The following is a 288358-nucleotide window of genomic DNA, read 5'->3' on the forward strand; positions in this document are numbered from 1 at the left end:
AAGGGATCGTGTATACTCTGGTGCATGGTTATAGTAGATGGAAGTGATACACTGAAAAATGGAACCGGAAAGGTTTCTAGATGGAAATTGCTTTCATTATCGTTCCTGCTTATGCAAATAACGTTATTTTGGAATTTTGCTCAGTTGACGAATTTGGCAATGAAATCGAGTTAAAGATTTAATAAAATTTCGACTGATTACTAGTACCGATAACTTGAAATTTTGCGAGAGCTTAGTAACAAAAAAGGAAGTCAACTATTTGTCTTTCAAGCAGTGCAAAAACTTTTTTGGCTCAAAAATTTCTTAGTTCTTTCATGACAATTGAATTGTGGAAAAAAATACGTGTAAAATACCACTGTTCAAGATTAAAATTTAATCTTCCTATTTGATATTAACAAAAACCGCAGAGCAAGTCGTTCGCTTCTAATTTAGAAAAAGAAAATCTCTAGGAAAATCAATCTGGTGGTTTTTAAAACTTAAACACACATTTTCAGTAAATTCAAACTCTTTCTACAAATTGTAAATGAAAATTAAAACTATTCGAACTAAATGATATTTAAATGGACGAGTGAATACACTCGAAAAGCAACATTCACAGTGTACGCCAAACACTCTGAATGGCGTAATCTTTATAGATTTTAAATCCTCCTGCCAAGTCGTTTAACTTCTAAAAGGATTTCACCGGCAAAGCCCCAATCTGTGAGGCCTCATAGTCTCTTGGTTTAGAACGAGCATTATATCTGGAACCCCCATCTATCGTAGGACGCGGAGGCACTCTTCCAATTGCCGAGCTACAGAGCAAATGGTGGGTGAACTCTGATACGCTCTTTCCTCTTTCTACGTTTCACACTCGCTGGTGTTTATTTATTATTTCTTCCTCTGGGATACACATGCGAACAGCCAGCCAGAAAGAGCTTCCAGAAGGCCACGCCTCCTCGGCGAGGGGTGGAGTCTACTGCTCTCGCAAATACACATGATTTTGCACTTATGCAAAGGAAATAGGGCTTTTGCTACACACACATGCAAGACATCTGTTGGGCACACATTGCATATTTTCCTATTCGATGCAGCAAAAACATGCTGGATAAAATTATCATTTTTTCTAAAATTATTCATCATTTTAAAGCAATTAATAGTTAAAGTAACCGACAAATGTTCCCTGAAATATATGTTGACTTTTGGTAACTGGGGTTTCGCTGAATTCGCGTTAAATCGGTGTCCCAAATATACTGTTTTTTGATGCAGTATACGACATAGGCCAAGTTGAAAGTAACGGAATATAAAATTGGTTTTAGCATAATAAATTGCTTTCTTAGCCGAAAGCAACTGCTGACAATTGAAATTTGTTTAGTTTTATCCCGCTAACATAGGTCATCGTTACATTTTTGACCATAGCTACCGCGTCTTAGCTTATTGGTTGAAAATATTTTTTTTATTTAGTAAACAAATATATTACCTTGCCATATGTATGAAGCAATTTGTAATTTCTGTTTAAAATGAAGAAAATAAATCATTTAAAAAATTTTGCTCTTCCCAGCCCGTGTGTTTTATATGGAGCTGTCACTTTTGCCTGCCCAACAGATCTCCAATACATATGCACTCTGCAAACACCCTATGCTTCCGTTTGATGAGAAAGAAGAAAGAGACAGCTTGTTGCACGGACACCACTGAAGCAAAAGGGACAACAGCGAACACCAGACAAGTTGATTTTTGCAAGACATTCCATCAGGACAAGCTCAACAGAGCAACTGTGGGGTGGCTGGCGGAGATTCGTCGGTCGACTGATACAAATGAGTATGGTAGAGGAAAGGTCCTACTATCACAATATCTCGCATCGAACGCAAGAGTCAACAGCGAGTGAAATGGATTGGATCCACCGGGTGCCGCCACCGCCGCTGTCGTTGTGTCGTTGGCTAATGGCTGACAGGGTGGTTGGTGAGGCCATTACGGGATGGTGCTTCGGTGTCGGCGCTCTGTGGCATTCGAACAGGACTCAGAATGGGGAGTCACACAGTGACAAAGAGGATGTATTTAACGTTGAATGGTTTAATTTCAGCCATTAGGGTTTTTAGCTTTTTATGTGATGTATTGATTTTTCGGAGCTGAATGATTTGAAATGGTGATGTGGAAATGAAAAGACCAATTCGTATCGCTGGTCACTGGACATGCTTTAGTTAAACCGGAAATAAGCATTTTATCTTTTGAATCTACGTTCGAATTTTTGTTATAATAAGATTATTGCATATAGTGAACATACTATGACTAATGGGCACTTTTGTACATTTTTATTGCTATTGCTACTGCTGCACTTATTTTAGCACAAATTCTATAATGATATAAGCAAAAAAAGTTGACGAAACTAAATCAAAATCGCTGAACATACTCGATGCAAAAGGGCCGCTCTTGTAACTTCGGAATTTTCAAACTTCGTTTCGTATACCTTTTTCCTGAGGCGTATGATTTACATCAATCACTTCTCCCACTTTGTTATAAAATATATCGAAATAATTAGCATACTTTAGGATATTTTAGCGACGTAAAAAGTAATACTCAGTTTAAGTTTATTTTACAAACTGTTTTATCAGTTTAATAAAATTATAGTGACTCATCAATAGTTACTCAATATTCATAGTAACCGCTTCAGAGCAATTTTAAGTTGTAGAAAATACACTGTCGAGTTGAATCACTCAGTTGTAATCTCACATACCATGTCCACAATTTTGTACGAGACTTCAGCTATGATTATATTCGATAGTGCGGGTTACTTTCAGGACATTAGTTTGGTCTAGGTTCAATTGAAACAATTATGCCTGGTCACTTTTTCTGAAATCGAAGTAAACGAAAATTGTTGTCCAGGACGGACAACACGGCTTGTTGTCCAGGACGACTCTCTTTGGTGTCACTTTTTCTCGATTAGGTATTATGATGAAATATAACTGTAATTCAAAAATTTCGCATGGCATGATGCCATTGGCATCGCTCTATTGGTTGGATTTTCCTCACTCATACGAGTACGGAAATTAATGAGAACCAGTGGCAATGCACTAAATACTCTTTCAACCGGAACTTGGCTCAATGGGGTAATAAATAAGGCGTTTGCTACGCTATACAACTCTAAATAACAATGTTATCGATCTACCCAGTCAAAGTCATGTTTTGCCTTTCTACTATATAAATATATAGTATAAAGGTATAGAAATCACTTGGAAAACCGGAAATGGAAAGAAGGTCCTGCGGGCCGAATGTCATATACCATTCGACTCAGTTTCAAAAACTGAGCATTTTCTGTGTGTGTGTATGTATGTGTGTGTGTGTGTGTGTGTGTGTGTGTGTGTGTGTGTGTGTGTGTGTGTATGTGTGTGTGTGTATGTGACGCTTTTAATCTCACTCACTTTTCTCGAAGATGGCTGGACCGATTTTAATGTTCTTAGTGTCAAATGAAAGGTCTAGGTGTCCCATTGGTCGCTATTGAATTTCATACTGATCGGACTTGTAGTTCAAAAGTTATGTATAAAAATACGAAAAATATGGGACTTCATTATCTCATAGGTCTCTTAACCGATTTGAACAAAATTGATTGCATATGAAAGAGGAGCCTTGCAAACCCTTAACTCCCAAATTTCATGACGATTGGACTTGTAGTTTGAAAGTTACATAAAGAAATGTGAAAAAATAGTATTTAAAACATATTTATGTAACATATAAGCATTAATTTAATGAAAAATATCACACATTTTATGATTATTTGAAAATTACTGCTGAGATCTATCAAACGAAACCGAGTTATTGAAAATCGGACGGTTCATTCAAAAGTTATTCAAACTTTAACACTTAAGCACCGTATATTAAACCGTTAAAACGTTTGAAATCAAAACATATCAATCAAATGTTGATTGTATTCAATGTATGGCATGTGTGTGATGTATGTATGTATGTATGTATGTATGTATGTATGTATGTATGTATGTATGTATGTATGTATGTATGTATGTATGTATGTATGTATGTATGTATGTATGTATGTATGTATGTATGTATGTATGTATGTATGTATGTATGTATGTATGTATGTATGTATGTATGTATGTATGTATGTATGTATGTATGTATGTATGTATGTATGTATGTATGTATGTATGTATGTATGTATGTATGTATGTATGTATGTATGTATGTATGTATGTATGTATGTATGTATGTATGTATGTATGTATGTATGTATGTATGTATGTATGTATGTATGTATGTATGTATGTATGTATGTATGTATGTATGTATGTATGTATGTATGTATGTATGTATGTATGTATGTATGTATGTATGTATGTATGTATGTATGTATGTATGTATGTATGTATGTATGTATGTATGTATGTATGTATGTATGTATGTATGTATGTATGTATGTATGTATGTATGTATGTATGTATGTATGTATGTATGTATGTATGTATGTATGTATGTATGTATGTATGTATGTATGTATGTATGTATGTATGTATGTATGTATGTATGTATGTATGTATGTATGTATGTATGTATGTATGTATGTATGTATGTATGTATGTATGTATGTATGTATGTAGTATGTATGTGTGTGTATGTGATGACAATTTGCATTTTTTAAATTTGCAATGAAATTCAAGAAAAGTGAGAAACATGTCAATTGTCTGAAGTTTTTGAAGCCTCTTTGTGGAATACGAACTCTGAAATCAAAGAAAAGAAAAAAAAAACTTCGATACTGATGAAGCCTGCACGTCGTAGGCGAACTACGTATCTGTTGCAAATAAATATTAAATAGTGGGATTCAATTGAAAAGTGTTTTCTTTTCTTTGATTTCAGATTTCAATTGTCATTTTCTTCACTTGCTGTTATTCACAGTTGTACAAGAAAAGCAAAAAGCAAAGAACAGAAGTTAATTTAAGCATGTAGATATAGTGGTATATTGGATTAAAAATACTAGTGAGTTGATTTTTCCAAATAAATTTATACAAATTTCAAGCAAATTTTGCGCATCAATAGATACTCTTTTCAATCAATAGATACTAGAGCTTAGAAATGTTACATGAAAAATAGGAAGTAAACGTTGCACGGTAGTAATTTTGTAAGATTTGTTTTCGTTAGTAACATTTTAAAGGACAGATGTCTTATGTCATGTATCATGTTTTAATAAATAAATCAAAAATGACAAGCACTGGACATCATATCGATCATATTTCCCATTCTCAAGCATGTTTATGGCGCAGCTTTTGCATTATTTTTCGACCTCATCTTGTTTTCCTAACCCTCTAACATTGTAAAAACGATGCGATTAAGCTAATCAAGACTATCTTTTCATGAAAGTACATTCAAAAGAAGCTTAAGTTTTGATTTTCATGCAAAAATAATTATTTGAAGGAGCGCCAGCTAAGAAAAAGTTCAATTTCTCTTTTTCATATCTAATGCTCTATTCAGTTATTTTTTCTAACTCAGATATATTGAAAAATTCAAGCCAAGCAAACTAATAGTAAAATTTTGAGATTAATCATTTTGTTGTCGATATCCTTTTTCTTCAAAAGCGAAGTATAATAATAATTTTTCTGAACTCTTGTTTTTCAAAGATGCTAACTTTTGAACGTATGGTATTAATATCAAAATATCAAAAAATCTGCTATGAACACATATTTCATATTGTCAATTCAAAACAAGTTTCGTATGTGGCTCTGAAGCCCGAAAGTTAAGGCCAACCGATTATAAAAAACTAAACAAGGTGTTCATCAAGCAACATAAATGACGCTTACAAGTATTTACGCACCCAAGGAAAGAAAATATAATTATTCTACGCAATACGTTGTGAATTTTACTGGCAAATAAGGATTTTGAGGAATACGGAACGGATATGTAAAAATATAGACAAGTTAATTATAGATGTTCCTGCGAAATTAAATAATGATTATTGTGGCGGTAGAAAGGCTAGATCACGCCGCTAGGTGGATTAATTCGGATTTTTCTCGAGATTCGACTTCAAGAGCTTTTAATTGCTTTTGATTTTTAATTCTTTTGTTGCATTTGCATCTTGCGTAGTCAAAAATGTGTTACCACCATCGTAAAACCACAGACAAACGGACATAACTCTTGGAAGAAAAATCAACAAAAATTATCGTACCTCACATTTAGATTGAACACTAGCACCATCTATGATCGACATTCCCAAATATCAAATAGCAACATAAATATCCCTCAAAGTAGTAAGTATTCTTTATGGGGAATTCCTCTTCTTTCGTCAAAAAGCGCCACTTTGACCAAAACGGAGGCATTAGCTTAGTTGGGGCTCAAATTTAAAAAGACGGTTTAATCGGTACGAAGAATGGAAAACAAGTGTTATGTCTGTTTGTCTGTGGTAAAACAGTACGTTTGAATATAAAATTGCTATAAGGCCATTACAAATATTTTATAAAGATTTTGTCCTTCCGGTGTTCGGCCACTGAAGGGGGGGGCGAAAAAAAAACAAAGTGAATTTTTTAATCGAGCAGAAAAAACCTGGATTTTAAGAATTTTTATTTAAGGTTTAAACGTGAAAACCGAATCTATTCTTGCTTATAATATATACGTTATTATTTTCTCTGCAAAAATATACGAAAAAAGACAAAAACGAAGGAAATTTTTTTTTTGACGATTTTCGGAAATTCCATTGTTTGAATTTCCATTTCTGTTTCGCGCTAGAAGCGTTAATTCAACTCGGAGACTCATTTTTCGAGTTTATCAGACTGTAGAGCCCACAGACAATTGATTTTATAAAAAGAAATTTGACTCATATCCTACAAATTATTTTTTTGCCCCCCGATTTTTCAAGCCAATTTCCAAGGGGGGGTGACAAAAATTTTAAATATGATTTGCAATGGCCTAAATTGTCTTCCCGTCTTTCATGACATCAAACTCCGCGTCCACGTCAATTTCTTGCACGGTGTTATCTTGTTCCATTAACTGTAGCTGAACTACAGCTGAACAGTTGTCGAACACTAAAATGGCATTAGTCGGAAGTTGAACACTTTTCAAAAAAGACGTCACCCTGGGAACGAACTCCATAAAAAATCAGTCCTTGAACAGCTGACGCATTTTTCGATGACGCACAGTAAACTGGTAGATCATGAACATTTTTCACAGCTGTTGGTTTTTTTGATTTACCAATAGCTATGAGTGGAACCTTGCATGAACCATCAGCGTTGCTGCACGGTACCGTGTCGCATCGAAATCCGTACACCTGAGAACTAGACAATTTGAAATGGTCAATATTATAAAATTATGGTATTGTAATATGCAAATCATCACATTTTCTTTTGACAGTATGTTGCTTATTTTAACTTATTTGGAATCACAGGAAACTCAAATCAATCCAAGTTATAAAAAATCGAGGACAAAATGTACAGCTCTTGATTCAAAATCCATACACTTTTTCATGTCTGATACAAAATCCGTACACCTTTGATTCAAATTCCGTACACCATGTTTAAAATTAAGTAAAGTCCGTATATTTATGAATTTAAATTCGTGTATGCTTGATCTAAATAAGTTATAAGTTAATTGCTAATTTAATTTGTTTTTGTTTATTTGACTGACTGCTTGCTTTTCTCCATAATCGAAGCATTGTGTTTCAGCCTTCTCATCCAAGAGTCATTAACATGCACAGCATCCATACTGGAATCCATGTTTTCGTGTTTAAACCAAATTGTTCAGTTTTGGTCGAAAAGTTAAAATATCAAGTTTGGTGCCAATTTGATTTCACCTCTATCCATGGGATCACCCACCCAGATAACACAAAATCGTAATAGAAAGTTCATAATAAATCGTTTTTATGTCAATTTCACATTGGAATTGTATAATAATTAGAGTATGTCAAATCGAAGTGAACAATAAGTTGTTTTGCAGTCGTGCGTGCCTTCATATACAATTCATGACTGTGAATTATAAAGCAGTATAGACGATTGCAATATTTGATTATATCTTAATCATATATTCAGGAGTATTTAGTTGCGTGTTATAAAAACTACGCAAAAAAGAATTACAAATAATTGTCAAAGCTTTCGCACGTATATCGCCTCCACTTTGGTACATATATGTTCTTATATGGCGTGAAATATAACTTTTTCGTTCAGATATGATTTCGTATATCTCAGTTGCAATCGAGATATACAAACCAAATGGTTTACTGGGCACATTTTGTTAACAAAACCTCGTTTGTGTCGAAACCTTTTACATTCTACTATTGTACAGCTAATTTCCGTGGAACAAGTGCTTGATAAGCTATTGTACAACAAAAATGTTACTCGAAAAATGCCCGCTTTATAAACATTTGTTAAATGAAGTTATATTTAAATATCCTAAATATTTTCTGTATTTCATTTTCAACAATTTCTTAGAGTTTATAGTTGCACTAAAAATTGAACTATCAAGCCACAATTACACATCTTCTAATGAATGGCGATGATTTCGCAATTGGACAATTTTTGCATGACTTGTAGCGCTAGTCAACTTTAACGAGAGATTAGCAGTAATTAACTTTTCGTCGTAGAGCCCTATTTCGGAAGCAGTTGTTGGGCCCAAAAGCGAGGTTCTGTTTATACAAATGTATTCACTGCATTCTTTTTGCCAATCTGAACACAACGAACATAGGGTATCTTGCTGCTTCGTCGTAATTGTCTATTCCCGTCCTATCCAACACAAATTATTAAAAATATCAGCATTTTTATGACACACAATGCAAAACTAGTTATTCCCTAATATTTTAGTTTGTTGTCTATCATACGCGATCAATCAAAGTGAGCTGAGATCTATTTAAATGCTTTTTATCATTAAAGAAGTCCTACCAGTTAAATTTCCTACGTTTTTTCGTGCGGCGAAGAAGAAAATGACAACTAATAATCGTTTTAATTTCCGTCATTCATAAATGGAAGTAACTCATGCAAGGCATTGTCGTTATTCTACAGTCAGGAAAACTTACCTGACCTGCAGAAATTTTTCAGAATAACATTTGTTATGCCGTCCTACACAAATACATGCGCGTTAGCTTCGTAAACATTGCACAGTGGTCCAAACAGCGAAATACGTGATCGTGTGATATCGCGCCGGAACGTGAAGTTTTTCGCAAGTTTTTCGCGCCACCATTTGCCGCCTTGGGAAATATTTAAGCTCAAAGATGTACTATTTTTCACCAAAAAAGCTCAAAATCTCCAAAACTTTAGAGAATAACATATAATAATGTTCTACAGAAACGTTGATTTTACCAAGATAAACAACTTTCTAGAACACTATGAACACGTAAAAATTGACCAGAAGATGTCAGGGTTTAAAAATTGTTTTAAAGGGTTTGTCCACGAATAACGCTTCATCGATAATTTCCATGAAGAGATACAAGTATGGTGTCTTTTACAGAGTTGTTTGTATTGATATTTACTACAACTTTGTAGAAAGTACCAGACCTGTATCTCGAATATACGAGAAAATAAATTTCGTATCTCACTTTTAAGGGAATTAATCACCCAAAGGTTTCTCTCATAAGAAGGGGCTTGTTATACCAAGAAATGTTCCTAAAGACACTACATGCGAAAAACTTCACGTTTCGGCGCAATGTCACACGATCACGTATTTCGCTCTTTGAACCACTGTGCATTGTCGGGATTTTTAGTTCGGACGATGAAAATTTTTGATGGACGGATTCTAAAACGGTACGACGAATTTAAGAAATAAAGTCAGTTGCGTAATTTCAATAATATGCTTTAATAATCGCTTTTCAGTGATTTCAAAGTTCACGGATCGGCAGGCAAGTGTGTTCTTGTCAAATCAGCACAAGTACTTTTGGAGTATTCATTAAATTCATCCAACAAATGATGAAAATTAGAATGGCTTTACTTACTACGGCTATTAGAAATAAACCCTATGTTCATGAACTGAATTTTTGTTTCAAACAAAAAAACTGCTTTTGAAATTTTTAGAATCGATAACGACTAATTTCACCTTATGGCTTGAATCTGGTATGCAGTTGACGAAGTTAGCTTACTGAATGAGCTTGCTCACAACAACGATTAAACTGAAAAAGTTAATGACTATTCTGGGTTATCATTTACAACACTGATTTACGTATGTCAATTTCCACGAAATTGTTGATAGCGCCATTGATTGTGATGCTGATGATTGATTTGAAGTATAATTGTCTTAAAATTAACATGTGGACAGCCAGTTAAAATATCAATTAGCTAACGTCCTCTGCATAGTTCCTTTCAATACTCAAAATACTTTACAGCTATTTTCATATTTGACAGAAATATACTTGAAACTACATAAAGAATTGCAAGCAACTAACTGACGCAAAACATCAAATAAAACGCACAAAAACTATTCTCGGATAAGACAGTCGCTGATTTTCATCGCTTTGAGAATAGCTACGCCACGTCATGTGCACTCACGTGTTCACTGATTTCAAAGCCGCATATTATAGTGTAAACCGCCAAGAGCAATGAAAAGTTCTGGACGGAAACGGCTTTTCGGGTAAGCTTACTAGACTTATTATGGCTACGATGGATGGGATCTAGTGCTGTGTGAGAATCTCGGATGGATTGTCAAACCCATTCGAATCTCGCAAGGGACTTCGACAAGGAGATGGTCTTGTCTGCCTGCTATTTAACAATGAAGGTGTTACAAGACGAGCGGCGATTAAAATGCGAGCCACGATTTTCAAAAAATCCAGTCAATTTATCTGCTTTGCCGACTACGTTTATGCTGTCGGCAGAACATTTGAGGCGGTGGAAGATTAGTACATCAGACTAAAACGCGAAGCAGAGAAGATTGGGTCGAAGATAAATACGTCTAATACGAAATATATGCTGGCGGGTGGGACCGAGCGCGACAGAGCCCAGTTAGGGGATGAGACAAGTTCGTATACCTTGGTTCACTGGCAACAGATGACAGTAATACCAGCCGTAAGATTAAAAGGCGTATTATTAGTGAAAGTCATGCCTACTACGTACTCCACAAACACTTATGGTCGAACAATCAGAGCCTCCCTATAAAGTGCACATTGTACAAAACGCTAATTAGACCGGTTGTCCTCAATGGGCATGAAACGTGCACCCTGCTAGAAGTGAACCTGCGAGCACTCGAACGAGTTTGCGAGTTTTCGAACGGCGGGTGTTAAGAACCATCTTTGGCGTCGTGCATGTATGGAGGCGAAGAATAAACCTCAAACTCGCGCGGGTCTATAGCGAAGCCCATTTCAGAATGCGGCTTAGGCTGGATAAAATGCCGGACAACTATCCTGCATCAAATCCGCTGGGAACAAGATGAAGAAGGGCACACCGAGCGAGGTGGCAAGAGCGAGATCTGGCGAGCGCTGGGTGCCCGCGGAACTGGAGATCAACTGCTATGGACCAAATTGGATGGAGGAATTACGTTACGCAGGCCTTGTCATAAGACGTAAAACCAACTGAGTAAAAACCATGACCTCATCGTTACCTGTGATTATAATTGTTAACCAAATTCACTAATTCTTAATACATTTATAAGGTTTATCCATTGACGGAACTAGGGGGGGGCTAGGGGGGGCTAAGCCCCCCCTAGGAGAGATTTAGCCCCCCCTAGAAAAATTGATTTGGCCGACCAATAAAATGGTCGAAAAAAAATTCTGGGGCTATAGCCCCCCCTAGAAATGAGCGCTAGTTCCGCCAATGGGTTTATCTAGAAGGAATGCGTGTATAGTATTATATATGACACGAAATTGAAAATATTGATATATACTTACTGGAATAAACCTCAGTAATAATTTACATCAACCGAAGCGAGGCACTGCACTAGGCGAAAACAACTAAACCATGCGAAATGGCATCGTCAGACAGGCATTGAAATCATTACTGTTTTGTTATATCTATAATCAGCGGAAGGGCAAATAAATTGCTGTTGAAATGTGAAATAAGTTTCATAAATCCGTACGTCTGGTTTTGACGCGTATATTATTGTCCATCAGCTTCCCGTCAGAGCGGCCCACATCTTTGCCGCCCACCCGTTTTCGTGTTTTCATGCCGAAACCGGCTCAGTCAGCTCGCTCGGCAATAGCGTCCTTTTCATCGCAAATCATTTCTATATTCTATTTACGCTATTATGAGCATTAAAAGTCTGATTTTATTATACCCATCACAATTTTCACGGAACCGTGACGATTTGTGAAGATAAGAGCAGCACGGACGGTAGGCGTGCGCGTGAGTATATCGGGCTAGTTGTTGGCTAGGGGTGTCCAAATGTGACTTGCAATAAGTTGGCACAAAAATATTCCTGCTAGAACTGAATTGAAAAGTATGGCAAACATTTAGATGAAGCATCCCCAGCGCTGCGACTGTTCCTGATGTGCACAAACAAAACCAATTGGTAAACATTGGCCGCAAAACGTGCGTTTTGGGCACACGCGAGTCACTGTCGGTGGTCCCACCCTTCACGTGAATCGAATTCATCGACCCTCGTCCTGTCGGATTGAATTCGATGGATCGAAGCGAAAAAAGTGCAAAATGTGAGCAAGGTGGGCGCAAAATGTGTTCCTGTTTTATTCAGCAGCCGTTTCGGTGAACCGTTCGACAGAGGCAGACCGGGAAATGATAACTTGCAGCAGCGTTATCGCTAATAGAATGAATATTTTACTACGGCATTGCTTGTCACAGCCGATTACTGCCGAATTTGATTTCATATTTTGGGAATAGTTTCAGAAATTGGGAAGTAACTTGTAACATCAACTTATTTATTTTAAATGGGTAATAAAAGAAATTGTTTTAGTTAATACTTAATTTCAAATTATTTTTAATTAAAGTAAAATAAATTTGCACTATACATTTTAATATTTAAGATTGAGTTTTTGAGAATCGATGCGCGGTTTTCGGCGGGATCGCGTCAAACACCGTATCAATTTGTGTTGATCTCAAACTGGTGCATGTCTTTTGGTGAACGAATGTCCTGAGACTTTGTGCACAGAAGGAGCAAATATTTGATGCCATTTTTCGTGGGGATCCCAACAAACATTTTTGCTTAAGAATAGTTTATTCCACTATTGTACAACTAATTCCTGAGGGACAAGTGCTTGTTAAGCTATTATACTAAAAAAAATGTTACTTGGGATTACCTGATTTTATCAGTTATGTTAGCAATCCACTAAAATACGCGTTTTTTGTAATCACTGAATCAGTTTAATATTATGTAAACTAACTTTTATCTTAAAGACTTATATCTTTGAAATTGAGGTCTTTTTTTACAAAAAAAAAGTTATAAGTGATTTTTTATAGTTTTTATTGGTTCTGATTTTTACAACACTTAGTGGGAAATTTTTTCTGCATATTCTATCCTTACACTTTCCGTTGTTAACCGAACATCGAATGCTTTCGAGCCTTGAATCCAAATCCGTACTCCTCCAGCATTCGATAATTCCCCTCTCGATCATTCCTTGACAGAGAGCGTAATTTTATGTTGATTGAATTACCTTAAATGTTACACTCTTTGTGCTTTCCATCGCCATCGCTGTTGTCCCAGTCGGAGGAATGGCAAATTTCACTGCTGCTGGCTGAACTGAAGCGTCAACTTGTCACGCTCTTACCGACGGGATTGCGCTCAATCGCTTAGTGTTCTAGTGCTTCTACCAGTCGAATAAATCCGGAGCAGGATGCTGATACTGCACCACGTACGAACGACTACGATGGCTACGACGACGACGACAACGATGGCACAAATCTTGTCAACTCTAGCAAACTCTTTTAATCCCTTCTAACCCCGTTCACCAGGACCAGAGCCGTCCTCCACCCGGGAAACTTTGAACTCGCAACAAATCAAATCAAAATAAATCAAATCATCGCAGTGCGAAACGAGCATTACGGAAATCGCTTCACTCGCACAGAGATTTCCCGTTCCGCTTGCCTTTCGAAGAATGATGGAAAACTTTTGTGCTTCACTTTTGTCGCCGAACACGTAGAGGAAATTTTGTCATGAAAAGTTTCATTTGTCAATTTGGGGAACGAGATACTGCAAATTCCGCCTGTATCTATGTGTTTCAAGGAAGTGAACTTTAAATTAGAACATAAACGCCAACTGTGCCAATCAAATGGGTACGGGTATTTGAAAGAAAATGCTCGATGAACAGAAATACAAAAATTAAATATATTGATTGAATAATTCTGTAACATCCTCCTCTCGTAGGGCATCGCCCCTCCCCCCTCTTTTGTCAGTCTACCAGTGCTGATTCCGTTGTGTAAAGGAATAGTAGCTTCAGCTGCAGCGCACTTTTCCAACACAGATATCAAATTCGCCTAGGTTTAAACGTCTCGGCGTAAAGAATTTGCAATCTGTTGAGACGATGAACTTTAGTCATGTTTTCTGGCGCACTTCCCTAACACAGACATCAGATTGGACTAGGTTTAATCGCGTTCGAAAGAAATTTGTTGGCACGAGGGGGCTTTGTCACCCTTTCTGAAGTATTTTCCAAGCAAGGACATCAAAATGGTCTAAGTTTAATCGCGGTGTTAAGAAATCTTGTTGAGACAAATAAACTTTGTCACTTGTTTTGGCTTACTTCTCAAGCACAGATATCAAATTGGTATAGGTTTAGATCATCGTAAAGTAGCTTCCAACCAGTGTTGCCACATGTACAGATTTGTCTGGAAAAGTACAGATTTTTCCGAATTTTTTGGTACAGATTCTGTACGGTACAGATAAGAGATTTTTGCCAAAAAGTACAGATAGGTAGATTTTGGTACTGATTTTTGGATGAAAAAGTACAGATGAAAAAGATTTTTCCCCCTTCAAGTACAGATGAATATGTGGTAACACTGCTTCCAACCAATCACGAAGCGAGGATTTCTAGTTGGACAATGCTTCATTATTTTCAATTTTTTAATAGTACGTACTTTGGAATCAATAGGTTTCATTACTGGTGTGGATGCGTAGAAGATTTTCTGATCGATTGGCGTAAAAATATTTAAAATCGATCTGGAAACCGTTAAGTTATTAGTGCTCAAAATGATCCATTTCTCGTGATGCTCGCACTTTTCAATTTTTTGGAATGACACCCTATCGCAAACTTTGCCGTAAGACGTAGTCCTACGTCAAAAATCAATTTTCCAATTCAATTATATTGTGCCAATAGTTGCGCTAATGTTTATTTAATTGATTTTGGTGTTTCCTTGATTGCGCTATTCCATATACTCGCTTGTGCGCGTGTTACTTCATCGAATACGCTGGTATGCGTGGTTTGATCCCCTCTGGGAAGGCTGTGGAAGATCGCCTGTGTGCGATAGTTCCCCGGAAAGGAATTTTTTAGTGTGCGCAATTTGGCAACTTTTACTCGACCACATGTTCCTTGTAGTAAATACCAATGGCGTGGTAGCGTTATGTAATCAAAACTAAAGTATAATACATAAAATGCTCAATAAAGAATATCATCTTAAGTAAATAACGATATATTTAAAGAAAAACATTGCCCAAGCGTTACCTAATCTAAACATTTTATTTGGCAACAAGGCATAGAATGGACACAAATACTTTGACATTTTGCGATATTTCCCGCGACGCGGAGTGACGTTAAGAAAATGATATATGTCATTCTGTGTGCTAGTTTTGAGAACGAAAGACGCGTTGTTCCGTATTCGTTTACGACATTCCTCTATGAGCATTTTGAGTTCCTATGAAAAGGACGGAATACAGTGGAATTTCGAACCAAAGTGCAATTTATTCACATTTTGGTATGAGGATGATGACGAAAATAATGATAGTATTGACGGAAATGATGACGAAAAACATACTAATACTAATGGAAATGATTATTGTAATCAGAAAAATGATAGTAACGACGAAAATGATGGTAATGACGGAAATAGTTAAGGTAATGACGAATATGATGATGCTTTTGACAAAAATTATTATGGTAATGACGAAAATGATATTTATGATGATGAAAATGATGGAAATGATGATGATAATGTCGAAAATAATTACTCACGAAAATGATGGCGATAATGACAAAAATGATGATATTCATGACGGAAATGATAATGATACTAACGGAAATGATTATTGTAATCACGAAAATGATAATGGTAATGACAAAAATAATGAAAGTTAAATGACGGAAATAATGGTAATAAGGGAAATAATCATGGTAATGACGAATACGATGATGGTAATGACAAAAAATGCTCATGGTAATGACGCAAATGATGATAAAAATAACGGAAATGATGGTGATAATGACGAAAATGATCATTGTAATCAAGAAAATGATGGCGGTAAAGACGAAAATGATGATTGTAATGACGGAAATCATGATAAAAATGACGAAAATAATGATAGTAATGACGGAAATGATGATGAGAATCACGAAAATGATTATGCCAATAACGAAAATAGTTATTGTAATCAGGAAAATGAAGACAATAATAACGAAAATGATGATAGTAACGACGAAAATGATCAATATGACGAAACTGATTATGGTAATCACAAAAGTGATGAGGAATGACCAAACAGATTATGGTAATAACGAAAATGATGGTAATGATTGAAATGAAGACTACTCGTATTATCATAAAAATGATTACGGTAACGACGAAAATGATGATGGCGTTGATGAAAATGATGATTATAATTACGAAAAGGATTATAAAAATGACAAAAGTGATGATAATGACGAAACTGAAGATGATCATGACGACAAAAATTATGATGAAAATGATTTTGTATCAAGATAATTTACCAGAAGAGTAGGAGAGGGGGTGAATGTAGGGAACGTCAAAAGTTAAAAGAAATAACGAAAAAATAAATCTAATGAACTCTAAATCATTTGCTTCAGTGTAACTGAAATTGCTTTGCATATGTTGCGAGAATTTGTCATACGAACGGTAAGAGACGAGGAGAGCAATCTTGAATCGCTCAATATGAGAGACTAGCTGACCCGGAAAACTTCGTATTGCCACAAATTAAACTGTGTTGTACATAAATCGTGAATCTCGGATGACCTTTCTCAGAATCTTGAGTTTTGCAAGTTTCTGGGGAGTTCATGGGTGTTTTAATATACAAATTTTCCTCACAGTAAAGTAGAAAACAACTCCTCTCATTGCTTAGCCTGATAAAATAAAGCGGATAGCATTTAAATATTCGTCATAATTACAAACCATTTCACCGAATACCATTTTACGAAAGACCAATTCTCGGTTAACCATAACGCGGAATATAGAATTTCGCAGAATACCATTTCGCGAAAAACCTTACGCGGGATGTACCATTTCACGGAAAATCTTTTCGTAGAAAGTACCATTCGCAGGGGTAACCCAACTGAAGGAAAGTAATAGAGGTCAGTAGATCTAGGAAAATAAATAAACCTAAATAGAGGTGATCTCTACGGGGATCTGCCCCCCGCAGTGGCCGGCGCTTCCTACGGCAGGTCGCCGGCAACACTCGCGGCGCGGCCTGTGGCCGTCTCGAGCTGAATTATGTAATGTTACTTTTGATAGTTTTTGGTGGTCTTGTTATTGATTAATGTTTTATGAAAGAGTCTAAAATTTGTCGAGTTCGATTAGTTCTTGAGTTACGCAAAAATTTCTGTTTTATTTGTATGATAGTCCTTATCCCCCTACCACAGGGGTGAGGAGACTCAAACCATCATTAAAAAATTCCTGCCTCCAAAACCCCCCAAATGCCAAATTTGGTTCCATTTGTTTGATTACTTTTCGAGTTACGAGGAAATTTTTATTTCATTTGTATGGGTGCCCCCCCCCCCTCCTAAAAAGGGAGAGAGGTCCTAATTCATCATAGAAAAAATTCATGCCTCCTAAAACACCCACATGCCAAATATGATTCCATTTGATTCATTAGTTCTCGAATTGTGAGGAAATTTGTATTTCATTTGTATAGGAACCTCCCCATTTTAAAGTGGGGAGAGGTTTCAATTCACCATAGAAAAAATTCTTGTCTCCAAAAACACCCACATGTCAAATTTTATTCCATTTGCTTGATTAGTTCTCGAGTTATGAGGAAATTTGTATTTCATGTGTATGTAAGCCCCCCCTCTCAGAAGGGAGAGGGGTCATTATTCCCCTTCTAAAGAAGGGAGGGGTCTCAATTCACCATAGAAAAAAAAATTGCCTACAAAAACACCCACATGTTAAATTTGGTTCCATTTGCTTGATTAGTTCTCGAGTTATAAGGAAATTTGTATTTCATTTGTATGGGAGCCCCCCCCCTCCTAAAAAGGTAAGGGGTCTCAATTCACCATAGAAAAAATTCTTGTCTTCAAAAACACCCACATGTAAAATTTTGTTCCATTTTCTTGATTAATTCTCGAGTTATGCAGAAATTTGTGTTTCATTTGTATGGGAGCCCCTCCTCTTAGTGGGAGGAGGGGTCTCTAACCATCATAAGAACCTTCCCTGGCCCCAAAAACCCCTATATGCAAAATTTTAGGGCAAAACATATAGGGGTTTTAGGGGCAAACTTTTACACCGATCGGTCCAGTAGTTTTCGATTCTATAAGGAACATTCGGGCAGACAGACAGAAATCCATTTTTATAGGTATCGATTTGTATGGGAGCCCCCCTCTTAGTGGGAGGAGGGATCTCTAACCATTATGAGAACCTTCCCTGGCACCAAAAACCCCTATATGCAAATTTTCACTCCGATCGGTTCAATAGTTTTCGATTCTATAAGGAATATAGAGCAGACAAAAAACCATTTTTATAGGCATAGATTTGTATGGCAGCCCCCCCCCCCTCTTAGTGGGGGAGGGGTCTTTTGCCATCGAGAGAACCTTCCGTAGCCCCAAAAACCCCTATATGCAAATTTTCACGCTGATCGGTTCAGTAGTTTTCGATTCTAAAAGGAACATAGGGACAGACAGATAGACAGACAGAAATCCTTTTTTATAGTTATAGATGAGAGTCACGTATACTGATACGACTGATACTGATACGACTGATACTGATACTGACACATGGCATGATAAAGCTTGCTCTAAAAACAAAGAGTCAGTTTTTGGACGAACGTAGACGTTAACGGACGTTATTGTTTCGTATTCCAGAGGGCTCGGTCGGAGGCAACCGAGACAGACACTACACTCTCTACGGGGCCTAACACAGTGGAAGGTGCGGGGTCGTGCGGTTTTCAGTTCCTAACCTTACAAATGTAGTTTTAGGCAACCATTGAACCAGGCGACTTTATTTTCAAGTGTTATATGATTTAAACTAATATTTTTGGCAAACTAATCTATTTTCAGAGAGTGAAATAAGGCGCTATATCCTTGGTCAATTGCAGCCTGACTCCTGGTCTAAATGCCATTAGTTCATCCCTGAGGGTCCGGAGTATCACTTAACTTTTACTAGCAAAGATATTCCCAACGACAGTAAATAAATCATTATTTATGTATATGGGAAGCGTTTGGTACGGGAGGTCCACGCTTTCTTCCTTCCCCTTGATTTCAAGGAGTTTAATGGAATTAGGTATTTTTCTGGTTCCACTTGATTCCTTGCAATTCTCTTTGCGGTACATGCTGCGCAGTTGGCCTGGCCGTTGATAAGAAAAATGATTGATTCAAGTAATCGTCATTTTCCAGGATGCCTTCAAGAATTGGCTGCGTTAGTGTGAGATTAGATTAGAGAACTGGAAATCGGTCACAGCTTTGCAGTCGAGGACAGAAGGATTGTTATAGCTAATTTGTTTCATTTCAATCCGGATTGGATCTACCGATGATTTACACGATTATCATACGCTCTTAAATGATTCTACCTGTAAACAGGTCGGATTTAGTTAAAGCTACGTTGAAACTACTCAAAATGCCCTTAAAGTGTACAAATTCGAACTTTGGGTAAAAATTTCAACCAATTTTGGCTGCTTGCTACCGATAACTGAATTATTCTCTATGACAAATAACGCACTTTTAAGTTCCTACTACCAATTTTTTGGTTGAAAAACTACCCAAAATCTGAGTTTGTACACTTTAAGGGCATTTTGAGTAGTTTCAACCTAGCTTTAACTAAATCCGACCTATTTACAGGTAGAATCATTTAAGAGTGTACCCTGATTTACACGATTATCACAGTCGAATCTGGCACATGATTTCGCTCAAAGAAAATGAAGTGAAAAAGAAGGGGAAGAAGGAAAAAGAAGTCAAACTCATTAGTAGATCAATCTAAAAGCGACTCTAGTGTCAAATTAACAGTGCAAAATGCGGTACGTTGCATTAAATGATTATCACAGTAGCCTAAGTAGTCACAAAAGGGGCAATATATGTATTATTTATTACGTGATTTTTAAAGCTTCCATGAAACTTCTGCACAAGTGATCTAGATAACTTGCTTGCAAGGTGTCAATAAAATTTAAAGAGGGTGTGCAACATCCAATGTATATTGAAATACTACAGGTATATGATTATGATGATTATCGAGGGATGCATCTAATCTGTAGAAAAGAAATAATAATTATAAAATATGGTAAATATTGTATGGACATTAAACCAAACCAAGTCAATTATAATTGATGAACGCAGCTAAGAAACATTTGGTTATCAAGAAAAACCTATCTTTTCGCAGGTCATTCGTATCAAGGTTTCGAAGTTTATTTTAAATATGTATTTTCAAATACCATCAAAAAATATTGTTAAAACGACGGTATTGGTCACTCTATATCGAATTGGAATCAGTGAAAGCGTCAGGATGCCCGGCGGGCTCTAAATTTGACAACGGGTCCAAATCTGACTGCTGACAATTGAGTGAAACGCAGTGGTGAAGTGCTATTTTATTTTCGCACACACGAGATGTTGGCGGCGAAAACATGTTTGGCTGCGATGGGGTGCAGTATGGGATGCGGACCAAGTAGCTGGCAGGCAGTCATGTTTTCGATGCCAACATGTTAGCGTTAGCGTAAACGAGATATTATATATTCACCACTCTTGACACAAGTTAGCTCTTCAGCTGTCAGTGGGACCCACGACTCCTGAGCAGGGATGCCAGGTGATTTTTTGAAAAGTCTTCACGAATCAAGGAAAAATGTCTTCATTTGTCTTCTTTCGGTTTCCGCTCATTTAAATTGCATGGTGAAGACATGTCTTCACATGTCTTCAAGCGAAGACATTTCACTTTTTTGTAACCAAAATGTCTTCAAAATTAAGACATGTCTTCACTTCTGGCATCTCTGCTCCCCTGCACTGTCTGTCAAAATAGTGTACGGGCCGCTCCACTGACCACCTACCACGGCCGAATGCACCCCGCGAGCCGCAGTTTGCTCATCACTGATCTAATCTGTGCAACTGTTGATAGTCACATACCCGTAGTAGGTATATCAATATACTTTGAACATTGTCAACAACAATCGACTTCGACTTCGACATTTCATAACGAGATTACAATGTTCTCTTATCACCGCACTCAAAAATTAATACAAATTTCGCGATTTGTGCATAGTTTTCCTTGTAAATCAAAACCGGAGTTTCTGTGTTCGGCGTCGTTTGTCGCCAGGTTTAACGCTGATTGTAAGCAAAGAAATAATGAACCATTGTTTCCAGTTGCCAGTTTCATCGGCGTCAACCACCGGCGAAACTATTCCGATATTAGTAAAAATGACACCCCTCCTAAAAAACCGCGCAGCCTTCCGCAGCTGATGGACTTCCCGGAGCTGATATGGCCATCAGTGGTAAAGTCAGTAAAGAACTGGATCATGGTTCACTTCATTATCAGACCGTACTTCGACCGAGAGTTTAATCTTCCGGACTTCATTCGAGGGGCCAAGCAGGCCTTACAGGTTAGCCGGTTTAAAGAATGAACAATGGTAAAGATAAAGCATTGTTTTCTACTTTCAGATAGTTTCAGCATCCTTGGCCGGCGGAGAGCTTAAAAATCTTGAAGGGTTGGTTGACCGAATGGTGTTAAATGATTTGAAAAGTTCAATTGGAAAAATGTCCGTTGCACAGCGTTACGATCTGATGATAAACAAAGAGGACATTTACTTCTCTTTTCCTTACCAGGTAGGTTGCAAATTTATTAGAGATTCTATTGGTCAAACTGCACATACTGTTTAACTTGATAAGGGGCCATCCATATACCACGTGGACAGCTTAGAGGGGGGTGGGGGGTTCGTGAATGTCCACGCTTGTCCACGGAAGGGGGGGAGGAGGTATAGAAAATGCCCACGTGGACAAGCAACATTTTTTGCAATAAATAGAACTTTCATTTATGCCTGTTGATTTAATTAAATATATCAGCATAAACCATTGTTCAATGTTTGTTTATAAGTTCAAATAAAGTTTATTGATCTTTTCATTTCATTTTTATCTTCTAAGATATATTTTTATTTCTTGTAAGAAGGACTAAGCCTGCGTTAGTACTTAAAGATGTTGATTATCTAGCCTAAATGTTCCAGTAATGCAATTTATTACTATATTACAACTGTTTGCATCCTTTTGTAAATGACAAAGCTGCACAGTATAAATAGTTTCACGGAAAATCAAACCTACGAACTTTATCATTTAGGTCGTTTGAAAACCTCTCAAATATAAAAAATAATAATCATTTAAGTCACGATTGCACAGAATGTACAATTTGTAGGCGTATTTGTAAAATAACTTTACAAACCACAAGCTAAGCCAAGCTAAGATACTCTGGTTGGACAGGGGATGAAGCAGATGAAGCGAAGATCAACGGGCTTTCTTACAGTCCTTCATTTTTTTGCAGTGGACAAGATTAGCATACTAGAACTAGATAAATGCATAGTTTAGCTTGGTTTTACGTTAGCTTTTTTCTTATTTTTTAATTACAGAATAACGCAAATTGAAAAACAGAATTGAGTAGAATTTCATATAAGAAAAAAAAATGTCCACGTGGACAAACAAAGGAGGGGGTGGGGGTTGAGTCGATGTCCTTGCTTGTCCATGGAGGGGGAGGGGGGTGTTGAAATTTGGCATTTTTGTGTCCACGTGGTATCTGAATGGCCCTAACGGAGTTTAGCACCCACGTATTACTTTGCGTGTTAGTTTATCATGATAAAAAAAATTCCATTATTTTTTGATCAGGTTGGTGTAATGTTTGATGAAGAGGACGAAGAAAGTCAGAAGCGATTTGTTGAAATCACCATGGTATTCCACGTGCTCAAAGGTTTGAAAGGGATGGTCGAGCGAGGTGAACCTATTCCACTGAATATTGGGTAGGTAACTTTAATGCACTAGTGTAAATTCCTCCGATTTGTAAATTTCTTCTACTTTATACAGAGTGATGCCCGAATACCGAGACAAAATTAGTATCTGCAACTATCGGTTTATCAAAGAGTTTACGAAAGGTGTCGAGTCAGACTGGACGATCAACGTGGTAAATCACTTCAAGCCAAGCGATTTTGTGGATGAATAACGGTTCACCGCTAAAGAATGATATGAACAGATGTTCATCGGTAGTGTGTGCTATCTTGTGTGTTATGAGGATAAAAAATTGAAATCTTTATGAGCTGGTGTATTCAATTAATTTGTGCACTACGTTATTAATATTTGTTTATTGTTTGTCAGGTATGACTAGGTACTATTTTTGACAGGCGTCTATCATTACTGTGATTTTTTGTGTTTTATAACCTACAAGACCAATTTATCGACAAAAAGTTTTCGTGTATGCAGGGTAGTATTTTATCAAAATTTGTATGTCTCTCCCAAGAGTAGGCCGAACTAATTGGCCTTAGGATCTATTTTGAGTTACAAACTGCAAATACGAAAATGAAAATAGTTTTTAAAAATTGAAATATTTTTTTATAATTTACCTGGTCCACATTGACATATTTGTCAATGTCTGTTTATATACTTATTTAGCCTAAAATTTAACCGTTCAACTCGGGTGATCGGTCAAATTTCTTATTTTTAGTTTGGTGGCAAAAAGCCTCCTTGGAATTTCATAGCCATGCGATGATTTACAGTTTAAGATGACATCAGACCCTGCTTGAATAACTCTTTCCTATCCTTAACGATGAAGCATTGATTTTTGTATCGAACAAGGATGTGGATTAAGAAGCTAGTAAAGTGGTCGCTGACTTGACCGAATCTTGGTTACAAAGTGTGTTCAATGAGTAAACAAACCTTTGGTAATATTGATTAGAATATTTCTGATCGAAAAGTTCTGTAGTAAATGTGCCATAAAGAGGAATTACGTCAATTCCACATACATGCTTGCTACCGCTCATTTCTAGGAGGGACTGTAGCCTACAATATTATTCTCGATCGTTTCGCTGCGTCAACATATTCAAATTAAATGCATGCTAAAGCATGAGATTTTATGAAAACAATGTTAATACAAATGGCTCTTATTTTTCATAGCTTATAGTTTTCTAACCATAGATATTTTAAGTTTAAAACATGAATCGTTTTTTCTAGAAGGTCTTAGCCCCTAGCCATGCTTTACTAGTTTCACCAATAACCCTAACGTCTGCTTTTCTCATTTATAGAATTACGTATAGACTTTTCAACATCCGAATCGAACGTGAAAAGTAAGGTTTTTAAAAATGTACTGTTGGATTTCTGCAGAACTGCCATTGTAATCTTAAACATGGTATAAAATGAGGAAGGCAGTAAAGATATGTCCAAAATAGCACAATTTTTCAACGGGTCTTACCTAGCGCTTTTACGTAGTCATACCGAATAATGGTCTATCATTAATGTTGAGTATAACTAAGCTAGAATGTGACGTGGCTTCCGGATGCCTGATCTCAAAAGTATGGTTTTGGGCAGGTGACTGATCCACTTGACGGTTGTTGCGATCAGTTACGCTCATTGGACTGTACTGCTTCATAGAAGCAAAATCTGAAATATCATAACGTATGAAGCGCAGGGTGTAATTTCCAATCTTTCTGAATGGAATACAGTGAAGTCACTTTTAACGAGGTTTGCGAATATTTTACGCGAATTTCGGAATTTACGCGGTTTTGATTTAACCGGGAACGTATCCTTCGTGTAAAAAGCGACTTCAGTGTATTGCATTATTATTTTTTATTGACGCTGTAGTAAGGCAGTAGCCTTTTCAGTGACAAACGAACGTTTGTCAATTATCAATAATAAAGTTTACTGCCCTTTAGTAACCGAAATTTTAAAGCTAATGCAGTAGTGAGCGTAACTGCTCGCAGCAACCGTATTCATAAGTGAGATCTTACATATAAACATTATTTTGATATTTTTGTTTCGTTACAGCTCTTCAAACACCTACTGTATAGTGGAAACATTGACCGTAATTTTTTTTAATAATGGACATGGATATTAGATGTACTGATGGAAATTCAAATGACGCAACTATGGGCCCTATTCTGTAAGTCACGTCGAGTGTCACTTTGCTCGACTAGTCGACTTTTGGTATTATGTAAGTCACAGGCGACCCGATTTTGTCGAGTAACTCGACTGAGTCCACCGCCAAAAAGCTAGTGACTAAACGGTTAGCAAGTGACGCCTGAGCTAGCTTTGTTTTGGTCGTGCATTGAGCCGCTATGCTGCCCGTTCTTCTTGCACTCGACACTCGACAGTGACTGAGTCGAGCCGAGTTGCTCGACGTGACTTACAGAATAGAGCCCTATATTTGATTCAAAGGACTGCTAGTGAGATCGTTCTATTTTTATCCATATTTATTTCATTTCATTATGTATAATGTGATAAATTCATTATGTGCATTATAAGATAAATTCAAGGGAAGGTCAGAATGCAGGGGCATCATGTGAGTGGAAAACTGGAGGGTCTTACCATTTGTACTACACTAAAAACAGTCCGCAGCACCTTTCGTTTGAATACTGTAAGTTCAAGAGTATCTTACGTAAGTATGGTCACAAGTCAAATCTGTAGAGGACTACCTGATTAGAGTTTCGTACATCGTCAGCTTGGTACGTTGACGTATGTTCCTTGTTCGAGCCCTTTTGCGGAGAGCTAAGTAGACCCGATTTTTGGCGGTGAGAAGAGATCCCGAATGTATGAACTCATGATTCGATACTCACTATCCGTAAGAAGTGCATGTTGTCTGCGTCTTTCCTTTGAGTATTGATACTCTTAGTTTTTGCTTTTAGTAGATTGTAAGTAGTTCTAAGTAGGTTGATGATTTTTTCGGGTTGGAATTTTTCCTTTTTCGTAAAAAATAATCTTGAACCATTGAATAACAAGTGTCCAATTTATAAAATGAATAATTCTTATGTGGCTCTGAGTCAAATGTTGAATTCTGAGAAAGATGTTGAATGTGATCAATGGTCTAAACACGAAGAAGACTCGAATATTTTATGTGTCTTGCAATTCGGCTTGATTTAGTATAGTCCTCTTACATTAATCTTCAACCAATGTAAAAGAATACTTCGCAAAAATACTGCAATTCTAGCTTGTCCATTTTCCCCAATTAAATTATAAATAAACTGCTCATTTGATAAAATATCTCGTTTGAACCGCACTCTGCTTGGATTAAAAAAAAGAAGTTCAAATACGTCCAACACGAGCCACGTTATCACATAACTCATGGACTGTAGAAGAACGAAGAACGATAAGAAACCGCCTGTTACCGGCAAGTAGCGCTTTTCGGGCAAAAAATTAAATTGCATACAATACCGTAGGCAATCAATTTAGCACAAATTTGCTGCGCAGAGTTGTCAACAAGATAGGCTACAAGGAATTAGAAAGTGTCATTAACCTACCGAATGATGATATCATTATAAATGTGATTGCAGAAGGTTATTTCAAATAATAATCTTGAAGAAAACTTCTGAACGAACAATTTTGTCGAAGACCGGTTTTTTGACTGAAGTTCTGTGTTAAGTGAACGTTCACTTAGTTACTAATGAGCTACTAGTATTGTAACAAACTTTTTTCAGCAAAATTGTAGTTAATAACTAGTTCTACAATAGTTCTAAACTAAGGCAACGACAAAAATCTTTTACTGACGAATATCACTTCGAGTGGGAAGCTCCACAATGGCCCAAATGTTACAGATCCTCGAGAAATTTTGAGAATTCAATTTGCAGATTCTTCATCTGTTCAGACATCCGAGGTTCCATGCGGTACAGCAAAACGAATCATTGATGGAAGTTTATTATAACGATATGGATTTCCAACCAAACTAATTAAGCTAATACGTATCACCCTTGACGGTTTCATGTCAAGCGTCAGGAAAGCGATTGCGGTTTCGGACCCGTTTGTGAAGTTATATAATTTGAAAGGTGACCGACTGTCGAATCTACGCGATTCTACATAGCACTGGAGGGTTCTTTTCGAGGCAGCTAGTAGAGAGCGCCCCAAAGCTTTCGCTATTGCTTTAGTCATGGATGGAGATACTCTAGAAGTGGTCGACGATTTATTTACCTTAATACATCTTACAACAATATTAGCGGAAACCTTTCATGGATTACGCATCCTGTTAAACTCCTGCAATTCGTAACGAAGCTGGCTATCTGAACGCTAAAGTAGTGCAACAGAAGAGTTCTTGGGGTATTCGAGTGTAAGGTCTTACGTTTAATACTTGGTAATAAACCGGAGTATCGCGCAGGCATATAAACCACGTGATATAAAAACGTGGATGTAGCCAAACGAGTAAAACATGGCAGGCTACAATGAACTAGCCACATAGCAAGCATGTCGGATAAAGGACGAGAATGTTGGAGTAGCAAGTTTGTAGGGCAATTGTAGCCTAAGATCGAGTAATGTAGTGGCGACTTTTAGATTCGGATATCCATGGACTATGCACAAGAGTTCTCGCTTGTGGGTTTGCCCTACCTTACCGGTCGTTATGCAACTCACTGGTATTTGTTCACTAATCAAATTAGATCTAATATTTTTGAATAGATTTTTACGCAACCACACATATAATTTTATTATTTCTGTAAAATTACTGCTGGGGGTCAATGACCCCCACTGGTAAATAAGCCAGGTTGCAAAAAAATCTCGCAAACTAAATAAACGAGAAAGGAATGTATGTTGAAAAACGCATCGAATATGTTAATTGATAAAAGCCATAAGGTCTAAAGGCGACGTAGTTAATGTTATTCTTGATAACCTATGACAGGTAGTTCGAAAGGGGTCAAATGACCCCACGCAGTAGGTTTAGTGTGAACCTCGTTCAAAAATAGTCTTCTAGATGCTCAAGCTGAACGTATAGTATCATACAACTATTTACTTTCACTCCACCACGTAGGAACAATTCACCACTACTTAGGCTTGAAAGTACTTTCGTTTACAACTTTCCAACCGGTCTGTCGTCTCCCGAACGCAACCTTCACGGATGTCTTGGTGGACAGAATTAACTACTGTCGCTCATAATAAGTGATTCACAATACCGACGATTTCTTATCAACGACTCAATCTGGCTTACACCGCCCAGGGGTTGCTCGATGCGATGACGCAGAGCCTTGACAATATGCGAATCGATCTGGTTCAACCGAGCCGCTAGTCCCCGGTGGTAATGTGTATTTTTTTCTTATTATTTAATGCAGGCGAATTTTGATTCACCATTACAAATTCCAACCAAGCCAACTGATAACGGTCGGTGGTAGACTTGTCCAAGGCGAGTGATCGCCACGCCGGTTGTCTCAATCGAATGGTGGAAAGCGTACGTTATGGTCGTAAGTTGGGAATCGGTGGATTCGTAATTAGAGGAATGGTTTGCTGTAAGTGATTCTGGAAAATTGTGGAAGTGATGTTAGATAAATCCTGTTGAAGGTGGTGACCGGTGCGGTGAGAGTGCATTTAAAGTGCGAATAAATGATCCTGTAGATTAGTACGGGAGGCGAAGCCAGTGAAAACAGTGTGATGAGTACAGAAGTTCACTAGTGTATCATCCAACTACTGCAATAGCATGAACGGTGTCCGGATGGAAAACTTTTGGAAGCATACTGTCAATTTAGAAGGTTTAACCATCTACTGAGCTGCAAATTACCATATGAACAAAAATAACTGCCTTAACTGCCATCCGGTCTGCGATCTTATCTGGTTGGTTATCCGGTAAGTATACTTTTGTTGGATTCTTATCTTGGTTTCGCTTAAAATAACAACTTCGAGACAGTACCGGCAATTTGCAACATGAGAACAGCGCGTGAACATTGTGAGAACAAAATAAACAGCGTCAAGTTTTACTTTCTATTGGATGGATTAATCAAATAAGAGATTTTTATAATTCTGAAAGCGGATTGTGCATCATGTCACGTAAAAAGGAGCTGATGCACCATCATCGCTAGTTCACGATCAGACATATTGTAGACAAACGATGGTCAAGAGAGTCGCCATCTTTGTGTTTACGACTAGCTGGTAGAAAACTGTATGAAGTGATGTACGATTAGAAGCCAGATGAATCTGGTTTCTGCCAGCGGGTTCAAATAGAAAAACCCTTCGGGGAGTTGGTTATTTTGATGATAATTTCCTTCTGTGTTCATGTAGTTTATGACTGTACAAACCAGTTTTGGCTGGATTTTATCTATGAAGTGGTTACAAGGACCATTGTATTGTAAACCGTCTGTCAATTTTGCCGTAAAATATTTAAAGAAACTGTAGCAATCAATATGTACCGAGTGAATACTGCTCGTACAGACATTATGAGCGCAATCTCGTACTAGGTTTAGGGTTTGTCCGCTGATGTAGAATACGGGACCCGTTTCTTCGACCTATTTCTATTTTGGACCTACTATCTGTTCACCGTATTCTGCGGGAAACTCGCTATTTCTTATCAATAAATACTGCTTGCCTTACACATCCGTTTCGTGGAGATAAATTGTTTTTTCGCCTTCATAAAACACCAAAACAGAGATTGTCTGCCGAAAATACGATCTGATGAAATAATGATGGCAGCATGTATTAGCTTATCAGGTTTGTTGGAAAACCATGTTCAAGCATAATCCGTCATAGCTCATTTCGTTTAATTGAACCGTACACCGTCTTAAAGTCTAAAAACAAATTGGTGGGTTGCAACAGGTTTGTTATTTGCTCACTCACTGTGCACAATGTGCCACTTTTACCTTCATCAAATTCATCAATGAGCAGAACTGCTGAAACAGTTGTGAAATCCATTCACACAAAGAGAAAATGATCAAAACTCAAAGAGAATTACTTTTCTCATACTCATACTTTGCTTATTGTGCTCTTTAAATGTAAAACTTTGAACTGTATTCTCGGCTGCTGCTGCAGATTGCAGTAGGGATAAACAGCCACAAACACAAACAGTCGTGCCAAGGTGACAGTGACACGGCAGTCACATGTTGCCATATTCATCATTCGCTGGTGAAAAATATCTTGAAGTATTCAAAGTGTTAACACTTTGTTGCTCCTCAATGAGCAGATTTCACAATATACAGGTTGAAACGAAAACAAAGTTTAAAGCATTCCCAGCAAACATTTTGGTCTGTATAACTTAATTCTAAATGAGATAAACGTCAGCATATAAGGTTTATCAAATCATATATCATGCGCAGAAACGGCATATACATGCAAAAGTGGAGGCGATATACATGATTTAGTTCTTCAGAATAATTGAAATGCCGACAAAACAAAACAGTTTATACGACTGAGCCGATTGACTGGATTGCATTTCGACACAGTTACGATAATATTTCTACTCTACCCTTCGCCTTCCCCCATGTGGTAAATGGCAAGTGTCAAAAATTGCATACAGAGCAGGCTATTTATAGCTAAATATTCGCCCTGAAAGTCAATGAGACAAAAAGTAAAAGCTTTGCTGAAAGCTTTTTTTCATAAGCTTCCAGATATTATCGACCTGTCACAATATTTAACTTTTTTGTTTATATCATTTAAAACAAAGCTGTACTCACCTGGGTTTAGAACCAAGAACCACCCGTACCGCAGTATTTGTTCATTACCTTTAAGCTACTGGTACATCAGTACCTCAATGATATTTTTGCACATCTTAAACCGAAGTCATCGTACATGTAAGCAATGAGATCCTATCTGATGCATTGAACATGTAAGTACGGATTTGATTTATTCTCATCCGACATACGAGTTTGTGTCAATTGTGACTGAATTAAAGTGTCGTAAAATTTTAATGATAATGCTGACTTCATGGAATGATATGCACTACCTTTGTTAGCATTCCGTGGTACAGATTGTTCTAAATATACATTAGAATACGTTATATGCATATTCATATTTGATTACATAGAAATAATATTATTAAAGCTCAAACATTTTTGTATGTTGTCTGTTATTTCAGAAGCTCTTAAAAAGAAATTAAAAGTTATTTAAAATAGAATGCTGAACATTTAGATGCTATAGGACAGCTCAAAATTTCTTACAACAATAAGCATCAAACATTATTTTTTACTGTACCAGTTTAATGCTGAATGTCTTTTTCCAATTCCACTTAACATTTGCATTTCTTCTGAAAAGCCATAAGATGCACTGATATTAAGGCATTTAGATTAGCGGAATGGATCATAATCTAGACTTGCCCAGTTCTGAGAAATACTCTCTTTAGTAAATTTTAAGATTTCCGTTCGTTCACTTACCTATCAGAGAAATATCTAAAAAATTATGAGTTTCTATTTTTAACATTTTTAATTTTTAAAACGTTACGTTAAGTGATTTTAATACGCCAAAAAACAATCAAACTCCTCAAAGAGTGCTTTTTCAAAAAGATCTTTTATTGTCTTGTCAGTATGACTTAATCATTATATGCTTGCTGCTTAATATTTAGGCGGGCTTATTTGAATTATTAACATTTTAAAATAGTTAAAAAGGTAATTGTTAAAGTTTTTCAAACCAGGTAATAGTTTTTTGAATATTCCGCCACAATAAAAATAAGTTCAATGCACCCTTACACACAAGTTTAAAGCACCTAAAATCTCATGATTATCACTGCTTGTATATAAATCTAAAACGATGTCATATAAGACATTTTGCAAAACATAATCCGATGAAAACTGTAATTAAATACGATTACATCTTCATGATAGCCATTGTTGGTAACTAAATCTAAGAAATCGTCATGTGCGATATTCGCTAAGCATAACCCGATTATCTTTCGACCTATTTACGATTTTTACTATTAATTCGTATATCAATCATCGTGTGCATTACATACGATGAAATTTACACAATGTGCTTACAACATGTGTACATTTATACGAGTCCGATGTGATATCCATTTATATAAGATTAAATCTCGACATGAATATACGATATCTGGTTTGCTGGGTTGTATTGAAAACTGAGCAAAGTGCAAATATTTCGGTTCTCTTTTTCTCCACTGAGTTGTATTCCTGGAATTGATCGAGAGTTTGTCGCAACGTGAACATTTCGTTCGGCATGGAGCGTGTCTCTTAAAAACCGCCGTTGGTATTCGGTTAGCCTTTTTTGTAAGCAGGGCATATGAGACCTTCCAACCAGTCCGTAGGTAGTACCTCTTCAGTACATAACTGATACTCTAGAAAATTACCGAGTTGACCGATCCTTTTCAAACTTTCAGACAATGAAATATAACCCATTAGCAAGCTTTTGGCATATTTATTTCATTCAACTTCAATGCCATAACCGTATGCTCGCACCTTACGCTTAGCCCCACTCAAAAGTTTCTGTACAACATCTGGCTCCAGCTTCTTCTGTACGAAAAATCCACGTTTTCTTCATGTCTTCCACCGATTTGACTACATTGGGATGCTTCTGTAGTGCCTGCTTCATAATAGCCCAGTATTTTTCGGTGTGCCTTAGTTCCGGTAAGTTGGGAAATCATATCCTTGGGTACGAATGTGACCCCGTTGGCTTCATACCACTCCAGGAATAGTGACACGAAGCTAGATCCGACCAGAAAATCGCAGGGCTTCAACATAGGAAACAGACACTTATGTAAACATTCCTTGAGGTAGATCTATCCATTTACAGCCCCGGTAGTCACGATTGGCGCACTCCGTTTTCCACTTCCACTGCAGATCGCTTGCCAAAGCATGTATTTCTTGGCAAACTTCGAAAGTTTCTGCTTTCTTACTTCCTCCGGAACGTCACACTTGTGCTGCTGGAAGTCCGTTCTGACGTAAATCTCATCATATATGATGAGACAATTAGCGAATTCATAAATTAACCTGGCTCAGGTCGATTAGCACTCAGTTTTAATCGAAGTGCTGTCAAAGCGTTCATAAATTAACCGAGATTGCATTTCGGTTAAACTGACAGCATTCAGTTTAAAGCGCAGGTTAAAACTGTCTAGCATTACGGTTTACGGGTCGATCTGTCAAACTGCCCATATCGTTCATAAATTTCGGGTTCGAGTTAGCACGAATTAATTTTATGAATTAATTTATGAGTTAATTTATGAATTCGCTAAATGAGAGTTCGTCAGTATCTGGGTTCCCACCGTATTTTTCCATTCGTCACAATTTGAAGCCTTCTGCACTTTGTATGAATGCAGTCCCTCGGTTCTTGACTCTCTGAACAAAAGACTTAGAAAGACTCAACTTTTTGGTCACATGCCTGACCGAAGCATTGGGATTCCGCTTAAACGCTTTCACGACACGATTGTTATCCTGATTACTAATAGAATATCCATTTTGACCGCATTTCTCCTTTAATTTGATGCGAAGAATTTCGTAATAACGTTGAATCACACGACTCACCGGTGATTCCAAGTTGTTTTCCGATGTTTCGAGGAGAGAATTGAGGATTTTTCAGGTGCTTTCGCAAAATCAATTCGCGACGTTGCTTTTCGGGTAACGCCATTTTTCCAATTTTTGATAAACTGACAGCTATAAAAATACAGTGTAAACAATACAATCTAAACTACTTCTACCCAAATTTACAAAAGAAAATACCCAATGGGTAACTTTCTGCAGCGTTTTTTCCGTGATGCAATTTGATGTGGGACACTCTTTAGTTAATAAAAAGCATTGTGAAGACAAACTACGAAAGGTAATAATATTGCAATTGCAATTGTAACGCACTTAACATTTAAAAGTACTAAAGAGACGATCGCTGGTACGTGTCTGGTACATCACTTGAGTCGAGAATAAAGAAAGTCGTTTGGCAAACTTATTGTAGAGTGCTGTTTACTTTAAAAGACAGCAGATGAATAGTGACAGTTTTAGTGACAATTTATTTCCATTACTCTTTGGTATTCAATCTGCCGCAAATAAAATAGAATTATAATTCAATTGAGGTCAAACATCATGAAAACTTCCATTTGCTGTTTCAAGTTGTTGACAAAGATTCCTTATATACCATTTCGCAAGCTCAAGACACCAGTCTACTAACGAGTTATATACTCGTTTGCAATGTAGTATTTAGAAACCTCTATTTCACAATCTAGCCTAATGTTTACATTACAGTGTGACCTAGTACCGGCTAGAGGGCACCCGTCGGACTGATAAGGCATTCGCACGAATGAACGTCTGCGTTTACTTAGACTTGTGTACTATTACATCTGATAAGCTTGACCGGTACCGAGGTCAGCATTTGTTTTACTCTCAACGCCATTTGTTGTAAACACTATGCCACCGCACCAACCAGTTAACCAGCCATTGTCCCCCCTCCTTGTTTCCATTGTAATCCTGTAGCAAGATGATTTAACGATTACCTATCAACCAACACGTAATAACCATCCCTGGATGGATTCAGGTCACGTTTACTAACGAACATGTCGCCGTAGTTAATTGTCTACGATAAGATCTTATCGGATCGTAATCCAATAGTCCACCGATTTCCGATGGACTTTCGTCCGCGGTTTTGATTTCGCAGTGAAGGGAAGTTTACAAAACCGACTAACATTTTTAATTGACGTGAATCAACTACGGAATATTGAATTTTTACAGGACAAACATAAAACAACAAAAACGTACAACCACTGTCAGTAGCCTCTATTCTTTCAAGGGCCATCAGGCCTCCTCACGTGTTAAATTTACTCTGCTGAAGATATAGTCATTGTTGCAAAACAAAAACTTGCTGTAATTCGTTTTAAAATGCTTTTACCTTCAGCAAATAATGATGTCCTTTGTTTGACATTTACTAGAAACGTGAATGATCGATATAGCAAGGTAGAAGGTATGATTCATCGACTCTAGGGGAGTAAAAACTTTTCACCATTTGGGCGATTCCACGAGCAGGCATCGATCTTTGGCAATGATAAAGCAGATTTTTTTTCAGTTCAGAAATCAAGTAATGAAAACAGTGTAATTACTTTGCCGGCAAATTGAACTGTGAATCATCGATCGGCAAGTTTTACGCATGTAATCAGAGGGAAGAACCGATTTCTTTAATTTGGTCTTGTCAGACAGATTACGTAGATTCAATCTGGGAATCAGCGATTGGATCAAATGAAACCGGTCAGTATTTTAGCCTAAGGAACAAATAATTAATCTTGTAAGGTGCCGTTCAGTCGACTCTCTAGCTTCAAAAGAAGCACTGGATTATTATTCTACCATACGATGACAAGCTTTCAGTTTCTTTGTCGAACCACGTTTCCGTCTGTTCCCATGATAGGAAGACACGACTGTTGTAACATTTGCACGATGTCTCTCAGCTACGTGACGTCGTGCTTAAGCTTTCCACACTTGATGGCGATCAGTATGATTTGTAATCATAATGCAAATAACATTACGGCTACCACACAAAAGCAGCTTGCAGCGGCACAAATGCAAATCACCGGCGTTATGAAAGAATGGCAGGAGTCAATACACGACACGGTGAATGTAATATTATATATTCGCCGGCTGCTAGAGTGCTAGCGTGGGCACCTGAATTCTGTTCTAACTGATTGGAGTTTATAATCGCCGATAATAGCAACTTGATCGATCCTCGTAATACATAACCGCGGCACTTCCTGTTGAATAGGTGGGAAGCTTTTATGCGTAGAATATTAAGGACAAAGGAGCTAATGCAAAAAAAACTGAAGCTGGTAGTACGCCGGCCTTTTTACTGAAACAAAACAAGCCACAAGTTATATAATTATACCATATCATACGTATCAAACCGACCAGACTGGCTAGAATATATTCTAACCTATTTGCATCGAACTCTCGAGTACCACAAGGAAGTCACATATGTTCACTATTGTTTAACACAGTAATGAATAAATTTCCTGATTTGCTAATCGATGGTTTATATAAAAGCGCATTCTAACCAATCTGCCACTTAATGAGTGCACATGAGAATTAAACGGAATGAAAAAACTTCAAGATGTACAAACACATGACCTGAATAAGAGGGCGACGTAGAACTGTATATCAGTTTTTTCATTTTTTGACATTTTGTGGTTCTTGAATTTTGGTAGATACATTTTCGGTGCAGAATGAAATTGAACATTAGTGCTCTTAAATTGTAGAGCAAATGTTTCGAGGTGTGACTATCGATATTGATATTACATGCCCGCCCAGTTAACTCCGCGATTCGACGCTGTCCAAACAAACCAGTCGTCGAATGTTCGAGTCTGGACTGGGCGGTGCTGCTTATAATGTCAATTATCGAAGTGGAGCTATCGACTGTTTTTGATTCCAAACTTTATGTTTTCGGCAGGACAGTCATACGGCAAAGCAAAACGACACTTATTTATTCTATGCCCGACATTTCGATGTATTTAACATCTTTCTCAAGGAGTTAGAACCACGTATCGTATTTTGTCTGGTGGCTTCTGTAGAAGGTTTGAACTAGTCACATTGATAAGTAATACTAGCATCAACCGAGTGTATTCAAACGAAATTTTTGCGGATCGTTTTAACATACACCCCGGCTGAATCGGTACACTATTTGGCTATGACTAAATAACCCTCCTTCTTCCGCAACTGCTTTGTGTCCGCCTTTATGGAAGTGGGCTTTATCAGTCACTCTCGGTGACGTGAGTTTTAGCCACCGTGGCAACACCGCCTTCTTTGCTGCATCGCGAATCGAAAGTTTCAACCGATGCTTGAACAGACCCAACAACTTCCTGGCCTTCACCAGGTGAGTTGTCTTCGATTTTCTGCCGCTTCCTGGCAGCCGCTGGGTCATCTGGGTCTTCTTGATTGCCATCACTAACCCAGACACCGCCGAATAATGGATTTCCAGGTGTTTCTCGATGCATCTGTGCGATCCGCGATCAAATTTTGCACGACGGTGCACATAATTTTTTGGCGGATCTGCTCTTGCCGCGATGCCATCTCGATAACCACTTTACAGATTCTGATGAAATTCTGCCAACGTAAACAATACAAAAATTTCATCAGTTTATGAACACAGATTAATCACTGCGTCTCATTCCATTTCATAAGTAATCAAATTGAACTGGCATCAGGATCTTGGTCAGCTCTACCTAGGCCGTATTAACTCCCCTCCTCGATTTCGAATTCTGCATCCTCCACAGAAGCATTGGAGTTCTCTCTCTTTCTCTTTCTCTCTTTCTCTCTCTCTTTCTCTCTCTCTTTCTCTCTCTCTCTCTCTCTCTCTCTCTCTCTCTCTCTCTCTCTCTCTACTCACTACCGAATGCATGCTATCAAACTAACGGAGCAAACCGTTTCAGCGCGTACAATTGTCTACCCTATACAGTGGACCCCCGTTCGTTTGAACGATTCCTCATGCAAACTAACGGGGTTAGTTTTTAATTTGAACAACTGGAAACCATAAATATGCTGGAACTTGTGTGAACTGGCTACCCTGCTCTTTGTTATTGTTTTGGTGGTTTGATTCAGTTGGCAGTTGCAAGCAGCTAATATTTCATTCTGCGATCGGATTTCTACCATAATCGTTGGGAAAACGCAATGTGAAACAGATTAAACACGCTAGATCAGTACAAACAAATTGTTTTTATGTGTATTGTCTGCATAAGCAAATGATGTCATATTGAGAATGACATTTGAACCATTTTTAATTTGCACGTCGTGCACGGGGTTCAAATTAAAAAGTGTTCAGATTAAAAACGGTCAAACGAACGGGGGTCCACGGTATTCTCTTTGGCTTACGGAGCAAAAAGCAAGCCTCTATCCTCCAGTGTATGAGAAAAAAGCACTAGACCATTGTGAGAAGCAGATCTTTCTGCTCTAAATATGAATCGTCGTCGGCTTATGTCCTACACTTTCTGTAACGTCAGACGTGATAGTATTTAGCACCTGTTTCAAGAATAGTCTACTGTAAATCTAAGTTTTCGCCAAGTCCTGCAAAGCGACTAAACTTCTGTGCAACGGAACATGGCTCAAACACGAAAAACTCACTCGATTCGTTGAACATCAAGAGGAAGTTGCGTAAGACGCTGATGGGGTTGGCGTCAATTTCCGCACCCTCATAGTCAACGTCGACGTCTTTCAGCTTTTTCGCGGCTGAGCTGATGTAGTTGAAGTTCGTGTTTACTTCCTGAAAAAGTTTTCAGGAACGGAACTCGAGAAAGTAGCGGTCTTCTTTTCAGCATTTTATCAAAACCATAAGACAAGACTGGCATCACTTCACACGTGCGAGTTCTACAGTTACAAGCCTTATTGTTTAGATGAATTGCATCCGAACCCGATGGACTAGGCGGTTAGGGTAGGATACTTTGTGGCGCATTGGTTATTTTTGCCTGTGCTGCCATCTACTACAGATTATTTCCTCAAAATTACGCTATAATACCGACTCTAACATGTTGCGATCCATAGAAAGTTATGGAACCACGTGAACATCCCTCAGTGCATGTGAGGTGGTTGCTCGAGACGAGTTCAGTAAACATGTCGTCGTCGTGTTGTTTTCATTGTCGTCGTCGTCGTCTTCATCGTCGTTGTCGTCGTCCTCATCATAGAGCCCTGGTGCTTCGTGCTGTTTCAAGCAGTCATCTCCGTTCAACTGTATTTTGGATCACTCGTCACTAATTTTTCAGACGTCTTAGAAGCAACAACCACGCACGTTGGGTACCTATTTCTGGTGCCGGTGATCTTATTGAAGTGAAGTGAATCATTTTCGCCGCGCTGTCGTCTGGTATCGCCTGCCAGTAAACAGGTTTCATATCGAAACACTCTTTTGAACAAATTTTCTTATATATTTCTAAATGGTCGTCACTCGCACAGAAACTGCTAGTCGAGTCACTCTTAACGATTCAACAAGCTCCTTTTTGCATTTGACACGCGTCTTTATTGAGTAATACCGCTAATTCTGAATCTTCAACAGGAAACAACAAACTTTATCCATGAAGCAAAAACATTCATAACAGCCGGAGCCATCTCTTAGAAACAAATTGAACTAATCTCCATGCCTCCGAAATAATTTTCATAGTTCTAAATACCAATCAGTTGCCCAAGATCAAATAGCTGCACCAAAATCTTCTATTTAACAGTGTTAGTCCGTGTGTAAACCAGACTTTTGACAGGAAGTTATGTTTTTGTGATAAGACTCGAAGCTCGCTCGCCAATAGGTTTACACAAAGCTGAAACTAATGCATACGCACTTAAGTACCAATTGGCGCGAGCAGCTCTCAAATATTCTCTCATCCAAGGCAGGAGTTGTAGTGGGCCTAAAAAAGAAGGGGTCCAAAACAGTCAACCCTCCCAGTTGGTCGCGAGGTATGATGCTGGCCCAATAAGCCAGTCGTCGTATGTTCGAATCTCGGCTGGGAGAGGCTGTTGGAATCAATAGGATCGTAGCAACTGGCCCTGCAATTGTCCTGTATTCTAACAGCTGGCTGCGAAGTCTGTCGTATAAAAACAGAAGGTCAAGTTTTGATGACGGAATCTAGCATCTAGGCCAGATATGTCAGTCTTTGATTTCCTCATATATGAGTAAAAAGTATGCCATCAGCACTAAAGGGTGTCCCACATCAAATTGCACCACGGAAGAAACGCTGTAGAAAATTACCTAATTGACCGTACCGATCCTTTCCAAACTTTCAGACAATTAAATATAACCCCGTTAGTAAGCTTATGGCATGTTTATCTCATTCAACTTCAATACCATAACCGTATGCTCGTACCTTACGCTTAACTCCACTCATAAGGTTCTGTACAACATCTGGCTGCAGCTTCTTCTGTACGGAAACCCACTTTTTCTTCATGTCTTCCTCGCATTAGTTCCGATACGTTTGGGGGGGAAGCTCATATCCTTGGGTACGAAAGTAACCCCATTGGCTTCGTACCACTCCAGGATATCCTTTGAATAGTGGCACAAAGCTAGATCCGGCCAGAACCTCGTAGGACCCTCGTGTTGCTTTAATAGAGGAAGCAGGCGTTTCTGAGGACACTCATTGAGGTATAACTACCCGTTTACAGTCCCGGTAGTCACGAGCGACGCACTTCATTTGCCACATAAGCAGAAATCATGTATTTCTTGGCAAACTTTGAAAGTTTCTGCTTCCTTATTTCCCCCGGAACATCAAATACGTGCTGGGCGGTGAAGAACAGTAGCCCCGGAAGCTGCCGAAAGTCCGCCTTGACGTAAGTCTCATCATCCATGATGAGACAATGAGACTTTGTCAGCATCTGGGTGTACAGTTTCCGGGCCCGTGACTTTTCACCGTATTTTGCCGTTCGTCACAATTTGAAGCCTTCTGCACTTTGTATGCATGCAGTCCCTCCCGTTCCTTGGCTCTCTGAACGAAAGACTTGGATAGATTCAACTTTTTAACCACTCCCCTGACCGAAACATTGGGATTCCGCTTAAACGCTTCCACGACACGCTTGTGATCCTGATCACTAATAGAACATCCATTCTCATTCCGCATTTCCGCAACAGCATTTCTCCTTACGTTCAATTCGCGACGTTCCTTTTCGGTGACGCAATTTTTTCCAATTTTCGAAAAACTGACAGCGATAAAAATACAGTGTATACAATACACTCTAAACTTACTTACTTTACTTTAGTGGCAACGGTCCGTTACCGATCCTGCGCCGAACGAATTATGCTCTTCCAGTACCGTCGGTCCTGGGCTGCCGTTCTCCAATCCCCACGAACACCAGCTGAACGTGCATCGTCTTCGACAGCACTCACCCACCGGGTGCGGGGTCTGCCTCGGAGTCTACGGCCTCTTCCTGGTTCTCTGCTGAAAATAGTTTTGACCACTCTTTCATCGGGCATTCTGGCCACGTGTCCAGCCCACCGCAGCCTGCCACATTGCACTACCTTCACTATATCAGCATATTTGTATAATTGGTATAGCTCGTGATTCATGCGTCTGCGCCACACTCCATTTTCCATTTTGCCACCAAGTATAGATCGCATAATTTTACGCTCAAACCCCCAAGCACTCGCCGATCAGCTTCCTTTAGCGTTCATGATTCGTGTCCGTAAAGAGCCACCGGGAGGATTAGCGTTCTGTAGAGCGCCAGTTTTGTGCGAATTTGCCAACTACGGGACTTCAGCTGGCTACGTAATCCGTAGAAAGCCCGAGTCCCAAAGTAACCAAAAGTTCCGATAAAAGGGGATTTTTTGGCTTAATCAGCCAACGAAATGATCATGAATAGAACTCTATTCAACTTAATTTTTAAGTAATTAATCGTACTTTCAAGTTCGTATTTGATGATTAAACTTCGAAGGGAATACAAAGTGACTTCTAACAGAACTATAAAGTTCGCAAAAAGTAAGTCGCCATATAGAACACTATTCAGCCCAAAAAAAATCTCCAATAATTTTAAAAATAAAAAAGATTGGGGGAATATTTTTCCACTTCTTCCTGTTTTTGTAGATTCATGACATTTCTCATTAACTAATGCATTTAATTCCGGTTAATAATCGAATGTTTTTTTTATAAATATTAATTTACTGTAACTTACCACACACCACCAACCAAAACCTCGGGGATTTGAACTCTTTTCGGTGACCTAGACGCATACCACTGCTCCGTTGCTAGAATATGCGATTTGCATCGTTTTTACTCGATGTGCTAATTTCTCATTTATCGCAGCCCGGAAACGAACTTACCCTTAAGAACAACTCATCGGCAAAATTAATGTCACTAGCGGCGTCAGAGATGGCGCAATGCATCAGGATAGGCTTGCAACGAAGAACGCTCGGGTTCAAATCCAGCAGCGGTCGGTGTTAGGCTTTTTTTATATGGTCTATCTTAATCTCATGAACTGACTTTACAAAAGTGAAAATAGAAAATCATAAAAATAGAACTAAAAGTGCTGTTTTATAAACTTTTGCCAAAGTTTCTTTAGAAGCTGCTTGGCGCTCTATGCAGCGAACCCGGGGCAGCTTTGAAGTTCGGTTAATTACCGGTCAAACTGCTAAGCAAGCTATAGATCCATAGACATAAAGCTTGTTAACCTTCCTTAGACACCATTATCCGAACTCTAAGTTACTTTCAAGTTGTATGTTAAACTTTCAAGCTGCATGTTGAACTTCCAGGTTGCTACAGATATTAACGGTACTTTAATGAGAATTAAGTACCGGTTTACAAATGTAGTGTCTGGTTGTTCAGCAAGAAAGTTCTGCGGAACAGGATTTGAACCAAATATGAACTTTCAAGTTTGTTCCTTAAGTGAAATTCGAACTTTTGGTTGCTTAGGTCGCGGCTGAAACTCGTCGTTTCACTTCGCGGCTTACATCGTTGTGGAAAGTAAGTGCTACAGATGGCCATTCCTCTGGGCGTGGCAAAATTTATAAGCCTCAGACCGTTATCATTGGTCGACAGATGAAGGCAACGTCTTCCAATAACTTCTTCTTCTTCTTCAGCAGCATAGAGCCGGGGTGGCTCGTGCTGTTTCAAGCACTCGTCTCCATTCAACTCGGTCTTGGGCCACTCGTCGCCAATTTCCTAGTCGTCTCAGAAGTCGCAAATCACTTTCGACCTGGTCGAGCCATCGTGCACGTTGGGCCCCCCTGTTCCTGGTGCCGGTAGGGTTGTTGAAGAGCTGCTAACTTTCGCTAGATGTACGATGGGAGTCTCCCCAAGCAGTGCCTGTAGCTCGTGATTCATACGCCTCCGCCACTCTCCGCTTTCAGTTTGTACTCCGCCAAATATCGTCCGCAGCACTTTCCGCTCAAACACGGCAAGGGCGCGTATGTCCTCCGTAAGCAGCGTCACGGCTTCAAGTCCATAAAGAACTACCGGTCTAATAATGGTTTTGTACATTGTTAGCTTCGTGCGGCGGCGTATGCTTCCTGATCGTAGCGTTTTACGAAGGGCAAAGTAGGCCCGATTTCCCGCTTGGATGCGCCGCTGGATCTCCTTACTAGTGTTGTTGTCCGCGGTCACCAGCGATCCCAAATACACGAACTCTTCTACCACTTCTAGTTCGTCGCCGTCAACGGTTACCGTCCGTGGGAGGCGCGCATTTGTTTCCTTTGAGCCTCTTCCTTTCATGTATTTGGTCTTCGACGCATTTATTTTTAGCCCAATTCTCCTAGACTCCGCTTTCAGTCTGGCGTAGATTGCCTCCGCCGTCGCAAAGTTCCTGGCTATGATATCGAAGTCATCTGCAAAGCCTAGAAGTTGGCTACTCTTGGTAAAAATCGTGCCTCTCGTTTCAATGCCCGCTCGTCGGATCACCCCCTCAAGAGCGATGTTGAACAGCATGCAGGATAGACCGTCACCTTGTCTCAACCCTCGTCGCGTCTCGAAGGGACTCGAGAGTGTCCCAGAGATGCGTACGAAACACATCACTCGATCCAATGTAGCTCTGATCAGTCGCGTCAGTTTGTCCGGAAAACCGTATTCGTGCATTATCTGCCATAGCTTGTCTCGATCGACTGTATCGTATGCTGCTTTGAAATCGATAAAGATGTGATGCGTGGGCACGTTGTACTCCCGACATTTCTGCAAGATCTGTCGGATAGTAAACATTTGGTCCGTAGTTGCGCGAGCCCCCATGAAACCCGCCTGATAATTCCCTACGAAACCTTGTGCTATCGGTGACAGCCGGCGTAACAGGATCTGGGAGAGTACCTTGTAGGCGGCGTTTACCAGCGTAATACCACGATAGTTGCAGCAGTCTAGCCGATCACCCTTTTTGTAGATGGGACAAACCACTCCTTCCATCCATTCCTCCGGTAGCTTTTCCTCCTCCCAAATCCTCGAAATAACCCAGTGTAGAGCCTTTGCTAGCGTTTCCCCGCCATGTTTATAAAGCTCTGCCGGTAGGCGGTCCTTCCCAGCGGCTTTATTGGTCTTCAGCAACCTGATTTCTCGTTTGACTTCTTGGAGATCAGGTGCTAGGACATCACTATCTTCCATGGGCGCTCCTAGATTAATTTCCGTTCCGCCTCCTTCTGCGACTTCACCATTGAGGTGTTCATCGAAGAACTGCTTCCACCTGTCGACCACCTCGCGCTCGTTTGTAATTAGATTCCCTCCCTCGTCCCTACACATGTCAGGTTTCGGTGTGTAGCCCTTCCGAGTTTGGTTCACCTTCTCATAAAACTTGCGCGTGTCATTAGCTCGGAATAGTTGTTCTAATTCTTCACGATCTCTGTCCTCCTTTTGGCGCTTTTTTCTCCTCAGGATCGTGGTCAACTGGTTCCTAGCTCGTCGGTACTTGGCCAGGTTCTGTCTAGTGGCAATACTTAGATAATTTTTCCAAGCGTTTTTTTTTCTCCTCCACCGCTTGTTGGCATTCCCCATCAAACCAATCATTTTGTGTACTCCGAGGCTCAATACCTAGTGCCGCGGTAGCGGCCTCTCCGATGGCCGAGCGTATTCTGCCCCAACCGTCTTCGAGGTTTGAAGCACCTAACTCCTCGGAAGAAGGCAGTGCCTCATTCAGTACTCGCGCGTAGTTCTCGGCAGCTTGTGGGTTATCTAGCTGCCTGATGTTCAGCCGAGGAGGGCGGCTTTGACGTGTCCGGTATACGGTGGACAGCTTTGAGCGCACATGTACTGCTACTAGGTAATGGTCAGAATCAATATCCGCACCCCGACGGGAGCGTACGTTCGTGATGTTAGAGAAGAACCGGCCCTCTATGAGAACGTGGTCAATTTGGTTCATTGTACGTTGGTCAGGTGATCTCCAGGTGGCTTTGTGGATATCCTTGCGCGGGAAAAAGGTACTTCCAATAACTGGACGGAAGAATTCCTCCCTCCCGATCTGCGCGTTTGCATCTCCGACGATGATTTTCACGTCGTGTTTTGGGTACTCTCCATAGGTCCTCTCAAGCCTGTCGTAAAACTCGTCCTTAGTATCGTCAGATTTATCATTTGTCGGTGCGTCTAAGTTGATTAGGCTATAGTTGAAGAATTTGCCCTTAATCCTCAACACACATATACGGTCATCTACGGGCCTCCACCGGATAACTCGTGGCTTTTGCACTCTAAACTACTTCTATCCAAATTTTCAGGACAAAAGACCAAATTTTCTACAGCTTTTCTTCCGTGGTGCAATTTGATGTGGGACACCTTTTATCTACAGGGTTCGGCAGGGTTAACTAGACTATCAAAGTCTTTGTATAGCCTTCTCATTTTACACAAATGTACACTATGCAAAGCAAAGCAAAGCCTAGGTGTTACATTCCGTTATCGAAACTTGACCTTCTGTTTTTATACGACAGACTTCGCAGCCACCTGTTAAAGTGCAGGACAATTGCAGAACCAGTTGCTACGATCCTGTTGACACTTACAGCACAAAACAGAAGTGGAAGTAGAAATCCAAACACGTACATGCTACTTTCTACCGATACTAGCGAACCTGGCGGTAGCGAGTCACTTTTTTCCGCGAAAACAAACGAACGCATACGAATGCACACGAAAGCATGTGAAAGCTGCTATGCGATTGGCAGCGAGCGTTCTGCTTATATTGCTGTTATTTGCTTCTATGCGAAAACCTTCCCAAAGAAAAATAAAAACAAAAAAGACTCTGTTACCAGTTTTGATCGCTGAATCGTTCGGACTTCCACTTCTGTTCTGTGCTAACACAGCCTCTCCCAGTCGGGATTCGAACATACGACGACTGGCTTATTAGACCAGCATCATACCTCGAGGCCAACTGGGAGGCACACTATGTACACTATGACAGGTTAGTAAACCCTCTTGCCATCAGCAGCCAGTTTACTGACGACTGAATCTGCGAAAAATGGCGTTTCTATGCTCTTTAATAATCTAAGATTAAACCAAAGCGCCACAGTTGAGAGTAACACAGTGCTAACGAAGATCACAAACAATTGTTAACTTATATCAGATTGCAGTCAACACAAGTAACAGTAACGTATAGTTGCATCTCATATAGTTATATAGCATTAGAGCGAACATTTAGGCGTTTTTGTCATACATTCCGTCTATTTCCGTTATAGTGAATCTAGATTATCATATCAAAAAAGTGTTTTTTCGTAGAAATCATAGAAAATTAGGTGCAGTACCTCCGATTTGTTCTCAATTAGACACAAGGTGACGTACGCGGGCTACAGCTAGTCTGTAAATACTGGATTATTGTAACTGTATAAGCTGACCTGTCCTACTTAGAGCTCATTATATACAAATGTAACGACCTACTGTAGCAAACAAAAATACTACCACTAAATTCTTGATTGTTTTGAACAAAGTCACACCAAGATTATAGCAGCCCAATTAAACCATTAGAGGTGCGTTTTTATCGATCCATGAACGATACCCACTCAACTAAAGCCGGCTCAACTAAAGCATCTTAAAGGCGCTAGTAAGTCATTGACCACGTGCACCATGTGCCATGCATCGGCACGTAATTCTTTTCGCAAAGGTTATCAAAAAAAGAAAACATCACTAAAGCCTAGGTACCTACTCTGAGAACAGTCGGAAATAATCGCATGCGCCCTTCAGCGGTCCGATCACCTAGAATTATCTGCGTTTGTTTTGATTTCGTTTTTTTTATTGGCGAAATAGTGTATGCATTGATGTTACGGTCACTGGAAACGAAATGTGCGAAACGCTACCAGAAGATTACTTGATCATAAATTTTCGGTGTTTCACGTTGATTACCACTTCGTGAGCCAGTTTCGTAGTACACGTTGATTGTTTTCTTTTCAAAGGAACCTGCTGCGTAGAAAATAACTATGTACGTAATAATTAGGATCACTTAAAAGCTAGAAACCAGCTGATATTTGTTTTCTAACAAATGATTATCACGTATATCTTTTTCCATAAACATAAACTTTTCGCGCGATTCGGTTTCTGGTCATAAGTCTGGTTCTGACACTTCTGGTGGCGTCTATAATTTTAGCAAATTTTAGGCCGGTAATTATCACATTCCATGTTAATGTTATTGTGCAGCTAGGTAGACTACCAACAGTTACTCATCTATGTGGGATCACTGTAGCCCATCACAATCGTGGAAGCGCCACGTCATATCGGTCGCAAGTTGCGATCACTTTCATAATCATCAACAAGCAGTAGTAAACAACTGTTATCCAGAACTCAAACGCTAGGGTGGCTACTTAGTAGATATTTATCCCTCTCAGCCGGCTTTTATCAGCGCAGTGAACGGATGCTACTGAATACGGATAACGACCAACAACGGTTGGATGGTAGGTGGTGGAGAAGACCTGTGAATAGTTGAGTGACTTTTTGCGCCTTCATCTAGCCCGCCGCCACGCCGTAGAGCAGGGAATAAAACCTTAACCCTGTGCACGGTGACCAATTAGTATCCGCTCAGTGCTCGATCGAGATCAATCTCATTAGGCAAACCAGACTCGTTCGACTCGGCCACTAGTGTTACATTACCAACATACATAAACTGTACTGAGCTGTGAGCTCGTTATTGTGTGGCCGAACAAACTGCGGCGCTCTAATTGTTCGATAAAGTGTTTGCAGCGCCCGTGATTTAGACGCGTCTAGCGGTGAATATTGAATAGAGAGAAAAAATATACATCAAAACAGTGCTGTGCGACGATTACTATTCTTTGTACCCGCAATTCAAGTGGAATTAAATCTTCCGCTTCTTTAGGTGTTTAAATTTTTAATTTTGGTGGGTGTGTTTTGAGCAATTTTGGCTGAAAAAAATGAACTAATCAAGTATTTGTTGGGTCGTACTATAACAGACAATGATCGACATATTTTAGTGCGATGTCGATGACCGGCTCACTCGATAAAGATGGTAGTACATTGATAACTGGTTTAGGTACACACGTTCTAAGCCTTTTGTTATAGAACAGAATTGCGCGTTAGCGACGTTGGACTTCGATATAAGAATTTAATACATGCTTGTTGACCAATAATTCTTGACTATAAAATTTAGGAAGTTTGAGTGATGGTTTTCAAAAAACAGTTTCGCAGTTGGTTTAGTATACTATGTTTGTCAAAACTCGCTAAAAATGGCTTTTGTTGGATTCATAAATAAAAGCTGTGCTATCATAGAAAATGTCGGAACTTGCCAATAAAGGGTGTAACGATCAAAATTTGGTAAAATAAGAATACGTGTAACTCACAAAAAAATTTTATTAGCAAAATAACATCATTCTTCTGTTTGAAGTTCAATTAGCAGGGGTAGACTGGCAGCCAAAGGGCCCACCGTGCCTTTGAGATTAGGGGCACCCGTCTGCAATATTTTCATGCTAGTAAATTGACACAAAAAACGGCATCTACTCAAATCAAATAATCAAATAATTAGCACTGCGTACCATGCTACGTAACCTTTATTGGACTGTCCAGAACAGCCGTTGTCGGCCAGTTCGGTGCGGTTGATGGTATTTTATGCAGCTTTGAAATCAATGAATAAATTGTGCATGGAAACTCTGTATTCATCGACTTTTTGGAAGATCTGCCGCAGCGTAAATATCTAATCCGTCATTGACCGTCCTTCAACAAACCCGGGCGAGCCCTTTGCATGCGGTATTGAGAATGGTTATTGTATGATAGCTCTCACGGTAGAGCTTGTTGTCTTTCTTGTAGACTGGGCAAATAACTTTATTCCTTTGCTCCTCCGTATCCAAAATTCTTACAATTAGCCGGTCCAGACCAGTAACCAGCTCTCCTGGCTAATTTAATAAGTTCCCCTTCAGTGCCATCGTTTCCTACAGATTTATTTTTCGTCACTAGTCAGTTGTTGGACTCCTTAATGCGTTTATTCTCCACGCCATGGTTCTCTGCCTGGCCACAAACAAAATGTACATCGAAGTGCTGGTTCCACTTTTTGGTCACCTCACAATCGTCCATCAAGATACTTTACGGGAGGCGTTGTGCTTCTGGTAGCACTTTTGCGTTTCCTGAGAATGATGCAGCGGCCCGCTGGGTCGGGCATATGCCCGGTTGCTCGTAGGCCAGTCCACTCTTGGCAATTAGAATAAAATACAGAAAAATATTCACCTAGGCTTCTGGTTCGTAGTATTCGAATTGCTGGGCTTTTCGTTAAATTTACTTCTCTCCAATCTCCATCAGGTTCTGTACAACCACCCTGTCCACAGTCATAGCCACTGAACGCCAATTTGCCTTCTATTGCTTCTAGCTACTGGGCCTTCTACAGGTTCTGTTTGACGATGGTCCAATATATCTCGATTGGGTAGAACTCTAACGTGTTGACAGAGTATTTGTTTTTGGGCACCACCTGCACGTTATTGATGGTATACCACTCTAGGACCTTTGTTCTAGAGATAGTTGGGTATGAAAATTTGAGTACCCGAACCCGACCCATACCCGATTTGGAATACAAATTAAAAACACGCACCCGGCTTGATCCCGCAAATTTATTTTTTCATACCCGAATCCGTTCGGAACCCGTCGGGTACGGGTACGGGCGCGTGTACCCGACCATCTTGATGCCAAATAAAAAATATTTTATTTCTTTACAGATATTATCTGTCAGTAGAAGTGATACGAAACAATGATATGTACTAACAAGGCTTTAACCAGTAGTTGTATTATATTTCAAAGACGCGTCAATTTCTATCTCAAATAACTAGTAAGATGGTATAGATAACACAAGTTTTTTTTACAACCAGGTGGATTAAATCGGGTTTTATCAAATAACTTTTAAGCGCAAGACCACCACCAACATGAGTGACACCAGAGACACCAACAGGGTGTCTCATCAGTTTCTAAAAAAGAATTCCCTGAGTTTTCCAGGTTTTTTCTAGGCTTGAAGAAAAAAAATCGAGGTTACTTAAATTACGTTTAAACTATGTTATTCACAGTACCAAAGTATCAAGACTGATGAGGTTACACCACAAACTAGTTTGTGGTTACACCGATCTTCATAACTCGGAAGATTTAGAGGATCATTCCAAGGTAGAAGCCGTAGGGCGCACAAATTTACGTTGAATAGCCTCAATCCGTTGAATGCTATTTTGATAGGTCGGTTTCCATACATTTGAAGCATATTCTAGTACAGATCGCACTAAAGAACAGTACAAAATTTTTAAACATGGAATATATGTATGTATGTATGTATGGGAACTACCACCTATCTTAGCAGAACAACTGTTCATAGCAATGGGCATATCTTGACAAGAGGAATCGTACAAACATAACGATTGGTCACGTTTACCAGCTGCTGTATGAAGAGCCAAAAGGGAATCGGCCAGCAAGCAACATCACTTGCACGTACCAAGGGTATTTAAGAATCTCCTTCCAGAAACTAGATCACATGAGTCAATCGCTGAGTAAGCTCTCCCAATGCAGAATGGCCCCAATAGGTGGGGAGAAGGGCCCGCTCATTATCCACAATGTGTTGTTAGCCGACAAAATTTTTAAACATTGAATGCTCATAAACTGTTCAGTAACTTTGAATAAGAAACCAAGATTTTTGGAAGCTTCTGAACAGATAAAAGCTATGTGATCCCTAAATGCCAATTTTAAATCTAATAAAACTCCTAAGTCTTTTACAACGTTTTCACGCGTAAGAACAATGTCCGAGATTTTATAATCAAGGGCATCATCCTAGGGGGAAAAGCATCACTAATGCTTACCGGTGTACACTACTATAGTTGCATATTCGTTTTGTGATGATAAATTGATTTTCCTGGTACGGGTAACACGAAAACAGAGTAGGCCCTACATTTATTAGCATACCGAAAATACCATCCAATGCCCTATTTGGTAATCGACGAACCAAAGGCATTCACGTTTATTGGGGATCAACTGACCCATGTCTCGTACCATCCATAGTCCAATTCTTCCTAATTTGTCACAAATTGATAGGGATCATTAATATTTTAATGCTCCTCTCTTATTTCCTCTTATTTCTTATTTTCTTTAGAATTTTTTTGGAACTTGCTAGTATCAACTAATTCCACAACTAGACTCGATGGGAAATATTCTAAAATTTCGTTTTACGTCCACTGTTCGGGGGACGTAAAAAAATCGGTCATATGAAAAGAGGATGTTACTTTAAATTTTGGACTTAAAACGAGAGGATCGATTGATTGATCGGAGCACCCTTTAGTCCCGTTTGGACATTAAATTCCCAACCAGAATTATCTTCTGGAATTTGTAATTTTGCGTACGAATGGTTAGACTGGAGGGACGGAAACTAGATGTGAGACTATCTATTATAGGGTGTCGTGTGGTGATAGTTTAATTGTCAAAACACTCGGACGCCAACCGAGAGAGTGTGGGTTATAGTCCCATTTACCAATTGAACTACGCAATATATATTTGGCCTCGTATCAAAGTTTCGCAGTTTCATCCAATATGCCATTATTCTCACCAAACGCTCCTCCACTTCAATGAAATGGGTTTTTTATTCGATAAATTAAAGGCTAAAAACGCGAAACATTCTATTTGTTTTGTGCAAAAAATAATGATACCTTCTGGACTACACGTGATAAAAAGTTTGAAAGGTATCGAACCGGAGTGACAAACAGAACACGGCTACCGAAACTCGCGCCACATCCTGAATCGATCGTTCTGGGATTGTGCATTCCAAGGTGATAATGAAGTACATCGCAACATGGCACGCACAGTTTCCTGCAGAATATCGTCTCAAATAGTAACAATATCACTATGCAAAATAATACAAAAGATTGAGATTCAGCGATGCAGCAGACCACGTAATGATATGAAATGAAGTAAATTCTGACGACACCACCCTTGGTGTTTCTTTTGACTGATGAGAAGGAGCAGAATTTTGTTGGAAGTAGCCATTAACAGCTGACATTGACTTCGCAGCAAATGATTCTTCAACCGGGGGTCGTTTTCAATCTGCAGCTGGAGCCGGTTTTAAGAATGGCACTGGCTTGAGGCACGTAATGAAGGCTCTTGCCAAGGGCAAATTATAGCTAGTCTTCGCATTTTCTGGCTTTAGAGAGCAAGATTGGTTGAAAAGCAGTAAGAATATAAAGAAAATAAAAAGTGAAAACATCCACACTCAAGCACGGAACTTAAGAGCATTTCGCACCCTCACTAGATATGCTGCAAAATACAGAAAAAACATCCGGACGATGTCAAATCAATCAAACTACTAACCGCCACCGCCGTTGCGTGCAGTTGACCAGACTGGCTCACGCCAAGGAAGGCGCTAGAAAACAGCCTGAATCTCAGTAAGGCACTTTTAAGTGTAGTGAAGTACTGGACGTAGGGAGTTATACGATTCATGTATGACAGTATAATTCTAAAAAATAATAAACTTCGAAGGAACTCTGATTTATGCTAGTACGGAAAATCAAATCGGGCCTTCTCCAGTGCCACCATGATGTCACGCTACGGCTCTGGAACCAGGTCTAGAATCAGGTTCAAAATCTAATAAAAATGTGGTCCGAAACATGCTCCACAATCTAGTCCAAATCTGTCCCAAAATTTGATAAGACAAATGTGATCTACGATATTGTCTAGGGCCAAATGTAGTCCATATCAGATCCAGAATCTGGTACAAAAACTGACACATAATCTGGTTACTGATGTAAAATTTGATTAAAAATGTGGTCCACAATATGCTCCAGGTCCCAAATTTGATGAAAAATGTGATCCAAAATTTGGTTTATTATCTGGTCCAAAAATTTGATCCAATCTGGATCTGGAGTCTGTTCAAAATCTGTTAAGAAATATGCGTCAGAATCTGGTCATGGTCGACTATGTGGTTCAAAAACTGGTCTAATGCAAAATCTAATAAAAAATGTGGTCTAAAAAATTATCTAAAACCTAGTACAAATTTGATCAAAAATGTGGTCCATAATCTGATACAGCTCCAAGATCTGGTTCAGGTCCAGAGTGCGGTCCAGGTCCAGAATTTGATTCCAAATCTGATAAAAATTGAGGTCCAAATTGTGATTGAAAATGTGGTTCAAATCTGGTAGAAATGTGGTCCAGAATCTGATATATGGCTCAGATCACGTCTAAAATCTGGATCTAAAATCTAATCCAAAATCTGATTCAAAATCTGATCAAAAATCTAATCTGATCTGATAAAAATGTGGTTCAAAATTTGGGTCAGAATCTAGTCCAAATCTGTTCCAACATCTGAAACATAGCTTCATAGAAAATGTGGCTCACGATGAAGTTCAGGTCCTAAACATGATCCTGGTCTAGAATCTGGTTCAAAACCTAATCGATAATCTGGTAGGCGGCATAAAAACTGATGAAAAAACTGTGGCCCGAAATCTGCTCTAGGTTTAAATTTTGACCCAAAAATCCGTTCGAAAATGAGGTCCAAAATCTGGTTTATAATCTGGTCCAGTTCCAGAATCTGGTCCGAAATTTGATCTAAATTTGGTCTGAAATCTGATGAAAAATGGTCCAGGTCCAACATCTGTTTTTGAAACAGAATGTGGTCCAATATCAGGTCCAGAATCTAGTCCAAATCCGGGCCAAAATTTGTTACAAAGTTTAGAACAAAGTCAAAGTGCGGTGCAGAAATTAATCCAGAACCACATTCGGTTTGTGGTACAAAATCAAAATTTGATTAGAAAAGTACTATATAGTCTATGTCTAAAATATAGTCCAAAATCCGGTTACTGACTCACAATCTGATTAAAACTGTGGTCCAAAATATGCTCCAGATCCATGATTTGGTATTATTTGGTGAATGCGGTTCAAAAATTTGATCCAAAATCTGGATCTGGAAACCTGAAATGTGGTTCAGAATCTGGTTCAGGTCCAAAATCTATTCATGGCCGACAATGTGGTTAAAACACTGGTCTAATGCAAAATCTTAGTTCTTAGTACAATCAAGCCATTTCTTGTCAAGTGACTTTAGCATGGGTTCATTCTCAGGCCCCTCATTTACCCTGCCTTCATGCTGAATTTTATATTTACCCTCTGAAGCTTCATGACAGTGCAAATGTCCCTCCTATAGTTAAGTGTACTGGTCAGAGGGAGTCCTCGCCAGGGACGACTATAATATAGGATAGTACTGGCAGCAAGGGTAGATCAAGCTTTGAAGGAAGGGTAAACCCCAATACACATAAGCACGTATAAAATTTAATAAGCATATCGCTCATTCAATAGCGATTATAGCAAAAAGAAATGCAGTGCAGGGCATATAGCAAACACCCGGGCGATATCACAATAGATTAACTATGCTGGTCGCAGGGTTGAGTCCGCACATGAAAAAAAAATGCAAAATCTGATAAAAAATGTGGTCTAAAACATTTTCTAATACCTAGTCCAAATTTGATAAAAATGTGGTCCAGAATCTGATACAGCTCTAAGACCTGAACCAGTCAGGTCCAGAATCTGATTCAAAATTTGATAAAAAATGAGGTACCATTTGTGATTAAACATGTGGGCCAAAATGTGGTCCAAATCTAATAAAAATGTGATACAGAATCTGATCCAAGTCCAGAATCTAGGTCCAAAATCTAATCCAAAATTTAATGTGCTCTAATGAAAATGTGGTTCAAAATTTGGCCCAGAATCTTATCAAAATCTGTTCCAAAATCTGAAACAAAGGTTCATAGAAAGTGTGGTTCACGATATAGTCCAGGTCCTAAATATTGTCCAGGCCCAGAATCTGGTACAAAACCTGACCCAAAATTAAAGAAAAAAAATCTGGTTGGCGGCTTAAAAACTGATAAAAAAGTGTGGCCCAAAATCTGCTCCACATCTAAAATCTGGTCCAAAAATCTGATCAATAATATGGTCCAAAATCTGGTTTATAACCTGTTCCAGTTTCGAAGTCTGGTGCAAATTTGATCCAAATTTCGTTCGAAATCTAATAAAAAATGTGGACCAACTTGTGGATCAAAATGTGGTTCAGATCTAGAATTTGGTGCAGGTCCAACATCTGGCTTTGGTACAGAATGTGGTCCAATATCAGGACTAGAAACTAGTCCAAAACCGGGCCAAAATGTGCTACAAAATTTAGAACAAAATCTGAAAAAATGTGGTCCGGAAATTAGTGCAGAACCAGCCTTGGTTGGTTTAAAATCTTATCAAAATTTGATTAGAAAAATATGGTCTAGGCCCAAAATATGGTCCAGGTCCAGAATCTGTTCAAAATCTGATCCAAAATCTGGTTACTGGTTTGAAATTCTATTAAAACTTTTGGCAAAAATGCTCCTGGGCCAAAATCTGATCAAAAATGTGGTCCAAAATTTGGTTTATTATCTGGTCCAGTTTGAGAATCTGGTCTCAAAAATTTGATCCAGAATCTGGAATCTGGATCAAAATCTGTTAAAAAATTTGATTCAGAATCTGGTCCAGGTTCAAAATCCGGTCATGATCTACGATGGGGTTCAAACACTGGTGTAATGCAAATTCTGAGGTCTAAAATATTATCTAAAACCTAGTCCAAATTTGATAAAACTGTTGTACACAATCTGATGCAGCTCCAAGATCTGATTCTGGTCCAGAATGTAGTCCAGTTCCAGAATCTGATTCAAAATCTGATGAAAAATTAGGTACAAATTGTGATTAAAATGTGTTCCAAAATCTGGTCCAAATCTGATATAAGTGTGGCTCAGAATCTGATGCAGATTCAGAATATGGTCAAAATCAGGTCTAGAATCTGGGTCTAAAAACTAATCCAAAATCTGGTTCAATATCTGGTCAAAAATCTAATCTGATCTGATGAAAATGTGGTTCAATATTTGGCCCAGAATCTAGTCCAAACCTGTTCTCAAATCTGGTATTAGGGTTCATAGAAAATGTAGACTACGATGTAGTCCAGGTCTTAAGTATGGTCAAGAGCCAGAATCTGGTTCAAAATCTGGTCCAAAATATGTTTGGTGGCTTGTGGCTAGAAACTGTGGACCAAAAGATGCTTCAGGTCAAAAATCTAGCCCAAAAAATCCTATCAAAAATGTAGTCTAAATCTGATTTATAACCTGGTCCAGTTCCAGGTCCGATATCTGATAAATAAAATATGAACCAAAATGTGGTCCAGAATCAGAATTTGGTCCAACATCTGGTTTTGATACAAAATGTGGTCCAATACCAGGTCCAGAATCTAGTCAAAATCTGGTCCAAAATTTGTTACAAAATTTAGAACAAAATCTGATCGAAAATGTAGTCCAAAATCTTATCCAGATCTGGTCCGGAATTCAGTTCAGATTTATAGTAGGGGAGAGACGTCTACAGTGAGACACTTTTTTTCCAAAAATTTTAAAAATTTTTTGGTGATAGTTACCAACGAGGTCTTCAATCCATTTGAGAGGTATATTCTTCTAGTTGTCTGAAAAAAAGTTTCAGCTCTTTTGGTTAAAAGATAAAATAGTTACAAACGCAAATGTGAAGGTGTCTTTTTGGCTCACTGTTCCCCAGTAGGTGGGAAGAGTGAGACGACGAGTATTGAATACTGAGACACATATTAGAATTAAACTTAAACCATATTTTTTGGTTACAAAGAATAGTTTAGAGGTCGTATTGTTTATTTTGTGCATAAAGGATACATTATTGTTGTGCATTATTGAAAATTCCGATTTTTCTCACATCTACATTTATATTCATATAAAGGTCAAATCCTGGTTATCTGACCTTCAACTTACACTTCAGAACTCATTTACAATCAATTTATATGGATTGATTTACAATTCAACACAAAATTTTTTTTTGAAAATTGCCCACATCTGTTTGTCTCACTGTTCCCAATAGGAATGTTTTATAAGAAATAGTGAAATAGTGGTGTTAGCAAACAATTCGATGGTCTTATATTTTTTATTTTTATCTCTCATTCCTATGAGATGCCATGTAGTAAATTTAATTTGGATTAGTTATGCGATTTGCCGTTAAAAATCACCTGAAAATGATCGCAATAAAATTTACTTTGACCCCCCCAAAAACGACTTTGGTTGAAAAATATACTAAAAAATTAACAAATTTTTTTCAAACTGTATTATGTGATATAGATTCACAAACTTTACTTTGCAGGAAAATAAGATGGATCTTGTATGTTTTATGTCGAAGCTATTCCCGATGTCTCACTGTTCCTGTTGTCTCACTGTTGACTACTCTCCCCTATAGTTGGTGGTTTAAAATCTAATCAGAAATAATAAAGTTGGAAGGAACACTGGTTTAAGAAACGAGGGTATACTAAATCCTATCAATTTTTTATGAAGGTAGATAGAATGGCTTATCTCATAAAAGTCTTTTTAGACTCGAAAAATTGTCGTTGTTTTCAGTCATTAAGTTTAACGTAAACAACTTCGATAGTTGCAATGATTTATACACGCAAAAAAGGTTAGCATTGGCTAGAAGGGCACGTTTTAGAAAAGCAATTTGTATTAATTTTGTTTTCGTTTTGGGAACGGGTAAAAATTTGTACCATCAAAAACTAGCTATCGTAAACAAAACTTGAGAATCAATAGCATTTTAATGGTAATTCAATTAGGCTGTTGATTCATCATATTCAAGTAAAAACGGCGTAAACAAAATGTAAATATTTGATGTAGCAGAAAAAACAGCCCTGCCAACGACAGACAGTCACTACTTCTATGTTTAAACGATCGTTGATGGTGGCAAATTTTGCACGTTCATTATTTAACACGTACTTTTACATAGTAGTATTAATATGCTTATAGCGTCTTATCTTTTAAAGCTTGTTAACATATGGGGGCTCCTAAATTGATTACGTGAGAAGAATTTAGTACTAACTTCATGTTCACTTTGCTTTCAGCTGATTACTAGGCACCGTCGTTATTTATTCATAAAACAAGGGTGTCTTAATATTCTTCTATGAACAAATTAGTTGAAACTTTGAAATTAAAGTGTTCTCAGAATTGATAACTTTTTTTGACCTTTTTCAATTTCAATTTAGACTATTGTTTATTGGAAGTTCTTGCTGGTCTATTTGATAGTTTTAGATCTACTGTATCGACATAAAATTGAATTGGTTTTTTCTGACTCCTATTCCCTAGCCTGAATATTTGAATTGCTCTAATGACGCTTATATTCAAATTAACGTTCTATAAATAAACACTACCTAATTGATTGTTTATCGACGCTCCAAAGCCATCCGTTCAGTCGTTCAGAACCCGGAAGAATTCCGTTAGCACGAACAGACGACTTCCTTTTCCCTAATTGACAAATCTGCCCAGAAACCACACGTTCGCTGGAAACCATCACTCACTCTAATATTGTTGCTACTACGATCCCAACAGCCTGCGAGTGCTACGCTTAACCTTTGTGGGCAATAAAAATGCTAACCAGAACAAAGACACCCATTATCGTTCTGTCAAAATCAGTACCCAACTGTTTCATCCTGCCGCTTGTCACTGGCCCAACTTTATCGGCAGTGACCGCAACTGTGAACTTCTAAATTTTTACCGTGCGTCTCGTCGTCCCGTCGCGTCGTCGTCATCGACGTCGGTACGGTAGGACGACGAAGGCAACGAACCGGGCAGGCAAGCTTCCCACATCGCAAACCATTAGACAAACGTCGCGAATGGCCTTGATCTTGGGAAAGTACTCCGGGTACCATACCGAACCCAGTGCGCGATACGAGAGTGCATTCGTGTGTGTGCGTGTCTAGCCTCCAGGCCACCTGCCACCGCGATCGATACTGCTGCAGTTGAACGCGAACGTCGCGACGCAGGACCAGTTTTCTAGATCAGTTCCCGTTTGACTTGGCAGACTCGAACAGACGCCGACCGTCGGAGCAGGCGCACGCGAACATCGCGAAACCCGATCGTACAAAAAGACGCGCACGCCCTGCGTCGCGCTTCAGTCGCTTCGCGATATTCATGCCAAAATAGACGGCGAAACAAACAGCAATAAAAGTATCAGAATAGGATAAGTAACGTGAGTGAGCCGGTCTGTCGATCGCGCAGTGGGAGATTCGAACATTTCGTCAAATCGCGTGTACGCGTAATTGGTGCAGGTTGACTGTTTTGATTTCAGTTCAGTTTCAGTTTGTAATAGAATTCGAATCGATTAGGACATAGGTGCCTGGTTCGATCGTCGTGATCGGAGTGAAAACGAAAACTGTACGATCAACTGTGCGATAATTTTCCTTTACATGTGTTTCGTTTTCAAAGGTTTCTACGAAGAGAGGATTGTCGCATGAAAACAGTGATGTTTTGCGGGTCTTCCATAATGGATCTGCTGGTCGGAGGTCAGTTCGCCGGTGATCAGGACAAAACCCGTGGTCAAGTGTCGCGTATGATTTCGGAAGAATCGTTTCGTGTGTACAACCAGCGCGGCAGCTTTCGCAAGGATTCGTCGGATGCCGGCGATTTGGTGGTAGTGCCTACACAAAGCGACGATTGCGGCCAGTGGTACGATACCGAAGAAGAGGTGGATTTGAGCCAGTTTGAAAACGAGAAACAAACGCGAGACTATTTTCGAAAAAGGATTGCGATCTTCGAGGCGTCGATGAAAACACCGATGGCCGCCAACCGCCGGCTGGCAGCACGTAAAATGGAAATGGAAGGCGGCTTCGGTGAAGCGTGGGAGGCGGAGAACGAGTGTATTCCGCCGCGGCAGTTGCTGATGTACTTGGTCAGGTAATTAAGGCTCTTCTTTTCGGGGGTGCTTAGATCATGCTTCTGAAAAACCCGGTGGCACAAAATTGTTACATAAAGCGAATCTTCATCTCGCGTGTTTACGCTGCTAATTAGCCCCTACGGTAGATGTGAATCGTTATAGAGCCCGCTGAACACCCATTGAATTAGCTAATCTAGGTGACCACTCTTGGTTGGAAATTGCACACTAGAATGCATAATAAAGAGGTGATAGAGGTGATCTGTTACGTATCAAGTTATACGTGTAAGATTGTTAGAATAATTGCATGGCTGTTATTATCTCTATTCAAATCGTTTTGCATATAATAGCCTCGTAGTGATTTTGTTTTCGTGACAATTAGTATAAAGCTAACATCATTCATCTTGAATTAAATGTCCGAGGATAACAGGAAGAGAGTGTACTTGAAGTCATAAAACACAGGAAAAAATAGGCAAACGAGCAAACAAGCATTTGCATTACTATCGTAGCTTTGCTCGTTAAGAATATGCTGGTAGTAGTTTTTGTGAAAGATTATCAATATTATGGAACATATGTTTAGAATATTCGACTATTGTTCTTAATTTTACGTGCTCTACCATATAGTTAAATAGCACCATAGACTTATTATAATGAAAAATGTTTAAGAACGACTGCAAGGTTGTTTTAAAAACACAATGTCATTAAATCTACAAAAAAAAATTAGTTCAGGGTAGTAACTCTTGTGTTCAGTCACTACACTAAAACCAATCGATTTTAATTTTACAATTTTACAATTATCACCTCTTTTCGGTAAAATGCTGAGCTCTGCCAATGGACAAATATTAATAAATTGTTGGTTAAAGTGTAAATCTGCGTATTCTTTGCATCAAAAATAATATCTTTGTCCGACCGACTGTGTGCCTCATTTTGTAAACGATGTTGAAAATTTTCCCATTTACCGATTCAAATTCAAATAAGCTATATCGAAATATGCTTTTATTCGAGCTTAGAAGTGATACCATAAACCGTTTAAATATATTAAAAAGAAGATACAGTTTGACGTCACGCTGCGTTACGGCAGAACGCGAAAAACTCGATGAATTCATATTGCTTCATCAGACCTCATCAGTCACATTAGTATCAGATACGACATCGAACGTCATTTCGAATGGATGCATATGTTACTTTTTACTGGAATAATGTGATAATATGACGATAAGAACAATATGAAAATTGAGTATATTCAAGTGTTTGTGACAGAACATAGTTTTCTTAACGTGAATATTTCAATGGGAGGTGCTTCTTGAATGAGACTTCAAGATAGAAAACTATTTGTGCAATGAAATTAGAACAGCGAACTTGCGAGGACTTGGTCGTATTCTTACAGGGAAGTAGAACTTTTGCAAGTTTCCTAACAGCTCTGTTCTTTAGGAAAGGGGTGGCTCAAAACGAGGTCTGCTTTCCATGTTAATAGCGGCCGATCATCGTCCTCCAGAGCCAGTGTCAGACTCTAAACAGTGCTGTTCTATATAAAAACCCAATTAATTTTATTTATTTCTCATAGTAGTTTTATTGGAGTGTTTCCGACTTTTTCAGATTTTATAATGATTTTCCTCAAGTGAAATATGTCTTATTTAATCATCAGTTCTTAAGTATGAATGAAGAAAATTTGAAGAAACACTAATAAAACGGCATTATCAATAAGTATTTCGAGATCGACTAAAAATATATTGGGTTGTTCATTGGTAAGTGGCAATCAAGCCCAGCCATCTAGCACGCTGAGCCCCTCTATTCCTGGTGCCGGTGGGTTTCTTGAGAAGCACAGATTTCACTGTACAGTCGTCCGGCATTCTTGCGATGTGGGCGATCCACGGTAGTCTCTCAACTTTCGCCAGGTGTACGATGGGAATCTCCCCAAGTAGCACACTTTTGTCATTTCTGGTTGCTACAACCTGTTTATGATTGAATTTAGTCATTAATCGGTTACCACAACTAGTTAATAACAACTATGCTAGTAGGGTCTCCAGGTAGTGTCTGTGGCCCGTGGTTCGTACACCTGTACCACACTCCACTTTCTGTTTCTACTCAAACACTTACGCGTTTCTACGTTCAAATACGGCAACTGCACGTATGTCTTCCGTAAGCAAAGTTGCAGTCTCAAGTCCGTACAGCATTACCGGTTTGATTAGCGTTGTGTGCATCGTCAGCTTTGTGTGACAGCGTATGCTCCTTGATCAAAACGTCTTGCGGAGGGAAAAGTGCTCGACTTCTTGTTTGAATGCGTCGTTGAATCTCTTTACTCGTATTATTGTAGGCGGTGACCAAAAAAACAAAGCCTAGGTTCTACATTCCGTTTCCCGAAACTTTATCTTCTGTTTTTATTCGACAGACTACACAGACTGCTGTCCTGTACTCTAGGACAATTGCGGGGCTAGCGGTATGATCCAATATACTCCAACAGCCTCTCCCATCTGAATCTCCCATCTCCCGTCCAAAACACCTGACTTGTTAGATCATCGTTTAACCTCGAGGCCACCTGGGAGGCGGTGATCAGAGATTCCAAATATGTGAACACATGAAACACTTCCGGTTCACCGCCGTCAACAGTTACTGTCCGTGGGAGGCGAACGTTTTCAACCGTCAGTTTGTCCGGAAACCCTTTCTCATCATGCATTATTTGCCATAGCTGTTCGCGTTCGACTATATCGTGTGCTACTCTGAAATCCACGAAAACACAATGCGTGGGCACGTTGCGCTCCTGGCACTTCTGGAGGATTTGCCGGAGAGTGAAAATTTGATCGGTAGTAGCACGGGTCTCCATAAAGCCCGCCTGATACTGCCCTACGAGTTCTCTTCCTATTGAGGATAGACGATGTAACAAAATCAGAGAGAGCATTTTGTTGGCGGCGTTGATCAGCGTAATACCGAGTTAATTACAGTAATCTATCCGATCATCTTTTTTATAGCTGGAACAGACCACAGTTTCCATCCATTCCTACGGTAGCTTCTCCTCCTCGCACATCCTTGAAATTATCCAGTTGAAGCGTCGACGCTAGTGGTTGGGGCCTTTTCAGGAAAGCTCTTCATGTGTATCTTAAAATTGAATTTGTTACTTGAGGTGCCAGAGGTGAGAAGAGTTGGTACCGTAGGCCTTGCAAGCCGTCATCATAAAAAGATATATGTCATGAATGAAGAACAAAACAATTTGGACCGGAACAATTAGAATAGACCAACGTGACGCAAACGGGCTATGGATTGGAAACTAGGAACGTTGAATTGGCGATAAATATCTCAACTTCCAAGGGTGCTCAAGTGCGTTCCGACGATTTGAAGAGCCGCAAGTTTTACGTCTTAAGCCCCAAACACAATGCATACGGATTTTACTACGTTGCGGCAATTTGGCAGTTTTTCCATGGGTTTTCTGTCAAATTTCCGCAACGTAGTAAAATCCGTATGCATTGTGTCTGGGCCTTTAGCGTTACAGGAAGGGTTCTGGTAGCGCTTAAGGTCCACGCAGAATTTATACTTTACGGTTGCCTTTGCGTTAATTTGACAGATTATCTGTCAAATCTACGCAGACGCTACCATACAGTACTAATTCTGCGCGGGGCTTTAGTGTTTCAAGAATGGTTATGCTATCTTCCAGAGCTGCCACAGTGAATTGAGTACAACTTTCAAGTGATAGGTGAGTTGGAGTTGGAGCAGCTGCATCGTTTTCAGGAAACGCAAAAGGTCTACCAGTTCTGCCGCCAGATGAAATTTGTCGGGATAAGAATGGTAGTGCTTTGACAGAAGATCGCGATGGGCCGAAACATGGGGACAGTACTTCTACGAATGCCTGAATGACATCCAGGCATAGGACCAAGTTGGCGGAAAAAGAAGATTTTGTCGGTTGGACAAACGTGGAAGAGGTACCAACCCAAAGATAGGCGAAATTGAGAACTGTATCAATCAGCTTATTAAGATGTGCCCAGAAAAGCTAGTCATCTGTCTGCACAGGTAGATTGTAAGAATTTAGGTTACATAAGGAGTATAAGGTTGGGGTTTTTTACTTGATCCATAGACAAGCAGGACGGTGAGAATTTGCGCGTAATTACCGTTCTCAAAATCACTTATTAAGTGAATTCACAAATACAATTACAGACAAAATTGTTGGAAGTTATCAGGTCGACTTCGTTGAAGGATGTTCAACGATGATCAATGGATTTCGATAATATAAACTAACAATGCATAGTATAAATAAATCAACATTGGTTACCCAGCTAGCACCAACTCGTATATCAATGTACGAAAACTATCGTAAATATCTCCTAACAAACTCGAAATCGTAACTAAAGCAGGATAAAGTGAGATCAAGTTGATTTTCTGTCGTATATAATGATAATGACTGACATACATACGATTTTCAGCATAAAATCGTATAGTAGTACGGAGCGACTCGCGCTTAATCGGAATTTATCGTATATGAATACTTATATAGTCGTAACGCTCAAAATTATTCGTAATCACGTATATCGCCTTCAAAATAGTACGGATATGCCAATTTTGCGCATGAAATTCGATTTTTTTAGCATGTATATCTATACGTAATGCTGATTTTTACCTTTTTTATACATATGAAAATGCTAGCTGGGTAGGTAGATAGGTAAAATAAAAATATTCAAAAATCGACACTTCATGCGTTTCTGCTAGAATTTATACACCGAAATTATATCAACAATCTATATATAAAAGAGGCTTGTCTGTAGCCAAAACGAGGGGCGCGATATGTATTTTCGTGGTAATCATCGCCCACATTAAGCAAAGACTCAAACCAAACATACCAGATGGCATTGAAGACGAGCAAAAGTAACGAAGTTGCACCTCATAGAGTTATATAGCGTTAGCGTTACATAGCGTACCTCCAATTTGCTCTCAATTAGACGCGAGGCCACTCACGCGGTTAACAGCTAGTGTGTTATAATTTCGTTAGCAAACCAATATCCAGACAAGAATAAGATCCTTTTCTTAACAGTCTTTTCTAATAGACGGAAGATAGAAGATAGTAATGACATCAAAGGTACCTATAGTCAGGGCCTTTAATTATCACCGAATTTCAAACAAAACAGAAAATCTTTTTTCTTAGCATACATTGTTTTTTATGCCTCTGAGTTTCGTATGTACAACTGCACAGTGATTTTCATCGTAGTATACAAGTTCAATATATCGTGAAAATAGAACAGGAGAAAGTGATTTTCAAATCCACAAGGTGATATTCACTTCAGGAAAAAAAAACAATTTTAAATGCAGTAAATGAAAAGAAAAATCTTATGTCCAACAGCTGAACGCAATAGATTCTAAATAACAACATAAATTTTTTTTATTGATTTTCACTGCTTAAACGTGAATATCAGTTTGTTACAATATCACAGGGCGCTGATATTGTATATTCTCGTGCATGAAGTTCATGCTTGCTGCATTTAGTTATTATGTACGTTTGATCAAAGCAAGCAGATTTTCAATGCAAGGTAGACTGATAATCCAGAAGTTTGAACGCTATGCTGATGAATATTAACAGCACTGCCTATAGTATCTAAATAGAGAAACGTGGCGAAAATGTCAAGAATTTTGCAATATTATGACAAATATTCAGAATTTTTAAGTTACAAGTTATACAGGACCTGAAAGCGCCGCAGAACGAACAGCATGAAGTTTACTACCCTTTCTGTTCCGACTGGTACAACGACAATGGCGTCACTATTGTTTCCGAATAGTGGAATCCGGCCAATACTTTGGAGCTAAGGTGACCACATTGAGAAATACTGATCGATTGTGAAGGGCGAAGAGTGGAATTGTAAACGATGAGAAATTTAATTGATGAAATTTGATTGCTCAATAAATGGGAAACGACATGTGCTATGGATGATAGACCGAGTCCAGGAAAAAGTTTGACCAATGGTTAGTTAGCCCAAAATAAACGTCTTAGAATAAATTTAAAACCCAGTAATTTGTTGAATGCATAAATTAAATAATAACACGCGTGATTTTACTCACCCAAGATTTTCGTGTTTGAATTTAGCATTAGCATAAATACATTAGGTATAATGGACGTCAGACGTAACGGACGACAGGCATAATGTTGAAAGGCATAATGTATGGTAGGCATAATGGACGTAAGGCATCCCAAGCAACAATGTGAGTTTTATTGTACTCTTAAGGTGGTTTTCATGACCATTTTTGGCCTTAAATGCCATCTTAAGAGTGTAATAAAACCCAAATTGTTACTTAGGCATGCTTTGCACCACCTAACGGCCATTAGTATGCAAAAGGTCCAATCGAGTTAGTTTAAAAAAGAAGAAACCGGATTCACGGTAGACCTGGAAAAACGAAAATGTTTTTTTGCGCAGGGACAACTAAGTCACTCCCCCGCGTTGACCAACGATTCCGACGCCGGGTCCCCGGCAACAGTCGCTGTATGCAGTCGTGTTGTCCTGAATTATCTATGAAATGTCATAAAACGATTTGCAATTGTGTCAAATGTCTTCACGCCAAACGGTCCCTTATAATTATGCCAATCAGGGATGAAAAATCTGCGATTTTTATCAAATCTGTGAGCTATCGCCACACGCACAGATCATGATCCGTACAGATCATGACAAACAGTGAATTAATATTTTTTGAAACGGTAGGTCTTTTACAATCGCCGAAGGGACGGTGGAAGAAAGAAATGAAATTTTAGAGTAAAGGAGAAAGAGTGGAGAGGTGAAAGGGGTGGGGTTTATTAGTAGCTACGCTTAACATGTAGTCATTGTGAGTTCTACCTTTTGTCCAATGCTAGAAGGTGCATGGGTCGAACCAAGCTATAATCTGAGATTATAACTGGATTCGAACCCACAACTCCCGCAAGGGCATGTGGCTCGCTGGTACTAATGTACCTTTGAACCATAGAGGCGCTGGACAAAAGGAGGCTGCACAACCCCCTTATTAAGCACGCGAAGTATCTTCAAACTCCACCCTCTTGTGGGTTGGGTTATTTATAGACACAAATTGTGCTTCTTCCTCGATCTATTGTAATCGAACCACCGAATTGAGAAGTTTTAATGCAACTCGTTTTTACTCACGGGACGATGTAACTGTACACGCACTTGCGACTTACAAGGCACTGCACGTGACGTTGTTCGTCCGTTAGCGTGTTAGTCGCGATTCTCAACGCGGATCTTCTGGTTGAAGGCTCCGTTCCTATGGGATAGACCAACCTCGTGTTTTAGTCTTGACCTTGAAATGAGGTCAGGCATATACATTAATATTTTTTGAAGTCGCAAGTGCCTATACAGTTTCGTCGTTCACAGGCAAACGGCTGTCGCCCATATGCCTAACGTCACGCTCCCGACTAAGAATGGAAATTAAATTTTACAAAAAGTTACGCGCATGGGAAAACCTCGGAATAAATTAATTGACATCATAATTATGATAAATACTACATATTAACTATAGTCTACTTCATCAGATTAGCCACCCGTGGCAGACAATGGCACTGTTTGGGGAACTCCACAAGTTGCTCAACGAAAAAGCTATCGCTAGCGCTACAATACAAGACAAGTAAAGTAGCTACCTGTCAATCTACACTCTCGAAATCGGGCTTCCCAGTTCCATATTCGTGACCCAAGGTATTGCTTGGACGACGGTTTAACTCTATGAGTAAGCCTGTACCTTTCACTTCTAATGTTTATTGACGTCTTGAGCCACCAGCGAATGACCGCAAATTTTAAATTCAAATTGTGCATGTTTTGTTATCCTTTATCGTTGATTTAATTCCTCGTTGTTTGGTTTGGTTTTACCAAAAAATCTACTATTTCTACTAAGAACTACCAGTTTGTTTAGAATGAATATAAAACATGATTTATATAGGTGTGCTATAGGTGTCTATGGTTAAGTTTACGACTTGTAGATTTAAAAGTGTTTTACTGATAAAGAAACTCTAATAAAATTAGACGCTCACAAAAGGCTCAATAATACTGACGCATAAGTATCCGTAATGACCAGTACATTTACATTAATTTTAAATCCTGAAATAGAATCATCGTAGCGCAAAAACCTGCAATATGTAAAGGAGAGTTCAAAAATTAGCTGATCCAAACATTTTTTATTTTTGCTTGCTTTCAACCCGAGCTGTTTTCGCGGTTCAATTGTGACGGAGTGCGAAAAAAAATATCAACAATCACGCGAAATAGTTTACAATTCAGGGTCAAATAACTCCCTTCATCGATACATTCCAATTTAATTTTATCGGTTTTTATGAATTTAGATTAAGTATACTGCCAATAGAGTTGGGTTAAATTTTGAAAAAGTTACTTTAAAATTGCCGCAAAGTGATTACTTTATAACTAAGTTATGTTTGCAAAAGAATATGCAAAGCTTTTTGACGATTGGTTGAAAGATTCCTAAATCTGCAGGTCCTAAATGTGAAATTGGGAACTTTAGAAAGTGGCACCAATTGCGAATGATACCAAAATGCACGGCCCAATTTGCACACACCGGGTCTCGAGTTGAAGCGAATTTATGTTCAATATTTTCCACGCCGAAATCGGAACAATCATTTATAGTTAAAGCAACTAATTAAGAAAGGCAAAAGTCGCTTAACTAACACTTCACTCATAAGAGTAATAAAACCATGTTTAAAAACCAAAGCATTGTTATGAAAGATAAGATTTCCATTAAATAAGAATGCCAGAATCAGCTTCGTCTAGCCATTTCATGCCCGCTAACTTTGCCGGCAGATTATGCAAATTAGATTGGAGCATATCGTTAAATTGTATCTGTTGTTCGTCAAAACTGACGGGCGCCAACAGTGTTTCGAATCAGAAAATACTTTTCTTTTCAGTGTGGGTGGCACAACAAAAACTGTTAAACACAGTTGAAATTCAATTTGCAAGTCAGAAAGCTCGAATGTTCGATTCACCGTAAGCACAGATAAACAAACCATCAATTCGATAAAAAAAAATATTTACAAACATCTTTCGTTGCTAGCTAGCAGTTTATTCTGTTTATCAGTGTCAGCATCTCGCAGCAATTTAGACCCAATATGGTTTGTTTTGAATTCCATATCTGTCGAATGGAATGGATTGTTTCCCCTGCCTTATTCCTCCTTTCGGAGTTTGCGACGCAAAATGTTGAACTCTCCTGTCCGTCCGTCGACCATTATACTGCAGTCATCGGCATCGTCACCATAATCATAACCATTCTCCGGAGACCGCGGTATGAGTCAGTAAATTCCGCTGTCCTGGGTAGTCGACCTGTGGATCGAACGGCTTGCGGCCGGTAAACAACCGATTGACTTGCAAACGGAATTTTTATTGCCTACGCTCCAGTCACCCCATTGATGAAGGTGCTAGAAACGTATAAAGTTCTAATATCTGGTTCACTTTACTGCCAACCACCGTAACCTTGACAGCTGAACGCGTCGAATTGTCGATCAATTCGAAAGAACGACTCTTGTTTTCTGTAATCTGGTAAGTTCTCTCCGGCTTTTTTGTTTCTGCGAATAAATGGGCGTGAGTTGCATTAGCAATTCGGTATTGAAGATTTAGGTAATAGCGCAGGCCTAATTGCCTCCAACTCATTGCTTTTTCATGCAACCATAATTGTACCAGTGAATCTAAATTAGAAGATTATCGCGATTCATTCAGAATAACAGGTCTAAATTTACTGGCAAGAAATAAATGTACCAAATTTTCTTGGTCCTAAAAACTAAACCAACTTACTATCATTATATTCATGCTAATAGAAACGTGAATTCCCTTTTTGTACGTTTTTGTTGATCGGTGTTTTATGTACGTTTTCTCAGTATTTCACACTTAATTAGGGATACCGATTTTTTACTCGATCACCCACCCTTATACAGTCTTTTCTGCCTATTTTGATACTAATTTCGTAATGATCCGACCATGGGAAGTTGCTGAAAATCGATCATACACAGAAGCATTCCAGTCTATGTGATTATAGTGAGGTGTATAACAACCTCGAAAGAAATTTTTAGTCGTTTGTGTCCCCTTAAAGTATTTTTGACTGTGCCGCCTAAGTGCAGAATTTGAAAAAAGTTATGTATGACACACGTGTGGAGTTAGTAATTCCTAACAATATTGCTCAAATAAGTCTTGCTTTGTTCTGTGTATTGGTGTTCTGTGTGTATAAGGCTACTACTGCGTTTGGTAGCAAAAATAACGCTGCATGTTACTAGAAGTAAAGGGTATTCGGAATAAAATTGTGTAATTGTAAATTGTATAATGACTTTAACCTTTTACCCTCTGGGTATTTTGCGTTGAAATTTTGAATAAAATTGAGTAAAATGATATATATTGTGTATACAGAAAAACATACACACGTTCGATCAAAGTGGAAACCACATAGATTTTCTTCTGGTGCTTATCACTATATTTAGAGTGTAGTATGTCACTATCATATGTCAAATTTTGCCAAAAATTAGAAAATTTGGCAAGTAATTTGCTCTTGTAAAAAGCAAAGCACCCCATTTGTGACAACCGGGAGGGTAAATGGGCAGGAATACTTAAAGGCTGGCTCGAAAAGCAGCTACTTCCACTTCCGATTTCATGCAAAGATTCCATATCCTTCTGGACGGATTTAGCCTCGTGCTATTACTTGAAAAATATTCTGGAGTGGGACAAGGCTGAAGAGATCGATTTCTTACCGAAGAATCTCAATCCCCCGAACGTACCGGAACTACGGCCAATTTAAAAGTACTAGACCATCATGAAGCAAGCATTTTGGAAATGTAGTGAAATCGGAAGATACGAAAAGAATTTGGATTTCCACACAAAAAAGTTGGTTCAAACATTATACATTCTCACTGCAGTAGTGTAGTGCAGTAGTGTTAACAGAGTGGATCGTGCATTTGGATATGGTACCTAATGAAATTGAATAAAACGAACATGGAAATAAATTTTGTAAATTTTAGCAGCCTCTTAAAATGTATAAGGATCACATTTTGATTGACACAAACTGAAACTAGAACACCCCTCATTTGGTAGAAATATGTGTGCAGAATGATGTTTCTCTTTTGATTTTTACATTCTAAAGTACAAATCTAATGAGAATAAGCAAGCTCTGAGACATTTGGAACAGCAATATGAAGCTAAACGTAACCTAGCGTTTCGTAACTACGTACACAATATCGAATCTCAGGTGAAGACTGACCCATCGTCCTTTTGGAGTTTTCTTAAGAACCGCAGAAAGGGTGGTTCCCAACGACGTTACCTACCGGGATGTTAAAGCGCTCACTGCTGAGGAGTCAGCAAATCTCTACTGATCCTGGATCAACTCATCAAGACGTAACTAGCAGCTCGCAAACATTTAACCTCCATCTACCACCTTTGACACTATTGGAGAATGATGTATCGCTTGCTCTCTCTGCAGTAAATTCTTCTAAAGGGCCAGGATCTGACAGACTGCCTCCGTTGTTCGTCAGACACTGCGCGACAACTCTCGCTCTCCCAATTTCAATTCCCAAGTAGCACACTTTAGGTCATTTAGTTGAAGCAACCGGATTACGACTGAAATAAGTCATATTTCGGTTACCACAACATCTTTGTAACAACCGTGCTAGTAGTGTTATCTTCAACCGGTCCATTAGCAGCCAGAGCTATCCAACAGCATGGAAGCTGGCATCTATTACTCCTATACATAAAAGTGGACATCGACACAATGTAGAAAACTACAGAGGCATTTCAGTTTTGAACTGCTTGTCAAATGTGTTCGAAAAAATAATGCATCACTCGCTTTGTACCGCTACACGAAATATCATCAACGAGTGCCAACATGGTTTTGTAAAAAATCGTTCCACCACCTCGAATCTAATGTCTTTTTCAACTAAAGTACTCAAGAGTATCGAAGAACGTTTATTTCGATTTCTCAAAGGCTTTTGACAAGGTGCCTCATAAACTAGCAATTAAAAAAATGAAACGCATGGGTTTACCGGATTGGATTGCCAATTGGATATCGTAGTGCATTTGACTTGACCGATCGTAGTGCATTCGTTAAATTACATGGAACCAAATCGCGCTGTTTCGATATCCCTAGTGGAGTGCCTCAAGGCAGTATATTGGGACCATTAATTTTTGTACTGTTTGTAAATGACATTTGTGATTGCTTGGAATCGGAAAAGTTACTGTTCGCAGATGATCTCAAGATATTTCAATGCTTTGCAGCGGGACGTGACAGCTATTCAAAACTGGTGTGATATTAACGGTATGGCGGTGAATACATCGAAATGCAGGATCATCTCGTTCTGTCGCTCACGAAATCCGCAGCACTTTACTTACCGACTTGGTGATGATGAGTTGCAACGCACTGACTGTGACCGTTGACAGCAAAATGAGATTCGAAAAACACATAAGCACAACCATCTCTAAAGCCTATGCCATTTTAGGTTTAATTAGAAGGAATGCGTCTGACTTTGAAGACATATATGCCTTGAAAACGCTGTACTGCTCCTTGGTTCGAAGTGTTCTAGAGTACGCAGTACGTAGTACAAGTCTGAGCACCATACGCCACTGAGCATTGTCGTCGGATTGAGAGTGTTCAACGTTCTTTCATAAGGTTCGCACTTCGGTTCAGTACACCTACCTAAATACGAAAATCGATGTCAGCTGATCAGCTGCAGTTGATACCATTCGGCCTCGAAGTACGACGCTGGTCTTACAAGCTAGTCGTCGTATGTTCCAATTTCAGCTGAGAGAGGCTGCTACAGCCAATAGAATCGTTGCACTAACCCTGCAACTCTCCTGTACTACAACAGCTGGTTGTGAAGTCTGTTAAACAACAGAAACAGAAACACAGAAGATCAAGTGTCAAAAACGGAATGTAGCATCTAGACTTGTCTTTGCTTTGAAGGATTTGCCTGGGATTTGTAATATGTGTTGTTTTCACGTTGTTTGAGTAGTTCTCGGTAGCGTGTAACTGGCACAGAGAGAAATTATCGGAATTGGTTGACATCTTCCCACGTAAATGGGATCGGGACGAGAGTCTGTCGTACAGATGGTGCACTACCGGATATCACATTGGCGAAACATTGTTAAAATTGAACCTTCCGTGTTAATTTAGCGTTAAAATATAAGGTGAGAAAACTGGAATATATCGTATAACTCGATATATTGGCTATTCGAGTGGAATTCTGAATGCAACTGCACATTTGTTTTGGCTGGTTTTTTTGCGAAGTTGCTCGTACTGTGAGCTTTATCAGGCAGGGCTTGTTAATACATCTGGTGGTAGCATTGTTGCTCGTTAGAATAGTGTTGTATTCTTCGAGCTTCGAACGTTTTGTACTCAAGGTGGTAGATAATTACATTCGCAACAACACAGCTGGTCGCACTCCATTACTGTGATTAATGTTATACATGGTAGAGGAAATTACCATTAGGTAAATTTGAACTTATATTAAAATTGAGCTGGTAGAAGCCCATGGCCATTATAGTGAATCGGTAAAAAGGCCTTGGCCAACGCATATTAACCCTAAATTGACTGATCGAAAATCCGACAAATTTCAAGCAGCTGAAGCACCCGGTTATAAATATAAAAATTGTTAGTTAAACGTTTCAATTTACGTAAAATTATGTAAATAACAAGTATTTGGAGTCTTTTGACGATATTTCAAAAGGAACAGTCCGAAACTGGAACTCGAAAATGTTGACAGGTGTTCTCGGTTGATCCATTGAGGATTAAAGTTAAGCCGCGAGAAGCACAAAGCCTAAATATATATATTAAAAATGAGCCGGCAAAAAGCCATACTCAATGCAAATTAAGATAGATAGATTATATATTAACATTTACTCAGAAAAAACCCATGGCCAAAGCATTGAGGTTGAGTTGGGAAAATTCAAATTCAAACATCTGTTGGGGTTGAGTCGGAGCTCAAAGCTCAAAGCCAGCACCTATAAAGATTGAACCGACATGAGTCTAAGGCCAGCCAATATGCTTACTGGAACGTTAAAATTATGACCATTGATTCCGGGAAACTATGATTCATACTCCTACAATAATACTGACGAGATATGGTAGATACTGGGACAATTATGCGTATCCTATTAAAGATTTTGCGATCAATTATAGGCCGATTTATACAGGCTATGTATGAGAATTAACGGATTTCAATACAACAAACAAAAAATATTTTGACAACTGCACCAACAATGTTAATAATCTACAACTGGCCTGATGTGATATCATATACTGAATTGTTTATTTTACGCAGGGGGAGGATGTGGCATCCTGGCATTTATACCACATTAGAGGCTATTGCCTGGATCGTATAATGTATGTTGTTTGCACATTATTTGAGTAATTGCCGGTAGCGTGTGACTTCCATAGAGAGAAAATGTCGGAGTTTGTTGACAGCTTTCCCCATAAATAGGATCAGAAGTCAGTCGTGATGGCAAACCCGAGGATATCACACAACCATGCATTGAACTAAAAAACGAACCGGACTGTGGATTTACAATCAGGTCCAAATCAAATCAATAAATAAAACTCAATGGTCAAGGCAAAATCCTGGAGGATGTACATGCCAATGCTGACGAAGTTCAGTTGCATGCTATCGAATCCTACTGTTGTGCTATCGAACCCTGCGGAGGAGTTTTATAGGGCAACTAGAAGAAGAATGGTGACAGATATTTTTAGGCTTATGAAACTGTTGAAGTTTGCTTATAAATATTTGGTTTGGCCTGGGAAAGGATTGTTTCGACCATAAGTAGTTTGATGGGTTGGCGTTCAAAGTAGCGTACGGTTACGCAGCTTTCTGCGAGGCGCACAGAAGTTCAGTTGTTTCAGGAGGTAGCTGCTATCAACATTCCTCGACAACAGGTCATAGATAAATAGTCTTCGCGGCTACACTCTTCTTTCAGTTTGCGTACTGAGTTTTATCCCTACTAGCATACTTGCTACGGTAATACGGTTGAGCTGACTGTCATATGACTAATTTGAATCATTATTATGTTGATATAATTGAAAGTACCGCAAGTATATCACTTGGGATCAATTGGTGCCGGTTATCATACACATCGTGAAAATCTGTGGCATTTCGACCGATTAAGCCAAGAATAACGTATGTTTACAAGTAATCGTGCTAATATGTTCATTAAATCTTAACTTGCTGTCGATCGTGATACCCAGATTCTTAACAGAGCTGCAGCGTTTTATATTGTTTTCGTTCATTCGTATGTAAAATGTTGCTACGAAGTCGTGTCAGAAAGAAATAAGATTACATTTCAACATATTTACTTTCATACCGTTGAAATACATCAATGCAACAGGTTGTTTCTATCACGTAGAACATCGCAAGTGGGATAAGATGTAATAGTTCTTCAGATTTTTTGATCATCAAAAAATAACAATTTTTCAAAGTCAAGTATTTCTCAAATATCGTTTACAAAAGGCATGAAAGTTAATGGCCCCAGAATACTGCCTTGAGGAACTCCCGGAACTAAACTGAAATCGTCATCCAGGAATCAAAGGTCATGGAATGCTAAGGATAAAAACCCACCCAACATGACCGAGCGCCGTCAAGTCGAGAAATATTTGGCCATCGTGAAGCGTAACTCTGGGAAAACCGAAAGAATGCAGGGAAGGGACAAACTTATCTTTTTCTATCAAAAGATCGAGTCATTTAATATCTCGAGGCAAAAAAATTATTCTATTTCAGAACCATGTTAATTACATAAATATGTTGAGTACTCAAAATGAGGATCATTTATTGCACTTTAAAGAAAAATAGCGAAAAAATTCCGATTTGGCCCTGACAAAATCTCGAACTGTTCCTCGAATATCACTCCTCATATTTTAGATTCTCTGTTGGCTAACCTGAGCGGCCATTTTGTTACACCATATTTCCATCTCCGTAGCATCCCGACTCACCTTTCCACTTTTCTTCAATTTCTGTTTGACAATTGCCAAATATTTCTTGATTGGACGCAATTGAGAGCAGTTGGGCTTATTGATGTCTTCGGGTTGAACAAACAAAATTCGCTATTACAGAAACATATCTTCACCTTATTTGCTCTCATTGAGTAGAACAACTATTACCCACCTGTCAAAATATGTAATGGTTCACATTTCATATTGCAATTTAACCATTTGAGGGGGCACGTTCTTAAAAACCTGGTGTACATTTTCCAGGAACTATAGAAAAGAGTTTCATCAATTATTTTTAGTCATAGGATGGTTTTATAATTGAAAATTTCCATTGTGTAGGAAATTTCCTTTGTCGTGGTTGTGTACAAAAATCAAACGATCACAATAATCGATTACTGAAATTAGGCCTTCGATAAGAAAATTACGGCACAAGCCAAATTAAACATACTTAGGTATAAGTCGTTGTGCTAAATTTGAAGGCCTCCATCGGGGATATTTTATTCTAGTTCTTTGCTGTCGTACTTGAGCGATTACACGCTTCACTAAATCTACCGATTTTGGTTATGTGATCTCAAATTTCAGATCAAATTCTTCTACAATCGTTACCACGCTTCGCAAACAAACAGAAATTCACAACTTTAAGCCAATAAAAACGTGAATGGCCATTATTATTAGTGTACTCAACACAGCACTCATCTGTGGCACGTTCGCTACAGACCGTGATTCCGCCCAATTACCCAACCGAACGAGACTCTCCTAAATCGACAATGTGTCGGTGTTACTTTCCGAAGGCGAGATCATGCATCTTGCAAACGGGTGAAACCTAAAATTGGAACGCGTAGAAATTTAAACCAAGTCGTGTGCCTTGACTTACCTACCTATCAGTAACGCTAGGCTAGGTCGCGGCATGAGTCACTCTTGTTTATTGTTAAATGTTTTCCAATATATACAATACACACTCGCATGCGTTATCCACTCCGGTCGACAACGAAACCGCCACGAATTCACTGCCTGCTTCCGCAATTCTAAATCGTTTTGTTTATTTTTTTTTGCAACCTGCGAGTGAGTGATTTAAGTTTTTCTAAATTATTGTTCGTAGGCCTCAACGTGCGCCAATATTACAAAGTCATTATCGAACAGTGTAACCAGCTTAAAGCTTATAATTTACGAACACACTTAGGTTAAATGATCCGATTCGCTTCCTAGAAAAGTTCCAATACCGGTTCGGGACACGGTTTTAAAAATCTTGTTAGTAATTAATCATCTAATCAGTCGCTACGGGTACCGGTTCTGTAGTTTATCACGATTCACAATCAATTGGGTGTGCCAGGAAAAATCGTTCATCTAGGAAAAACTGCACTTATGTCAGCATTATTTTGTAACAATGCTGCTATTGTGCGCTTTCCCAGCGTCTCACATTATTTGCAAGAAAATAGAAAACTAGTCTGAATTGTTCTACAACCGCTTTATTCGATCAACCGATAGCGTCAGGAACAGATCCGAAAGCATCAACGAAACCGATGGTAAAATCGGAGTGACCTTCCAGGCATCCCCGATTGCCGTTTAATTGCGCAATGAAAAAATTTCCAGCGCTCACTCATTCACTTCTTCAAACAACCTACGCGCGAGTCTTCAAAGGGTCAATCAAGTTCGTGACGCGACAACCGTTGCTAACAGGTCATGCCTCAGCCGCATGATATTCTCTATGTAACATACAACACAACAGCAGCGGAGATCACTAAACGGAGTCACCGCAGATGACGATCGTTCGCTTACCACCGAGAAACGGAAGCAATCGCGAATACAGAGGAAAATTCAAATTACAGTTATCGATGTCCTTGAGCACCCCACAGACGGCGAGCACGCCTTCAGCCTACGTCGGTCGTGACAGCCGGGCGAGCCGACGTCACTGTAGTGCAAGTGTGTCGCGGCACCGTAGGGCTTCGCTGACCGGAAGAGTTCTGAGCCATGCAAAGTGGTTTGAAAACAACTAGGTATACGAGTCGCTAGTTTTATAGTCATTATTCAGTCAGCTTGCTTTGAAACCACCTGTCAGATGCATGAAATATGAGTCGGTTTATGACCCTAACGTCACGACGATCTATGGGGAACTGCAAATTGACCTGACGGCACCAAACCGTTTTATTATGCATCGGCCTCTCAGACCTTGCCGGCGCGGGCACTCTGCTGTCAGTGGCAGTGTGCAGGCATGGATGCTGCGCTTCATTTTTTAGCTTAAACAAAAGCGTAGTGGTAAGAGTTAAGCTCTTGTAGGAATCTAATTTCTTGAGTCAATCAACCTTTTGACATATTTGCCATGAGTCACTCAGTTACTAGTTCATGTGACACCAGAATGCATAAAAAATCAGCGTCAATCTTTAGCCTATAGCTTCAACGTTACTGCCGAAAAACTGACGACCAGTTATTTGTCGTTAATCAGCTGTTTTTCAGCCATAATTCAGGGAAAAAATAACGCTATCGTAAAATTTTCACTGTAAAAAGATCAGCAAATAATAAAGAAAAAATGTAAACTTTCCATGGTTTAGAACATAACTTTCCGGTTTTTCTGTGAAGTTTCCCACCACTGTGGAAAATTTAGTGAAAAATCCATCTCAAATGCTATTTTTTGTGGATGACTTAGAAAATTTGCAACGTTTTCGGTAAAACATTTATGCGCTGCGGTGCTTGGATCACGGATTATGAGTTTTTGTAACAAGCTATGTCCGACAAAATTGGAAAATCGTTTCGTTAACAATTTTGAAGAAATGGTCCTAAGTGTGCGCCTTGAGACACATTAAACTGACTTGAAACTGACGATGATTTGTAATTTATTCTTTCTCTCAGATGGTCAAGCTCCGAAAACGAAACTTAACACCAAAGCTTTGCTTTCTTGCTTTTTGTCGTTGTATTCTCTCTCTCTCTGCTCTTTCTTTATAACTTCGTTCTTTCTTTGTTACTGCGTTCTCTCTTTGTCACTTCTTTCTCTCTCTGTTGCTTCATTCTCTCTCTATCGCTTCGTCGCCACATCTTGAAGCATACTTCTTACGGGTGAAAGTTCACCGGCCCAAGCTTACGTTCCTGAAAGGTACCCTCTTCACCATCCTTCCGAATCGTGGTACAAGCTTCCATTCTCGCTAATTAACTCAGCTAGACGATAAGAATAGTGCACCATTTGTGCACAGTCTGTTTATGCTATTTGAGAAAAACAACGTGAGCCGGCAATTTTTTTTTATATTTTTAAGTATTATGGAATGCTTGCAGCTTTGTCAAACTATCGAAGAAAAATAATCATGAAGTTTAGTTGTTAGTTGTTGTTTAGTTTAGTGTTAACACAACGTCACCTATCGATTTATTGCCTTGCTACATTGTGCTTATTCGTTTCTAAAAGTCATTACTCGTTACATTACAGTACATTACAGCACCAGTAGCAACATAAAGCTGGGGGGGGGGATCGTGCTGTTTCAAGCAATCGGCTCAATTCAATTCAATCTTGGGCCACCCGTCGCCAAGTTCCCAGTCGTCATAGAAGTCGCAAATCGCAAATCAATTTCGACCTTGTCGATCTATCTTGCACGTTGAGCTCCTTTGTTGCTGGTGCTGATGATGTTGTAGAAGAGAACTATTTTCGTCGCACTATCGTTCGGCATTCTTACGACGTGGTTCACCGGCCCGCCGTAGTCTACCAGCTTTCTCCGGATGTACGATGGGAATCACTCCAAGCATTGCCTGTAGCTCGTGTTTCATCCGCCATTCTCCGCTTTCAGTTTGTACTCTGCCAGATATCGTCCGCACCTTACGCTTACGGCAAGTGTGCGTGTCGTCCTCCGTGAGCACTTGAACAGCTTTACAGCTTCATAAAGAACCAGCTACTGGTCTGGTAGGGACTTTGTACATTATCAGCTTCTTTCGGAGGCGCATGCTCCTTGATAGTAGTGTTTTGTGAAGGGCAAAGTGGATCCGATTCCCCGCTTGAATGCGCCGCTGGACCTGCTTTCTTGTGTTGTTGTCCGCATTCACCAGCGTTCCCAAATACACGAGTTTATCTACCACACCTATTTCGTCGACATCAACGGTTACCATCCATGGGAGGTGCGCGTTTGTTTTCATTAAGCCTCTTCCTTTCATGTATTTGGTATTTTCAAGAGTGATGTTGAACAGCATGCCGGATAAATCGTCACCTTGTCTCAACCCTCGCCACGTCATAAAGGGACTCGAGAGTGTTGCCGAGATGCGCACGAAACACATCACTTGATCTTATGTAGCTCTGATCAGTGGTGTCAGTTTATCCGGAAAGCCGTGCTCATGCATCATCAACCATAGCTAGTCTCTATCGACTGTATCGTATGCTACTTTGAGATTAATAAAGATGTAATACGTACGTACAAGATGTACTCCCGATGTCAGTGTTGCGAAGCCCACACTCGTGTGGTCTAATTTTCTCACACACGCGTACTCATTCTAACGAACACTCCGGCATAAGCATCCCTTTACACCTCTCGCTCTTATTTATTCATGCACTGCAACGAGTGTGTGTTTAGCTAACAGCTACAGCGTCGCTTGTCCTTCATCGTTGCAGCCCGATGTGATGATACCGATTACTCACGACAGCTTACACTCTCGCCCGTGAGTAGAATCAAGGGTGAAGATGATGAAGAAGAAGTAAATGTAATGCAAAATGTGTATCCCAGTATGCAACCAGTCTCATGGGCAGGAATCCCCGCGAGTTTTTTGACTCGGGAATAAGCTATGCAGGAAGACGATGTGAGGATGAGCTTGCGCGGGTTTGTGGGTAGCAGAATGCCTGCACACAGCACCGGTGACTGTTTCTTTTACGCCTGCGCGTGGGGCGTGAGCGTTGAATGGTATGTTTCTCATACTCTGTCGCCTGTGAGTAGGTATGGTTGACTTCTCGCTCGATTCGCAACATTGCCGACATAGTAACCCCCCTGATAATTCTCTGCGAAACCTTGTGCTATCGGTGACAGCTGGTGTAATAGGATCTGGGAGAGTATCTTGCGATGACGTTTACCAGCGTTGTGCCGCGACAGTTGCAGTAATTGGGACGAACCACTCCATTTATCTATTCTTCCAGTAGTTTCGCCTCCTCCCAAATCTTGGAAATTACCCAGCGTAGAGCCTATGTAAGCGTTTCTCGACCATTTTAATAAAGCTTCGCCGGTAGGCGGTTCCTACCAGCGGCTTTGTTGATCTTCAGCAACCGAATTTCTCGTTTGACTTCTTAGGGATCAGGTGTTGGGCTTTACTATCGTCCATGGACACTCCTAAGTTAACTTCCGCCTCCTTATGCAACATCGCCATTGAACTGATCATCGAAGAACTGCTAGGAGAAGTAATGTAGTATCGTAACCATCACAGTAACACTTGTAGCGTCGTTACCATCTCAACACAAAAAACTGATTGGGTGGGTATTTTCAGCCTCCCGATTCTATTTATTCGACATAAGATTTGCATACTAATTGGTTGGATAACATGTATTGAATATCGCAGTGCATTTTGGAGTTAATAAAACGCTTTTTAATTTGAGTTATAGTCGCGGTTAATGATAAGGCTGCTGCGGCTATTTTAAGCCTGCCACAATATTATGATGTCTGTGTAGTCAGAAGAATACCGTGCTCGCATGATCATGTTTATGATGAGCAGTTTAGTAGTTTTTAACTTTATAATGGACAGATAGATAGACATATATTAATATTTTCCTTTTTCCGGATGTTACATTCTTATATCTCATTTGATCTGAAACTTTTTATTAAGTCTATTGATTATTGCTTATTATTGCTAAATTGTCGGTAATTTTAATGAAGTTTCTTTTCAATTTTACATCTATTCAAAACAAACTTCATATGAACAATAATTATGAAATTATTGTGTAGTAGCCAACATTATAACAATACCTTTTATAAGCGATCAAGTTCGTGTCAATGGGTAGGTTTGTTACTGAAATAAATGGAAAGTGAAATAGTCCACATTTTCTATTTTGTTTTTCGTGTCTACCGCTCTACCCAGATATTTTCTTTTAATTTAAATACCTTACAAAATGAAAATAAAGCTTGTAATTTACTCATAGAAAAATTTTGAAGTCAATAATTTTGTTCTATATGTCCTTTTTCTTCAAAAGTAAAAAGGTAGTGTTTTTTTTGCAATTTTTCAGAGTTCCTGTTTTTGAAAGATGCTAACTCTTGAACGCATGGTCAAAATGTTGTGATATTAATATCAAAATGTCAAAATACATTTTTTATACTATCAATTCAAAACAAATGTCGCATGTAGCTCTGAAGCTCGAAAAGTCAAAGTCATCTACAGACGGCCTTACCCTACCCGTTAGAGCGTTAATTTGCGCTAGAAATAGGTAAAATGCAATCTTTCTAGAGAAGATAGATACTTATAAAACTAAATTGAATGATACTGCAAAATTATGAATAAGAAAACGTAACCATATTACCTTTGAAAAAGGCCAAAACCAAAGGCCGAAACGTCAGGTAATATAAAAAAGCCGTTTTCAATATAAAAGTGACTGGAAAGCCGATAATCCGCGATACAATTACATATTGTATTTTGTACAAGACTATAAAATTCGAAGCTGTCTAAAAATAACTGCAAAACGCCTTTTTGAAATGTTAAGATCCTTGAATTGTTGCTGCAGGCGGGTACAATAAACGCAACCGCTACGTAACAGCAAATGTTTTACACAAACGCTTGCGATTGTACAATAAGAAAAATACGAAAGTTCACACTCACCGCGCAAACCGAAAATAAACAATGTTGCAAATTGCCAAAAAAAAAAAAGTTTCGACAATAACAAAACAATTATTTCTCTAGCAGAAACAGTGGTGACCCTGAAAATCATTTCCTTCTCGTCAATTTTCCTTTTACCCCCAGTAAAGCAACGAAGAGTAGCACCAACTCACCAGCCAGCAGCTGCACCAAAGGAGAAATACATTTCTCATCTAGCCGGGATTCGAACCGTAAAGAGAACTCCCTCTCTGCTTTTTTTCCTTTCTCTGCTAAACTCGCTCAATGAGTTGGCTGATGTAAACCAACACCATCACCGAGCAGGTTCTTCTTCATTCGTCACGCTTAAACACAGCCAGTCGACAGCCGACGGTGCTTTTCCGTCCATCTACAGCTGTTCCGCGTCGGCCGTGTCGTACTGCTTGCCAGTTGCCACCATCCGTCGGTTCAGGCGGCGGGTGTGAGAGAAAGTGTGATACAGTCCACAGCCGCCACTACAGTCACTGCCACATCGCCCGTACACACAGGAAAGGGCCAACCCGTGCAACCTATACCATGATGGACCTGTTTGTACGAACAACCTGTGTCTTCGGCACGAGGCGATTCAAAGCATTGCTACTCATTCCAAGGTAATCATACACGCTACTACTAAGAGTTCCGTCGGTTTCATTCAAATTTCCTGCTTGATCGAATTTTCTCACTAATTTGGATCATTCGCAAGTGTTCGAGTGTGTTTCGGTAGTCCTGTGTCTACAGTACCAATCAGTTTTCGTGTTTCGTGTATGTTGGGTACCCTGCCAGCCAGGTTCAAGGTGGGGATTTGATCGTACATCCATAGTTTTCGCATCCCGATCCACATTGTCGCCCTCATCCACATGGTTTTAGTGTTAGACTTCTGTCCGAAGACGAGTGATGTTGTAATCAATTTAGTTTGAAAGCATTCTGCTTCAGTTTCCGTTCATCAGTGGCGTTCATCCGAAATTCATGGAAATGATTAAACTAATTATGTCCAAGTGTAGAATAATACTGGCCAAGGCTCGGTCTGCACCGCTCCGAAGGAAGCAAATGGAACTAGAAAGGTACCGTGTGGTTTGACCTTTGCCACCGAAAGTGGAGGCTAGCAAGCATGAATGAGACCAACCCATTGACCATAGACCATTCACGCGTCGGTACCTGATAGTAGAGTAAAGCAACGGATTTGACCTCTGTGACACCTTTTCGCCAAACGCAAAACCATTGCCATTGCGGATGCCCTTGAGTCATGGCATCTGATAGTGAAAGCAATCGGATCGGAATCATCTGGCCTTTCCACGGAAAACCACCACCTTTTTTTTCGCAAGGTGGCCTATGGGAGCTGTTTGTTGTGTACAATATAGTGAGACACTTTCCGAGTGTGAGTGAATCAGTGAAGTTAGGGGGACAGTCAGTCGTCGCGTAGTAGGGCATTTGTTATTTTTGTGAGTTCAAAACAAGTTCAACATGATTTCTGTAAATTGAAATGAATGGCCAGATTCCGCTGATTTTCGATCTCGGATAAACTTGGTTGGGCTATGAACGTATATCAAATTCCATCAAAATTAAACTTCAAATAAGTACAAAATAAGAAGATGTATGCTAGATGCAGCGCGCATTGGTTGATTAAAACGTGGTTTAGAAATGTTTGGATTTCATCTTACTACATGCACGCTTTGTTGTCTGGTTGTGAAGTCTGAGAAAGACCTTTCAATAACCAATACCACTTGAGCTGGTATTAAACTAGCGAGAGCAAAACTATGGATGTTTACATTTCTCTTAGCTTTTGTTCTCTTTTTGCTCTGCCTCCTGCAGTCAGATTTGTAACCATTCGACGAACAGTGACGCATTTGAAATTGTTTTGTGACCGAAAAGTGCATAGTTTGTGATCGAGTGTTTACAATTCATTTAAATCGGCATATAATTGTGCATTGGGGAAAGAAGCGTTTCAGCTGATGTTGAAAGTCTAACGATGCTTATTACGTAGATAGTTTTGCGTATAGAAATTTGTTAATGGTAGGCTTGACTGAGACATTGTGTTATTTTGTGTTGATATTCAATTCAACAGCTATAAATTGTATCAAAATACTTAAGTAACCAGCATAGTGAATAACATTTGCATCACTCATAAATCATATTATCGATGATTTTAGTGTTAGATAAATATGAATAGTGTGAGGAACTGAACCAATATCTATTAGAGTGAGGAGCTCAAATAATATATAGATTCATATAGATTGAATGTATCAGAATCAATATGACAATTTCATATTTACGAAAATATTTTGGAAAACAATCAATGTGACAATTAGTTTTCCACTATATGTTGTTGAGATATAGTGGTGTGTACGCAAATTTTAAACAGAAATAACATTTTCATTGAATATTCATACAGGGAGACATTGAAATATCTCTTTGTTAATTTATGCTCCTGAGCTAGGTATGTATTGTGATGCGCTTCGAGGGTGAAGCCTTGACACTACATTCCGCTTTCGGAACATGACCTTAGGCGGGATCCGCTATCGGTTTTTAGTGTATGCATTAATGGTTGATTTTATGATAGTAAAGACACCGAATCTTTTTTGGTATCACTGGTACGTAGTACTAAATGGTGAAATTGAATCACCGAAGTTCCTGTCCATGATAACCATCGCGATTTTTGCAATTGCCAGATTAAATGGCTATAACAGCAACCGTTTATAAGGCTCACTCTGATAGCGGAAGATCTGAAAAGGGTATCTGTTGAATACGATAGGGTGTTAACACACCAACTTCGTTCAGATTTAGTTTAGTTTAGTTTAGATATTGTTTACACCTGTAGAAACAACCAAATCAATCTAGATTTATTGGGGTCCGCTAAAGACAAAATTGATTTGTTAAACATTGCAAGGGTTTATAAAATTGCTTGCAGTCACTGTGAAAAAGTTTACAATGGACAAACTAAAAGAAACAAAGATATCCGTGTTAAGGAACACGTGGTTGAAGTCACCAAAGCAAACAACGAAGCGGAAAAACGAATTTCTGACCATTTCAGGTCCAAAGCAGCGAAACATACCTTTGATGAAGATTATTCATTAACCCCTGAAAACCTTCATCTCGTCCCCCCAATTAATGTAATGTGGAAGCTGGATGTTGCGGAAACCTCGAAAAACCGGGAAATAATTCTACGAGGCTCTTCAAATTTATTTCTAACTTAGTTTGACTTGCTTCGGTAGCAGGAAACTATTTATCTATTTGCATTGCTAACAGTCCGGCTAACAATAGTTAAAATAATCGGTAAAGCTCAGTTTTGCCAGACAATCGACGAGTGGGCTTTATCCCTCTGTAACAGAATGCAAAAACGTGTTATAAACTGGTAGGCGATTAGCATTAGAACGTGCTTATTGAGGATTAAGTACCGTTTCTACAATCACTGCGTCACAAACGTGCGCATTCCCTTCACCCGGAGGCAGAACCAACGGCGAGGGAGAAGCATACTAGTTGTAGATTGGATGAAACCTACGACAGTTGCCGACCATGGGACACAAAGGTATCTGTCTGGGAAGTGACTATTCAGGTGACAAGTGAAGTGATATATTTATATATAGGTACCGGTGATAGGCGTGCACTAGGAGAGGCTGTAGGAGTCAATAAGATCGTAGCGCTAGCCCAGCAATTGTCCGCCAGCTATTGGGGCGGCGAAGTCTGTCGAATAAAAAAAGACATGCAGAAAGTCAACTTTCAAAATCGGTATGTAGCACCAAGGCGTTGCTTTGCTTTGATAGATGTGCATTGACACGAACATAATCAAGGACGTGCAAATCGAAAATTGGAGGCTCACCAACATTCCATATCATCAATGTAAAAGTATATTTACAGATAAAGTTATATAAAGGACAGGAGATGGAGCAGGCAATGCTATTCGTTTAGCAAAGCAAACAAATAATGAAGTATCCCGCCGGTTGATCTTCAAGAGATCAAGTACAAATTTTAATTGCTAGAGAAGAGTTGGCTAGAGAAGCCAATCGCTTGAAGGACAAAATACTAAGACTGGCACACGAGGTGATAATGCGATTCGAGAACGAAGAGTTAAATCACGGATCACGGGACCTTAGTGGGTTGGCAGCTGATAAACAATATAGAATAATCTTTGTTAGATTCAGAACGATGTATCGATGTATCAGTATTATGCCCTAACAAATTCTGTCGACTTGCAGGGTCCCAAACGATGTAATGGAAAATGTCCAACAAATGACACCGAAACCTTTTTAGGTAACTATGACGCGTAGATTGAATCGAGCAACGCGTGCTTTGAACGCATCATGAGAAGACACGTTCTACGAAAGATGAGTAAGAACTGAAATCTATTTGCAAATCTTTGTCAAGAACAATACGGTGATAGGCGGCTTGTTCTTTCCCTATGAACTAGCATATAAGGTCATTTGAGTTTCCTGTGATGGCTAAACACAAAACCAAATTAACCACATCTTCATCAACTCAAAGTGGAGCAGAAGTCTGCTTGATGTACGTAACAAATACATCACTAACATCTTGTTATCAGTAAGACACGCGTCAATCGACGGGAACAGACATTCGGATGCCGTTACAGCGCCCACCGACTGAAAGATCCTGAGGTGAAAGAGCCTTTTTCGAATCAGAACCTCCGTTTGGCACAACTGATGGCAAAAAGTGGACCGGCGTCAAGAACGGCTTTGTCACAACTTGTGATGAAACCCTCGACAGAGTGCGCAATGTCCGAAGGGAATGGATTTCACATGAAGCCTGAAGGATCATCTTTGAGCGTTGAAAGGCGAAAGGCAGAATTGAACGGACACGAACTAAACCGGTTGAGTCTGCAGCCCGTCAGAAATACACCGGGCTAAAGAGGACTATTAAATAGCCTTGTAAACAAAAGATCGCAGTAACTTTCTAGCTGAGTAGAGAGATGGAAAGTGGACTCAAGTTTTTACTGTACTTTGAACCACTCTTCCTAGCCTCAAATTTCACAGGCCACCAAACCAGCGCCGCGTGATACCCACCTTGGACCACATCTACTTGAAGCAACTCTGAACAGTCGTCGTTAGCTGTAATTGAATCAGCGACTGAAAATATGGAGTCTAGCAAAGCATTAGGAATTGACTGCTATTCAGCCTAGATGTTGAAAGCTGACTTAGTATTATCAGTGTAGTTTCTGTCTCTTAGCAAGCACGACCTTTCCACTAGACTGGATGCAAGAGGTCTTGGTAAAAGTCTCCAAGAAAAAGAACCTATAGGAATATGGAAACTGGCGCAGCTTCATGGTTGTTTGCATCATTCCCAAAATACTTTGCAAGGTGATCTTCAATCAGATCAAGGAGAAAATCGATACTGCTCTCTACCGACAGTAAGCTGGATTCCGATCACGTATGGAGCTTGCCATGATGTTCCTATCATATTGGTGCAAATCAGGTTGAAGAGGTAGAAGTATTTCAATATATAACCAGTCAGACAACGCCAGAGGTGATACGAGTGCTGATATAGGTATGGCTCAGGATCAAATTGAATCACCTTACTAACTAAATGGTTTTCTACAAAGCGTGGTGCGTAGGCTTCGAAGACAACGCGAAAATTAGTCTTCGTTATCTGCGGTACATTCGAATTCCTTTTAGATCTTCAATTCGGAACCTTATCGTCGATTTAACAAGCACCCGATAGAAACTACGATTCGGTAGCGCTTGTGGATGTGGATCGAACGCACCTCGAGGAGAGGAGCGAACGAATTCTGCGGGGAGCGTTGGACTGCAATACGCAGGGACAGCGCTAAAGCCTAATGGCGGTGTAGCCGAGGCAGCGATTTTCATCCTGTAGACATGAACATGTAGCATGGCTGGCTACTGTCGACAGTAGAGAAACCTGATTTCTTTCCTTTGTTTTGCTTAACTGGCAAAACCTGAACACATCAGTAAGTAAGTGATTATTGACAAAAGCGAACTAGAAGTGAATTGATAGCACGATTCTGGAACTTTAACAGGACGCTAAGATGCTAGGACCCTTATACTTCTAAGCCGCTGAACTAACAGGACGGTAAACGTATCTCTTATCAGACCAAATGCAAAAAAAACCCGTAGTCTTGTCTACCGAAATAGGATTATCCCATTTTACGAATTACTGGATATTAATCAGGATATCGGGTTTTCGAAGTCCAACAAGCAACGATCAACGAGAGATTTATGAACAGAGTGAAGACATGCGGACTGGACATAGTAACTTGGGAAAAATTGGAAGCTGAATCCAAACATTCAACCATGTTGAGGTTGCTATAAACATAAACTTTCTTTATTTTACATTTTGATCACACCAATTGTAGCCTGAAACTCGATCCTGCCAATAAAGATGTTGCGAATGATGAATTTCCACAGCCTAAGAATATTTTTCCTAGAACGCTGACCGAGCGTACACTCGCACTCAATAACATCAGCTATTTACATACATAACATGAGCGTTCCAGCGCTCTCCGGGTGAATTATTTTGCATACTATTAGTGTAAATTCTTTTTAACAAAATCCACGTCAAACTGCAAACCTTACCCCTGAGGGGAGTGTCAAAACGGTGAACTATTGGACCGCTTAACCCCGCGGCAGCGGCGTACCTTGTTGTCATCCACACACTTCGGAGCGTAAAACTGAACGCCCCCGCCGTAACGCATCGCTATGCCATCTGAGCGAGGTAATCTCGATTGTTATCTTCGGTAGCTTTTACGTCATCTGGTGAATATGAAATGTTTTCTTCATTTACTCCCATATACCCGTAAAACTCATTCACTATGCAGCACGTGCTAGTGGCAGAGCAGATTTACGAAACCTGTGACTGCGATAAATTTGCGATCCCAGCTCAGTCTTCAACCGTTAGTCGTCAGAAAACATTCTCCCCGTGAAATCCACAAACGCAGAAAAATATGGATAGAAATGAATTAGTAAACAATCTTTCCAAGTGTAAAGAGCAGTTGCCACCGGGTGAAAAAAAGAAAACTCATCTGCAGCGCATAATGCTGCAAAGGTACCCTTCACAAAAATTCCACAATTTCTTCACCCACATTACATGTTCCATTAAGATTCGTTGTATTTGATCTCCACCACATCATTCCGTCCCGTTTCAGAATGGGTTCCTTTACGTCGGCCCCGCAGATCAAGAATATCGACTGTCAGGATGACCAGCTGGAAATATCGAACGGAATGTCGATTCCCGACCTGCTGGAGTACTGCCGGATAGCCCGTGGCGAAGATCGACCCCAGCTTGTGAAGCGAAAGTTTCTGCGACCAGACGAACGAACCGGTCAGCCGGATCTGACCGAGGGGTTTCGGATGCTGAAGCTGGATGCAATTTCCAAAAGTAAGTAGTGCCTACACACCGGGAGGTGCGGTTTATGTTGAATCCGTTATTTGACTAGAGTATTCAATTTCAGCTTGTAGCAAACCAACGACAAATCCAGTTCAGCTCCGAATCTTCCAGTGGAATATGCTCTCACAAAGTAAGCCAAAGCAATATGGCGAAGAATTAGGGAAAAGAACTAATGTTATATTTTTTTTCATTTTAGCGCTAGGTATGAATAACGACGGGTTTGTCAGATGCCCGGTAGATGCACTGACCTGGGAATGCAGACGGTATCAGGTGATTCAGGAAATTGTACAAAACGATCCGGACATCGTGTGCCTCCAGGTGAGTTGTTTCTTTCCTATTCTCTGATCATTTATAAATGATAATTATTTATGGTGATTAAGACAGGTTAATCCTATCTTAAGCTTCTATTGAGGTACGAGAAATTCATGGTCTTTGTAGTTGAACGTACAGTACAGCTGAACTTAAGGATAAGGCTTTGAAATAAAGTGCGAGTTGTCTAAAGAACTTTAAATCTGTAGGAGAGGTTTAAGTCTTTGTTTACAATTGATAAGAGTTATCTTTATGTTGGAGTGAAACTTTCTTCACAACTAGAGAGAGATTTGCGCAGCAGTACTAAAAATACTTTAAAAAGGTTATCAGTGGTTGGAAAATCAAAGAAACAATTAAATCCTTTTTGAGGGGATAGTTAAGTATGTTTTTTTGATCATAAATTACTCGCAACTTTCATCGATTATACTAAATCATTCGGCTTTTAACTTCATTTACTTATTTATTTATTTACTTTTTTGATAAGCCCAGTAGTTGGTTCGCCCCAATAATGACTTCATCATGAAATAAGTGGATGTTGAAACCCGATATTCGGTGGATGATTTGAACACTGAATGGAGCCAATCTAGTAGATGTAGGATTATAGTATGATAGATGATTGAAATATTTTGTGCATGAGTGATATGAATCAGTACCGCCTGAGTTTGCAAAGCATCAATGGCTGGAAATTTTTAATATTTTTAGCGCTCTACAAAAGGAGAGAACTGTCTTGAATATGGGCTGGCTAGGTATTTGCCGCCCGCGAAATGAAAATTTATAGCTTCCAAATATTGTCAAAACATCAGAAGGGTCAAATCCCATACACTCCACACTGTGCGAAATGCAAGAATAGTCCATCATGTCTAATTCTCCCCTCAATACACGTTGATACAATCTGGCACAATATGACGACTGATGCGTCAGAACAGCATCACACCTCAAGGTCAACTGGAAAGTCACGATCATCTCTTGTATAAGGCTAGAGAAAAAACCATTATTTCGAATTCAAGCTTTAATGTAGCCTAGGAGCAATAGGAGGAACTGTCGTCAAGAGAAACATAAAACAAAAACCTGAGGCAGCTGTACTGTTTTTTATGAAACACGAAATTTTGCTTACATGTCACTAAATACACAGTCATACTGCAGACGAAAAAGGGTTGAGCATATAACCGCAGCAAGAAAAATCGCATCGCGTCGCAGGTCGTTTACACTCTGGTGGTAGCCTAAAGTAGCGAAGGAAACGACTTCATTCATTGGTGCAGCATACGAAGGAGATGCGCCAGCCATAACGATAGGTGAAGTTAATGAAGCTATCTACCGAGCAGTAGGAATTGACGGCATTGATATATGAAACGATTTTCGGAGGAGTGCAAAGACGGGGTTATCTGCCCCATATCTACAAACGCCGCAAACGAACGAAAACGGCCTAAGACTTGTCGACCTCGCCGCCTCCAAGAACATGGCCATACGTAGTACCTTCTTCCAGCATAACCTCAACCACTGACGAACTGACATGACACATAGAAGAAAATTCTTCAAAAAGCATCGTCCTACACATTTTGCTTGCACACTAGTGCCCTCTGTTATGCATGTTGCGGAGTAGCTTGCATTTGCAAGGTTTTATACTGTAGGTTTTTTACATTTGTATAGTTTTATACTGAAAACTCGAAGCAATACTCGAGCGCCGCGGTGTGGTCATGTTGCGAAACATGCTTTTTTGAAAAATAAGTGGTTTTCGAATGGACGATGGAATTAACGCGAGTGTCTCGTCTGTTTGTCTGTGCCTCAACCATCGGTACACCTGGAGATCACCCAACCAGACAGAATCACAAATCGACCACGTTCTGATAGATGGTCGGCACTTTTCAGACATTATCGACGTCAGAACCTATCCGGGCGCTAACATTGATTCGGATCACTACCTAGTGATGGTAAGGATACGTCAAAAACTATCTGTTGTGAACAACATACGATACCGGCGCCCGCCACGGTATAATCTAGCGCGACTGAAGCAACCGGAGGTCGCCGAAAACTACGCGTTATCTCTCGAAACCGCGCTACCGGAAGAGGGTGAGCTGGATGAAGCCCCTCTTGAGGACTGTTGGAATGCCGTGAAAACAGCCATTAACAGCGTAGCCATTAACTTCCTAGGCCGTGTGGCACCGAATCGACGTAACGAATGGTTTGACGAGTAATGCCAGATTAATGTTCGACATCGGAACGAAAATTGAAGTTCGGGTTCCGGTCCGGTCCGGTTAAAAGGCGGCACGAACTTTGTTATTCCGACGATAAAGACTAATAATCCGGTCCCAGCGCCACCAAGAGGAGAAGGAGTGCGAAGAACTCGAACAGCTGTACCGCTTTCACGACACACGGAAGTTCTATCAGAGACTTAACGGATCTCGCAAAGGTTTTGTGCCGCGGGCCGAAATGTGCATAGATAAAAATGGAGGTATCTTGACCGATGATCGAAAGGTGGAAGCAGCACTACGATGAACACCTGAAGGGCGTGCAGGCGGAAGACCATGATAGTGGAGGAAATGACCACATTGGTGTAGCAAGCAACGAAGATGTGCCACCCCCATCGATAAGGGAAGTTAAAGAAGCCATCCAGCGGACCGCGGCCGAGCTGCCATTGGAGCGGAACTTATTAAAATGGGCCCGGACAAGTTGGTCGGCTGTCTGCATCAACTGATTATCAAGATTTGGGATACAGTTCGAACGACTACCGGAGGAGTGGAAAGACGGGGTTATCTGCCCTATCTACAAGAAAGGTGATAAGCTGGATTGTGAGAACTACCGAGCAATCACTATCCTGAATGCCGCCTAAAAAGTGCTGTCCCAAGTCATCTTTCATCTACTATCGCCAATAGCCAATAGATTAGTGGGAAGTTACCAGGCCGGCTTCATGAAGGGTTGGTCTACAAAGGACCAAATCTTCACCCTGCGGCAAATCCTCCAGAAGTGCCGCGAATTCCGAATCCCCACGCACCACCTGTTCATCGATTTCAAAGACGCATATGATAGCGTAAACCGACAAGAGCTATGGAAAATTTTGCACAAAAACGGCTTTCCGGGTAAGTTTACTAGACTTATCATGGCTACGATGGATGGGATCCAGTGCTGTGTGAGAATCTCGTGTGGATTGCCGGACCCATTCGAATCTCGCAGGGGACTTCGACAAAGGGCTGGTCTTTCATGCTTGCTATTCAACATTGTGCTTGAATGTCCTATAAGACGAGCGGTGATCGAAATGCGGGGCACGATTTTCAATAAATCCAGTCAATTTATCTGCTTTGCTGACGACGTGGATGCTGTCGGCAGGCCATTTGAGGCGGTGGAAGATCAGTACACCAGACTAAAACGCGAAGTAGAGAAGATTGGATTGAAGATAAATACAGATAAAACAAAGTATATGCTGACAGGCGGGACCGAGCGCAACAGGGCCCGCTTGGGTAGTACCGTGTAGAGATGGTCGGGTAGCGGAAAATTTGCCCGAAACCCGCACCCGTACCCGTACCCGCGGGTTCGGGTATTGAAAAAAAAAATTGCGGGTACGGGTCGGGTCGGGAATCTCTATTGACCTTTTTAACACTAAAGATGGTCGGGTACCCGGGCCCGTCCCGTACCCGTCGGGTTGCGGTCGGGTTCGGGTATCAAAAATAATAAACTTGCGGTTTCGGGTCGGGTACGGGTTTTCAATTTTTTTCTTGATCGGGTACGGGTCGGGTTCGGGTATTCAAATTTTCATACCCGACCATCTCTAGTACCGTGGTAATCGACGGGGATGAGTTCGAGGTAGTCGACGCGTTCGTATACCTTGACTCACTGGCAACAGAGGACAACAATACTAGCCGTGAGATTAAAAGACGTATTATCAGCGGAAGTCGGGCCTACTACGGACTCCACAAACGCTTGCGGTCGAACAATTTGTACCCCCGTACAAAGTGCACAGTGTACAAACACCCGGCACGAAACGTGGACACTGCTAGAAGCGGACCTACGAGCACTCGGAGTTTTCGAACGGCGGGTACTAAGAACCATCTTTGGCGGAGCGCAAGAGAACGGTATATGGAGGCGAACAATGAACAACTATCCTGCAAGAATAGTTTTCACATCATATCCGGTAGGAACGAGACGAAGAGGGGCACAGCGAGCGAGGTGGCAAGACCAGGTAGAGCGGGATCTGACGAGCACTGGGAGCCCGCGGAACTGGAGACCAGCTGCCATGGACCGAAATAGATGGAGAAAATATACTGCGCAGGCCTTGTCGTAAGACGTTAGACCAATTAAGTAAATAAGAAAGTACCCGCTAACTAGCTGTACAATGGTTGAATAAGCTACCATTCAACAAAAATGTTTGTTGAGAGGAACTTAAGGATTTGTTCAGCAAATGGCATATCGATGTAAACAAGGGATGGAACAAATGAACAGTCTTTGAATTATACCAAAGGGAAAGCTAACTGATATTTTTGTCATAACTAACTCAACTGTCAGTCATTTTCAAGATTCCCATTGAATCCCATTGAATTGGAGCCACTCACTTTGCTTCGGGCCGCTCTATTGTACTAATGTATTATTGAACTCGCCAGCATTGTGTGGAAACCCCATGAGTGGTTTTCAATTCAAAATTAACCATTTTCTCATGGCGCAAAATTATATTTTTATCACCCGCTCTTACTATGCAGATTGCACTATGACAATAAAGATTACTTGTTTATCACTATTTAAGCAAAAATTAGACCGAATTTCTAATTAGTTTCCATTTGATTTACTCATTTGCAGGAAGTGGACCACTTCAAGTTCATCCAGAAGATCTTAGCCACTCAAAATTACGAAGGAGTGTTCTTCCCGAAGCCCGATTCACCGTGTCTCTACATTCAGGGCAACAATGGCCCGGACGGTTGTGCCGTCTTTTTCAAGAAGGATCGCCTAGAGTTGATCAACCATTTCACCCGGGTACTGGAGGTTTGGCGCGTCCAGAGCAATCAGGTCGCAATAGCGGCCCTGTTTCGTACGCGTGACACCAATCAGGAGATTTGTGTTACCACTACCCACCTAAAGGCGCGCAAAGGCGCACTGCTCTCCAAACTTCGCAACGAACAGGGTAAAGATCTGCTGTATTTTATCGATGGAATCGCCCAAAAGCGACCGGTTATTCTGTGCGGCGATTTCAACGCGGAACCGATCGAACCCATCTATAGTACGGTTTTGAACTATAAACCGCTCGGACTAGCCAGTGCCTATTCCGACCTGCTGTCGGAGCAAGTTTTACAGGAACCGACAAAGGAAAACAACCAGAACATGTCCAACAAAGACGTCTCTGGAACCGTTTTACAGCATCAAACCAGCATAGGATCGAATCACAGTGTCGATGACGACTGCAGTATCAGCTCCGCAGGAAGGACAAAAGCTGAACAATCAGCTGCTTGCGAACCACCCTATACGACCTGGAAGATTCGTGAAGAAGGTGAAGTGTGCCACACAATTGACTATGTCTTCTATTCCAAAGATCAAATTACCGTGAGTAGTTTTATTCCCATTTAAAATATGTATGTCAGATATCACATATTGTCATTCATTTCGTCATAGGTTAAAAACTGCCTAATGTTTCCATCTGGAGACGAGATCAGCCCGGACCGAACACCCAGCTACCAGTACCCTTCGGATCACTTCTCGTTAGTCTGTGATTTTGAGCTGCAGCCGTCACCAAGTAATTAACTCCATAATTATCATAAGTAAGCACAAGACGTCACACACCACTACCGAAGCGGAAAACATTTGATGCTGCTTCGAAATTGAAACAACAAATTGTTTGAAAATAAACATCATCAATTGTACCGAAAGTATCAAATTAGCCTGTAAGGAAAGTAATGCTTAAAACAAACCTGGATATACGTTTCAATTAAAATGCAGTTCTTCCACACGGTAGACAGCAAATCCAATGCTAAGTTGAAGCACTTTAGAAATACTTCTAACGGAAGTGGATGTCAAATCAATGGAATTGATTTGAGTTTGTGTCAATGAGAATACTACAAAACCGGATATAGTTGTACAGTTTGTGATAATAGTTGTGATATTATAAAGAAGAAAAAAAAAGCGAGTTAGTGCCCTTGATGGGCGACCGTTAGCTGCAAGAAGAAAAGAATCCTGGATTCGATGTTTTATTTGCGCACTTTTATGTATGATTCAATTTAACGATGTTAGACTTCCAATCTAACAGCAACATATGCAATTATAAAACACTTAACAACGCAACAAACCAGCCATAATGGAAAATTCTATATTATAAAGTAATGTGATGATTTTATTTCCAAAATCAAGATGTGTAAACTAATCCAGAATGAACCAGTTGTAAGATGTTGTTTTGGTTAACTGTCGTCGTCAATTACATTGATAGCTAGGTAAAAACATTGGGTCTACCAGGAAAATGTATAGTTTTTAAGTTCACCAAGTGACAAAACAGATCAAACCAATGTTGTATGTTGAAGCGAATTTTGACGTAAGCTTTGAATAAAAAAAAGAATAGGAAACAAATCTTAAGGTTTTTTCTTTGTTAATTGGAGAATAAAAGGGGTGGGGTCATCCAGAAAGCCATAAATGTCTTTCTCAAATGTTTACCAACAAAATAAAAAAAAGTTTGTCTCAATACATTGTTCACTATCCGAGAAAAATGTTCATAAAGTTTGAAAATTTTACAGGAGTAATTATGTCCAAAATACGTTTACACAAGCCAGGCAGACGCAAAGAGTACAATGGTAAAGTTTCATGAACTTCAGACTTGGTTACCCGGTCTCCGAAAATGTTGCTCCCAGAATACACCAGAAACCGGAATACGGGTTAATACAATGAGGAGGAAAAGGTAACTTTCTCCGTAACATTATTTAAATAAAATGAGAAAAGTGATCAAATTTCATTAAATTTGTATATTTAGAAATTCTTTGAGCGAATAATTTTATTTGACTAAGATAAAACAAAAAAACAAATCTTTTACATAAATTTGTACAGATTAAAAGAGAGAAACAAAAGTGATACTTCAATTTTACACAACAAAGTTGTGCGCCGATAATTGCACAACTAAAATTTGGCAAGTTTTTTGGTTGTTTAGCTGATGTCCAAAAATACAGCGTGCTAGCAGTCACAGGCATGACGTTCCTACCGCTTGGTATTAAATTATCTCTGGGACACCGTTTGAAACTAACACTATTACTATGCTCCTATTACATTTATACGATCACAAAAGCTTAATACAGGTATGTGTCAAATTTACGAAAATAAACCTTAGTTGTTTAGACAGGCTGAATCGACTGGCAAGAAGCACATTTTTTACTTATAATATGGTACACAGGCACGGTTCAAGTTCCAATCGCTGCAAATGATATGTTGACCGGCAAATGTGTATCTACAGTACTTTTTGTTACATTCCGAAGCTGCGCTTGAATTCTGCATTTAAGCACAATTTGTAGTAACGTACACTGCAGCCATATTTTTCACTTCGTTGATAATATGCGATTAATTCTATATTAGTCCTATATATGTTTACTTGTTCGTAGCAAAAACACCTACAGCCTGTTGATTTTCATCGTTTTGAAGTATAGTTGTGAGTTCCTATATACATATCGCTAACATGCTACGCCTAAGCTCGCTTCTGTACTGAGTAGAAATTGCTTTGGTTCGGGCAAGAAAATAAAACTACTGAAAGCTGTAAATAATATCTCTAACGCTCGTGTATGTTCCAGCGACAAGTCCGATTATACCGAATAATATCAAAATGACATCCTTCCAGAGGGTTATCTTTCCCGGGCCAAGCTTGTCGGGCCAAAGCACGCAGATTTCCATAATCGCTGGAAATGCGATTCCCAATGCCGAGAGACATAGAGCTCCGAAAAGTGAGATGAATAGACCAAGTCGTGGGATTGCCACCGCCAACAGAACTGACGAAAAGAGTAAAAATTAGTCAATTCTTTGATAATATTAAGAGATGTGTCACTTACAGGTAATAATCACAACCACAATACGCACGAGCATTTCATATACGAGTTTTTTGTTTGAGTCCTTGTATCTGTCGATAAGATAAACATTCCAGATGATATCTACCGGTACATAGCACTGCAGGCCATATGAAATGAATATGGCAATAGCAAACAAAACTCGGATACTCTGCGATAATCTAAAAAAATGTATCAATCGTTACTGCTGTTCAACATCAATGAATACTGAACCAGTACATCTCATTCTCAGGTAGATTGAGTGTTATACTTCCTAGCGCTTCTGCACCGTACTTCACGTAACCGAGGAATCCCATTCCAGCGTACAAGGCCACAATAACAATCATACCGACGTTCAGGACTCCGCAGGGTCCACCGAAAGACTTTGGGGTTGCCATGTTGTTTTCCAAAGCAATGATCTGTTGGGATAGATTGGTTTCTTGTACTCAATTCCGAACATCTTAATGTAACTTTAAATATCTACCACTCCAACTGCCTCCAGTGCGAAAAGCGTTGTACCGAAAAACAGCGGGAACTTTCCGATGTCGGCAATCGCTTCGCGCTCCGAAAGTGGTGGCAGATCGTCCAAAATGTAATACAGTATCATGCCAATGCCTGTAAATTAGACTTAGATTAGCTAGTAGTCCAATAGTATATTAACGGATTAGCATTAATTAACAAAAAATTGTCACGCCTAATGTAAGTAAAGGAGAATATATTGACATTTTCATTGGATTTGGTCACCTGACTAACAAAAAATCAAACAAATCAACAACGTTTTGAGTAATGGATGTTTTTCTCCAACCCAAAATGGTACGATAAAACTGTTAACCTCGACTAAACTTCAGAACGTCACATAATCCACAGCCCGCCATAAACTGCGCGCGTAAACTCAAAGTAGACTGCTATTACTTCCCTCGTGTTCTACTTAACTCCGGTCGGCACTTAGGTTGTTTGCAAACTGACAAGAGAGGCCGCAGCTTGTTATCTTACCGTGTTAGGAGCAGCGCACAGCAGTGTCAAACCCGAAGTAAGCTGCTTTACATAATCCCTCGGCTGGTGCTAAGCAAAGCAAAACAAAGCCTAGAGGCTACATTCCGTTATCGAAACTTGACCTTCTGCGTTTATACGATAGACTTCGCAGCCAGCTGTTAGAGTGCAGGACAATTGCAGGGGCAGTTGCTACGATCCTATTGACTCTAACAGTGTCTCCCAGTCGGGATTCGAACATACGACGACTGGCTTATTAAGCCAGCATCATACCTCGAGGTCAACTGGGAGGCTCGGCTGGTGCTACACCTGCTATATCTCTAAAATAAAGGTTGTTTCGATCAAAATTTGGTCGACTTAAGCTTGACGGGTTTCTTTTAATCGTACCTTTAAAAACCTGAACATCTCACATTTCGTAGACGTGCATGCAGAATGGTGCAACTATTTTGGTTAGGCATTTTCCCTTTGACTATCAAAATCGCGACAAGCCAAACTACTCGCGTCGTCGCGTCGCGTCGAGTTAGCTAGCGTAACCGTTAAAGTGACCAAATTGACAATATGCTAATGTAATAAAAGTAAACGGAGAACGTTTGTCGATAACCAAGAAGCCTTACTTACTTCTACTAGCCGGGACCCGGGGTGGCTATTACCGTATCAAGAGTTCCTCTCCACTATATTTCTGGACTACCCGTCGCCAATTCGTTGCGCGTCATCGCACGCAAGTTGGTTTCAACCTAGTCGAGCCATCTAGCACGTTGGGCCCCACCATTCCTGGTGCCGGTGGGGTTCTTGAAGAAAACGGATTTCACTACACAGTCGTCCGGCATCCTTGCGATGTGGCCGATTTACCGTAGTCTCCCAACTTTCACCCGGTGATACGATGGGAATCTCTTCAAGTAGTGCCTGCAACTCGTGATTCATACGCGTACGCCACTCTCCGCGGTTCGTTTGTACACCGCAAAAAATAGTTCGCAACACTTCAAATACGGCTAATGCATGTATGTCTTTCATAAGCAAAGTTACTGTCCGTTGAGGACTACTCCTTGGGGGACTCCGGAAACCCCTAGGAAATGACCAATTTCGAACATGAACAAAAACTCGTCATACGACACCTTAAATCACACTAAAACTTTTAAAATAGATCCAAGTAAACCAAATTGAGTTCCAAGAATCACAATGGCCAATTCCGAATATATTTGTATTATCAAAAATGTACTACATTGTGTTATTGACTTCCCAGGGGTTCCCGGAGTTCCCGAAATATGTCCAGATATGACCAAATCTGACCCTAGATAGCAGATTTGGCTTCCATTGATCTAGTTTTTGAATTCTAGTGTAATTTAGGATATCACACGATAAGTGTTTGTTCATGGACGAAATTGGCCACTAATCTGGGTATTCCCAGATGTCCCCAGAACTTGTCCGTGTATAACCAACGTGGCGCTAGGAGTTGATCTGACAGTCAGTGATCTAGTTTTTAAATTCTAGCGTAACTTGAGGTGTCGCATGATAAGTATTTGTTCATATTCGATACTGGCTATTTTCCACAGCGATAACTTAATCCGGGACATTTGCGGTTAGTCCCAATACAGCGTAAAACTCCGAACATGGTCAGCAATGGGCATATATTGCATAAAAATCAATACCGGCTGTGATTTACGTTCATTTTGGAAGTTTCATTGAAGATTATTATTTACTTTATATGAGCAATCTGCCTTTTAAAACTTCAAAAGGGTGTAACTCAAAAATTCGTCGATCGATTTTTTTAAAAATTGGCTCAGAGGTGTAGGATGGAAATACAAACCAACTGCAATTCCGTTTAAATGGCCTATTTTTATTTTTTAATAACGGTATTTTGAACACCGTGCTGGGCAATCGTGTGGGGGTAGTACTCCTAGAGGGCAAACCTTACTGCAAGCTTTGTCCAAGCTGGACGTGAATCTGGCAAACGAGGTTTCCGTTAACCTTAGAGCAGTCGCGTTAAAAAAAGTTACATAAGCGGTCGCGTCGTGTACTGAGTACACGGCGAATAATACTGCCTATATCTCAGGACTGACATGAAATAGAAGGTTGCGGTTTTCGACAAAGTTGTTTATCAATTTAAGACGCATCTGGAACCGAACAATAAAGTTTGAAAACTGATCCGCTAGGTGGCGCAAATGGCGACCAAAACAAATGATTCTAGAATCTCGATACTAGAATCTCTAATATCTCGGGACTGAGAAGAGATAGACGATTGCTGTCTTTGGCAAAGTTGTTTATCTGGACGAGATCAATCTGACTGCGGATAACAAAATTCGGAACTGATACGGTAGATGGCGCTTATAACGAGCATATTGAGTTTTTTTTGGAATATCTCAGAGTCGTGACGAGATAGACTGTTATTGTGTTCTAAAAAGTTATTTGTTCGAACAAGACACATTTGGAAATTCATAACAAAGTTTGAAACTGTCTCAGTAGGTGGCGCGCGTGGTCAAATTATAATCTTATGATGATATCTCATGACCATGATACGATAGAAAGTGGCGGTTTTTGACAAAGTTGTGTGTCTAGACAAGACGAATTTGAAAATGATCGGTCAAATTCAGAACTGTCCCGCTAGATGTCGCAGTTGGTAAAATCATATTTCTTTTTGCGATATCTCAGCTTATGTCAAATAAACGGTAAAATGGCTTATCTGGTCTAGAAAAGAACACCAAAATGTTTGTAAATAGTATTCTTTTGACGATTTTCCCAAAACAGAGTTTGTGAATCATCGACAATGTTGACAAACTGAATAATGCACATATCACCTAGGGATACATGATACTTATTCAACTTACCCAAGTAGCACACTTACGATACTTTTATTTAAATCAATTTATTAATGACTCACATTAGTTGTATATCAATTAGTTGTACAGTTTTATAATGAGTATGTTATTAGGGAAGCTTGCTATGGTATGTTGAGGTAATGCTTTAAACATTAGAATGTTAGAATTATGTTGACACTTACCATAAAACAATACAAAACGAGCATTTGTTTGTTTTATTTCCTGCTATGATAATGAGAATGAAAAATGTACATTAGATTCCTAACAATTCTATAATATTCTTATTACGGTCACTTATATCATACAGGAAATAACACACACGTAATATAAGGAAAGAGTAAAGAATTCGAGCCCAATGAAAAAAGCAAGCTGTTTTGCAAATGAGTATCAAGAGAGTGCACTTCAGTCGTGTTGTCGCGTTAGCAAAACAAATAGCTTTGGTTTTATCATCACGCACACGTTAATAATTGCAAGCATCAACGTTGCCATTATGCCTGTCTGCCAAGTTAACTCCGGGATACGTTGCTGGCCCAACAAGCCACTCGTCGTATGTTCGAGTCTCGACTGGGCGGTGCCGCTTCAGAGTTAATAGGATCTTTGCACTAGCCCAGTGATTTTCCTGTACTCTAATAACCGGCAGCGATATCTATCGATAAAGAAGGGTCAAGTTCTGAAGGACGTTTATATCCATGCATGGTTTTGCTTTGCTGATAAATCTAGATTTTACCAGATTTTTTATTGCATGCCAGACAAAGTTCTAAATCTTCCAGATATTTGGTAATGTCCCAGATTTTTGCCAGATTTTTGTTTCTCCGTTCTGCAAAGGAGTCATCGCTCCTAATTTCAGACAACATTTTGTACCGGCGTTGATCAAAACTGGTAAGACGTTTCCCGAAAAAGTCCTCCCCATCGGTCAAATTGATCGCCAGATTTTGACATTTATTCGTGTTTGCCAGGTTTTCGAATAAACCTATTAGCGACCCTGGGAAGAATGGGGACTCAAACACTCTAAAATATTTTTTTAAGAATGTGATGGAAACGCAGCACGGGTTTCCAGGAATCTTGTTCTGGTGATATTTCTATATAGACGATGTAGACGACGAAATTGCTTCGTCAAAAGCATTTTGATCAGTCTGTGCTCTTCATCTTGTCTTTTGATAAAAGTTGAAGCAATACGTATCAATTGCTTCTTTCAGGAAACCATAAAAATAGCTGTTGATTGACTGGAATTGACAACGCAATCGATGATGAAAAGGACAACGATACGTTATCTAACGTGTTTTGACTACAGAAACCACTTTGTAGCGAACAGCAGTGTTCTATGCCATCATGGTTCCGCAATATTCCGAAAATAATTTGATTTTCTCATCATCTCCACCTACTACTACTTCATTCCGAATTTAATTTACCTTCATCGGAAGCATATTGACATGATAAACAACTTTGTCGAAAACATCAACCTTCTATCTCGTCATGGTTCGGAAATATCGCCAAATGAATTAAATTTCACCGTATACTCCATCTAGCGGACTAGTTCCAAACTTCAGAGTTCGTTACCAAATGCGTCTTGGCTTTACAAACAACTTTGTAGTAAATAGTAACCTTTTAGCTCATTACGGTTTTAAAATATTCTTAAATGAATTTAATTGCTTCATTATTAGCGCCATCTAGCGAATCAGTTCCGAATTTTGTTGTATATCACGGGATGTGTCTTAACTAGATAAGCAACTTTGTCGAAAGTCGCAACCTTCTATCTATTCACAAACTTGAGTTATTGCCCGCCGTGTACTCAGTACACGACGCGACCGCTTGCGTAACTTTTTTCATTTCAAAAAAGTTACGTTAGTGGTCGCGCTGGTGTACTGAGTACACGCGCGCGGACACACCATTTTTACAAGCATCTTTCGACCACTTTTTTTATTTCTTTTTTCTATATTTTGGCATCATTAGAAAGAGGAAGAGTAGATCTTCGAATACAACCAAAACCTGGTGTGATTTGATTAAAATTTCGATGATTTTTTCGCGTTTTTCGAAAACGCGTGTACTCAGTACACTAGCGCGACCGCTCTAGGGTTAATACTGTTTAGTTTCCGTTCTGTAGAGAGGTATAACAATCGGTATCGCCTTCTGCAGCCCTACGTTGTTGGTCAACTTAAATCTTATTTCTAGATGCGAGCTGCCCACGAAAGCTGAGAGTCATCATGGAACGGTAATTGTAATTGCCAGAGGTTTAAAGACGAAGAAGGCTCCTGACGGGAACCGAACGGGGCACTGAAGACGGCGATCCAAGCACCCAACTAGCATTTTCATATGTGTATAAAAGATGAAAATCAGCATTACGTACAGATATACATGCTAATAAATTGTGATATACATGCTAATAAATTGCTAACAAATTGACATATCCGTACTATTTTGAAGGCGATATACGTGATTAGGACGTTGCGACTATATAAGTATTTATATACGATAATATCTGAATAAGCGCGACTCGCTTCGTAATGCTATACGATTTTGTGCTGAAAATCGTATGTTATTATCATTATATACGATAGAAAATCAACTTGGGCCCACTTTATCCAGCTTTAATTACGATTTCGAATTTGTTAAGAGATATTTACGATAATTTTTGTACATTGGTAGAAGAGTTGGTGCCAGCTGGACATATTCTAATTGCTTAGAGAGGCGCTTCAGAACTGGCTGGGAGCATGTGAAATTCCAGACGAATACAGTGTGACACATATATATTCGTTCAAAAATCATTTTATGCTTGCAACGGCATATACGATTTATACAATCAAACTAATACCATGAGTGTGTCATGATGACTTAAGTGTTACTTAACGTAGATTCATTTGTCGTATTGTGTCTCGTTCGGTGTACGCGTATTAATGTTCGAGTTACGGTCGTTGATAATAAATAAATTCCGAAACAGCGCTGCATGCAGCACTATTTTTCGTAACCTCAAACATCTCGGCATAAAAAGAGGATTTCATACTATACTGTGAAAAGATTTGTCGAGACGAGATCTGTTGAAAACGGTAAAAACCCCGGAGGAAAACGAATCGTTAGAACTGCAGAGGCCAAAAAGGTTGTTCGAGCACGAACTCGTCGTAGTTGCGACCGGTCCGCACGGAAAATAGCAGTCGACCTGAACCTTCGTCGAATTTTGAAAATTGATCTGGATGTGAAAACATTCAAAAACCCGAATTAATCCACCTTGCGGAGCGACCTGACCTTTCTACTAGATCATTTTTTATTTCTTAGTATCTGAATATGTATCTATAACTCAGTTAGCCATATTTTAAAACTTCAATTTACTACAACTATTGTATTTTCTTTACTAGACTCCAGAATGAATATAAGGAGTAAATCAATAATTCAAAACCCGAGCTGGAATGAAACAAATACTGCAAAAGTATCATAAACATTTCTGATTGCGGGTAACAGTAAGAGAAGAAAATTACAATTGAAATGTTTCAAAGCACTTCCGGCTTGAAACGCTGGAAAAGAGCCATTTCACGTAACGATTCATTTTCCATCAAACTTAGTTTGGTTAAGACAATAACGATTATTTGATTTTTCTACTTGAATTCCAACGAAATGCTTCAGGGTATGAAATGGGGAAGGCAACTAGGAAGAAGCGCCCAACATAGCTCTAGCCATCCCAAGCCCCTACCTAGCGCCTCCACGTGGCCATACCTGGAAATACTTCAATTTGTATAATTGAGTAGCCAAGCTAGGAGGTGCGGGGTCGTGCGGTTTTCAGTTCCTAACCTTACAAATGTAGTTTTAGGCAACCATTAAACCACACGACTTTAATTTCAAGTATTATATGATTTATACTAATTTTTTGGTAAACTAATCTATTTTCAGAGAGCGAAATAAGGCGCTATATCCTTGGCCAATTGCAGCCTGGCTTCTGGTCTAAATGCCATTAGTTCATCCCTGAGGGTCCGGAGTATCACTTAACCCTTATTAGCAAAGATACTCCCAACGACTGTAAATAAATCATTATCTATGTATATGGGAAGCGTTTGGTACGGGAGGTCCACGCTTTCTTCCTTCCCTTGATTTCAAGGAGTTTGATGGAATTAGGTATTTTTTCTAGTTCCACTTGATTCCTTGGAATTCTCTCTGCGGTACATGCTGCGCAGTTGGCCTGGCCGTTGACAAGAAAAATGATTGATTCAAGTAATCGTCATTTTCCAGGATGCCTTCCAGAATTGGCTGCGTTAGTGTGAGATTAGATTAGATTAGAATTCCAGCGAAATGCTTCACTTCGCCCAGTTGGGACAAGTCGAACTCAAAATCCAGTCGTTTGAAAATTTCAATATATTCCGCTCGATTGGCAGTCGCAATTAACATATCGTCGACGTATAGCAAAATGTAGGCTGATTTCATTTCTCGATGACGCACGTATAGACAAGGGTCCGCCTCAGATATTTTGAATCCCATTTGACGGAGAACGCTGTCTATCTTACGGTTCCACATTCTCGCAGACTGTCGCAAACCGTATATACTTTTCTTTAGTAAGCAAACTGCATTATTACTCGTAGCCTTCAATCCAAGCGGGATTTTCATAAAAATCTGCTCATTTAAATCGCCGTTAAGATAAGCAGTCTTGACGTCAATATGGTTTACCAGCATACCTCTTCTAGCTGCGATGGTCAACAACGTACGAAAAGTAACCTGCTTCGCTACAGGAGCGAACACCTCATCAAAATCCGTTCCATAAATTTGTGTAAACCCCTGGGCGACAAGGCGTGCTTTATAACGTAGTATGTTGCCATCCTCGTCGTACTTGCGCTTAAACACCCATCGGCATCCTACGGGTTTCTTTCCAGGTGGCAACTGCACTTCTTCCCAAGTCTGCGCTCGTCGAAGCGAATTTAATTCGTCGCATATTGCTTGCTTCCACTGTTCCTTTTCAGGTCCATTACCAGCCTGCTGGTAAGAGCGTGGTTCAATAGGCAATTCTTTGGCTGGATCACTCACATGATAATGTCGAGGAGGAACACCGAAATTGCTTCGCTTCGAATGGCGTAACTCAACTGTCTCTTCCGGCTCTTCTGTCTGTTCCGCATCTCCACGATAGATTGAGCTTGTGTTGAAATCGTCGCAGTCCTCTTCATCTGCATCTTCATAGTCACTCGAAATGCTATCATTACCATTTCCACAGTCAACTGGATCCACCGACAGTGGCAACTCAACAATATCGTCTGCGTCGTTACATCTCTGCGTAGGTGGAGTGAACACTTCCACATCTCCTTGCTTCAAGAATTGTACATCTCTGCTTATAACCACTTTATCACTTTCCAAATCTATCATTCTATAACCCTTGTGTTGCGAAGAATAACCGATGAATATCATTCGTACAGCTTTTGGCTCTAATTTTGTACGCTTCTGCGAAGGTACCAAAACAAACGCCTGAGAGCCGAACACATGTAGGTCCCCAAAATCTGGTTTCGTTTCGAACAGGATCTCAAAAGGGGTCTTGTCCCTAACTCTAGTAGGAAGCATATTTTGTAAATAGTTAGACGTATTAACAGCTTCTGCCCAATACCGATATTTCATATTAGCATCTATAAGCATACTTCGTGCCATCTCCATTAACGATCGATTTTTACGCTCTGAAACACCATTTTGCTGTGGTGTATAAGCCGTAGTAAATTGTTGAATAATACCCTCTTCAACACAAAATGTTTGCAAAGATTTTGCGTTATATTCTCCTCCTTGATCCGATCGGAGTATCTTTGGACATTTACCGAATTGTGTTTTCACCATCAACACGAAGCGCTTGAAACAATCTGCCGTTTCAGATTTGTTTCTAAGAAAGAATACCCAGCTAAAGCGACTGAAATCATCAATGAATGTTACAAAGTAACGACAGCCCCCCGGCGTTAGGGTATTCATTGGGCCGCACACATCGCTATGGATTAGATCGAATACTGAGACCGTCTTCTGCTTTGCATGTTTCGGGAACGGTAGTCTCGCCATTTTGGCTTGCAAACAACACTCGCACGATACACGAATACCACAAGGTTGAATACGAATTCCGTTTGCAAGTCCCAGTTTCTCCATCGCAAATATGGCTTCTGGATCCCGATGCCCGAGTTTTCGATGCCATTCGTGGATACACAGCGGATTGTGACTCTTTGTTGCTGCCACCATGGGAACGTTCGCCAATTTTAGCAAATATAACCCATCGATCAGTTTAGCTTCACCTGCTACTCGCCTGTCACGAAAAATGGTGCAACCATATGCAGTAAAACTAACGTCAGCTCCCTTTTTAATCAAGCAGCTAACGGATATTAAGTTGGCCTTCATCTCCGGAACATACAGCACTTTGGTTAGCTTAATTTTCTTCATACCTTGATTCTGAACAAAACAAGCAATATGACATGTTCCTTCGCCTTCCACGGGGCATTTTCGGCCGTCAGCAACAACAATAACACTAGGCGTTTCCGAACTTTTCCTCTCAACGAGATCAAAATAGTCACGATTTGCACAAATGTGCCACGACGAGCCCGAATCAATAGTCCAATCATCAACTGAATCACCGATCGCAAATGCAAAAGCCTCTTCTTGATATGTTGCGGAAGATGTTACTTTGGCATGCGCGCTTCTAAATGGTTTCGTTTCACTACGATGCACCTCATCAGATTTCGATTTAATTTTGCAATCTTTCTTCTTATGGCCAATTTTTTGGCAATTATGACACACTATGCTCTTCTTCTTAGTCCATTTTCCGTTCACTTTCAATGCTTTATCGCTGTTTTCTTCTCCTCCGCGCTTTAACACTTCATCAGTAACCTCTTGTTTAACCAATTCAAGCGTGACTTCTTCTTCTTTGCGGCAATCCAAAACTGTTGTCAGCGTATTGAATGATTTCGGCAGACTACGTAAAACCATCATTACTTCCAACTCCCTGCCTAGACTGGTTCCCGCTTTCGATAATTTGTCGAACAATTGCTCCATGTCGTACAGGTGTTGTTCAACATTTTCCCCGTCAGTATAACGCATATCACATAGCCGATAAAAAATGCCGACTTTTGCCGAAAGCGTTACTTTTTCGTGATGCCTCTGTAGGTTCCCCCAGGCATCTTTTGCTGTCGCGGTGTTCCGGATAAGTGCATGTTGTGTTTCTTCCACTAATAATCCTATCGTTGCTCTAGCTTTTTGATCACCTGCTCGCCATGCAGCAACTTCAGCAACGTTTCCCACAATTCCTTCTGTTGTAGCTCTTGCCACTGGTGGATCTCCTGGGCTCACATATTTCCACAGGTCTTCCCTAACCAACAGCAGCTCAACGGTGAATTTCCAACTGCCATAATTTTGATTATTAAGTTTTGGAATTCCGAGGCGTTCCATGTTAATAGCACAGTATCCAATCACGTGTAAAACCTGAGACCATAACCTCTTGGAATGAAACACGGTGTGTAGGGTAACCAACGTATTTTGGACCCCTTCAGCAGCTGTACATAATTTGGACACTTACAGCAAAATCAAATACAAGTGTCCAAATTATGTACAGCTGCTGAGGGGGTCAAAAATAGGTTGGTTACCCTACTATTGTACCATCAAACTGTGAATGGTTTATTATTATTCTAGGTATACAGATCAAGCTCTTTAGAAAAAGGAAGTATAGATAATCGATATAAATGTGATAATTTTTATTCTGGTATATGCCAGTTGCCAGTTATACTCCTACAAGCGTGACTGTTCAAAAGGGCTTATTTAGAAATGAAGTCAATATTTAAAAACAAAACAGATCTAAAAAACTACTAATTTGTTCAAAATGACGTCAAAGAAAAAGTTGCCGGAAATTAACTGCATGTTCAATAAAAATTACACTGACAGAAAGAACTTAGATTTCATGAAAAATCATGATAAAGATCATAAAATGTGAATTATCGCAAAACATGTCCCCTCAGATTTTCCTCATATTTTTTCTAAGATAGCCTAAATAAACACAGTAGGCTGAAATGCGTAACGCATAAAGCATAAACGAGTTATTTATTCACCGAAAAATATCAAGAAAATCCTCAATGATGGTGATTCAAACAACGGGAATAAGTATCTTGATTGCGTCCGTTTTTTGGTTCCTTTTTGCCCATATTGCGATGAGGCAAAAGAGGCGGGGGGACAGATTTTATGCCATAGACGGATTTCACGCCAACTCGACCAGAGGTTGGAATGACCCTCTCAGAATTTAATTAATCTTTGTATGTGTAAAAAGTTCATGTAAATAAACAACTTTGCATACTTACACTCAAAAAAATCGGCACGTCATGTTTACGTGAAAACATTGGTAACTCTCATCCACCGTACTTTTCATGTAACGTTCACGTGAATTGTTGTTAACTAGCACTCATACTGATTTACGTGCGATCCCGGTAAATTTTACTAACTTTCCTATTAACCCCCTCTCACCTTTCCGCTCTTTATCCTTCTCTAAAAAAAATTCATTACTTTCTTCTACCGTCGCTTCATCAATAAAAGAACTACCGTTGCAAAAAATATTAAGATAAAAGCTTAAACACGACAGATTTAACAGAACCAGTACACTCAAGTCGCTTTTTACGCGAAGGATACGTCCCGCGTAAATTAAAACCGCGTAAATTATGAAATTCGCGCAAAAAACCGCGTAAATTCCGAAATTCGCGTAAGGAAACCGCGTAAATTCCAAAATTCGGGTAAAAAAAACAAAATTTCGCGTAAAAAAACTTTGTGGATTTCACCACTACGCGAAAAATAGACATTTTAAGCACATCCGCGTAAATTCCGAAAATCGCGTAAAAAAACCGCGTAAATTTCGAAATTCGCGTAAAAATAGTCACGTAAAAAGCGACTTCAGTGTATTGTGTTTTATAAAGTTAACGATTAGTGGTGTTCCATTCTATAAGGATAGATGATAGAGTGGCCATAGATGAGCGAAGATGAATGCTTCGTATCCAAACGAACTGTCAAAATGTGTATCCAAAGGAGTATGACGTCCCTACTTATGTTTTTCACTTGCTGGTTTTGGCAATCATGGGCTGACTTTAGACTGAATATCAAAAGTCATTTTGCACACCTTTTTCATAAAGGTGTTCTACATAATAGTTCCTGAAACTTTTACCTAATATTCATAAAATTATGCTCAATATATAAGATTGGTATTGGCTTTAAGCTATAACAAGGAAAAACCACGATTTCCTTAAACGGTGCATATTACCCCAGGCTACCCTAAATTTTTGGTGAATGACCAACTGGATAAATCACATTAAACAAATATATATGATATGAATATTTCATTTTGCATTCAACAATCTGCATTTTTTTTAATAACAAACCTAGCGAAGAATTGAACACTTTTTAGTGCTGTTTCTTTTCATTGCAGTTTATAAAGTTGCCAGTAAAGCGGATATCTATTTTTACTCTACTATCTATATCAATTAGTGCATCATAAATTCTCGTTAAATGTAGACTGTATGCTTACCGACAAAGGTGATTAAATTCGCCAATGTAGAGAAAGGGGCCAGAATTTTGAGGTTACGAATCATGTTGATGCCTATGAGCGGAACCAATAGTATCAGACAGTGAATTTTCACATCCAACGTTAAATAAACATCAACGAGCTGAAAGCAAGAATAAGCGCACGTAAAAATTTTAGTTCATTTCAGTTTCAAGTTTAGTCATCACCTGTTTGATATTTGTAGCTACGAAAACAATGTACACACAGCAGATTCCCAACTGGTATACTATCATGAAACCATCCACGATCACGCTGGAAATAAAGGAATAACGTTATTTATCAAAACTAATTTTGTGCACAGGATAAGACTTACATAGCATATCGTGAAAACGGCCGTAGACACTGGGGTCCCTCTTCCAGAGCCATTTTCATCGAAATCGGATAGGTTAAAATGGGAACCCGGTGTCGTTTACACAGGGCATACTGAGCCTGGACAAGCACGTGCAAACAGTAAGTACACAGGATGCCAATCAGTACGGTGTTAATCACTCCGGACAGGTAGCCGGAATTGTAAAATGCCTGGGGCATCGCCAGGATACCGGTACCTAGGGAACCCTTCAGTAGATGCACCAACGTTTCAAAGTTGCTAAGGGAAAATAGATAGATAAGTATTTAATAATTAGTTAAAACTGTAAACTTACGTTGTTGGGTGTGGTCGATTCCGGTGCAAATGTGGATCATAGTTCTCATCTACTATCATGTCTCCGTTCCGCGATGGAGACGATGGTTTCCCAAGCAACTGCATGTCCACGTTGGTATCCCTTTTAGGACTACTCATCTCGACGGTCGTTTGAAGAATTGCACACTTTCTGAAAAAATAGAGCGCGAAACAAATGGAGGGTGAGTGACGTTGGTTTGAAACTTTTTGCCAAGATAGATCGATCGGTACAGAGTACAATACTAAACGAGGTTCAATTAATAGGTACAATCAAAGTACTGCACCCACTTAATTATTATTTAGTTCATCTGATGGACTCTGTTCTATTGCCGATAAGTACCGATCGTTTCATTTATTTTGAGGCACGTGTTTAGCAACAGACGACACCAGGTCGGATCGCTAAGTAAAAACCGGCTCAAATCAGATCATGCCCTTGATCGTGATCAGTTTGGCCACTATTTTAAGGAACACTTAGCGAAGTGCACAATTAGCGTGCAAATCGTTGCGCTCAGCCTCACCCACATTAAACTTGCGGGAGCTCTTTGTAACGGATAACTTAGGTATTTTTAGCACCAAACACACCTCTCGTCTACCACCACTAGCCGGAAAAGTTCGTATGAATGTTCCTCTCAGTGTAATTTATTTTGATCAGGTTCAATTGAGTTGTACCACTTGTAAAAGTGCATTCAAATGGACGAATTCTCTTCTCTCACGTCAACTGTTCGGTCGAAAATGTAAACACACAACTGACTAAACTGATTCCTTCTCAACTTCCGTGCAATTGCATATCTGCTGACCTAGCGATGTACGCTGAGAGATTAGAAAAATTTGTCAAATTCAATATACTGGCACAATGAGGAAAAAACATCCACTAAACAACTGGCTGGCGACAGTGACAAAATGTTTGGCACATTAAAGACATTTGTCAGGATTAGCACTAACCGAAGCGAAAAAAGATCACCCTTTAGGTAATTTAAATTTTTCGGGGTATTTGAAGTATTGTGGAAAGAAAAATTAATTATTGGTATGCTCAGGATATACTACGTTCGTAATAAATTACCGACCGTTTTACCTTTCGCGTCGGGAAATTTGCACCTGCGGCCCAAGTTGATTGTTCTGTAGGCGACAACCGAAACGAAACAAACAAAATGTGTGTCGAACCGATGAAATGAAACGTGCAATTTGTAATATTCGGGCATCACAAGGCGGCCATATTTAGAACCATGTTTTAACTGTTTTAAAAGTCGCGTCTGTTTGTCTGTGGTATTATTGACATGAATGCATGACTTATTTTTTCCTATTTGTGCTTAGTAAAAGCTTTATTTACATTAAATTGTAATTACAATAAATTAAAAAAATGGCTCCCTATCTCCAAATGTAGTATGACGTATAAATCAAACTGCACTCACGACAACCAAAACTTTCTACTCTTGGCATTGATTATTGGAAGCTAGCTAAATTTATTCGATTACGATCATGTCAAGGTTGTTCGGCTACATTGCATACAAATTGCATTGCATTGCAAAAGTAGTAACCCAGGATGGACTGTTAAATTTAAAGTTATCACTTACGGTGCAACAATTAGATTCTATCGCACAAAATGTTTTTGGTTAAAAATTAACTTACAAATCTATTAAAAGATTATAGAAAATAATTTTCTATCTTACTATTTCCTGATTGTGATGCAGGTATGCATGAGTTCATAGATTTAAATAGAAACTCATCTTTACCAATCCCCACATTCCACAATGCATCCAAACTCTGACGTCGTTAGTTCACTTATGGCACCATCATCGGAGGAAATTAGTTTGACCAGCAATGTAAATTGTTGGATATGCATTCACTCATTCAAGCACGCATGTGAACCAATTGAACTTGTCACAAACGTAAAAATTGTCCTATACGGTGCTCCGTGCCTCCCAGACAACTCGCAACATCACGAGAGTTACATATCTTATTGTCACTTGACTACGTGCGCCGGTTTGATAGGGTCGCTCTATTTCCTACGAATCTGCAACCAGCCAGAGCGAAGGCACGTCGTCGGAGGAAACGAATGCTTTCTTGGCATGATTGCAAGTGCATGTCTAACGACGACGGCGGAAAGCAAAACACTTTTATCTGATTCAATTGAGCAGTTCTTGGTTGATTGGAATGTCTTGTTTATATATATTAAGCACTGTAACATTGTGTTGATCGAATCAGTAGGGTTTCCATATTGCAGTTAGTGGTAATACTTACTTGTTTGGGGGTATTGAGGGACAACGATAAACACAGACAGAATAAAATAGGTGCCTGGAAAGTTTTTTTTTGGAAAATCCTTCAAGCGTTTTACTTGGTACACCAATAATTTACACTGATAAAATATAAACAATATTACAAAAAGTTAACACAAATCGGGGTAACGACAGAAGGTTTTATAATGCCAGACGAATATGATCCACTTTAGTACTTGATTTGACAGTGAAGTTCAATTCATTGTGGTATTTGTAAAACAATAGAATCTGGTTATCAGTCGAAACGTCTTAAAAGCATGCAATACATATGAATAAATTAATATCTTCTTCACTAGTCCCTATATCACACAAAATATGGCTAAGGCAGGGTCGTAACCAGAAAAGTTTCTTAGGGGGGATTTTACAAAAACAAATCGTACATAGCCTAACCTTAAGCAGTTTATTCAAGAAATTCAATTCAAAAAAATCGAATTGAAATAAAAACAGACAAATGTAGAAATTTTGCCTCTCAGTTGGCATCGAGGTATGTAGTGTGTTCGAAACTCGGCTGGGAGAGGCTGTAAAAGTCCATAGGGTCGTCCATAGGGTGTTAGCGGCCAGGGTCGAAACAAGCTAACAAATTTATCCTGCATGCTTATAAAGATCGCTCTTAATGGGGTAATTTGACAAGCGGATATCGTTTGATTTTCAGTAAATGTAGCAAACTGCGCAGGCTACGCGTTTTGATGTTAAAACCTGAAACATTTTCACGGCTTAGGCCATTTGCGCTAGACTGAAAGCGCGGAGGCTAGGAGGATTTGGTTTAAAATAAATGCGCCGAAGCCCAAATACATGCATGGTAGAGGCTCAAACGAGAGCAACGTGTGCTTTTCGCGGACGGCAATTGTTGGCAGCGACGAACCAGAAGTGGTAGATGAGCTCGTGTATGTGGGATTGCTGGTGGCCACGGACAACAACACAAATGAGGAGATCCAGCAACGTATTCAAGCAGGACATCAAGCCTGCTTCGTAAAACAGCACGATCAAGAGGCATAAGCCGCTGTACGAGGCTGACAATGTATAAACCCCCTTCTGGACTGATAGCTTTTCGGATTTGACAATGCGCACTAAGGTCATACGCGCCCTTGTGGACGGTGGACTACAACTTCAGAAAAAAACAAAGCCATGGGTATAAACGTCCTGTTGAGAACTTGACCCTTCTTTATCGACAGACTTTGCAGCCGGCTGTTAGAGTACAGGACAATTACAGGGCTAGTGCAACGATCCTACTGACTCTATCTAGCAGCACCGCCTAGCCGGCACAACTTCAGAAACGCCTGGGAAATGGGCGACGAATAACCCAAGATCGAATTGAATGAAGCTTGAAACAGCACGAACCACCCCGGTTCTAAGCTGCTGACGACGACGACGAAGATCGTACAACCACCCCGCAAATTTTCTTGTGTTCCAAACCAGGACCCGGCATAGTCGAAACAAATAAAAGACGCTAATGCGCTCTTAGCTTCGCATCATACATGAAGAGACTGGTGGTGTTGAACAGAATGTTTCAAGCAAGCACCAGTTGAAGTTGGTGACTGTTTCAAGTGACGACAACTGAAAGTCAGGCATGAACACGATTTGTCGATGTTGACTAGTAGACTAATCTCAAGTTTTTAGTCTTGACCTTGAAATGCGGTAATACATATATATTAATATTTTTTGAAACGATGGCTCTACAATGGATGAAGGGACAGTAGGGGAAAGAAATGAAAATTTTTGGTGAAGGAGGGGAAGAGCGGAAAGGAAGGGGGGGGGGGGTTATTGGTAGCTACGCTTGACAAGCAGTCATTTTGACTCCTACCTCCTACCTAAACATCATCCGGGCAAGTCTTGCTCTACTCTGGGATACGAGGTGAAAATGCTACTCGAGAAAGAGGAGTTGGATTCCTACTGAGCCAATGAGCACGTGCGGCTCTGATGAAGTGGGAACCGATAAGTGAACGAATAATCGTTGCCTGATTCAGAACACGGGTTAGTAACCTTACAGCAATCCTGTGCTATGCGCTAACAGATGCTGTCGATCTGCAGGAGAAGGAGTTTTACAGCCAGCTGAACAGCGTAGATGAGAAAATCCCAAAGGGGGACATCCAAATCCGCTTGGGCGACTTCAACGCGAAGATTGGCTCAAATAACGCGGACCTTGGGGGTAACGCGTCATGGGACGCCATGGCCTAGGCGCAATGAGCGAAAACGGGGAGCTGTTTAGAGAATTCTGTGATAATAACAACATGGTCACTGGTGGATCGCTCTTCCCCCATAGACCAGTACATAAAGTCACGTGGGTTTCCTGCGACGGCCGAACAGAAAACCAAATCGACCACACCTGCATCAGTCGAAAATAGCGAAGCAGCCTTCTTGATGTACCACGCAACAAACGCAGCGCTGAAATCGCATCCCACCATCATCTTGTTGTCACTGAAACACGTTTGCATGTCACACGTGTCCTACGACGGGAGGAGAAAGCTGGGTGTCGCTACGACGTCCGCCGATTGGAGAATCCTGAGGGCAAAAGGGCCTTTGTCGAACAACTTGAATCACGAGCCTCGGAGTTGCCACCTGGTGGAACCATCGAGGAGCAATGGACCGACATCAAGAACGCCTTCATCACGATCAGTGATGAAACCCTCGGCAATGCGCGCAGCGGGCGGAGGGAGTGGATCTTGGACGAAACTTGGAGGAATCGCTGGATGAAATTGTAGCAGCCATCAAGAGTATGAAATCCAATAGCGCGCCATGGATAGACTGTATTTCAACCGAAATGCTCAAAGATGACCCATTTTTATTAGCCCAGATGATGCATCAGCTTTTCAACAATATATGGTATACCGCAACTTTTCCGGTGGACTGGATGCAGGGCCAATTGGTCAAAGTCCCTAAGAAAGGAGACCTAACTGAGAGCGGTAACTGTAAGGTAATCCTCACCGGATCCAGGAGAAGATCGGCGCTACTCTCCAGCGGCAGCAAGCTGGATTCTGTACTAGCCGATTATGTGTAGGCCATATCACAACGCTACGCATTATATTGGAGCAGATCAACGAAATCCAGGACTCTCTTCTGCTGGTGTTCGTTGATTTCGAAAAGGCGTTCGACCGACTCAACCACGAAAACATCTAAGGCGCACTTTGGCGTAGAGGAGTTTCAGATAAGCTATTCCATCTTATCGAGGCTCAGTACGAGGTGTTTTCGTGCAAGGTTTTGCACAACGGCGTCTCGTCCGACTCCATAAGGGTTACTGCCAGAGACAGGGCTGCATTTTATCACCGCTTCTGTTTCTCATCGTTATGGATGAGATATTAGTTGGAGCAATTGAGAGTAGACCAAATCGAGGATTGCCTTGGAATCTTCCAACGATGGAGCAGCTAAATGACCTTGACCTAGCCGACGACATTGTCTTGCTCACACGACGCCGAAACGATATGCAAAGCAAGTTAGATGACCTCTCCGAGAGCTCCCAGGCAGCAGGTCTCACAATCCATGTAGCAAAAACATTAAAGTCTAAGGTAGCGAACACTGACAATTCCACCAACTTCACAGTAACGGGACAAGAAGTTGAGCAGGTAGACGCCTTTCAATATCTTGGTAGTTAGACAACACCCGATGGTGATACCAAGACTGATATAGCCACACGGATCAGAAAGGCCAGGAGTGCCTTTGCAGGTCTGCGAAACATTTGGCGCTCAAACCAGATCACTCTACGTACGAAAACCCGAATCTTTAATTCAAACGTTAAATCCGTACTGCTGTATACCTGCGAAACGTGGTGCGTCTCAAACTCAATGGAGACAACGCAAAAACTGCAAGTATTTATTAACCGTTGTCTGCGATATATAATTCGTGCCTGGTGGCCTGACAACTGGATATCCAATGAGGAACTCCATCGTCGGTGTCGTCAACGGACGATAGCCACAGAAATTCGTGAACGTAGGTGGAAGTGGATCGGACACACCTTGAGGAGAGGAGTGAACAAGGCCTGCAGAGAAGCACACGACTGGAATCCACAAAGACAGCGTAGAAGAGGCAGACCCAGAGGCTCATAGCGACACACCTTAGCCAACGCCATCCGGGCTGTAGACGAGAACCTGTCCTGGCGGCAGGTAAAAGCCTTGGCCGGTAACCGTCAGCAGTGGAGATCTCTGATTTCATCCCTTTGTTCTGCGGGACCGGCGGACATGGACACATAAGTAAGTAAGTAAGTAAGCAAGGTTTTTCCGTGATGCTATTTAATGTGGGATACCCTTTATCCCTACCTCCACGGGGTGCCGGCTGAAATCCACAACCTTGGTTGTCGTACGCAGACAGGGAAGATGGACGCAGTGTGGGTTTCGGCTACCTAATCTATCAGTTCGGTGCCAAGTTTTCAGAGGGCGTGGTTGCGGGATGTGATTCTAGAATCCAGGATTCCAGGCCGGATTCTAGGATTTTTAACTTCTCACTGAAAAGAAGTTCTCAGTTCAACCGATCTTCCGCGAACCGCTTTTTCTTCATTCATCTGCTACCCCTCGCAGGCCAGCCCAAATTTGAATAATCATCCTTGGACTATTGAGAGTTAATTAATTTTGTACCAATTTATTAACTTGCAAAAGATCATTCCTTTACTTTCTGCCATAGCTCATCATGATGCATCACTCGGCGACGCCACAGCACATCAAAACACTAGGAACGTTCGTAGTAAAATAACTGACTTCAGTTTAGCAGTGTTAGAATTGCCATATGATTGCATTGTTTTGACTGAAACATGGTTCAATGATCAGATCACATCAGTTGTTTGGTAATGACTACACCGTTTTTCGTACTAATCACTGCCCGGCCAACAGTGATAAGTCGTCCGGCGCTGGAGTACTTATTGCAGTTCGACACTAATGCAATAGATGAGTGATAGATAGATCAGTGGCAGTGGCAGTGGAGTTCTGCAATATTGACCCTCATCGCCCTCCTGTTATGGTTACATATGACAAGCCTATCAGTGCGCTATTTTATGACGAATTTGATTGTAATGCGTTGGACTATTTTGATGCAATCAATGAGGCATTATTGCCAATTCTGAATGGTCCAGCTATATTGGTGTTGATGATCTAGTTGCTTGCTTTATTACCAAAATCCATTACTGTTCACTTGTTCGGTCAATTCTCGAGACTAATTCTGCCATTTGCTGTCCATTTCACGCAAATTGGTCGCGCAGAATCGAAATGGTACACAAGAAATTCGTCTGCTACGCCCTTCGCCATCTTCCGTGGTGCGATCCACTGAGCCTACTGTCGTATGAAAACCGCTGCCGACTTCTTGGCATTCAGCCACTGGAACTGTGGAACACTGGAGACGACGAATTGCACAGGTGGTTTTTGCTGCTAAACTACTGACGAATCGCATCGACATCGACTGCCCGTCGTCATTAGAACAACTGACCCTATACGCTCCCGAACGACCATTACGCCAAAGAAACTTCTTCTATTTGGAACCACGTAGTCATCTATATGACTAGATTTTCCGACGGGGAACAGTTTGAGGAGAAACTCGCGATAAAAATTCAACAATTCGAACCAACGCACAATGGGCAAAAACAAGCTCGTAATCCCAAACAATTGAAACCACTAGTTTGGAATCTTACAAGATATCTATTTCCGTGTAAAAAAGTGCAAAGAACCGAGTGGTGATTAGAGTGGTTATTAAACAATATAAAAACTTATTTGCCGCCCGTGAAATGAACTCAAATAGTTTCCAAATGTTGTCAAAACGTCAAAAGAATCAAATGGGATTTGATTCTACTGATGTTTTGACAAAATTTGGGAGTATTTGAGGTTATTTCACGGACGGCCAATAAGTTACTATACCATTTATTTAGTTTTCATTGTGATTTTATAGGATGATAGGGCAAAATGGACATCTTCCCAAAGTCTGACCAAGATGGGACTATCACCAATCCTTGCATTCTTTTTGTAGGAATAGGTATCTTGAAAATTTCAAGCTGGCGGCTTTACGAGCTGGTTTGTGGTCTTTGTGCAGCGATTCATAAATCATCAATCAATTTGGATGTGGCTGTAGATGTCATAGCATCAATTGCAGAAGCTTTGGAGGTAGCTTGCCCGCTAAAGACTATTCAGACTACTAGAGGAACGCCATGGTGGAACTGTCATATCTCGGATATAAAGTAACTAGGTAGGAGAGCCTGGAATAGATGTCGTAGGGATGCCGTGGAGCCTTTCAAGCAGGCTCGGAAAGCCCATGCAAAGGTTCCACATTATTCTGCACGCACGAACTAGCACAGGTTCTGCAGCAACGTTTCGGTGAGACATGTCGGCTTAATAAAATATTGTCAAAACCGAACGATTTTCAAGTTAATAACATTCGAAATTCGAACAGCGAATACCGTACGAACGATAATGAAATCCTGGAATGTCTCTTTTATAGTAACTTTTTTTGTTCGACTTACAGGCCAAATTCCGTCAAATTACTGTCAATGGTCACGTCATGCCACGGACATTTTTTGCTTTTTTGGATCTTCATAAAAGCACCATCTCAGGATCAATTCTAAACCAATTTTCGAATTGCTTTTTGCATTAGGTTTGTAAAATCTGTGCACAAAAGTGCCATCTTTTAGTAATATTTTAATTTTAGAATAAAAATGTCGCTAAAAATTGCGCTTAGCTGCTCCAATAAGGCAAGAAAAGTTTGGTTTTGGGCCAATACCAAACAAAAATCATGAAAAGAAGCCAGGGCAGAAAAATTTTTGCGCATAAATCAACCCAACTCTGGCAGTTAAACGCCAGTCCTTCTGGCATTAAAAAAATAATAATAACCTGCCAACAAAAAATAGACAGATTGATATAACTTAAGAGTTAGAAGCAGGTATGTCAGTGCTTTGTGATGAACAAACCTATTGATTGAAAGTCCCAACTGTCGAAAGTCAAATAGTCTTTAATCTTCTATTTTAAATTTAGTACTATTCTCAAGTCTTTTTTTTTACACGGGGGTTACGTGGCGTGTAAGAAACCGCGGTTATTCGAAAAATGATGTAAAAAACTGTTTTATTTCAAAATTCGTCATAAAAAATGTGTTAATTTCAAAATGTTAAAAAAAACGCGTAAAAAGAGACTTTAGTACTGCAATGGAGTGTGTTGAACATATTGAGTCTACCAATCTTTTTATCCTATATTTTCAAATTCCATCGTTACTATCAAGTAAACGATAAAAAGGATGGAAATGATGATCTATTAAGCAAGGATATCAAAGCAAAAATCTTTGAACATAGAGAAGGTGCCACCAGATTTAAAGTTTTATACTAAATGCTCCACTCAAAACTACCGAGCGTGTTAGTAACACTCTTCACAATCATCTATCGATAGTAAGCAAAAAGCATGTGTTTTCCACGCGTATGTAAAGGAAAATGTACAACATGTCTCGCCGACACTGCAAACGGTGATAGAATGTAGACGAAGGAAACATTACACCACTCAAGTGTCATCAACACTCCTTACGTTCTTATCATCCACTTACGCTTCTTGTAGTACACACGTTTTACTATTACCTACCACTCTGACAACAGAACAAAGCTCAGATGTAAATAGGGAAGAACTGCAGTTTGCCAAAACCTAACAATATGTTACTGTTCATGGTTGAAACTTGAAAATACCGTCCACAAAAGTCGCCCACTCGAGTGGCCCACCCACCGCCATTTTCGGTGGGTGGTTAAATCTTGCCAATCTCTCTATGTACAAGTATTTTACACACCCGTCCCATCCCGCAATACTCTCGCAGCCACTTACATCGATGCTGAGGGTTTTCATCCTAACGGAGAGGAAAACTACTTTGCAGATTGAAATCTGACAAATGTTAGACGGTGTCGTAGTAAAATGTTTTGATCTGCACTCAACTTACCTGAAAATATATGATCCGAAGGGCAGAATGCACAAAATTACATAACGCACTAGCTAGAAAACGTTGCAATCCCTCTGGTTGCCCTTGCACAGAGTGCTTCAGTCCGAAACTCACGAAAAACTAAACATAGGATGTTCAACAGTCCAAATGATACTGATCCTGTCTAGCTGCTAACAGCGAAACTTATTAAGTAACATCTGCATAGTTGTCATGAACATCTAACCACAAAACAAAGATAATCGGAAAAACACAAACTATCTAACAATCAGGAATAGATTGGCCACCACAAAATCTACACCCCCTTTTCTGCTGGCGTTGTACTGTTGCTGTTCAGTTCAGGTCGGTTCGGGAGCTGTGATCGAACTGAGAGAAAATTTTCCCCTTTGGCAGTTAAACGTTGGTTGGCTTGCACCAGACGATGTACGATGAGCGAATCGTCCCGCATGCTTCCGGCTAAACCATTAGATGGTTCCACAACACACAGTGAAGCGCGAGTGCGAGATGAGCTGCTGCTGCTCGTTCGAAGGGACGCAACACTACCCTGCCCGAAGACTAGGTATAACGTGAACGGAACAGAGGGTTGCGAAGCGTGAGTGAAATGAGTTTGAAGTGAAACTTGTAAAAGTTAAAGAAAGACGATGTCATCGGATTGACAGGGGTTTGATCTTTCGATATGTTTTAGATATTTGTTAATCCTAAAAATTATTGTTTTTTGTTAAATAATTATCTTCTAAATGTAAATTTTGGGCCAAATAAAACACGCAATGAAGGTTGTAATTACTGCAAAAGAAGAGAATAATTGCGCGCTTAGGTTGTATTTCATCGCGCACAAGGCCCGTCTCGCAGTGAAGCAAACCTTGTGGCGCTTTAGTGAGCTTTTGTATGTGCTATGTTCATGCGCAGCTGCATTTGAAAGCGATGTTTTTCAAGCGCGCGATTTTTTTTTCGCCCATAGCACATTGGTTCTAATGGTGGTCAAACAAATCGAATTATTTTAAAACCGATTGTCTTCCGAAAATACGTAACGTCATCAATGTAACAATTTTTACTTATTGGTTTTGATTTTTACAAATACGCTGAGGAAAAATATAATATTGAAAACCAATATTATTTACAGCGGCAGGCAAAAAAATGGTATCAAAAACGTTTTAAAGAAGTATTTGAATTATCAAATCTTTAAATTAAAACTTACAATTGACTTAATCCAGCGTTAGCGCTACGGGACCCAGTTAACAATCAGTTTCGCTGCATAAACTTTTGTTAGTATGCATAACTCCCAAACCTTAGAAGCACAGACTAACAGACGTAACACTGGAGCCTCATTTCATCGCCAACGAAAACAATCATTTCAAATTTTCACTTAAGCCAAGACTCAAACAACAGTCGCTGCGCAAGAACGCCACTCACCTACGCTGGCGTTGTCAGATAATATTCAAGTAAATTTATAGCACAGATTAACAGACGTAACACTTCGAATAAATTTTCTAACAAAACATCGTTTCAATGACACCCCTAAAGCTTAGAAAAACACTAGCATCACCTGGTGCAGTCTTCGCGGTGCGCAAAGCAGCTTGCTATAAATTTAGCAATGCTATAAATGTACCTGTATATTATCGGACAACAGCGCCAGCACAAACGAGCGCTGTTTTCGCGCAGCGACTGTAGTTTGAGTCTTGGCTTAAGTGAACATTTGAAATGATCGTTTTTATTGGCGATGGAATGAGGCTTCAGTGTTACGTCTGTTAGTCTGTGTTTATAGCATTGCTAAATTTATAGCGACTTGCTCTGCGAAGCGCTAAGACTGCACGAGGTGATGCTAGTGTTTTTCCAAAGTTTTAGGGGTGTCATTGAAATGATGTTTTGTTAGAAAATTTGTTCGAAGTGTTACGTCTGTTAGTCTGTGCTAATAGTTCAGGTGATATTAAGACAGTTTTTTCGCTAGCAGGCCTAGTTCTGACGAAGTGTTTTAAAAAAAATATGTTATTTTTGTCAATTTTCGATAGTCTGTAGAAAAAGATTTCCACGCATTTCAGTTTTGACACTACCATAAAATCAACATTCAAAGTGTTAACTAGTAATAAGGCTTCGTACACAAATTACGTAACGCTTAGAGGGGAGGGAGGGGGGTCGAATTAGCGTTACTTGTTGTTACATAGGGGGGAGGGGGAGTCATGAGAATAGTTACGTAACAAATATATGAATACCAAAAAGGCAGTTGCCAAATGAGGAAAGGACGTGTTGGAGGTGGAAAACAGTGAATCAGTTTATACCAATGAAAATTATGATACAAAATTATGGTTTGTAGCTGATGAAGATAATCCTACTAAATTTCCAGTTATTACGGTTGAAGACCATTCTGGCTGCCCAGTTTGCTTCGGGGCACGATGCTGGCCTAACAAGCCGTCGTATGTTCGAATCTCGGCTGGGAAGTGCTGCTATAGAGCCAGTAGGATCGTTGCACTATCCCCGTAATTGTCCTGTACTCTAATAGCCAGCTGCGAAGTCAGTCGATAAAGAAGGGTCAAGTTCTCAACAGGACGTTTATACCCATGGCTTTGTTTTTTTACTATTTCAGCTTAACATTGGCCGATGCCTGATTGTTGTTTTTAATATGAAGCTTGCTAATTTGCTAATCTTGCTAATTTGATTGAATTTCTTATAAATTAAAAAAAATATGCGGTTCAAGTCATTTTTATTGAATGTTGAGGTACCGGGGGGGGAGGTTTGGTTAACGTTACGTAATTTAATAGGGGGTTATGCCAAACGTTACTTAATGTTACATAGGGGAGGGAGGGGGTCAAAAAACCGAAATTTTTGGGTTACGTTATTTGTGTACCACGCCTAAGCAAAAAATTAGCTACTACTAGTTGCGATCTTCGGGGATATTCAAGTTTCCTAATGCATGTTTTCCAGCATTTTAGGTTACAAATTAGTAAATGCGTGCGCCAGTACGAAGTTCTTTTCTGCAGTATGCTAAATAGTTATGCTTGAGTATGTAAGACATGGCGTTTTTATCGATATGAGATACATTGAAGTAAATTTGAAGGAGAATTTAGGACATTGTAAACGCGATCACTCCCCTCTCCCCTTGGCAGCGTTTTTACACTCAAAATATATTTCACGTCGAAGTTACCTGAAAAGTTATGTGAATATTTTCCACCCAGCTTTTCCTGTACTATTTACGTGATTTTCAGGTAGTTCGCACGCATACTAATGCGTTAACGTGAAAATCAGATAGATGTTATTATTTTTTCCAATAACAATCACCTGAAAGTCACGTAAATCCCTGTAGAGAAATTTACGTGATTTTTCACGTGGAAAGGACGTGTGGATTATTTTGAGTATACAATTAGCTCTGTTGCAAGTCAAATTAGCAGCAGAATATGTTCAACTGAACGAGCCTCCATTTTTTTAGTGTCGAGTATGTTGATACGTGTTTGCAGGATAAACAAATTGCTACACCACAGACTAACAGACGTAACACTGAAGCCTCATTCCATCGTCAATAAAAACGATCATTTCAAATTTTTCCTTAAGCCAACAGTCAAACAACAGTCGCTACGCGAGAACGCCGCTCGCATGCGCTGGCGCTGTTGTCAAATAATATACAAGTAAACCTATTCTGCGTAGCGCGAAGACTGCACCAGGTGATGCTAGTGTTTTATTCCAAGTTTTAGGGGTGTCATTGAAACGATGTTTTGTTAGAAAATTTGTTCGAAGTGTTACGTCTGTTAGTCTTTGGCTACACTATCAGTTACCCGTATGCGAAATTTTGTAACAAACAATATTGTTGAAGACAACAAAGCTCTACCGAAGTATATCAGAGAAATTATGAGGTTTTGTCTGTGCGCCGGGTCAATCTGCCCCATTGTGCGTCGCCAAATTTCTGGGTTAAAGTGATCAAAGTCTTTTGCGAAGCCTAGGAGTTTACTACCTTTGTTAAAAATCGTGCTTCCCGTTTCGATGACCGCTCGTCGGGCAAGTCAAGAGCGTTGTTGAACAGCATGCAGGATAAGCCGTTACTATGCTTCAATCATCGCCGCGTCTCGAAGGGACTCGAGGGCACGGTTGCCAGTATGCCAGACAAATCTGGAATTAGCCAGATTTTTGATTGCATGCCAGATCAACTGACAAAGTTCAAATTTTTCAGATATTTGGAAATATGTCAGATTTTCGATTCTCCGTCTTGCAAAAAGGTCGTCACTTCTAATTTTGAACAAAATTTTGCATCTGCGGTGAGCAAAACGAGTACGACTTTTTCAAGAAAACGTCTCTCCATCGGACTGATTGACCACAAGATTTTTGCCAAACACTTTTATTCGTGTTCGTCAGATTTTTGGGGAAACCTGTTGGTAACCTTGGTCGGGACTCGAGAGTGTCCCCGAGATGCACATGAAACTCATCAATCGATTCAATGCAGCTGTGATCAGTGGCGTCAGTTTGTCCGGAAAACCACAGACTAACAGACGTAACACTACGAACAAATTTTCTAACAAAACATCGTTTCAATGACACGCCTAAAACTTGGAAAAACACTAGCATCACCTGGTGCAGTCTTCGCGCTACGCAGAGCTATAAATTTAGCAATGCTATAAGCACAGACTAACAGACGTAACACTGAAGCCTCATTCCATTGCCAATAAAAACGATCATTTCAAATGTTCACTTAAGCCAAGACTCAAACAACAGTCGATGCGCGAGAACGCCGCTCACTTGCGCTGGCGCTGTTGTCAGATAATAAACAAGTAAATTTATAGCATATCTAAATTTATAGCAAGCTGTTTTGCGTAGCGCGAAGACTGACGAAGACGAAGTTTTAGGGGTGTCATTGAAACGATGTTTTGTTAGAAAATTTGTTCGAAGTGTTACGTCTGTTAGTCTGTACTATAAGTTTACTTGTATATTATCTGACAACAGCGCCAGCGTAGGTGAGTGGCGTTCTCGCGCAGGGACTGTTGTTTGAGTCTTAGCTTAAGTGAAAATTTGAAATGATCGTTTTCGTTGGCGATGAAATGAGGCTTCAGTGTTACGTCTGTTAGTCCGTGCTATTAGTTTGTAATCCCTTTAATATGAGTTGTCCTTTAAAAGTATAAAATCTACTAAAGTCTACTATACGTAGAATATTCAGTTTGGCATAATATCTCAAATAAAGATTTTGAGGTTTTATCCGAGCTTTTTCGGGTTCTGCCCCATAGTGCGACTGTAGAGTCAATCTACGCCAGACTGAAAGCGGAGTCTGGGAAGATTGGACTAAAACTAAATGCATCGAAGACCAAATACATGTAGGGAGCCTCTTCCCACGGACGGTAACCGTTGAAGGATCTTTTGGGATATTTTGGATCGCTGGTGACTGTGAAATACCGTACTATCAAAGAGATGATGGTTGTTTACTGGCCGAGAGCCGCGGTGGCTCTTGCCGTATCAAGAATTCCTCTCCATTAAATGTGGTCCTGGGCGTCGTCGTCGTACTCGGGCGTATGCACGTCCTCCGTAAGCAAAGTTACTGCCTCAACTCTGTAGAGGACTACCGGTTTTGAACATCGTCAGCTTTGTGCGGCGGCGTATGCTCCTTGATCGAAGCGTCTTACGGAGGGAAAAGTTGGCTCGATTTCCAGCTTGAATGCTTTGTTGCATCTCCTTACTCGTATTATTGTCGGCGGTCCCCAGAGATACCAAATATACGAACTTATCAACCACTTCCAGTTCATCGCTGTCAATAGTCACTGTCCGATGGAGGCAAACATTGCTTTCGCAGGAGCCTCTTCCTACCACATATTTGGTTTTCGACGCATTGATAAATCCCTATCCTCCTAACCTCCGTTTTTAGTCTGGCGTAGATTGCCTCCATCATCCCAAGGTTTCTAGTAATGATGTCGAGGTCGTCATCGAAGACTAGGAGTTGGCTACTATTGCTGAAGATCGCTCCTCTAGTTTCGATGCCCGCTCGCCGGATCACACCTTCAATAGCGATATTGAATAACATACAGGACAGTCCATCCCTTTACCAACACCCTCTGCGCGATACGAAAGGACTCGAGAGTGTCCCCGAAACGCGCACGTAGCATATCACTCGCTTCAGGGTAGCTTGGATCGGCCGCGCTTTGTCGGGGAGAAAAATTTGATCCGTAGTGACACGGGCCCCCATAGAGCAAGCCTGATACTGCCCTACGATTCCTTTTGCTATTGGGGATAGACTGTACACCAAAATCTGGTAGAGCACCTTGTAGGCGACGTTGACCAACGTCATGCCGCGGTAATTACAGCAATCTAGCCGTTCGCCCATTTTGTAGACGGGGCAGACTACACCTTCCATCCACTCCTTTGGTAGTTTCTCCTCGTCCCAAATCCTAGAAATTATCCAATGATGTGCCGATGCTAGCGGTTCCTGGCCATCTTTGTAGCGTTCTGCCGGGAGTCGGTCCTTTCCGGCGGCTCTATTATTCTTCAGCTGACGAATTTCTTGCCGGATCTCTTCGAGATCGGGAGCGGGCACGCTGTTATCGTTTGTAGGCAATCCTGGGTTAACTTCCGTTGCGTCTACTTCTGCTACGTCGCCATTGAGATGCTCATCGAAATACTGCTTCCACCTGCTGACCACCACGCGCTCGCTTGTGATTAGATCGCCTCCCTCGTCCCTGCACATGTCAGGTTTAGGTGTGTAGCCCCTACGAGTTTGGTTCACTTTTTCATAGAACTTGCGCGCGTCATTAGCTCGGAATAGTTGTTCCAGCTCCTCACGATCTCTGTCCTTCTTCAGGCGCTTTTTCCTCCTCAGGATTGTGGTCAACTCATTCCACGCTCGTTGATACTTGGCCAAATTCTCTCTCGTGGATATGCTTAAATAGTTTATCCTAGCTCTATTTTTCCTCTCTAGCGCATGTTGGCATTCTCCGTCAAACCAATCATTTCGTGCAGCCGAGGCTTAAACACCTAGCACCGCGGTTGCGGTCTCGTTGACGGCCGAGCGTATCATACTCCATCCGTTTTCGAGGGTCGAAGCATCTAGGGACGAGCGGAGAGAGGCGAAAGCCGGCATTGAGCGAGCGCGGACCAGATCGGCTAAGACAGCTGCCCGTCAACGATACGCCGAACTGGAGAGGGCTGTTAAACGTGCTTGTAGGCGGGACAAGAGAGCCTGGACTAACTCCCTAGCCGAACAAGGAGAAACCGCCGCCGCCAATGGTGATATCCGTTTGTTGTACGATATTTCTCGCCGCCTTAGTGGTGCCAGGATGAATACAAAGATGCCGCTAAAGGACAGAGCTGGTCAGCTATTGACTGACCGTACAGAACAGCTTAAGCGATGGACTGAACATTTTAAACAACTCTTCCGAGTTTCAAATGTCAGAGACCAACAAAACCAGCAGCGTACGATGCCTACAGTTCGTCGAATAAATCGCGTGAACTCGGAGGCGTCATCGCTGGATGAAATTGTAGCAGCCATCAAGAGTATGAAATCCAATAGAGCGCCAGGGATAGATCGTATTTCAGCCGAAATGCTCAAGGCTGACCCATCTTTGTCAGCCCAGATGATGCATCAGCTTTTCAGCAATATTTGGGAAACCGCAACTTTTCCGGTGGACTGGATGCAGGGCATATTGGTCAAAGTCCCTAAGAAAGGAGACCTAACGGAATGCGGTAACTGGCGTGGCATCACGTTGCTCTGTATTACTCTCAAAGTACTCTGTAAGGTAATCCTCAACCGGATCCAGGAGAAGATCGACGCTACTCTCCGGCGGCAGCAAGCTGGATTCCGTGCTGGCCGATCATGTGTAGACCATATCACAACGCTCCGCATTATATTGGAGCAGATCAACGAATTCCAGGACTCTCTTCTGCTGGTGTTCGTTGACTTCGAAAAGGCGTTCGACCGACTCAATCATGAAAACATCTAGGGCGCACTTAGGCGTAGAGGAGTTCCAGATAAGCTAGTCCATCTCATCGAGGCTCAGTACGAGGCGTTCTCGTGCAAGGTTTTGCACGACGGCGTCTTGTCCGACCCCATAAGGGTTACTGCTGGCGTGAGACAGGGCTGCATTTTATCACCGCTTCTGTTTCTCATCGTTATGGATGAGATATTAGTTGGAGCAATTGACAGTAGACCAAATCGAGGATTGCCTTGGAATCCTCTAACGATGGAGCAGCTAAATGACCTCGACCTAGCCGACGACATTGTCTTGCTCGCACAACGCCGAAACGATATGCAGAGCAAGTTAGATGACGTCTCCAAGAGCTCCCAGGCAGCAGGTCTCACAGTCAATGTAGCGAAAACTAAGTCTATGGTAGTGAACACTGACAATTCCACCAACTTTACAGTAGCGGGACAACAAGTTGAGCAGGTAGCCGTCTTTCAATATCTTGGCAGCCAAACAACGCCCGATGGTGGTACCAAGACTGATATAGCCACACGGATCAGGAAGGCCAGGGGTGCCTTTGCAGGTCTGCGAAACATTTGGCGCTCAAACCAGATCACTCTACGTATGAAAACCCGAATCTTTAATTCAAACGTTAAATCCGTACTGCTGTATGCCTGCGAAACGTGGTGCGTCTCAGCGGAGACAACGCAAAAACTGCAGGTGTTCATTAACCGGTGCCTGCGATATATTATTCGTGCCTGGTGGCCTGATAATTGGATATCCAATGAGCAACTCCATCGTCGGTGTCATCAACGGCCGATAGCCACAGAAATTCGTGAGCGTAGGTGGAAGTGGATCGGACACACCTTGAGGAAAGGAGCGAACGAGGTTTGCAGAGCAGCACTCGACTGGAATCCACAAGGACAGCGTAGAAGAGGCAGACCCAGAGGCTCATGGAGACGGAGCTTAGCCAACGACATCCGGGCTGTAGACGAGAACCTGTCCTGGCGACAGGTAAAAGCCATGGCGGGTAACCGTCAGCAGTGGAGATCTCTGATTTCATCCCATTGTTCTGCCGGACCGGCGGACATGGACACATAAGTAAGTAAGTAAGAAGCATCTAGCTCCACAGAGGAAGGCAGAGCTTCATTCAGAGGAAGGCAGAGCTGGGACTCCATAGCCAGCTCGCTTCGGAACGTCCAAGTGCCGGTGTCGCTGTACAGAATTCTGGAAAATTATTTCCAGAATCGTGTGCTATGCTACAACACGGAGGAGGGTCAGAAATGCGTTCCAATCACCGCAGGGGTTCCGCAAGGTTCCATACTGGGCCCGGTGTTGTGGAACGTCATGTATGACGAGGTGTTGAAGCTAAAGTTCCCGGTAGGGGTGGTGATTGTCGGCTTTACGGACGATATCACCTTGGAAGTCTACGGTGAATCTATCAGAGAGGTTGAGTTGACGGCTGCCCACTCTATAAGCATTGTTGAAGATTGGATGCGATCCAGGAAACTGTACCTAGCGCATCATAAAACGGAGGTTATCGTGGTGAACAACCGCAAGTCGGTGCAGCAAGCAAATATCAGCGTCGGGAACTGCACTATTTCGTCAACTCGGTCCTTAAAACTCCTCGGAGTCATGGTCGACGACAAGCTCAAGTTCGGAAGCCACGTCGACTGTGCCTGCAAGAAGGCTTCCACAGTTATTTCAGCATTGTCTCGTATGATATCTAATAGCTCTGCGGTATATGGCAGCAAGCAAAGGCTTTTAGCCAACGTGGTCCAGTCCATACTCAGGTATGGCGGGCCGGTGTGGTCATCGGCGTTAGGTACCAAAGCTATCTAGCCAAGCTGGAAAGCACCTATCGTCTCATGTGCTTAAGAGTGGCGAGTGCGTATCGCACAGTTTCACATGACGCAATCTGCGTCTTAGCGGGTATGATGCCTATTGGTATCATCATCAGCGAGGACGTTGAGTGCTTCAACCAACGTGGAACTAGAGGCATACGGAGTACCACAAGATCGGCCTCGATGATCACATGGCAGCGGGCATGGTCTGATTCCACAAAAGGCTGGTGGACACATATACTTATCCCGGAACTATCCGGATGGGTCAACAGGCGCCACGGCGAAGTCAACTTCCACCTGACACAGATTCTGTCAGGGCATGGTTGTTTTAGACAGTATCTGCATAAGTTTGGGCATGCGGAGTCCCCCGAGTGTCCCGAATGCGCGGAGGTTGAGGAAACTGCATAACATGCTTTCTTCATACGCCTTCGTTTCGCGGGCGCGAGAAGCAACATGATGGCAGTTAGCGGACAGGACACTACTCCGGATAACTTAGTCCAAAGGATGTGACCTAGCTCGGACGTCTGGGGTGCGGTCAATGCGGCTGCTATCCAGATCGTACTTGAGCTACAAAACCGCTGGAAAGCCGATCAACGCCGAATAAACAGCCTTACTACCATAGTCCAGTAGTTATCTAAGAGTGTGCGTTAAGCACAATAGCCCCACCCTGAAGTAATACCGATAAGGTGGTTCCAGGGGGATTGAGGCTGGAGACTCGAGTAGGGTTTTAGTGGGTCTGGATCCTCACGCCCCAGTAGGGAGGTCGAGATACCAAACCCCACTCCCTGAGTTGTCTTCTCAGGTGTCTGATAGCAGATTTCCCTACTCATTAAAAAAAAGAGCTTCATCCAGTACGCACCCGTAGTTTTCGGCAACTGGCGGGTTGTTTAGCGGCCGAATGTTTAACCGAGGAGGGCGGCTTTGTCGCGAGGTATAAACTGTCGATTGTTTTGAATTGACATGTACTGCTAGTAAGTAATTGTCTGAGTCGATATCCGCACTCCGTAGGGAGCGTACGTTGCTGATGTTCGAGAAAAACCGGCTCTCGATGAGAATATGGTCGATTTGACTCGAAGTACGTTGGTCAGGTGATCTCCAGGTGGCTTTGCGGATATATTTGTGGGGAAAGCAAGTGCTTCTGATCACCATGCCTCGGAAAGGTACAAAGTTGATGCATCGCTGGCCGTTATCATTCGTGTCGGTGTGCAGGCTATGGGGCCCGATCACCGGTCTATACATTGCTTCCCTGTTGACGATATGCACGCCCAATATTCCCGATGACGATCTTGATGTCCCGTGGTGAGCAACTGTCGTAAGTTGTCTCCAAGTGCACAAAGAATGCTTCCTTCTCGTCATCTGGTCTATCTTCGTGTGGACAATGCACGTTTATGATGATGGTCTCTCGTCATCTTGTTCCTACTGAATTTGAAGCGAACACCATCTTTGCAGGATAGTTGTTGTCCGGCATTCTTGCAACATGCCCTGTCCATCGTGTCCGTTCAGCGTTAGCCACCTTTTGAATACTTGGTTCGCCATAGAGCTGAGCGAGTTCAGAGTTCATCCTTCGTGTCTATACCCCGTTCTCCTATACCCCGCCGAAGATCATTCTTAGAACCATGAAGCCCATGGTAAGCACGACTTTCGCTGTTAATACTCTTCCGCGCAGCGAGTAAGATGGTTAGACCAGGTGGAGCGAGATCTAGCAGATAGTACGCGGTGTGCAAGGAATTGGATTGCGGTAGCCTACAACCAAGCAAAGTGAAGAAATATGGTTCATCAGGATAAAGGACAAGCATATACAGATACAGATATACAGATGTTTGCATTTGTATAGCATAGTTAATAAAAACGCAATTCACCTCATTTCTTTTAATTTTTATACGATAGAAATAAATAAAATATGAAACGCACTTTCGAAATAAATAAAATATGAAACGCACTTAATCACCACTTAATACTTTTATTGAATCGTCAAATAGCAACAAAACTGTGTTAAAATTCATGAGTGATTTACTATTTGTTCTAACTTTTACTTAATTACTTAATCAGATTGGCACTCGGTTAGAATATCACTCTATCGATGCAATTTCAAAAAATCTGTTCTGTTTAATACTATAATGTTGGCTGTGGGGTTTATTTTAAAATCGCTACAAGTTACATATATTCTCATTTGACTTAATTTGCTACATTTAAAACCACTCAGGAATGCGATCGTTGTGTTCAATCGAGACATAAAGAATGTTCCTGATTCGTTTTCGTCTTTGTCCTAATTGTTGTTGATTCAACGAATATTCGAATGCAAATCTTCACATCTCTACAGCTTTAAACGATAAATAATACTCGCTTACGTCAAACGTGCGTCTAAAATCACTGTTTGTTTTGCAGTAGTGGATATCATCCAGTTTGCGACGCTGCGTCCTCTCCGGTCGCTCAACGAGGATTAACCCCCCTAGGACTCCCGTTTCAATTGAGATCCTTAGTCATGATCACTGAAGGTGTGAATGATTTCCTTCAGACTGGTGCTTGTTCCTACGACCAAACCGAAGATGGCAATAACACCAATTACGGTGTTCTTCAAAATCATCCAGGCTTTCTGTAATCCGTGCCTTTCGTGCCAGTACGTGCAAGTCTGGATGAGAGCCGGAAAAGCTATTCCCAACGCCGATAGGCAGAGAGCTCCGAAAAGGGAGATAAACAACTCGAGGTTGGGAATTGCAACTGCCAAGAGGACTGTGAGAAAAGAAGAGTTTTATAAGATAAGAGGATATTCGTTAGAAGTATTTCATACTCACATGTGATTAAAACCAAAACGGTGCGAACAACGTATTCGTAGAAGACACTGCGAGGCGAATCTCCGTATTGCTTTTTCAAATAATCATTCCACGTGATATCAATGGCCACGTAACAAGCCAGTCCGTGGGTGATGTAGATGGCAAATGCCAACATACCCTTCACACACTGAGCCAAACTGTAACACAGAGAGCATATAGCGTAAACAATCATTCGCGATTCAACTCATAGCACCACTCGGTTAGACACTTACATTTCTTGTTCCGGAAGGTTGAGTGTAATGGATCCTTTCGAGTCCGGTCCGTAGTTTAAATAGCCGAAAAATCCCATTCCAATGTAGAGGAAAACAATCAGCACCATAGCTTTGTTGAGCACTCCGAAATTACCGCCGAATTTTTTTGGTGTTTTCATTTCATTTTCCAACGGTAGAATCTATCAAAATAAAAAAAAAACTGCATCAGAACAATACAATGCGGATTCGCCAACATTGTAACTTACTACGCCGATCGCTTCCAGGGCAAAGAGAACCGTTCCGAAGAAGAGCGGGAATTCCGCCACTTTGCCGACGGCTTCGCGACCCTCGAATGAAATCGGCTCGCGGAAGATGTAGTACAGGATGATGGCGAAGGAAACCAGCGTGATTCCGTTTGCGAGCGTTGAAAAGGGTGCCAAAAATTTCAGATTGCGAACCTGCATGTATGAACACGACGGGTGGAAACATTAGAAAACGAGGAATTCGGTACCATACATCTGCATCTATTCTCTAAACGTAAAATTTGTATGTGGACAACAAATGCCTTGGCGCGGGATTAATGCACTCAAGACAGTTTTAATAACCGTCGTGAAACAGACAAACTATTTTTGATTTTACTCCCGACATGAGACGCAATTTCCTATAATCAGGGTTGAAGTCTATTTACATGTAATGCTTAACACAAAACGACACTTAATTTTTTAAACCGTAAATAAAATGATTTTGGAAATATTGTGAAAGTTAATGGAATTACAATTAACGCATTGCATAAATTGAATTAACTAACACACTGTTCAAGTTTCATACGTACCCAGTTGATCAAGATCAAGGGCAACAGGATGATCAGCATGTACAGCCGTACGTCGGTGTCGCTTTCGGTGTAATAATCGGCGATGGCTTTAATATTGGATGACACGAATACCACATAGACACAGCACGTGCCCAGCTGGTAGATCAGCAGAAATACGTTAATAATATGCCTGTGAAAAGGACCAATAAATAGGAAATTTAAACAGGTCAGAATTGTATTACTTTTGGGTGTTTCGAGCGAAATTCTTTGGTTCCATGATTAACTTACACTATAATATTCGCCAACGGCTTCAACGCATTCGGTCCTTCCAGGAGTGCAGTTTGCGTCACGGCAGGATAGTTGAGACTAGGAACTCGTTTCCGCCGGCACAGTTCGTACTCGGCCTTGATTAACAGATGAATACAGTATGTGCAGAGGATGCCGATCAGCAGCGTTCCGACGCCTCCGACCAGCCAACCCGCATGGTGAAAAGCATTCGGCATCGCAAGAATTCCTGTCCCCAGTGAACCCTTGAGCAGGTGAATCAGCGTTTCGTTGTTCGTTGTAGGATGCTCGACATGCCGATGTTCGTACGGATTGTAGTCCGTTTCAAGGCCCGGTTTCTTTTCCTGGATTTCCAACACATAGCTGTTGCTGGTAATGTTCTTTCCGTGGACGGATTTTTTGCTGCAAAGGCAAACCTGTTAGACACTGTTAGATCAATCAATACGATTTCGGACTAACCTGTTCACCTCGTCATCTCCCACAAACGCCGTATTGCTGTGTCCCTTATCCACCGTCATCGTGGTAATCCAGTCTGGAGATAAAATCAAATAAAAAAAAGTCATTAAGTGTCAGCTCAACTTTTTTTTGTTGATCATGGTTTTATTTTTATTGTTGACAATCAGTTTTTTGTTGATGTTACAATTACTAGTTAATTGTTGAATTAAAACATATATAAATAATCATTTTGAGTTTTCAACAGAGTTACATTTTGTGCAGTAATTGGTCTTTGAATTACAATTGCAATAAGTAAAATTCAGCTTGTACTCACACCTGAAATATCATTATCAACACTCTACGTGAGACCTCCTGCAAGCATTGCTAAACAGTTATTTATTGTTATTGGTAGCCGTAACCGAAACCAAAAGTAAATATTTACGGATCATTAAAGAACGACAGAAAGCAGCACGTGAATGTGTTGTTTTTTTTCGCACGCAAAAATCGCCGGACGCGCCGCTGAAACAACTCGATCGAACCGGTTCGCATCAAACTGGACGTCAACCGAAAGTTAAAAGTGGTTTCGTGGTAGCCGAATCACGAATCACGCGTTCTTCGGTCACCGGTCACCAGCTGGCGGTGCCGCGCTCATGAATATTCAGACTTGGCAGAGGGTTCGCCACTTTTGTTTTGCTTCTGGCCAGGTGCCAGAAAACTCATTGACGCTGAACGTAGGGTGAAAGGAGGATGCGACGGTCGCGATTTTCGCGCAAAGACAGTGCCAAAATTAAGAAATCGAGATATGCAAAACAAATAAACCGCCCGTATACTTTATTAGGTGGCAATAAAATCTTTAGGATAAAATCCAAAAATCATTCTCCTAGTCTTTTCTTGAGAGGTAGTTGTCGTAATCAACCGGTCGAGGCAATGTTAAACAAACAATAATTTCCATTACTGGAAATTTCTTGTTGATTTAAAAAGGAAATTGATATTAATTTGCAATATTCACAGAAAACGAGTGAAGCATGTGTCTTCATTCAATGGATATTTTCGTTGATTATCAGCATGAGGATTAAATTCCTTAAGAGGAGGATTATTTGGATATATATTTGGACCGATTTTTCTTTTATACAGAGCGAAACAAGTCGTTGAGTTCATTGACCCTAGCTATACTAACTGGTAAAAAGATGCCTGAGTTTGATTTATGGAATCTAGTTCAGACCACTATCCACATCGCGAAAAACTATAAGCATCATGAAAAAATATTTAAATATTCGAAAATGCGTCACAGTGGTCGATAGCCTACATATAAAAACTTTTGGATAACAATTATTTTGAAAAAAATATCATCATTAGCTTAGATTGGGTCTTTCTTAAGTAAGTTTCAGGAATACTGCCTTCCGAACAACCGTCATATGTTTGTGGATTTCAAGGCGGCGTACGATACTGTTAAACGAAATGATCTATGGTAGATAGTGCCAGGAGATGGGTTTCAAACGAAATAATTAATAATTAAGCTGATTGAAATGAAAGTTCAAAATCATGCGAATGAATAGTTCATAAGACCTTTAAAGGCTTTCGTAACGCCAGATGTACTGAAGCAAGGCAATGCGCTCTGCAACCTACACACTTAAAAAACTCAGCAAAATTTGCCGAGATTTGGACAGCCGAGCGTTCGGTAAAAATTTCAGTTTTGCAATTCGACGTTTACGGATCTTTACTAACGTTTGGCATCATAAAAAATTTTACCGAACGCTCGGCTGTCCAAATCTCGGCAAAATTTTGCTGACTTCGGCACTTTTTTTTGAGTGTGTACCAGTTCAGTATTACACGTGAAAGTACACTCTATGACTCAACTCTTTGGTTCAAACTCAATCTGGCCAAAACCAACCACTCAGAGATGACAAGAAAAGTGGCTGCATTTCCCTGGCCGATCACTTAACTATAAGAGTGACTTTTTGCACTGTCAAGAGGCCTCATCAGGGTAAGACAGAATTCAGCATGAAGAAAGAATAATGAAAAACCTGAGAATAAACCTATAACATCTGACATCGAATGACCTGATTCTATTAAGATTCGAACACGACCATCCGTTTGTCAACCCAGACCCAATTTGCAACCAAAAAGCCTTCCTAAAGGACTAGTTTAGTTTGCAAACTCGTTCAAAACTAGCATTAAGCTTTGATTCTCTCGGTGGCCCTTTACGGATATGAAGTATGAGCGCTAGAGTCAGCTGATTGACGAGTGATCTGAGTTTTCGATTGCCATGCAAACCGTTTTATTCATATGGGCTAAAAACGCAGATGGGGAAGAGGGGACTCATGCTTCCGTATTTACACAAGGAATAGGTTTAATCCAGGAAAAGATGCCTGGCCATCGCAGCCCCAATAAGGCGGCATACTTTAAGAAAAGCGAATAATTTAGGAAGTGAATAGGTGGTACGGACCCAGGCCAACAAAAAACACGATTTTTAGAAACTCCGCACAATGAATGCGGTGACTCTACTTGAACCGACACGCGCGGGAATCCTGGCAGGCCTTGCCAGCCTCCACCATGAAAAATTAATAAGCAATTAATGAGGAACAGAAAAATTTTAACTAGTACAATCGGAATAGACCTATGCGACGAAGAAGGACTATGGATTGGAAACTCGGGACGTGGAACTGTCGATCTCTCAATTTCCAAGCGAGCATTCGAGTGCTCTCCGACGTGTTGAAGACCCGCAAGTTCAATGTCCTAGCGCTGCAGTAAGTGTGGTGGAGAGCTCGACGGTACGTACTTTAAGATGAACATACCATATACCAGAGCTTCGGCCACCAGCATTGCCAACCAATTTTTACGAAATTCTGAAATATGAGAAAAAAAATGTCTGAAGAGAAAACTGGCAGTCATTTGACCTAATGAAATACGTTTTTTGCGTAATACTTGTTTTTGATTGGTTAGGCATCAAATGGTCTAGAAAATTCAGGCAAATCTGGATGGCTGGTAACACTGGCTGTCGCCAACACCTCCTCAAATGGTTACGGCAGGTCCGGTTTTTGAACATATCAACGTCATCAACGTGCACAAACCTCACCTCAGAAGTATCGATGACGGTAAGCAGGTATCCTACGCACAGTCAGAGCGTGAATACGACCACTGCCCAAAGTATGACATCAAGATCGTCATCGGGGATTTCAATGCTCAGGTCGGCCAAAAGGAGGAACACAAACCGATAATTGGAGGGTTCAGCGCACACTTACTTACTTACTTACTTATGTGTCCATGTCCGCCGGTCCGGCAGAACAAAGGGATGAAATCAGAGATCTCCACTGCTGACGGTTAACCGCCATGTTTTTACTTGTCTCCAGGGCAGGTTCTCGTTTACAGCCTGGATGTCGTTGGCTAAACTGCGTCGCCATGAGCCTCTTCTACGCTGTCCTTGTGGATTTCATTCGAGTGCGTCTCTGCAAATCTCCTTCGCTCCTTTCCTTAAGGTGTGTCTGATCCACTTCCACTTACGTTCACGAATTTCTGTTGCTATCGGCCGTCATTGACGATGAAGTTCCTCGTTGGATATCCAGTTGTCAGGCCATCAGGCACGAATGACATATTGCAGGCAGCGATTAATAAATACCTACAATTCTTGTGTTGTCTCCGCTGAGACGCATCATATTTCGCAGGTGTACAGCAATACGAATCTAACATTTAGTTGCAAATTAGGGTATTCGTATGTAGATACAATGATCTAGTTTGAGCGCCAAATGTTTCACTGACCGGCAAAGGCTCCCCTGGCCTTTCAGTGGCTCTGTCAGGCTTGGTACCACCATTAAACCACAGATAAACAGATATAACTCTTGGCAGAAAAATCAACAAAAATTATCGTGCCAAATATTTTACCTGAACACTAACACCATCTATGATCGACATTGACAAATATCAAGTAGCAAAATGAGTATCCCTCGAAATAACAAGTATTTTTAGGGCATTTCCATCCTTTCGTTAAAATACGCCACTTTGAGTAAAATGGAGACATTCTCAACCAACAATAAATTTGAATTAACTGTTACAACTGTGCAAAGAAAAAGACATTGAGTGTTATATCTGTTTGTTCATCATTAAAGGATTCCAAGACAATCTTCGATTTGGTCTACTGTCAATCACTCCAACCTATATTTCATCCATAACGATGAGAAACAGAAGCGGTGATAAAATGCAGCCCTATGTCACGCCAGCAGTAACCCTTTTAGTGTCTAACAAGACGCCATTGTGCAACACCTTGCACGAAAAGCCTCGCATTGAGCCTCGATGAGATGGACTACCTTATCTGGATCTCCTCTACGCCTAAGTGCATCCTAGATGTTTTCGTTGATCAGCTCCAATATAATGCGGAGCTTCTACAGCCATCCAGTCAGCACCAGCACGGAAGCCAGCTTGCTGCCACTGAAGAGTAGCGTCGATCTTTTCCTGGATCCGGTTGAGGAAAACCTTACAGAATACTTTCACAGGAATACAGAATAATATGATACCACGTCAGTTACCGCATTTTTTTTTTCTATATTAGAGAGGTTTTCAGCCTGTGGCTAGTTCGCCTTTTTTACCGCATTTAATTTGGTTTTCTTTTTTAAGGACTTTCACCAATATGCCCTGCATCAAGGTCACCGAAAAAGATGCGATTTCCCATATATTGCTGAAAAGTTGCATGCATCATCAGGGCTGACAAATATGGGTTAGCTTTGAGCATTTCGACTGAAATACAGTCTGTCCTAGAAATACGGAAGCGGAAGCAGCCATCTTGGGAGCCAATCGAGCAGCGAGAATTGTCCAAAACTAGCCAATCGAATACGCATACTGTTTGCTTAAATGTTTGATTAAAAAGTATTGAAATAGCTATGAAATCTACTTAAGCTATTGTCACGCACCTTGAATATTATACCCGGACACAGTGTGTATAAAGCTTTGCAATGCATTTCACATTGATTAAGTTAAAAGATATATCGTTGTATTGTGCAAATATGAATGTAAACAAAACAGAAATGGATCATGTTGAAAACAATCAAGTCAGCATTTTGCTCCGCAGCAAGTGCTGGCAGTTTTTTGTACACTGATGCCAAATCGCACGTTTTAGTTTCCGCGTATCTCTTACTGTGAGTATTTCTGGTCTATCCCTGGCGCGCTATTGGATTTCATACTTTTGATGGCTGCTTTAATTTCATCCAGTGATGATGCTTTAGAATTGAAGAAACTATTGACGCCATAGGCTGCTGCTTTTGTTGGACTCTGACATTTGAAACTCGGAAGAGTTGTGCAAAATGCTCAGTGTATGGTCAGTCAGTAGCTGACCAGCTCTGTCCTTTAGCGGTATCTTTGTATAAATCCTGGCACCACCTAGGCGGCGAGAAATATCGTATAACAAACGGATATCGCCATTGGCGGTGGTTGTTTCTCCTTGTTCGGCTAAGGAATTAGTCTTGGCTCTCTTGTCCCCCCTATAAGCTCGTTTAACAACTTTCTCCAGTTCGCCGTATCGTTGACGGGTAGCTGTCTTTGCCGATCTAGGCAGGCTCGCTCAATGCCGGCTTTCGGTTCTCTCCGCTCGTCGATCTTCCTCCAAGTTTCATCCTCCGCCTGCTGCGCGCTTTGCCGAAGGGTTTCGTAACTGATCGTTGCACCTCGGGATTCTTCAAACGGTGCACGTCGTAACGACATACAACTTTCTCCTGCCATCGCTGGACACGTGCAAGCGTATCCCAGCGATAACATGCATCGGCCTTGCGCTTGTTGTGTACATCGAGAAGGCTCCTTCTCAACTTTCGACTGATGCAGGTGTGGTCAATTTGGTTTTTCGTTAGCCGTCACGGGAAGCTCACATGACATTACATGTACTGGTCTATGAGGAAGAGCTATCCACCAATGACCATGTTGTTATTACTAAAAAAACTCTTCGCATTTGCCCACTCTCCAGTTCTCCTAGACTATACCACCCTAGTTTGCGTTTGAGGTCCGAATTGTTTCACATTGCTTTCGCTCAAGTGGAATTTGAATATCCCCCTTCGGAATTTTCTCTACCACACGGTTCAGCTGGCTGTATAAACTCTCTTTCTACTGCAGGTCGGCAGTATCTGTTGGTGCACTACACTAATTTCTAATCCGTGTTCTAAAACTGGCCACGATTATTCTTTCGTTTATCAATTCCAAGCTAGCATTGCATAGAACTCTAATACTATCGGTGGTCCCTTACGGACATAAAACTTGGACGCCAGAGAAAACTGAACGACGAATACTCGGAGTTTTTGAATGCAAGGTGTTGCGCTCAACTAGAAGATGAAGTGTGGAGCAGACGCATAAATCACAAATTGTAAAAAGTACATATGCATTTTTGAGATAGCAAAGGTAATATAACATTGCAGGCTGCAGTGGGCTGAATACATGAACAAAACGTCTGATAAAAGAACAAAACTATTTTTAACAAAAAACCAGGAAAAGGTATTGGATTCCTGGCTAGTCTGGCAGCCGCTGGCCGTACTTTGTAAATAAAGATGCTGATGAGGAGTAGCCCACCTGTAATTCCAATATACATGTTAAAATTTAATGCGCAACTGCTGTAAAACTACGGAAACTGCTGAAAATTTATTATTTATTGTTTCAGATTTTTTATTATGGTTTTTATCTGCCTATTTCTCTGCTGCAGTTGTTATCCTACGCCATCAACGACCCGAGGTACACAATTTCTTTCACCACCTTGAACTCATCCCCGTACCACACTATTGCCTATGCGAGCTCGATCGCGCTCACTTCCTCCTACTAATAAAACAGGTATTTGATTTCAGACGTATTCGTATTCCAACGCACTCTGCTTCACGTTTCAGTTTGATATACGACTCAGCAACACACACATATTAAATCCGTACATTTCTTAGCGATGTTGAACAGGAGAAAGAAAATACCATCGCTTTTTCGAAGTCTCCTATGCGTTTCAAACGGGCTTGATGACGCGCCCGGTAACCTCTCACAGCACTGTACGCCATCCATTGTGGCCTTAATCATTCTTCACGGTCGATGGTATGGTTAACTGATATGGTATGGTAGGAAACTATAAGTGGTGTGTAGGGACTTGGTAATCGCGGCACTTTTGAAGGATCAAAGATTTGATCCATTGTCGAACGCCCGTCCACAAAACCGGTTTGATAACTTCCAACGAATCTACTTGCCAGCGGCGATAGACAGCGAAAGATGATCTGAGAAAGCACTTTATAGACGGCGTTGAGAATGGTGATCGCTCTATAGTTCTCACATTCCAACTTGTCGCTCTTCTTGTATATTGGGCATACTACTAACTCCTTCCACTGCTCCGGTAGCTGTTATGTTTCTCAGATACTGACTATCAGTCGGTGCAGACAGGAAGCCAACCTATCCAACAACCTCCGCTGCGATGCCATCTTTGCCAGCTGCCTTGTTGTTCTTGAGCTGCTTGATGGCTTCGATCGCTTCACCTATTGTGGGGGTCGGTACATCACCATCATCCGCCGTACTGCTGTTGTCATTCTCCCTGCTGTCCTGGCATTCCGTCTCCGCGCCATTCAGGTGCTCATTGTAGTGCTACTTTCACCTTTCGATCACCTCACGTTCATCAGACATGATTCCTCCGTCTTTATCTCGACATGTTTCGGCTCGCGGCAAAAAAGCTTTGCGGGATACGTTCAATTTCTTGTTGAATTTGCGCGGTTCCTGAGAACGATACAGGTGTTCCATGTCCTCGCACTGCATTTCTTCCAGGCAGCGTTTCTTATCCTGGAAAAACTGAGTTTGTTGTCTTCGTTTCTGTCTATATTGAAGTCACTTTTTACGCGAATTTCGGAATTTACGCGAGTTTGATTCACCGCAATTCTATCTACTTTGAGGTTCCGTGCGTCGCAATGCTCCCTCAGATCAACCGGACTACTGCAGCCTAGTTTTCATCGATCAACTTTTGGATGCAACGAACCAAACTGCCTGCATTCGAACTTTCCCTGCAGTTGAAAGTCTCTTTAAGTTCAGCGAACCTTCACATAAGTTTGCACAGAAATTATATAATAGTAGTTTTTTATAAGCATGACTTTTCAATAAGACAACTGCATCAGTTGAATTTCACAATCAAATAAACAATGAACTTTCTACAATAAAAAACCATCGACCTTTTCTACATCGTCATCGGGTAATTATGGGAACATAATTCTTGTCAACTCTGCATACAAAATTCTCTTCCGCACCTGTTTCATAGACTGGGGCTACAGAAAACCTTTGTTGGTAAATACCAATGCAGATTTCAATAGGGGCGCTGCTTAAAGTTCATAGGCTTTAACGCGGCATACGATGCAGTTAGACGAAATGAGTTGTCACGTATCATAGTTGAACTTAGTTTCTCAACAAAACTGACTATGCAACATACCTTTGACGTGGATGGTTCATAGTTTAGTATCAGGACAGCGGGTAAGATATTGGACTCATTGGTGACGTTAGATGGTGACGGGCTGTACAACACTGCATTGGAAGGTGCTATTTTAAACGGCAGGCGTGTAGGAAAACGGTATCATCATCATGAAATTTCACATGTGAACCATGTAGATGGCAGATAATGACTGCCGTTTTCATGCGAAAAGCTGAGGGACCACAGCCTGTAATTTTATACACCCACGTTTTATTCTCTAATTCTCTAGGGGCATCAAATATGAATGATGAAAGAGACAAGAAATTTTTTTATGACTTATACCAAAAAGTTCAAGACCAACAACACGTAAATGTCATTAAACTTAAATAAAATAATTCAAATTTTTAAAGTTCAAATCTGAAAATTCCACAAACCAGCTTAGCAAGTTTCTCGACTTTGAATGCAAGCTATATTTAAAATATGCATTTCGGCAAGAATATCATAGCGTAGGAAGCGTAAGATATATAAGGATGTAGAAAGTATTACTGCGTCAAAAAAACCGGCTTTGTGATGGATTTTTCGCGAATAGTCTGGGGGTAAAAGACCAATCCAACAAACTCAAAACCAGGGACTTGGTCACTTATATCGTGAATCGGAATGTTCATCTGTATTTGAATGACGCAAGTTAGATTAGATCGCTAAATCGACTTTCGATGGTTGCCAGTCATCGGTTTTTAAAAATCAATTAAGAATCAGTGGAGTCATGATAGAGTAATCGCTAGTGAATCGCTAAGTAATCTGGATTGTAATTGAAACAAAAAGTGGAGAGTAAAACATTTCAATATTAAACAATAGACCCCTTATAGACTTTGTCAAATAAATATGCCAGAATTGTTTGGTGATGAAATAACTATTTTCTAAAATGACGTCAAGTGGTCTGTCTGAGATACCGCGATGACTTACAACAGTAAACAAGCCGGTGCTGTTTCTGTGCCGATATTCAAAACTGGTAAAAGCTTGGTATTTCCAGGCTACCCGGCGATTGGAAATCCTACTTTTCAGTTTATTACCCCACCGAAATTGTTTGCTTTCATCGAATTGGCGCAGGTTACTCTTAACCGGTTTATTTTTTTGACGGCATTCAGAAGTTATTTGATATGCAACACAACATTTCGTCAAACCCAAAAAGAACCAGCAAAAACTGAAAGGAATTTGCATCCAGTGTAAATTATGATAATTCGCACGATTGCCGAAAAAAAAGGAGCTGAAAGACGCCATATAACTTGTTTACATTTTTTTCGTATGCTGCTTTTGGGCGAGGGCTCTAACGCTGGTCAGCCTTCCTCGAAAAGTTGGGGCAGGTTGTGGAAGCGAAAAAGCAATTTGCCGCGGGTTATTTACGTTTAATACAACCTCTCCTTAGGCTTCTTTCGTGAGCGCCTTAATAAGTGATTGTGGTCTGTCGCAGACTGTTGGTCTCCAACAAGGTAAAAACTGTTGTTTTCTTTCTTTTCTGATTGTGCTTTTTATATTTGGGAAGCTCGCTTAATTAATTAAGCTCAACGTTTCTCACTCCGTTCTGTAGAAGCGAAGATCAAAGGTATTGCTTTCTATTTTTACGGTAAATCGTCTTGTGCTTAATGAGTAAACTGTAACGTTGGGAATAAGATTTTGCTGCTTGTATATGTGCAGCTTTTCATTATCCACACCCGGCTTGGATATGTTGGCTGTAAATGTGGTTATTGTGACTATACTACTATAAAGCAGTAAAACTATAAATCAATTGATGAATCAAATCCAGTCCAAACCTGTAGCCAAAGATGCTTGTCTTCCGGGTGTAAAAAGTAGTCGTTAAGATATTTGGAACAAAATGAAAGATTAAATGAATCGTGGGGGACAAACAATTATTGTTGGCATTGATAAGGGAGCGTTCGATCACGGGTTTCTTAGGGGTTCAGTTTCAGATTTTGGCCACTCTAAATTCATGATAGCGCTTTATCAATGAATGATGACCAGAATATAGCTTAAATTGTTGTGTTACATATCAATGCTATCACCGTCACTTAAGAGTCATCGCCGTCATATGATAACTGGAATTTAGAACAAGTATTGATACCAGATGAAAAAAAGTAAATCCCAGTTTTTTGTGGCTTTTAACTGCATTGGCTCATAAACAAATTATCGTAAAACGATAATTTGGTAAACGTAATCGAGGCGGACTCTTAAATTAATGATCATAATCACGTACTCAATTCCAGAACAGGTTGAACAATTAACAAATGCCTCGAGCATTATTAATTAATTGAATTACCGCTAACAATTCATAAATCATACACAACTCAACCAATTTGTCCCTGCTGACGTTTCTACGTCTAGCAAATGCAAAGCAATGTCAATGTCAATGAAGTACTTCCTACCAGTAGTCTACACTTGCAACGGTTTGACTAGCTCTACGTACTACTTCAATAATTAGCGCTACCTGTTACGTCAGCTCATAAATCTGTTTAATTGTTCTATTCTTCATGTCTCACCGCTGGTGCGACCACCGTTATTAGCAACTGGACAAAGACCAGTGGGTTTTGGGGTACCCCGACACGCACATCGCACGGTCCAATTATTCAATTGAGAAAAATTGCAGTCTTCCTCGAAGCTGATCGTCATGCGGTCTAGATTGTCAGCTCCTTTGACGCAGGAGAAGCTCGTTGCCAAGTGACGATTCGGCGGATTGATTTAAATATCACTGGTTGACTAGCACATATAAAATTTGCAATTCAAACATAAAATTCTTATGATTCTATTTTTGAACACTGTTGCAACCATTGCTGCTAACCCGTCAACTGAACTAACCCGTCAAATAGTAACAAAAGTTCAAAGCTGGTTCCTGGTTCACACCGCAACCGGTTAGCTGAACAGTGGTGCATCAGTCCTAATAATGGGAAACAATCATTTTCCCATTTTAATGTTAACAAGAAAAGGTTACCACAATTATATGCTCTATTCATGGCATTATTACTGTGAAAGCAGCGGCTCGAAATATTCTCCATTACCCTAAATGCACTGAATGAAATCGAACCGCTCAATGCCATGGCTTCCTGCATAAACCAGTTCTTGAGAGGTCCGGCTTGAACCGTGCTGGAAATCTTGTTCCAAACCTAAAGGTTGCGTTGGATTCTGCGCTTTCGATTCATTTTGCTCTGTTCTGTTCTGGAGCAAGTTTTTATTGCTCGTCAGGGTGGCTCAGCAGTAAGGTTAGGTTTTATTTTGCGACCATTGTACTACAGCCTGTGAGTGGCACCCTGTAAGCTGGCGGCAGCAACTATGCAGCCGGTGTAACATACAGACTAACCGGTTACAGCGTAGTAATCGAGTTAATGTGGAACGATTCATTTGCAGGCTGGAAAGAGGAACTATTTAAAGTGGTTTTATTAGCCCGCAAATCGGTGCTCATTAGGGCCCCGCTGCAGAAGGTCAGTTTTTTATTTTTATATTTTACTATGATGTTGAACAATCATGTTGATTAATCTTTTTTAGATGAAATAGAACTAATATGGGGAAAGGGAAGTAAGGGTATGCACTGATTAATTTTTTGGTTTTACGCAAGGTCACTTAGCCACCATCTGCTGCTTGAACAACGAATGCTGATCGACCAACTTTGCTGAGTTTTGAGACACGATTATTTGCTGCCAAGAAAAAATATCTAAATAAAATCTCAAACATCCGGTTTTTGTACCGATATAGCTGTATAGCCCGTTTTACCCGACACCCCTCCTAGGTGTATCAACCAACAATGAAAGCTTACCGGTGGCAGTAGCAGCAGCTAGCAGCGGTAGATTGATGATAACGCCACACGATACACACACCTCACTGGGTACCTACGTCATAAATGATTTCAATTGTGCCATTTTTTACTAAGCGCACGTTGATACAACTATGTAATGTTGTCTATTTCCGCGAAAACCGCATATGCATGTGCTTTGATGTCGTTTATCACCTGAGATGATTGAGACGGTTCTATTTCTGAATGATGTCAGTTTTGTTTGAGTTGCGGTGTTTCATGAGCAGCTAAAATGGAACAAAGTATTGTTTACAATTGCAGATTTTATTTGCTGGCAAGCGCTACTACGTAGTAGCACAGATGTAAAATGAATTCTTTTGAAATTACGTAAGTTAAAAGTGGTATGGTTATAAAGAGTTGCGTTTGATTGATTATAAAATGTTAACAGTAACACGCTTTAAATAAAGCGTGTAGATGTTGCAGAAATCTCACTTTACACAAATTCCTGCAATTCATCTAGTTTTACAGAAAACTAGCTGACTCGACAAACTTCGTATTGTCACAAATTAAACTGTGTTGTACATAAATCGTGAATCTCGGATGACCTTTTTCACAATCTCGAGTTTTGCAAGTTTCTGAGGAGCTCAACTTTCGATGATTCATTTTGGCAGTTACGTAACTATGAAAGCATGGGTTTTTGCCTCCGAAAATCCCCACATACCAAATTTGGTTCCATGTGCTTGATTAGTTCTCGAGTTATGAGGAAATTTGTATTTCATTTGTATGGGAGCTCCCCCTCTTAAAAGGGGGAGGGGTCATATATATATATACTAGCTGACCCGACAAACTTCGTATTGCCACAAATTAACCTGTGTTGTACATAAATCATGAATCTCGGATGATCTTTGTCACTTCTCGAGTTTTGCAAGCCCCCCAGTGGGCGGCGCTTCCGACGGCGGGTCACCGGCAACACTCGCGACCGGCTCGTCCTGAATGATCTAGTGTTACTATAGATAGTTTTTGTGGTCTTGTTATTGATTAATGTTTTATGGAAGAGTCTCGAATTTCTCGAGTTGGATTAGTTTTTGAGTTTCGCAAAAATTTCTGTTTTATTTGTATGAGAGTCCATATCCCCCTACCATAGGGGTGAGAGGTCTCTAACTATCATAAAATAAATTCAAGACTCAGAAATCTCCTACATGCCAAATTTGGTTCCATTTGCTTGATTAGTTCTAAAGTTATGAGCAAATTTGTATTTCGTTTGAATGGGAGCCCCCCCTCCTAAAAAGGTAAGAAGTCCTAATTCATTATGGGAAAAATGGTTGCCTCCAAAAACACCCACATGCCAAATATGGTTCCATTTGCTTGATTAGTTCTCGAATTATGAGGAAATTTGTAATTCGTTTGTATAGGACCCCCCTCCTAAAGTGGGGAGGGGTCCCAATTCATCATTGAAAAAAAAATTGTCTTCAAAAACACACACATGCCAAATTTGGTTCAATTCGCTTGATTAGTTCTCGAGTTATGAGGAAATTTGTATTTCATTTGTGTAGAAGCCCCCCCTCTTGAAGTGTGGAAGGATCCTAATTCACCGTAGAAAATATTTTTGCCTCCAAAAACCTCCACATGCCGAATTTGGTTCTATTTGCTTGATTAGTTCTCGAGTTATGGGGAAATTTGTATTTCATTTGTATTGGAGCCCCCCCTCCTAATGTGGGAAGAGGTCCTAATTCATCACAGAAAAAATTCTTGCCTCTAAAAACACCTACACGCCAAATTTGGTTCCATTTGCTGGATTAGTTCTCGAGTTATGAGGAAATTTGTATTTCGTTTGTATAGGACCCCCCCTCCTAAAGTGGGGAGGGGTCCCAATTCATCATTGAAAAAAAAAATTTCTCCAAAAACACACACATGCCAAATTTGGTTCAATTCGCTTGATTAGTTCTCGAGTTATGAGGAAATTTGTATTTCATTTGTACAGGAGCCCCTCCTCTTAAAGTGGGGAGGGGTCCTAATTCACCATAGAAAATTTTCTTGCTCTCGAAAACCTTCACATGCCAAATTTGGTTGCATTTGCTTGATTAGTTCTCGAGTTATGAGGAAATTTGTATGGAAGTCCCCCCTCTTAAAGGGGAGAGGAGTTATAATTCCTCTTATAAAGAGGGGAGGGGTCTCAATTCACCATAGAATAAATTCTTGTCACCACAAAAAACACCCACATGCCAAATGTTGTTCTATTTGCTTGATTAGTTCTCGAGTTAGGAGGAAATTTGTATTTCATTTGTACAGGAGCCCCCCCTCTTAGAGTGGGGAGGGGTCCTAATTCACCGTAGAAAATTTTCTTGCCCTCGAAAACCTTCACATGCCAAAGTTGGTTCCATTTGCTTGATTAGTTCTCGAGTTATGAGGAAATTTGTATGGAAGCCCCCCCTCATAAAGGGGAGAGGAGTTGCAATTCCCCTTATAAAGAGGGAGGGGTCTCAATTTACCATAGAATAAATTCTTGTCACCGAAAACACCCACATGCCAAATTTGGTTCTATTTGCTTGATTAGTTCTCGAGTTATGAGGAAATTTGTATTTCATTTGTATAGGAGCCCCCCTCCTAAAGTGGGGAGAGGTTCTTATTCATCATAGAAAACATTCTTGCCTCCAAAAACACCTACATGCCAAATTTGGTTCCATTTGCTGGATTAGCTCTCGAGTTATAAGGAAATTTGTATTTCGTTTGTATAGGAGCCCCCTCCCTCTTAAAGTGGGGAGGGGTCCCAATTCATCATAGAAAAAAATTTTGTCTTCAAAAACACACACATGCCAAATTTGGTTCCATTTGCTTGATTAGTTCTCGAGTTATGAGGAAATTGGTATTTCATTTGTACAGGAGCCCCCCCTCTTAAAGTGAGGAGGGGTCCTAATTCAACATAGAAAATTTTCTTGCCCTCGAAAACCTTCACATGCCAAATGTGGTTCCATTTGCTTGATTAGTTCTCGAGTTATGAGGAAATTTGTATGGAAACCCCCCCTCTTAAAGGGGAGAGGAGTTATAATTCCTCTTATAAAGAGGGGAGGGGTCTCAAATTACCCTAGAATAAATTCTTGTCATCGAAAACACCCACATGCCAAATTTGGTTCTATTTGCTTGATTAGTTCTCGAGTTATGCAGAAATTTGTGTTTCATTTGTATGGGAGCCCCCCCTCTTAGTGGGGGGAGGGGTCTCTAACCATCACTAAAACCTTTCTTGGCCCCAAAAACCTCTACATGCAAATTTTCACGCCGATTGGTTCAGTAGTTTTTGATTCTATAAGGAACAGAGGACAGACAGACAGACAGACAGACAGACAGACAGACAGACAGACAGACAGACAGACAGACAGACAGACAGACAGACAGACAGACAGACAGACAGACAGACAGACAGACAGACAGACAGACAGACAGACAGACAGACAGACAGACAGACAGACAGACAGACAGACAGACAGACAGACAGACAGACAGACAGACAGACAGACAGACAGACAGACAGACAGACAGACAGACAGACAGACAGACAGACAGACAGACAGACAGACAGACAGACAGACAGACAGACAGACAGACAGACAGACAGACAGACAGACAGACAGACAGACAGACAGACAGACAGACAGACAGACAGACAGACAGACAGACAGACAGACAGACAGACAGACAGACAGACAGACAGACAGACAGACAGACAGACAGACAGACAGACAGACAGACAGACAGACAGACAGACAGACAGACAGACAGACAGACAGACAGACAGACAGACAGACAGACAGACAGACAGACAGACAGACAGACAGACAGACAGACAGACAGACAGACAGACAGACAGACAGACAGACAGACAGACAGACAGACAGACAGACAGACAGACAGACAGACAGACAGACAGACAGACAGACAGACAGACAGACAGACAGACAGACAGACAGACAGACAGACAGACAGACAGACAGACAGACAGACAGACAGACAGACAGACAGACAGACAGACAGACAGACAGACAGACAGACAGACAGACAGACAGACAGACAGACAGACAGACAGACAGACAGACAGACAGACAGACAGACAGACAGACAGACAGACAGACAGACAGACAGACAGACAGACAGACAGACAGACAGACAGACAGACAGACAGACAGACAGACAGACAGACAGACAGACAGACAGACAGACAGACAGACAGACAGACAGACAGACAGACAGACAGACAGACAGACAGACAGACAGACAGACAGACAGACAGACAGACAGACAGACAGACAGACAGACAGACAGACAGACAGACAGACAGACAGACAGACAGACAGACAGACAGACAGACAGACAGACAGACAGACAGACAGACAGACAGACAGACAGACAGACAGACAGACAGACAGACAGACAGACAGACAGACAGACAGACAGACAGACAGACAGACAGACAGACAGACAGACAGACAGACAGACAGACAGACAGACAGACAGACAGACAGACAGACAGACAGACAGACAGACAGACAGACAGACAGACAGACAGACAGACAGACAGACAGACAGACAGACAGACAGACAGACAGACAGACAGACAGACAGACAGACAGACAGACAGACAGACAGACAGACAGACAGACAGACAGACAGACAGACAGACAGACAGACAGACAGACAGACAGACAGACAGACAGACAGACAGACAGACAGACAGACAGACAGACAGACAGACAGACAGACAGACAGACAGACAGACAGACAGACAGACAGACAGACAGACAGACAGACAGACAGACAGACAGACAGACAGACAGACAGACAGACAGACAGACAGACAGACAGACAGACAGACAGACAGACAGACAGACAGACAGACAGACAGACAGACAGACAGACAGACAGACAGACAGACAGACAGACAGACAGACAGACAGACAGACAGACAGACAGACAGACAGACAGACAGACAGACAGACAGACAGACAGACAGACAGACAGACAGACAGACAGACAGACAGACAGACAGACAGACAGACAGACAGACAGACAGACAGACAGACAGACAGACAGACAGACAGACAGACAGACAGACAGACAGACAGACAGACAGACAGACAGACAGACAGACAGACAGACAGACAGACAGACAGACAGACAGACAGACAGACAGACAGACAGACAGACAGACAGACAGACAGACAGACAGACAGACAGACAGACAGACAGACAGACAGACAGACAGACAGACAGACAGACAGACAGACAGACAGACAGACAGACAGACAGACAGACAGACAGACAGACAGACAGACAGACAGACAGACAGACAGACAGACAGACAGACAGACAGACAGACAGACAGACAGACAGACAGACAGACAGACAGACAGACAGACAGACAGACAGACAGACAGACAGACAGACAGACAGACAGACAGACAGACAGACAGACAGACAGACAGACAGACAGACAGACAGACAGACAGACAGACAGACAGACAGACAGACAGACAGACAGACAGACAGACAGACAGACAGACAGACAGACAGACAGACAGACAGACAGACAGACAGACAGACAGACAGACAGACAGACAGACAGACAGACAGACAGACAGACAGACAGACAGACAGACAGACAGACAGACAGACAGACAGACAGACAGACAGACAGACAGACAGACAGACAGACAGACAGACAGACAGACAGACAGACAGACAGACAGACAGACAGACAGACAGACAGACAGACAGACAGACAGACAGACAGACAGACAGACAGACAGACAGACAGACAGACAGACAGACAGACAGACAGACAGACAGACAGACAGACAGACAGACAGACAGACAGACAGACAGACAGACAGACAGACAGACAGACAGACAGACAGACAGACAGACAGACAGACAGACAGACAGACAGACAGACAGACAGACAGACAGACAGACAGACAGACAGACAGACAGACAGACAGACAGACAGACAGACAGACAGACAGACAGACAGACAGACAGACAGACAGACAGACAGACAGACAGACAGACAGACAGACAGACAGACAGACAGACAGACAGACAGACAGACAGACAGACAGACAGACAGACAGACAGACAGACAGACAGACAGACAGACAGACAGACAGACAGACAGACAGACAGACAGACAGACAGACAGACAGACAGACAGACAGACAGACAGACAGACAGACAGACAGACAGACAGACAGACAGACAGACAGACAGACAGACAGACAGACAGACAGACAGACAGACAGACAGACAGACAGACAGACAGACAGACAGACAGACAGACAGACAGACAGACAGACAGACAGACAGACAGACAGACAGACAGACAGACAGACAGACAGACAGACAGACAGACAGACAGACAGACAGACAGACAGACAGACAGACAGACAGACAGACAGACAGACAGACAGACAGACAGACAGACAGACAGACAGACAGACAGACAGACAGACAGACAGACAGACAGACAGACAGACAGACAGACAGACAGACAGACAGACAGACAGACAGACAGACAGACAGACAGACAGACAGACAGACAGACAGACAGACAGACAGACAGACAGACAGACAGACAGACAGACAGACAGACAGACAGACAGACAGACAGACAGACAGACAGACAGACAGACAGACAGACAGACAGACAGACAGACAGACAGACAGACAGACAGACAGACAGACAGACAGACAGACAGACAGACAGACAGACAGACAGACAGACAGACAGACAGACAGACAGACAGACAGACAGACAGACAGACAGACAGACAGACAGACAGACAGACAGACAGACAGACAGACAGACAGACAGACAGACAGACAGACAGACAGACAGACAGACAGACAGACAGACAGACAGACAGACAGACAGACAGACAGACAGACAGACAGACAGACAGACAGACAGACAGACAGACAGACAGACAGACAGACAGACAGACAGACAGACAGACAGACAGACAGACAGACAGACAGACAGACAGACAGACAGACAGACAGACAGACAGACAGACAGACAGACAGACAGACAGACAGACAGACAGACAGACAGACAGACAGACAGACAGACAGACAGACAGACAGACAGACAGACAGACAGACAGACAGACAGACAGACAGACAGACAGACAGACAGACAGACAGACAGACAGACAGACAGACAGACAGACAGACAGACAGACAGACAGACAGACAGACAGACAGACAGACAGACAGACAGACAGACAGACAGACAGACAGACAGACAGACAGACAGACAGACAGACAGACAGACAGACAGACAGACAGACAGACAGACAGACAGACAGACAGACAGACAGACAGACAGACAGACAGACAGACAGACAGACAGACAGACAGACAGACAGACAGACAGACAGACAGACAGACAGACAGACAGACAGACAGACAGACAGACAGACAGACAGACAGACAGACAGACAGACAGACAGACAGACAGACAGACAGACAGACAGACAGACAGACAGACAGACAGACAGACAGACAGACAGACAGACAGACAGACAGACAGACAGACAGACAGACAGACAGACAGACAGACAGACAGACAGACAGACAGACAGACAGACAGACAGACAGACAGACAGACAGACAGACAGACAGACAGACAGACAGACAGACAGACAGACAGACAGACAGACAGACAGACAGACAGACAGACAGACAGACAGACAGACAGACAGACAGACAGACAGACAGACAGACAGACAGACAGACAGACAGACAGACAGACAGACAGACAGACAGACAGACAGACAGACAGACAGACAGACAGACAGACAGACAGACAGACAGACAGACAGACAGACAGACAGACAGACAGACAGACAGACAGACAGACAGACAGACAGACAGACAGACAGACAGACAGACAGACAGACAGACAGACAGACAGACAGACAGACAGACAGACAGACAGACAGACAGACAGACAGACAGACAGACAGACAGACAGACAGACAGACAGACAGACAGACAGACAGACAGACAGACAGACAGACAGACAGACAGACAGACAGACAGACAGACAGACAGACAGACAGACAGACAGACAGACAGACAGACAGACAGACAGACAGACAGACAGACAGACAGACAGACAGACAGACAGACAGACAGACAGACAGACAGACAGACAGACAGACAGACAGACAGACAGACAGACAGACAGACAGACAGACAGACAGACAGACAGACAGACAGACAGACAGACAGACAGACAGACAGACAGACAGACAGACAGACAGACAGACAGACAGACAGACAGACAGACAGACAGACAGACAGACAGACAGACAGACAGACAGACAGACAGACAGACAGACAGACAGACAGACAGACAGACAGACAGACAGACAGACAGACAGACAGACAGACAGACAGACAGACAGACAGACAGACAGACAGACAGACAGACAGACAGACAGACAGACAGACAGACAGACAGACAGACAGACAGACAGACAGACAGACAGACAGACAGACAGACAGACAGACAGACAGACAGACAGACAGACAGACAGACAGACAGACAGACAGACAGACAGACAGACAGACAGACAGACAGACAGACAGACAGACAGACAGACAGACAGACAGACAGACAGACAGACAGACAGACAGACAGACAGACAGACAGACAGACAGACAGACAGACAGACAGACAGAAATCCTTCTTTATAGGTATAGATATATATATATATATATATATTTTTATTTTTTTTTTTGAGTGGACCCAAAGAGTTATTCACCAGGGAGTCATAATTTACCATAGAAAAAATTGCTACCTTTTAAAACCCCGACAAGCCGAATTTGGTTCCATTTGCTTGATTAGTTCTTGAGATATGAAAAAAATTGTCGCACCGATTTTTCTGGCCTAAACGAAGCTTTGCATTCAACGGCTTGGTCGTTCCTGGATGGGGTTGATGTGAATGCCATATTCACCCTTTTTTAACCCTATCCCTTTTTAACCCTACTCCTTTTTAACCAACTGCTCTTATAATTCTTTCGCGACTTCGTCCCTCGACCCAGGCCTAAGCGGAAACCACCCTGGTCAAAACGTTTTTGGTCATTCGTTAACGAGAAGCGCAAGGAAACTGGACTTCCTGCCCAAATGTCACTAGGTGATTTATCCAGCCAGCAATACTGAAGACATCTGTAATCTTTTTGCTCAGCAATTCTCTAGTGTATTCGCCAGAAGCAGTGCTTCAGCCCTTGACGTTCAGGAAGCTCTAAAGTTCGTTCCTGCTGCAAACGTGTGCGATATAAACATAACTAGTTTCACGTTCACTAGTGGTTGGTAAACGGCTGGATAATGTGGAATATAAACCCCATAGTGGTTGTTAGCCTCTTATCCAGCAACTCCGATCCCGACGTCCTCGTGGTACCAGCCGGAATACGAGCAACCTTAGCGGAGATCGGGTAACCAACCCCAGTGGAAACTAAGGTCGTATACTAACCGGGAAGGCGGTATAGTGAGTGTCGGCGCTATAAGATGGCAGCCCCATCACGAGACTTGGTAGTGTTGCCCCAGTACGGCTACACACCTAAATTAAAAAAATCAGAGGGGTTGTGTACAAGACACGACCGCATATATAGGTGACGCAGGACTATGTAAGTCTCTTTGTAGTGATAGTGGCATGCATTCATGCTTGTAATCATTCGATTCTTCATGTATACATGCTATATGCAACATATATACATGCTACATGCGTTGTATGTAACATTTATCAAAGTAACATTGCATACGTTCAATTCTCAAAAGATTGTGCATTTGAAAACAATATAACAAAATCAAGAACACAAGCTATTGCTTTCCTGCTACCTTACTGAAATTAAAGATTGTTTTTATTATCCATCGTTTCCCACGTTGAAGGGATTTTACCAATTCAATCCTATTTTATCAACAGTACATCTTTTCACTACACTTCTAATGAAACGGCAAGCACGCGTATTCATACAGAGTCGTATTATAACCGAACACTACACCTGTAGCACATTTTTCCAACACAGATTTCAAATTCGCCGAGGTTTAATCGTCTCGCAGTAAAGAATTTGCGATCTGTTGGGACAACGAACTTGTGTCCTTTTCTCTGGCACACTTCCCTAACACAGACATCAAATTGGACTAGGTTTAATCGCGTTCGTAAGAAATCTGTTGACACGAGGGGGTTTTGTTACTCTCTCTGGCGTACTTCCCAAGCAAGGACATCAAAATGGTCTAGATTGAACCGCGGCGTTAAGAAATCTTGTTGAAATGGGGAAACTTTGTCACTTGTTTTGGCTTACTTCCCAAGCACAGATATTAAATTGGTATAGGTTTAGATCATCGTAAAGAATCTTCCAACCAATCACGAAGCGAGAATTCTGGTAAAACATAGGTTCATTATTTTCAATTTTTCAATAGTTCAACATCAAGAATCCATACTTTTCTTCATTTGGGTCAAATCTTAAAAGATTTTCCGATCGATTGGTGTAAGAATATTGAATATGTGTGACGCTCACATTTTTCGATTTTTTGGAATGACACCCTATCTCAAAACTTGCCGTAAGACGTAGTCCTACGTCAAAAAACTTACAAAATTCAAGCAAATTCGGAGCGGAATATTCGGCATCGACCTAGGTGACGGAACAAGGACGACAAATGGAGATTCGGTACTTGGAACTGCAGATCGCTAAATTTCGCAGGTTGCGAGCGGGTGCTGATTGAACAGCTTGAACCCCGCAAACTCGGCATCGTGGCTCTGCAGGAAATCTGTCGCAAAGGAGAGAAGGTATGGAAGATCCGCGGCGGAAAGGCCCAGTTTTACCAAAGCGGTGGCGCTACCAACGAACTGGGAACGGGTTTTGTAGTGCTGGGCGGAATGCAGGATCGCGTGATAGATTGGAAGGCGATCAACGAGAAAATGTGTGTAGGATAAAGGGTCGTTTCTTCAATTATAGCATCATTAACGTGCACTGCCCGCACGAAGGTAGACCCGACGATGAGAAAGAAGCATTTTACGCGAGGCTGGAGGCAACGTACGACAGCTGCTCGTCACGGGACATCAAGATCGTCATCGGGGATATGAATGCCCAGGTCGGTAGGGAAGTAATGTATAGACCGGTGGTAGGAACCCATAGCCTGCACACCGACACAAACGATAACGGCCAACGATGTATAAACTTCGCAGCTTTCCGAGGCCTGGTGATCCGAAGCACCTTTTTCCCGCGCAAGGATATCAACAAAGCCACCTGAAGATCACCTGACCAACGTACAATGAACGAACGTACGCTCCCGTTGGGGTGCGAATATTGATTCTGAGTAGCAGTACATGTGCGCTCAAAGCTGTCCACCGTATACCGGACACGTCACAGTCGCCCTCCTCGGCTGAACATCAGGCAGCTAGATAACCCACAAGCTACCGAGAACTACGGGCGAGTACTGAATGAGGCATTGCCTTCTTCCGAGGAGTTAGGTGCTTCAAACCTCGAAGACGGTACGCTCCGCCATCGGAGAGGCCGCTACCGCGGCACTAGGTGTTGAACCTCGGAGTACACAACATGATTGGTGTGATGGGGAATGCCAACAAGCGGTGGAGGGGAAAAAACTGCTTGGACAAATTATCTAAGTATTTCCACTAGAGAGAACCTGGCCAAATACCGACGAGCTAGGAAGAATTAGAGCAACTATTCCGAGCTAATGACACGCGCAAGTTTTATGAGAAACCTGACATGTGTAGCGCCCATAGAAGATAGTAATGTCCTAGCACCTGATCTTCAAGAAATCAAACGAGAAATCGGCCTGCTGAAGACCGATAAAGCCGCTGGGAAGGACCGCCTACCGGCAGAGCTTTATAAACATGGCGGAAAAACGCTAGCAAAGGCTCTACACTGGGTTATTTCGAGGATTTGGCAGGAGGAAAAGCTACCGGAGGAATGGATGGAAGGAGTGGTTTGTCCCATCTACAGAAAGGGTGATCGGCTAGACTGCTGCAACTATCGTGGTATAACGCTGGTAAACGCCGCCTACAAGGTACTCTCCCAGATCCTGTTACGCCGGTTGTCACCGATAGCACAAGGTTTCGTAGGGAATTATCAGGCGGGTTTCATAGGGGCTCGCGCAACTACGGACCAAATTTTTACTATCCGACAGATCTTGCAGAAATGTCGGGAGTACAACGTGCCCATGCATCACATCTTTATTGATTTCAAAGCAGCATACGATACAGTCGATCGAGACAAGCTATGGCAGATAATGCACGAAGACGGTTTTCCGGACAAACTGACGCGACTGATCCGAGCTACATTGGATCGAGTGATGTGTTTCGTACGCATCTCTGGGATATTCTCGAGTCCCTTCGAGACGCGGCGAGGGTTGAGACAAGGCGACAGTTTATCCTGCATGCTGTCAACATCGCTGTTGAAGGGGGTATTCGACGAGCGGGCATCGAAACGAGAGGCACGATTTTTACCAAGAGTAGCCAACTTCTAGGCTTTGCAGATGACTTCGATATCATAGCCAGGAACTTTGCGACGGCGGCGTAGATTGCAGATTGAAAGCGGAGTCTAGGAGAATTGGGCTAAAAATAAATGCGTCGAAGACCAAATACATGAAAGGAAGAGGCTCAAAGGAAACAAACGCGCACCTCCCATGGACGGTAACCGTTGACGGCGACGAACTAGAAGTGGTAGAGGGGTTCGTGTATTTGGGATCGCTGGTGATCGCGGACAACAACACTAGTAAGGAGATCCAGCGGCGCATTCAAGCGGGAAATCGGGCCTACTTTGCCCTTCGTAAAACGCTACGATCAGGAAGCGGACGCCGCCGCACGAAGCTAACAATGTACAAAACTTTTATTAGACCGGTAATTCTTTATGGACTTGAAGCCGTGACGCTGCTCACGGAGGACATACGCGCTCTTGCCGTGTTCGAGCGGAAAGTGCTGCGAACGATGTTTGGCGGAGTACAAACTGAAAGCGGAGAGTAGCGGAGGTGTATGAATCGCGAGCTACTGGCACTGCTTGGGGAGACTCCCATCGTACATCTAGCGAAAGTTAGCAGGCTACGGTGGGCCGGACACGTCGTAAGGATGCCGGACGACAGAGCGACGAAAATAGTCCTCTTCAACAACCCCACCGGCATCAGGAACAGGGAGGCCCAACGTGCACGATGGCTCGACCAGGTCGAAAGCGATTTGCGACTTCTGAGACGACTAGAAAATTGGTGACGAGTGACCCAAGACCGAGTTGAATAGAGACGAGTGCTTGAAACAGCACGAGCCACCCCGGCTCTATGCTGCTGAAGAAGAAGAAGAAGAAGAAGTTTCACGCAAAATGAAGTTGAAGCTGCCTTGAAGCAGTTGAAATCATCGGTGTCTCCCGGGCCGCATGGAATACCGTCGATTGTACTGAAAAATTGTGCATCTACTCTTTCGAAACCTCTACAGTTTATTGTTAACCAATCGCTTCCTCAGGAAACATTTCCAGTATGCTGGAAAAAATTCTATATCCTAAAACAAAAACGATATTGCCAATTACTGCGGAATCACGTCGCTTTGCACTGGCTCGAAATTATTTGAGATCCTCATTGGTGGCTCGCTGCACAGAAGTTTTGCACAATACATCTCAACTGATCAGCATGGCTTTTTTCCTTGTCGCTCGATCGGCACAAATCTGGTGGAGTTCAGCTCATTTTGTCTACAAACATATGGAAGGTGCAGCACAAGTCGACACGGTGTATACTGACATCAAAGCTGCGTTCGATCGAGTTGACCACACCATGCTGCTTGCTAAAGTAAAGCATCTCCGTGCCTCTGTTGCTTTTGTCCGGTGGTTGAAATCTTTTCTTGAAAACCGCTGCCTTTCTGTGAAACTGGGGAGCACTGAGTCTTGCGGCTTCCGGGGTACGTCAGGTGTGCCTCAGGAAAGCAAAGTCGGACACTTGCTATTTTCGCTGTATTACAACGATGTCTGCATGATACTCCCTCCAGGATGCAGAATCGTGTATGCTGATGACCTCAAAATCTACCTTGCAGTTCGCTCAGTCGCTGATTGCATCGAATTACAAAAGCTAATCGGTTTGATTTATGGTTGCTGAGTAGGCAACCGGTTCAGTTTCAGTTTCTCCAAGTGCTCTGTAATCAGTTACAACCGAAAGAAGGCTCCAATCCAATACGGTTATTCCAGAAACGGCCGGAATATTGAACGCGTAACAGTCGTCAAGGATCTTAGTGTTCTGTTGGATACCGAGCTTACATTTCAGGACCACTACAGTAGCATCATTTCCAAAGCAAATAAGAACGTGGGGTTCGTAATGAAAATTGCAAAAGAGTTTCGTGATCCATACTGCCTGAGAGCCTTGTATTACGCACTTGTACGCTTATCATTGGACGGCAGCTGTTGTTTGGAGCCCTTACACCGGTCTTTGGACTGCACGGATCGAATCTGTACAAAAAAGGTTTACGCGCTTCGGGATTTGCCCTGGACGGATCCAGTCGAACTTCCTCCGTACGAACACAGGTGTAAGCTGCTGGGCATGGACACAATGGAAAAGAAAATGGATGATATGCGTGCTATATTTGTTGGAAAGATATTATGTGGAAGAATTGATGCCCCTTGGATTCTGGCAAGGGTCAATATGAACGCGCCCTCGAGAGTTCTTCGTTCTACTGACTTCCTCAGAATTCCATTTCATCGGACATTATAGGGTCAAAATGAACCTGTTACCGCTATGTGTGCAGTTTTTAATTCTGTGTTCTACTTGTTTGATTTTAGTATTAGCAGTGAAACGTTCAAGTGTCGTTTACGTAATCGTAGTTCATGTAGACCTTGTTGTCAGATGATCCGAAGAATAAATAATAATAAATAAATAATAATTGGCAGAGCTATTAGCGTTCAAAATCTTTCATATTTTCGTAACGCTCGCATTTTTCGAGTTTTTGGAATGACACCCTATCCCAAACCTTGCCGTAAGACATAGTCCTACGTCAAAATATAGATTATTTTTCGTCAAAAGTAAACAACGACATCTTCCACTCATAATAAGCTCCGACCGAATCCGGTACTTCTACCCTGCTGCCACTCATTAATTTCCAATCTGCTGCATCCAGTTACGTGGCCTGTTCGCCATTTGAGAGGCACAGCTCATTTTAATTCATAAACCGAACTGAGAAGATGATTTCAAACCACCTCCATATCCACAGAACTGCACCGCAGTGAACAGTGACGGAAAGCATGTCAGTAGCACGCTACAAGGACGACCGACCGATCAGCAAGGCCCTCATCGATCGACGACGACTACGGGTGCTATCTGCTGCAGCAGGATACCTCTGCTGTGCAGCGGCAGAATGCAAAGTTGAAACGATCATGTTCGGTTGTCATCGACTTGTCTGTCAGTTAAGGCGGTAATGACTAATTAAATAACTACATTCGTATTTTGTTCATAAAATACATTTCACGAACAGCTGACATGAGAAGCACAATGCAGAAAAAACGAAATCGCAAAAGGTTGAAGCTTATTTACTTTTTTTGCCAAAGATGAGATGCTACGTCCAAACTATCTTTATGCTGCACTGGTGGTTTATAGAACCGGTTCGTTTGTAGCAGGGGAACACTTTACTGCATCATTAACTCGATAATTTTCATACTTCATACTTTTGACTACAAGAAAATACTCAAATTGTCGAAACAAGCCGCTTTGACTTTTCGTAGATTGAGCGTTAATAAATCATTGAAAAATATTCTTCTATAGCAGTAGAATCAGTAGAATTATATATCAGTAAAAATGGAAAAGCATCTCTTTTACTCATAGGTTCTAAGTACTATTCCGGTTTAATTTTTGTTTTCTCAATGAGAAGCAGTGTAATTCTCCACCCAGTCGCAACCCAGTAATCCAGTGGAATCAATGCACAGAACAATGTTGATTCATTTCAATAAATAAAGTTAGTTTGTTAAAATCAATAAAAACCATTGACAGGGAGACAAATCGCTTTGTACCTCAAAAATTCACTCGAAATACTTAGTTGGAGATCAACTAAAAATACCAATGCAACAAATTGTGCTGTTTGCATTCAATTAAAGATCAATTTTTGTACTAACCACGTTCGACAGTTACATGTTCGATCATATCGTATCTCATCATTACAATGTGATCAAACTAGAAATGATACATGATATTCCCCTAGGAATGGATTGAGGCGTGTAGAAACAAAATATATTAGCAGCTGCTGTTCGGTGCACTGAAGTACATATTCTACGATTGGGCTATACGATGAAAACGAAAAAAAAATATATTAAACAAACATTCATATTACATAGATAAATTGATTGCTGTCTATGTTTGCAAGCGGAATGCACAAGGACAATTTGCTTACCTAATAAACAACACAGAAAACAAGTTTCATTCTGACTTTCTTACAAACTGTTTTGGCACACTCAAAGGAATAGTTTAGCTCACTGCATAAAATTGATTATAATCGTCATAATCACTTTAGATAAGTAAAGCAGCTATATTAAGTAAGCTTATAACAACTATTAGGTGGATTAAGAACTTTTTCCAGCACCTGTTTAATAACCTATATCGAATTATCATTTCTCAGTATACAGCCAGCAACACCCTATCAGGCATTTCCCACGATCAGGTGGCGGCTGCCGGTAAAGCAGTTCCCTGCGTTACTACTTTAAACCGCATTCCGCTCTGATCTAATTATTCTTTCCAGTGCGCCGATTATTAAAGATCACTTGTTAGTTGATTCTAATATGCAGCCAACACTGTAATCGTTCACAATGTACAGGAATCCCCCGAATAACGCGATGGGTGGTGCAGTACGCCCATCGCGATATCTCAGCGGTCCATTAACCAATAAAGTTGATTTTTGATAGTTGACTAGCTTGTACCACATACTAATAATGTACCAAAAATAAACATTATTGGTTAATGAACAACTAAGAAATCGCCATGGGCGTACACCACCACCCACCGCGATATTCGGGGGACCGCTGTATCTACAAGCGAGTTGTTATTGTAGGGGAAAAGTGTATAATGTGCCCCCCCTAAGAATAAATGGATATATCTCCGTTATACTTCCCCAAATTAACGTTACAACTACGTGTATATGTTGGTACTTAAGCTGACAACCAATTGCAATTGTTTATTTCATTTAGTATTGTGGAATAAACATGCTAGGAATTATTTAATAAAAGCACCTAAATGTTGTGTTTCTCGTCTGCGCGGGGTAAAATGCCCCACCTGCGGTATAATATGCCCAATGCGGTAATTTGAGTATTTCTACCAGTGACAGACCAACTCTATTTTGTAGAAAGTAAAACTATTTCCTTTGTTTTGCAAAATATCGTTATTTTATGTAAAATAAACCTAGTTTCGGCCTTCTGGTGCACTTTTTCTTTTCTGCATGGGGCACATTATACGCAGCTGTGGCGTTTTGTACCGGGTAGTTGAATTACCTAGAATTTGGACGTTGGTAATAAATTATTCCCACCACGGTTACTCTACAATACTAATTGAATTAAATAATGGCAATCGACTTCAACTTAGATCTGTTTACATAGTTTTAAAGCCACATTTGCAAGGGGGGCAAATTGCACCACCGCAAGTGGGGCATTTTGGCCTGCTTTTACTTATTTGAAAAAATATTAAATGTTAAAGCAAGTCAAGCGTTTCATTCCGTTATTTTTAGCAGGGATGTCATTTTGAAGTTCACTTTACGCAATCGAATCGCAACAACCGGTTATTTACAGATTTTGACAAGAAAATAGCTTATGGAAATGACGCCAAAAGTTACATCGGAAGCTGCTCAAAAACAAATTTATTTTTGTTTTGTTTTTACAGCATGTGACAACTGTCATACTTGCATAGTAGGCTAGTTCCATCAAATACTATGGTTTCTGGGTGGTTTTGCATTTTAATTTCGCTTGTTTAGCGAAAAACGAAGGGGGGGCACATTGGCCACGGGGGGCACGTTATACATAATTCCCCTATTAGTAGATATCGAGTCACTTTTTAGTTGCAATATATCGATAGGAAGCTCATTTCATAAATGAAGGACATTAAAATTTTGGATGCTTCAACTCGTGATGTTTTGTCGCCGAGTTGCGTCTAATTTTGTTATCTATCAGCAAAGGCTAAGTGCTTCGAACTCATTGAGTGATTAATTCATCGATTGATGACTGAGAACTGGTGTTGAATTAATTCAATAATTTATGCGAATATTAAAGCACTTAACGACTACGCAACCGGACAATAAAAAATGACTTCCCTTATGACGAATTCAATCACTTCGTAATGCTCTACAGCAGTTTTGTTTTAACGCACAGTCCATAATTACTAAAGCAAACACCAGTAGCAGCAGCAGCAGCTGGAAAGTTTTTGGTTTTGCGAAGCTTTCGTCCAAGCAGAATGTCCTAATTGACCAACCCACATACGGGGAATTTCCAACAGGCGCAACTTGAAAGTTAAGCTGTTTGGAAACATTGATGGATAATTTTCGAGTTTTTGGGGAATTCCTTACGTACGGCTCGGAGAGCACAATCGTAAACAGTTTGCACATTTTAGCAACATGGTCGTAACACGGACGCAGCCTGACTGGTTAAGCAGAATATCGCCGATTGAGATTGTTGATATGTTAGTCGAGTCGCTCAAGGTTCTTCGTGAGTAAAGTAGAAATTTGCTAGAAGAGTTATTGATCGACCTTACCGTTTGGGGTTGAGACATACGACTACGTGTATCCTTATAAGTCTGAACACGGATGATTAACTGCATATTAAATTACCGGTGACAAACTATTTGACTATTTGTCTAGAAAGACTATTCATACAAATGAATGCTCGGTAAGATAAAGAATTAGTGGCGGTAAGGGATGAACACGAAAAAATCCGAACTCACAAAAATTGCTGCCATTTACTTATTTTATTGGCAAAAACTTTCTTGAATTACGTTAATAGTATATAAAATTATAGATAATTATTTATCAAACTAATTTCATTTTGATTTGGACAATGTTTGACCGTCGACAGGAAGCGTGGAAGTGACAAAAAAGCAATCGCAACTGGTTCTAAAACTCATTCGAAAGCGGTATCTTGCACGAAGGGCTCCTCTGTTCCTGGTGCTGGTGGTGTTTTAGAAAAGAACCGTTTTCGTCGCACTGTCTTCCGGGATCCTTACAACGTGTCCGGTCCACTTTAGCCTACCGACTTTCGCCAGATTCGCCTGTTTTCGAAAACAGACACTGAGGAAGCCTGCAAGTCGTAGGCGAAATACGTATCTGTCAAGAATAAAATATACATAGTAGAACTAAATTGGATAAATTTTCTTTTTATTTAATTTCCATAAAGAAATATCGGTCTAATGATGATTTTGTACATTGACGGCTTCGTACGGCGCTGTATGCTTTTTCATCGCAGCGTTTTGCGAATGACAATGTATGCTCGATTTCCCACTTGACCGCCACGCCATATCTCCTTATTAGTGTTGCTGTCAGCGTCACAACCGATCTCGGCGATCATGAATTCATCTTCCACTTCCAGTTCGTCGCCTTCAACGCTTACCGTCCGTGAGACGTATCTTCGTTTCATATATTTGGTCTTCGACGCATTTATCTTTCGCCCAAGCCTAATAGATTCCGCCTCCACTCTGGCGCAGGAGGCCTTCACCATAACAAAGTCATCTACGAAGCATAGAAGTTGTTGCCTACTTTTAGTGAAAATAGAGTCTCTTGTTGCGATGCCCGCTCGTCGGTCTTCGGATCACCACCTCATGCAGAATAAGCTACCACCTTTTCTCAACCCTCGCCGCGTCTCGAAGGGACTCGAAGTGTCCCCAAGGTACGCATGAAACACATGACTCGATCCAATGTAGCTCTGGATCAGTTACTTCATTTTGTCCGTTAAACTGTATTCGTCTATAATCTACCACAGCTGGTTTCGATCGACTGTATCGCATACTGCTTTAAAATCAATTCAAATTTGATGCGTTTTATTCCCGATATTTCTGCAAAACCTGTCCGATGGTAGAAATTAGATTCGCAGTGGCGCGAGCCTTCATGACAGTTCCATACGAATTCTTGTGCTGGTAATGATAGTAGACGTAAAAGAATCTAGGAGAGTACCTTGTGCGTTTACTAACATTATGACGCGATAGTTTGAGCAGTCGAGCCGATCACCCTTCTCATAGATACCAGAAACACCTCCTTCCATTCATTTCTCTGGTAGCTTCTCCTCTGTAGCTGTATCTTTATCAGGAAGCACATAAGTTTTACAAGAAACTGAACGTATCTCGCAAAGGCTTTGAACTGCAAGCCGAAACATGTCGGGATAGAGACGGAGGGATCTTGACCGATCAACGTGAGGTGATCTAAAGGTGGATCAGCACTACAATGAGCACCTGAAAGGCGCGGAGACGGAATACCAAAGCAGCAGGAAGAATGACTGCTCAAGAACAACAAGGCAGCTGGCAAAGATGGCATCGCAGCGGAGCTCAACAAGACGGACCCGGATAAGTTGGCTACCTGGCTGCTCCGGCTGATAGTCAGGATCAGGAAACTGAACATCTACCGGAGGAGTGGAAGGAGAGGATAACATGCCCAATCTGCAAAAAAGGCGACAAGTTGGAATGTGAGAACTATCGAGCGATCACCATTCTCTACGCCGCCTATAAAGTGCTTTCTCAGATCATCTTTCGCCGTCTATCGCCGCTAGCAAGTAGATTCGTGGGAAGTTACCAAGTCGGTTTCGTAGACGGACGATCGTCAACGCGGTCCTTAAAACTTCTGGGAGTCATGGTCGATGACAAGCTCAAGTTCGGGAGCCACGTCGACTATGCCTGCAAGAAGGCTTCCACAGCTATTTCGGCATTGTCTCGTATGATGTCTAATAGCTCTGCGGTATATGGCAGCAAGCGAAGGCTATTAGCCAACGTGGTCCAGTCTATACTTAGGTATGGCGGACCGGTGTGGTCATTGGCGTTAGGTACCAAAAGCTATCTAGCCAAGCTGGAAAGCAGCTATCGTCTCATGTGCTTGAGAGTGGCGAGTGCGTATCGCACAGTTTCACAAGACGCAATCTGCGTCTTAGCAGGTATGATGCCTATTGGCATCATCATCAGCGAAGACGTAGAGTGCTTCAACCAACGTGGCACTAGAGGCATACGGAGTACCGCAAGATCGGTCTCGATTACCACGTGGCAGCGGGCATGGTCTAATTCCACAAAAGGTCGGTAGACACATCGACTTATCCCGGAACTATCCGGGTGGGTCAACAGGCACCATGACGAAGTCAACTTCTACCTGAAACAGATTCTGTCAGGGCATGGTTGTTTCAGGCAGTATCTGCACAAGTTTGGGCATGCGGAGTCCCCCGCGTGCAAAAAGAGATGAAGCCTCCAAATTGTTCAGAGTGTCGAGCCAATGAAAAATTTTGGTCACTTGTCAAACAACGACTTCGTAGCCACGAATAACCCAAGCTGTTAAAGTGACTATAATCCAACAAAAAAAAGTTGTTTTGTGCTTTTGGTCAGACTTAATGCTAGGTCAAATTAGTTTAACCTACATATTTATATTCTTAACAGAATAACTTCGCTAAGACTACGTTTATCTTGTAAGGTATTTCGGCAGACTTCTTATTATTAGGCATATTTGTTTTGCAATACATCAAGTTGATGAACTAACTTATCTACATCACTAATCGGCAAACATAATAATGGTATTTTTCCAAAAAGTATAAAGAGCAGTGGGTCGAAGAAACTGGCTCTGTACCCTATATAAATTTATACATTTATCTATCAGATTCGAACGGAAAATCTCAAGGGTCTGCATGCCAATGATAATTTATTATCAGATAACAAAGTTATCTGATCCAGAACTATTTCTCATTGTCAGAGCCACAGTGGTCAATCAGTTACTAAGAGTGTAATCTATTGAGGTGAACTATCCCACTCAATAGTTCAATATCAATTGCTTCATCAAAGTTTAACGACCAGAACAAATATTGTTGAACAATTGCCAAAGGATTGTCCCACTTCACGATATGCAACAACGCTTTACCACCCCGCCATAAGCGCCACTTGAAATTGTTTCATCGAACTTTGCTTTCTACTTAGACACTTACTACTATGACATCGCAGCCGGTGTGGCTGCGCTAGCTTTGTAAATATCCGAGCAAAAAAATTATTTATCAGCTGTTTCCGAGTTCGCAGCACAACACGTTTGGCCCGTTTACTGAAGAATTTCCCAAGAAATCACTTTCTGGAACCGCCCATAACCATGGTAACTGATCGAGGGTTCAGAGGTAGTTGCTTCGTCTAGTATGTATGAATAACTGAATCGGTTTACGACACTCGTTCTGAGCTTGCGCTATATTAGAATAGAATCAGCATTTTTAAGTTACACTTTCAGTACCAAGTAGTCCAGAGTAGCAATAAACCCTTAAAGAATTAAAGCGGCGGTATGAATAGTTTTTTACTAACTAATGATCAAAACTCAATGCGAGCAAGCAATAAAAAGTTGAAAAGAAGTTCGACCGTGCTGTATAAATAGTTTAGAATCAAGATTAACGGTAATGCTTAAACTGTTTTTTAACAACGGAAAAAACCATGCATTGTTGAGTATGTACGACAACAATAACAACTCAATTATCATCTGCTCCACGCTTTAATATTCACAAACACTTTCTGTTGACTATTATTCATCATAGTATATAGAGTTAAATTATGAGCCATATGAACCGGATATAATACTTAAATGTCATAAAAAATCAAGTTTGCATCACAGTCTGTACATTTTTGGAGGAATTCCAAATAAATACACTATCCCAGTTTCGAATTAAATGGCCAAATTAGAATTTTCACTAATTTAAAATTTTTATTACCATCTATGCATACAATCCTCCTCACTCAGCTTCCACTTTATTTTACGATGAATGCTCAGCTTTATTGTACCTGGCGAAAACGCGTTTGCGAAATAAATTAACACTCGCTAATTTCAAAATTTGAGTTGAATTAATTTATATATCTGCTCGTTCATACAATATATTTATATGATTATACGTTATACGTTTAACATAGGAACGTAGCTGACCTTCTTGCGTGTCATGATACCGCTCGAATGCAAGTCACATTGCGTCGCAGATGTTGGATGAATCTTGCAGGTATATCAGTCGGGCCGCGAGGTAAAAAACCCCTAATTAATCCACCCTATTGTGCAGAAATAACATCGTGCTGTGACAATTATTTTTTAAAATAAAACTTTTTTTCTTGAATATTGTACAGAATATGATAACTGTCAAATTATTAGGAAATTAGTTTTCGAAATGAAATCTCAATCGTATTATCTATGGAAAAGTTTCGTAGTAATAAGACCTTTCATTCATCTTTTACATAAATAAATAAAAAGAATGAAACAAGTCTTATTGTATAAGTAATTTGACCTTCCGGAGCTCAGACCAATTGCATGCTTTCCTACCGATTTTATACCTTTATTACAACAGTATAACAAAGATAAAACAATCCAACGACCGTTTTACACCGGTTCGAGACAGCGACTGTTATCAGAAAGAGACAAGTCTGTAATAATAAGATAGTGGCACTTATTGTTTAGAAGTTGCGGGTTTGAACGGAGGAAACCAGACCAGACCCGCCTCAATTTACGACGGCAAGTTACTCGTGCCACCGGAATTCAGATTCCCGTACAGCTGGGATGGCAGGCGTTGTGCTGCGGAGAGGAGGTGTTTTATCAGCTTTTTAGCTGCTGAAGGTTGCATTGCTGCATTGGGGGATTAGGCTGCGGCTTGAGGAATGAAGTAAGGTCAATTATTGCGAAGCATGTGGGCAACAGATCAATTTTAATACATAGTTTTCTGGCTTTTCTTTGGTGTCGCTAGCATTGTGGAAAACTTTTCAGCTTTTATTTTTTCTGAATTGCTGTAATAATTTACTAGCATTTTCATCCAAACATTTTCATTTTACTATATATGTATGTTTCAAAAATTATAAACATTTTCTATCAATTTATTCACTGGTCTTCGACTTCGAGAATTCAGGAAAATTTCGAAAAAAATTATTGCGCGATATTCCTTTTTTTTACTTTTGAAGAAAAATGACATCTAGAACAAAATGATTGGCCTCAAAATTTGGAAATCGAGAAACGGAATCTCTAGAAGCTATTAATTTTTATATCAGCACGTGTATTAATGTGAAGCGAGCGGTTACGCTCAATCGATGCTTTAACCCACGGGCACCTTCTTGAAGACGCCGCCTTTGATGCTTGAACTTGACTCTTCGCAGCCGGTTTTAAGAGTATATGACAATTACGGGGCCTGTGCAACGATCCTACTGACTTTATAGCAGCAGCACCCAGGCGAGATTCGAACATACGACGACTGGCTTGTTAGGCCAGCACAGGGTCATCAAATGTACTGATTGGTGACAAAAAATTGAAGACATTTAGCATTTTTTCTTGCTACCAGTTTTGCGATATGTTACAGGTACACACGCACCGAACAGAAATGCAAGAACTACAACAATGTCTTTTGTTCTACGTGTCGTATACTTTCTGGTATGGGGAAGAAAACGTCTCCAGCCCTAGAGACATTGTTTTGTATACTGCTTTCCCCCAAACAACACGGTTTTAAATAAGAAGGTTCCCAATACACTTTATACTCTATCACTTCTCAGTATTATTCCAAATGTAAGCAAAAAGCGGCAATTGCATCTCATTTCTTCACGACATTTTGATGAATGGTCCGCTCACGTACCAAAATGTTTGCTTATTATCATGTACGTGTTCGGGCTAGTCTCGACACTTACAAGAGATAGGCACTGTCGATACAGAAACAGTACTGAGCGATGGTATTGGTTAAGAGTCTGACATGGCATTGCATGCTGGTAAATGTATAGAAAAAGTGTAACCGTTTTGGTCCCTGGGCCAGCATCATATCCCAAAGCTAACTGGGCGGTTACACATAATAGTTGGTATTCAAATATTATCGCATTTAATTTGTACGAGAACGCAATCACTTCGCATTTCTTGAGGTTTAATTTCAAACGATTGGTTTTGCACCATCCAGTAAACATCGATGGCTGCTTCTGGAGTCCAAGAATGTCATTAACTGCTTCTGGCATCCATCGTCCGTGTCATTGACCCTTTCTGTAGTATAAGATGAGTCATTGATATTTGAGAACAATTCCAGGTCGTCGGCGGGCGCAATCCGACGGTGATATTTGAGCATTGTGTTGATATCGTTAAAATGAATAAAAAATAACGGTCCGAGATGTCCTTGTGAAACTCCGGAAAAGGCAGTAAAAGCCGGCGAAAGAAACCATTTTCGTTTTGACAGATACGATTTAAGCTACTTGAGCAGTAGCCCTTCAATGCGAGTTTATCCAGCTTAGCTAGAGCGACAAAAGCAGCAAAGAGGTCAGTATTAGTAGATTGGTGGACGTTGAGTGCATGGGCATGAATCCGTGTTGTTCATCGTCGATGTACTGCTGGGCGAATAAAGAAATTGAATCGATAACAACGATTACATTATCAAAGAGTTTCGATGATGTAAATAAGGCAGAGATCTCTCTGTAATAATCTACTTTTCTTTTGATTTCTATACAGTAGGAAACACACCTGAGCTAATCGATGAGCTTAATAGACGTCGGGTTAGAGCAACCAAGACATCCGATCTACCGGAGGCTTAGCTTTTTAACTTCAAAACGGTCAGCCTTTTATCATAGCATCGTCAATAGTCAGGTTAGTAAGAGAATCATCGAGATTAAGGACGCTGCCTAGTGTAGTAGATATTTCTATTTCAGATAGCCTTCCATCAACAAAGGTACTGGAAAACTTCCGCCAGTGCAGTAGACAAACCATATCCAAATTTGTAGCAGTGACGGCTTGAAGGAACATGGCTATTGGTAGACCGTTGTCCTTCTGTTGAACATTAACATATTTCCTGAAAGACTTTACATTTCAATCTGCGCTCAATATGGTTTAAATATTCATGAAAACCGTGGCAACTAAACTTTTTATAGCACTTGTTGAGCAGCAAATAGTGGTGTGGCAGTGATTGGGTCTTATACCTCAAGCCGATCTTTGTCACTAAAAAGCTCTCACATATAATTTGACAGTATCCCCTTATTGATGGGTTCCTCGATTATGGACCCCAAATAACGATGGCCGTTCCATAAAATTTCTAGGAAAGATTGGGCGGAACGCCCAGTACCTTTCACGTTTAAATTTCAGTCACAAGAAAATGGCGACGTGCCAATGGCGCACTAATAATCTGCTATACCAGCTGAAATTCGGTACAGAGTTTTCGGACACTGAACCGTTTGAATGCATCAGTGCAAAAAAGGTCATAAGGAACAATTAAAATAGAAAATTTGGCATAAAATTTCCCACCATAGAAACCCAAGCAGTAACTTATCATCATTTTTGGTTGCAGCAACCCATTTACGACCAATTCAGTTATAAATAGGTTTCTACAACTCAAAGAGATGCAAGTGTGCTGCCTGGAAAAGTCAATGAGCACTAAAATTGATTTCTATGCATTATTTCAATTTTAAAACGTATCGTCTTTAGTGCTAAACTTTATATTTAAAGGACGAATGCGAAATTATTACGACACAGCAAATTTTCCAGCATAAGAGTTTGTACAGTCGTATTCGGTACCTTTTTATCATTTTTTGCACTTCCTTAGCATGTTTCAAATTCTCCTCAGGCTTTCTAAATTCCCGCTTTGTCATGGTCCAATAGGCTTGTAACTACTCCCAAGTGAGCTGCTACCCCGACAAACTTCAGCAGCACGAGACCCGGACTTCGTCGCAAGGTCGGCGCGCTACTGGGCAAACTAGAGGGATTTCGCGATACAAAAATTACACCGAAACGACCAACTTCTTTGTAGGAATGTGTTTTATTGTGCGGTGTAGTGTTTCCGATGGGGTTGGATTACGGGTACGTACCACTCTGCTTTTCTCTGCTTATCGACGGTGGCGGTGGGGTTTGACCGGCGAGCGCTCGCTGATCCTCGGTGCGGCTACGGGCGTCTCCAATGCCGGCTGGCTAAATGGCGTCGACGACAGAATGGCGGGTGACGAATGGGCGACCTGGAAAGGCGTTCCAGGTAGGTATTCTCACAGGCGCTTCCTTCTTTGGCGGAAATCGGTTGGCGACGGACGAGACCGACTTTTGCCAGACCGAGAAGGGAATCCCTCCTTTACGTTTAGGGCCGCTGCCCGAGGGTGGTGTCCTCCTTTGCGTTTATGATCGCGGACGATCAGAGGACCGATCGCTGGTCTTTTACGGGTTAGGCGTAAGCTACCGTCAAGTTGCCTAGGCCGAAACGAGTGCAGGGTGCCTTCGGTCGCTCGCAAGCTTCCGGAACGCGATCGCCGATCGCTTAACAAGTATTCAAAAATACACCAAAATAAGGTCCTATATGAGGGTGGAAATTTTACCCTTTTAGCAGTCGTTCAGCTTGGAGATTATATTTCCCTTGTAGTTACCTGAATGCTCGGGTTAGGGATCTTTAACCCTTTCGAGATTGACACTTTGGCACTTAAGCCGTTTAATAAATTTTTGCACTTCTACTGCACTCGCTCGCCTGAATTCAAATGGCCGTTGGCGCATTGTTGAGAACTACCCATAGATTCCTTTTAATTTATTTGGCGGTTTGTCGACTCTATTGTATTTTGTTCCGTAGCCTGTCATCCCATCGGTGTTGTTGCATGTGTTTGAAGCGTGTTTAATGTTTAGTACTGAGACTCAAAATAGGTGGGCGTTTATATTAGCATACAAAATAAATATAAAACTTTTAATTTTACTGTAACGATCGGTTACAGGCTTTATCTTCATTTGGGTTCAATAGGTTTCAATAGGACGTAGTTCGGAGCAGTTCGATGGGTTCATGTCCTCTAGGACAAAATTCGCCGAATTAGCCTTATAGTGAAACTAGAACAACGTGGCAGGCTGCGGTAGGCTGGGCACGTGGCCTGAATGCCCGACGAAAGAGAAGCTAAAACTATTTTCAGGAAAGAACCAAGAAGAGGTCGTAGACTTCGGGGCAGACTCCGCACCTGATGGATGTGCGCTGTCGAGGACAATGAACGTTTAGTTTCAAAGGGGTTGGAAAACAGTAGCACAGCAGCGACGGTACTGGAGGACCAAAATTCGTTCGGTGCAGGGTCGACAACGAGCCATCGCCACTAAAGTAGGTAAGCCTCATATCATACATAGGAAGTTAAATCCGGTCAAAAAGGTGGTTTTCACTGTGCTGCTGTCTTGTAAATTTTATTATTCATGGTTCCTTTTGTGACAACTTTTTATCTTTGCTTGCCACAGGCGCAGATAGCCTACTAAATGAGACATTCCAATGTGAATTTATACATTATCTTCTTTTTGAAACGATTATCCACTTTGAATTTGGAATGAACTGAAACGAAAACTTAGAAGCTTTCGTTTCATTTCATTCCAGGTTTCGTATTCTACTAAGACGCTCCAAAAACTTCAGTCACTTTGAACTTAGCTTTTCCAGTGTAAACTCCTATCCTGGGATATGTTGCAAGTCAGATTTGATGTGTGCCATTGTCATCCATTTGTGTAATGGTAGTGGTGCAAGTGTATCTACTCCGTGCAGAGATTTCTATCGCAGGTTTTAGCAACAGTTTCCTGGCGTTCATCGAGTTTTTCGAAGTTTTGTACCTTATATACATGTAACCCAGCTTCTCCCATGATTTTTATGGGCATAGCTTTGTGGAATGCCGTCCTTTCTGGCAATATCACGTGTTGAAATGTTGGGATTTCGGATGAAATTAGCGTTGACCTCCATCCGTTATACTGCAAGCTGTTCCTAGTTTTCTTCCAGCTCCTGTCAATCGTCCAATGTCCAATGTCAATCGATCCTTGAACCTTTTCAACACTCTTGAGATGGTTAGTTTACAGACCGTTTCTTTATAAGCGCTCAAAATTTTTTCACGTGTCACCACTTGACCTACTTCTATCTTGACTGGACCAAACTGCCCAACTACATAATTCACGGTTAACTTCTATTGAGAAAAAATACTGACGTAACAAGCCAATCGTCGTATTTTCCAATCTCAGCTGAGTGGCGCTACTCTGCTGGAGTCAGTAAGACCGTTGCGCTGTAGGATCGTTCCACGTTATTGTCCTGCACTCTAATAACCGGCTGCGAAGTCTGTTGATAAAAAAGGGGTTTTCTATCCAGAAAAAAAGTTACGGCAAATAGTAAGCCTATTCGTCAGTAACCAGTAATAATAATTTTGTGCTTGCTCTTTATGAATGAGTAATTTATTGTTGGAGAAAAATTCTTTATTATTTCTTTACTAATTTCATACTGTTGTTAATTCCACATGTAAGAACGCTCATCTTTTCAAATACTTGCAAATACCGTTTAGGTTGACAAGTTTTTATCATTGGCTTACAGTATACATTTCATATTGTATATTGTAAATTGAATGAGGGCAGTATCAATATAATGTATTCGAGATATTTCCAATAATTTAATTTGTTTAATAGTGTTTTTCAATATAACATTGTTTTTTAGATTACCGTATCATGTAAACAAATGAGCTGCTAAACTACTCAAACTACGCAACCATAGAAAGTAGCTCTAGGCTGTTTTCGGATGAGCGACGACGAGTAAGGACAATCTGCACCCAACCTTTCTTTAACTGACCGAAAGATGCGAATGGTTTCGGGCAAATTATACGGTAGCAGCAAACAAGACCCTAAGTTTCAGTTAGTGCTTCACAACAGGTTGACTGAATTTCGAAACAAGTGGATTAATCATGATTTTGGGACCACCCTAACTTACTGCCAATACCCAAAGCACCAACTAAAAACTTACGTCTGTAAAATTTTCCGAAACGGAGCAAATAGTTTAATATCCCAAAAAAATATTTTTGTTTGAGAGTAGCTTATTCGAACATTGTATAGCTAATACCCATTGAACAAACACTCGATAAACTATTATATAATAAATCTTCTCCTAGGAATAATATTTAAACAGTACAGGCCGGACTCGATTATCCGGGGATTCGATTAACCGGGGATTCGATTATCCGGGGATTCGATTATCCGGGGATTCGATTATCCGGGGATTCGATTATCCGGGGATTCGATTATCCGGGGATTCGATTATCCGGGGATTCGATTATCCGGGTTTTTAGACTCGATTATCCGGGTGAAAAAAAATATTTTTTTTTCGTTGATTTATTTTAAACCCAAATGTAATAGTTTTCATGCTACATGATGATTCCAACTAGACAAGCAGTGATTCACCTCCCTAAAGCTGCGAAATTCCTTTCTTATATCCCTTTTATCGGCGAACAAAACAAAAATAAATCCTGCGATGATGAAATCAATTTTTTTACTTAAAAATCATCATCACCATCATCATTATCATCATCATCATCACCATCATCATTGTAATCATCAGTAAAAAAATTGCAAAAAAAAAAAGAATTTAATGACTTTAGGGGAGATTGATCAATAATAAAAAAACATTTATAATACCTAAATATTGAAAAACATAACATACAAAAAATAATATTGTACTAAAAAGAAATCATCAGTGGAAAAAGTCGTAAGAACGGATTTTTCTGACTTTTGGGAAGATAGATCAATAATAAATAAAACATTTCTGATACCTAAAAGTCAAAAAACTTAACGTACCAAAAAAAATTGGTACCAAAAATGATGATTCGATTATCCGGGTGATTCGATTATCCGGGCTGAAAATAAAAATGAGCACCCGGATAATCGAGTCCGGGCTGTATCGTTATTTTTATCGCCAAGGCATGTTTGACTCAGTATGCTCATAGTTTTGAGCTTTTAAACATAACATTATTTCTAAATAATCTAAAATTTGATAAGCTCAAACACCCTTTACGACTATTTTATTGGATGTTTATTTTAAAATATTATCCATATACAACCAACCAGTCACTGAAGATCAAAAATAGTTATGATCAAATAATGAATTTCGTAAAAGTTAACGTAAGTTTAATATCAAATCTTCATTTCGTACACTCAAAGCTTTTTAAAGATGACATGTTGTGTATATCTGAGTATTTATAAGACCAACATCAACAATGTTCTTTTGCAGCTAAATATCATTAAAAATAAAAATATTTCCGTTTATTATAACTGAAGAGATTGCCGATATCTTAATATATAGAATTATAAATTTACCGAAATATTTTCCATATGACCAATATGTACTTTTCAATTCACTATGGACTTGATCTTAACCCAATTTGTCATGAAGATCAATCGTTCCGGTTTATTTGCGTGGAAAGCTCTTACCTTGAGAACTGTTTCAGGTGCTGATCGAAATTCACGCCCAATGATGTGACAACAGGTATCGCCGTGTCAGCAGCAGCAGCGGGAGGAGACAGCCGTTCACAGTGGTGCCGACCGGTACTCCGCACAGACCGTGCCGTCTCAGTGCGCGGGTTTTACACTGTCACCAGACCACGATATAAGGCACGAATGCTACACGGTCGAGTAAGGCGAAGGCAGCCTCAATGGCCCTATTAGGTTCGCACAGCTGATTCTAAACACACCGTGACAGCACACAATAGCAGCTTTGACATTCGCCTTGAGTCACACACTTCAGAACATTGGTTGGAAGAACTGTTTTCAAAATAGATTCTATTGTTGTATATACGGTTCTGCGAATCAGACTAAATCGATCGCACAAGAGATTGCCGACACCAATTATAAACCTTCAATTCCTTTTCCTAAACATCACGGTTATATTTAATAAAAAAAAATCCCCTTCACCTGTCCAGAACACCAAACCGAATGCATCCACGATCTACTCTCAACTAACCGATCGGTTGGTAGAGCAAAGGATTGAACACGCGCGACGCTCCTGGCACAGAACCGATCTTTCAGAACCCGCAATTTACCAACGTCAAACGGCAAAACAACACAACAGGCCGAAAACTGTGAGTAGATGATATTTCTCTAACCGATACCACTACTACTCGGTTTGTTGATACAGCTGACCACCAAAAGGCCTTTCCCAAAAGTGTGGTAAATAGCCAAAAATCTGCGCACCAACGTCGAATCGAGCGGCCCCTGCTTGCTATAGTTGCGATTCTGCGACTGCCAAACACGATCAGTTCATCGTCGTCGGTCTGATCCGGTCGACTGCAATTTGTCGACTGGCGGTATGATTGGGATTTGTTAGTGTTTTCGTTGCTTGCGATGCTCATGCACTGCTAGTATTATACCTGTAACTAGAAGCAGCGACTGTTATCGGCTTAAGTACCCTATTGTCTGGTATTATAGGGGAGCGTAGTGACAACTCTTGGTGTCGAAAGCGGATGATTACGGTTTGATTTATGATTTCGCTTTACTCGTATGCAACGATCTCAATGATACTTCAAAAGTTAACGTGTTAATCGACCGCTCGATGGCGGGCTTTTACGTACTACTGAATTTATCTGAATATATCAATTAGATGTTATGGAAAAATGGAAAAATTTAACAATTTAATTTTAGTTGATTAAAAGATACTATTCCACTCTAGTTCAGTGATTCCAGTTGAGTATGAATTTGAGAAAGAATTTTTAAGAGGAGAGTTTACCAGCGAAATACGGCGCTTTCAGACTCACGAGTCTTTAAAATCTTATCTTATCTCATCCAATTTTTGCAATAAAACTCAACGGGATAATCATCTACAATCTAAATAATCAAACAATGACGAACAAGCATCAGTTTCGGAATGTTATAAAACCATGATCATTCAACTGAACAGCTCTTTCCAATGTCTGATATCGTCAATGTTGTAGTCGAATATGGTAGGTAATTCAGTACATTCGAATTATAAAAATATGCATTAAGTGATGCTCATAACCAAATAATGCGATTTGTATCAATTTACAAATGTACCCAAAGGAATCTGAAGTCGAGAACAATCCTCGATGTAACGAATGGTCAAGTAGATTTTAGTCAGTAGATTTACAGTTAGCCCCAAGGACAGATACAGCGTCATTGACAAATGAAATGAGCAAATGTGGTCTCAAATTGCTGCCTTGCGGTAGATCAAATTTCAAATAAAAGTCTCTTTTGAGAGTCTTAACGAAATTTCGAATATGAGAAAATGATTTCGTTCTATTAAACTATTATGCATCAAATAAACTGTGGTAATACAAAAATCGTCATAAAAAATCGCATTAATTCAAAAATCGTCAAAATAAACTGTGTAAAAAAAACTTGAGTGTAGTAGAATTAAATGAAAAAAAAAACTTGACTCATACTCCAGATTTATGTGTGAAAGCGGACGATAATTTTGAGCCAGCATCGTGAGACAACCGAATAAATGTATAAATTCAATAGTTTTGCACATTACAGATTATTATTCAAAGATCATTTTTCGCAATTCCTATTCCTGATTTGCACAATTATTACAATCAATATTACTTCAATTTACTAAATGAGACAAAAAGTTCGATTTTCATTTAAAAAATTCGCTATTTTGTCACAGTATGTTGACAAAAATAAGCAAAAACATACAGGGGTTAGACAAAATGATTGAACAGGAAATTTTTTTGACGAAATTCAAACGGCCATAACTTCTACAAAATAAGACATTTTTAGATGAAACCAAGTGCATTCGACGGTGATATTTTCTAGTTTTTCTAACATATATCAAAATTTGCAGTAGTCATTGGGCATCGGAGATATTCCGCATATTCCGGGGACATGTCAACAACCGATTTTTTTCTCGCTTGAATCTTTTTCTGTCATGGAAATGTAATAAAATATTCATATTTAATACTAAAACTTGATTTCATTTCCATTCCAGTCGATTGGTAAAAAGAGAACAGATATCCGTCCAAAAACAACCGATATATAGCCATTTCATTGAAATCAGTTCTGAAAATGTAACCAGTAATGTCCTACCTTTATGGTCATTTCCAAACATGACCGAAAGCATATCCATATTGATGTAAAACTTCAATAATTACTTCAAGAGGGTTGAAAATTCTAAAATTTGACACCCATATTGATATGGTTTCGGATATTCCCCAACACGACCACTTCCGCCGAGGTACCTAGAACCTGCTACAGGATTGCCATGTCAACCTGCTGACCTGGAAATGCTTCTAGTGTCAGTGGCGTATAAAACCATAAAATTTAACCATAAACCAAAACGTTATACAGTTCAGACTCGATTATCCGGGGATTCGGATATCCGGGTTTTGAGACTCGATTGTCCGGGTGAAAAAATAAACATTTTTTTTAAATAATTTCTTTTAAACACAAATGTCATAGTTTCCACGTTAGATAATGATTCTAGCCTGACAAATACTGATTCATCCCCCTAAAGGTATAAAATTCCTTTTCTATATATTGTTATCAGCGAGTAATTTTTAAATTGTTGCGCGGTATGATTCATAATTCATCATTATCATCACCATCATCATCAAAATAATCATCATCATGATCATCATTATCAAAATCATTATCGTCATCAGTGAAAAAAATCAAAGAAAGGAATTTTCTAACTTTAGGGTAAATTATTCAATAATATAAAACATTTATGCATCCTAAAAGTAAAGAAACATGACAAACAAAATAAATTTTGTACAAAAAATAAAATTCATCAGTGAAAAAAATCGTAAGAAAGGAATTTTCTAACTTTAGGGGAGATTAATCAAAACTAGAAATACATTTATGACAACTAAAAGTAAAAAAACATGACACTCGAACAAATTTTTAGTACCAAAAATATGATTCGATTATCCGGGTGATTCGATTATCCGGGCTGAGAATAAAAGTGAACACCCGGATAATCGAGTCCGGGCTTATAATGAGCCAAACGACTCGGATCTGGTTGCACGCTGATTGTTTACGGAGACTTTGATCAAATGAGCATTTAGCTCTGTTGAACAAATGAAATCTCCAGATCCGGATGGTATTTCACCCGTTTACCAAAACAGTCGTTACAGCATTCGCTAGGACCCCTATACTGATTCGTGCCAGGCTGAGCTGCATTACTGAAATTAAACTCTTTGAATAATTATGAAAAAAAAAGCTGAACTTGGCTACCTCCCTAGAATCTGCATCTGCATGAATTTTTATATCGAAGCGAGCACGTTAATGCAAACGAGCGGACGAGCGCGCGCGCTTCAACGACACGTTACACTTAATAGCATCAAAGGCGGCCTCGTTATGAAGCTGCCCGTGTGTTAGAACATCGATTGAGCATAGCCGCTCGCTTCAAGTTAACACACGCGCTGAGACATAAAAACTCATAACCTCCAGAGTTTTCATTTCTCCATTTCCAAATTTTGCATGCTTCTTCGAGAAAGATCAGCAAATATTTTAAAATAAAAAAAATCGAGAAAAAAAGTTTCAGCTTTAAAAAAATTGCAATTGTTTATAAAAATGCACTATTCAACTATTTAAAAACAATCGAGAGGAGGTATGCTATACCAGTTTTGAAAGCTTGTGGAATAGTATGTGTTCAAGAAAGTCATTTTTTGATACAGTGGTATTCCGATTACATCTACACCCGATTTTAGGAACCCCCGATTTTGTCTACCATTTTGACCCGGTTTTATCTACCTTTTTTTTTAATTGTCATTTCAACCATGCATCATGAAAATTTGGAAGATTTCATGAATTTTTGCATAACTGAGAATATTTCTTTGTATTTTATAGTTCACTATATGGCATCTGTGGTATGTAATTATACACAGAATGGGTATAATAATGATGAAGTCAAATACGCAAAGTTACTTCCATTTATTTTGTAACACATATTTTTAACATTTCATAATAATCTTATGGGCACATCCCGTCTCCGCTAGGAACTATGGTTGTCACCTTTCTTTCCTTCAAAATTCTAGTCTTTTGAACCATTGAACCGATTTTAATAATTTTATTACCAAATAAAAGGTATTTTAATGAGCTTTTCGAAAAAAAAACAATAAACTGACGCACAAAGTTTTTTATGATTGCAAAAAAAAATTTTGTAGGAGCCTCTTAAAGTCACTTAAAACGTTTAATATTTTTGTTTTTTATTTTTTCATTATACTTTCAATGGCAAGCTAGATGTTTACATATGATCAAAAAATAGACCTGTAACATTTTCAGTTTTTGAGATACTCGTTTTTAAGAAATAAAGATGCGTAAATGCAATGGGCTCGCATGGCGTTTTATTTTAGAGACACATTTCTTTGTCAAAAACCCTTTTATTACAAGTAAAAACAAAAACCATGCGTCTCCATTGTATTCTCGACACTTTATGAAAACTTAGAGCTTCTTTGGTCACCATGGAACACACCATGGAAACATAAAAAGTGAATGTTTTCAATGTTTTTGCGATAATAAAAAAAGTTTAGGCTTCAGTCCAATATTTTTTTCTGAAAAGTTCATTAAAATACTTTCCATTTGGTATTAACATCATTTAAATCGGTTCAATGGATCAAAAGTTATGAATTTTTATAGAAAGAAAGGTGGAAAAATGGTAACTATTGGGACCACACTGACTCAGAAAAGAGAACCCTAAGTACCAAAAAAAAAAACGGATCTAAAAATTACTGCAAAGGAATAAGTACACAAAATTTGATTTAAATCGGAGCAATTTTGAATTTCGATATGTTTTTTTTCATAATATTGCTGAGTAGACATGCATTATGGCTAATGGTTGATATGAATAAAATGAGTCCTATGCGTAAAATTACGCTGAAATAATACATAATTGAAAAAAATGATTAAAAAAATAATATTTTTTGTTCAATTAAATTATTTTGGAGCAATTTATTTTTCCCCAAATTTATCTACTTTCCAAATATATCTACCAAACATTTTCGAATGGGTAGATAAAATCGGTAAACCACTGTATTACAAACTATGTTTACAATCAGCGTTTAAAAAATAGTGATTTTTTCGGATTACAATACTTTAAAAAATCATATCTTGCGAATTCCAACAGTAACATCGAAATAAAAAATTCGTGTCGATTTTTTTTAACAAAGAACGTAAAAAAAATATTTCGAAGCGAAAAAAAAAATTTTGATTGTAAATTTCCCGTGGAATGACTCATATATAAAAGTGCGTGTGAAAAATCATGTAAACTTCTGTACAGCAACTTACGTGAGCTTCATGTAGTTATCTAGTTAATGAGAAAATTGATACAACTTACCGGGATCGCACGTAAACTAGTTGACTAGTATGAGTGCGAGTTACCAACAATTCACGTGAATGTTACATGAAAAGTGTGATGGATGGAGAATTACCTATGTTTTCACGTAAACTTGACGTGCTGATTTTTTTTTGAGTGTATGTTCCACCATAACTCCAGAACGACTTAACCGATGTCCATCTAACTTGGCACACATATTCCTTGATATAAGGGAATCAATACTAGGGGGTTGACAAAAGGGGGGTGGGGGGGGGTGTTCGTAACTGGGGGGAGGCCATAACTCCGAAATGCCTGGACGGTTCTTCACCAAACTTGGCATACATAATCCTTGACATAAGGCAATCAGTACTAAAGCGGTTGACAAAAGGGTGGTGGTCTTAACAGAGGGGGAGGCCCCAACTCCGAAACGCCTGGACGGTTCTTTATCAAACTTGGCATACTTGACATAAGGGAATCAGCACTGGGATGTTACCAAAAGAGGGGGCCCTAACAAGGGCCTAAATAAAAGGGGATGCGTTTCTCTTGCATTTAAACCGATTGCAGTTGTGCAAATAACTTTGAGAAAAGAGGGGGTTCCACCGAAGAGGAATATATGGTAAAAATTGTTTAGTTTCCATTATAGTGATTTTCATAGAGCAAACTAATGTCTAATTAGCTACGTGACAGAAGAGAGAGCTGACTGGGAAAGAATCGACAAGTTGGAGGACGAAGAACGTGGGTATGAATGTATGTTTCGCCATAGTTCCGGGACTTCTGGACTTAATGAAGAACATTAAACGTAGTTTATCAAACACATGTATTTTGGCATAAAAGAATCAGCGCAGGAGGGTTGACAAAAGAGGAAGATGGTCTCGTACAAGGGGAAAGAAAGGTTCAAATGTGTAAAGAGGTGCGTTTCTCTTGCAATTGCAACAATAGCAGTTATACAAGTTGCTGGATTTCTGAAAGGGGGGATAGGGTGGCCATTAACAAAGAGAAGGTTCAAAAACGGTTTTTGTCGATTTATAGGGATTAGCGGGAAGAACCCAGATTTACAAATGGCTCGGGGACAATATGAGGGAAACTGTCAAAGAGTGTAGACACATTGAAATGAAAAAACGGTTTGGTTTTTTGCACTTTGAGAATTTTCGTTACAATAACAGATGTACAAGTGACTGAGAGGTAAAGGGGCCCGAGTAAGATCGGGTAATCAGCTAGTATACTTAATTTCTTACAACTTTTCTTTGACGTCATTTTGATCAAATAAGTAGTTTTCAAGATATGATTTTTTGAAAAAAAGTAATCTCATTTCTAAATACGCCCTTTCAAAAAGTTACTTTACTTTACTTTAGTTTACAAACAGATTTACTTTACTTGCTACTTTACTTACTTTAAAAGTTACTTACTTGACGAAAAAAATCTAGTTTAGTAGAAAATGAATTTCTTCATGGTATCCGACATGTCAGGAAAATTTCATTCCAATCAAAAATAGTCGAGTCAAACCGTTTTACTAGTTGAGCTGGAAGTGCTCGTATGAATCACGAGCTACAGGTATTGCTTGGAGAGATGTCCATCGTACACCTGGCGAAAGTTGAGAGACTATGGAGTGCCGGCCACGTCGCAAGGATGCCGGATGACTGTGCAGTGAAATCCGTTCTCTTCGAGAACCCCTCCGGCACCAAAAAGAGAGGGGCCCATCGTACTAATTGACTCGACCGGGTTGAAGCCGACTTGTGTGTGTCGAGACGCGCAACGGATTGGCGACGAGTAGCGGACGAGGAGACCGAGTACAATGGAGAGGAATTCTTGATATGGCAAGAGCCACCCGGCTCTCGGTTGGTAAAGTAAGTAAGTAAGGCAATAGGACTAATAATGGTGCTCCCACCCTATACCAAATATAAAATAAAAAGTAAAGAAAATAGTCCACCAAACCTGATGCACCCACCCTGTAATAAATAAAAAATAAAAATTACCGAAAGTAGTCAACCAAGCCTGTTAATAATAAAATGAAATTTAGCTTTAGGTAGTAGATGCTACCGTAGATTCTTCTGGCTTAGCTGGCATTTGCAACAGATTTCTAATTGCCCGTAGAATGGTGAGCCAAGCTCTTTGGCTGGGTCCTTTCGAACAAGAAGACGGGCTTAACAACTCTCTGTAATAGACTAATTTGGCTGATCCTCTACAGCGAAAAAGGTGCTAGTATTGTATGGTTGTAATTAGCCGAGAAAGCAAGGGAGCCGTTTGAGCTTTTCTCATTTAGTGGAAAATTGCTGCCTTTCTATTCCTAATTCTATTTGCTATCTACGTCAAAAAAGTTCTCCGAATCCGGGTCCGGGTCCGGGTCAATGCTAAAACTGGATATAATTCTGAATCAATTGGTACTCGCAACTATGTAATAAAAATCGCATTAATAAAATACAAAGTAAAAAAAATGCAAAATCTTCAGTTTATTTTGCTCGAAAAGAGCAAACGTGCTGTAATTAGAAAGCATTCACTTAAAACCGCTCACCGTGAGCACGATTATCTTTTTCACTCTAGCTGATTAATACGTGACACATCCGACTTTAATTTGTAGTGAATAAGATCTATATTGATTTATATGACAAATCGAGAGAATCATTTTATTCCCAGCCATGATCGATATTTTCGTAAATATAATGTGTCAACCCATTTGGTGCGCGATTCGTAATCAATCGCGAGGTGCAAATTATTCGGGCTAACACAGTTTAGCACAGCTGTGGAAATGTTTCATGCATTGTATGTTTTTCTCCTAATAATCCAAATTTTAGTTTTTAAAAGGTATAACCTCTGGAAACAATTGTCGTAAACCCGAATTTCCTTTTTCTACTTGGATTATTAGTTTAGGAACCCTTGCCGCAAGTACAAAATGGCGAAAATTATCCGATGACAACAAACTCATTTACCGTCAACTCATCCAATGGCTAGTGGATGATGACCTTCTTCGCATTTGGCCGCTCGGTAACAGCGCATGTACTATAATAATTCGTAAATTTTAAATTGCCCCCCAAAGTGGTTAGAGTGTATTATCTCGTTAGCTAAAAATAATATCCGCCTAACCACCGACGAAAAGCGTGCAAAACTATTCGAGCACCCGATTGCTCCAGTTGAGCCGTTCCGCACTTTGACAGAGTTATCTGTCTTCGTAGCCGCCGCGCTGCTGCTGCACTGGCTGCTGCTGAACTCGAAGGTGATTTCAATTCCGACACATTAATATGAAGCTACCAATTGAATAAACACGTTCTCAAGCAGTGCGGCACTTCGCCCGGTGCGACACCCACACCTTCAATCAGCGCAAATAATCTGACTATTTTATTCACCTACCTATCTTCTTGGAACTGTCAACGTTCTTAATGAACTACTAACAAAAATGAGGTTATAATGGAACAAGAGAACGGAAGCAAATCCGTAGTTAACAAATTGGTGTTCCTTGGAAATATTGCTTCTCAATTTTAGTATCACAATTTGAGGAACAATTCACGATAGCTGTTAGGAAATCTTTATAAAATTACATCAAAAATCGGGCAGTACCCAAGTAACCACAAGCATTAATCTAAAACCGTATATTGAAAATAATTCCGCATCCCTAGTGCCAAACTTTTGTATATTAGCAATCTTAATGCTTATAAAACGTATAATAACATTGTTGATGCATAGAAGCATTAACATAAATCAGCATTAAAGAAAGCAATATGTGCGCATATAACGTAACAATATAATGCATTTAGTCAATTGCATTAAAATGAGCCGTAAGTGTTGATAAACGGCTTGTACTTGACTTCTTATTTTGCTATTCTACGGCCACTATTCGTGTCCTCTTCCACCTAACGAATGCCGTCTTTTTCTACCCTATTGGTAATGCAGGACAAGTAACTATGATATGAGAGGGAATATCACCAAGATTTAAATACGACTAATTTCAACTCACTCAATCACATCCGCTATGGTTCAGATAGCAAAGGTGCAAGGAAACGAATGAGGTTGCATGACTAACTCCCGGTTCGAGCCCTGTCTAGGTGGTAACATTATCCAGCATTTCAAAAAATGGTTCTGTTTATCCTGCTCCCCTTGAGATGCAGCAAAAAAAATCGCTTGCTTTTTTAGTTTTTTAAATCCCGACCGAATCTATTTTTATTTTCCATATCAAGCAAACGATATGCCGTCGATACTTTTTCGATACGTCGATAATGTAGACAAAATGACATTTCGATTAAGCCTCAAACAAACACTGATAATGTTTATTTGATGCTTGCGATGTAGCATTTTAATAACCCGCTATTTCGCCTTTTTAGCATTATGTGAGTTCTACAGAAGTATATAAAGAAAAATATGCTTTTAATCATAGTTCTGTATGCTTATATAATGTTGTCCAAGGACTAGTGTTAAGTGCTTACTGGTTACTTGGGTACTATCTATTGTATGTAGGTTTTATGTGACATTTTGCACTTTTTATATGTATAATTTTCCCCCTGGTAATTTAGTTATCTTTTACAATTCTATCATTTCTCTATTTGATACTTTCTTCTTTTCTTTTCTTGCTTTGTTCTCTATATTCAAAATATCACTCTTATCTTTTTAATAATTTTTGCCACTCACTTCTACTTTTTTTTCTATTTTAAGTTAATTCTTTGTTTGTGTAATTTATTTATTGTTCTGTGCTAAAGTTTCAAGAAGTTTCACTTTGAATAACGTAAAAAGAATCCGATTACTCATTATTTACATAATTTTACGAAAATTCAATCATATATAGGAGCTTTTATAAAATTTAGCCGGCTAGCTGCTGCTCGAATTGAGTCTGACATAACAAGCAACAAAGTTTTACCGCATAAATCGAATAAAAAATTCCACTCAAATTGTGCGTAATCAGAACATCCTTTCGTCCCCCATCCGAGCCAAAAATTAACAACAACATTACGGTTAATATATCAAACGAGTTGCTATTTCCATCACTTCTCATGTACATACAATTTATTCATAGGTTCTTAAATGAATTTGACTTCTAGCGATTGTCCTCTGTGAACCTGTTTAGTAGCACTGACATCGGCTCTGACGAAAGGAGAAACCTTATTTTCTGCATCATATCTTGTTATCTAATGGAATGCTGGCCAATTTGCGCAAATCGTCGCGCACAAAATTATAAACACGAAGCAAGTGATCGTCAGCTTTAAACGGCTCTCATAATCCAAGTGTGAAGTGTTTGATAGGATTGCCCATTCTTTACGTACATGTATTAGACAATATTAGACTATTTTATAAAGTAAAATTTAAAACTATAATCAACTAAATAAATTCCATCTAACTAGTAAAGCAATAGTCTCATTAGTATAGCGTGCAAAACATCATTACAGCTTGTTACAAAATGAGCGCATATTGCATTGCATATGTTGATGGGCGAATGATATCAATTCGTCAGATGCAGCCAGATCAAATTTGCTTAATGTTCATCAATGCGAATTAGCTATGCAAAATGGCAAAATGCTCCCCTCTATTTTCGAAGCGTTCGTCCATTCAGTGGTGAAGGTTACCCCTCCATCAAAAAAATTTTAAAACCGAGAGTTAATTTGCTGTCTGTGCACTGCAGCAATGGACCTCCTCCGGAGTGATCTCCCTCCATCGCGAAAAAAAAGAACGGATGTTTTTAGATTGTAATCCGGCTACCATACGCGAATGATCAGTCGAGCCGCTGCCCGAGGGCGCTAGGTAATTGTGAATTTTTATTGTACTACTTTGCAAGATTTTATCCATTTTACGATGAGTTACAGCGTCAGTGACGCTCTAGTCATGTCCCAGTGAACACACTTCCGAAAGTGAGTTGTCGACGGGTCCGCTGCTGGCTGGCTGTAAACGAGCGTCTTCGGCGCGCGTAAACTTTCCAATCGTGAAACCTTGCGTAACGGTTACGGTTCTCCAAACAACGTAAATTAGAAGAACTGTGCCAGTATTGTTTAATCCTCTAGTCTAGTCCTTTCCGGGTTCCTCGTTACAGAAGTTTACAGATATGGATGAAATTGTTTCTACAGTTCAACCTCAAAAAAGTATGGCAAAACCAGAGGTAAGAAGTAATTAAATTTAATAGATCATACTACTTTGGTTTTGAATGCTTATTCGGTATAGTTATTTTTGGAACTCTGATGTTTAAATAGTTTTAGAATGTACAGGGCGACTGTCATCCATTAAGAACTAGTAATGATGAATCGCGGGCATGATTAGGCAGAGGCTCAGGTTATTTGAAAATAATTTTCAATTTCAATACAGTTTAACTGAATAGGACTATAAAAGGCTTCTATCAATTTGTGAGACGAAAATACTCAAAGTAGTACATTGCTTCATTTCTTCTTGAAATCACTTAAGCAACTGAAATCGCTTGACCATTGAATCGTTATTATTTTCTATCGGAACGAATCTTGTTTAGGAGGATTTCTTGATATTAGAGGAACTTTTGTTAACAGGTCGTTTTGCCTTCAACTCTAAAGCTGCACTTCACCTTAACGTGATCTGAATTACAATTCGGGTTTCTTTCTCTATACTAGTCCAGCAGAAAATCACACTCACTCAGTTTGTTTACATTCTGCAGTTAAACCCTTTTGAGAACTTGGTGTCGAATTATTCATTACAGTTAGCAAGTAGTTAGAAGAAAAATGTGTGCTGATATTCTCAAGGTGGCATTTTCCCACCTCTATATGAAACCTGACCATCAATAGGTACTTTTGAGGAAAGTGTTTCGACTATTCGTAATGTGGTTTGTGAATGACCAACACGTTTTAGTAGTGGAAATGTACATCAACAAAATATTCAACTTGATGAGGCACGCTCAGAAAGCATGGCACCAAGAAATTGCACACTTGGGTGAGTCGAAGCTTGTTTGTTGACATTGTGGACTTGATTTTCAACCCTAGTTTCGACTAGTCCGCACATAGATATTGATTTTGTTTTCGGGAATTGCAGGTGTGCGACTGAAAACTCTTGTGTACTTGAACCTACAGGGTGTCACTGTGAAAGTGATCCACTTTGTTTATTCCATAAAAGTACTTTATTCTCTGATTGTTTTCTATTATCGTGATGGCAAAATAGTATAGTTATGGTGGAATTAATTCAAATATAAAGTTTAGTTTAAATCTTTTGTCTTTGTATTTAATTAAGGTCCGCATACACAACTTTAATCGACATTTTCGGCTGGAATCGCAACGGGAGCACTCAAACGTGCACCGGAAAAACTTAGTTCTCAAAATAATCATGTAAAATCATGAACTTCTTGTGTACAAAGGGAACCCAAGATTATGAATTAATATTCATAATTTTGTGTAGCACTATCGGAGTCGGAGGATAGGTTTGACGGGAAATACTAACGAGACAAGAGGAAAACCAGCGCTTGGAAAAACTATCTAAGCATTACTACGAGGGAGAATTTGGCCAAGTATTGACCAGCGCGGAATGAGTTGACCACGATCCTGAGGAGGAAAAAGCGCCAGAAGGAGGGCAGAGATCGTGAAGAGCTAAAACAACTATTCCGGGCTAATGAGATGCGCAACTTGAGAAGGTGAACCAATCTCGTAAAGGATACACACCGAATCCTGTTATATATGGGGCCGAGGTGAGAGACCTGATCACAAACCAGCACAAGGTGGTCGACAGGTGGAAGCATTTTTTCGTTGAGCATTTAAACGGCGGTATAACAGAAGGAGACGCAACGGAAGTTAACCTAGGAATACCTAAAAATGATAACAGCATACTGACTCCCAATCTCGGAGAGATCCGGCAAGAAATCGGTCAGTCGAAAAATAATAGAGTCGCCGCAAAGGACCGACTCTGGTAGAACTCTACAAAAATCATCAAGAACCGCTAGCAACGGTACTTCATTGAATAATTTCAAGAATTTGGGTAGAGGAGAAACTACCGGAGGATGGTATGAAAGGTTCGGGTGTACAAAGTGCCGACACATCATATTTTCGTGGATTTTGGGGCAGCATACGATACAGTCGAGCGCGAGCAGCTATGGCAAATAATGCACCAGTACGGTTTTCAAGGTAAACTGACCCAGCTGATCAACGCTACCCTGGAGCGAGTGATGTCTTATGTGCGTGTTTCGGGGGTACCCTCGAGTCCTTTCAAAACACGCTGAGAGTTGCGGCAAGAGGATGGACTGTCATGTATGTTATTTAACATCGGTAAATAAAGAAGGTGTGATCCGGCGAGTGGGCTTCATAACAAGAGAAACGATCTTCAGCAAGAGTAGCCATCTCCAAGCCCTTGCAGGGCGTCATTAGTGGAAACCTTGGGACAGCGAAGACAATCTGCGCCAGACTAAAAACGAAGACTTGAAGGATTGGGCTTCAAATCAATCCGGCGAAAACCAAGTATATGGTAGGAAGAGGCTCCAGAGAAAACAATGTTTGCCTCCCACGGACACTGACTATGGATGCCGATGTACTAGAGGTGGTTGATGTGCTCAAATATTTGGGATCTCTGGTCACTGCCGACAATAATACAAGCAAAGAGATTCAACGACACATTCTAGCTGGAAGTCGAGCCTACGTTTCCCTCCGCAAGATGCTTCGATTAAGAATCTTACGCCGTCGCACAAACCTGACGATGTACAAATCGCTTATCAGACCGGTAGTCCTCTATCTACCGACTTTGTATTTTTTGTATGATTATAGTCACGGAAAACTTACGGAAAACTTACGTGCACTTGCCGTATTTGAACAAAAGGTGTTACGGACTATTTTTGGCAGAGTAAAAACGGCCTGGGGTGAACGTGTGCATTCCATAACCTCTGTTCACCACTGTTCGAGGTGAAATGCTAACTACTCTAGAAAGAGGAGTTAGATTCCTACTGAGCCCAGGGGTACATGCAGTCCTGATAAAGCGGGAACCGATAAACGAAAGATTAGTCGTCGCCAGATCCAGAATACGGGTTAGAAACCTTACAGCAATCCAGTGCTATGCGTCAACAGATAATACCGACCTGCCGAAGAGAGTGAGTTTCTACAGCCAGCTGAATAGCGTGATTGAGCCGAAAATGACGAAGAAGCCTTCTTGATGTACGCAACAAACGCAACGCTGATATTGCATCCGACTATCACCTTGTCATCGCTGAAATACGTCGCATGTTTCCAACGACGGGAGGAGAAAGTTGGGTTCCGTTACGATGTCCGCCGATTAGAAAATCCTGAGGTGAAAAAGGACTTTGTTGAACAACTTGAATCTCTAGCCTCGGATTAGCTACCTGGTGGAACTGTCGAAGAGCAATGGACCGGCATCAAGAACGCCTTCATCACGACCAGTGATGAAACCCTCGGCAAAGCGCGCAGCGGGCGGAGGGAGTGGATTTCGGATAAAACTTGGAGGAAGATCGACGAGCGGAGAGAGGCGAAAGCCGGCATTGAGCGAGCGCGGACCAGATCGGCTAAGGTAGCTGCCCGTCAACGATACGCCGAACAGGAGAGGGCTGTTAAACGTGCTTGTAGGCGGGACAAGAGAGCCTGGACTCCGAACAAGGAGAAACCGCCGCCGCCAATGGTGATATCCGTTTGTTGTACGATATTTCTCGTCGCCTTAGTGGTGCCAGGATGAATACAAAGATGCCGCTAAAGGACAAAGCTGGTCAGCTATTGACTGACCGTACAGAACAGCTTAAGCGATGGACTGAACATTTTGAACAACTCTTCCGAGTTTCAAATGTCAGAGACCAGCAAAACCAGCAGCGTATGATCTTTGTCAGCCTAGATGATGCATCAGCTTTTCAGCAATATTTGGGAAACCGCAACTTTTTTGGTGGACTGGATGCAGGGCATATTGGTCAAAGTCCCTAAGAAAGGAGACCTAACGGAATGCGGTAACTGGCGTGGCATCACGTTGCTCTGTATTACTCTCAAAGTACTCTGTAAGGTAATCCTCAACCAGATCCAGGAGAAGATCGACGCTACTCTCCAGAGGCAAAATGGCAAAATGGGTTCCGCGCAGGCCGTCATGTGTGGACCATATCACAACGCTCCGCATTATATTGGAGCAGAACGAATTCCAGGACTCTCTTCTGCTGGTGTTCATTGACTTCGAAAAATCGTTTGACCACGACAACATTTGGGGCGCACTTAAGTGTAGAGGAGTTCCAGATAAGCTAGTTCATCTCAGCGAGGCTCAGTACGAGGGGTTCTTGAGCAAGATTTTGCACAACGGCGTCTTGTGTGACCCTATGAAGGTTACTGCTAGTATGAGACAGGTCTGCATTTTACAACCCGGTAACAATGTGACAGCTCCCATACAAATCAAACGTACCTAAAACTGCTGGTTCATGGTTCACGACAGATATTTGAAAGCGGCGTAAAAATCAAAGAAAGAATTTATTATCGTTTTTTGGCAAAAAATCTCTTGTGCATATAAGAACTGAATTGGTTTATTATTTCAATGGAGCATTTTACGAACTGACAAAATTATGTCAAGTACCTAAACGTTTCCGTGGTAATGACAATAGCAGCATGACTGGTTTTTCTGTCATAATAAAATGCTCTATTTGGTTCTGTCATGTAACAGAGTTTTTTTTACCACTGCAACAATCTCTATTGCTTGGATCTATTCTTGAATTTTGTTTAACTTGTTCTGTTAACGACAAAATCGGTCCAGCAATCATGAAAGAGCATTTCATTTTGAATTGCGCAGCGGATAACTTTCAATGAAACACGCAATATTTGAATACTTTAGAGCAGACAACTCGTACACAAGAGTAACAATCTTGTAATAAATACCGCTTTTTATCTTGTAAGAAATTAAACAAGCAACTCACTAAGAATTCAAACAGTTTTGCCGAAAACATGAAATAATGCCGAATTGGTCAATACGCACTTTTCGAATCGTTGTCCAGACAGCTTTTTGCGTTCACATTTAACGTAACAAAAGTGAACATTTCCTTTGGAAATCGAAGGTGCGTCAATTTTGACCAGCACGTAAAAACGATCGTCGCGACATTTTTGACATTGGCGGGTGTTATGGGAAACTGTTAATAACTGTCACTTTGTTACGGGGTAGGCATTTTATCACCGCTTCTGTTTCTCATCGTTATGGGTGAGATATTAGTTGGAGCAATTGACGGGATACCAAATCGAGGATTGTCTTAGAATCTTCTAATGATGCAGCAGCTAAATGACCTAGACATAGCCGACGAAATTGTCTTGCTCGTACAACGCAACAATAATATGCAGACCAAGTTAGATAACCTTTCCGAGAACTCCTAGGCAACAGGTCTCCGTGTCAATGTTGCAAAAACTATGTTTATGGTAGTGAACACCGACAATCCCACCAACTTCACAGTAGCGAGCCAACAAGTTGAGCAGGTGGGCGCCTTTCAATATATTGATAGCCACACAACGCCCGATGGTGGTACCAAGACTGATTTAGCCAAACGGATCAGGAAGGCCAAGGGTGCCTTTTGCAGGTCTGTAAAACATTTGGTGCTCAAACCAGATCATTCTAACGGGTGGCAACTAAAATTTTGGAATTTTTTTCTCAAGCTGCCAGAAAAAGACCAAGATATTTGAAGAAGATCTGATTTACCGAAATTAAAGATACATTATCCATTGTTGAAAAAAAATTAGTGTACATTTTAAAACGGCCCGTAATCGGCTGTTCGACGAAGCTTTCGTTTGATGTCGACACAGGAGCGTTGTACGGCCGTCATGTCAACTTTGCAAATGCATCTCTTGATTCTACCAATCAATTGTTTGCATGTCGTGGCTCTCCAGTTATTTTTGTACACCAAGGAACTCAAAATCCTGAAAAAATCTTTGATTGGGCGCATTGAGACAGATTTTTCGGGTCGTGGTTTTTGGGTAAAAATGGGACCGAATGGATATTCAGGAACGATTGTGTTTTTTTTGCCGTAATGCGATGAAGCGCTATCCAACCGAAACACGTATTGTCCATCTACATTATGTTTTTGTAGAAACGGGATCAAAATTGTTTTCAAACATTCGTTTGGTGCATCTTAATTGATAGCCAAATTAGAGGGCTTGTTGTTGAAGAAACGAGAAAGAGAACGATGTCCTTCTGCGTCTTTAATTTTGGCTGGTCTTCCACTACCTTGCTTGCGAATAGTTGTTGGGCATCTTAGGATAATAGTAAACAGTCGAAGCCGCACCATATTTGCTTTTTAAATGTTGTACCGTATACTTTTTGCCGAGATTTCTGTTACAATTCGTAGAAGTGTACAACGCGCTCCCGAAATGCTTCTTGTTTCGACGCCATTTTTAGCAAAACTGAGCAAACATAAACAAAACAAAAAATATTAACAAAAAGAGGAGAGAGAGAGCTAATCCATACATACTCTCATTTCTCTCTGATCCCGTTTGTTGTTGAGCATAAGGGCCGCGAAAAAATTTCAAAATTTTAGTTACCACCCGTTACATACGAAAACCCGAATTTTCAACTTCCCTTCACGTGACCCCACAGTTTTACTGTCAACTCTCAACGAGACCATGTACCGAAAAATACTTTGGGCTTAACATTTCTCAACGTAAAAGGCTCCTGAAAATGCAGCGAGGGTTCCCCCTTAAATCCTGCCCAAGAACATTTCACACGATTTTTTGATTGATTTCAAATATTTTACAGATTTATCAGTATATGACATTCACACGCATATGTGTTGACGTGTTGAATATTTCAAACGTTATGTAATGTTATGTTTCTTCCCAAAATTTTGAAAAAATATCAAACTAAATCAGTCACAAGTTACAAATAAACGCATAACAGTCTCAGTAGTAAAAATAGGGTCCGGGAGCACGTTCCTCACAATCATGAGGACGATTTGAACCACCTGTTCTTCCACTAAATCTAGGCCATAGGCCGAAAAAATAGATGCAATCCCGTCCCGTGCCCTATAACAATGAACATCGGAAATGCCTGGACCGATTTGACTGCAATAACTAACAAACGGAAAGTTTTGTGGCTTAGAAGAATTATATTGAACAGAATTTGGATCGGATGTACGGTTCCGAAGATATGTCCGGAACAAGGACCGAAATATATGAAACTTGAACATAGAAGCACCTTGAATCATAATAAACCCGTACTTCCAAGTATTCGAAATTAATATATAAATAAATAAATAAATAAACATATTTTCATGAAAAATAATCATTATCTAGATTGTATCGTTTTTATGATGTTGCCCATTAGAGGGTTAATTCTATAGCTGACGTTTAGGGCCTATGATTTTAGCCTTTTGCGAAGGTGCAGGATGATCAAAAAGTTTAGGTGCATACACAATTCTTTTATCACTGAACAAATGAAGGTAACTGATTGAACACATTTATATAGGTAGGTATGAGTAAAATATCAACCTTTGAATAACTCTCAGCAAACCTAATATAAATCCTGACTAGGGTGATTTATGTATTATGGACAAGCGTTACGCGTACGCTATTTTGGACATTTCCATTTGATTTTGCCGTAAAAGTCCAAAATATAGTACGCGTAACGCCTGTCCAAAATACATAAATCACCCTAACGCTGCAGAATAATATGCAAATTTAAATGTTTTTCTTTTGAGAGCTAAAGGCAAAATACGAAATTTTGTGCGTGTTTTGTCGTGAATTGTTTATTAAAAATATATCATGATATACTTACATAAATTTTGATTGGTCTGTTTTCATAAATTGTGCTCTACTACTCAAAGATTCGCTGAATACCGTGTCGAACCGTCTCAATGCTTTCAATTCAGCAATCGTGCTTCAGCCGGCATGTATGCTATTTTGTGCTTACAGTTTGAAAGCTAAATGCGATGAGCTTCGCAACCCTTCATACATATGCAGTATTAGCTTTTCCTTCATTCTATTCTTAGGTTAGCTTTTCATTCATAGTTGCTCAACATGAAAAATGCGAACGTATTGCCGGGTGTGATGATGGATGTGACAGTATGCTATCAAAATACATTTTATGTATTACTCTTATGCGACATTAAGTGGCAGCATCCATGTAATTTAGCTTACTGGTGACTAGCGGCGGCGATCGATTGTCGATCGATACCAAGTGTATGCACATTGATCTATTCATCAACGATGCGTAGTGTTGTTGCGTGTGTGCTAGTGTAACATGTGAATGTTTTCTGTAAGTGTAAAAACGTGATGTCATGGAAATTTTCCGAACACTAAATCGCGGCACAGACTTTGCAGATTCTCTTATTTGGTTCACACACAGATCAGGACTTGCGCACGGCTGCGGCGCATGCTTCTCTAGATAGCGCAGCGTGGTCATATGTGAACACCTGAAAAAAGATGCGATTTATCTGTGTTTGAATTTTCTCAAAGCTCGAAATACTCAGAACAATTTATCAATAGGAGAATTAAATTGAAATATTGAACGATTTCCAGGCACATGTCCGGTTTTGAATATTGGCAACATCCAATATTTCTTCATTTTCTGAATTGATTCAAAATGAATATCATCTATTAGATTGGTCATATCTAGTAAATGGTGCAAATTCGATTCTATTCTCACGCATCATCGTTCGGTTGTACACTGCGCGGCTAAATATCATCTGTAAAGTTGATGTCATTCGGCGGCGTCAGCGTTCGATCAATATTAGTGGCGCTATTAAATTCGCGACGCGTCACCTATCAATTGAATCAAATTGATCCACGCGACACAGCTTCCATCTGCATGCGTTGGGTTTCGGTTTTGCGTGCACTTTTGACCCCCGTAATGATTGACAATTTTACCAAGCCAATACCGGATTGAACAAAATGCGCAACAGAAATAAATCACTGATTGGACGCAGACCACGACTGGCCTTGCCCAAATTGATACGGCAAATTGTATTGTCTTGTTTAAAATGATAGATATCATCAGTAAAATTGTTATCGATTAATTAGCGCTCTCGATAGGAGAAAAGGACATTTCCTATATCACGTCGAAACAAATCTAACGAATTCCTGAAACCGTTTTCTTGAATTGAGTCTGATATAAAACAATCTTGGTGAAAGGTACCATAAGATCAGCCATCATTCCAAATCAGCCAAATAAGATACAATTCGTTGAAGAAATGTGTGCCAGGCAGCGCTTGTTTTTAGACAATTTTACCAATAGACGATACCATGTTACATAATCGAATGTGACACACCAAATGTGAAAGAAGATGAAAAAAGGACTCCAATAGGACACAATTAACAAAAGGTATTAAACTCTCAAATCCGCTCAAATAAGGAAACTATTCAAACTCAGAAATTATATCACATGTGCAACAAACAATTGCAATGCCGACAAGCTATTTTTTAAATCCCTTTTACTACCGGCATGAATCATTAGGTATGACAAAACGTAACACTAAATCACCGCTCTTGGCAGAATAGGTGATCGACCGAATATTTCACAAAGCCCAATTACTTGCTGTCGTTTACCTTTCATAATCTACAGTAATCAAACGTTGGGCCAATTAACATCGGTAGTTTAGGGCAAAAAAAAAATGCAGAAAATTCCGGTCCAATGACCATCACAATGTTGCCGTTATCATCTATCGGAAATGCTTACACAATGAAACACGAGATAACGAGACGACGTTCCTTTCGTCACCCCTGTGTTTTCGCTGAGATTCTGCAAGGGATGATTATGTACCTTCGTGAGTCGAGTGTTTTTGGCGCCTTCGTGGTAGGATAAATTTAGACGGTTGCGCAAATTAATTATAGCACTTTGTCTATCGCGAGCACTGAACCTGCCGGACGGACGGATCATTTCGGGATGGCCCTCCACACATATGTAGGTATTTACCTCTATTTCAGCAAAGGGCAATGGCTTCATTTGAATTTTGACGCGGAATCGCGAAAGTGTGCAAGGTTTCTGATGCAGGGAACAATAGATTATGGGAACGTTGAAGGTAAACTGCTAGTAATTATTTATCACATTAAAATATGTACTATTATTCATTGTGACACTACAATTTCGCCGCTCTAAATCATTCCTTATATTAAAAATTGGACTGTGTTACCCTTTCATTGCTACATACAAAGCATTTAGCAGATACTCATAGTATAGTCACATCAGTCTAGGATTTAGATAGTTCCAAAATGTATGGATTCTAAAATGAGGGTTTTTTGTTAGGGGGGACTTGGACTACTTTGTCCATTGAGGGTTATAATTGTCAAAAGCAAAGCCTAGGTGCATTCCGTTATCGAAACTTCACCTTCTGTTTTAATACGACAGACTTCGCAGCCAGCTGTTATAGAGTGCAGGACAATTGCAGGGCCAGTTGCTACGATCCTATTGACTCTAACAGCCTCTCTAAGTCGGGATTTGAACATACGACGACTGGCTTCTTAGGCCAGCATCATACCTCGAGGCCTACTGGGAGGTCGAGGTTCTAACTGTATCTGCAATTATATTTGCAGGTAGGTACTGAACTTTTTGGCATGTAATGAATTTTACACTTCTTGGTTGTACCTGGAAAGGATAATCGTGAACAAGCTTACGAGACATACAGAAGTTCACGTCCGTCAAACATGCGGTTCGGGTTCCGGAAAGGGAAGCTCACAGTGGATGCTATTCGGACAGTGATCGAGCGATCCGAGAAATCGTCCAAACAGAGGCGAAGAGGAGATCGTTTTTGCGCTGTTGTATCTATCGACTAGGGATGGGAAAACTATCACTAACTACTGATAGTTATCAGTAAGCAATAATATCATTAAGTGTCAGTAAGTTTTCGCTGTTATTGATATTTACTGATATAGTTACGTTGTTCCGTTAGAAAAATTAGTTAGATTAAACTTATTGGTCGGTAGTTGCGTACGATAAACGTGGATGACACAACCCAGCAAACCACAAATCGTATATCAATATATGAAAATCATCTTAAATGTCGTTAAACAAAATCGAAATCGTACACAAAGCTTATTAAATCGCGCCCTAGTTTATATTCAATCGTACAAAATGATGACGACTGAATTACATACGATTTTCATCACAGAATTGTACAGGATTATGGAACTAATCATGTTGAGTCGGATCTCATCGTATACAAATACTTATGAATGTGAATTGTTTACGAATAATCTGCAGTACGTATATCGCCTCCAAAATAGTACGCATATGCTGGTTTCGTGCATCTACCGCGATTTTTCAAGATATATATCGGTACATATTTCTCATTTTTCACTTTGATATACGTACGAAAATGTTAGCTGGGAATATATCGTTGTCATCGTCGGTAGCCCAAAGCCGGGGTAGCTCGTGCTGATTCAATCAGTCGTCTCCATTTATCTCGAATTTGGGCTACTCGTTGCTAATTTCCCAGTCATCTCAAAATTTATAAATCATTTTCGACCTGGTCGAGCCATCTTGCGCGTTGTGCCCCCTGTTCCTGGTGCCGGTGGGGTTTTTGAAGGCAACTGTTTTCATCGCACTGTCGTCCGGCATCATTACGACGTGTGCGGCCCACCGTATCCTAATGACTTTCGCCAAATGTACTATGGGATTCTCTCCAAACAATGCCTGAAGCTCGTGATTCATACGTCTCCGCCATTCTTCTCTTTCAGTTTGTACTTCTCCAAATATCCTCAGTACCCTTCGTTCGAACACGGCAAGGGCGCGTATATTCTTCGTGTGAAACCTCATGACTTCTAATCCATAAAGAACTACTGACCTGATAAAAGTTTTGTGCATTGTCAGCTTCGTACGGTAGCGTATGCTTCTTGATCGTAGCGTTTTGCGAAGGGGTAGGTAGTAGGATCCATTTCCCGCTTGAATGCGCCGCTGGATTTTCTTACTAATGTTGTCCGCGGTCACCAGCAATCCCAAATACACGAATTCATATACCACTTCTAGTTCGTTGCCGTCAGGAGTTACCATCCGTGAGAGGCACGCGTTTGTTTCCTTGGAGCCTCTTCCTTTCATGTATTTGATCTTTGACACAATCATTTTTAATCTGATCTTCCTAGTCTACTGCTTTCAATCTGGCGAAGATTGCCTCCGCCGTTGCAAGGTTCCTGGCTATGATATCATTCAACTTGTCACTTTGTCTCAGTCCTCATCGCGTCTTGAAGGGACTCGAGTGTGTCACCACTCGATCCAATGATAACTCTGATCAGCAGCACAAGTTTATCTAGGAATCCGTGTCCCTTATGTGTCATTCCTGGTCTCTATCGACTGCATCGTGTGTAGAGATGGTTGGGTAGCAGAAAATATGCCCGAAACCCGCACCCGTACCCGTACCCGCCGGGTTCGGGTCGGGTTCGGGTATTCAAAAATAATTATTTGCGGGTTCGGGTCGGGTACGGGTTCTTAATTTTTGTTTTTCAAACCGGGTACGGGTCGGGTATCTCCATTGACCACATTTAACACTAAAGATGGTTGGGTACCCGGGCCCGTCCCGTACCCGACGGGTTGCGGTCGGGTTCGGGTGTCAAAAATAATAAATTTGCGGGTTCGGGTCGGGTACGGGTTTTCAATTTTTTTCAAAATCGGGTACGGGTCGGGTTCGGGTATTCAAATTTTCATACCCGACCATCTCTAATCGTGTGATGCGTGGGCGCGATGTGCTCCCAACATATCTGCTGGGTGATAAAAATCTGGTCCGTAGTTGCGAGAGCTTCCATAAAGTCCGCTTGGTAAATTACAGAGTAAACTTACAATGAAGAACGCAGAATTGTAATATTATCAATTTCTTATTTTTTGCTTCAATGCCTTGATGGGTAAAATTACTGATATTTACTGATAATTATCAGTAACGTTCTGGAAACAACTGATAGTTATCAGTAACGATTTTTAATGATAGTTCCCATCCCTAATTCTTTAACTAGGCATGTTTTTCACATAAATTGCAAAAAAAAACTTCAAAATGCAAAACAGGGGTAGAATGCACCACAGTGGGATCGAACAGTTATAAAATATTTTTAATTTGCAGAACATCTTTTGTTTCAGATTATTTATTAAAAATATAGCAATATTATGTATTGTATAGGACTTAGAATTTTACCTAATTGTACATTATTTAACTTACAATATTTCATCACACATCAGTTGGAGAAAAATTAATGAATAAATTTTATTGCCAATTATGTTGAGATATGAACCGATTATTGCATCCATTCCATCCCAGCAAACGAACGCTATAACAAACGCTATAACAAACGCTTCCGTCATTTTTGAAGCCTAGTTTCTGGAGTTTATACAACACGTGGTATATTTGCTGGTTGCGTTTAACGTCTGGCTGGGCAAACTTGGTGCGTTTTGCCCAAGGGTTTTGGCGTTTTGCTCCACATAATTATTTTGATTCTTGCTAAAAATCGTCAAAAATAACAAGAATTACCGGTTTTTGTTACGAAATTTCACCAGGAGATGTGTAAAAAAGATCCCAAAGTCTTTTAGAAGTTAAAAAACGTGGAACAAACACACCGTTGCTCTGCAAAATGATGTTTTGCTTAAGCGGTGCATTCTGCACCACTTTACCCTACACTTCTCGAAAATGTTTATTTGCTCTTGTCAACTCCGCTCACGTACGCATGATAGTTCTACAGCAATAATCAAGGGTGGAAATGTTAACTTGACGTGAATAAAGTTAATAAAGGCATGCTAATATTTTGTGCAGGTTGTACCCACTAGCCGCCATTACGCACGCGAAAAGGTGGATAAAATAGACAATCGGGAACTATTACGGGGGTGATTTATTTAGTGCGACCTTTTTGCCGTTTTTTAATGATGCGGTCTTTTCGTTAAAAACGGGGGTTTTAAATGGTGTTACCATTTAATAGGTAAGACTGCCCCTAACTCAGTGATTTACGGAGTGCTTAGAACCTCCGTGCTAAGCCCCAACACCTGGTCTGAATGTTCCGGGGTGGACACATAAGGTCTCTTTTGAGCTTCTGGGTCAACAATGTAGACAGGCTCTCCTTAGTCTATTAAATGGTAACGCTTACACAAATTGTTTTTTCGCAAATTTTTCGTCGCTTAATTTTCGTTAATTGAGTTTTTCTAAGGGGTTAGCACGCTTATTCTAGGTTAAACAAAAATATAATAAATATTCACATAACAAAACTAGACAAACTAATAACATTAAACAAGAATTAGATAAACTACACTACACTTATCGACTAAACTTCATATTAAATAGCAAAACAACGACGTCATTGGTTGGTACCGTTAATTTAAAAAGAAGACCGGTAACAAGTAGGCTTTTAAAATTTATTATCGCAGTCGATATTCCGATATTTTGGGGGTCAGCTGCACGCGTAAGTAACCCGGAATTGCAAAGAACTTGACGTGCCGAAAAAATTCAGCAGAATTAAAAGTACACACGACAGAGAACAGATATTCATTCAGAAGCAAACAATTTCAAATTTTCAATCTCCAGTCACTTCAAAACCTCACATTGGATAAGTATACGAAAAGTAAGATCGCAGAACCCCCAAAACTTCCAATCTCATCGTATCAATCGATTGCCTGCAAGATGCAACCAAAGACGACATGCAAACAACGATACTGTATCCTTTCTAACTTGATGATGAGGGTGTTCGCTGCGGAAGGAGTGTAGAAACAACTTTACACAAGCATAGATAATATTGTTGTTTGGTAAAGTCTTATAATAGTTTGCGACTGTTGAATTCTATACTTTCTCTCAGTGCTTCTGAAAGATAGTTAAACTAGAGCAGTTCAGATAAAGTAGCAATTTAAATTAGAAACTTGATGGAACTGATTGGTTTATTCAGCTTCGATTGCTTCTACACAGTTTCTACATTTGTTTAATATGGTATATGTTGCTGTCAAATTGTTTTTTAGGTAAGGATAATATGAAAGTAGATTTTCGGAAACATCTTTGTCGTTGCATTGGTATTCGTTGTTCAAATTTGTATTGCATCTCAAACTGTATTTGTAAAAGGATTATCAGTTTTTTCTAATTAGCATAGTTTAATGCCATTTTTATAAACAGGAACGTTCTTTTTTACTAATTAATTTCACAACTGCGGCTAATTTCGCAATAATGATGCTGAGATTCAGTACGAATGTTATTTTATCTGTATTACAATCTATTTAATCTACAATCTGTCACAAGATAAACAATACGTACGAGAATCACGCTGAGCAAGCGATACCTATATGACTCAATCTAATTCACCTCAACACCTTGAAGTGACTCCCACACACTGACACAGGTAACATGTAATATAGTAAAGCATTCCATTCACCATTCACGTACAGCAGCAGGATTCATGCATCGCAAGTCGCACCGTTGCATCACACCCGCACAAAGCGGCAAGTAAAAACTCGGACGCTGCATGCAACAACATTCCGATCTGTCGCACGATTGTTTCGCCCAAACAGCAATCATCCGCGGCAAAAGGCATTCAATACGCGCCGTCACACGACTCGTACCTATATCGCTCGTTTGTATCGTGGACATTCAAAACCAGCGGCCGCCCAGACTGCTCATTCGTACGGGAAATCTCGTGAAAATCGGACGTGTTTGGCGCTCTTTCTCGCAACCGAATAGAAACTCGCAAGCTTGCTGGTCGCGAATACGCTCGCTTGGCGCTTGGTGGAAAGTTTCCAGTTCTGCAGTGGAAACCCTCGTTGTTGATAAACTTTTAACCTACACGTGGCTTTGTAAGCGAACTGGTTAGTGTTACCACCTGACAAAGTTAGTTATACAATCCTGAGCAAATACAGTTTAACGTTCTAAAGTAGAAGTGCAATTTCCACGAAACGTTGCCCGTTCCTGTACGAGAGATAATCGACAATGGATAACTTCAAGAAAAAGACAAGTGGGCGACCCGATCTGGAATATACGGTAAGTGGAATGTTTTAAGTGCAAGGATAATTCGCGTTTCCGCGTCCGGAACACAGCGAAACCCCAGAGGGTGGCGCGTTGCAACTCGCTCGTCACATCACAGACAATACATTCGCGCACGATTAACTGCCGTGTAAAATCGTTGGCATTGATCTTCTTTCGAAATGTAAACTTGAGGATAAATTTAGGCACGACTTTTGTTTCGCGGGAAAGCATCGTTCGGCATCGCAACGCATCGCAGCAGCAGCGCCCGCCCGTCGACGTCGACGTCGTCGTCGTGTGCGTTATTGCGTGTTGTTTTCGGAGGGGGTGGGATTTGAATTCTTAGCTCTGTTTATGGTGGGATGAGTGAGTGAATGTTGGTGCGTACAAACGTGGGTGCTTTTTTGGGGGAGCCGTGGGAAAATGTATAGGCGGAAAATCGCGATAGTGCCCGCAGTATTTTGCTGCTGGGAAATTCAAAACGGATGTTCAAAATGGTTAAAACGAACCGGATTATATGTATGTTTATTTATTCTGCAATTGATGCTTTCTCGATCAACAGTTGCATGCTATTTATGGGTGTTCCACTATTGTATCAGATTTGTTTCATCGAGGAAAACCAAAATAAATTCTTCAAAATAATCAAAGTTACTAGCGGGCAATACCCGCATAAAACACAATGACTAAGCAACCGATTATTAAGTTTTTGGAGAGCAATATTTATGGCCCATTTTTCCATCCCATGACCGTTTTTCCATTTCCACTTTCCTCGCACGGGTTAGTTACATGCTACAAACCAGTTTTTGACCTATTCATAGGGTACAATATCTGATGAATATCTGATTTTTTGAGTCAAAACTATCACAAGACCGGTTCATGGCAAAGAATAATTTTGATTTTTAATAGACTGACCTCATTGAAACTGTCGCTGCATTGAACAATTTTTCCCTTTTATTTCATTTCTCTTCTCTAGAACACTTTAGAACGCTCTTGGTGGACGTTTTTGCATCCAAATTGGTAACTGCTGAATACAGTATTGTTACGATTATATCTGCCCCTCCGTGAATTTAAGGCTGATATTGAAAAACTGATATAATCGGAAAAAATTTATTTTTTGCTCAAAGTATGCCAAGTTCACTAATAAATTATGTTCTTTTTTGCATTGTTCTACAACTTTTGTACACATTTAAAACTTTTTTTTTAATTTGATTAAAAAAACCTGATTTAATCCACCTAGTGGTGAAAGGAACCTTTGTTATACGGTCTTACTTGCTATTTGAGATAAAAATCGACATGTTTGGTTTACATGAAATTTTTGGAAATTGAATAAATTTACAAAATTTGAACCAAATAGAAGCACTTATAAATTCTGATTCTGATTTTCTCATGAAATTACTAAGTAAGTTGTTACTAATGAGGGTAAGTGTAAGTAAAAGGAAGTTGTAAGATGAAATATTATTCTTTAACATATACATTGCGTAGTAAAGGTCTAGTTTATTGGTTTTTGCACTATGCATAATTTCCTGTAATGCCATTCTATTTGATTCACAACAATAAAGTTTTCTTGAATAAATTTCATCAATTTTTATTAACCTTCGGTTACTCACGTTGTTGTATTTTGTACGCCATGTGTAGGTTCTTGAATGCCATATTGTTATAAAGTTACAAATCGTATATTACGTATATACTAACTTATATTCTTCAATCAACTTGTTATGAGCAAAATGTCAGAATTATTCAATGCATTAATACTTCAAATTGTTAGGAAAATAGATTAGCATAAACCGACATCACAGAAACGAAGCAAGTAGCATGTGATGTGTACCGCAATTGGCCCCAACTGGAATTTTCTCTCGATTCTTCATATGGAAAAATGGTATCTGTATGCAGCAAATGTAAAACGTTTAAAATGTATCCGTCTGTTGCTAGTCGAGTAATTCGGGGCCAAAATCAGGGTATTTTTATAATCAAAGTTCTACAGTTCGTAAACAAGCAAACATAGAGGTATACTATGTTCAGCAAAGTTGTGTATTTTTATTATTTATAAAACTTTGTAGTACACGAAAAAGTCATACAACAATTACAAAAAGAGCTAAAATATAAAAACTGATTTTACAAATTCATATACAATAAATCTCTTCGTGGAAGAGATAGAAGATTACTGTCTTCAGCAAAATTTCTTGTAATAATATGCTCTAAAACTTTGCAGAACACATCAATGTGTTATATTGAAACTGAAGGAAAATATTTTTTTTATTTCACTTTTAGGGGGATTAATCAAAATTCAGATTCTACCAGACGATCTACCAGCTTTCAATTTTAAGAAACTCTTCCAAAGGTTTGATAAACTTAAAACCAAGTTTTCCTAGTCTGAAACTCTAGTCCGCACGTTTTCTTTGGTTTTGGGCTATAGTGCGCGCGAGTAACTGTGTTATAAAAGTTGGTGCGAGTGTTTGACGGTTAATATCTTTTGACCGGTAAAACCAATTCTTATTAAATTTTGCATATATATTCGAAGTGTGAAAACCTCTCGTTTGATATTAAATTAATTGAAATTAGATTATTTATCTTGGTTAAAATCATTATACATGATTGTTAATTTTGGTGTGGTCTATTCAATTACCCGTAACTTTCAAATTAAACATCCAATCAAAAAACCCTTCAATAGTGATCTATCCAGCTATATTACCTGCCAAATGAAACTAATAGCGCGTGAATCGATTTGGCCATTTCTGAGAAACACGGATCATTTGAACCTTGTCAAAACTGGTTTTTTAAGGCTAACTTTTAAACCACTTGTTTATTTTCAATAAAAATTGGCGTGAAGTTTAGCAATAGTAAGAGCTTTTATTTGGTACTAAGATCGATGAAATCAGTTATATGGTTCCGGAGAAAATCGTGTCACGTAATTTTCACATTTTGGCTTATAACTTTTAAACGAAAAGTCGGACCACGAAACTATTTAATAGTGATATACTAGGTAATAATACCTTTCAAATAAAAGTAATAGCTTTCCTTTCAAATAAAAGTAGCGCACACACATATACACACACACAGACATTGCTCATTCGTCGAACCTGATCGATTGGTATATGTGACACGGCCCTCCGGGCCTCGGATCAACTTCGTGTTTTTCGACCAATTCCTAAACCTTTGTTATATTGTATAACAAAGGTAAAAAGTTTTAAATGTGTACCAAAAATATGATGTCTTTACAAGAGATGTAAAATATACTAAAATAAGTAACTTTGTCGAATATAGTAACTATCTATCTCTTACGGTTGTCGAAATATAATGATACAAATCACTTAAAGCACTTAAAACCCACTTTTTAAAATAACTGTAACTTTTCAGGGTACAATCAAATACAGATAACTGTTACTTGCTTCAACAGGTTTTTTGTTGTACTTTTATGTATGAGTTAGTTGATCTGCCAGCTGCCACCAATTACCACATTGGGAAATGTTAGAGCTCAATGAAATACTATTTTTCACCGAAAAAGCTTAATATCTCGGAAAATTTTGAAAATAACGTATAATGATGTTCTTCTAAAACGAGGATTTTAGTAAGACAAATAACTTTCTTGAACACTATGACCACATAAAAATTGACCAGAATAAGTTACGGAGAGAAAAAACTGTTTTTAGGGGTTTGTCCACAAATAATGCTTCCTAGCTAATTTATATGAAGAGATACAGCTATGATGTCTTTCACAAAGTTGTTTGTATTGACATTTATTACATCTTAGCTGAACACGTCAAACCTGTATCTGGAATATGTGAGAAAATAAATTTCGTATTTCACTTTTAAGGGGAATCACATAATGGTTCTTGTCAAATGAAGTGTTTTTTATACCAAGAAATATCCTCAAAGGAATCATTAAATAACTTAAAAGGAACAAACAAAATTATTTTTGGGGCTGATATAATCGAAAAAAAACAGATATAATCGGAAGTAGATATAATCGGGGGCTGATATAATCAGAACCATACTGTAATATAATTCCTTTAAATAATTTTTCATGGCTTTTGCGATAGTCGCACTCAGTAATCTGATATTCAAGAATTTTTTTAAAGGTTTGTGGCCTTACGGAGTTTTATTTGCACTGCTGTTTACACCAGCATGAATTAGCCATCTGTAGTTTACACAAAAATAAAAATTAATCCCTCCGAAAAAAACACTGTTTGAATTTTTGGAACCGGCTATATTGGATATTTTCTAAAGTACTTATCATTTGTTTATATTCGAAAATAAAATTATCTCAATGATAAACAGAATCAAGGGTTTTCTGTGGTTCCTGCCTATGATAATCAGCAAATCTCAGACGATAGACGGTTATACGATATCTTGGCGTAGTTTACCAATAATAAACTAATTTTTGGCCATGAGCACAGTTTATTAGGTAGGATATATCTATTAAATATCGTTTATTTGTTGATAAGGAATCAACTTTTCACGATTGATATAAGATGTTAGAAAAAAAGAAGCTACCTATTCCTTTCAATTTTAATCTTTGTTATTATTTCAGTATCGACTTACGTCAGGCCTCATAATTTACTGTCAATTGCAGAAGTTACTCCTTATCATTGATCATTCATGGGCCGCAAAATATAAGGCTAAGAAGTTCAAGAAAACATTCAAAAAATTTCAAATGAATCTTGATGAAACTTGAAATTCATTTGTCTGCCCTGGTAATGATCTTGAAAAGTAATCACGTCGTTCTGATGCCGTCCAATCCTGTTCCGCCCGGTCTGACTCTGAACGTATTCTGTTATGTATACTTCCTTATTTCCTAGCTGCAACCAGACAAGCTTTTGTGTGCCCTATTATAGAATATATAATTAAATTTTAAATCAAATTAGTTTAAAAGAAAAGAGCGAAATATTCAGATTCAATTATTGAATCATTGAATTCAATGGTGGCTTTGAAAATATGTGGACGGGGGTTCATAAGTACAATGCCTGCAACCATTGAGACATAGAGATTTCTTTTAAAAATCATTTGTGTGCATCATAATGTTGAAATAGTAATGAATGAGCAGCCCACAAATTATTGTATTATGATTATGATAATCTTACTTTAACTTGCTTGTGGCCTTTAAAAGGGTCATTGGTTACAAATAACATTAAAGCCAAAGCACGTTCATCGCAAATATGATGTGCCATTCCAATGTTCTTCTCTTTCGACATGAATGGCCACAGGCACGTAAGTTATCGGCGTCTTATGCTCAGAGAAGGTTTTAGCTTACCGCTTGTTACATAGCAGAAAATATAGCACATACGCAAAAATTTCTATTTTATTCGTATGAGAGTCCTCATCCTCCTATCGCAGGGGTGAGGGTTCTCAAACCATTATAAAATAAATTCATGCCTCCAAAAACCCCCACATGCCAAATTTGGTTCCATTTGCTTGATTAGTTCTCGAGTTTTGAGGAAATTTGTGTTTCATTTATATGGGAGTCCCCCCTCTTACGCCCTTCATAAAATTGGTCTCTCACCCCCTCCATAAAATTGCTGGTCATTTTATCTATCCAACGACATGTAAATTGTTCAGTTTCGTTCAGTAGTTAGTACCATTTGAAATCTTTCATTCAAACGTTACACTTCTATTTTCGTTTTCACAAAGTGCTACCCAGTCCCAGTATAGTAAACAAAGACGTAGTCCTACGTCAAAATGCAAGCTTGAATGAATGGATTTTCATGGTTTAAATACCGATCGACTCATAATAAATATAGCAATTATGTGATTTCTATTAGCGAAAAGTTTTAAGGTCAACTATCCCCATATTATTTTCTTCGTGATCGTGATTTTCTTCGTGATTATTTTCTTCGTCTTGCTTCGCAAGCAGGGACCACAATCAAATACACCATCTGTGTACAGTAATTTCGATTACTTTACTTTTAGAAAAGTGTTAAGGCCCCCTCGTCCCAACAAGTCGAAGACTTCTTACGATGTTCAGACTTATACCAAAAACATTCCATCAAGAAGACTGGCAATTCTGCCAAAAGCCGGGAGACATTAAAAGCAATGCTCTTTGCCGAGTTACAGTTTAACTACCGCATACTAGTGTGTGTATATTAGAATACGGATGTACACAAACACACGTATGCAATGCATTGCCACGCTCGCACATATCTTTTCCCACCAATACATATACACACAGCTTCAACTTTTGTCGGAAGGGGTGGCTGTTGCTTCTGTAACTTGTCATTTGTATAAGCGCGAGGATGAGATGCCAGTCTTCTTGATGGAATGTTTTTGCTTATACTAATTTGATATCTGTGCTTGGGAAGTACGCCAGAAAAAAAGTCCTTTTGTTCTAACAATATTTCTTAGGACCGCGATAAACATAGTACAATTTGGTGTCCTAAAAGGAAACAGTTATAAAAAAGTTACGCGATCTTTCACGCGATTGTATCCACATACTGCAAGAATTTATTAAAAACTGATGTTTTATATGAAAGTGGAGCTGACGGAATATTCATGCATGTGACGTGATGCAGCAATTTTTACAGTGAGGATTAATCAACGACTGTCTGATCCGAAAATAGGTTTTGGGCGTATAATTTGTTGCATTACAATTAGTTACATGCAATTGTTCACATACTTTCGATGGTATTGCAGTCAAGTATGAAATAACTGATAAACAGAGTGCCAAAAAAACCATTAATGTGCAGAGAACGTTAGCTAATTGATGATATTTTAACTGTCATAATTTTAACTCGTTGTTCCTACGTTAGTTGAAAGGCACTTGTATTTCAAATCAACCTGTCACAATAAGTTAACTATTATTCAAGGAAATTGACGAATGTAGAACGGTGGTAAATGACAATTCACATTATTTATTTACTTTTTCCGTTCAACCGTAGGTCAAGTGACAAATATTTTATGTTCTGAGCAAGATCCTTAAACCACATTAACATTTGTTTCAAGCCAGTTACCTAAACTTTCCATTTTTAGTCACCGTAACGTTGTTAGTAACATGTGTCGTTGATACTTCTCGGTGAAAAACCTAAAGTTGACTAGGGCTACAAGTCACACAAAAATTTTCACAATGCGAAATCGTTGCCAATCAACAGAATAAGTATGATAGTGACCTGATAAAACTCTTAGTGGAACTTCAAACTCTAAGAAACGGATAAAACTGATATACAGAGCATGGGCATTTAGGAAATTTAAACTTGTCTTCTTGTATGAAATGTATAGGATAGGAAGGTTTCAGAGCATTTATTACAATTACATTTATTACAGTAAATTAAAATTTTGTGTGGCAAACATGAATACTTTTTCGTTTCAAATCAGTTTATGATCAGTTTATTCAAGGACGTTTACTCTCGACTTTCGTTCTTAATCTTTCTTCATTTGCCATTTGCCATTCGTCTTTGTTTTTCTTTTTTAACTTTTAGTCGTGATAGCAAAAGTTGAATTCCTATCGGTTTGCGTTGTCTTTTTAATGTCTGTTTGCTCTTTTTAACATCTTCTTTCAGACTTTCTTGCATCTTTACATTTATTTTTTGTCTCTGTTCTGCGATTTGTTATCGTATTTTGTGTGGCAAACATGAATACTTTTTCGTTTCAAATCAGTTTATGATCAGTTTATTCAAGGACGTTTACTCTCGACTTTCGTTCTTAATCTTTCTTCATTTGCCATTTGCCATTCGTCTTTGTTTTGTAGCCGGCCCTGGTCGATCCCTATTCAGCGTGCAGCTTAAGCGCCACTCCGTAAGGGAGACTGCACGCCACGTTGTGTTTGCCCGGTGAGACTCCCCTTAGGGTCAGTCAAAGATTGCTAAATAGAAGGAATCAGGATCGAACCAGATAGGCTTACCGAAATTAAGTCACCAAAAACGGGTACACTACCCTTTTATCAACTAACAGCAATCTTCAACACCGAACTACACGAAACGAAAGCTCGCGGTAAGAAACACCAAAAGTTCAAAAGTTCTCATCACTGGCAATGTCGCTATTTGCCACCAGACGGCGAAAGCATCTCAAAAATGATTTGCCGTTCATTCAAACTTTGACGGCCGAAATAAACTCAAACTAAACGAAAACGAAATGACGTGAACACATTAGACCGCAACTAACTTCACTACAAGAACAACACGTTGTTTGACTATCCTAGGAAAAACATTTTATTAATTACGGAAAACGGTTTGTATTTAAATTATTTGATTTAATGCATGCATGCTTTAACGTGTGTATTGACTATTCATATTTGTGTTTCTTATATTCTAGGCCTAACTAATCTATCATTGTGTGCGTTTTCTCTCCCTACTGTGCTCTATCGACCCATGTGCTTTTTCGACTTCAACTTTCAATCAGCTGCTTCAAGATTTGATTCTGCAGTGACGTCACTATTAATTTTCGTACGGTGTCTAGACCATTGTGGTTGGGGCGGCGTTCATAATTTCGGTAACGCGTGCACGCGGTTACATGCCGACCCCAACCTCAAACTATATCAATGGAATCGTGATCACGGGAAAATGAACGGCTAACCTCGTGAATTCACGTGCGCCGTACTATGGCGTATTTCTAGGATGCGCCCTTTAAACAATGAATGAATAGATACGACTCACCAGAGCTTTAACTGTTGCTGCTGTTGGTGGCTTACGTAGCGTCGGCTGCTGCTGCTAGGCGATCGCTACCGTCGGCTGCTGTGCGATCACATGCGGTACGGTAGAAAATCTACGATGCGATGCTAGATGACTTCACAGGCGGGAACTAATTTCGATTTTGGATGATTGTTACAGATGGAATTACAACTGCTTAGTGCCGCTTTCCGGGAATACTCGACCGGAAACGGCCACTAGCCTCACCGGAGGACTCCGGTCCGTCCGATGCTTCAGAATGTGGATGTTGGGCGATCCACGTGTCGACCGGCAGAATAGCGTGCGCCGGGAGAATTCGTCCGAATGGTGTCGATGCGTCTTTCGCTGTCCTTTTCACCTCTCGTTCGTTGTGCTGTAATGAAATCGTAGCCGTGCGGCTTCTAACTTTGGCGCACTCCAAATTTCCGCACACTACAATTACGCAAATTTAGCACTGCCTTATTAAATTCGAAGGAAAAAGCGCGGACAACAGACTACTGGGACACTTCCGAAATGCTTTACGGTCTAGGACGAAATGAACGATCATTTTGATCCTCAGATAAGGGAAGGTGACTTCATTTCCCGCTAACTTCGTTGGGTCAATTCGGGAATCTACGATTCTGCTAGCTGTTTCATTTCGGCAACTCAACTTGGCTCTATCTGATTCTCTCCAACCTTTCTACGAAGCATCTTTCGTTGCTTCCCCTTCAGTTCTGTCTCAACGGAATTTACGAGTAGCTGCACGGGAGAGAAAATTTGGGGGTTTCGCCATTAGGCCGAAAACCGGTTCTACATTTTAGCGCAACGAATTTGTAGAACTATCTGAATAACTACGAATAATTATTACTATATATAATTATTCGTATAACATAAATGCAAGTCTCTTGCTATCTTAGATTTTCGTTTAACTATCGAAGTGCTATTTTAATTACATATTACGAAATGATACTGCTACAGTTTTTATTTTTTAACTTTTAGTCGTGATAGCAAAAGTTGAATTCCTATCGGTTTGCGTTGTCTTTTTAATGTCTGTTTGCTCTTTTTAACATCTTCTTTCAGACTTTCTTGCATCTTTACATTTATTTTTTGTCTCTGTTCTGCGATTTGTTATCGTATTTTGTGACGCTTACGCTCTTGGTAGCATATTTTTGTCGTCTTTTGTAGCCCTTTTCTCTTTCTGGCTTTTGTTATCGCTGTTTTACCTTCTTTTTATCGTCTCTTCATTGTCCTTTCTACATCTATTTACAGTATTTCCGATTTTTATTGTCCATTTTGACAATTTTTGTCACCTCAGTGGCATATATCGTATTTTTGTCGTTTTTCGTCTATTTTTCATCCTCAATTTGCCACTTATAACCTTTTCGTTATATTTCCGTCATCTTTTCGTTGTTTTTTCTTCGCCTCTTTGTAGTCTTTTTATCGTCTATTTGCTGTCTTTCTGGCGTCTTTTCGTCGTCAGTTAGTTGTCTTTTCTTGTTGTTTGTCATTTTCCAATCGCCTTTTGTCGTCGTTTTACTTTACCTCGTATTTTTATTTTTTGTAGTGTTTTCTGAAGGCTTAAATGTTCAGATTTTTACCAACAACTGTATTTAACTGAAATTAACTACAAATATTAATCTTTGGCAGGCAACAGATATGCACAAAAAAAACTAACGAAGACATTTACATCCCTAAAATTAAAGATTTTTAACGAAGAACGGACATAACTGTAGGTAGAATTTAAACAAAAGAAATTTGTAACTAAAATTAACATGATAATATTGTAGCTATCCTTAAAAAAATAAAAAAAATAGTCGAAACGTCGGAGCGAATTGAAAAAGTCAGTTCTAGTTTCCGTAACAGAATAAAACGACCAAAAAAGCACAGTAAAAATTACTAATTATGTGATTTAACCACGGAAAGTGGATGAAAAACGGTCAAACACATAAGCATTCCAGTACGGTTTGGAACAACCTTGACGGAATAAAACACCATTCCTGTAAAACACGATTTTCAAACTTTATGTACTTACCTTTTTCTCAGAAACTAATCTATACAACTGCCTGCTATGTCAAAAGAAGACGACGAGACACTTGTTTGTTCCTATGTATGTCTTATGTCCACGTATGGGATTGTTTTTTTTTGTTTTATTACAGTCACTTTAACCAGCTTGGGTCATTCGTGACTTCTTCTGCGGGGTTGGGATTTGAACCCGGGTCCTCGGCGTGAGAGGCGTGAATGCTAACCACTACGCCGGGTCTGACCCCGTATGGGAATTGTTCCACTTCCAACCAGTTGGTATATGCAAATGTCGTTTGTGTTTGGGAAATTGAGAAATCGTGAATAAAGTATATGGATAAGTCACCTTCTCACTTATTATCGATTTTCACTCTAAATAGTGAATAAAATACGATCTTTAGTGGGATAACGGATAACATCAATGATGGGGTAATTTTACTTGTATGATTTCTTTCCAACTGATTAAACCCTGAATTTGAAAAATGTAACAGGTATTGATTACTTCTATACTACAACCACTACTGACTGAAATTAAAAAAATCTTAAAAGTTAGCTGGTAAGGATGTCAGCCAAATCAAATCGTGCAAACTCCCTTTTTGAAATTGGATTTCCATTTAGTATGAAATATGCTATATATTTATATCTCTATTTCGGGAACCGAATGCTCGAAAACCACAGCCATAAAATATACTATATCCCAAGATAAAATTAGTTTTCCGGTTTTCACTGCCTCTTTTCAGAATGTTAGTCACTCATTGTTGATGTCTATCCCTTGAACCTTAGATGTTATTTTTTTCCCTCTATTTTGCATACTCTCATCGAACCCCATCACGTTTTGGCAAAACATTTCCCTTACTTTCCGCATTCCTGTTGGTTGTTATGTTGGTCTCTCACCGAACTGAACTTGATATTGGTATTTACTTACACATCACCCCATATTTACGCGTTGGCAGCGATTCGTACCACATGCACAGTCTTACCTAAAAATTGGTGCACGCCAAAAATCGAGCCCCACTACGCAAAAAATAAACTTTATGTCCCACCTGACAGACCTAACCGAACGATGAAAGTGTTCATCCGAGAAACGAGAATAGCATTTCGTGGATTGTATAATATTTTTGTTGATATTGTTCTCATTCACATGAAAATTTTATGAAGAAAATCTTACCCGAACTGGCCAGAAGCGGACCAATCTCGGCGCGCGAGGTGAGGAAAAATTTTGTTTTTTTTTTCTATTTCATACATCCTATTTCTCGTCGGGAAATAGCAAAACCAAAATCAAACGCATCACATCCCATTGGGTGGTGTTTGTTCACTTGTTTGTCGAACCACAAAAAAAGAGCATAAAACAAGCGGACACTGTGCGAAGCGGCGAAGCTGACCCCTAAAAATAGCCAGCGCCAAAATTCGTCAGTAGCATTCCTAGGACGCGTGACGCACTCACGGGTGTCGCGCAAAGATGCCGCTGCTGGCTGCTCGGATCAACGCTTATTTGCTCTGGTTGACATATTTTTGTATCGTTATTGTAATATTTGCGCGCAATGATTGAGACTCTCAGCGCAAATTGAAGAAGCATCACAACAACTGTCACTGGCTGCGACAGCCAGCGCACCAGCAGCGATCGCTGTTGTTTTTTGTTTGCTGCGGAAATTCGTTGCGATGTTTTGGGCGCTACATGATGATAGATTGTTCTATTAATGTTGTTATGTTGACCGAAGCCATTGAACTTCAAACCTATAAACGGAATAATGTTGATGATGCTGGTTTTTGGCTAATAGCGGAATTTTACCGTCACCGCAATATCATTTACCTGCAGTAATATGAGTTCAATTTTAGATTGTTTTTCTCCTAAATTGACGCTGTTTTTTTTATTTACTTACTTTCCTATTTATTCATTTATTTATTTATCTAATTTATTTGATTATTTTTTGTTTACTATGCGGCTATATACCTAACTTACTTACTTACATACTTACTTATTTACTCACTTACTTACTTACACACTTACTAATTCTAACATAATTAAGTACTTATTTACTTACTCACTTACTCACTTACTTACTTACTTACTTTCTTACTTACTTACTTACTTACTTACTTACTTACTTACTTCCGAGAGCCCACATCGTACCATCTAGGCGGTTCTATCTATCTAGGCGGTTTGTTGCACTCTAATAGCCGGCTGTGAAGTCTGTCGATAAAGAAGGGTTAAGTCAAGAACGACGTTTGAGCCCCAAGGCTTTGCTTTTTACTTACATACTTACTTACTAACTTACTAATTCACTTACTTCAAGAATTTTGACCTACTTTTAAAGAACTAAAGAACTGAAGTTCTGAAGAACTTTTACTTCCTATTGAAGAGTTTTTATTTACGTTTGTAGTACTTTTACTTAGTTTTGAAGAACTTTCATGTACTTTTGAAGAACTTTTGATCGCTTTTGAAAAACTTTATTAGATTTGATAATCTTTTTCTGACTTTTAAAGAAATTATATTACTGTTGAAGAATTTTTATTAACCTTTGAACAACTTCTGCTAACTTTTGAACATTATTTTCTTACATGCAAGGAATTTATACTACTTTTGAAGAACAGTTACTTAGTTTTGAAGATTTTTTACTTACTTTTGAAGAAATTTTATTACTCAAATCTTTTGCTACATTTTGAAGAACTTTTACTACTTCAGAAGAGTTTTTACTTACTTTTGAAGTACTTTTACTATTAAATAGCTTATCAGACGTAGTAAAAGTTCTTCAAAAGCAAGTAAAAGTTCTTCAGAAGTAGTGAAAGTTCGTATAAAGTACGTAAAAATCTTTAAAACTAAAATTACTGTCGAAGAGCTTGTACTAACTTTTATAGAAATTTCATTACTTTTTAGGTTGTGCTAAATTTCGAAGGATTTTTACCTACTTCAGAAGTGTTTTTGCGTACATTTGACGAACTTTTACTTACTTTTAAAGAACTTTTGAAAAACTTTTTTTACTTTTGAAGAAATTTTGCTTACTTTTGAAGAATTTTTACTACTTTTGAAGAACTTTTACTTGAAGTTGTAGAATTGTTACTAACTGCTGCCGAACTTTTATTAGTTCTGGAGAAATTTTACTTACTTGTAAAGAGTTTTTACGTGCTTTTGAAGGATTTCTACTTACTTTTGAAGAACTTTTACCTACTTGAGTTGTTACTTACTTTTGACAAACTTTTACTTACTTCTAAAGAACTTTTACTAACTTTTGAAGAACTTTTGCTTAGTTTTGGAAAACTTCTACTTACTTTTAAAGATCTTTCAGTTACTTTTGACGAGCTTTAACAAACTTTTGAAGAACTTTTGCTTACTTTGGAAGAACCTTTACTTAGTGGTAGGGAACTTTAATATACTTTCCAAGAACATTTAACTACTTTTGAAGAACTTTAACTTATTTTGCACAGTTTTTACCTACTTTTGACGAACTATTATTTACGTTTAAAGAAATATTGCTTACTTCTGAACAGTTTTCACCTACTGCTGAAGAGCTTTTACCTACTTTTGAAAAACTTTTGCTTAATTTTGTAGAATTGTTACTAACTGTTGATGAATTTTTATTAGTTTTGGAGACATTTTACTTACTTCTAAAGAATCCTTACTTACTGTTGAAGGACTTTCACTTACCTTTGAAGAACTTTTAAATAGTTTTGATAAACTTTTACTTACTTTTGAAGAACTTTTACCTACTTCAAAAGAAATTTTTTTTACTTTTCAAGAACTTTCACTTACTCGACTCGACCTCTAAAAAAACTTTTACTTACTTTTGAAGAACTTTTACTTCGTGGTGAAGAACATTTATCCACTTTTAAAGAACTTTTTCTTATTTTGAACACCTTTTACTTACTTTTGAAGAACTATTATTTAGTTTTAAAAATCTTTTGCTTACAGTTGAAGAATTTTTATTGTTTTTGTGAACTTGACCTTTGAAGAACTTTAATTACTTTTTTATAAGCTTTACTTATTTTTAAAGAACTTCTACTAATTATGAATAATTTCTACTTAGTCTTGAAGACGATCATTTAAATACTTTCGAAAAATTTTTAATAGTTTTGAAGAAGTTTTACATACCTTTGAAAAACTTTAATTCACTTCTGAAGAGCTTTTACTTACTTCTGAATTTTTACTTACTGTTGGATTACTTCTGATTATCTCTCAAGCCTTACCTGTAAAGAGGGTGTTGAAAAACTTTTACTTGCTTTTAAAGAACTTATTCGTACTTCTAAGAGAGTTTTTACTTACTTTTCTAAAGCCTTTTTACTTTAGAAGAACCTTTACCACCTTAAAAGAACTTTTACTTACTTTTGAGGAGCTTTTATTACTTTTGAAGAACTTTTATTTTAATAACTTTTACAAACTTTTGAAGAACTTCTACTTATTTTTGAGTAACTTTTACACACCTTTGAAGAAATTTTACTTATTGTTGAATAACTTTCCCTACCTTTTGAAGAATTTGTGTTACTTTTGAACTACTTTTACTAACCTTTGAAGAACTTTTACTTACTTTTAAGGAACTATTATTACTTTTGAATAACTTTTGTAATATTTGTGTAGCTTTTACTAGCTTTTGAAAAGCTTCTACTTACTTTTGAAAAACTTACTTATCTTTAAAGTTTTTTATGCTTTTGAATCACTTTTGATTAATTTTGAAGTAGCTTTACTTACTTTTGAAAAGTTTTTAGATACTTTTGAGGAACTTTTGTTACTTTTACTTCTTTTTTATGTACTTGCACCTACTACCACTACCACCTCTGCAGAGTTTTTACTTACTTTTGTAAAGTTTTTTCTTACTTCACAAGAACTTTTACTTATTTGTTGCTTTCGAATAATTTTTACTAACCTTTGAAGAGCTTTAACTTACTTTTGAGGAGCTCATATTACTTTTGAAGAACTCTTGTTGTCTTTAAATAACTTTTGAAAGCTTCTATTTATTTTTGAAAAACTTTAACTTACTTTTGAAGAATTTTTAGCTACTTTTGAAAAACTTTTACTTACGTATGAGGAGCTTTTGCCTATTTTTAAAAAAATTTTACTTACTTTTGAAGTACCTTATTAGTATTCAAGAAATTTTATTACTTTCAAAAAACTTTTACTTTTTTTAATATGCAATATTCAGGTTCTGATTTCATCTATGTAGTCTGTATTTTGCAGCTAAAACGATGTTTTGCTTCTATATCCGACGTTTCGGTGGTTTCATTCCACGTTTTTCAAAGAAACTAAAATTTTATTATATTAGGCCAGTACAATTATTTTATAAAGTTTTTGTCCTTCCAGTGTTGGTCCACTAAAGGGGATGGGGGGGGGACAAAGGGATGTAATCGACCAAAAAAACTAGGGGTTTAAGCATTTGTACTTAAAGTTCCTACAAATTATTTTTTTGGCCCCCGATTTTTCGAGCCAATTTTAAAGGGCGTGGGGACAAAAACTTTGAAAATAATTTGCAATGGCCTTATTATATTATTTATATGTAATATAATTTTAGTTTCCTTGAAAAGGTGGAACAAAACCACCGAAATGTCGGATATAGAAGCAAAACATCATTTTAGCTGCTAAATACAGACTACATAGCCGAAAAACAAAACCTGAAAATAACGAGACACATTGTACCAGTCCTTGAAAAAGACTTAAATAAAAAGTCGAAACGTCGGAAAGAATCAAAAACTGTTCTGATTCCCATAGTAGACTGAAAAGCCAAGCCAGACAAAAATAAAAAATCACGATCAAAATTTTAAATAAAAAAATGTTGAATGAATTTTTCAAATAAACTCGACAGCCGTGTATTTCATATATAGTTTAGCACATAGCTCAGTTTAACCCTCTAACGGGTAAGACCATCTAGAGACGGCCTTCGCTTTTGGAGCTCCAGAGCCGCATACGAAATTTGGTTTTAATTGGCAATATGCAAAATGTGTTTAAAACAGATTTCTTGACATTTTGATACTAATATCATAACATTCTGACCATGCATTCAAAAGTTATCATTTCTCAAAAACAAAAATTCCGAAAAATTCCGGAAATAATTAATGCGCGAATATTCCCTTTTTTACTTTTGAAGAAAAAGGACATCTAGAACAAAATGATTGACCTAAACAATTTTTCTATGAGTAAATCTCATGTATTATTTTAATTTTGTAATATATCTGAATTGAAAAAACATCTGGGCAGAGTGTTAGACATGAAAAAAGAAAAGGAGAAATTGGACTTTTTCTTACCTGACGCTCCTCCAGATAATTATTTTTGCATGAAAATCAGAACGTAAGGTTTTTTTGTGTGAACTTTCATGATAAAATAGTCATTAGCTTGATCGCATCGTTTTTACGGTGTTGCCCGTTAGAGGGTTAAAATTTATTGAGTAGGTATCTCTTTGCATTTTGATATATTCTTGGGAATGTATAATCTCACAAAATCGAATACCTATTTCAGTAACGATTGTCAGTTATTTCACCAAGAAGACAGCATATGTGTATGTTTACTTTCTCCTACCATCTCTGTTTTGTCTAGCTTTTTTCAAAGCCGCATACCACATTTACTTGTTTATACATACCTACATGTTTACATACTTGAGCACCTTATTGCTTAGCTATTTGTAGGCTGCAACATTTTTTCAAACTAATTTCGTAGTACTTTCTAGCCAAATAAGGCCAACCATGCGTCAACATTGTTTACTAAACGAACGGCTTGAAACATACGCAAATTGCATTGAGTGACAATCACAGGGATGAACATTAGGGTGCCAATAAATTCATGGGATAACAAACTCTTGCATAGTTTTTGACTTAATAAAATTTGCAAATTGGGAGTTACTGTGGGATTAGATTAAATTAGATTAGGTTAGACTAATATAATCTTCAAATTGGGAATGTAAATTGAAGTAGTTTCGGCGTTCGAAATGAACACCAAATTGTTTAAACCTTAAGTAACAGGAACAAGATCAATCTTTTTCAACAACTGTTGACGCAAAAAACACCAGATTATTTTCAACCTGAAGTATTTATGAGTTTTAAAAACGATCATTTCTTAAGCCCCTGCTATGAACGAACTTGTTACCAGTTGTGATGTGACAACTGCTTCAACAGCTGCCATAAGCCGGGGGCTGGACAGTCATCGAGACGGCCTCTTAATGCTCACCGAATGCGAAAGCTAACCACGCACGTCAAAGTGTGGAAATGTCGCAGTACGTAAGTGCGAACGAACCATTTATTCTGGGATCCTGATGAGTTCGGAAAGAGCCATTAGAAAGACCGCCTGGCGATAATGACCGTCCTCACCACACCAGCTACCACCCCGAATGAGGTCGGTGTGAGCATGGGGATCGGATGGTGCCGAGGAAGAACGTTTATCATGTGAACCTGCAAACACAAATCGGCGCGAACTGGCGCTTCCATCAGCAGAGCGTCGTCCGTCGTCATTTCGTTTACGGTTACATCAGCCAGGCCAATACAACACGTGAGTTTTCCGTACGTTGCTCTACCAATAATGGTAGCAGCTATCATAAACAAAAGCAAACATCAGTGGAAAAAAGTGCTGTTTCATTTGAACAATTGTGTGACTGGCGGACAGTAAATTACCTGCCGCAGGTTCGTCACTTACTTTCTGCTTAGAATTGCAATTGTGATACCCTGAAATGCACAACAACTTATACGTAGGGGTACATTTGATCCGCGTCAAAACGTGTCGCTGTCTGGGTCGCAAATTAGTGCTGTGCTATTAGCGATCACCAATGCTGCTGCAGCAGGACGGTGTAGTTGAAGTGTAATTAAGTTTTAGCTTGCCGGCTAGGATTAGCATTACTGATTGATCGTATTTGAGATGAAAATTGACCCATTAAAACAGAGCTTTCCAATGACAAAGAAGAGTCTTTTAGTCTTTATGGCTAACAATTAACTAGTATTAAAGAAATTCACTGGCATTTTAGCAAATTATCTAATGTTAATTATTTACAATGCTTTCAGTATTTTTATTATACAGGAAACGATTCATCTCTGCCAAAATTTAAATATTTTGCGATTACGGAGAATAAAATCTACAAACAATTGCTCATTATCTTAACATAATTTGGAAGTCTTTCGTATTTTCCCAAAGAATGTTGTACATATAAGAGATACCGCAATAAGCGATAATTGAATGACCCAAGTCTGGTGGATATGGCAGGCACTACAACAGATCTTAGTTTCAGTAGGTCTCTAGTGTCCTGAGAGGGTTTTAAAAAAAGGTCGCAAATGCAACCGTGACTGCGTGAACGCGTACGCTTTCTGCATTCGACTTACACTGTAGAAACAAGTTGTTTGTAGTTCGTTTGAATGAAAAATGGCGCTTTTATTCAACCTCTTGTCGATTGTCTGTGTACGATTGCTGCAGCAGCTCTAAAGAAGCCGGCATTCACTTTCCCACTTAGCGTTCATATTGAAGAGTGCAAACTCAAAAAGAACGATAGCATAGGGACCAAACTAACTGCAAAAGAAACTAGATCGAAACGAAAATATCGAAAAGAAACAGAGCAGGATGCATACGCTCTCCTGTACAATCGGGTCTATGAATGCACGCAGTGGTGTGATGCAGTGCATAGTGTTCGAATTCAAACCCAAAACGAACGGCACAAAACAGGTGATGTTGACTGCTATGAAAAAATAAGTTTAGCAGAATCCATGGACTGCTGGATTTTTACAGTAACACTGTGTGTCAAAAAAAATCCCGCCTAATCTTACATCGTGTACAAAATGCTCAGTTGTAAGTTTAGGCAACCAATTCTACAATTCTTAAAAATGGTCTCAAATTTGCAAATGATCACCGATTTGGCTGAAATTTTGACCCAGGTCTTAGGATTGAATATAAAATAAGTGATGTTGAGTTGAGGAATGTGGGTCACTTTAAGGACCCCTAAAGAGAGAAAAATTTAATTTTTTAGTTATATTTCATATTTAATTGAAAAAATCTCGTTTAACATTTGTAGAACCATAGTGAATGTGTATATATACTGAAAGCTTATCCTCTAAGCTTTCCAAAAATGTATAAAAAACTAAAAATTGCGTGGTAAATTATTCATGATAGTATGTGTACACCTAGCCAAAAAACGTTTTTTACAATAACTTGAAATTTTGGGGGTGGTAGGACGATTTCAAATGTGTTTTTATGATGTACTAGGTGTGACTAACAACGTACACTAGGTCATTTGAGAAGTATTTTTTCCGTGTAACACCGTGTAATGTATGATATCCTGTAATTCGTCATCTTCACGACTAACTCCCGTTTCCTATTGCGCAGGAAGGATTATATTTGAGTATTTCTTCCCCTTAACGACGAAAGTGTTGGCAACGCTGTTATGTGAAGCTGTCTTCTTCTTCTTCTTCTTCAGCATAGGGCCGGGGTGGCTCTTGCTGTTTCAAGCACTCGTCTCCATTCAACTCGATCTTGGGCCACTCGTCGCCAATTTCCTAGTCGTCTCAGAAGTCGCAAATCGCTTTCGACCTGGTCGAGCCATCGTGCACGTTGAGCTCCCCTGTTCCTGATGCCGGTGGGGTTGTTGAAGAGGACTATTTTCGTCGCACTGTTGTCTGGCATCCTTACGACGTGTCCGGCCCACTGTAGCCTGCTAACTTTGGCTAGATGTACGATGGGAGTCTCCCCAAGCAGTGCCTGTAGCTCGTGATTCATACGCCTCCGCCAATCTCCGTTTTCAGTGTGTACTCCGCCAAATATTGTCCGCAGCACTTTCCGCTCGAACACGGCAAGGGCGTGTATGTCCTCCGTGAGCAGCGTCACGGCTTCACGTCCATAAAGAACTACCGGTCTAATAAGGATTTTGTACATTGTTAGCTTCGTGCGGCGGCGTATGCTTCTTGATCGTAGCGTTTTCCAAGGTCAAAGTAGGCCCGATTTCCCGCTTGGATGCGCCGCTGGATCTCCTTACTAGTGTTGTTGTTCGCAGTCACCAGCGATCCCAAATACACGAACTCCTCTACCACTTCTAGTTCGTCGCCGTCAACGGTTACCGTCCGTGGGGCGCACGCGTTTGTTTCCTTTGAGCCTCTTCCTTTCATGTATTTGGTCTTCGACGCATTTAGTTTTAGCCCAATTCTTCTAGACTCCGCTTTCAGTCTAGCGTAGATTGCCTCCGCCGTCGCAAAGTTCCTGGCTATGATATCGAAGTCATCTGCAAAGCCTAGAAGTTGGCTACCCTTGGTAAAAATCATGCCTCTCGTTTCGATGCCCGCTCGTCGGATCACCCCCTCAAGAGTGATGTTGAACAGCATGCTGGATAATCCGTCACCTTGTCTCAACCCTCGCCGCGTCTCGAAGGAACTCGAGAATGTCCCAGAGATGCATACGAAACACCTCACTCGATCCAATGTAGCTCTGGTCAGTCGCGTCAGTTTGTCCGGAAAACCGTATTCGTGCATTATCTGCCATAGCTTGTCTCGATCGACTGTATCGTATGCTGCTTTGAAATCAATAAAGATGTGATGCGTGGGCACGTTGTACTCCCGACATTTCTGCAAGATCTGTCGGATAGTAAAAATTTGGACCTTGTGCTATCGGTGACAACCGGCGTAACAGGATCTGGGAGAGTACCTTGTAGGCGGCGCTTACCAGCGTAATACCACGATAGTTGCAGCAGTCTAGCCGATCACCCTTTTTGTAGATGGGTCAAACCACTCCTTCCATCCATTCCTCCGGTAGCTTTTCCTCCTCCCAAATCCTCGAAATAACCCAATGTAGAGCCTTTGCTAACGTTTCTCCGCCATATTTTTAAAGCTCTGCCGGTAGGCGGTCCTTCCCAGTGCCTTTATTGGTCTTCAGTAGCCCGATTTCTCGTTTGACTTCTTGGAGATCTGGTGCTAGGACATTACTATCTTCCATGTGAAGCTGTCACAGTGTGCAATTATCATTGGCAACATTGATCGTGTATCTGCCTCTTTTCCAGCAGACTCTTGGACAGGTAAGACGTACTTTTTTCACACAGCACTTCTCCGAGTCGAGTGATTTCTACAGTACGATATCTAATGACATCTGGCATGAAACCCTCATTCCATCGGGTATTTATAATATGGTTTGGGCTTGGGTTTTTCCTCCTCTCAATCCTAAATCCTAATTCGACTCATTTCGACTCAATTTTCATAGATATTGGGCATGGCCTTTTTCCGCCTCGCCTTTAATACGTGTTAGCCATGGCCTTTTGCCGGCTCAACCTTATTTTTACACTGCTAGGTTGTCCCCGTTATCCGACGCATCGGGTGTGAACCAAATCAATAAATTTTATCTCCCGATTAATCAATCTATTTCGTCTGCTTTCGTAGGTCAGCTCCCTACTTTCTATCACACTACTAATTAGACAGCTTAGTCAGGTCTATTCGATCGGTTAAACAGACCGACGAATCGGCAAATCCCCCGGGTAATCGCCCATAAGAGTTTTTGGAATGCATTTCACCCGAATAGCCAATATATTGCGCTACAATATATATTCTATTTTTCTTACCTCATATTCCATCTCTAAAGTTACCCTGTAGGTTCAATTTGGCAATGGATCGCCAATGTGATAATCTGTGATTCGCCATCTCTACCACAAACTTCCGCGCGGCAGGCTGTCGGCCGACTCCGACTCTTTTTCTTTGTATTATTTACACGCTATCGGCAACTACCCAAATAATGTGTAAGCAATACACATTACACATTTCCGGGAAATCCTCTAATATGGTATAAATACCAGGATGCCACTTCGAACAAATTTCCAAACAAAATAACCTTCTGATGATAAATAATATGAGGCGGTGACAATATTTTTCTATTATAAACCAGAGGATAGACTCAAAATATAACCAAGCCAAAGAAACTGGTCCGATACTCTGCGTTTGTCAGATAATCATACTAATTTAACGTAACCAAATTATTCCTAGAAGAATGCTGGACGTAAATACGCTGGACGTATTTTTAATTTGATGTACTTGATTTTACAAGTCTTCGTTAGTAGTGTTCTCCTTGAAAAATTCAAGCAAATTTCAGAAACGTCCTGTCTCAACTGTAGAATTTCTGGGAACGTTTGAACATTCAACTGATACTGGTTAAAAAAATTAAGATTTAGATTAGATTCATCTTTTAGATTCATTCAAAGGTTTCTGTTTTAGGTTCATTTAGGTTTTCTGGCAGCACGGTTACCGTTGATACGCGCCCTTCAAAGGCTCTGAAGTTTTTTTCAAAAAAATAATTGTTTTTTGAATAGTGGGTTCATACAAGTAGCATAGTTGTGATATTTTAGTGCTAAACCTTCTATATCTCATGAAGTGTAGTGTTTCTAGTGCATATAAGTTACAAAATCTTAAATGAAACGAATGCTCTTTGTGGGATTATTGTGTCTATAGTCACACAAAAAAAAACTTATCGCCTTGCAGCAGTGGTTGTGCTTACTTTGTACTAAAAATAAAATTACAGTGTGTTAGAATATACCTGCTATTATGCTAGAAAGGGACTGTTGATCATCAGTTGCGAACTATATTGCAGAAGCTTTCAGGCATATGTGCTTTAGTAATACTGTCGATCACTCAGTTGGTGTACCGTGGTTGCATATTTACTGTAGTGTCGCTCCTCTGTAGATCAACATCTTTGTATACAGCTATACACCCAATAGTTTGGATGCAATTTGAAACTGTTCTGTCTGAGTAGAGCTTTTGCGAGAGTGGTGAATGAATTGAGTGTACCTATGTATGTAACTGATGGTTGAGTAAGCGTGAGTGGTGCTCTCTTTCTCGATCAGGCGAACTCGTTTTATACACGGCTATACATCAAATAGTTCGAGTATAATTTCGTGCGTTTGTGTGGAAAACACAGCTTTGGCACGAGTAGTGTGAATGAGTACTGAGGTGCTTTAGTAGCATTACTCGGCACGCTCTTCCTTACGACAGCTTCTGCAGTGTCTGTATTTGCAACGGTGTTCTGCCGGTTGCACACAGCTATACATCTAATAGTTCGGGTGCAATCCGTCTACTACCATTGCCGATACAGCCTGAGCAAAACCTGCTTAAAGTGATTTGCGTACCCGATTTCTGTCGCTCAGCACACGCAGCAAAGTGCTACTAGGTGACCATCTGTATGTTGCGCTCTCTGAGTGGACTTCTAGCTGTGTGCGGCTATACACCCTATAGATCGAATGCAAGCTGTGCAAGCCCTAGATAGAACGACACGATAGTTAAGGAAGTAACGTATGCCTGAATGTTTTGATTATTACAGCAACAACGTAGAGCGCTGAATCGCAGCCTGCATGGCATGATAGTACGGAGATTGTAAGTTTAAACACATGTTTAACGCACAAGGTATGTTTTTTTTCTCTTGTTATTCACGCATTTCTACTGCAATGGCACTTTTCACCGAGTAGACAGAGTATGCCCCACAAACAGCATCCGTATTTCGCGCTAACGCACTCATTTACAATCGAAATCATGCTATACTGCTGTACGAATCTGCTCGTTCATTGATCGATTTAGTTTAACCTGTCTTTTTATGCTACTGGTTTATTCATATACATTTTTTTTTCTCATACTTTTGGATGATGATGGCTGAAGAAAAAATTTATTGCGTGGAGTGTAAAAGGCAGGAGGTTGATCCTAATAAAGTTTTGACATGTTTGTATTGCTTTTCTAGTGCACATTTTAAATGTCGCAATATAATTGGTAATGCAGTTAGACGTATGAAAGAATCACCCTATTTTTGCTCGGCGGATTGTTCAGTTACGTACCAACGAATTATGGAAATGAAGCACAACAATCAGTCCATGGTTTCGGCACTTGCTACTGAACTGAAAAACGCTGTAGCTTTCGAAATGGAAGGGATTAGAAAAGAGGTGAAACTTATCACGTCCGCAATTGAAGCCTCTCAGGAATTTTTGTCTTCCAAGTTTGATGATATCGTAGCCGATTTTTCGGAACTGCGGGCTGAGAATGAGCTGTTGAAACATGAGGTAAATGCGCTTAAAAAATCAAATTCAACACTCACTGATGTCGTCCGCAAACTCGAATCAAACGTCGATAAAACCAATAAATTGGCTACTTGTAACAACGTAATGCTGTTTGGCGTCCCACATGCGCCCAATGAAAATACCTCCGAGCTTGTGCAAAAAACTTTGACTTTTCTTGGTGCGTCGACAGGTACTGATTCAATAGCATCTTCCAATAGAATCTTTACAAGTATCAAATCTGGAAATCCTTTAGTCCCGATCAGAATTGTTTTTAAAAATGCAGAAGCTAAAGAAGAGGTACTTAGTAAAAAAAAGGCTATAGGGCAGTTACTTTCAACATCGATTGACCCTTCACTTTTACTGAATGGGAAAGCTAGCACCATTTCGATTCGCGACGAATTAACTCCGCTTTCGTTAGAAATCATAAAAGAACTTCGGGAATCACAAGAAAAACTTAACATAAAATATATTTGGACTGGTAAAGGTGGGATGGTATTTGCAAAAAAGGATGATGGTGCGAAACCTGAGATGATAAGAAATCGAGCTGACCTAGAAAATTTTATGGCACGCCAGATAAATCTCTCTGTTTTGTCTCCCTCTCCAAAAAGGAAAAAAAGTACAACTGACAAAAACCAAAAGAAGAAAAAATAAGACACGTTTTAATTGCTTACAAGTTTGTTGAATAATAACAACTAAATGGCCACTACACAAATACAAAATCACATTCATGAGTGCATTGATGATTTCAAGGTCCAGTATCAAAATATGAATGGTAGAAGTTTACGGATTCTTCAATGGAATATTCGCGGGATGAATGTAATTGAAAAATTCGATAATATATTGTATTTCCTGAACTGCTGTGATGTGATAATTGATGTCATTGTAATTGGTGAGACGTGGATAAAGGCAGATAGCACTTCAACTTTTGAGATTCCCGGTTACTGTTCTACATTCTCATGCAGGGACTCGTCTCACGGAGGGTTGGCGTTATATGTAAACAACAAAATAGTGCATAACATCAAAAACAATCTAGTTTCTGATGGATTACACTCCATTCACGTTGAGCTAACTGTTAACGGGTTTTGTTATGATGTTATTGGTATCTACCGACCCCCTTCCTTTGATTTTCACAAGTTTCATGACATCTTAGAAGAGTGGTTGCACAGTTCAAAAAAGAGTATTCCATGCTTCGTTGTAGGTGACGTTAACGTACCTGTCAACCTAATCAACAATAATGTCGTGGTTAAATATAAGAACTTATTAGAATCATATGGCTTTATATGTTCCAATACAATCCCAACTCGGCCAGCCAGCAATAACATTCTCGATCATGTAGTCTGTAAGATAAATGACGCCTTTTGCCTACGTAATGATACAATCGTTACCGATATAAGCGATCATTCGCAAATTTTAACCACCATACGTCTTACTGGCAGAAAGCAAAGGCAGGTTCTTACTAAAAAAGTTGTAGATAATATGAGGCTTGCTAGCATGTTTAATGAATATATAAATAGTATCGGATCTGTAAATGACGTTGAAAATTGCTTTTTTGAAATAATCACAAAATACAACCAGTTGCTTGCCTTGTGCACAAAAACGTTTGAAATTGAAATGACAGCTAAAAATGATTATTGCCCATGGATGACGTTCGAATTATGGAAGCTCATGAAGATTAAAATCAAGTATCTAAAGAAAGTTAAAAAACATCCTTACGATGCCAGTCTACGAACTATGCTAAATCATATTACAAGAAAAGTAGATATGACAAAAAAACAGAATAAGAAATCTTATTACGAAAAGCTTTTGAGTACTACTTGCCATTCAAAGCTCTGGAAAAATATTAATGTGATATTTGGGCGTTGCAAAGCAAAAGAACAAATAAACCTAATTGAAAATGGGAACAGAGTTTCTGATGCGCAACACGTCTGCGAAATTTTTAACAAATATTTTTCGAGTATTGGTGCGAATCTCGCAAGCAAAATAAGTCCAACGAACGCAAACCCTACTAGTAATATCAGATGTGTCTCGAACACAATCTTTTTACGCCCAGCAAGCGCAAATGAAGTCATTGCCCTAATTAAAGAGCTAGATGCAAATAAGAGCTGTGGACCAGATAACATAACAGCAAGAACAGTTAAAAATAATCCTCAGGCCTTTGCTTCAATTTTAAGCCAAGCTTTCAATAAAATTATTGACACTGGAGAATATCCTAACTGTTTAAAAACTGCAAGGGTAGTGCCAATCTTTAAAACGGGTAATCCCTTGGATGCGTGCAACTATCGTCCAATCTCTACATTATCTGTCTTCAACAAGATCTTAGAAAAATTGCTCGTTTCTCGGCTATTAGACTTTTTCAATGCAAATAATGCTCTTTACAAATTTCAATACGGCTTCAGAAAGCAATGCAGTACTATGACCGCCATAACAGAGCTAGTAGACGGCATAATCAATGAAATTGAGTCAAAAAAACTTGTTGGAGGATTATTTCTCGATCTCAAAAAAGCATTTGATACGCTTAATCATAATATCTTACTACAGAAGCTAGAATTATATGGTATAAGAGGAGTCGCAAATAACATTATCCGCAGTTATTTAACCAATAGGACACAATTTGTGACAATTGGTGATGCACGCAGCGCACTCCAGAAAATTGATGTTGGTGTGCCGCAAGGTAGCAATATTGGTCCGTTATTATTTCTAAGCTACATTAACGACATTGGAAATTTAAATTTGAGAGGGATACCAAGGTTATTCGCGGATGACACGGCATTGTTTTACCCTTGCACTGACATTGGCAGTGTGATATCAGCAATGGAACAGGATTTAAAAATTCTGTCACAATATTTTGACGCGAATTTGCTTTCGCTTAACCTGGCAAAAACCAAATATATGGTATTCCATCCACCTAGGAAAAAACCAACCGGTCATTTAAACCTGTGTGTTAATGAAACACTGATAGAAAAAGTGGATAATTTTAAATACCTGGGTATTTACCTTGACTCTACGTTGTCTTGGGATCAGCAAATTAGGCATTTGCAGCAGAAGATCTCATCTTTGTCTGGTGCCATGAGGAAAGTGAGTTGCTTCGTTCCTAGAAAGGCACTGTTACAGTTTTACTATGGTTGCATCCATTCCCAAATCCAATACTTAGCAATAGCATGGGGTCATGCCTGTAAATCAAAACTCAAAAAGATTCAAGTCTTGCAAAACAGATGCTTGAAAACCATATTTAAACTGCCAATACTCTATCCAACTGTCCAACTGTACTTCAATAATAGCCACACTATATTACCTGTCCTCGCCTTACGTGAAATGCAGACTGTTATTCATATTCACAAAGTCTTGCACCAACCAGATTACCACCATAATATGACTTTAAATGTTGGCAATAGATTGCAAAATACTCGTCAAGCAAATTTCATACAGCGTAGCAGAGCCACCACAAATCTAGGCCAGACGCGAATTTCATTTTTCGGTCCCTCAACTTATAACACCTTACCTGATGAATTCAAACAGATCACCAGCATCAATGTCTTTAAATGTAATGTGAAAAAATACCTCAAAACTAATATAAGTAATTATATAATCTAGCCGTATCAACCTACCGTATGTAAATTAAAATAATATTAACTTTTTTTTGTTGATTAAAACCAGTAGCCTAGTTTATTTTTGTTTTTAGTTTAATGTTAAGCTTATTTTTTATTTTTGAGCCCCTTAAAAGGAATAATTCCACTGGGTGCTCATTGTGTAATAAATTAGTAATTATACCTATAATATAAAAAAAAAAAAAAAAAAAAAGATCATCTGGGACAAGCCATCCAAATTCGGAACGCCTGTCAGCCTATACTAATTATAAAAATATTGTAGATCCTTACGGAAAAATTCCCTACATTTAAAACTCATGTTTTCAAATGCCTCGTCGTTGAAACAGATTTATAACATTTTGAACTATATTATGTCATTACGCCACACTTCGTGTAGACCGATAGACAAAAATCAACCTTATTCTAATATAGTTCCATCCAATATAACCGGCTTACCATACCACAACAGCACAATTTCCGAAGAACCAATTTATCAAGCATCTTTATAGCTCAATGCAATCCCGTCGTTAACCCATATATAGAACAAATTCACAACAAAGCAACATAAACTTCATGTAACCGGCGCGCATCAACTGGAGTTGTGCTCCGTCGCAAAAGAAATTCTAAACAAAAAGTTCCGATGACCTTGAGCATTAGTCCTTTCCCAGGCCCTACGATACGATACGATACGATATGCTCACCATTTCTAACAACGCAATATGTTTGCCTGCCTGCGTTGTCGGTTTCATTCACTGGCAGAGGCCTGTCATGCAATGTTGTGGTTTGCCTGCGTTTCGTAATGTTTCGGCAACATAATCCGCGAAGGACTGCACCAAAGAGGACGAAGAATCATTTTATTCCGGTTCTCCCACCAGAAGCCGGTTTGCCATTCGGAACAGTTGCTTTTTTGTTTCGTAGGTCAGGGTTGAAACTCCAAATGAAAAGTTTTCTACCACAAATAAATAAACCATATTGAGAATTGCCAAAGGAAACGCATGGTATTTGATTCCCACCCTTGCCTTGTTGAGGAAGTTTGGGTTTTCATTTAGAATTCCATCAATGTCACAAGTGCAAACAGGACTTTCAAAAGTTCAAACTCAATTTTCTTATCCCACATCCACACTTCGATTGTTGAATTCAAAACATCAATCACGGGTATGATGTGCTGAAAGTTCGGAGAACGGAAAAAACTTTGTCCGGTGCAATCTGCGTCGCACGTGCTGCTGTTTGCTGTCGTACCATCACCATGATAGTGGGTGGAAAGAAGCATAGCACATTATTTACTGGCGCCAAGTACGGAAAGCGCTTCATCCTACGACAGTGAATCCGGCGACGACAACGTGACATGGAACGCCCTTGACGGTGCCACCAGCGCCAGTGAGCTGGCCATCCTCCAATCTCGTGACATTGTTTTGTTGCCGCTACACGGCGTTTCCGGTTTAAGATGTTGCACGAAAACTTTGTTGTCCTTTTTGCTAACTTTTATCACATAAAACCCCGTTTCTGCGATACCCAATCTTTTGCGGTTCGTAACGAGTAGTGGAGTAGAATTAGATTTGCACTCGAATGGATTTAATGATGAACCGTCACGGGTAAATCTGTTGTTGATAACGACGTTTCATAAACATGCATTCGGTCGAAGGACATAGCGATGAAGCGGTAAATTGCAGCCATTGACAGTTATTGTACTGCGATTGAAGCTATTGCTGTTCAAAGGTTAATAGGGAAAAATCCATGGAGAAACACCTAGTCATTTGAATAACACAGTTTTTATTATCTCGTTTCCTATAATAAAATGATGGATTATTCATTTGACTACCTCATTACACGAGAAAATCCTAATTCTCTGCAATTTCAACAATTTAGTTACCGCTGTGGCCACCTTGTTAATGACTATATTTCAATTCAAATACTTCCTGGTTCCTGCAGCATACAACTGAAGGTCAAAATAAGTAACTAGTGGTCTAGCAAAAGTTCATAGTATTGTACGGTTACTAGGAATAGAATCATTTGTTAACTTACGAATGCAGTTGAAATTTCAGCAGAAATATACACTTCTAACTTGAATAATGTTTCGAGTTTATTCTAGCTCATCCAACAATTCCTTGTAACACAAGCGACAGCATTTACAAACGCTTGTTGCATTCAAATTATATACGTCAAAAAGTTCATAGTAGATTTCAACGCGTACAACTTTGTTAAAGACATTTCTGAGAGACTGATTTTTGAAGTGGTGTTTTAATATAGCGTGATGGAGAAAATTGGATTAATAATTTGAAACAACATATGTGGATATGTGGTCACAGAGAATTGCCATGTAGATTTTTTGCCAAACCGAAGAAAATCGGCTCGAAGCAATATGCAAAGTAGCGTGAAAAGCCTCATGCAGGCATAAAAATTCAAATCTAAATATTCAAATCTGAGAAAACATAAGTGCGTTGTCAGTATACGGTTTGAGTTTCTGCTTAGATGGAGCTACTAATTTTATCTTTGATACTTTGAAAAACATCTTTATTTAAAAATATCATTTTCAGGTGTGAGCTACTTCAAAATTCGATCGAATGAGGTAGCCGATGGCTTTAACGTAATCTTTCTTGTATACCTTCCTTCGGCATTGCGGCCAAAAATAGAAACAAACGCGGAACAGTTTATCAAGAGCAGCCATCATAACCGACGATTTTAACAATAATAATTATCACATTGCTGGTGGTCGTTCCGTTCAACCAGGGCCAAGGGCCCGTGCGCTGGCGCTCAAACTAAAGCAAATCTTAAGTACCTACAGCGACAGCCGACCGACGTTGTGAGTTTCGATTTTTGTGGAAGTGTCAAATCCTACACCCGACACCTTAACCTTGCTTATTTTGCGTCGAGTCGTCAAGTTTCTTATCTACCTACCTACAGTGAGCGCCTTTTTGATGCGTCAGTAAATTAGAGCGGCACTATTCGTTTCGCTACCATTTTGACACGTGCGATTGCGATAAAGCCCATCCGTAAACCGTGCGTCTCTCGCACGACACGTAGAACCGCTTCGAACCGATTTCGAAGTACCTACCTGAAGTGCTTATCACGCTGTACATTTGTGGTGCAATTCATATTTATTTTACTTTTAAGTAGTAGAGCCCCCCCACTTAGCACAGTGTAAAAAAATTACTAGCACAGTTGGTAATGTTGCCAAAGGGTTCCTCCGCGAGTGCATGAAAGACTAAATTGCTGACCACTTGTGAAATAGTATACCAACGGCACTATTCAAATATTTTACAATAATTATAACATTCGGTGAAGCATTCAATGGCAAATGATAGTTTTCGATACGCATGCGTTGCAAGCTTATTTGAAAAAACTTTAATTTGAACAAAATTTCAAATTAAAATATATTGAAAGAAAAAATTAATTGTTGGTTCGATGCTTATGAAAACAATTTTTTTTGCTATTGATAAATTTTAAATATTTCTGCAATATCCCAAAAACAGTATACAAATCATCGAAGGTGCATTTTCAAGGATTTATCTGTTGAAAATTTTATCGAAGATGCAAAATTTACAAATTTCCTTTTTTACACAAGTCTAAAATAATACTAAAGCACGTCTAAAATTTCAAAAAAATTATGTACGGTTCGAAATTGTAAACTGGCCATGGTATATTTATTAAGGAAATATGGAAGCTACCCGATCAGGAGGACATAACAAATTTGTAACTGATTCTGTTATTTTGTTATCGACTTTTCCCTAACAACGATTGTTATTATTTAGCGGCGGTTAATGGTTAAAATAACAAAAATTCTATCAAAAATGATTGGCAGCTATAGCAAATATATAAAAAAATTGTTTTGCTTTGAACAAAATTATATTACAATTTGTTATGATCTTTCCAACACTTTTGGACAAGCAGCTTTTGTTATAATTCTGTTAAAATGTAACAAAAACATCTTTTCCTCCATCTTCTACATCGGTGTTTTTCCGGCAAATTGTCAAAATAGTACAACCATCTATTGGGACCATTCACAAATAGCAACCGAAAAAAACTTTCCCGCATTTTTTCACATTTTCCGCACCTCTTTCAGTCGGAATTGAATTCACTACATACCCCACGCTATGCCACCGTCTTAACCAGTGTATCAGAACTACTCTTGAACGAAGGTAACATAAATGCTTATATGATTTGGCAGATAGCTTATTCTGGGTTGTCAGTTTTTGATTCGAGATGTTTGTAAATAGATGAGAATCTTTTGGTACGAGCCAGTGATCAAGAAGAAGAAATCGAATCTGTTTTACCAGTGCTGCACCGTCGTAACAGTGTTGCACGAAGTGCTTTCAAATATACCAAGAAAATAAAAAATTAATAAGAAAGGCCCATTTCATGGGTTTTATATTTCTGCTCTCGATTCCATAGACCCGTTTGACTACTGACCCGGTTAACTAATTACCCGGTTGACTACTGACCTATTTGTCTACTAACCTGGTTCACTCTTGATCAATTGGTTACTGACCCGGTTGACTATTAACCTGTTTTGCTACTGATCGATTTGACTTCTGAACCGGTTGACTACTGACCCGTTTGACTACTGACCCATGTTTCTACTGACCTGTCTGACTACTGACCCATCCAACTACTGACCTATTTGACTACTAACATCTGGCTATTGACCCGGTTGGCTAAGGACCCGTTTGACTACTGACCCGTTTAACTACTAACCCGGTTGACTGCCTACCCATCTGACTATTGACCCGGTTTGCTATTGACCCGTTTGACTATTGATCCAGTTTGCTACTGACCCGTCCAACAACTGACCCATCTGACTACTGACCCGTTTGACTACTAATACGTTTGACTACTGACCCATTTCACTGCTGACCCGTTTGATTAATGATTCGTTTGACTACTGACTCGTTTGACTGCTGGCCCAGTTGACTACTTACCCGGTTGACTGCTGACCCCTTTCACTACTGACTCACTTGAATACTGGCCCATCTGACTACCCAAGCAACAATGTGAGTTTTATTGTACTCTTGTGGTGGTCTTCAAGACCATTTTTGGTCTTAAATACCATCATAAGAATGTAATAAAACCCGGATTGTTGCTTGGGTACTAACCTGTTTGGTTACTGATCCGCTTGTCCATTGATTCGTATGGTTACTAACCCGTCTGGCTACTAAACTGACCCGTTTGACTACTGATCCATTTAACTACTACCCCGTCTGACCACTGTACGCCTACCTATTAACAAATATATTATATTAACAATATAGTTCACTTCGCAAAATCTCATATATATATCCGAAGAGACGCAAACGTAACACACTCTTGCGGACAAAAAGGTGACTAAAAGCTTTTTGTTTTAAAAACTTTTAAGCGTGCAACCAATACATAAGAAAAAGGTGCGGTAGACAGAATGTGCTATTACTAATGCTATGACGTCCTTCTTCGAGATTGTACCGCTAGGTATAAAAGTTAATTGAGTTACTATCCATACCATACTGGTTCCTTTGTTTACATAACAAACGACAGAATCCAGCATAGATTCAATTGTTCAAATCGCATGTTTGTTGTTTAAACAGCAGCATAACTGAATAAAAAAGCTGTTATACCTGTAAAACGTGCAACACACACGCTACATTGGATATAAATGAAAAAGAAAATAGTCCAAAATGTAAACAAAGGCGCCGCTATCTGTCAATTGGCGGCATAATGATTTAGTCTATTTCATGAGTGCAAAAGCGATAGAGCTTCTTAATCGTGAATTGAAGATAGAACCAACAAAAGCGCTAATGTCGCAAGCGCGAACAAACCGAGCGAGAGCTGATTTTGTTAAGCTGGTCCCTCTCCCGTTTTGTTTACATTTGCAATTTTCACCCTTTTGTTAATACTATCCAGAATAGGCTAAACTCTATGCTGAAAGTTGAGTTGTTTCCGATAGACGTGTCGAATTTACGGTGTACATTGGTAACCTTTTATGCCGCTATGGCGCTAGTAGTCGTGTCTTCAGGATTATAGAAGAGTAAACTATATTGTTAATATAATATATTTGCTATTAACTACTGAGCAATACAGTAGCAATTTGCATTTATTTATTGACATTTATGAATTACTACGGCTCTACTCTTTTAAAATCACCAAAATATTTTAATCATCAATTCCATGGAAAAATAGACTGCAAATTTAAAAAAAAATTTGTTTCGATTCTATTTTTTAATTCAAATTCACGTTAATCAAAATTTCGGGCGTAAAAAAGTGGACGCAAAAAGAAATCACGTAAAATGGATAGACGTAAAACGACTGGTACACGGGTATTTTAAACTCGAATTTTTTACGTAAGACTGCGCATCTTCGCAAGTCACCATTTTAATAAGCATAAATATCAAGCACTGTCAAAAAAATAACCAATCATATCGGAGATTTTTCTTTCCGATTAAAACGTCCCTTTTCTTCAACCGATATTATCATTTTAACATTGACTTAAGGTATAGGAGGGTATTTTCAGCCCATTAAGCGGTAGCCTTTACAATATTCAGGAATTCTATTGAAACTATGTTTATTCGAGACATGATTTTTATACTAGTTGATAGAATAATATTTACTGAATATCGGAGTGCATTTTGGTCTTAATGAAACGCTACTGAATTTGAGTTATAGTCGCTAGAAATGATGAAGTTGCTGCGACTATGTTAGGCCCCTTTTCTTTAGTGGTTTCTGTGTTGTTTAAATATCCGGCAGGATGAAAAAGCCTGCATGGTACAAACCATAACAGTTATAAAGCAATCCACCGAATAACTACTGCGCGTGCACCCACCATAATTTCCTGGGCTACTCGTCACCAGTTCGCTAAGCGTCTCAACCCACGCAAGTCGGCTTCAACCTGGTCGAGCCTTTCAGCACGTTTGCCTCTCTACTCCTGGCGCTGCCGGCGGGTTTCTTAAAGAGAACGGATTTCACTGCACAGTCGTCCGGCGTCGGTCCGACATGGCCGGCCCACGCTAATCTCCCAACTTTCGCCAGGTAGTACGATGGGAATCTCTCCAAGTAGTGCCTGCAACTCATGTTTCATACACCTACGCCATTCTTCACTATCCGTTTGTACTCCGCCGAAAATAGTACACAAATGACTGATGTTTTCAGAGCGTTTTAGTAGATTACGAAACCTGAAATTAAAGAAAAGAAGAAAACTTTTTCCAAATTAAATTCTTCTATTTATATTTTATCCCGACAGATACATAGGCTTACGGACCCTCTTCGTCATACGTAAACACGATCCAGACTTTATTGCGAGTTTTCATAAGAATTAATCCACAAGTACTCAAGTTTTTTGCACCCGATAAATCTGATACATCTTGCCTGTACATGTATACCCATTTAGCTTGAAAAAATATTTCGGAACTTACATTTCTCAATGGAACAATTTTTCATGCTCCAGCGGGAGTTCGTCATACGAAAATTCACTTCGTCGTAAGCAAGATTGCTTTCGTTTATCATGGGCAGGCAGCAATTATTTACAAAAATCTATGCACGCATTCGTTTGATCCGTGTCCAAGAGCTACCCAACTAGGGTAAAGAACTAGTTTTAAGCAGTCTAAGCGGGTCACTGATTGTTTTACCTTATTACAAGCGATGGGTTGACTAAGTGGGGGATATCAGCATACCAATCTTCTTGCTATCTTTAGTTCTTCAAGCTGTTACCATTGGAAGACACTATTGTTGAGCTAATCTTTTGATTGTTCGCTTTAAAAGTTGGAGCGGCGGAACTAATTTTGAACACACCGAACCCATTTTCACCCGCAAGGTGCTATTTTAAGCAATCCTGAAATCTGAATTTTTTTACGTCCCGTTAAAAAATCCCTCGAACTTTTCCCCCTATTCAGTAAGTTCGCGTTCCTAACCGCGACCTACTAATCGGCATCTGATGCGTAATCGGCATAGCGTATCGGCATAGATGCGTAAAATGCCATCTGTCTAAATTGTTTATCGGGGCATACACTCACCGCACCGTTCGGCAAACGGTATTCGTCGTCTCTTTTATTCTCTGGTGTTCTTATGGGAAACTGCGAGTTTGACGTCTCACTCGCTGTTCATAAGGATGGTGGGAGAACAAAAGAGGTAAACATATAGCAGTACAAACGATCCGAGTACAAACGATCAGAACAGTGTTGTCAAAGCAAATAACATTGAAACACATCGTTGCTTTATTAAATCACTGAGAAAATCTTCGAAAATTATTGAAAAAGCTGTCTTTTGTGTTGTTTTTAATAAAGAAAAATTAATTATGAACATACATTTCTCTTGAAAGTATTGAACCACGTTTTCACCATAGGAGATTTCAGGAAATTTCAAACTTAAAATTCTTATTTCCAGAACCGAAACAGTGTCTTGGCAACACGATAGTTCATCAGTTGTGCTGCAGCTGCTGCTAGTGGTGAACAGGTTCCGTCAATTCAGAATTTGTTTTCAGTTTTGTTAGAAAATAATAAAACTTTTGGCTAGTGACAAAGCCTTAGATAATAGAAAAAAAGAGACTGAATAATATGGTATGTGACAATTGAGTGCTTGACTTTCAGAGTGGTTGTAATCAGTGCTGAAAATTTGATGAATTCGTTAGTAGCGAGGTGGCGATTGCTGAAAAGCAGCTGAAAAATGTACGTTTTTGGACAACAATTTTTAATTCATCATATTCGTTCCTTACCCTACTATAAAAAGAGTTGAAATAATTTGAATCACAGCTCAAAATTTCAAATAGTTCAAATCGTCATACTCAAGCTTCTCTTCGTCACACTCAAAAATGGTAAAAAAAACCAAGAGGACTTCTATTTTTTGAACACATATTGAAAATTTTCTAACATAATCTTTTCCTCGATAGTGAACACACAATCCATAAATATCAATACCAGGTTGATTTGACTGTAATTCGCATCGAAATTGGTTATAATGCTGTTTTCTTGTCGATATGTCTGGAAAGTAGACGAAGACCCGCCGTAGATGAACCCATCCAGCACCCTATTTCGCTTACGACTTGCAGGCTTCATCAGTGTCTGTTTTCGAACTCTTAATTTCCAGTGCATGAATGTCTTCCGTAAGTTCGTAGAGAACTACACCGGTCTGATTAGCGTTTTGTACATCGTCAGCATTGTGCGGCAGCGTATGTTTCTTGATCGAAACGTCTTGCGGAGGGAAAAGTATGCTCGACTTTCGGCTTGAATGCGTTCATCGCAGTTCATCACCCTGGTTACCGCCGATAATAATACGAGTTAGAAGATTCAATTCGTTTGAACATTGAACTTAGATCAATTTGATGTCCTGATTCGGTTCGTTATTAGGAGTGAGCAGCCACCTTTTCCATTTGTCTGATTACATCCATATACTGCAAGATTTTATTCTAAATAGATGTCTTGCACGAAAACAGCGCTGCAGGGATATTCACGCATCTGAAGTTACTCAGTTATTCTCAAAGTGAGGAAGAATTAGCAACTGTCTTATCCGAAAATAGGTTTTGGGCATTTAATTTGCTGCTTTGCATCAGTTAGTTGCAATTAAATCTGGATATAATTGGCTCCCATTGTAACTTGGTTCAATCGGCGGATCCTTCAGCTTGAGTAAAGATAAACGGTACAGATGCTTTATAAGCATTGCTTCAATCAAGGTTAGTCAAGAGAGGTTTTCTGATGTTCGAATTTGTTTTTCACCCCGCTGGGTTACACTTGACGATCACCGAAATTTTCAAAGCGGAAGCTGTTGAATGTATACACAACATCAATGGTTGCTAACCAATTGTTCCGCGCACTTCTGTTCTATAAACTGTGAAAACTAGATCACCTATTTTAACTCACCTTGGCTTCAATGATCATCGCTTCTCTAATTTTGCGCTTTCCCCTTCCCCTTCACGTATTGTCCCACTCTGTTTGGATACTATAAACATCTTTGTTTCATTACTTTCCTTTACCCTCCCTTCCGACGATTGTAAAAAATTACCGTTATAAAAAACTATTTAATTGTCTGATCTCGATATAAAGGTCAAGACAAAAACACGAGGTCGGTCTACAAACATTCTGACGCAACTCGCTTGCGGTTGGCACACGGAAAGCCGGTAATAGTAAATTTATGATTATGATTCGATATATCTGATGATGACTGAATAGGAAAGCAATAAACCGAAACGTAAAAAAAGGATTTTTTTTCATATTCCAAGAAAAATATCAATTTCAAATGACACATATTCTGAAGTTTGAAGTATTTTTTTTATTGTTATTTAATGTGGTTTTAAGCAGTTGGTCATTCACCACCAGTTTCTGAAGTAAATTTACTAATAAATTTTCTAATAAATCTACATATTTATATTTTTTTGTGGTATCCAACATACTTAATTAATGCGAAATTAAAAGAATATCGAGCTCAAATCTTTCATTGTGCATTCTCAATAAAATATTTGGTAAAAGTTAATTTTTTAAATTCTGAAGTAATATTTATATTATATAATTAAATATATTATATATATTTATATAATATTTATAATATTTATTTAAGTAACAAGATTGAACAGGTTGAAAGTTAGCACCAAACACGTTTCAAACGAACATTGCCTGTTAATGAATACCTACGAATCGTTTTTTTTTCGTAAAACCGATAACTGAGAGCTCACATTCCTGCTGTAGGCGAACAGCCAGCCAGAATGTGCTTACCGTTGCACTTTTCCTGACTATACTTTAGTTTATTCTGCAGAACAAAGTGCATCACAGCGAAGTTAAATGGTTACGACCCGACTCGAATACCTGTCGGGGAAGTCGTGAACTTTAGGGTGCTTAATATTTCATTTTTTTCTTGTTTCTGAATTTATGTTGAAACAATTCGATCAAATATTAATAAGTTTCACAAGTTCTGAAGCACTTCCTGGTACAAAAACGTCTCATTTTGTAAAACACCGGAACCACCCTCGTATGCAAACATTTAACTTTCGCAAAAAGTGTCAACTTGATAGAACTGAGTATACCACAATAAGCGTTTTGCCATACTGCATTTGTTTGAACACTTCTAGTGCGTGTATATACATGTTCCTACTTAGATACCTTGGTGGTGTTAGCGAGTGGAAATTTCCACTTCGAACTATAATTTAGTCTACCGACAAGCGATAGTTGACGGTAAACTTTGCGCGAGTTTTGTATAGTTTGTTTAAGTTTCAGGCACCACCACAGGAATCTCAACTAGGCCGAAGAGTGAAACTGACACTCGACAGCCGGTAGAATTAAACGCTCTTGCCCGGTCAATGTTAGCACCGCGGTACGATTGCACTGTGAGCAGGGGTAGGGAAAATTTCGTTTAGAATTTTATCAGAGTGCTGATATTTGTTATGATAACAACACCGCAAAGGGTTGCGTCGACAATTATTATCTGTAGTTGAACATTACCTTGCCGTGTTGATCAACGCAGGAAATGGCTGTGACTCAGCTGATATCGGCGGAAAAATATGACGTAGCTTTTCGGTACCATGACTAGGTACTATTTGGTTTAACCCAAAAAAATGATTTTTAATTTTAACCAATTTTCAAACACACATCAAGGTGATAGGTACACCAAATCGGTTTTCAATCATGACAATGACTGAATTAACTATTCATCAGAATATATTAAAATATGTTAATCACATTAAAATCCATTGTTTTGTTTCGGTTCGTGCCCTAGTTGAATTTACTCTCCCATTCATGGCTTTGCTCTTCTGGTTTATTGATTCCTGCAGGTTTAATTCCTCCAACCCAGTAAAATGCGGTTTGTAACATGCTAAAATTAAACAGACCTGAACAGTCTCAATGTGATGATTAAATTTTCCACCGTGCCAGTACATCTGCTCTTGATTCTTTTTCCTGCCGTGTGGTTATTCCACTCAAAGCGCACGCTGTTAGTACCTACAGCACACGTGCGCATGCGGTGAGTTGCGTGAATTTCTCGTGCACGATGATAATCACGCAACCGCGAGCACGCGAAATGACCTAGATTCGACCGGCGACTCGGGGAGAGCAATGACTTAGGGAATAAATTAGATGGGACAAGGGCCAAGATTTGAGCTGAGCACAGTTTCCCTATCGTGACTTTCGTCAATTCTCAGACTAACAGTTTTCCGCTTGTAGTTAGCGAGAGGTGGCACTTCCGTGAATCAGCTGTGTGGGGTTGAGGTCAGTATTTCGACAACCCCAAAACAGATTTAAATGGTTCAAGTTCCACTGCACACGGAAATGTGCACTGGGCGCCGCGCGCGCCGCCGTACCGAAACGCGTCAAAGACTTTGTCGACCTTCAAAGGTAGCTCGTATATAATAATTAGCAACTGAGCGGTTAGTAGCACTGCTGGTTGTTGGCAGAGAAATTCTAAGTAAATAAACCTTCCGAGTAGGATTGAACCGGTTTTACATGGCGCTTCGCCATGGTGCTGTGCTGGGTGCGATTAATTTGCACTACGACGTCGGAGAACTAAACGATACTGATCGAGCATGACAGCGTAATGATAGAAAATTGCATCTTATTTGCATATCATCTAATGCAGTGCTTGTCACCGTGATGCTAAACAGCGCGAATCGGATCGTGTTTAGTAGTATTTTGAATAATGGGAATAATAGGATACCAGCATCATAGTTCATACTTTTTGGTTATCTAAAAACATTTTCTGACAAACATTATTTTAAACATGTTTTAACAAAAACAAAACGCATAACTTTTTTTTGCTTGTTTAAAAAATCCCATTTTTCCACCCTTTCAGTTGGCCAACATAGAAAGGACAAAAACTTTATAAAATATTTAAAATGGCTTTACTTTATGTTAGTGTTTAGGAAACACAAAAATTGTTTTTATTTATAAAAAGGCAAAGCTGATAAATGAAAGGAAACATCAATTCATGCCACAACACACGTGTTTGACATATGTGTCGACGTATGATATGTCTCAATATACGATTGTCAATACCTACATTATTATGTAGGTTATTAAGCCGTATGAATAAAACAGTTTGATTTGCTTTTCCCGTTTAAATCGTATGGGAGCATTTGCTCTTACTCTTTTATTCATAAGGCCTATTATGTATCGTCTGGTGTCCTAATCCATACGGTGTCTAATTAGACACTACCTACCGTGCATTTCCATAGTCAAAAATTGGTAGTTTCCGAGTGTAACATCATAATATTTTCGAAAAAACAGATCAAATTATACTCTTTCAAGCATTCAAGCATTGTTGACGAAAATGCGCATGTCATGATACAGAAGATTGCTTATTTAATGCCAGATGAACGGAATTAGCCAACCAAAATTAGTTGCACCTCACGGTACTTAGCAAGCGCTACTCCTTAGTGAAGAAACCACCTAATTTACAATTTATAATTTGTTTGCATAATTGAACAGACTATTAAGGTCTAAACGGACAATTTAAAATTAACTAACGATTCATCTTACAATTATCAAGTGCGAAATTTCGTTGGCAGCAGGTACGAGAAAATTCGTCAAAATTGAAACAGTCTGTAAAACGATTAAATTGTCGAATCATGAAAATAATGGAAAAGTTGGCAACGTATTGAGTTAATAATCATTTTTCTAATAAATATCATTCTGGGTCGTAAAAAACCGTGTAAAAAAGTACTTGAGTGTAATATGAATCGGTCTTATACTAAACCATTTTGCTCGATTGACAGTAACGGGTGGCAACTAAAAGTTTGGAATTTTTTCGCGGCCCTTATGCTCATCAACAAACGAGCTCAGAGAGAAATGAGAGTATGTATGTGTTAGCTCTCTCTCTCTCCTCTTTTTGTTAATATTTGTTGTTTTGTTTATGCTTGCCCAGTTTGGCTAAAAATGGCGTCGAAACAAGAAGCATTTCGGGAACGCGTTGTACACTTCTACGAACTGCAACAGAAATCTCGGCAAAAAGCATACGGTACAACATTTAAAAAGCAATTATGTTGCTGCTTCGACTGTTTACCATATCCTAAGATACCCAACAACTATTCGCAAGCAAGGTAATGGAAGACCAGCCAAAATTATGGACGCAGAAGGACATCGTTCTCTTTCTCGTTTCTTCAACAACAAGCCCTCTGGTTTGGCTATCAATTAAGATGCACCAGACGAGTGTTTGGAGAAAATTTTGATCTCGTTTCTACAAAAACAGCAAGCGGATGGACAATACGTGTTTTGGTCGGATAGAGTATCATCGCATTACGCCAGAAAAAAACACAATCGTTCCTGAATACCCATTCGATCCCATTTTTACCCAAAAACCATGACCCGGAAATTCTGTCTCAGTGCGCCCAATTGAAGGTTTCTTCGGGATTTTGAGTTCCTTGGTGTACAAAAATAACTGGAGAGCCACGAATTGCAAACAGTTGATTGGTAGAATCAAGAGATGCATTCGCAAAGTTGACATGAAGGCCGTGCAACGCTCCTGTTTCGACGTTAAACGAAAGCTTCGCCGAACAGTCGGTTACGGACCGTTTTCAAATGTACACCAATTTTTTTCAACAATAGATAATGTATCTTTAATTTCGGTAAATCAGATCTTCTTCATGTATCTTTGTTTTTTTTTGACAGCTTGAGAAAAATATTCCAAAATTTTAGTTGCCACCCGTTATCTGCAGAATTACTTATTTTACTTCACTCTAGTGGCGAAGGTCCGTTATCGATGCTGCGCAGCAGTACATATCCATCAGTGTCCTGAAGCCTACGGTCTCTTCCAAATTTTCTGTTGAAAACAGTTGTAACTACTCTTCTATCGGGCATTCTGGTTACGTGCCCAGCCTACCGCAGCCTGCCAGATTGTATTACCTTCGCTATATCAGCATAATTGCATACTTAAGGAGAAAGAAAAAGAAAGGAAAGAATTCAAAAAACTGTTCTGATTTCTACAAAAGACTGAAAAGCCGGACAAAATAGTAAAAATTAACATCTTAAGGAGAAATGAGTCGTCATTGATTCTGTAAATTGCAAAAGCAGTTTTCTGTTCTGTTCATGAAAATATATTCCCTGTGTTCAGATTTAAGGAACAAGGCAGTGAATGCATTTCTAAAAACAAAGTCCCTGTTTTGGGTCCAAAATCTGCGTCTGGAATTGGGCTTTCCGACGAAAAGTTTATGACTGCTCATTTTCCCTTAATACAGTTCGTCGTTCCTGCGCCTGCGCCATACATCATTTTCCATTTTGCCATCAAGTATAGATCGCAGAATTTTATGCTCAGAACCCCAAAAACTCGTCGCTCAGCTTCATTTGGTTTCATTTGGCATCCATGATTCATGTCCGCAAAGTACCATACCGGGAGGATCAACGTTCTGTAGAGCGCCAGTTTTGTACTAACTGACGAACGACGGGGCGTCGCGCCCCTTCTTGCTCCTCATCGGTAGTAACACTATTTGGACTCTTATGGGGTAAAGTGGTGCAGAATGCACCGCTTAAGCATAACATCAGTTTGCAGAGCAACGGCGTGTTTGTTCCACGTTTTCCAACTTCTAGAAGACTTTGGGATCTTTTTTACACTTACTCCTGGTGAAATTTCCTAACAAAAACCAGTATTTTTTGTTATTTTTGACGATTTTTGGCAAGAGTTATGATCATTATGTGAGGCAGAACGCCAAAGCCCGTGGACAAAACGCACTAAGTTTGCCCAGCTAGGCGTTAAGCGCAACCAAAAAATTTTACATTCAATCACGTGTTGTATAAACTCCTAAAACTAGGCTGCCGAAATGGCGGAAGCGTTCGTTATAGCGTTTGTTACATACGCTTGTTTGCTGGGATACAATGGGTTCATATCTCAACATAATTGACAATAAAATTTAATCATCTACTTTTCTCCAACTGATGTGTGATGAAATATTGTACGTTAAACAATGTACAATTAGGATTAAGGCAAATTCTAAGTCCTATATAATACATAATATTGCTACATTTTTAATAAATAATTCGAAACAAAAGATGTACTGCAAATTAAAAATATTTTATAACTGTTCGGTCCCGCTGTGATGCATTCTACCCCTGTTTTGTATTTTAAAGTTTTTTGCAATATATGTGAAAAACATGCCTAGTTAATGGCGTTTTTGTGATGAATCATCGAGTATGACAGTATATCAATTAGGTAGACTGAATTTATTATGAAATTTGCATACCGACTAGTGGTAAAAGCTTAAGAGAACATCGTGATTTCTTACATGTGGAATGAGATCGGTTATAATCCCTTGATTTTATTGGATGTGGCTATGTTTGATGCTTTTACATTCTACACAATTATGAATTAACTGGTTTTACACCAAAATAAAATGCGCATTCATAATTTTACCAAATAGTTTCCGCGTTTTTAAGCAATTAATAGCATGGGCCATTCTACCCCACCCCCGGTGTGTTCTGGACAGTCTTACCCTACTTCGTTTTAGCAGTGGTTAGTCCCACTCTTGTTGCTTCCAATTTTATTCCGGTTGATTCCATCGATTATCGACAGGGATTATTTTTCACCAAATCTGCTAAATTTAGTGCTCGCTCTTGAATGACTTCAACATTGGCGTAGCTAGAAAATTTCCCTGAGAGGGGCCTAGCAGGAGCCTTCCAAAATTTTTTTTAAATATATTGAAAATATCGAACTACTAGCAACTATATAAATATAATGTTTTCAGCACAGTATGAATATTTTATATTTGGCCGAGTCATCGCATCGAAGTAAAGAGAAATGAAATTGTTCCAGCGGAAAACTCTCAAACGCAAACTTATCTAAGCGCCATTGTGATCGTTGCATTGTGCCACTCGTCGCCAATTTCCCAGACGTCTTAGAAATCGCAAATCATTTACGACCTGGTCGTGCCATCCTGCACGTTGAGTCCCCCTGTTTCTGGTGCCGATGGGTGAAGAGAACTATTTTCATCGCATTGTCGTCTGGCATCCTTGTGACATATCTGACTTTCGCCAAATGTAGGATGGGAATCTCTCCTAGCAGTGTCTGTAGCTCGTGATTCATACGCATCCGCCACTCTGCGCTTTCAGTTTACTCCGCCAAATACCGTCCGCAGCATTTTCCGCTCGAAAGTTCCTGGCTACGATCTGCAAAGCCGAGGAGTTCACCGTTGGTGAAAATCGTCCCTCTCGTTTCCGTGCCTCAGAAGCAATGTTGAACAGCATGGAAGATAAGCCGTCACCTCTTGTCTCAATCCTCGTCACGTCTCGCATGAACTCGAGAGTGTCCCCGAGATGCTCATGAAATCCATCACTCGATAGCTCTGATCTGTCGTGTCAGCTTACCCGGAGAACCGTGTTCGTGCATTATCTGCCATAGTTGGTCTCGATCGACTGTATCGTATGCTGCTTTGAAATCAATATGTAATGATGTAATGCGTAGGAACGTTGTACTCCCAACATGCCAGATCTGTCGAATGGTAAAAATATGGTCCGTAGTTGTGCGATCTCCATGCACGTAACAGGATCCGGGAGCTCCCTTGTAGGCGACGTTTACCAGCGTTATGTCGCGACCGTTGCAGCCGTCGAGCCGATCACCCTTTTTGTAATTGGGACAAACCACATCTTCCATCAATTGCTTTTCCACCTCCCAAATCTTGGAAATAACCCAGTGTAGAGCCAGCGTTTCTCGGCAATTTTTATATAGCTCTTTGCGGGTAAACGGTTCTTACCTCCGGCTTTGTTGGTCTTCAGCAACCCAATTTCTCGTTTGACCTCTTGGGTATCAGGTGCTGGGACGTTACTATCTCCCATGGGCATTCTTTGGAATTCCGTTCCCCTTCCTTCTGCCACTTTGCCATTGAGGTGTACATCGAAAAACTACTTCCGACTGTCGACCACCTCGCGCTCGTTTGTGATAAGATTCCCTCCTTCGTTCCTACACATATCAGGTTTCGGTGTGTAGCCCTTATGAGTTTGGTTCACCTTTTCGTAAAACGTACGTGTGTCGTTAGCTCGGAATAGTTGTTCTCATTCTTCACGATCTCTTTCCTCCTTTTGGCGCTTTTTAATCCTCAGGATCGTGGTCAACTGGTTCCTTGCTCGTCGGTATTTGGCCAAGCTATATCTACTACTCTCACAAGTACTAAGCAGTTCATATTCGTTTGGTTTTTGTGCGAGAAAAAATATGGAGGGAAATATTTTCGGGAACATAACTGAATTTTTCCGGTTGTATTTGAAAACCGGAGCATTGGTAGAAATTTACAGAGGGTGCCTCGGGCACCCCTTCTAGCTACGCCAATGGGCTTCAACTGTTTTAATAAGGGAAACGATCTGAGTCTTTTTGTCCGACCCACCTGCCATAAAACGACCCAATGTATTTTTGACCTTCATATCGAAATTTTCCAGTTTCATCCAGTTTATCATTCGTCGCACCAGAAACTCCTTTACTTTACAAAAAAATTGCATTTCTGTTGTGCTGGTTTTTTTTGTAAAGAAAAGAAAATAATGAATTATGGTTTAGCTTTTGTGCACATTTTGACATTTTGTTGCGATATCTTATGTAAGCGTTTTTGGTATTAAGAAAGTATCGAGTAGTACGCATCAATTCAGATTAATCAAGTATCGCGAAAAAAAGAAATTAATCCGATCCGATCCGAAAATTGCGCAGAGGAGAACGAAATCTCTCGGCATTTAATTCTAGATTTAAAAAAACATACAACCGATCCTAAAACTAGTAGAAGAAAAACAACTTTTCTGATCTCTTCGCTAGAGCATCTTTTGAGGACATACCACATATGTGCCTTTTTGTGAGTAAAATTTCCACTTGACTACGGCATAGCATGACCCTGGGGTCCTTTCATTATTTGACTATACCCAAGGATTGAAAATAACTCTTCCATTCGACCTTCCCCTTCACCTCCGGTGATCTTGAGAGCATTCAAGGTCTATGCATTAACATAAACAATTAAGAAGAATACGTTCAGATACTGTTAAGGCTAGAAGTGAAACTCAGATGAAAATTCTCTTACAATTCTACAACAAGTATGATAGAATTTATTCAAATCATTTATTGTACTAAATACAATCTGATGTAACATAATATGACAAGGATAATAAATTCAATCGCTAAGATAAAAGAAGAATTTGACTGAGTCAATATTTTTTCAACAGATTTATCATGCCTAGTTACATTTTCAATTTATTTGCTGTCTTGTTGAAAAAAGCATGACGGACAAAATTATAAATACAATCGCATCGACAAACAACATTGAAAAATACATCTGCAGCTATCTGCAGTATTTTCTTGGAATGCAGCGGTCATTTCACGCCCATAGACCACCACAGTTGGCAAAAAGTCTATTTTAGGACGGATTTCTTTTTCTTTGCATCTGAAATATTTGAGAGGATTGAATGAAATCATGTGAATATGATCACGGTTCGCTTCAACTGACCAACCTCTGTGCGGCTTACACATCACAAAGCACATGTTATATCAGATAGATGACGTAATTACTACAGGACACCATTCTTTGGCTTATCCGGTGAACGGTTTGGTTTAAGTTACCTTCTAATTTCAATGTTTCAACATGCCATCTTATTTTAAAAGAATGTAATACCACGTAATAAAATCAAGTTAAGTTCAAATATCTAAAACGAATGTGCAAACTCGATGCAGAGTCGTTAAGGATATAACTACCTCATTAAAATAAGTAAATATTGCTGCTGCAACTAGTAAATCTTCATAACAATTGTAAATCAACTATCCTGGGTATCGCGGCCTGAACTATAAACTAATCCATCTCCAACCAATAATTATTGCATGTACGCTTATCAATTCCCGGAATGAAGCTTACATCCGACATATTTCGTGAGTAGTTTATACTTAGCCATACCTTTGTTTAATCACTCACCCTGGAAACCCCTTCTACAGTTGCACCTTCCCACAGTAGTGACTGCAATCAGGTGTCAGAATGGCCCATTACATGTCTCGGTAATTGCACATTTACCGGCACATGCAGTCGTTTCAGCTTTCTGGCCGTAAAGCAACGACCGACTCGACTGTTCTCGGTTTCACTAGGTAGCGCAATCCACGTTTTAGATATCAGTTTCCAATCAGACCCACGGCAGTTGCAGCGTCCAGTTAATTTGCGACGTAAATTTGATCTAGGAAGCGCAGAAAACTGCTATTTAATTACAATCCAAGTGAAGAATTCCATATTTGTTTTCTCTTTTTTAGCCTATTCGGCCGCAGTGGACGGGCTCCAGCAAATCGGACGTGAGCAATTACATTTTCGGCAACATGAAAGCCAGTCTCACGGATGTCCCGACGCAAACGGCGGCTGGTTCGACCCTACCGCTGGTAGGAATGCCACGGGATGACGAAGAAGCTGCCTGCTACAATCCGTTCGAGCACCGGAAATTAACCCATCCCACTTCCGACGTGGACACTCTGATTCATTTGCTCAAAGGTTCTCTCGGTTCGGGAATTTTAGCGATGCCGCTGGCATTCCTAAATGCCGGCCTATGGTTTGGATTGGCAGCAACCCTAACTATCGGTGCCATCTGTACCTACTGTATTCATATTCTAGTGAAGTGTTCGCACCTGCTGTGCAGGAGAGCTCAGATCCCATCGTTGGGCTTTGCTGACGTGGCGGAAACCGCATTTCTGGCCGGTCCGGAAGGAATCAAAAAGTATTCACGGTTAGCGAGGTTCATCATCAATCTTTTCCTGGTACTGGATCTGATGGGATGCTGCTGTATCTACCTCGTCTTCGTTGCAACCAACGTCAAGCAGGTGGTAGATTATTACACCAACAGCCACCTGGACGTGCGGTACTACATTCTGTTGACGCTATTTCCAGTCATATTGATTAATTTGATCAGGTATAAAGATCTTCAGATAATACTTGTCCAACTAGTTCAGATTGCACTAACCGTAAATTGATTTTACAGAAAACTCAAGTATCTGACACCATTCTCGATGATTGCCAATATTCTAATTGGAGCGGGTGTCGGAATAACGTTGTACTATATTACCCAAGATCTGCCCTCATTTTCAGACAGAAAGGCCATCGCCGAAATTCATCACATGCCAATGTTCTTTGGTACGGTGATCTTTGCTCTAGAAGGTATCGGTGTAGTAATGTCGCTGGAGAACAACATGAAGACTCCGCAGCACTTTATTGGCTGCCCTGGAGTGTTGAACACCGGTATGTGTGTCGTGGTACTATTGTACGCATCCGTTGGATTTCTGGGCTACTTGAAGTATGGCGAAGGAACTCATGGTAGCATCACGTTGAATCTTCCCGTGGAAGACGTGTAAGTTTAAATGAAATTCGGCGTTGAAGTTAGTTTTAATACATTGGTAATACGTTTGATTGTTTTCAGCTTAGCACAGGCCGTCAAGATTATGATTGCTGTGGCAATATTTTTAACCTACACGTTGCAGTTCTATGTACCAATGGAGATCATTTGGAAGAATGTACAGCACAACTTTAATGAGCACAAAAATGCTGCCGAATATGCTATCCGGATCGGGCTTGTGGTAAGTACACAAATTTTAATCTGTTCTATAAAACTAAGAACTGTGAAATTGTGAAATATTAGAATTGTGGAATATTAGTCAAAGTTGACTCTATAAACTAAGGGACGATTCAAATATGACGTCCACCAAATTTCTGCTTTTTTGGACCCCCCCTCTCCCCTCTGTCCGATTGTGTCACAGAACTCAACCTCCCCCCCCCCCTTTGGACGTCACACAAACCTAAAATAGAAATAAAATAGCTTAATATTTTGAGAAGTAGTGTAAGACTAAAAAATCGTAGAAAATAACAGTCGCGTATTCTCTCGAAAAAAAGAAATTTAAATTTTCTTGATTTTTCCGGATAAACTGATTTTAAAGTTATCTTTTTAACGAAATTATAAAAAGATTCCACGTTTTGCTAACTTTCTCCATCCAGAGAGTAGACTTTTACTGATTTTTTTACAGATTTTTTTTATTGAATTGCTGTATGTAATGTTATTAGTAAAAAATATTTTAATAGACACGATTTATGAATTGCGAACAAAGGCTCTAGCAAGCTTCAATTGCAAATCGTCACAAATCAATGAAGAAATGAAGTTTTGGTGTCAACTGAAGAGCACCACTCCGCTTTAAAACAGCTTCAATCTGCATCGGCGAGACAGGTTTCACTACATCGCACAATAGTCGGAAAATCGCAATTTTTGGCCAAAATTATTTTTTAGTTTCAAATTGATTCTAGGTTATATTTGTTACAAAAGAAATGATTTAAACTTATAAGAACTCATATTTAGGGTGATTTGGGGAAAAATTATCAAATGTATCCGATATAAATGTTTGCTTGACAAAAAAAAATTCTTTCTCGCAGGGACTCTCCCATTTTCTCATTGAAACTCTCTTCAGGTACTAAATAAATTTAGTAACAAAGATAATCAAATTTGCTGAAAGAGTACTTAAAATTTTAAAGACTTGCTAAAAATATGACAATTTTAAAATTATTTTTTTTCGGAAAACGTCAAATTATAGCAAACTTTTAATTCATGTTTTGATACAACATACTTCGAGCTTTCACACGCAGTGTAAGAAACTGCGGCGACAAGAGGCGACAAGAGTTGTTTTTTTGATTAAATTTTATGCGAATTTCATTTTTATTATAAATAGCCTATCGCGCACCTCATTGAGTTTAAATTTGTTTTCATTTCATTTTTTGATAGGCTAAGGTATCAGTTTTAAAATGATATATAACAATAATATTTACATCCGCGATAAGTATTTAATTTGTTGATTTTTTTAAAATGACCTATTTTTCAAACTTTTGAAATGAGCAACTTTGACAGCTTTTTTCTACATGAAATTTTTTTTCTATCAAAATTTTATTCGCGAATCATAAAAATATAGACAATTTACTACAAAACCGCGTTTAAGCATGTGCTAGAATGTGAAATTTTACATTCGGCAATTTTGGCCGCTACTTTATATGGAGCCCTTCTTATGTGCATCGTGACGATCGCTTTTAAAGTTTATTTTGTACTTGTCTATCAAATATTTAGTAAAAGGCTAGAAACTTTGATTGCAAATGAACTGAAAATGATTTACATATATCCTTTAATGTAACGCATGGTATAATTAATCTAGCGTAACATAGGCTAATCGTGCCCGACTTTCGGCGCCATCAGCTGAAACAATTACCAGCTTGAAAGATTCTGTTCAACAAATAAAACAAGTCGCTTTTTGAGTGAAGAGAAGGTAGGAGAGATTCAGCTTCATTTATTTGCTTCGGCGATGTCGGGTCCTCTTGCGATCTTCTGTAGTAAGATAAGTTTGAAAATCGAAATAATTCGATGAGTTTTTGTAGCCTTTTTCTGAGAATAAATTTTCTTTGACGGATGTCACATGCCTAGACCCCCTCCCCCCCTCTGTCACAACCTGTCACAAATTTGACACCCCCCTCCCCCCATAAGCAGTGGACGTCATTATTGAATGATCCCTAATTGAACAAAATTAGGTTATATTATAACCCAATTATGGTGGTCATGTGTAGATATGATGTTTGATAGATATTGGAGATATTTAAGGTAATTTAAATTATCATCCAAAAACCAACTCATTATCACTTAGGTACTTAGTTCCAGCAGCATAGAATCGGGGTGACTCTTACCATATCAAGAATTTTTTTCCACTGTACTCGGTCAGGGGCTTCCTGCAGCCATTTCGTTGAGCATTTCGACACACGCAAGTCAGCCTCAACCTGGTCGAGCCACTCATACCACAATGCGCCCTTCTATTCCTGGTGCCGGTGGGATTCTTGAAAAGAACAGATTTCACTTTACCGTCGTACGGCATCCTTGCGACGTGGCCGATCCAACGGAATCCCCTAACTTTCGCCAGTTGTACGATGGGAAACCGCTTCGCTTTCCATTTGTACTCCAAACCTTTGTACTTTGCCAAAAAATAGTTCGCAACACATTTCGTACAAATACGGAAATGACGCATGTGATGTCTTTCGTAAGCAAAGCTACAATCTTAAGTCTGAAGCAAGCTATCGGTCTGATTAACGTTTTGTACATCATCAGCTTTCTGCAGCGCCGTTTGATCCTTGATCAAAGCGTAGTGCGGAGGGAAAAGAAGGCTTGACAACTAGCTTGAATGCATCGTTGAATCTTCTTACTCGTTTTATTGTAACCGATGTCCAGGGATCCCAAATATATGAACTCTTCAACCACTTCCAGTTCGTTGCCATCAATAGTCATTGTCAGTTAGAGATGCCAATACCGAGGGGGTATTTCGAAAACCGGTTTTTCGGTATTGATAAATTCAATACCGGTAAAACCGGTAAAAAACCGGTAAAAGCCAATACTTGACAAATAAATTAAAAAATTGTAAAATTTGTAGAAAATTTTTCCATTAATCAATGGTACTGAATTTTTTGGAACAGCCAAGTGACTAGCTCTCTTAAAAAGAAATAAGTATGGAAAGAGTGTTTATCGTGTCAACTCTAAAACGAGTCAGACTATACTGGGAAACTGCATACAATTTGAGTAATACCAAAATATGTGGTCTTGTGGTCCAAATTGACAGCTTATTTTCCTACTAATTTTATTAAGCCCTGTTCATGCTGAAACATACGAAACATGCTGTGATACGTGGTGCCAGGTAATTGCAATATTTACTGGTTTTTCGAATTATTTTGAGTGACATAGAGCATTAGTGAATTTTGAGACACGTATTTTAAGGCGGAGGGTATATAATAGATCCGGAACTGAACATGGTCGGAAAAAACTGCATATCCATGCATGCATGGTTTTATGCAATCTTTAATGGTGATTTCAGAAAATAGTCATCCTGTCTATCCGTTGAGGATTGCCAACAACGGGTCAATAAACGAACTCCTTTTCCGTGATATGCTACGACATTTTTTAAAGCACTCCGTAATTTTTCACTGAAGATTTTCTGAAGAGCAACAATGTGTATCGCACATTTTTACTATTGCGCAATATTCTTAATTGTATTTTTGTTGAAGTCACTATCATAGATATTTAGATAAATATTTTCCGTTTGTTAATATTATATAATTGGGCTGTTATTTTAAGAACCTCGAGTCGTTGAATTGAATTCGCCTACCGTATACGTTAACAATCTGAACGGCAATGGAAGTTTATTGAGTTATTTTTTATTGAATTTACTATGTAAAAAAATACCGAAAATACCGGTTTTTGATTGCGTAAAAACCGGTATTTCGGTATTGAAAAACAGCACAGTAATACCGGTAAAACCGGTTTCGGTAAAACCCGTAAAGCATCCCTATTGTCGGTGGAAGGCGAATGTCGTTTGTTCTGGAGCCTCTTCGGAAGTTCCTACCATATATATATAGTTTTCGACGCATTGATTTGTAATCCCCTCCTTTTAGCCTCCGGTTTTAGTTTGGCAAGAGTGCTCCTGTATCACTCGCTCCAGAGCAGCTTTGAGCAGCCGCATCAGTTCGTCCGGAAAAACATTATCGCGCATTACCTGCCATGGCTGTTTGCGCTTGACTGTATCGTACGCTGCACTGAAATTCACGAAACTGTGGTGCGTGGGCACATTATGCTTCCGAAACTCCTGGAGAATTTTATCAGATAGACAAAATTTGATCCATAACAGCACGTTCACCCAAGAAACTCGCCTACTACTGCGCTACCAAATCTCTTGCTATTGACGAAGCAAGATCTAGGAAAACACCTTGTAGGCGGCATTGATCAACGTAATATCGCGGTAATTACAACAATCGAGTCCCTTTTATAGATGGGACAAACCACACTTTCCATCCATTCCTCCGGTAGTTACTCTTTCTCCCAAATCCTTGAAATTATCCAGTGAAGTGCCATTGCTAGTGGTTCTTTGTCATTTTGTAGAGTTCTGTCGGGAGTCGGTCCTTTCCGGCGGCTCAATTATTCTTCGATATACTCAATTGTACGATCTCTTCGATACTGGCAACCACTTCGCACTTGTTTGTGACCAGGTTCACGGGACCAACAGCAAGCGCGTCGTAGTAGTTGTTGTTCTAACTCTACGATCTTTGGCCTCCTTCTGCATCTCTGCTTTTTCATCCTCAGGATCGTGTTCAAGTCATTCCCCGCTCGTCATTACTTAACCCAATCCTCCGTCATGGTAATGATTATATAGTTTTACCAAACTCTTTTTTCTCACCATCGCTTGTTGGCTTGTTCCCCGTAAAACCAGTCATTTCGTGCACGTCCCCTTCAACTAGCAAAGCAGTTGTGGCCTCATTGACGACCGAACCACCCGTATTCGACGGTCGAAGTACCTAGCTTCACAAAAGAAGATAGAACTTCATCCAGCACGCGCGCGTAGTTCTCGACAACTCGTGGAACGCCTAATTGCCCAATGCTTAACCAAGGAAGGCTTTGTCGCAAGGTATACACCATCGATAGCTTTGAGTGCTCCCCTGTCGATATTCGCACCCCTTAGAGAGCGTATGGTTGAATGGAATATGGTCGATTTGGTTCAACGTTCGTTGGTCATGTGATCCGGCAGCTTTATCACTACTATCACAGTTGTCGTAAAACAGTTGTGGCAACTGTATTAAAACCAATTTCAGTCATAAATAAAATTCCTCAACTAAAAGTGCCAAAAATGTGCTACTTGGGATGGATATTTTAGCGGAGAAAGAAAGAGTTTCTGATCATCAGATCTCGGGAAGCTGTAAAGTCGCTGCATCGCTGGCTGTTATTGTTCGTGTTAGTGTGCAGGTTAGGGAGCCTGGTCAACGGTCTATACATCGCTTCCTTACAGATCTGGGTGGTTCATATTCCCGTTAGAGATTATTATGTTCCGTAGTGAAAAGCTATTGTACGTTGCCTATCTTCGTGTGGACAGTTTACGTTTGGGATGGTGTAGTTGAAGAAACGGCCCTTTATCCTCAACATACATATTCTCTCGTTGATCGCCTTCCAGTCCATCATGCGATTCCGCAATTTTCCCATCGCTGCAAAGCCTGTTCCCAGCTATTGGTCGGTCCTCCACTTTGGTAAAATTAGGCCTTTTGGACACGGATTCTCTACACTTTCTCGCCTTTGCAACAAGTCTTCTGCAGTGCCTCGATGCCGAACTTTCTGGGCTGTTATAAAAATACCTTCTAGCCACCAACGAAATTCAGCGACCCGAAGCTCCAGGAACCAAGTATACATTCTAGGTTCTTATTTCGTTGCCTTTATCCATGCAGAATGTTCATGGTCGAATTTATTTGATTTTTCGTAGTACGGTAGATTGCCTTGCTATGGCCATGCTACAGAATCTCGTGATGGGGCTGCCGTCTTGGGTTTAGTGCCCAGACAACACATTTCTTAATTCAACCTTCCGCTCCGGATCTGACTATTGTCCCGGACATTGTTCCTATCCTGGAGTACAACCGCACACTTTGTTGTGGAATAATCAAGTCATGATAAAAAGGACATCCATAATTATCGAGGTATCGCTGCTTTGTGTGCGGCATCCAAACTATTCAAAAAAGTAATTTTTGGACCAGTGTTCTACCATTGTAAGCAATGCATCGACGATTCTCAGCATCGATTCATGCTACGCCGATCAATCACTACCTAAGCTACGGATACCATGTCAAGGTGTATCCAAATGGATGCAATTCACACCAACCTTTCTGCTGCTTTTGATAAGTTGAATCATGAAATTGCGAGTACCAAATTTGAGAGGATGGGATATGATTGGCGGCACCACACTGCTCTGGTTGAAATCCAACTTGGCTGATCGATATCTGGTTGTTGAAGTCGAAGAATCAATATCCAGCGAGTTCATTACTTTGTCCGGTATTCCACAAGGCAGGCATCTGGGCCCAATCATCTTCATGCTATACTTCACCGATTTAAGCTTTTTGCTACGAGTACTCAGGTTTTGCTTTGCTAATGATCTTAAGATCTTTTTTCTTTCTTTTTTCTAACGACGTATAGCAGTCGGCTTTACTTTTCTGTTGGGGAAGAATAAGTGCTTAATGCGAAGAATGTAGATTCACGCAAACTGAAAATTCTTGATATTAGGCCAAAAATATAGACTTAGCAAAGGTGAGAGTCGAACTCACAGCTCACAATCTCTAGTTGAGCGTGTTGTTTAACCAATTACACCACTAAGCCGTCTATACTCTGTGGTCTTATATCAAGGTTTTGTTATGACGCATGCCTGATTCTATCATTCATTCGCACATTTATCCAGCGCGAATATATTTTTGTTGACTGTATTTGTTGCAACTGCACAGATTGATAGACATATAGCTATTCGGTTTGTGCTTAGCAACCATCAGTCGATAACCGTCCGTGGCAGCGATTACATGTAGTGTGAGGATCCACTATGTATTTTTCTTTTTTCTTTCTTTTTTCTAACGACGCATAGACGATCTTAAGATCTATCGTGAGGTCAAAAAAGTAGAAGACGTCATGTTTCTGCAACAGCAACTGAAGAGCTGTTCAAGATGGTGAACGAAAATAGAATGGTGCTCAACATTAGCAAATGTTCAGTTGTGTCGTTCTCTAGGAAAAAAACGGTCAATTCTTTTCGACTATCATCTCGATAGTGAACTGATTAAAAGAGAGTCCTGCATCACGGACCTGGGAATCCTCCTTTACTCGCAGTTAGCCTACAAGCAGCACATAAACTACACCGTTGCTAAAGCATGCCGCAGTCGTGGCCTAATTATGAGAACCGCAAAAAGCTTCACTGATATATATTGTTTGAGGAGTTTATAATTCGCGCTTTTCGGTTCGATGTTGGAATATTATTCGGAGGCTTGAAATTCCGATTATCTAAATACAGCACAAATTAGTTCGATTCGCCCTCCGTCGCCTGCCATGGAACAAACCGCTCCAGCTACCAAGATATGAAGCGTGTTTGATGCTAATCGGGCTGGACACCCGAGCGACCAGGAGAAATCTGTGCCGAGCAATCCTTGTAGCTGATATCCTGATGGCAAGGACCGGTTGTCCACGGCTTCTCAACCATATTAGTACCATTACGAGCACAACCCCACCCTCTTCGTAGCAGAATATTCCTCCAAGTATCGTTTCGAAGGACAAATTAAGCAGCAAACGAGGCGATCGCCGGGCTACAACGAGTTGTCAGCCAAGTGGCAGTTGGTCTATAGTTATTAACCAATAAACATGTTAAGCTATCAAGAACCGCCCCGGCCACGGGAACAAACGCTCCAGGTTGCCAAGGCTATTCGTTGTTACACCCAGACTACGCACGAGTATCTCCTTTCCTGTATGTCGTTATACGAGCTTAGCTTCCACGGGGTTGATTCCCCGACAAGGTTGCTCGTATTCCGGCTAGTACCACGAGGAGGTAGAGATAGGAGTTGCTGGATAAGAGGCTTAGGACGACTATTGGGACTGTTTTATACTCGCTGGTATGTGAGGCACACAATGTTACGTATTATCCAGTCCCAGCCGTTTACTAACCGGCTGCGGCTTGACAAGCGACCACGATAAGATCAATTTTGTATTGGTACGCCATTGTATTGCTACGCTGTAGAACATTGTAGAAACATTTAGACTAGTTTGATAAGAGATGTGATACTGTCAACTAGTTTAAACTAGTGGTTATCACAATAAACTTGCTTCATTAACAGTTTTTTATGGTTTTACAGATAGAACAAAGAACTTTTGACTCCAAAACCATGCAGTATTGATTAAAACCGCGATAAAACATGTATAAAATACATATAAAAACAAGCAACTTTGAAATATGTTTGATCCGGGATTTGTCCATTTTGAAAGTCCATTTTTACATTTTATCATCCATCAGAATACATCCACTGTACTTGATCAGAGCTTGGTCGTACAGTTTTTTTGTGCGGTTCTTGGCATCTAGCTTCGGTTGGGATGTTTGGTGGCATGATACAACCGCAAGCTTTCTCACATGCAGGTTCACTGAACTGTACTGTAAGTCGCGGTGAGCTTACTTACTTACTGTCCATGTCCGCCGGTCCGGCAGAACAAAGGGATGAAATCAGAGATCTCCACTGCTGACGGTTACCCGCCATGGCTTTTACCTGTCGCCAGGACAGGTTCTCGTCTACAGCCCGGAAGTCATTGGCTAAGCTCCGTCTCCATGAGCCTCTGGGTCTGCCTCTTCTACGCTGTCCTTGTGGATTCCAGTCGAGTGCTGCTCTGCAAACCTCGTTCGCTCCTTTCCTCAAGGTGTGTCCGATCCACTTCCACCTACGCTCACGAATTTCTGTGGCTATCGGCCGTTGATGACACCGACGATGGAGTTCCTCATTGGATATCCAATTATCAAGCCACCAGGCACGAATAATATATCGCAGGCACCGGTTAATGAATACCTGCACCTGTTAATGAATGACCTGCAAAGGCACCCCTGGCCTTCCTGATCCGTGTGGCTATATCAGTCTTGGTACCACCATCGGGCGTTGTTTGGCTACCAAGATATTGAAAGACGGCTACCTGCTCAACTTGTTGTCCCGCTACTGTAAAGTTGGTGGAATTGTCAGTGTTCACTACCATAGACTTAGTTTTCGCTACATTGACTGTGAGACCTGCTGCCTGGGAGCTCTCGGAGAGGTCGTCTAACTTGCTCTGCATATCGTTTCGGCGTTGTGCGAGCAAGACAATGTCGTCGGCTAGGTCGAGGTCATTTAGCTGCTCCATCGTTAGAGGATTCCAAGGCAATCCTCGATTTGGTCTACTGTCAATTGCTCCAACTAATATCTCATCCATAACGATGAGAAACAGAAGCGGTGATAAAATACAGCCCTGTCTCACGCCAGCAGTAACCCTTATGGGGTCGGACAAGACGCCGTCGTGCAAAACCTTGCACGAGAACGCCTCGTACTGAGCCTCGATGAGATGGACTAGCTTATCTGGAACTCCTCTACGCCTAAGTGCGCCCCAGATGTTTCGTGATTGAGTCGGTCGAACGCCTTTTCGAAGTCAACGAACACCAGCAGAAGAGAGTCCTGGAATTCGTTGATCTGCTCCAATATAATGCGGAGCGTTGTGATATGGTCTACACATGATCGGCCAGCACGGAATCCAGCTTGCTGCCGCCGGAGAGTAGCGTCGATCTTCTCCTGGATCCGGTTGAGGATTACCTTACAGAGTACTTTGAGAGTAATACAGAGCAACGTGATGCCACGCCAGTTACCGCATTCAGTTAGGTCTCCTTTCTTAGGGACTTTGACCAATATGCCCTGCATCCAGTCCACCGGAAAAGTTGCGGTTTGCCAAATATTGCTGAAAAGCTGATGCATCATCTGGGCTGACAAAGATGGGTCAGCTTTGAGCATTTCGGCTGAAATACGATCTATCCCTGGCGCTCTATTGGATTTCATACTCTTGATGGCTGCTACAATTTCATCCAGCGGTGGCGCCTCCGAGTTCACGCGATTTATTCGACGAACTGTAGGCGTCGTACGCTGCTGGTTTTGTTGGTCTCTGACATTTGAAACTCGGAAGAGTTGTTCAAAATGTTCAGTCCATCGCTTAAGCTGTTCTGTACGGTCAGTCAATAGCTGACCAGCTCTGTCCTTTAGCGGCATCTTTGTATTCATCCTGGCACCACTAAGGCGGCGAGAAATATCGTACAACAAACGGATATCACCATTGGCGGCGGCGGTTTCTCCTTGTTCGGCTAGGGAGTTAGTCCAGGCTCTCTTGTCCCGCCTACAAGCACGTTTAACAGCCCTCTCCAGTTCGGCGTATCGTTGACGGGCAGCTGTCTTAGCCGATCTGGTCCGCGCTCGCTCAATGCCGGCTTTCGCCTCTCTCCGCTCGTCGATCTTCCTCCAAGTTTCATCCGAAATCCACTCCCTCCGCCCACTGCGCGCTTTGCCGAGGGTTTCATCACTGGTCGTGATGAAGGCGTTCTTGATGCCGGTCCATTGCTCTTCGACGGTTCCACCAGATGGCAACTCCGAGGCTCGAGATTCAAGTTGTTCAACAAAGGCCCTTTTCACCTCAGGATTCTCCAATCGGCGGACGTCGTAGCGGCACCCAACTTTCTCCTCCCGTCGTTGGACACGCGCGACGCGCAGACGTATCTCAGCGATAACAAGATGATGGTCGGATGCAATGTCAGCGCTGCGTCTGTTGCGTACATCAAGAAGGCTCCTTCTCCATTTCCGGCTGATGCAGATGTGGTCGATTTGGTTTTCTGTTCGGCCGTCGCGGGAAACCCACGTGACTTTATGTACTGGTCTATGGGGGAAGAGCGATCCACCAATGACCATGTCGTTATTACCACAGAATTCTGTAAACAGCTCCCCGTTTTCGCTCATCTCTCCTAGGCCATGGCGTCCCATGACGCGTTCAAGGTCCGCGTTGTTTGAGCCAATCTTCGCGTTGAAGTCGCCCATGTGAATTTGGATGTCCCCCTTCGGGATTTTCTCAACCACGCTGTTCAGCTGGCTGTAAAAGCTCTCTTTCTCCTGCAGGTCGGCAGCATCTGTTGGCGCATAGCACTGGATTGCCGTAAGGTTCCTAACCCGTGTTCTAAATCTGGCAACGATTATTCGCTCATTTATTGGTTCCCACTTCATCAGGACCGCATGTGCCCCTGGGCTCAGTAGGAATCCAACTCCTCTTTCACGAGTAGCATTTTCACCTCGTATGCCAGAGTAGAGCAAGACTTGCCCGGATGATGTCCTGTGTTCGCCAGTACCCGGCCAGCGGACCTCGCTCAGCCCCAGGATTTCAAGCTTCAGGCGGCTAGCTTCCCTTGCAAGTTGAGCCAGCTTGCCCTGCTGGGCAAGGGTCAGTATATTCCATGTTCCGATTCGTGTCCGTGTTTTCATGCTAAAGGTCGTTGCCAATAATCCGGAGAGATTTCTTCTTTCATTTTCATTAACTTTTTGTGTGTTCTGGTACAGTAGGCTGTTAACCTAAGGTCCTTATCCCGCTGATGGGGCTGCCATCTTAATGTGGGCGGGAGCCACTGTGCCCCCTTTCCTGTTAGCATACGACAACCGAAGTTGCGTACCCCAGCCGGCACCTCGTGGAGGTAGGAATAGGAGTTAATGAACAGAGGTTATGGAATGCACATGTTCACCCTTTGCCAGCCAGTCGCGGTGAGCCTTCTCGCCAAATCACGTCCGGAGATCCCGGGACTGTTACAGACTGCCCTGGTGATTTTCGCTCGTAGTTTCCGTTCATATATTCCACTTCTACGTTTAGTTTGCTTTGCATGATCGTCAATGTTTCCCGGTAACGGTTAAGCACGGTACTTAGGGTAATGATTGCACCGCTTAAGCACCAAGCAGAATGCACCGCTTAAGCAAAACATCATTTTGCAGAGCAACGGTGTGTTTGTTCCACGTTTTTCAACTTCTAAAAGACTTTGGGATCTTTTTTACACTATCTCCTGGTGAAATTTCCTAACAAAAACCGGTATTTTTTGTTATTTTTGACGATTTTTAGCAAGAGTCAAAATCATTATGTGAGGCAAAACGCCAAAACCCGTGGCCAAAACGCACCAAGTTTTCCCAGCCAGGAGTTAAACGCAACCAGCAAATTTTACATATAGTCACGTGTTGTATAAACTCCTGACACTAGGCTTCAAAAATGACGGAAGCGTTTGTTATAGCGTTCGTTTGCTGGGATGGGATGGATGCAATAATGGGTTCATATCTCAACATGATTGGCAATAAAATTTATTCATTTATTTTTCTCCAACTGATGTGTGATGAAATATTGTAAGTTAAAGAATGTACAATTAGGTTTAAGGCAAATTCTAAGTCCTATACAATGCATATTATTGCTATATTTTTAATAAATAATCTGAAACAAAAGATGTACTGCAAATTAAAAATATAACTGTTAACTGTTCGATCCCACTATGGTGCATTCTACCCCTGTTTTGCATTTTTTTGCATTTGCATTACAAGTTTTTTTGCAATTTATGTGAAAAACATGCCTAGTTAATGCCGTTTTGTGAAGAATCATCGAATATGACAGTATATCAATTAGATAGACTGTATTTATCATGAAATTTGCATACCGACTAGTGGTAAAAGCTGAAGAGAAAACCATGATTTCTTACATGTGGAATGAGATCGCGGATAATCGCTTGATTTTATTTATAAGTCCTGATGTAATTTTTTCCACTAAGTAAACAATGTTTCCAGATCCTCAGTTTCTTGGCACGAAAATTACAGATTCTGCAGTAACTATGTAGAAAGATGATTTCAGATATTAACTGGAACAGACTTCATGTACTAATAAAACATTCTAATAAACGTTTCGAGTTTAAACATATAACATTTATGGTGAAGTATTGTGGGTGCACACTTTGGGTCAACCACTTTGGATTTCCCCTTAATACGTAGTATTTATTAATATTTTGGCTTGAAATCAAATTTGCATCCATCGATATTATTACTATAATATTTCTTGACGTTATCAAGATGGAGAATCCGATTGATAATACAGCACTGTAAGATTTATTGAGTACGAGATAAACTGAGTGTATTAATTGACGCACTTTCTTTGCTTCCAAGTTTAGAATTCCTATCTTTATTTTTAACGATAAGAATTTTTTCCATAGAGCACCGCTTTCAACCGACCCCCAACTCTGATTATGCCGCGTGGCTTACAGATACAGATACAGTGCTATTACTGGTGGCCACCAGCTATTCCAAATTTACAAACTCATTCACGTAGCTCACACATTCACTTTAAGCTCGTAATGGTCTCTCACTTTTATGCTGTAGTAAGATGCTTTTTCTTTAACATAGTTTCGGACCATAGTGTTGAACTGGCTAGCACAAATACCAATGGCCATTTTCAAAACAGGCCATTCCTAAAGTTTATACTAAAATCATTTAAAGTTTGAAGGTTATATCATAAAATCAGCTTTATTATATCTATGACTAAATTAAACAGTAATCACATCCATCGCTTGTCATCAGTCTTCAATCATGACATCAGAATTGTCTTCAATCCAGTTGAGGTAAGCGGACATGCGCGTGAAGACTGCGGCACGTCCACTGGCACAACCCAGAATGGAGTGGAACGAAAAGACTCCAATCTGCGTGGTGATTCCGTCGGAATCAAGAATGGTCAGCGGAGCGCCACTATCACCCTGGCAAGGTGAACCATTGCCAGCATCATCGTCCGTTCCGGCCGTACAAACGTGCTCACTTAGGATCGTTTCTGTTACTAGGCTCACGGTGCAAGCCAAGTTGGTGATAACTCGTGACGTTCCGAAGCGTAGAACTTCGGAATTGCTTGTACCATCACCGAATCTACCCCAGCCCATGAATGTGCCTTCCTGTCCAAGGAAAGAGGCGTCCGCTTGGCGGCGATTCGGAAGCCGTACCGCTGTAATACTGTCAGTGAAGGAAATCGGTATCGGTAGAATGACCAAAGCGACATCAAAGTCCAGCGTATCCTCCATATAGCCGTTATGGATGATGAATTGGGTCGCCGTTACACGAAGTTGACCAGCTTCATTTTCGTTATTGATCATAAGGCCACCCATCACAACAACCGCATTTTGTATTCTATATAAAAAACAATTTATCATACCCGTAGAAAATATTGTACGAATCGTATGATCTTACCCTGAAACACAGCTCGCAGAAGTGAGAATGGTACGTGTTGAAAGAATCGATCCCGCGCATTGACCCGACAACAGGACGTTGATTCTAGTGATCAGTCCAGCAACATACGGAAATTGGCCTGCCGTGGCAATTGAGCCTCCAATGACACGTGAGTCCTTAACAGCTGAAGCCGTAATGGCCAGCGTAAGTAAGATAAATACTGCGGTGTATTTCATTCTATTAGCCCAGATCGAGAAGTACTAAGAAACGCTCCCACAAATCCAATGTTTATAAACATCACAAGCCGCGTTTATCAGGTCTTAAACTGGGTTTTCCATAATCTAATCGGTTTTAGGTACTATCAATTGATAGGGTAGATGCTCCAGTAGTTGTGGTAGTACCTATAGTGGTGGAAACTCGAATTATTCCGTTATTTTTGCAGATTTTGATACAAGTTTGATGCCTACCAATAATACTGGTACTGGTAGTTCGATACCCATCAAACTTGTACCAATATCTGCAATAATAACGGAATAATCCGAGTTTCCACCACTATAGGTACTACCACAACTACTGGAGCATCTACCCTAGTAAGTTTCATCATTACATGTCATTTTCCATCAACTTTTGAACCTCGTTTGATTATCAGAAGACCAAAATATATCAACAACAACAAGGCAAAAATAGTCAATCTAATCTAATAATCCTAAATATCTAAATACCTACCACTTGTTAGTCGTTTTTTGACTAACACGTTCACTTTTCAACACGTAAATTATGTAGGTCAGTAACCTAAATGAGAATTAACAAGTTCTCCTATTGTTGACATAAAGTTGTGTTTTCATTTGATATGAAAATCTCGACGAGTTTGTTGTACATAAAATATCTGCTGTCTGTTAGAACAATTTGTTAGATTGAATTAATTTCATCATACACTATGATGTTATCTTCTTCTTCAGCAGCATAGAGCCGGGGTGGCTCGTGCTGTTTCAAGCACTCGTCTCCATTCAACTCGGTCTTGGGCCACTCGTCGCCAATTTCCTAGTCGTCTCAGAAGTCGCAAATCGCTTTCGACCTGGTCGAGCCATCGTGCACGTTGGGCCCCCCTGTTTCTGGTGCCGGTGGGGTTGTTGAAGAGGACTATTTTCGTCGCACAGTCGTCCGGCATCCTTACGACGTGTCCGGCCCACCGTAGCCTGCTAATTTTCGCTAGATGTACGATGGGAGTCTCCCCAAGCAGTGCCTGTAGCTCGTGATTCATACGCCTCCGCCACTCTCCGCTTTCAGTTTGTACTCCGCCAAATATCGTCCGCAGCACTTTCCGCTCAAACACGGCAAGGGCGCGTATGTCCTCCGTAAGCAGCGTCACGGCTTCAAGTCCATAAAGAACTACCGGTCTAATAATGGTTTTGTACATTGTTAGCTTCGTGCGGCGGCGTATGCTTCCTGATCGTAGCGTTTTACGAAGGGCAAAGTAGGCCCGATTTCCCGCTTGGATGCGCCGCTGGATCTCCTTACTAGTGTTGTTGTCCGCGGTCACCAGCGATCCCAAATACACGAACTCCTCTACCACTTCTAGTTCGTCGCCGTCAACGGCTACCGTCCGTGGGAGGCGCGCGTTTGTTTCCTTTGAGCCTCTTCCTTTCATGTATTTGGTCTTCGACGCATTTATTTTTAGCCCAATTCTCCTAGACTCCGCTTTCAGTCTGGCGTAGATTGCCTCCGCCGTCGCAAAATTCCTGGCAATGATATCGAAGTCATCTGCAAAGCCTAGAAGTTGGCTACTCTTGGTAAAAATCGTGCCTCTCGTTTCGAGGCCCGCTCGTCGGATCACCCCCTCAAGAGCGATGTTGAACAGCATGCAGCATCATGTATGATGTTATCATACATTGTTTTTCTCGGTCTTTTCGCATTAACTCTGAATTTTTATTTATTTAAAATGAAAAAAGTTAGCGGTAAAGGACCAATATTTAAAAATAGTCTTGTGTTTGAAAACATATGTACGAAAATCCTAAAACACAAAAAACTAATTTGTTTTTCCTTTTTTTCAGACTCTCACCGTCATCATCGCGGCCGCCTTGCCAAACATTGGCCCGTTCGTGACGCTGATCGGTGCCGTGTGTCTCAGCACCCTGGGTTTGATGTTCCCGGCCGTCATCGAGCTGGTCACCTACTACGAGAAACCCGGCTACGGTCGATTCAACTGGATGCTCTGGAAGAACATCGGTCTAATCATGTTCGGCATTGTCGGTTTCATCACCGGAACGTACGTCAGCATCGAAGAGTTCTCCCAGCATCTGGAAGAAGTATAAGCAAGACTTGCCCCCTCGCTGAAGCATTGGGCACACTTCCGACTTAAGTATACCCAAAAAAAAATTAAGAAATGTTAAGAAATCTATGTAGTTCGCGCTACGCGACACCGTGAACGCAGTCGGAAGTGTGTGCATTGGATCGGAAGTGCACGTGATGGTGTCCCGAATCTCCGCCCAGCAGTCCCAGGTATCGGTAGCAGCACCAAGCGAGACTGGTTTCCGGTCGTTACCCTGACGACCGGTTAAGGCTACAATTTAGCCAAACACACCGCGTCGCGTCGGAGTTCGGGGGTATCAAAACAGCACGTGTCACTTTCTGCCCTGTAAATTTTCCGCCATCGGAATACAGTTATCGTAGATTTAGCTGAGAAGTGAAATTTTAAATATATCAACAAAAACATTTCGAATCTGATTCGGATCAACTCGACATACATGTTTCTAATGTTCCCAAATACAACGATTTTGTTTAATGCCTTGTAAAGGAATTTCATTAGAGATAGTGACTTTTTTGTTAATAGAGTATTAGACAGCAGAACGAAACCTATGTGATTATAAAATTGTTTCTATTTGTTTAACGTAGAAGTTGTTGACGATAAGAATCGTTTTAAGATTACGTAAAAGAGAACAGCATTATGAACCAAATATTTTTCTCGAAAAGACAGAAAGAAAATGATCAAGTTTCCTATGTATTCAGAATTACTTTTTAATAAAGTTAACAGCCTGATGGCAGCAATTATGTTCCAGTTCAATAAATGCTTGACCTGTAATTTAAACCTTCAAAGTATAAATAAGAACTAACTTAAACAAACATGTTGAAAACAATAGTGAAATTAGAAATAAAATGTTACAACATTGTCTTCCAGTTGTCATTGAAAATATTTCTCTTAACCAAGGTTACAAGTTGATTCATTAAAACTTGACTCTAAAGTAGCGGAAGTGTTGCTCATATCTTATTCTATACACATTTAAAAATCGCGTACATTGAGACTTAACTCGCCAGCTATTTGTCAATTGCTGCTATAGAACGTCACAGGCACATAAATGGTAACATATAGTAAATTATTTTTATTACAAATAAACGGCTGAACATGCAAACAGATCCAAATTAATACATTTATTTACTATCTTATGTTTAAAGCTCACTGTTAGGCGGTAAAATAATGTAAGTAATTTTGAGTAAAATAAACGATATTGCCATTCAATATTTTCATCTCTATCGATCTTTCATATAACTGCAAATACGACGACTACAATCTGCAAATATGTGAACCGTTCTATCGGAGTACTGTAGTTTGTACACAAACCCATTGTGGTTCAAAGCGACATCTAACGGTGAGCCTACGTACACAGCGCATAAAGGCTTTATGATAAAGCTTACACAACGCAATAAAAAAGAGAATATAAAATAATCATTCGCAAAGCTTCGCGTGAAAACGTCAAGGAAAACACGAACACATCACTTTTCAATATTGGAAAACTTAACCCTCTAACGTGCAACATCGTAAAAACGATGCGATCGAGCAAATGATTTCTTTATCATGAAAGTACACTCAAAAGAAGCTCGAGTGTTGATTTTCATGGGAAAATATTTATTTGGAGGACCGCTAGGTATGAAATAGTCCAATTTCCCTTTTTAGCTTTTCATGCCTGACGCTCTACCCAAAAAATTTGCCTTTCTACTATATAAATATATAGTATAAAGGTATAGAAATCACTCGGAAAACCGGAAATGGAAAGAAGGTCCTGCGAGCCGAATGTCATATACCATTCGACTCAGTTTCGAAAACTGAGCATTTTCTGTGTGTGTATGTGTGTGTGTGTGTGTGTGTGTGTGTGTGTGTGTGTGTGTGTGTGTGTGTGTGTGTGTGTGTGTGTGTGTGTGTGTGTGTGTGTGTGTGTGTGTGTGTGTGTGTGTGTGTGTGTGTGTGTGTGTGTGTGTGTGTGTGTGTGTGTGTGTGTGTGTGTGTGTGTGTGTGTGTGTGTGTGTGTGTGTGTGTTTGTGTGTGTATGTGACGCTTTTAATCTCACTCACTTTCCTCGGAGATGGCTGGACCGATTTTAATGTTCTTAGTGTCAAATGGAAGGTATAGGTGTCCCATAGGTCGCTATTGAATTTCATATTGATCGGACTTTTAGTTCAAAAGTTATGTATAAAAATACGAAAAATATGGGACTTCATTATCTCATAGGTCCCTCAACCGATTTGAACAAAATTGATTGCATATGAAAAGGGAGCCTTGCAAACCCTTAACTTCCAAATTTCATGATGATTGGACTTGTAGTTTAAAAGCTGTTAAAAGAAATGTGAAAAAATAGTATTTAAAACATATTTTTGTAACATATAAGCATCAATTCAATGAAAAACATCACACATTTTATTATTATTTGAAAATTACTGCTGAGATCTATCAAACGAAACCGAGTTATTTAAAATCGGTTATTCAAACTTTAACATTTAAGCCCCGTATATTAAATTTCACGGTTTAAATCAAAACGTGTGAAATCAAAACATATCAATCAAATGTTGATTGTATTCAATGTGTGTAATGTATGTATGTATGTATGTATGTATGTATGTATGTATGCATGTATGTATGTATGTATGTATGTATGTATGTATGTATGTATGTATGTATGTATGTATGTATGTATGTATGTATGTATGTATGTATGTATGTATGTATGTATGTATGTATGTATGTATGTATGTATGTTGTTTTTTTTTATGTGAGGAAACGCTCTATGCCAGGCACACTGATGATGTATGTGGCACAGTGTGGGACTCTAACCCACTAAAAAGCTCACGGGCGTCTGACCTTAACCCCCCCGGAACTACCGTTAAGTATTACTTCGGGGGGAGGCTGTGTTTGTAAACTGCTCCGTACACCTGTCGAGACGTGAACCGATCCGGAGATGGCGACTTTCATAACGTCCACTCCTTCACAGCCACCCTCTCAGGGTTCTGCCATTCTTGATGCTACTCCTGCTCCTTCACCGTCCACTTTCCTTGCACCTGTCGAGACGTGTACCGATCCAGAGATGGCGACCATCATGACTTCCATCTCCTCACGGCCACCCTCGCAGGGTTTCTTATTGGGCTCAGCACTACTCAGTTGAGTTCGCCATTGCACTTCCACTTCGCCTGTCGAGACGCGAACCGATCCGCCCTCGTAATGTTTCTGTCCAAGCTTGGTTTGCTCCGTCCCGCTCGTTACTCCACCGATGCGTCTGTCGAGACAATGCTAATCGGGATGCATAATTCGCTGATCGTTTCTTCACTGTCGTTGCAGTTGCAACCTACTCTGTACGCTCTGCCTGTGCACTGCTCCGTACACCTGTCGAGACGTGCACCGATGCTGGGATGCTCCCTTCACGGGCACCCTCGCAGGATTTCTTTCCGTGAGTGTTGTTATTTTGTCAACTTTCACTCTGCTATCGTCGACTCGAGTAGTCCCCGGCGGTGAAGCTACCCTACTCCGACGAGAAGTTCCCCGGCGGTGAAACATTCCCCAAGACCGATTACATGAGACCTTTTTTAAGGACTCGACTGTTGATCCTCGCGCCATTTTCGCTGCAGCGCCGACATGATTTGTGTGATGGTTCGGCTGATTATATTCCACGTGTGAATGTCGCGACACATTTTTTGGACTACATTATCTGGGCTGTAATCCTCACCGCTGGTGGCAAACATTTCGCTTCGCATTGCCCCGAATCGTGGGCAGTCAAACACTACGTACTCCGGTGTTTCTTCTACTTCAGCGCACTCCGGACAGAGAGGTGACTCTGCGTGACCGAATCTATGTAGGTACTTTCTGAAGCAACCGTGGCCTGACAAGAATTGAGTCAGGTGGAAGTCGACTTCCCCGTGTTTCCTGTTCATCCACGTGGACACATTCGGGATCAGCCGATGAGTCCATCTTCCATTGATTGCGTTGTCCCATTCCACTTGCCACTTACGCAATGTATCTACCCGTGTTCGTTTTCGAGCTCCGCCGAGGCCTCTATTTCTGTAGCATTCTAGATCCTCCTCCAATACCAATCCAATGGGAATCATGCCGGCAATGACGCAGACCGCTTCCAGTGATATGGTGCGGTAGGCGCTCGCTACTCTCATGCTCATCAGTCTGTACGTACTATTCAAACACGATAGATTTCTTTCCGTTCTTAATGCCGAGATCCATACAGGGCTGCCATACCTAAGTATTGACGTGGTAACACTAGCCAGGAGCCTCCTCTTACTACTATTTATCGCCGAATTGTTCGGCAAGAGTCTGGTTAGCGCTGTGATCGCTTTTGCTGCCTTCTGACAGGCATAATCTACGTGGCTATTGAAATTTAGTCGGTCGTCGATAATCACGCCCAGCTGCTTCACGTCCCGCTTAGAGTCGATGATGCATTCTCCAACTATGATCTTTGCCTGCTGCACTGCCTTTCGGTTGCTAATCACTACCACCTCTGTTTTATGATGAGCTAATGCCAGCCTATTCTCTCCCATGCAATCTTCCACCATATGTATGGATTCCATGGCGAGTACCTCCACCTCTTCTCTTGATTCGCCAGTTACTACCAACGCCACATCATCAGCGAAGCCGACAATCTCCACACTCCTGGGGAGGTTCAGCTTCAATACTCCATCGTACATCGCGTTCCATAGCGTCGGGCCAAGGATGGAGCCCTGGGGAACGCCTGCCGTGATTGTAATCCTTCTCTCCCCTCTGTCTGTCTCGTATATCAGTGTACGATTATGAAAGTAACTTTTCAAAATCCTGCAGAGATACACAGGAACCGTCATGCTAACCAGCGAACGGGCGATTGCTTCCCAGCTGGCGCTATTAAAAGCATTCCTCACGTCTAAAGTGACCACCGCACAATAGCGATTTCCTCTTCTTTGTTGTTTCTGGGCCTTTTCCGCGGCATCCACTACCATTCGTATGGCATCTATTGTAGACCGGCCTTTCCGGAAGCCGAACTGCTTGTTTGACAGGCCGTTCTCACTCTCCGTGTACTTGGTGAGTCTATTCAGGATTACTCTCTCTAGCAGCTTGCCAACCGTATCCAGTAGGCATATAGGCCTATACGCTGAGGGATCACCGGGGGGTTTACCCGGCTTCGGCAGCAACACCAGCTTCTGGCGCTTCCAGGTCTCAGGAAAGCTACCTTCGTCAACGCATTTCTGCAGTGTGGTCCTAAACATGTCTGGATTCTCCATGATTGCTACTTTCAAAGCCAGGTTCGGAATTCCGTCTGGACCTGGGGCTTTCTTTCCCTTCATGGCCTTCGCCAGCTCGATTAACTCCTCGTTGGTGATTCGAGCTTCCTCTACGTGCTCCGTCTCCTCGCCATACGGGGGGCTTGGCCAGAGTGTTATTTCATGTTGCGGAAACAACCCGTCAATAATGGCTTTCATCTTCTCCGGACACCTTTCGGGTGGTACAAAAGGACCTTTAATTTTTGACATGGCAAATCTGTAAGCATCTCCCCAAGGATTCGCGTTGGCGCTACGACAAAGTTCCTCAAAGCAAGATTTCTTGCTGAGCTTAATTGCTTTGTTAAGTGCGGTTCTTGCTATCCTGTGCACTAGTATTCTTTCTTCTCTATCGGCCTCGTTGCGAGCCCGCTGACTTCTCCTTCTGGCATGAAGGCAATTTGCCCGTAGTTCGGCGATCGTCGTGTTCCACCAGTAGACTGGGCGGCGACCGTTCTTCGGTCTCTTTATCCTCGGCATAGTGGCATCGCACGCTCGTGTTAATACTGCCGTCAGCCCTTTCGTACTTAGGTTCGAAGGAATGCTTTGAAACCTGAGCGCATCAACAAATACACCCTTGTTGAAGCACGCCGTTTTCCACCTCCGCTCGCTTATCTGTCCCCCATATGATTCCATCTGCGTCCCGTTTCCAATGCGGTACCGAATCGCTTGGTGGTCACTGTGGGTATATTCCTCGCACACTCTCCAGTTCGTAATCCTTGCCGCACCAGGGCTGCAGAAGGTGACATCAATGATGGACTCCCGGTCTTCCCTACGGTATGTGCTAGTAGTGCCTTCGTTTGCTATAACTACATTTAGCTTTGCTAGGGCCTCTAGCAGACTGCGACCCCTTGGATTGGTGAGGCGGCTACCCCACTCAGCTGCCCAGGCGTTAAAGTCACCGGCGATAACAACTGGTCTCCGATCGACCAGCGCCTCCGTCAGCTGATCCAGCATCTGGTTAAACCGCTCTATTGTCCATCGTGGAGGCGCGTAGCAGCTGCAGATAAAAACACCGTTAATTCTAACGATCACGAAGCCTTCTTCTGCAGAATAGACTACTTCTTGTAGAGGATATCTTCCCACCGTCCAAATTGCCGCCGTTTTCGCCTTGTCCGCTGCCCAATTCCCATCACCAGATGGGATTCGATATGGCTCCGAGATAATAGCTATGTCACTCAGTGCTTCCACCATGGACTGCAAGAGCAGTTGTTGTGCTGTATCGCAGTGATTCAGGTTTATTTGCGTCACCTGCACTATGATCTAGCAGCCGCCGCCTGTTTAGAGGCCGGACATCTCGGGCCTCCTGTCACGTGTTTATTGCCATCTTCATTTGGACAGATCAGGCATTTCGGTGGCTTCATGAGCTTTATGACCATCTTCACCGCACCTTCTGCATAATTTGCTCCTATCAGGTCCTTTGCAATTTCTTGCAATGTGGCCGAACTCTTGGCACCTAAAGCATACTTCCGGCTGCTTTGAGATACTCAACGGACATACCGACCAGCCCACTTTGATTTTCCCAGTCTTCAGTGCCTTGTCGGCTGCTTCAATAGGAAGTTTTATCGTAGCTACTTGCGTTCCATAAGGTCCCTTTCTCATGCGGATGGTCATTCGGACATTCCCCAACTCGCATTGCTCCTTCAAGGCTAGTCTGGTTTCTTCCTCCGAAGTAACCTCGTCCAAATCCTTGCACTGGAGAGTCGCTTCCGGGCACAGAGCTCTCACTGCCACTACGTCACCCATAGCTCTCTCAGTTAGCTCTTTGTAAGAGGAGCTACTAACTTGCGGGTCCTTTTTCAGCTCGAGGATCATCTCGCCATTACGGGTGCGTCTAATTTTTTGCACATTTGCACCTAGCTCCTTGAGTTCCGGCTTTGTCCGCATGGCACGCAGAACCTCTTCGTACGAGTCACCGTTTGCTTTCACTATTAGCGCTTCGCCTTTATTCCTTCCCTTAATGAACTTGCGTTGACCGGATCTACTTCTGTTTGTTTTTTCGTTTCCTTTGTTCCCGACGACTTGCCACGGAGCATGGCTGTCTTCTTCGGTGACCTCTTCGGTAGTCAGCTGTCTGCTAGTGCCTGGCGTCTCCTTAGGTTTCTTGGAGCCTCCTGGTCTTGCATCTCCTGGCGAAGGTCTTGGCCTCTTCGGCGTGGAGAGAGACCCGGATTCTGTCCCCTGGGGATTTCCTTTCGCCTTTCCTTTCACTACCGCCCGGTTCGGTATCGGTGGTGCTTCATTGGCGTTTGCCAACGCTTTTTCAGCCGTTTCCAGTTTCGTTCGCAGGCTCTGCTGTTCCTTATCGATAGCGTGAATAGCGGACTTTAATCTTATCGCCAGCTGCTTGATCTCCTTGTTCACGTAGTGTTTGGCCTTAACAAAGCCGTAGAGTTCTTCGGCAGCTTTCTTGGCCTCCTCTAGCTTCGATCTGCCATACGGTAGTCCTTGTTGCACGACCTGCAGATTGCTTTTACCAGTGGCCAGTACATGCTGTTCTCCTTGGGGATTCTCGCTCCTTTGGGCGTTTGCCATAGCAACCTCGGTTCGAGTTGGCGAACGCTGTAATTTCGCACTTCGGGCGAACGGGTCTTCCTCTCCTTTTTGTCCTACTTGTTGTGGTGTTTGTGGATCTGTCTCCATGCTGTTGGGTCCCAACTCTAGGCCGCTATCTCCGCTCGTACTTGTGTAGTCGCCTTTACGATCCCATGGTGATCTAGCAAGCAGGGAGGCCATGGAGCAGGGAGCAGGGGGTCCCTAGACACTCCCCCCTATCCTTCATGGGGATAGGGACGTCAGCATCCAATCAGCGTTAGTCAGGAATATATCATCTGAGCCTACACCACCGCACTTGGACGTGAGTGACGAGCTTTGAACGTACCTAAAGGCCAGCCACGGTTTTAGTGGGACGGATGGCCACCGTACCATTAGCCTACTCGCCGTTTCGGGAAGGTGTCACCCTTCCTTACCTAAGGTAGTAGAATAGCACAGCCGTCAGCCCTATAGCGTCTAATCCGATCGTTTTCCTGCCTTTCCAGTATACCATAATTAGGATCTTCCTGGAACCGATCCTAATGTGCCCTCGGCACTCCTGACCTGGCTTTTAGGTTTAAAGTCCTGAGCTCTAACTGGACACTACGACGTCTGCAGCTGGTTTATGGGACTTGAGCTATGCTTGCGTGTTTACTCCACTGCACTACGCCACCCGTAGGCACTATGTGCCCCCCTCTCCCTGTTAGCACACAACCGAGGATGCAACCAAAGACTGGTATTCGGTCGACCCTAGGCCTTCAATCGAAAAGTTTTTTCTTTTCTTTGATTTCAGAATTCAATTGTCATTTTCTTCACTTGCTGTTGCTCACAATTGTACAAGAAAAGCAAAAAGCGAAGAATAGCAGTTAATTTAAGCATGTATACCTACATGGTGATAGGATTAAAAATACTAGTAAGTTGATTTTTCCAAATAAATTTATACAAATTTCAAACAAATTTTCCGCATCAATAGATGCTCTTTTCAATCAATAGATACTAGAGCTTAGAAATGTTATATGAAAAATAGGAAGTAAACGTTGCACGGTAGTAATTTTGTAAGATTTATTTTCCTTAGTGACATTTTAAAGGACAGATGTCTTATGTCATGAATCATGTTTTAATAAATAAATCAAAAATGACAAGCACTGGAAATCATATCGATCATATTTCCCATTCTCAAGCATGTTTATGGCGCAGCTTTTGCACTATTTTTCGACCTCATCTTGTTTTCCTAGCCCTCTAACGGGATACATTGGAAAAACGATGCGATCAAGCTAATGACTATCTTTTCATGAAATTACATTCAAAAGAAGCTTAAGTTTTGATTTTCATGCAAAAATAATTATCTGAAGGAGCGCCAGCTAAGAAAACGTTCAATTTCACTTTTTCATATCTAATGCTTTATTCAGTTATTTTTTCTAATTCAGATACCTATATTGCAAAATTCAAGCCAAGCAAACTAATAGCAAAATTTTGAGATTATTCATTTTGTTGTAGATTTCCTTTTCTTCAAAAGCGAAGCATAATAATAATTTTTCTGAACTCTTGTTTTTCAAAGATGCTAACTAAACACATATTTCATATTGTCAATTCAAAACAAGTTTCGTATGTGGCTCTGAAGCCCGAAAGTTAAGGCCGTCTGTAGACCCGTTAGAGGGTTAATTTCTAATTTTCTATATACATTCATTGAAGTCTGCAATGGCCATATCTCGGTTGTTTCTCGTCGGATTTCCGTTTTTTTTTCACCAGTCGACTGGAAATAAAATTTAATTTTGGGATAAAATATGAATAATAATAAATTTTCATGACAGAAAAAGATACAAGCGATGAAAAAAATCAGTTTTTGACATTCCCCCAGACAACCCGGAATATCTCCGGTGTCCACTAACTATTGCGAATCTTGAAATATTTTAGAAAAACTAGAAAAATTTGCAATTGGTTTCATCTAAAAATGTTTAATTTTGTTGAAGTTATGGCCATTTGAATTTCATCAAAATTTTGCCTGTACCGATCATTTTGTCTAACCCCTGTATATTGCAGAATTGAAATAAATCATGTAAGGTACTGATAGAAAAAATTTAGGGTCGATCATTTTGTTTTAGATGATCTTTTTCCTCAAATGTATGAATATTTCCTTTTTGCACAATATTTTTTCCCGGAATGTTCCTGAATTCCAAGGTGAGTTAAAATAGGTGATCTAGTTTTCACAGTTTGTAGAACAGAAGTGCGCGGAACGATTGGTTAGCAACCATCGACGTTGTTTATACATTCAACAGTTTCCGCTTTGAAAATGTCAGTGATTGTTAAGGGTAACCCAGCGGGGGTGAAAAACAAATTTGAACATCAGAAAACCCTTCTTGAATTTGAAAGATTTTGAATTTGAACTTCTGAATACATGATTAGAAAAATGTGATATTAACATCAAAATGTCAAGAAATCTGTCCTACAATACATTTTCCATATTGTAAATTCAAAAAGTTTCCTCTGAAGCTTCAGAAACGAAGGCCGTCTACAGACGATCTTTTCCGTTAGAGGGTTAACAATCATCATTACTCATGCTTCAATTGAATGGATCAATTGGATTGGATTGGATCTCAATTGAATGTTCAATTTTCCTTAGTTTAGCGGATTTAGCGGACAACCCAAGTAACATTTTTGTTGTAAAATAGCTTATCAAGCAGTTGTTCCACGGGAATTAGCTGTACAATAATTTAATAAGCTATTATACGACAAAAATGTTACTTGGGAACATCGGCTTGGGCAGACTTCAACACACTAAAGCAAGTGCCCCTTCTTCTTTGCAAAATATGACATAAACCAAAATAATTTCTATAACCCACAAGTCCACAATTTTTTAATTAAAACCCAACAAATATTTTTGTAGAATAGTAGCTTTTTCAACTGTTGAATAGCTAAATATCGAGTAATCGTACAAAAATGTACTCCATCACACGTTCTCGTGTAACGCCTGTCCAAAATGGATAAATCACCCTATACGAATCATCATCATTGTATTACTCAAAATTATGATAGGGTAATTAATCTATTTTGGACAGAATGATACGCGTATCCATCTTTTCACGTGTCTAATGGCGGCTAGTGGGTGCAACCTTTCGAAGGTATAACCACGGCACCATGGAAATATTGGATCCGACCATCAGCGATTTCAACAAAAGTCGGCATAATTATTCATTCCGACCCTACAACCAATTGCCCAAAGTTTTACGCCAATTGATCAATCCCCCTAGCAGTGGCGCCGCTTCCTTTATTACAGATTTTCAAAAACAGTCATTTTTCGGAAAAAATGAAAATTAATTATGCAGATTCTATGCTGAAAATGCATCTTTTTCATCAAAATACATAATTTAGTCACGAAAATGTCCGGAAGTTTCAGGTAGACGTGCTTAAACATACTTTCACTAACAATTCAGATAGAATTACGTATGCCCCAGATATTCCAATCGCCATATCTCTCAAATTATCAATATTGTTTTTTCTGGTTAAGTGCTTCTTATGTAGAATTTTCTGGCAAACTTTTTAAGCATATTTATTTGAGAATAAAATTGTCTTGAGATATTCGCATTTTTCGTTTTGAATTGCAAAAAAATGTATGATGTTGACAAATTAGATAAAAACTGATAACATCATACGATTGCGCGTCCAAAAACCCATAGAAAAAGTATATTGACATATCTTCACATCAAACCGCCCAGTTAACTTCGAGGTACGATGCTGGCCAGTCGTCGCATATTCGAATCTCGACTAAGCGCTGCTTGCTAGGTAGAGTCAGTAGGATCGGTACACTTGCTCCGTAATTTTCCTGTTGTTAGAGTACAGCCGGCCGGCTCTGCGAAATCTGTCGATAAAGAAGGGTAATGTCTAATGACGGTAAGCACATTGGAGTATACCACAATAGATCAAACTAATGGTCGATGTGGTTCAGGCTCCTATCTTTTCTTGAAATTTCGCCATCACACACAGCCATTTGAAAAGTTTGATTCTTCAATCTGTGTTCAATGTGCCCGGGTAAAATCTGTCGATATTCGATAAAATCGATTTTTTGGAATGACACCCTATCTCAAAACTTGCCGTAAGACGTAGTCCTACGTCAAAATTTAGTACTGTTACCAATATTCTGCATTCTACAACCAACAATAATCGCAAAATTAGTTATTACGTATAGTTTAGTTTCCTCCTTTTGCTTCTTTCCAACCCAAACCGAACTCGTATAAACCCTGTACGTTTAAAAAGCTTCTGCTTTTTGCCTCCAATATTAAATGTATTATTCGTTAATTTTTAATTAAGCAATAAAAAGCGACAATATTCTCATTCATTCAAAAAACTAACCATATATTATATCCAAAAAGAGCTCAAATAATTGGCGGCTTATCAACAATTCAGCTGATTTTTTTCAATTTATGAGACCGTCGAAAATCCGAGTGCACGGTCTACAAGTACACATTTTCCTCCGCATTTAGATAAGATCGCCGTTGAATGCCAAACCGTGACACAAATAACTGCTGCCAATTCACATAAACTATTCCAACATCATCCCACCAGCAGCGTGCAGTTCGTCGTTGATGCTTGTGCTCTTCTCGGTGACAAATAGAGCCATCTTTTGAAATGAAATTCAATAAAAACAAACCCGTACAAGCCGTTCTTCTGCCGGTGCCAGTCACGTTAGATAAAACACACATTACCGAGCAAATTATGATAATTTGATTTAATTTTTCGATGTTTAGCTGCTCCCCCATGCACAAACAGCGATCCAAAGTGTTCGGACATTTCTTTTGTGCATCCACGCCCGTCGCATCGCTTATACCTAGGGTCCGGGAAAAGGTACACTACGGTAGAACAGTTTTGAAATATGTCATAAATCACGTAATAACGTTTTCAGTGAAAATAATTCATATCATTATATTTTCATTTAGTAGGAAATGTAGAAAATCTACTATTCCATGATGATTTATATTACCTCAATTATTGATTTTCATAGGTGTAACTTCAGATAAAATTACAATGTAAATGTAATGAAACAAATAAATTTGAGAGTAAATTAGGATCCAAATCCATTAATCTGGATTTTCAGATAAACCACGTAACTTGTAATATAAGGGGGGTAAACAACTTCATATCCAAAATCATCCGGTCCATCCTGTTCGTGATTTGGTATTCACAACTTATTCCCACCACTCACGCGATCACATTTGGACGCACGCCCGCGAGAAAACAAATAACAAACAGATCATCTCGCGAATATTAGTCACAGAGATCATGGGTCCTCTCACCAACACCCCTAGAGCCATCTGGCATCTCAGTCGACACATTCCACTCGAAATCTGTCGCGTCGCGAACTGAATAGGTAGGCATACCTTCGTGAACCAGTCGAGGAATGGATCTCTGCAGCGACGAAAAAATAGTGCCTTTTGTAAAGTGCTTGTCGTGTTCACACTTTTCCTCCTACACATGAGGTGAATAAAAAGGTGAAAACAACCTCACGGCTTGTAGCGCGATCGAGCGAATGGAAGCTATCCGGTGGTTAGGTCAGAGCGGGTTAATAACATATTCATAGATAAAACTAAAATTATGATAATCAAAGAATCCGCTTAATTGGGTACATATTTTACAAAATTATAACTTCTCTTGTATGATAATTGTTAAATAATCATCTTTCTAACGTCAATCAACACAAACTTTTCAATCAGAGCAAAATATATATACTGTCGCGCTCTGTAGTAGCACCTGTTTCTGCCAACCACAGTCTCTTGCATTGATCAAGCAACAAAATCACGATTACCACTTCAAACGGTGGGAACCGTGGTGGAATTAGCATTTCGGAAATTCATAATTCGACCGAACGATCGATTGAAACGAAATCGAACTGACGTTCATTGAGTAAACGTGCGCACTCGGATGACTTTGTCCGACTCGGGAAGTGAAACGAGCCTAATAACTGTCACTCATGTGAGCTGAGCACGCTTGTCTGTCTTCTAGATTCATGGGTGGCATCATATTCAAGTACCGATGTAACATACAAACGCCCGCGCATGAGCGTACGCCCGGCCAACGAGGAATGTGCGCAGGAGGAACCGACCGATCGGTCGGCACCGGTGAATTGCCGCGAACAGCATTGGTCAGATTTTCAAACATGCCCATCACGGCCGTCATCGGCAATTTTCCGCGGCCATTAACGCGAGATCGTACATCGGCGCGTGGTTCGGTGGTCGTTCTGCGCATACAAATGGCCTATCAGCGTGCAGCCAAACGGCCACGATGATAGGGATGCTGCGTGTGTGTTCCGTGCGATTGTGCCCCGACCAGATCCAGCAAACACTGATTTGAATAAATGTGCAATAAAGTTCGCTGTCTTATGAAGTGAAAAATTAACGAAATAATTTCCGATATGCAAAACTTGTCGACCTACAGCAGCTTCTGGAATGATTAAATAGCTTAGAAATTTCGGGAAATTTTTTACTTCATCAAGCAAACTGAGTTTGTATCTTAGTTTTGCAACGTTAGTTTATTGAAATCTTCTATTTTTAACAATTGGTCCGAATTGAAACGAAAACTAACCATTTTTGACGTTTAATAAAAATCCTACAAATTTCCAGTAAGCCTGACAGTTTGCTTCAAAGTACGATACCGGCCTAACCGGTAAGTTATCGTATCTTGACGGGAGTGAGTGTTCAAATCAATAGTCATAGCGCTCGCCCCAGAGTTATGAATCTACCGAATAAAAGGAGAAGCTCATGTTCCAAAAATGGACAGCCAGCTTTCAAAAATTTCCAGCATCCAACGATTTAACTAAGATTCTAATGGGTATCCCAGTTCAAATTGAATTACGGAAGAAACACTGTAGAAAATTACCTTAGTGACCGATCCTTTTCAAACTTTCAGACAATAAAATATAATCCAATAGTAAGCTTTCGGCATATTTATTTCGTTCAACTTCAATACCATAACCGTATGCTCGCACCTAACTCCACTCAAAAAGTTTTGTACAACATCTGGCTGCAGTTTCTTCTGTACGGAAACCCACTTTTTCTTCATGTCTTCCTCAGATTTGATCTCCTTGGGATACTTCCATAGTGTCTGCTTCATAATAGGCCAGTATTTTTCATTGGGCCTTAGTTCCCTACGTTGTGGGGGAGGGGTTCATGTCCTTGGTTACAAAAGTAACCCCGTTAGCTTCGCACCCCTCCAGGGCATCCTTTGAATAGTGGCACGAATCTAGATCCGGCCAGAAGATCGTAGGACCCTCGTGTTGCTTCAACAGAGGAAGCAAA

At 40.2% G+C, this 288358-nt stretch overlaps 6 protein-coding genes across 12 annotated transcripts; 3 read left to right on the plus strand and 3 right to left on the minus strand.

The window, feature by feature from the left end:
* Positions 1–21374: 21374 nt before the first annotated feature.
* On the plus strand, positions 21375–23617 carry LOC128742793 (m-AAA protease-interacting protein 1, mitochondrial). The gene is made up of 4 exons (XM_053839251.1): positions 21375–21780; positions 21839–22003; positions 23048–23178; positions 23243–23617. The coding sequence occupies exons 1-4, from the start codon at positions 21388–21390 to the stop codon at positions 23376–23378; spliced, it is 825 nt and encodes a 274-aa protein (XP_053695226.1). The 5' UTR covers positions 21375–21387; the 3' UTR covers positions 23379–23617.
* Positions 23618–28566: 4949 nt separating this feature from the next.
* On the plus strand, positions 28567–96416 carry LOC128741547 (nocturnin). Of its 7 annotated transcripts, none has more exons than XM_053837454.1 (7): positions 28567–28960; positions 82362–82843; positions 89341–89573; positions 89647–89712; positions 89779–89900; positions 94674–95411; positions 95481–96416. In XM_053837454.1, exons 2-7 carry the CDS (start codon positions 82770–82772, stop codon positions 95607–95609), a joined length of 1362 nt encoding a protein of 453 aa, XP_053693429.1. In that variant the 5' UTR covers positions 28567–28960; positions 82362–82769; the 3' UTR covers positions 95610–96416. The 7 variants fall into 7 exon arrangements, with proteins under 7 accessions (XP_053693429.1, XP_053693424.1, XP_053693423.1 ...); XM_053837449.1 differs by lacking the exons at positions 28567–28960; positions 82362–82843 and adding exons at positions 47431–47749; positions 59123–59590; XM_053837448.1 differs by lacking the exons at positions 28567–28960; positions 82362–82843 and adding exons at positions 47431–47745; positions 59123–59590.
* Positions 96417–96955: 539 nt separating this feature from the next.
* Positions 96956–122277, minus strand: LOC128742287 (proton-coupled amino acid transporter-like protein CG1139). Its single transcript, XM_053838611.1, has 9 exons — positions 122003–122277; positions 111841–112008; positions 111513–111785; positions 111367–111451; positions 111164–111302; positions 98361–98491; positions 98117–98295; positions 97883–98058; positions 96956–97822 (listed from the first exon to the last, which is right to left on the minus strand). The coding sequence occupies exons 2-9, from the start codon at positions 111975–111977 to the stop codon at positions 97581–97583; spliced, it is 1362 nt and encodes a 453-aa protein (XP_053694586.1). The 5' UTR covers positions 111978–112008; positions 122003–122277; the 3' UTR covers positions 96956–97580.
* Positions 122278–133653: 11376 nt separating this feature from the next.
* On the minus strand, positions 133654–180684 carry LOC128741350 (proton-coupled amino acid transporter-like protein CG1139). The gene is made up of 8 exons (XM_053837121.1): positions 179790–180684; positions 136280–136352; positions 135824–136222; positions 135557–135725; positions 134991–135182; positions 134746–134924; positions 134495–134670; positions 133654–134432 (listed from the first exon to the last, which is right to left on the minus strand). The coding sequence occupies exons 2-8, from the start codon at positions 136336–136338 to the stop codon at positions 134179–134181; spliced, it is 1428 nt and encodes a 475-aa protein (XP_053693096.1). The 5' UTR covers positions 136339–136352; positions 179790–180684; the 3' UTR covers positions 133654–134178.
* A 26356-nt stretch (positions 180685–207040) lies between these two features.
* Positions 207041–274394, plus strand: LOC128741224 (proton-coupled amino acid transporter-like protein pathetic). The gene is made up of 5 exons (XM_053836870.1): positions 207041–207406; positions 255638–256284; positions 256354–256719; positions 256789–256945; positions 273035–274394. The coding sequence occupies exons 1-5, from the start codon at positions 207356–207358 to the stop codon at positions 273293–273295; spliced, it is 1482 nt and encodes a 493-aa protein (XP_053692845.1). The 5' UTR covers positions 207041–207355; the 3' UTR covers positions 273296–274394.
* On the minus strand, positions 270347–271219 carry LOC128741225 (collagenase-like). The gene is made up of 2 exons (XM_053836871.1): positions 271005–271219; positions 270347–270944 (listed from the first exon to the last, which is right to left on the minus strand). The coding sequence occupies exons 1-2, from the start codon at positions 271217–271219 to the stop codon at positions 270347–270349; spliced, it is 813 nt and encodes a 270-aa protein (XP_053692846.1).
* Positions 274395–288358: the final 13964 nt, after the last annotated feature.

The sequence above is a fragment of the Sabethes cyaneus genome, chromosome 3 (genome assembly GCF_943734655.1).
Source record: "Sabethes cyaneus chromosome 3, idSabCyanKW18_F2, whole genome shotgun sequence".
NCBI classification, from domain to species: Eukaryota; Metazoa; Arthropoda; class Insecta; order Diptera; family Culicidae; genus Sabethes; species Sabethes cyaneus.

Excerpts from the sequence above, each read along its gene's own strand:
- LOC128742793 (XM_053839251.1), top strand. The coding sequence starts at position 21,388 with ATGTTCTCTTATCACCGCACTCAAAAATTAATACAAATTTCGCGATTT. Across the intron at positions 21,781-21,838 it reads GGGCCAAGCAGGCCTTACAG|ATAGTTTCAGCATCCTTGGC; the intron begins GTTAGCCGGTTT and ends TTCTACTTTCAG. Across the intron at positions 23,179-23,242 it reads CCTATTCCACTGAATATTGG|AGTGATGCCCGAATACCGAG; the intron begins GTAGGTAACTTT and ends TACTTTATACAG.
- LOC128741547 (XM_053837449.1), top strand. The coding sequence starts at position 59,148 with ATGAAAACAGTGATGTTTTGCGGGTCTTCCATAATGGATCTGCTGGTC. Across the intron at positions 59,591-89,340 it reads TTGCTGATGTACTTGGTCAG|AATGGGTTCCTTTACGTCGG; the intron begins GTAATTAAGGCT and ends GTCCCGTTTCAG. Across the intron at positions 95,412-95,480 it reads ATTCCAAAGATCAAATTACC|GTTAAAAACTGCCTAATGTT; the intron begins GTGAGTAGTTTT and ends ATTTCGTCATAG.
- LOC128742287 (XM_053838611.1), bottom strand. The coding sequence starts at position 111,977 with ATGAGTAGTCCTAAAAGGGATACCAACGTGGACATGCAGTTGCTTGGG. Across the intron at positions 111,786-111,840 it reads AATCGACCACACCCAACAAC|CAACTTTGAAACGTTGGTGC; the intron begins GTAAGTTTACAG and ends ATTTTCCCTTAG. Across the intron at positions 111,452-111,512 it reads CCGTTTTCACGATATGCTAT|CGTGATCGTGGATGGTTTCA; the intron begins GTAAGTCTTATC and ends CTTTATTTCCAG.
- LOC128741350 (XM_053837121.1), bottom strand. The coding sequence starts at position 136,338 with ATGACGGTGGATAAGGGACACAGCAATACGGCGTTTGTGGGAGATGAC. Across the intron at positions 135,726-135,823 it reads CCGTTGGCGAATATTATAGT|GCATATTATTAACGTATTTC; the intron begins GTAAGTTAATCA and ends TCCTTTTCACAG. Across the intron at positions 135,183-135,556 it reads CCTTGATCTTGATCAACTGG|GTTCGCAATCTGAAATTTTT; the intron begins GTACGTATGAAA and ends TCATACATGCAG.
- LOC128741224 (XM_053836870.1), top strand. The coding sequence starts at position 207,356 with ATGGATAACTTCAAGAAAAAGACAAGTGGGCGACCCGATCTGGAATAT. Across the intron at positions 256,720-256,788 it reads AATCTTCCCGTGGAAGACGT|CTTAGCACAGGCCGTCAAGA; the intron begins GTAAGTTTAAAT and ends GATTGTTTTCAG. Across the intron at positions 256,946-273,034 it reads CTATCCGGATCGGGCTTGTG|ACTCTCACCGTCATCATCGC; the intron begins GTAAGTACACAA and ends CCTTTTTTTCAG.
- LOC128741225 (XM_053836871.1), bottom strand. The coding sequence starts at position 271,219 with ATGAAATACACCGCAGTATTTATCTTACTTACGCTGGCCATTACGGCT. Across the intron at positions 270,945-271,004 it reads TCTGCGAGCTGTGTTTCAGG|AATACAAAATGCGGTTGTTG; the intron begins GTAAGATCATAC and ends TTTTTTATATAG.